The 232,757-nt window shown below is 41.5% G+C and overlaps 1 protein-coding gene and 1 long non-coding RNA gene across 2 annotated transcripts; both read right to left on the minus strand.

The window, feature by feature from the left end:
* Positions 1 to 4,769: 4,769 nt before the first annotated feature.
* On the minus strand, positions 4,770 to 219,868 carry LOC102107374 (sodium channel protein type 5 subunit alpha). The gene is made up of 28 exons (XM_088057681.1): positions 219,729 to 219,868; positions 177,860 to 178,178; positions 176,042 to 176,162; positions 170,706 to 170,793; positions 167,047 to 167,175; positions 162,198 to 162,289; positions 153,951 to 154,181; positions 140,551 to 140,614; positions 127,442 to 127,583; positions 125,586 to 125,783; positions 121,671 to 121,844; positions 118,864 to 119,265; positions 110,234 to 110,366; positions 106,393 to 106,631; positions 101,039 to 101,212; positions 99,274 to 99,630; positions 77,925 to 78,392; positions 63,229 to 63,375; positions 56,264 to 56,384; positions 46,997 to 47,151; positions 42,968 to 43,141; positions 27,839 to 27,961; positions 20,919 to 21,200; positions 14,210 to 14,263; positions 12,540 to 12,677; positions 12,000 to 12,104; positions 11,236 to 11,506; positions 4,770 to 9,565 (listed from the first exon to the last, which is right to left on the minus strand). The coding sequence occupies exons 2-28, from the start codon at positions 178,124 to 178,126 to the stop codon at positions 8,331 to 8,333; spliced, it is 6,084 nt and encodes a 2,027-aa protein (XP_087913807.1). The 5' UTR covers positions 178,127 to 178,178; positions 219,729 to 219,868; the 3' UTR covers positions 4,770 to 8,330.
* Positions 219,869 to 222,653: 2,785 nt separating this feature from the next.
* LOC148185258 (uncharacterized) lies at positions 222,654 to 230,674 on the minus strand. Its single transcript, XR_015773210.1, has 4 exons — positions 226,749 to 230,674; positions 224,296 to 224,410; positions 223,703 to 223,784; positions 222,654 to 223,458 (listed from the first exon to the last, which is right to left on the minus strand). It is a non-coding gene; the product is annotated as an uncharacterized LOC148185258 (long non-coding RNA).
* Positions 230,675 to 232,757: the final 2,083 nt, after the last annotated feature.

Raw genomic sequence — 232,757 nt, forward strand, 5'->3', positions numbered from 1 at the left:
TGTTGAACTTTCAGGGAGGTGAATCTGACCACTGGAGCCCCACTGACAGGAGCACATCGAGATTGCTGCCCTCTGCACCTTCTCTCTGCCTGGAGAGGACGGTGCAGTGAAACCCTGGGGCTGGAGAGCTTGTCCAGCTCATCCCTGCAGCATTTCTGTGGAGATAAAGGATTCCTGGAGCAGCAGGCAGGCAGATGAGCAGTTATCTGTGCTGTGCACACACAGAGGTGTCCGTGGTGGCCCTGCATGCAGCCCTGAGCTGCTCACAGGCTGTGTCACTACCCAGGTGACTGTCACCTGCTGTGAGAGGTTTATGCCAGGTCATCATCACTCAGCTTACCCCCTTCACCTGCCCACCACACCACTCAGCAGCTGCTGCTACTGAAGCAAATCAAGGTATTCACAAACTTCTAATCCCCACCTTGCTTCTCCCACTATTTTCTCAACTCCTCCAACTTTTTCTGAGAAGCACTTCACATCTGTGTGGCCGTGGAGAGAGGTACAGGGAGGATTTTACCTCTAAGGTGCATAGCTATTCTCCCAGCTCCTCCTAGAAAACAAAAAGTAAAATACCTCCCGTCTCAAGTACCTTCCCATTGGATAATGAAGACAATCCTAACAAAGCTCAGGGCACCAGCACTAAAAACATCTGTTTTTCTGTGTTTTGTGTCATAGAATTGGTGGTCCTTGGTGGCAAAGCAAATGCAAATTAATTGTTCCCCCTACAATATGAGACATTTATGACATGCCTGTGTGAGGCATTTTTATGACCTACCTGAGCCTCTGTGTAAAAATGTTTTATCTTTCCTTAAAAGAAAGAAGTCAGGACCTCTTTTTACAACCTTTCCTTCTTGCCAGATTTTCACATCCTCCTCAGCTGATTATTTTTACAAAATTCATAGGAATTAATTTATCTCTGGCACTTCCATCCCTCAACCAAACCAGCCTGAAACAGGTCAAGAGAGAGACACAGGCAGAGGTGTGACCCTGTGACTATTACTGTTATAGTAGTAGCCAGGTAGGTCCTGAGAGGCACCTGCCCTCCTTTGAGGGCTGATATCTTCCCTACCTGGCTAAGAAGCTCCCTTCTCCTATGCACAGGAGAAACAGCTATCTCTACTCCATTTCAATTATCTTTACCCCATTTCTACTATCTTTACCCCATTTCAACCACAGGCTTTAGAGAAGACCCTGCACATGTGCAGCACAGAGCTGCTAAAGCACTTGGCACAGCTACAGGAGCTACAAACTTCCTCCTGCAACATCCAGAGCAACCCACCTTCAAACAATATCATCCCACTTCCTCACAAGGAGGACTTTCTTCTCTTCTGCCTCCCTCAAAGGTTTTCTAGCAAATCTACCAGCAAATCCAGACTACAACAAACCCAGCCAAGCCCCAGAGCATCCCTTCAGACCCCACTCGTGTAATAAGAGAAAGGAATATATTTGAAGATCCCACTGGCTCTTTCTCTGCCTTGTCTGGCCTGTGGGGTAAGGCAAGGACAGGTGGAGGTGATGCCCTCTCCTATTTAAGGTTTAGCATGGCTGTGGCTGCAAGTGATGACTTTTTTGATGATTAAAGGGGACCTATAAGGAAGATAGGGATAAATGTTTTAGAGGAGTTCTGTAGTGATAGGACAAGGAGTAATGCTTCTAAACAAAGAGACAGGAAATTCAGACTAATATAGGGAATAAATTTTTTTACAATGAGGATGGTGAGGCACTGGAACAAGTTACTCAGAGGAGCTGTGGCTGCCCCATCCCTGGAAGTGTTCAAAACCAGATTGAAAGGGGCTCTGAGCACCCTGGTCTAGTGGAAGGTGTCCCTGCTCATTGCAGAGCAGTTGGATTGGATGATTTTTAAAGGTCCTTTCAAACTCTTACAAAGATTCAAAGAGTCTACATCACCAAGACTGTCACCATGGGCTGAACTGTCCCATATTGCATCGGATGACTCCAGGTTTGTATCCTCTGTAGAAATTCTTATAATGAACACAGCTTGTTCCTGAGCTAAAAATGAAAAGTATTTCATTTTTGCTTGGTCTGCAAGTTTTGAAAGAGCACTAAGACAAACTTGTGCAACTGGGACAGTCTATCTATATGAGAAAAAAAAAAAAAAGTATTACAAACCTGATTTCCCTGTGGGAATTGCTAAACTCCCTTTAGCTTTAGAGAAACTGAAATTCCACAGAAGACACAGAGATTCTAAAGTTGAGCTACATTGTTCAAGTCACCTTTAAACTTCTTTTAGTACCATGCATGGTTCTATCATAATTGCCTGTGTCTTTTGTTTTTTTCTCTTGAAGCCCCATTTTTTTGACTAACATAGCTGTTAGAAAAACAGAAAGCTTGAAAATATGACCAGATCATATAAACTTGAAATTTTGGGGTATTAAATATAACGTAGAAGTAATAATAATAATGAGAAGAAGAAGAGATAATTCTTTTGGATTAAAACCTCATTATTTCAGCCACTCTACTGATGTTTAAACTGGATATTGGTTTCTGGGACTGCAGTTATTTTCTAGGGAAAAAAAATACCTCCGATGCTCTGACCCAGCTGGGACTCACAACCCAACTCGAAGCAGTGAGATTCCAGGGAATAACAACTGCAGCAGCGCTCTCAGAAACTTTGCCATGGCAAAAGCACGTGGGCCAGGAGCTGCCCAAAGCCCTGTTTGTCAGCTGGCTAAAATAGCTCAGGCGGAGGTGCTGACAAACCCATGCCTGCGCCGCAGCCCAACACCTCCAGCCCTCGTGGGGTTATCGGTGACGTTTGACTCCGAAACATTTTTTTGCTGGCTGCCAATAGCTATTCCCCGAGGACTATTTGCTTTCACATGCTTTCCCTTTGACACGGCTGCTATTTCTTTGCAATATGTAAACACTCAGAAGGATTTCCATGTTTGTTCTTCGCCCGGCACGGCCGGTCTTTCGCGGCTCAACGGGAGAATTGACATGAAGGAGCAGCCGCTCCGCAGGCGTCCGGTGCTTTCTCTCCGTGTGCTGTGCTCCTGTCTGTTCTCTCCAGTTATAAATCCAGTTCTGCTCCAGTCTCCACACCCCTGGCACACAGCAGAAGAATGCATTCTGCTGCCAGAAACACGACACTGCCATCCTACATGGGTGTCCTTTAGAGGAGGCTTTGCACTGCACAGCATTTATTCTTTATTTCTCCCCTTCCTACAGCAATGTTTTCTGAGTTTAAAAAGCCTCTTTCAATCTCAAGCAAATTACTAATATGTGGCTTTTCCTAAGAAAACTGACTGGGTTGCCTGTGCTGCTGTTAATTCTCTCTCTTAACACAGACTTTTTCCAAAGTGATCTTGGTATTTAATGAGACAATTTGCATCAAAAGTAAAAAGAAACAGAAACCACTAAAGAAAAAAAAAAATCTCAAAATTAATCTAGAGATTGCAGGCCCTGATTCCAACCTCATGGATTGCATCTAGGTTTGATTTAATAGATCTGCTGTTTTATAAAATCAGCTTAATTTTACTTATTAATGTAGTTAAGCTACAAGAGGGTAGATTTCAATTGGATATTAGGAAGAAATTATTCATTGTGAAGATGATGAGACACTGGAACAGGTTTTCCAGAAAAGTACTTCTGCTCTATCCTGGAAGTGTTCAAGACCAGGTTGGACCAGGCTTGAAGCAACCTGGAACAGTGGAAGGTGTCCCTGCCCATGGCAGGGGGGATTTGGAACTAGGTAATCTTTTAGGCTCATTCCAACCTAAATAATTCCAAATTTAAAAAAAACCACAAGTATAAAAATGCACATTTTCTGAGGAGACAGTCCTCCAAGTTCCTTTCTAGGCCTGGAAAACAATAAATCCTTTTGGCAAATTTTGTTATTTTAAAAAATTTCATCCTGAAAATTAAAACATCTGAAAGCCTTCAGAAATTTTCCCAAGACCTGCATGAAAATAAGGAGAGTCCCGTACCCTAAAGCAGTGATGGGAACACATCTGTAGAAATTAGGCAATTCTGGTAAAAATCTAGATGTGAAAATCTTTCTAGTGGGGATCATGACACTGAACTTCCTCCACATGGGAATTTTGACCACAAATTCTAACCAGGAATTTCCATAACTAACCTGACACGTCTCCATGGAGAATTCTCATTTCAGCAAACTGCTCCTTCCGACCAAAAATATCTTCTTGAATTTCAGACAGATTCATTCTTTACACATTGACTCAGATGTTAAATTATTGTATGACATATTTTAGCAACTGCTTATTAAAAAAAAGTCTTCTCCACAAGTCAGACTGCCCCAGGTTAATATAAAACATAATTGTAAGCTGATTTTATTAAACTAATTCAAAGGTCTGACTGAATTTTTTCATTGCAGTTCAAAATAGTTTTCTTCCTCCAGCTAATTCTACTAGGCAGGATGGGTTGAAATATCAATGTTGGGTTCATCCTATAAATGATTCTGTTTGAAAAGAGACTTTAGAATCTGCTTTGAATTAATCTGATGTAGCCGGCAATTCTCCACTGATTTCAAGGAGCTTTGGATCAAACCTTTAATGCTTTGTAGGTTGCATTCCCATGTAAGATGAACTGGAGGGGTTTTCATCAACAAATCTCCTAGCAAAAGTCACCATGCATTTCCCAAACAAATATGTAGAAAAAGAGAAATAATAACATAAATGTTGACAATGTAACCAAAAAAAAAAAAAAAAAAAAAAAAAAAAGGCAGAGGAAATATTTGTTATCCTTATTTATTTAATAAAGAAACATAATAAACTTGAATTTTTCCAGGTACAAACAGCTTAATATGTCCTATGATATTGGCTGATATTTTCCTTGCTCTTTTTGTAGCTTGAGTGATTCATGTGATAGCCTTTATTGAACAAATCAACAGAAAAAAATGGTAGCACTCACCATGCTTATAGACAGTGTGGGCCAACTATTGAGTCAGTGTCTTAAACTAAATCACTGCACTGGGAGGTTTTATCATGGCTCGATTCGGATCGGCATCTCCAGTAACAAAGATCTACAAGTGAGGTTATTTGACATTTTTGAGGGGAGTTCTGCATACCATACAAAGATTCCATTCCCTCTTCATCCCTAAAATACGCCACAGAACAACAGAAAACCCAATAGAAAGCCGACCTTCCAGTTACAAAGGTTTTTGAAAGTAATTTACAATTCACTTTTAGAAAGTTGCACTGTAAACATCTAGAGTTAAGACCCTCTTTCCGATATTTTTGCATTATTATTTTGTTTTAAAGGTTTTGGGTAAAAGAACCATTTGTAATTGCATCAGTAATATAGGGTTTCACAGCAATGACACTAAAATGTTCAAGTCAGGGGTGAAATGACCAAAGGAAGGGCTCTTCTCTAATAAAATCAGTGACCAGCTAATTGTCTCTTTACATTCCATTCATTACTGGGCCTGACTCTTAATAAGAACAGCAGTTGAATATTGTCTAATATAAGTTGCAAATAATTAAATATTGTTAAAGCAACGTAACCAACAACTCACTTCTGAGTGTAGGCTGGCGTTTTCCTTGGGTTTCAGACAGTTTACATCATATGTGAAAAGAAATCACATGAGAAATGTTCCTTTTCCTTAGTGTTTTTCCCTCTTTTTTTTTTTTTTTATTTAATTCTAAAGCTTTGAAAGGAAAATAATTTTGCAAGTTGTCAGCCAATAAATGCTTGTTCAGCAAGTAATTAATGTACTATTTTCTAATTAAAGAGTTTCATTATAGGCAGCAGCTTGTTGCTAATGATCGATAAATCCCATTGAGGAGAAAACATTTTAATCAGTAAGTTGTGTCCTCTGAGTGTCAGCCACTCTATAAACTCACAAGATACATATATATGTATAGATATAAGTATGTGTGTGTGTGTATATATATATATATGCATATAAATATAAAAATCGCATACTCTTTCTGGGTGATATGTACAGTCAGAATAACATTACAGCATAAATACACAGGGAATTTGTATAAAGTTTCTCTAATTTGAGAAGCCTTGAGCAATTCTGAGTTTTTGGGGGAGGTGAGGGGTGGGGAGGGGGGGAAGGAATAAAGAATGTTTTTACTTCAAGGAATGACGAGTAGTCCCCTTAAGTTAGAATCTAATTACATACAAGATTTAAAGGCAACAAAATGCCCAGAGGAACAGCCCTATGTTATACACCATAGACATGGGGTTAAAAGGGCAAGAGAGCATGATTATAATAATACTTATATAGTATGGTTCATTCCCTTATAGCACTTTGCAATCAGAAAGTCTTACAACACCCCTGTGAGGTAGGTAAGTATTATTATTCCCATTTTACAGATGGGTAAACTGAGGCACAGATAGGTTAAATTATTTGCCTAAAAATCATGTAGTAAGAATCAGGAATAGACCCCAGGAATCCTGATGGCAAATCCTCTGAATTAACCAATAGACCACTCTCAAGTGAAGCCTGAGACACCTCTCAATGAATGGAGAGAATATATTAGCCCATATTTACACAGATACATTGTCATCCTTTTGACATGTTGTCATACATATTCTGACTTGTTTAGAGGACAGATAACAATGGCCATAGATAAGCTTGACTGTAACATGTTGCTTTAATTCTTGTTGCCAACCCCATGTGTTTTTTTGACTCCTTCACAACCTGGGATGTAACTAAATGTTAATGACAATACACCTTAAATACATTCTTGATATCTTTGCTTCTCCAAGGTGAAAAAGCACAATTACTCTTCCTTTAAAGTGCAATGGCTCATTACAGAAATCTCAGGATTTTCCATGAAGTCCAACCAAGCCCAAGTACAATCAGTCAGAAGGTGAAAAAGAAAGAACTTGTCTGTAATGATGGACATGTCTCTATATTCCATAAATAGTTTCTCACATTCTATCGAGGCTGAAAGATAATAAATAATAATCTATGTTAGCCCATAAAAACCTCTAATCTTTTCTACAGCCACACATCTACCTTTCACCCCACTGTCATTTCTTTGGCCTGAAGCTGAAGGACACATGAACTGTAAATATTACTTTACCTACAGGAATGAGGATATAGCTACTATCTAGTAGATTTTTTTTATCAGTTCCTGTATTATTTGTCCTTCCCCAGAAATCTAACTGTACTATCTGAGAAAATGAAAGATGGACCTTGAGTAAAAAGGATTCAAACCCTCAACATTTGTGTACAGAACCAGAGGTAATTCCCCTCCCACCTTCTTGATCACACTCTTGCAGCTGTTCTGCACTGCCCAGTTGGCATTGATTTATTACTATTAATAGTATTAGTAATTTTTTTTTTTTTTGAGTAATATTGATGTACAGAGTTCCAAATAAGGCTGCTTAACTCAGTGTTCCTGGGGAAAATGTAACCTATCCCACTACCTTAACAGAAACTTTGCCAGCCTAGATGGTGCTTTGGATCACTACACACAAACGTGATGCGCTACTTCTATGGTGAGTTTGATTGCGGATTTCAAAGCAGATTCTTGAAACATACTAAAAAAATTAGTGCTTTTATTAACAGTTTTACAAACAGAATCCATTTTTGTCTAGTTTCCTGAAGGATAAGAACAAGCCATTTCTCTCATTATTTTGACATCATTTGCTTCTCTGGTTATTTTTATTTTTTTTGTGTGAGTGTGTGTGTGTTTCTGCTGATGTGCAGTTGCAAGTCCCAAGAGGGAGGGCTTAGTGTAATCAACAGTTTAAATGTTGCTAATTTGATACTTCAATTTGCAACAATTTTCCTCTTCAAGCGATGGGGATCCCGCAAGTTCCTATTACCTTGACTCGAGTTCATCATGAAGAGTGTAAGGATTATTAATCTCCATGGAAAAAGAGACTTCTTTTTTTTTTTTTTAAGTAAAAAAATATCAAATATAATAAATTTATGAAAGACCATTCACAACATATACAGTAAGTGTTACATTTTGCTACAGCAGCTGTGATTTTTTTTTTTCTTTTTAGAATGCAAGGTCATACATTGCCATAAGTAAACACACTAATATGAGTAAGACCTTAAATGAATGTATACAGCCAGGCTTTAACTGTAGATAGATATACACTGTGTTTACTGTTTTACAGTCTAGCCTATTCTTATTCACACCATTGATATAACAGCTATGACCCTGCAGAGAATCTTCCTGTGCATATATAAATATAAATATTGAGCCAAGTCAAAAAGAGCAGGGTCAAATGTTATATGACTTATTAGACTCCTGTAGTTAAGGGTAAAAACTCCACTGTTTCTTTTGCAACTAATTTTTAATAAGAAGGCTGCTTCAATCGTTGTGTAGTTACAGCATTACATTCTGTAAACAATGTTTTAAAGCATTCTAAACAAACATTTAAACAATTGATTCTTTATCCTTGTCAGGTGAGAGGAGACAATCTATAGCCTCATCGCTTTTGCTCAGGTCCGTTATCTTCAGCTGGAGGTTCTCACTCGTGCCTCTGGTGACGCTGTCGTAGGATGGAGGGAAAGAGGTGGAGGACAGAGTTTCTGATTTGTCTATTGGCCTGCCGTAGTTTTCGTTCATCATGAACGCAATGAGACCTTCCTTCTCGGGCGCATCGTCCTCCAGGATGCTGCTTTCCAAAGTTCTGTGCCGGTACAAGTAGGATGCCTGCTTCATGGAGCGCCGGAACAAATGTCTCCTGTAGGCCCTCTGGATGATGATGGCGGAGACCTCCTCTTGCTTCCTCCTGAGAGTGGTTGTAATCGGCTCGTAGGAGATCTTAGAGGGATTCGCTGCCATGAACTTCTCTTCCATCTGTATTTTAAGGGCATCCATCTCTCCGGATTCTCCTAGCACCCTTTTTGTAAAAGCAAACAAAATATCCAAGCAATGGATCCTGTCTCCGCTGACCATGGGCAGGTCCATCGCTATGAGTTTGATTTTGTTTGGTTTCGCTATGCGCAAAGGTTCTGACAGCGCGTCTGCAAAGTCTGAAAGTGCAGAATACTCAATAAACTGAGTGGCTTCGGGGTCAAACTTCTCCCAGATTTCATAGAACATATCAAAATCATCCTCGCTTAGAGGCTCTGTACTTTCCTCAGTGGCTACACTGAAGTTCTCTAAAATAATGGCTATATACATGTTTACAACAATGAGAAATGATATAATGATATACGTAACAAAGAAGAAAATCCCTACAGCGGGGCTCCCGCAGTCTCCCTTTGAACCATTTGCATTGGGAAGGTTTGGGTCGCAATACGGTGGTCCGGTGTTTAAAATAGGATTGAGAAGACCATCCCAGCCAGCTGATGTGGTGATTTGGAAGAGACAGAGCATGCTGTTAGCAAAGGTTTGGAAGTTGAACATGTCATCAATCCCATACTCCTTCTTCACATAAGCAAAGTTAGCCATGCCAAAAATGGCATAAATGAACATGACCAGAAACAGCAAGAGGCCAATGTTGAACAGGGCAGGTAGGGACATCATTAAGGCAAAGAGCAGAGTTCGAATTCCTTTGGCTCCCCGGATGAGTCTCAGGATCCGGCCAATCCGAGCCAAACGAATGACTCTGAAGAGTGTGGGAGAGAAGAAATATTTCTGGATGATGTCAGAAAGTACAGTGCCTTGAAAAGGAAAAAAGAAAGACAGCAAATTAGTACATGGGAAATAACCCCAGGCTTTCCTTTTAAAGCAATCAGTCAGGATTATTAAGAAAATAAATAGAAAGTTGCCCAGATTGGAAGGCTCACAATAAAGGGAAAGGCATTGTTGCTTTTTCGCACCCATTTAATCCATGAGAACTTGTGAGAGAGTAAGCAAAGAATGGTAGTGGCTGTTTTTTTAAGGGAAAGCTTTTCTGCTGGTAATGAGAAACCAAGATCAAGCCAAGACACAGATAACTGCAGCTTTTGGCCATGACCCACCTGAGAAATTTGTCTTGAGTGCAGATGTCAGAATTTGTCTCATATGACAACATTTTTGTCTGTAAAATAATGAGTCAGAAATGCTGGTGTGCTGGACCAAAACAGTTCAGATTTCTACTGTGTATCCACTTGGTTGGTTGTTTGCTGATAAATTTTTCCAGTTTCCCTGATGGGCTGGGAGAGAATTAAGGGCTAAGGCTCTGCTAGCAAGGAAATGAGGTTGCACCTCTGTATTAAACTCTTCCTGCAGGAGCAGAGCACTTGGTCCAGACAGTCTAATGCCAAGTTCCCAGCTGCACTGTGCTGTGCTAAGTGCCTGTCTCCTGCAGGAAAAGGGCTCTGTGGCATGGCCCAGGGCCTCTGGCACTGAGACAACCTGGCTGATCATGGGACAGCACTGTGAGCAGCATGACAGCTCTGGTTAACTGTGTGCTGTGGGCATATCCACAGCACCTGACCTGAAGGTTCTGGTGACAGCTGCGTGGCAGTGACGTTCCCTGGGTGACCCAAATCTGTGACATCCAGGCTGTTCAATGCCCCCAAAGCACAGGTGGGTCTCTGAGCACCAGAGATCTGCACTGGGATCTTGCAGCTTCCCCAGTCCACTACAGGGTGTTCAGAGTAGCAGGAGCATCAGCTGATGTTTTCCTAACATGACACTTTTTCATTCACCTATTCCCTCCCTCAAAATGGAAACTTATTTTTTTAGGAGAGTTGAATTTCTGAGCTCCTTTTGCTCACTGGAGCAGTTGATCATCTTCCAGTTGCTGCTACTTCCAACTTTAGTGAAAACTCTTTTGGTAGGATTTTGGGTTCATTTGACCTGCATTTCTTTAGCAACTAAATACATCTTTTTTTGGGGCTGCAGAACAACAAATGGCCCAAGCTAACAATAAAACTCTTTCTTGCTGTTTCATCCCTTGGCTGTATGAAGGTGCAGAGCTCCACTGACAAGGCTGAGAAAAGTTAAACTCACTGCCCAAACCTGCCCTGAAGGACTATTTTAAACTTTTGTAATGAAAAGCAAATAGCAGAGCAATAGCAATCCATATGTGCCACTTTCATGTGGCTTTTTTACTTCTCTGTCATTGGCTGTTATGCAGAACTGGTATTAAGTGTATGTGGTGGACAGCTCATGTTTATCACCACGAACCATTAAATGTAGAGTTTGACAAACCTAATTTTGCTGATCAAACCAGTTTCTGTTAGCCAGTGGTATGTTAGTTATAATTACATATTAAAATTGTGTTTAGGATTCAACTCTCTGAGTTGAAAGCATGTATTACTGCACAAACCCTTCAACTTTGCCAATTAATTTTACCTCTGCCTTTCTAACATTGCAGTCTGGGTGGAAATCGAGGGTCACCTACCTACAATGGACAGAATCACAACCACAAAGTCAAAAATGTTCCAGCCGTTGGTGAAGTAGTAGTGTCGCAGAGCCAGCATTTTGAAGATGCACTCCCCGGTGAAGATGGCAACAAAAAGCATGTTGATTTTGTGGAGGATGTTCACTTTTTCCTGACTTTGGTCATCTGTTTCCACCATCATGGTAACCATGTTAAGGCAGATGAGAATCATGATGGAGACATCGAAGGCTTGTTTCGAGACGACATCGAAAATAAAACCTTGGTATTTGTTCTGGGGGAAAGGATAAGGTTTAGTTGGGAAATTTCAGCCATGGAAAAATGATGTAATTGTCTCCTGATTTATCAGAAAGTAGAGGAAAACAGACAATATATTGCATCTGATTGGAACTTCATAAATTTAAAAGTGATGATGAATGTTTTTTTTGATGGAGTTTTCAAACCCATTTGCTCCTAATGCTTTTTGAAACTACTATAAGCAAGACTGGACTCTGGCCATGAATTTATTCAGTACAGGCAGGTGGCCACTGGCATATGTAAATGGCACATGTAAATTGCAATGTTAGTCAATGCTGCAGAACAGAGGGAATTTTGTACCACAGTCCACTGGACTTGCAAATATCATCCAAAATCAAAACATGTAATTATTAAGTGCTTTTCATGTGGGAGCAATAAACCTTCCTACACTGGAGTGTTGAATGGTGCTTATTCTAGTAAATAAACATTCAGCTATTACACAAAGTTCAACTGAATTATGCCATTCTTACCAGTGGCCTTGGGATTGGCTTTTGAGGTTTCTTAGATCCCAGCTTTTTCATTGCATTATAATATTTTTTCTGCTCTTCCGTCATGAAGATGTCCTGGCCACCTAAGTATAGGGTGAGAACAACACTATCACTTTTGATGAAGAGGGCTCGCCTCTGCCCCCTTCCAAAGCTCAAGCATGAATCCTCTTCACTTTCATTTCCCTTTAAATGTAGCTTTCTTCAGGTTGGACTGCTTAGGGGGACGGTGGTGATTGTGCACACAGGACACCAGGCCAGTCTGTGACCCTGTGTCAAATTTTGTGCCAGAGATCCCCTCTGCCTGAGCTGCTTTGCTGCATTCTGTGGGGAATAGAGTCCCCCATCCTATATTTTCAGGATGCTCATGCTCTAGAGACACTAGGGACTGCTACAGCTGTAAAAATCCCGCAAGGTGGTTTCTGATCTCAAGGCTGCTGTGGCAAAGCTATTGCTGATAAATCTGTTCCTGGCCTTGGTCCCTGCAGCAGTCACAAGATGATGTGTAGCATATGCTCTACTTATCTTTTTCTTTTGTTGGTTAAAATTGTCAATGATGACACCAATGAAGAGGTTCAATGTGAAGAAAGACCCGAAGATGATGAAAATCACAAAGTAAAGGTACATGTATAAATTAAATTCCCATTCAGGCTGCTCCTCGCACTGCAAAGGGAAAAGGGAAAGTGTGAAAATGACACCACCTCTGCACACATCAAAATATTGATGCAGTCAAAACAAAGCTGTCCATTGGAAATAAAAGTTATGAAATATGGGAAAAATACTGTAACTCCTGTCAGCAGTCATCTCTCCTTGGTCTCTGAAGTTTACCACTGGCATCTGCAATGCCACAGTCATTTCAGCAACACTTCACAACACTGTCACAGCAATCACACTGCTCCAGAAAGTGCAACTCCAGAATAAATCCTACGAAACGTTCTCAGTCTGAACCCAGATGGGGAAAAGAATCAATTTCCTGATTATTCTAATGTACATGAAGTAATGGTGCTTACAATAAAACAGAAGTATGATTGTGGTATAATTGAATCCTACTGAAAAACACAGTATTTTTAAGTACACTGTATTTTTAAGTACAATTTTCTTTTAATGAGGGGTGGAATGGGAAAAGGTCTATTGCTGAAGAACTGAGCAACACAGCCTGATAACCTCAAGTCACCACTGTTTGGCAACAGTGCTCAGATTTACCCCATCAGCTCCTGGTATCTAAACAAGGTGCATTCCCTAAATGCCATATTTTCTTGTGGGTAATCCATAAGTTTCATTCAGCAGCAGGGAGGATAGCTGTGCACATGTAGTACCAGAATAAATCACCATTGTGAGCTATGTTATGCAAAGATACTTCTCTGCTCCTGTGGTGCCATGGAGCTCTTCCACTCCTTGTTCCTCCCCTTAGGCCTGGACTTTTGCCCTAAATTCAGCCCGTCAAATTCCTAGTTCCAGACAGCTGCCTCAAAAATTAACAATAAGTGTAAACTTGTTCCTCTAACATAATTAAAAGAAGGAAAGAATACTATAGGTCTTTCAATAAAAAGATAAACAAGCCACACATGGTGTAGCTAGGGAAATGCTTTTTTTGTTTGTTTGCTTTTATGGAAACCTGAAAGCTGAGCAGGACACAGGTAAGAACTGAGCTGTCACCAGCCACCAGCACATCTCAGAGCTGGAACTCACACCACCCTCTTTGTCTGCCAGGAGCTTCTCCACACTCCTCCAGACGAGCTGCTGGCTCCAGAAAAGACACTTGTTCAAAGTGAAGGTGTAGGGAGGGTTAAATATTTGTCTCACAGAGCAATTCAAACTTAAACCCAGCACTTTTAAAGACATGTTATCATCAGAAGTTGGAAAATAAGGCAGTAAATGGCGGAGGGCAAGAAATATGGACAACAATTTAGGTCTTTGGTGGACTCAGACTCATTCTTGAGGTGCCTCTGTGTGCTGGGAATTCTGCAGTAGGAATAGGTAAATCAGTTGTGCAGGAGTAAGGGCCACATTTACTCTAATTTCAGGGTTATCATGCTTCAGTACAGCTACAAACAAGGGACTGCAGCTGTCCCAGATGGAGTAAGACAGAGACTGGCACCTTGCATGTATTTTATTTTGTTGTGCTTGTTGTTAAGCATCATCAGTGCTGTAAAAGGCAATGGAAAAGGAAATTATTAATTTCCTTGATGACTTACCTCTCTTGAATCCACTGCTGCATACATAATATCCATCCAGCCTTTAAATGTGGCCTGAAAAAAAAATCCCACATAAGACATAAGTGTATTAAAAAAGTACACCCCAAAATGTTATCATCTCTGTGATGAACTTTCAAAATGCCATGTTGAGCATGTACTTCACAATTAATGCTTTGCCTGCCTTGCAATCTAATATGTATCCTTGAGTTTATGTTCATTTAGATATTTAAATTCATTCCAGAATGGTTCTCTCCTGGATTTTCTCATTTCTGATTTTTGACTTTCTGCTCTTGCAGGGATAAAAGAAAGGCTTTGATAACAGATTTTAAGAAGGAGAGAAAACATAACAATTAAATCTTTGGATGTTCTGACCTTAAAAATTTCAGGTAATGAGGAGATATGACTAGACATAACATTAAAGAATGTTGTCTTGCACAGGCCTTGCACCAAGTGAGATGGATCCCATCCATATCCTGCTGAATCTTGGATTCTGCCCTCTTCTAAACCTGGGCAAATCACGACAATATTAAAGTCCAGGGAGCTGCATAAATCACAGCTAACTTGAAAGGAGCAAAGGCAATCAACACCTGCTGTAAGCCTGGCCCTGGAAACTCAATCTCCTTTACTGTTCAGATTGTCTTTATATCCAGCTTTACAAAGTCAGTGGTTTTATTTTTTCTTTTTTTAATAATTGTTTAAATAAAAGATTCCACTGAAGCCAATGTCTCTTATTGGAATGTTCAATGCAGAAGGGCAGCGACAGCACTCCTAGGAGAAACACAGGGAAGGGATTTTTTATTATTCTGTAGCAAAGCCATGGCTCTTTGATCTCAATATATGACTCTTACTAGGCACAGCCTGATGCCAAGCACACCTGGCATTAGGTCTGACTCTGGCCTAAGCCCCACTGCCTTTATCTGGGCTCTCTAGAGTCGTTTCTCATTTGACTTCTGACCTATTTAGACCTACCCTGACCTAAGTCAGCATGAGCAGATAATGAAACATTTTTAGATTTATTAATTTCATCAGATTTACACTGGCATGCATGTAAGACCCACACCTAATATTTTTTTTTGCATCCTACTGACACTTAATTTTCCCCTGTTGTGTAGGCATACAATTCCAGATAATGCCAGTAGGAATTTAACCTGAAGTTACCAAGAGAAACCCAGGCAGCTGGGCTGAGGTGGGTACATTCAGCGGTTTTAGAGATCTCTATTATTATATTAACTCCTGGAGGTAATGCTGCCTTCCCAATTTCTTCTGAATGCTACCAAGCCAAAGGAAAATGCACAAGAGATGAATGATATTTCTCATGAAAGTATATATAAAATAGTGTTTGAAAGATTGCACCTCTTCTTATCTACTGCTTGAAAGAGATTAACTCTCTCCCCCAAATCAGAACCCTTTGGAAAATCTCTTCCATGGTGCTGTGTGTTAAAAACCACTTTAGATGAGAAGTATCTACAGGAAGGATCAGCAGTTTTATCAAAACAAATAATTATTTGAACCTGTCATGCTGATACTCCCTAAATATTCTAATATTTTCCTTTTTTGCCGTTCTCTTTCTAATCTGATGAAAGCCTTTCTGGTGCCGTTAGAGCTTTCAGCTCAAAGTGCTGTTCAGGAAGGGTGGCTGGGATGAAACAAGAAATCCTTTCCCTGTGGCACAAAATGATATGATCTTAGCCTGTACTTTTCTCCCACTTGGCAGGAAATCTTTTCTCTTCAGCAGCTATTTTACTCCTCAATGTGTACCACAGACACCAGCGACTCTGCTGCAAGGCACAGTGGTTTTTTAGTGATACAGGATGATGAAGTGATCTGACAAAAATAAATATTAAGAGAATGAAGTGCTGTGATTTTCTGTCTCTCCCAGTTGTCGAGAAGCAAGAGAATTAAAATTCTGTGGGACATCTGGAAAGCTTCACTGGACACTTCAGCTGCAGAGGGTAAAAGATACTGAGAATGAAAGAAATATAACACTGAGAAAAGAAATTATTTATCTGGAATTAGTAACCACTTGCACTCTGGATAAGGAAGTGACAAAATCTTCATGGGAGTGTTTGTGATATTATCCTGCCTGGAAGCTATCCAGAGAAACACCATTTTCTACTGAAACTGTCATGTGATGAGATTATCTACCGATAAACTCATCCTGGGATGGGATTACATTTCATTATTTCACTGGTGGTTAGAGCTGCAATGCAGCAAATTAGTGGGGAGGAGGATAGGTGGGATGGCACTGGCTGCCCTCAGAACAAATGGTACCTTGAAGTAGAGAAAGTCTTTAAATCTGTGAGCTGTTGGGCTTTAATTCTCTTTTTTTTTTTCTCCTTTTTCTTTTTCTTTTTCTTTTTCTTTTTCTTTTTTTTTTTCTTTTTCTTTTTCTTTTTCTTTTTCTTTTTCTTTTTCTTTTTCTTTTTCTTTTTCTTTTTCTTTTTCTTTTTCTTTTTCTTTTTCTTTTTCTTTTTCTTTTTCTTTTTCTTTTTCTTTTTCTATTTCTTTTTCTTTTTCTTTTTTTTTCTTTTCTTTTCTTTTTCTTTTTCTTTTTCTTTTTCTTTTTTTCTTTTTTCTTTTTCTTTTTTCTTTTTTTCTTTTTCTTTTTCTTTTTCTTTTTCTTTTTCTTTTTCTTTTTCTTTTTCTTTTTCTTTTCTTTTTCTTTTTCTTTTTCTTTTTCTTTTTCTTTTTCTTTTCCTTTTTCTTTTTCTTTTCCTTTTTCTTTTTCTTTTTCTTTTTCTTTTTCCTTTTCCTTTTCTTTTCCTTTTTTTCTTTTTCTTCTTCTTCTTCTTCTTCTTCTTCTTCTTTTTCTTCTTTTTCTTTTTCTTCTTCTTCTTCTTCTTTTTCTTCTTTTTCTTTTTTTTTCTCATTCTTTTTATCTTGTTTTTTTTTCTAGAAAAGGAAATTTTTCAATTAAAATATCCACTTTTCATGGAAAACACTGGCCTTCACATTGCTGAAATGTTTCTCTGGGCATTACTGCTGATGAGAGAAATTTATGAAGGCTAAGCCAGAGATTGTTTTGCACATTTTGCATCCACAGTGACAGTAAAATCACACATTGCTGCTTACAGAAGTGCAAAAGATCTTGTAACACAGTAACTTTAGACACACAGGGCTGCCTCACGACCATTTTGTGTTTGATTTATGGGCTCAGTTGGGGTTTCAAACCTGGCATGAGGGATTCCTTTAACTCTGCAGCTCCTGCTTGCTGTGCTGGTCTAGGAGTGCTTCTGTTATCTCCTCATTCCTTATCTGGAGTCCCAAAATGACAGAGTTAATAGGACATATTCAAAGAGAAGTAGGATATAGTCAATGTAAATCCATTCTGTCTAAGAAGAACTTCTCCAAACAAGCCAGATGCTGCATGAAAGACCACTTATGTCCTGGGTATTCTTCAACAGATGTATGAAATTTCAAAATACATTGCAAAAAAATATGCAGAGGTGATCACAGGGTGGAAGGGTGGGATCACGCAAGGGAAATGCAAAACTACTGCTGGGAATTTCAGATATTTCTTTGATCAGCTCAAATACAGATTTATCAAACATAGGTGCTGTGATACTTTAAGAAAATTTGGAATACAGAAAAACTTTTCCTGAAGCACCAGATTGTAGCAAGACCTTCTTCCTGTTAGATTAGGGTTTTAGGAGTGCTAAATCACCAGGAAAGTGAAATCATCCCTCTTGCAAGTCAAAAAGTTGTGATGGCAAAGATCTTTCCCATGAATTAGGCATTCCTCTTGCTTGTAGAGTGAGCACAGAGTTATCTCTGTTATTTTATTAACCTGTTTTGGGACAGCCTGTTTGTTCATTGGAGGAGCTTGACACTTGACTTTTCATGACATGATTGACTTTTCTCAGCCTCATTAACCCAAAGGGGCATCTTCAGGAAAACACAATGGATCCCATTCAAGGTAGGAAGAGAGCAGAAGATATTTAGGGAAAATTTCATGCAGTTCTCAACTACATTGTCAGAAAGCTTTCCTCTGGAGAGAAGTATGTCCTAAAGTTTCCATAGCAGCAACTTACATTTCTTTCAAATATGCTGCTGAAGAAGACAGAACATCAAGCAGATTTGTTTTACACGTTTCCATTTGGATTTGCAGGCATTCCAAAGGAACTTCAGAGCCGCTCAGATCCACGCTGTGGCAGCGGAAAATGTCAGCAGTCAAAAGACAAGTCGCACTTAAACTCTCATGTTTTAAATCCTGGCAGGCAGTAACCCAAATGCTTATCTCCTCCTTGTCCTGCTGTGCACAGGGATGCACGGAGGTGTCTGTCTCTCTAGGAGAGCTGGGCTGTCAGCTGAGCCCCTGCATTTCCCACGGGGGTTTGCTGGTGAAATGTGATCCCTCGTGGAGAATATTTGGCAAGGGGCGCCTGTAACCGACGCTCCTGGAAAAGGAGATCCAGATGTTTGGGCTCCTTCTTTGCCTGTGTCACCTTTTCACTTTATTGCCTCTGGTCAGCAGCAGACATAAGAGCTCCAGGTGCGGGATTAAAGCCAAAATCAATCCCCTAATGGTAACTGGCTCCTGCTCTTCCTCTCTGAAGAAGGAGCTGCCGCCTGCCATAAGAGCTGAACTTGTTTCCTGCTAAAATCAGTTTGGTCAGCCTGACCAGGCCTAGGTTTATGACACTTCTTTTGTACTTTTGCAACTGGAAAAACTATTTCTTTCCTACCCAAATCAGGATCACAGGTTTGAATGAAACCTGCAGGGTCATCAAATCAATTTTCAACTGGAAAAGAGCAGCATTAGCCCATTCCTGTCAAATGTGTGCTGAGATCCACCTTCACAACAGTTATGTTTCTTCTGCCTCCACTGATCCCAACAGAAGTGACTAGAAAAGACTTCTTCAGGATATTCCTTAGGAAATGTCCACTTATAAAAACCTAACTATTTTCAGAAAACTTGAGCTTGTTTCTTATAAAAGAAATGGTGAAGGAATAGCTACGTCTCTGATGGAGCTTCCCCCCCAAAAAAGTAGGCAATTGTTATGTAATCAGAAGAATTAAGAAGCTTCAGGTAAGGCACAATATTTTAAAGCTGGAAATTCTTGCTCATCTACATTGGATGTTGAAATGAATGATAAAGAAAGTACTATATAGAACAGAAAATCTAATTAAAGGCATTCAAAGTGAAATGATCTACCCTGCATGGCTGAGCTGAATATCGCAATTATGTGCAACAGATAAAAGCTCTCACTCTCAGCAAGTTTATGTCATGGAAAGAATCAAAAGTGGTTGTGCCCATTCCAATGTTTCTGCTTTCCAGGGGGTGTGAAAGCAGAAACTCAATGGACAGGGATCAAATCTCAACCTCAAGTGTTTGTGTCCCAGGAACTGCTCATGTAAAAACAAGGATTTCCACGAGGAAGGAAAATTGCTTCATGGAGCTGCTCCATGCACCTGTGACAGAGAAAACCAGATCTGGGAAAAACAAACTTGCTCCTGGGAAGGAGAAGGGCTGGCAGATCTGATGGGGACTTGCAGGAGGCTCGTGTCCCTTTGGAAGGGCAGGAGGGGGCTGAAGGCAGCACCCCGCTGCTCTGCAAAGGCTGAATTCTGCATGTGACAATTGAATTGAGCTCCCAGAGCACAACTTTTTTATCCCAGAATCGAGGGATGCCATCATAGATATTTCAAGAAAGAAACCTCCCTGTCCAAAGATGTAGCAAGGAGCTCGTTTAACTCTGTGTGCAAAAAATGCAATGCAGCAAACATTCCAAGTGCACATCCAGGCCCTGTCATCATCTGGCTCCAGATTAGGAACAATGGAAATAACACAGGGTCCTCATAACTTCATATGAGGACCCTGTGGATTTGGAACACAAAACAATTTGTCTGAAATCACCCAGCAGGGCCTGGACAAGGTGGAGTCTGTGGTGGCTCTTTCTATTAGGCTGTCCTGGGTCAAAACACAGTGAATCTCAGTGCATACAACCCATTTATCTATATTTTACATTTGATGGTGAAAAAGGTTGTAGAAGTGGCTTCTTTCTGCCTTTATAGCTCAAATATTTCCAGCATCTTTGAACCTCAGGGGCCTCTTTTCCACTGTGCTCTTGCCACCTTCCCAGAGAGGCTGGGCCAGGGGCAGTGCCAACAACCTGATCCCCACCATGATCCATAGATTCAATCTGAATCATTATTTTAGCAGGTGGACACAAGGTGAGGAATCAGCATGAGAGGCACCAGTGTCCTTAAAAACGGAAAGTGAGCAGAGGGCCATAAATTAAGACTACAGCTTTATGCAGTAACTTCAGCTGGGAAACTGGAGGCACTATAACTTCATTTTTTTCCCAGCATGATATAGTGAAATCCCAGGCTGTTAAGGAAGGTCAGTGCACTCTGTTTGCATGGACAATCCTTCCTGTATCACAGATTTTTTTTCTGGAAGTGAACTTTGTTCTGGATTACAATATTAACAAAACGGTCTTTAATTCACCTCATTATTCTGATCACCTCCCAGAGAATTGTGTTAGTGATGGAGCAGAAATTCAAATTAAAATCATAAACTGCCATAATATATCTAAGAAAAGATAACATGCAAAATATGATTTATTTACTCTTTAGGAAAGACATTGTCCTGATGGGTAAGGCTGATAAACCCAGAAAAGCCCAGAGGTTAACCTGAGCTTTTAAACGGATGGTTTCAGTGAGAACCAGCAGCACCTGCCCTTTAATTTCTGGTGGTCACACTTACCACTTGTAGCAGAGCCAGGTACCCAGCACCAACATTATCGAAGTTAACTTTAACTTTTGTCCAGTAAAACGTGCCCGACACGTTGTAAAGTATGCAGTCACTCATGTTGTTAATAATTTTAGAGTCCAAAGGCATATCTCCTTCTGTCTTATTAATGCACTTCCCAAACTTCCCAGCAAAGAGGTTCACTCCCATGATGCTAAAGATGAGCCAGAAGATGAGGCAGACGAGCAGAACGTTCATGATGGAAGGGATGGCTCCCACAAGGGCATTCACCACCACCTTGGGGGGAACAGGAAAGGGAAAACAGAATTAATGTCAGCACTTGTACAGACACTTCGTTAACAAGCTGCTGTGCACCCTTGATTAATGAGTCTGAACCCTTGCATGGTGACAGGTGGATAAGCACTGGCACTACCTAAGGAGCCAGACCACCCCTAAAGGCTTCAAACATGACTATTTTTTTCCTTTTGGTAATCAAAGAAAGAATCTGTTGGCATTCCACCCAAGGGATGATGCTTTTTCAAGAGGAATCTCTGAATTCAGAAGTCATCTTGACCTCTCAAATCTTTCTGGATAGTACACTTCAGTCAAACTATAATAATAAAAATGTGATTAATTGGAAATGGCTGGGGTGCACTACAGTGACTCAAAATAGAGAAAAAAAGGTTTCTGAAATCTTTGACCCCACTCAGGACTCTGTAGCTGTGAACTATAGCTGTGATAAATTTTGCTTAATTAAATAATAACAGATTGAGACATACTGTACTAAGCCAGCTTCTCCTATCTGATCAGTATGTATGATTAAAAGAGCAAAATCATTCTAATTTAACAAAAAAATCCTTTTTTTTTTTTTTCCTGTGTTATGCTGTAAAATTCCTACACATTAATCCAGGCAGGGCTGCAATGCCCTGCATAAAATCATATATTAAAACAAAAAGCAGAAGGAGCTTCTAAAGTGTGTGAACAATGGCACTGGAAATGGACTCCATGCTGAAGCCAAGCAGAAAAAAAAACAAGGTTCAGGCCATCTACAGACCCTCTACAGCTGCCAGGTTTGGATGCAGTACTGTAATACCATTACACCCACCAGGCAAGGGACACATCATTTACTGTATTCAGCTGTACTGAGCACTGTCAGGGCTTAAGGTGGTTAAGGCATCTATACACATCAAACCTTACACTAAAGAACCACAGAATATCCTGAGCTGGAAGGGTCCCACAAGGATCACTGAGCCCAACTCCCAGTCCTGCACAGGACACCCCAAGAGTCACACCATGCAAGATATTTTCTGAGGGAAGAACTCTATCACAAAATGTAGTCTTCCCCTTCCAATGCCAACCAGGTTTCTCCATGTTCACAGCCTTTGGAGATGCTCCCTCTGCATGGTCCAGGCAATGCTGGCTCCCACATAGTTGCAGACACCAGCCCCACCACATGAATTTGTCTCCATCCCTGTCTCATGCTTTGGAGATTAAAATCTGATAGGAGACCACTCAGCTCTTCTTCTCCATCTACATTTCTGAAACTGAGACAAGGTGATATTGATCCATAAAAATTAAACTTTATTCAATTGGTGAATTGGATTATGGAAAATGTCAGCTCTTTTCTCTTGTGCTAGTGTCCAATTTTCTGACAAGCTAATAATGCAACATTCACTTCTCCATCATTTTTGCATTGTTGTGGAAGAAAAATACCCAGAGGAGTGAAATGCTTTTCATGCATGTATAGCAGCAGCTTCCTCTATAGCACACAATACAAAATTATGTAGATCTTCCAAAACTCAGATTTATATTTTGTGCATTTATGAATGAAGCTGATTTTCACACAGGAAAAGCTGTTTGACCAATTGTTTTGTTTTGTTTTTCTGTATAGGCCCATTCCTGATGACTTTTCTTGGATTTTTTTTTGTTTGTTTTTGTTTTTGTTTGCTAATTTTATCTTTCAGTTTTGGATGTCAATCAATTTCTAACCTCATCATTTTTAGACCAAATTTACCACATTAACCAAAATACCAAATAATTTCCAAATCAAGGGCTTGTTTGGATATAGCCTTGGCTCTTGTCAAAGTAGTTTTCATTTGTTTCTCTGCACAACAATATTCCTCTTCAGTTTTAACCCATGCCAGCAAAACCACACGGATTTGTGTTTCATGTGCTGCTGAACCCAGCTCCCAGTGACAGGACACAGACATCCAGGTTTCAGCAGTACAAGTGATGGCTGTGCCCACATCCTGCTTTTTTCCTTCTGCTGAGTTATGTTCAATGGCCTGTAGATAACAAAACACGACATGAGGCTGCAGCAAATCCTGCAACACCTCTCTGAATTAATCATTAACAGGGGGGTTCATTCCTCCCTTGCTTCTTCTGCTCTTACACCAGTGTGATGCCATTTGTTCTGGTGGAAGCATTCTTGTTTTGTACTGAGACAAGTGAGAGGAAGGCCTGGATACATAAAGGCAGGTTATTATCATAATTAGAAGTTAATATTATCATATTAGAAATTCAGCTGTACACCTTTTCCATGTTTGCCATGGAGAAGGAGGAATTTCTGCTGCGCTTTGGAATGGCTATATAGATAGATACAGATATAGATATAGATATAGATGATATAGATGATATAGATAGATAGATATAGATATAGATATAGATATAGATGATATAGATGATATAGATGATATAGATGATATAGATGATATAGATAGATGATATAGATATAGATATAGATATAGATATAGATATAGATATAGATAGATATAGATATAGATGATATAGATGATATAGATATAGATATAGATATAGATATAGATATAGATGATAGATATAGATATAGATATAGATATAGATATAGATATAGATAGATATAGATATCCATGCATAAGAAAAAGTTTCATCCTTGTTGGTTTCCATCAATACCTTTACAGGTGAAACCACTTTCCAAGAGATTTCTTTAGGGACAGCCTAGAAACTGAGCCACCCTTTGCCCTGATTCAGAGTGGTGCAATCTATAACCTGTGTTTGGTCCCCACTCTCCTGATCTCACAGGACACCTCCTCAACCAAAGCTGATTCAGATTTTTAATCCAGAAATAGACTTGCATGATGAGTTAATCCTCCCTTTGCTCTGAGAGAGCCCATCAGACTCCCTGCAGTGATTTCAGACCCAGACTATAACTCCCAGTGAAGCTCAGGAACAGCTTTTGCAAAGACATCTAATTTACAGTGTCATGATGTCAAATAACAGAGGAAAAAATGTATTATTAGATAATCTGTTCCTAGTGCCCTTTGTCCTCAGTGTTAGAAGCAGTTGCTGCATTTTTAGGTGGAATTTGCTGAACTTGAGGCATCTGCTCTTAGCTGTTTTCTCCTATCATTCCCATCTTCATTGTGGGGGAGTTACCACTGCACATTGCTCTGGGTAATTAAAAAATCAGAGCTTCCATGTAGCTATCATGGTTCTTTCAGATTTTTAATCACACTCGTAGCTCCCTGCAGAGACTTTCCCATTTTTAATTCCCCCTTTCCAGCACTTTCATGGAATTCCAGTGTCGAAGCACTGCACTGTCCCTCTGTTTGCTGGGTTATTTCCCTGCATATTCAGGGATTCTAGCAGTCACCTCATTTGTCAGACTGGTCCAAAAGCTTGTGTCCTGTTGAACAGTCATCCTGATCCCTATGTCCTTCTCAGCTGCTGTTTTCCAAGAAACTTCCCCCAGAGTGACCTACATTCCTCCTCCCGAGGTAGCCGATGCATGTAGGTTTATTAAAATGTGTGTTGTACAATAGATCTATTTTTCACTGTGATCCAGATCATCCAGCATAATTCCCTTATCTGTAATTTTACTTACACTCATTTTGAGTGCTGTCAGCAAAGATTTCATATTTTCTCCCAGATGCTGTTAAAGTACAGATTAAAGATAGTTCTCATTCTGAACAATCCCTCACCCTGAGATGCTCATCACCAAATTTACAGTGTGGTCACTGCTTACAATTACTTTTTGAGCTCCATCACCCATTTTAAAATGTGTTTACTTGTCTTGGTACAAAGCTCGTGTTTTCATCACAATGTCTCATGGTATCAGATTCCTCTCTGAAATCCAGGGATTCTGTATCAGCACAGTTACTGTCATCAGCATAATTTGTAATCAAATCAAAGGCCCATCTCGGTATTACAAGAACTATTCCCATGAAATCATGCTAACTAGCATTAATTATGCTGTTCCTTTCCTGCATATATCTTGTAGCAGTCTCACCATGACTTCACCTAGTATCACTTTCACAGTAAATGGTCTCTCATCATCCCCCCCATCCTCCTAAAATACTGCAAATAACCTCCCTTGCAGGGAAGTGCCACCTCTGAAATAATTCCCTGATGGACAACAAATGAGGAGACATGAGAGATGTCATTAGATGGGACAGGCAGCTACTTTATTCTGGGCTCATGAGTGTAAAGCCTCTGGGTCTACACTAGTGTCGGGGCGGATCCTGGTCTTTCTGGGGTCTTTTTCTGAGGACTGAGGGGCAGGATGGCACCAGTTCATCCCTATTTTGCAGACCTCTCATGGCATAGGAGCTGCTGAGACTTGTGTCAAACTTGCACAGGTGCCAGACTGTTTGAAGATAGGGAAAGAGCTGAGGTCTGATGGCAACGGGTTCTCTTGGCCACCCAAATGTTATTTTGTGCCTTTGTCTCAGACAAAATTGCTTCCAAAATTTAGGCACAACATTGATGAAATGTGTCTTACTGCAGTAAATGAGAGATTTCTTGCTCCTGTTCTAGCCCTGCAGAGATGTTTCAGTTATTCAAGAAAGAGGCATTATAATATAGCAAACTCTTACTATTTTCTCACTGTCAGTGTTTGCTTCTCAACATTATCATTATTTAATCCATCACTGTGCTGGCAATTTTCCTGTGCATTTTGGAGCATATGAACTCCTAATAATGAAAGGTCTAACTGTCCCTAGTCTTGTTAAGTGTGGTTAGACAAACTAAAACTAAAATGATTTGCTTTTCCAATAGCACGTATTCTCAATTATATTTTATCGTGGTTTACAAGCTAATTCACCACCTCTGATAGCTCAGAATGACTGAATATATTTCAGCTGCAGCAACAGTACAGGAAAGAAAAGAGGATGTTGAGTCAGGAACTGAGGGGCCTGTAAGAATGAACATTTTGGGAAGGAAATTTGCTGGGCTGATCCATGTTAAGATCTTTACCAAGACAGCCTCTTGCTATCCTCAGAGAGAAATGAGGAGTTTTAATGTTACTTTTTCTCTATTCTACTAATGTTTTTCTGATGTTTTTGGCTCATTCCCCCATTGCTATTCAGTTTGAATCCAATTTAGCTAAACTGATATGAAATCATGAGTAAACAATTGTATGTCATCTTAGAGCACACTGAGTTTTGCTTTGTTATCCACCAGTAAAAGCTAAGCCTTCATAAGCCAGACCTGAACTGATTTAAGAGAATCTGTGCACAAATCACTCTGGTAGTCAAACTACTGCTTTTGCTAATTCTGAATGCTGAAATAGCTCCATCTGTGAATGTTTAATAAAGACTTGGAGTGAGGTCATCAAATGACAGGAGTGAGAGTTTTAATTATTGTCATTAATGCAACCTTACTTTGAGTCTTTACACTTTGGCTTTGTTTCATTTGGTCAACTACTTGCAAAACATTGCCTGACCGCTGGAAAGATTGTGGTGATCAAAACAATTCAGGTTTGGGTGCCTGGATAAACAGAACCTTTTGAATCTATTTGTCTTAGTACTAACACAGAGGTGGACGGCAACAATACTTGCCTCATCTTCATCCACAAAAATAATGTGATTTAGCTAATCACAGAATCCTTGGAACAAAGTATTATATTGTCAAATCTGGTCATCCACAGAAGAGGAAAATAATAGATGTGTTTTCCTACGCTGCTGTATCACCATGTTTCCTAGCTCACCTCAGTTGTAAAGTTCTCCAGTCTTCAGTCTCTTGCCATGAGAGCATTGCAATGAGAATAATTCATTGCTGGGAGATCAGTGCATGAAATACACATTTAGTCACTGATGACTTGGACCAAAATTTGTCTACAGGAAAGCTTTACCTTGAATATACATCACTGTGAAATATGTAACATTTTCCTTGACCTAGCAGATAGATTTGGGATCACCAATATAATTTGACACAGAATTTTGTCACAGATTTGCTTTACCTTGCTATGCAATCTGCAAGGTTAGCAGTAACCTCAGTTTATACAGAACACAGCTGTCACTGCCTGCAAGGTGTGACAAATTAAATAAAGTACTTATCTAAACAATAATTGATCCTTGTTAGCAGGTAGGCTTGACAAATAAACAGGTATGCTGTGGGATATAACGGTGGCAAAGGAAGAGATGGATGCACAAGATGGAGCAACAAGCACAAGCTACATGGTTTTAATGTTAATCCCAACATTCCTCATTAAAACTGCAATCTGTTCAAGGGGAAAAAAAAATCATTCATTCATTTGCTTTCCCTATCTTTAGCATTTCTAATTTTTGCTTTAATTATTAGTGAAAACATCCTTAAGAACTTTCCAGTCACTCTCATTTTAATGTGTGTCAAAACAGGGAGCAAAATTCAGCTTGGTTGTTCCCCTGATACACCTTATAATTGAGAGGTAATTGATAGCCAGATGTTCCCTCATCCAAAAGCTGTTTTTTAAGGCATAGTATGACAAGTTAGGCAGCAGAATTAGTTTATCACTAAGTCCACCCAAGGATAAAGATGTAATGACACAACTGCAACCAAGACCGAAGAGGGTTTCTTTGTTGCTTTGATAAAGCACTATCATTCATGTCCTTTGGCTGACAAAGCCACGTGCAACAACCCCCTGTTACACTTGGATCCACACAAAGCTGAGCTTTGATGGATGATTTGTGTCCTCTTACCCTCATCCCCTCAAACCGTGACAACGCTCTCAGCGGCCGCAGGGCGCGGAGGGTCCTGAGCGATTTGATGGGACCCATCTCGGAGTATCCAAGGGTGTTGGCAACCAGGCTGATTAAAGAGACCTGGATGGAGACACAAAGCAAAAATTCAACCTGTTAGAACACTCCTGCTGTTTTCCTTCTCCTCTGACTTTCCTCCCTGGAAAGAAACAGCTGGTTAGTGGAACAGTGGGGAAAAAAGTCTTAAATGGGAGCCATTCCATTGGATCCACACAGAAGAAAGGATGATTCTTCACAAAGTGGATAAGAAAGGAGATCACCATAAGAGACCTACCTGTGCACTCCCTGAGGTGTGTGTATCTTCCTCTGCCCAAAATACGAGTCAGGTAAGTGTTACAATTTAGATCTCTATGGAAGAAAGCACATCTAACCCTTTCCAGCAGAGATTAAGGATTTGGTATTTACATTTAATCACTAGTCTTCAACTGATTAGAAACAAGTCTCCTACATTGCTGGCAGACATGACTATACGACAGACCTTAAAAGAATGATGTGCATGGCTTTTCCATTCTGCTTTTATTCACTTTTTCTGGTTTCTGCATGGTCTCTAAAGGAGATGGAAATTTGACAGGTGCTCAGTGTTGAGGTTCACACTTTTCAAAGACTATTTCTTTGAAATGAACTTTCTGAATCTGGAAGCAGCATGGAGGGGTTCCCATGCTCTTCATGTTCCCAGAGATTTTGTAGTGCCCCAGGTGGTCAGAAATGTGGGTGGTATCAGGCACAGGATGGGATTCTGAATGAACTGACAGTGGAGATTATGAACACATGGAGCAATAGGGTTTTACATGCTCAAATCAGTGTTCACAGCCTGAAATCTTACTGAGCAAAGAGTGAAAACAAACAGTTCTCCAACACCATAGGTATCATGCCAATTTACATGTATTTAAAAACCCCAAAACAACAAAAAAACCCAACCAGAGTTAATCATCACATACTATAAAGTACTATCTTTTTAGAAGGAGAAACCTGTGTATATTGCTTATCACAGTTCCTTTTCTTATTTTTTAATTTCTTTTTTTTTTTCTTACCATTTTCACAGCCCCAGTTATCACAGTATTAGATATTTCATGCTCACCAATGGGAGTGTGCAAAGCTCATCTCTGAGGGGTGGGTGCTGTTGTTATTTTCAAGACAGCAGCTAAGCCTAAAAGCAGGGACTCCTTTACATTATAAAAAAATAGACGGTTAGAGTAAGGAAACTCCAGCATCCCCTTAAACACTGACAGCTCTGGAGAGAAACTTTCCTTTTAATTTTAGGATGGGATGATTTTTTACTGTGAAGCCCACTGCTGGCTGACCAGCCCAGCATCACCCACGAGGTCGGGGATGAATCACGGCAAGACCAGCCTGGTCCTGAGTCCCAATACAGTGTCCCCTGTGGAGCAGCCTTCCTCCTGAATATGCATTTATTTACATGCCAGTGTTGTCTGCACAGCTAAGCACCTTTGTAAAAACTTGCTCAATTTGTTAAATGATTTACCTGCTGATGGCTTTATTGTGTCATGTGGGCGACTAAGGGCAGGAGGTCTCAGACAAACCCTGAGCTGGGGTTTCTGCCAGGATAAGTCACCCCCCCTGCAGATGACTAAGTGGCACAGAGGCTGGCTGTCACCCTGTAACGTGTCACTCTTTAACAAGGTGTGACACAGACTCACCTCCTGTGCACAGACCCAGCAGCTGGGGCAGAAGGAAGGGCTTAATAAACACTTCTGCCTTTTAGTGCTGAGTGCCCTAAAAGAACATCACGATAGACAGGCAGACTGGGTTCAAGGTCTGATGTCTTAGGCTCTGTAGACACTGAGGAGGTAAAAATCACTAGCAAAGCCTTTGTTTCCATCTCTAGGAAAGCAGATCTGAACCTGTGACCTGAGCATGATGCCTAAGTCATTTCAGAGTAAGCAATGCCATAGGTTTGACATGCTCCTTTCACCCAAATCCTTCTCACCCAATGCTCACTGTTGAAGAAAAAAACCTGGGTTTAATTTAAAAAACATCTTCAGCTCACCAATGCACCCATTTTCTGCCTTCCTTGTTTTTCACCATCCTGTAGTCTGAAGTTGCATTAACACAGAGTTCAAACCCTCCTCCTTTTATTCACTCTTCCCACTAACTTAATGTTGACTAAATAATGATAAAGGGCTGAGGATTTTTCTAACAGCAGTAAGCAAAAGTGCACTGTAGTTATACACTAAAGCCATTCAATTAAGTCATCTTAAAAGTAAAAAAAAAATAGCTGGCATTAAGGAGAAATCATGATAGGAATAACCCTGTGGCACATATTTCTGTCTTTGGTGGAAAGTTTAGTGCAGAAAACAGCCTTAACCTCACAAAGCCTTGGAGGTTCCTATTCAGAAAGGCTGAAGGGATGAGAACAACAGCTCAGTGATTGTATAAAGATAGAAATAGAGATAGAAACCAAGATCCATACACTCACAGACCAAGGGAAACTCAGTAATTTGTAAAACTGATCCATAAAATGAATGTAGATATCTAAATGAAAATTAATTAAATACAGAGTACCCAACACTTCTTTGCTAGTTTCACCCATGATGACTTAAAATCGGATCTTATCAAGGTCTGCAAACTGCATTGGTTGGAGCATCTGTGGGATTCCTCCCTCACCCCGGATTTGTGTCCCATAACTGCTCTTTCTCCCAAGGCAGAAGTTTTTTGGTTCAAATCTGGTCAAAAAGACCAGACTTTGGGTCTGAGTGGGTTCCTATTTTCTTTTGAGTGCCACAAATGTCACCCTGAAACACATCACAGGTGGTGTTGCCCTCCTGACACAGATTTACACAGCATTAGATATCTCTGCAGAGGATTAGGTCATGAAGCTGTGTGATATTTGGCAATGATTTACAAGGCTGGAGTCAAAACAGAGTTTGAGACAACTTGTTTAAATGCTTGGATGTTGGTTTTGAAGGTATCCTTGTCATATTTTATTTATAGAAGAATTACCAACGCAGGGACTTGGCCATTTGGACTTGATTAAAAGTGACCCAGAAGGTTATTTTTAGGAAAAAAATCAAGCAGCTTTCAAAAATGGTGCTGACTGCCCCACATAATCACAACAAAAGGTGAAGTCAGCTATTTCTGCTATTTTTTTTTACTGTTGCAAGGCTATGCAGCCCAGAGCTTCTCTAAAGTTCTGCTTTGTGCTATGCTCAGAATCAAAAATGTGCTGGCACCCAGAAAACACCTCTAGGGTCAATGTAACCTCCAGATTCAGAATCAAATGTGTCATACACACATTTCTAATCTTTTCAGTACCTGTTTGCAAATAGTTTTGTAGGTTTTTTTGTAAGAACCTACCCCTGAAGCAACACTGTAACACGGTGAAGAGCAAGTGAATCCTAAGGAGCCATTGTTGCTTGGAACCATTTCCCATAAAACACCCAATTTGCCATTGACCTTGAGCTTTCACCTCAACTTCACCTTTTACATAGCAGGTTACAGGCAAGCCAATCCCTCATCCTTCTGTGCACCTCTTCTGAGCCAAACAGATTTATCACAGCTCCCATTTGCTCTGCCTCCAGCATTTCCCTTGGAGGTCTTTCCAGAGCTTGCTAGATCTTACTATGCAATGGAAGCTTTCACAGCTTTCCATTTAACTTAATCAGGGAATAGTTTCCCTGTGTTAGGTGTGGACTGTTCCTTATCCCCTTGATCTGATGGTCCTTTGGTGACCCTGAAGTCTCGAGAACAACGTTGAAGTGGAATTTTCTGCCTAACCTGAAGTCTAGTGCACAACCTGGCCAGCAATGAGGGGGAGAGAGCTCCTCATAAATCAGTGTGTGCAGTCCTGCCTCCACAGACTTCAGCCTGTGACACACAAGTCTCCCTAATCTCATGGACTAGGATGTCCATCATGTGGCAACTCTTCCCTTTTGCATTCCCTGGATCATCTCAGCACAGCCAAGAGCCCAGCCCAAGTGCTGTCAGACACTTCCCAGAATTTATTCCAGCCCAAAAGTGAGAAAACCCTGAAAGAGTCAGCATTTACTGCCCAGTTCAATGGCAGAGTTTCCCAACAAAGCTCAGGCTCCTGGCAAAGCCTTGTAGGTGCTACCTAAACAATTTATCCTCTTGCTATCATAGATAGGCAGAGTGTGGAGCTCTCTCTGATCCTGGCATTCAGGGAAGATTTCTGCTCCTGTTCCTGTCTTTCTTTGCCCAGAGACAGTTTTATCTATGTATCTATAAGAATATTGTGTCAATAAATACAGACTTGTATTTCTATATTCCCACATTATTTCTATATTCCCACAAATATCGTCACACAGCTTTATCTGTAAAGATTTTACAATAATTTGCATGACAGATGCCTGGAGCTGAGAGAAGAGAGAGATAAATGAATCCCACAGCTTTAAAGTTGCCATTTTCAGTCTCATGATCAAGGGAAAAATGAGAGCTTTTAATTCTGGTGCACTGAGCACTAGAAGTACCAGCCATGGAGTTTAACAAACCTGTGGCTGGTGTTTTGAAAGTCAGTCTCCTGGTGGCATTAGCTTGGGTCTGGAGTGTCCCCCTGTATGACATTCATATGTGTTTCCAAGGCAAAATCAAGAAGAATCAATGAATTTAGAGTGCTGGAACACAGGGAAGGATCTCTGATGAAAGGCTAAGCCTCACTGACAGCTGTATAAATTATATAAATACTTACATAATATAACTCTAATTAGAGAGTAATTTCTGAACTTCTTAATAATTTTGACAATCCACTTCAAAGCTTTGTCCAGGAAACAGAAGAATTTTTTCAGTAATTTCCAATTTCTTGTCACAATTTCACTATTTTGCAGAATTTCTGTCATTCTTTAAAGTAAGAAAAATGACTGGAGCAGTGCTAAATTCCCAGTGTGCTCACAGTGGTCTCACAGTCCTTCCCCAGTTACAGATGTGCAGCACTGTCTGACTATTTAAATTATTCACCATGAACACACAGAGATAAAATTCTACAATAATTTTACGTGTCTTCATTATCTGACAACGACCTAAGCAATCAGTGTTGTAAACCAGTGTAAAGCCAGTAAAGCCACCGGGACAGAATTTTAAGGTGGCAGAAAAACAATCACAAAGTAGGGAGCGAGATAATGCAGCACATGGAGGGAAAAAGGCCTTTAATTTGAATATCATAGAGTTTTTTTTTTTTCCCCAAGGGCTGATTGCATTTAGAACAGCAGTGGGTTCCTCCCTACATGAACACATTTTAATATCATATTAGCAGCCTCCCAGTCCATGGGGTTACAGGGAGTCAAGGGCAGAGAGTTTGGCAGCAGCATTTCACCCAGGGCTGGTGGAGATTCCTACAGCAAGGAGCAACTGGAATAAATTTTTTGAGCTAGAATAAAGGCTGCTCCTCCCTTTTTTGTTTGTTTGTTTTTTTTTCCCCTAAAAGCACATGATTTTAGATAACCCGGGAGCATCCACTGGAGCAGGCTGGGAGCAGACAGACCTGCCATTCCAAGGCAGGCACTACCCAGCACAGACTGCATGTTCTAATTAACCCCAGACCACCACTGAGGTGAATTAATAGCAGAGCCCTGAAAACAAGGAATTCTGCCTGAGCAACAGCAAAAAATCATCCTTGGATAATCATAAAAATCCTAAAACTAACCAGAATCTCCACTAAATGCCTGCTGCTGCACACATCTGAGAGCAATGTCCTGCAAGCTTCTATCCCTGGGAGAAGGGGAGACCTCCCTCCTGGTATGGGCAACAGCATATGCTTTATGCAGCCAGGGATTTCATCAAATTAACCTGCTTGTTCAAATTAGAGGGGAGGGAACAGCAGGCAAAAAAAAATAAAAATTAAAAAAGACATCTGAATGGAAGCACAGCAGCTGAGCTGAAAGCTCTGGCCACTTATTTAAATAAGCAGTTCCAGCTAATGCAGGCCCCTGGTGCTTTCAAATAGCTTTTTGTGTGCCCCAAAAACACCTGTCTCTCCCTCTCTAATTGTGCCTTTAAAAAAAAAAATAAAAAAATTAGAAGCAATAGTGCTTGGATTGCTGTGGGTGCCTCTTTTCAATCCAGCCTGGCTTCTCCTGTCCTTTGCTGCCAAGGATAGGATCACTCAGACCTCTTCACTGTCCTGTGTCTTTCAGAGCCAGGCCTGAAGTTACAAGTTTCTCCTCTTGATTTGAAAAGGAACAGAATTCAGTCTTTACCCCAGATGCAAGCTAGAAAGCCTACAGGGAAATGGGCATCTGCAAATAAACTGAAATACATGGGCCTTCTTTTGGCTCTCTGAAATATGGTTGGGAAAGGGGAGCTTGTAATGAGGTTGGTATTCCTTTCAGCATCCTCCCTTTCTGAGCAGACTTTTATTGTCATTTTATTTTTTAAAAATATCCCTTTGTCCTTTCATTCTGACACTGCATTTTCTGCCATACAGATGCCAAACTCTATGATTGCACCTGCCAATCCAGAAACTGCACATTATGAAAGAAAGGCATAAAGTTAAAGGAAAGTCTTAAAAATAGGACACTAGAGAGACACTAAGGTGACCTAAATTCCCATCTCTGCTCCCTGTTTCCTTGAATCACAGCCCTCGTGTTCAGTACAAACTCCTTAAGGCTGCTCTGAGAGTTGGTCCATGGCCTGGAGGTGAAAAAGTGTCTGGAAATGAGCTATCAAAGGGCTTCCCTCTCTGCAGCAATTCATTACTGCCCGTGGAGTGCTCTCATGTATTATAACATGATGGGCTACATGAGTGCCTAGATTAATTATAAACAAAAATGATCTCCTGGAAAGCCCAGCGCTACTTCCTATTACTCAGGTTTAAAAACTCGTTTACTTCTTCCATTTTTTTTGGTTGTTGTTTTGTGGTTTTTTTGTTTTGTTTTTGTTTCTACAGGACTTTTCCACCTTTTATTATTTTTTTTCCATCTACTACTCAGACTAAAGCTATAAAAATTCTCTTAATATTCCACGTTCTCAGCTTGTCTCCAGGTCCTCATGTCCAAGCTTTTCAAGGCAACATTCCCTTTTCAGAGGGCAGCCTTGTTGCAAACAGCATGTGCCACTCTTGTTGGGTTAAATGCTTTTAAATAAATCATTCCTGCATCCTAATTGCTTCCTGGCGGTTTCCAGAAGAACCTCTTTATGTCTTGCTGTTCTCTTAATCTGTCACCTCCCCTACACCTGCTCAGGCTTTTCTAACAGCTCCAGTCAATTCCCAGGGCAGATGGCTGAGAATCAAGAATTAAACCTCAGCTAATTTCCGAGGGCGAGTCAGCTGTGAGCTTTCATCCAGCGAGGCAGCACACCGACTTATTGATCTGCAGTTTTCTCCCCCTCACCATTTACAAATGGATTTTCAGCTTGTCTCAATTCACCTTTTCACTGCAAACAGGCACCTTTGCCACACCTTGAAGTCCTGTTTAGTAGCACTGGGTAGGGATCACAGAATCACAGGATCTGCTGAGCTGGAAGGGACACACAGGGATCATGGAGTCCAACTCCTGGCCCTGAACAGAGCACCCCAAAAGTCACACCTTGTGCCTGAGAGCATTGTCTAAACTAAACTAAACTAAACTCAGGCTTGGTGTTGTGACCATTTCCCTAGGCAGCCTGCTAGGGATTCCTGTGAATTTTGGGGATCACCTGGTATAACTTGATCAGACAAAGCTTGGCCAAGTCCCAGGGGCTCTCTCCACAGTGGCTGTGCAGGTGCAGATGCCTTGAAAATCTGGTGTCTCTGTTATGATTTGGAGCAAAACAATTTCTTCATCATCAGCTGCATTCTGCTCCTCACCCAGAGGCTGTGTGGAGACAGCCTGGATTTAGGGCAGCTGGAGAGGAAAGACATTCTCCCCTTAAAAAGATCTCCAAAGCCACCTCATGTTTCACCCCAGGGGACCCCCCTGATGCTGAATGCTGTGGTCAGGAGTGGGCTTGATTAATATTTATTATGTGAGGACAGTGTTACCGTGCCAGGGGTGCACACAGTGATTACTGACAGAACATTTCCCTGGGCTCAGCCCCATCAACTCTGCTGCATTTCCATCCCAGCTGCTGGGAGTTGAGGTGCTGAGGTAAAGGCAAGTTTCTTTCTGGACAGGATTAGGATGAACCCTACTTAGAAATGACATAATGAAAACAACAACAAAAGCAAACAAAAAACCCCAACAAAAGCCCCAAACCCAAACCAAAACTCAAAGAAAACCAAAACCTCAAAACAAACCAACCAAACCAAACAAGCAAGCAAGCAAAAAAAAAAAAAGCACAAACAACAAAAGAGAAAAATCTGTTTGTGTTGCCTCCTCAAGGTGCTGTTCTGGATTTGCTTGTTTCCCTAAAGCATTTATTTAATCAGTTCCAAATCAATACGAAAAAATACCAAATTGTTGTGGGAAACATGACAGTCTTAGCTTGAAAATCAGCTCAATTTAGTTGGGTTCTTGAACTTGATTGATCCTGAATTGTATTGAATATGTCCATATTGTCTTAAATATGCCAGAATGGAGAGGGACTCTGAAGAATTGTAGGATCCCTGACTTTTGCCAGGAAGAATAGCGGTACAAGTAGGAGTCCATGACAAAAGTAGGAATATTAATCTTCATTTGCCTCAGCACAAACATCCCAAAGTCAGCCACACCAGGGTAGGAGGTCTGCATAAAATCTCTACACCACCAAGGCACAGCTTTCAAGTTTCATCCCAATTCCTTTCATCTCTCCCTCACTAATAAAGAATTCCTGTTCCTCTGCAGGCTGCTTCTATCCCTTCATTTCTTCCTTTCCCCTCCTCCTCAGGAGGAGTCTCTTGAGCTGCTCCTGACCATTCTGGATGGTAGAAGGATGTTTTTTTGGTCTACAAGTTGGGGTTTCAAAGGTGCTGGTCATCAGGAAGAGGAACTGTGGGACAATCCCCCATCCTCCTCTGTCCCTTGAGAGTTTGTGGGACTCTGGACTGTTAAACACAGTCAATGTGTCCCTCCCAGCTCAGCTTTTCCATGCAAGGCAGAAGATCCCTGTGAATGGAATTTGGTGGCTCCACTCCCAGTGATGGAAAGGGCCAAGCAAGCTGCATGCAAGAACTCCAGGATTTTATTAATTATTTTCATTTTAAGCATAGCATTCTAAAAAAGGACATTGAAAAGTGCTCCATCTTTAAATAACTTTGAAAAATAAAAATTTTTGGTAAATCTAGCTCAGCAAAATCTGTGTGGAGATGGGTTTTTTACAGCACTTTTGAAAGTCGAAAATCTGCTTCAGTAATTGAAACTCTTCAGCATTTGCAGTAATTATTTATCTCCAAACCACTTTGCAAGGTGCAGGCAGATGGTGAACTCGGCTTACTGTGGACTTTTCTCTTCACCTCCATTTTCCACCCCTTTTTCCTACAGCTGCAGGATGTTTTGTCCTGCTGTGCCTTGTCTGAAACTCAGATTGTGCTTCCTCTTGGCAAAGCCTGGGTTCTCCCCTTTTAACATCCATGGAGGCACAAACATGAGGTGCAAACCAAGATAAGACCAGACATTTGGATGTTTTTGCATGTGCTGTGTTGAGATTAAGTGTGGGGCAGCAGAAGGGAGATTTACAACCTCAGCTGACCTGCTAACAAACATTAAAACCACTTATCTTCATGTAGATTTTTTTCTTTTCACTTATCCTGAATTAGCCAATATGTACTAAAAGAGAATTTTCTCTCTTTCCTTCTTTCTTTCTTTTTCTTTTTTTTTTTTTCTCTTCAAAACAGGGCTCCTTGCCTTCACTCCTACTGGTTATCTGAGGGGTTTATGCCATCAGAGAGGCTCAGAAGAATGTGCACTGAGACAACTTCAAAAATCCCACATGTGCATTTGCTTCTAGGAACTGGGAAAAAGCTAGTCAAAACCTGAACTCTGAAGCTATAATACCCCGTGGTACCCATGGACTTTTGACAACTCACAGAGAACACTAATAAGTTCTCTCTTAAGATGCTGCTCCAAGTGACAAGGCATATTATCTTTAATTTGCCTTGGCTGTATTTTTGTCATTCTGCTCGTGTGTGCTATTCAGAAGAGAAACTAGACAAAATTCACATGCTCCCAGGGTAATGTCCCAAGAATACAAATTGGATTTCAGTGCTGTTTGGGAACGACTCATTACAGCAGATTGTGTAATTACTGGTACAGCAAACAGAAATCACCTTGTTAATCAACAGGGAATACAGATGGAAAAAAACAATTAAAGTAATCATAAGCCATCAATATTTACTTCACACAGCAAGTTTTTAATTGTCACTTAAAGACAATCCGACACAAGGGCATAATTTAATTCAATTCAATTTTAACTAGGGATAAAAAGACTGTTTTAAAATACTCATTTCAGATTCAAGGATTATTAGCTGCTTCTTAAGTTGTCTGACAGTGAAGTATTTGAAACAGAAATTTTAGAGCAAGTGCTTTCCAGGAACTATCTTGGAAAATGTAATACCTTTATTTTTGTTTAAGTGTTCAGGGAAAGTGATGGTACATTTAATGCCTGAACATCCATGAGCAGATCTCAAACAAGCAAGCAGGAAATTTGGCAGCAAACAGGAAATTTGGGAAGTTGCTCAGTGGGGAATACAGTTCTCTAGTTACCAACTCAGCAGCTCCGGGCAAACACCAGAAACATGCTGTGTTAGAGCCGCTCACAAAAGTTATTAAGGAGAGCAAAAAATACATATCACTTCATTTCCATAAAAGCATCTACAAAATCCTGCCTATTGGATTTGTTGAATAACTCTTTTGAGATGCCTGGTCTTCAAATCCATTGCTGAGCCGTGCTTGAGCTATTTTGCAGACAGATCTACTAGCCAAAACTCTTGGGAGCCCCTGCCTCCATGGAAGGGGAGATGGAAAAGGGATGGAAAGAACAATCTTCATCCCTGGTGACCCAGCTGGAGAGAAACTAGTGGGGTATCAGGGCAAAACCTGAGAATTAGAGATGTTCTCCCCTCCCTGCTGCAGGACACAGTGCAAGGACCACCCATTGCTGGAGATGGCTGGAGGGGAAGGAGGCCAGCACCTCTAACAAAGCAATTGTTTAAGAAAATGGCTTTCTCCACGTGTGAAGACATGAAAGACAGGATAATCTTAGAAAGAATTGGTGGAGAAACCCTCATCTCTGAAATCAGAACACGACAATCAGGCTGGGTTTTTCTAAGCCTGGATTGGGACAAACGTTTGGTTAATCAAATCCAACAGAAAAGCTGCAATAGAGATGATGGATTTGTGATAATGGACTTCTGTGGAGTGATGACATTAGTCCAGGTTTAAGAGGATTTCTTGGTGAATGCCACAGGCAATGGAACTTGGCTGTGACTTTTTTTCCTTTTCTTACTAATGAGTTGTGAGTTCACACCTCTTTCTCATGAGCTTTCTTGTAACAGCTTCTCTGGGGCTCCAGCCTCTCACCTCTGCCTTCAGTGCATGAGCAGTGGGTGAAGAAGCTGTTGACTGCAACACCTCCAGACTCTGAATGATGTTAAGCCCCAGACTGATGTCTTTCCCAAACTGACCATGCAATGGAATAATCCATCTGCTGTCAGCAGAGACTGGGACATAGCTCAGAATTAATTGGATGAAGCTCAAGCTAGATAAGCTCAAGATAATATTTATAGGTCAGAGGAAACAATTGAAAGGAACATCAAGTATGACACTAGTGTGCACAGCTGGTGGAATCTCTGCTCCTTGTTTCAAAGCCCAGCTCTGTCTGCTTTTGCAGGACAGACCTGGTGGGGAGCAGCTCCCACAATCATTCACTTTGGGTGCCACTCGCCTCCATCCCTGGCCAAGTTCAGACTCTTTGCTTAATCTGCTTTGTCCAAAGAGGTTTTGATTGCATGGATGCTTGGAAAATATCTGTTCTTTGTGGAAATACTTGCTCATGCATCCTAGGAAAGAGGATTGCACATTAATGCCATTCCTGATGGTGATATTGATGTCTGTCTACACTTCTATCTGTCTGCACAGATACACTACAGTATCTGCCTTTCCCTCATGTGAAAAGAGCTGTGGATTGAGTGTCCACCACTGCAGCTCATGAACACAGAGAGATGATATTTGCAGTGTAGAAAGGCGTTACTTTTAGCATTATACTTATTTTTTGAAGGGTAACTTGTATATTGATGTTGTTGGTTCAACTTTCGGCAGACATCTAGGGTATCTTTCCCAGGTGCCCTGAGCTGAAATGAGCCTGCATTTTATGGTTTGGTTAACCCTTTCTCTTTCCTCCCAAAGAGATCTGTAGCAGAGTTGTTGATAGGACATTATTGTATTGCAATGTATGTGAAAGCACTCTCTGCTACACTAGCACACTTCTTGGAGATGAAGCCCATTGCCAGAGATCATCCTTTAGGGACTCTACATCCAGCAAAAATAGCTCAGTTTGTGGATTACTGGATTGATGTTCAGGCATTGAAAAACAGAAGTTTCTTTAGAAATCCACAACTGTCAGATGGAGCCTCTTCTGTTCCACTGACCCAAATCAGTGTCAAAGGTCTCTCACAAGACAGGATATATAGAAAAAAAAATAAATTCAGCAGTAATATCCTTATAACCCCTCTGGGTTCAAACCCCATTTAGAAATAGTGAATACTTGCAAATTTTGAGCTGGTTTTATGAATTATTCAAAACAGAAAATAGATTCAGAGTTGCATTTGTACAATGAGAAAACACAGATGAGAGATGGTTTCACATGTCCAATCAAAAATCGACCGTGGCAGCTTGAATTTTGAATACTGATACCAAACCACTAATGAATAATTTGCAGATCAGGAATTTTTAAGTGAATAATTTTAAACAAATAAATTTGAGAAAATCAGACAAGTGGTTCATCTGCTTCTTTTGGAGCAGTTAATTCACCCATTCACTCCCTTCTGCAGCTCAGTTGCAGTGATTTGGTTCTCAAAGGACCAAAAAGAAAATGTAAATTGAAATAAAAAGTGTGCTGGAAAAATTATAGGAAATTACTGTGCCAATTCAGAGTGGCAGGGTTAGCAATAGGGTAGGAGTAAAGCATCTGTTAAACCTGCTAAAAATATAGTACCAGGTTCTCATAATCTGCACTGGGAAAATATTTTTAAGAAAAGAATATTGTATATTGTAAGAGGAAAAGATTTATTCATTGAGAACCCTAAAGAGCAAGCGATGGCCTAGAGTCAGTCAACAACCAAAACAACTCAAGGGTGGAGCAACTTTTTGGTTGGACTGGGAGCTTGCAAAATGAACATTTAAATGTGGGTGGAACATTTAAATGTGAGTTGAGAAAATAAAACCTCCTGGGTCTGTAATAAGGCTCTGGGACTTATTTTCTGGGGACAAGGGGAGTCCCAGGGCCAGTGTCCCCCTTGTTTTATGCCATAGGTGCTTGGGTGTGTGACAGGGGAAGCTGAAGCCCCTTTCCCAGGCCATCTGCGGCTGCTTCTCCAATCTGTCATTTTAAACTCCACCATTAAAAGGCAAACGTGGAGCTAATTTACATTTGGACTTTGTATTCCTGTAGGGCTCCAGTTCCAAGGGGGTTTTTCACACTGAGGAGAGAATTTAGCTTAGTTTGTGGATTACTCTCTTTGGTGCTAGTGAGATGTTATTTTACAAATGTGGAACTAATTTCAAACTGCAACTGAGTTCCAAACTGCCTCAGTGAATTAATCCTGCACCCAGTTGCTCCCATCAGGAAGACCTCTACTTATGGCTGTGACAACATTCATCCCTCATCCAGCCCTTCTAGTCTTCAGAAGCTCACTGAAACAGCAACTCCAATAAGAAATTCCTGGAAGCCCATCCAGTACTTTAGGTGAGTCCTACTAGTCCCATTTTGGAGATGGAGAAACCAGAAAACTAAAGCTATGTCACCTAAATCACAGTAAGAACAGTTTTCAGAGCTGGGCTATAACTTAGGAACTAGATTCCAATTTTGTGGTTAAATAATTAAACCAGGCCTTCCCCTTCTGCTGGAGCTAATCTGAGAAAAATGAGCACCTTCCCTTTAAAAGGATTCTAAGCATATATGCAAAGAAGAATTTATGACCTACAATTTATGTAAAGAATTTCCTTTTCATAAATCAATTTATTAAAACTCTGGAGAAGCTTCCAAAGGCTCTGATCCAGCAGTGCACTTAAACATGTCCATAACTTCAAACAAGCAAATTGTCCCATTGAAGTGCTCTCCTGGGCTGGGGCCAAGGAAACTGCAGTTCTTCCCTCGAGTCAAGGTTCAGATGTAAAATGAAGAAAAATAATTTCTCTGAAGTTTAATAAATTACATAATCATGGCAAAGCTCTGCCAGCCTCCCACATTAATACCTAAAGCTAATATGAAATGGCCTCAGGGAGATAATTGCCTCCTCATTGATACACTGAGATGAAATGTTAGACTTCATCTGGAAGACGTGGTGTTGCTGACTTTTCCCAAATTTGGCACATCAATTCAAAGTGAATCTCTGGAGGAGCCAGATCTGGTACTAGCAACACTCCTGGAGCGTGAGATTCCTTTTGTTACAACTTTTAAGGACTATCCTTAAATTAGGAGAAGTAAGCGTGGCGGAGGATTTGGAGTATTTTGCAATGTTTTGTAGTAGTGCAGACACTTTGCCAGGAGGACTTTTTACACCTTCTTCAGAACTCCTGCACTGGTAAATATTTGGGAGCCAGTACTGAACGTACTGTTACTCACTGCTGGCAGCCCTGCTGGGGAGCTCTGCCAAGGACAGCTCCTCTAATCTGCTGAAAACCTGTGTGCCCAGGTCATGTGCAGAGCAGGCTGAGGTAGCTGGACCTTGTGCTAGCTGGGAGTGTGGAATGAGATGTCAAATGCTGAAAGAAAGGGAGAATTCCCGGGCATGGGAAGGGGATGTGACTCAGATGAGCAGAGTGACACATCTACGTCACCAGTGAAGGAGCTCCCGTTTGCTCTGGGTCCTGGGGATGCACAGTTACACATCCAAGCCTCCTCTGAGCCCTGCCCAGGGTTGATGCTCACAATCAGAGTGACAGCTGTCATTTCAGAGATGCAAAGCTGCCAAACTTAACGGCCCTTCCCCCCCCACCTCAAAATCCAGCACGAGAAGCGTTGTAGCTCCAAAATGATACTCACATCTACAATGAGGAAGTCCAGCCAGCACCAGGCATTGGTGAAATACTTCTTGAAGCCATAAGCCACCCACTTGAGGAGCATCTCTAAGACGAAGATGTAAGTGAATACTTTGTCAGCATATTCCAGCATGGTTTTTATGTTTTTTCGATCTTCAAGGTAAATATCTTCAAAGGCCTGGAAGTACAAAGGATTGGTTAATAACTGCTCCTGAGCCCTGTTGGAAAGCTTGGGTGTTGCATTGCAGCTCCATATTTGATAAAATATCAAGTACAGTCTGTGATTTCTGATATGTTTTAACATTACAAGTTGAAAAGGGTGTTCAGGCACAAACAGGACTGACCCTGACCTAAGAGAGGTCTGTTCAGCTTTCCCCTACAGTGGACACAGCCTTGGCTATCTCTCTCCAGCCTCTGCTGGCTGTGCTGGCTGGATATCCTTTGAGTGTAGGAAGGACTCCTGCACCCTGAACTTGGAGTGTGAATCCAGGAGCAGAGTGCCACCCCAAAGTACCCAGGTTCATCCTGCCTCATCTCCTGCTGGCTGTGCCAAGGCTGCCCAGGCACCTCAGATGTCCCAGGGCACGGGATGTCTATATTTAGGAGGCAGAATATGACCCTTGCATTTAGACAAATAGATCTTATTGCTAATGATGACAAATTGGGTTATTAACCTGCCTGTGTTATGGAGTACTGGAGTTCCCTGGCTTCTGTTCAGCCATCACATTTCAGGTGGCTACAGCTCTCTGCCTCAAGAAATGCTCATTATTATTCACTTAGCAGAACAATAATGTTTTAAAGGTCAAGGTATCTATCTCCCCATCTCATCTGTCTCTTCAACTAATCTCATGCAGAGCATTATGAAAAGAGTTTCAGTATCTGTATCAAATACGAGCCACTGAATAACCCCTTTAAAATATTTAAGATCTAAACCAACATGCCTCCCAAAAGAAAGAAAATAAAGATGTCTCATAATTTAGCCTTCATTTTATAATGCAAGTCAAACAAAAGACAGGATCCTGGTGTCAGGTTTGCCAATATTCAGCCTGTTTTGGGGCTTCTAAGCCGAATTATGGTCAGCTTCCCCAGCTACTTTTGCCACTGCTGTTACACAAGCTGCTCCCAAGTCCCTGTAACCTGGGTAACCCAAGCTGTGACATATTACTCTCATCCCATCATGTGACCCAGAGCATTTGGCAGTAAGAAACATAATTTAAGAGGGTCTGTGCTAATCATCTGAATTATCTGCATTTACATATTTCCAGATCTGTAGCTACTTTCTGAGAAGCTTCAGAAAGTTAGCAAACACCCAGTGCCTGGAGATACAAGAAGTGTGGTACTTGTCACTCAGGCAGTCACACTGCTCTTTTGCCTGCCAGGGAACAGTAATTAAACTGACAAGAAAGCTTTGGCAGCCTGTGCCAAAGCTTGTCCATTTGTCCCCACACTTTGGGGTGACGTTTTCGCTCCAGCCCTGTCTCCTATCTTGCCTTCAAAAATGATATTTCAAGGGTGTGAAAGAGCTGTTGGAGAAAGCCTGAAAACAATGCACAGATTGGAGTTTATCACTTCTTGTAGGGGCTCACTCACTTTGTCAGATGACTTGCTGTACTTTGCAATTACTGCAAAAATAACAACAAACCATTTAAAGTGCTTTCCTCCTCTCCTTCCTTTGCTCTCCCTACTTTCTACTAACTTGTCCAAAAGTACATTGTGTTTTGTCTGCTAAAAGCATGCTGGGTGTCAGGAAGCAGCTTATTAAGGGATGAAAAATGTGCTACCTGTACACTTCTGTACTTCTGGACAAGCTGTGGATATTGCCCAAATGACAAAATTCTGGTGCTTTGCATTTTTTCATGGTGACAATGGATGGAACCTCTGCCATATAAAACATCAAAAAGGTTGGTTTTTTTCTGCTTTGCCTTGTGTGTTAAAAAAGAGTTAAGCAGGATACCTGCAGTGTTATCCAAAATTACTGTTAAAAAGTAGGCTTCCAGTTTGGGTGCTTATGGCTTATAATCTTAAGAAAGGTTTTTGGATCTTCTGCAGTAAGCTAAAGATATATTTTGATGGTTTAACCACATATATATAAATATTGGCTTAAAGGTATATATAGCTCTTCTCCCTCAAGAATTTAGGGTGTCCCAGGGGTGCAGCCAGATGAGCTCAATTTTTGGAAGAGAGAGACCCAGAATAACAGGAAAAAAAATTTGTGTGTTGCCTCCAACATCTCCAGTCCAAATACTGAAGCTCGCTGCTGATATGTGAGAAAATGCAGGATAATTTGCCCTTATACAGAACTGCATTGCCTAAATTGAAAGTCGCAAAAACTAAATGAATGCATGCAATTTAAATTAAATGAGCTTTATGTTGCAGTCTTCAGTTATCTAAGGCACTTTTAATTACATATGTAAGGAAGTGTATTCATCTAAAGCACATTATAGCAAGTGACATTCTCCCTCTAAAATGTGCTCAAAAATTAACATTCTGATGCTCAAGCTGGTGTAAAAACTGTCAGAGTCCATTCATTTCAGCAAAGCTGTGACAATTTTCAGAAGCCTACTATTTACCCAAGTTTTTCAGTCTCTTATTTTTTATAATAAAATAAAATAAAACCCCCTGGCTGACATTTCAGCCCATCCCCAGTGGACAAGGAGAACTGTCCATTTCTTTCCTTTTTTGCATCAACATTTATGTATTTCCACCTTCCTCTCTCCCTTCAGAGACTTTCTTTGAGCTACATAAACCCAGTACTTCGGTGTTTTCCTCTTTTTTTTTAGGCCACTGATAATTTGTGTTGCTCTTCTGTGGAGTTTCTTCAATTAGCCCATGTCTCTCCCAAAGTGCAGTGCCCAGAGCTGAAGCCAGTGCTCCAGCTGAGGCCTCCTTGATGCCAACTGGAGTGGAAGAACAGGATAATTTATACAGCCAGTGGGGTGTTGGGCTTTTGGGCAGGGCTGTGATGGAGTTTATTCTGTTGCCTGCTCCCTCTCCAGTTCTTTTTAGTCAATCTGCTCCCTTACAGCCATCCTTCATCACACCTTTCTGCCTGTGATTAGTCCTGGTGAGGTGAAGCAGGCAACTTTCTAAGATGATGCTTGCCTTACTACTTAAGGCAGATTCACCCATTTGGCTGAAGTCAATCCTGGCCTCTGGAAATGCATGGATGACCTTTCCAAGCATGGCACTGCCTGCAAATTTAATAAGTGTATGTCTTACTCCATTACAAAGGAGATGACCAGTGCCCACCAGACTGAAGCCTGGACAACTCTTGATACACATCTCTGCTCTAGGTCAGGGAAAAAACCTGGGAGAAATCCCACCAATTCCAGGGACATTCCTGACATGTAGAGGAGAAATATAAATGCATCCCTGTGAAGAACACAGGGCTGACAGTGCACATGATTCCAGAATGCAGAGGGATCTCAGGAGCAGGAGATCCCCTATCAGAGTCCTGGGCAAGGACCAACCAGTGCCCACACGAACAGGACACAAACAGGACCTGTGCAGGGAAGGTGCTGAGTGTTAACCTAAGCTGTAAACAGGAATACAGGCACCCACTAGCTCCATGGGTAGCATTGATTCAGTGCCCTCTGTGTCTTTTATAATTTTGATTTGCTAGTTACAGAATGTGCTAAAAAAAAAAAAGAGAAGAAAAGAAAAGAAAAGAAAAGAAATAAACAAAGCCACCCCTGGAGCAAAACTGCAAGCCTCCAGATGGGAACTCTCATGGAGAAGCAGCTATGGGATGTTGAAGCAGCAATGCTGACAAATTTCCTCACACAGACTTCCTCAAGGATTTTCTTTTCAAAATGTGTGCAGGTCAGAATTTTATGTCACAGCAGAAGAAAGTTCCCCAATGGTAAAGGCAGGTGAAAGCAGAAAAACTGACAACCTGTTTTAACCCCAGACTAAATGCTTTACTTTGAGGGATGAACACTAAGGGTTCATAAGACCTTAGAAAAAGACAAACTGGAGAACACTGGAGACCCATGTCCACTTTTAAGCAGTTAGGAAATGCTGTCCCCTTTACCAGGGCTCCACTGCTCAGCAGGATCATGAAGATGATGAACGTTTCAAACCAGTTGTGCTCAACAATTCTGTAGCAGGTCTTTCGCAGCCTCCACCAAATTTTGCCTGGAAATTTTGTGATGTCCACTGAACAGCATGGGAAGAATCTCACACAGACTGTAAGAAATAAAACAAAAACAAAGGAATTGTTAAAAAAGGCCCATTTAATTCTTAAAGCTGCAATAAGAAGCTGCTAAGGAAGATTTCTTTTAGTAATAGACTGCTGCACAGTGTCTTTCCTCCCCCTTGTTTCTCACAAAACCTCTCTGCTCAGCCTCCCATTTTCTTCTCTCACTCCTCTATTAAAAAACATTCAAACTCACTTAAAATGTGTCAAAGGGAGTCCTCCCAATGATTGTTGTGATACAGAATATATTGGCCATGAGTCACCAGTGCCCTAGGTCATTCAAAAAGTGTTAGCAGAGCTCAGGCAGCACTTCTGATCAGGACTAATAACTCTAGGAGGTTATTAGTGATGGCTTCCACATCCTTTTGAATGGAGGAAGGTTATTTTCTTGCTAGTACAATACCACTGGAATTACTGATTAAAAGTGGCAATCTGATGAAAGAGAGATGATGAGAGGAGGTGCTACAGTGCAGATGGGACCACTGTGCAGAAGAGGCTCAGGCAGCAAAAGCAGGAGCCGATTTTGATCTCTTGGACTCTCATTAGCTTAAGTAAGGCATTAGAACAATCTTGGAATTATACTGAGGCAGTTAAATCCCCTTTGATGTCACAGAAATTTAGATATCTGCTCTGTAGCAGGATCCCCAATGATGCTTTGTAGCACTTTCTGACCTCAGTGACAAATAGTGTGTGATAGTTAAGTGCTGTGCTGATAGTGGGGCCCACACAAGGATTTCTGATAGGCAAGACCATGGCCATTTTTAGTTTCCTTAGCAACACTCGTTTGTTATAGCAAAAAGATATTGTCATTGGTAACAGACAAATACATCTCTCCCACTTCAAAAACACCATGTGCATTGCCTTCTGCTGGGCAAGAACTTAAAATGGTGTGAGAGGACCCTGGGAGCCAGGAATTGTCCTGGCCAGTCAGTCTTACGTCAGATAATCTGACTCAAACGTCACATTTGTTGATGAGAATGACCCTCAGAAAGGATTTTATTTTCAATAAGCAAGCTTCTTACTCTATATTTATTCCATGTGTTGTATAGGAAGAGACTTAACTATGGGGGTTTATCAGCCTCATCATGAGAAAAAAAGCCACAGGCCAAGTGCTTCTATAGCTGGAAGGTGGCCAAGGTCACTAACATGTCTTGAAACACACAGCCACTGCTCAAAAGTGAAAAAGGAGGGCGTCTCACCACGGTGATGCAATGCAATGTTTTTGCAAGTAGAAATAATATTTAGGCGAGGCAGCTTGGGGAGGAAAGAAGGCGAGTGCCAAGGTTACAGAGAGAGCAGATGCTTCTAATTCAAGGTGGCATAACAGAGGCAACTGAGCTGCCTGGGATGTGGAGGGAGATCAAGTGCAGCTCCTGGGATGCTGGGATTCCCAAGCAGCTGGAAGTGGGGCTGTGCTGGCAGCAGGCTCTGCCAGGAAGAAGAGAGCTGCTAAGTCTGCTGTGATGCTCCTGGCATTTTCTGTGAGTTTTTATTATCCCAGATCCTTCCTATGAAGCAGCAGAACTGTAGGATTTTTCATAGAGGAACTACTCCCAGAACTTTTCCCCCTCGCATTTCTCAGATTTTGGTTAGGTGTGGGCTCTTGGCTTAGCTAGGTTTTCGTGTGGGACTAGAAGGACAGTAAACATTTATGTAAAGGTAATTGTAGCACACAACTACTTGTTCTCTAAATGCCTGCATCACACAGACCCACCACATTTCCCAGTTTACCACTGTATTCCAGAACTCAGGGAAATTCTGGGCTCAGTTGAATTGTTCAAACTTTTTTAGAAAGGCAGAATACTGGGAGAAGATGGAAACGTAAGAACCAGCTCTCTGTCTCTTTGTAGGTCAGGTACCACTTCAGCAAAGGCAAGAATTATTCTTCTAAGCACTTCAATCCCAAACACTAAAGAATCAAGGCAAGCAATAAAAGGACATCATATTAGTCACTACTTTTTGCTAAAAGCAGTACAATGCTCACAGCTGGCAGTGCATGTGGGTTTGGGTGTATTTTAGGAAGTAGGTACACAGAACAGACTTCACAGAGCAGATTCTCTGTTGAGAGAGGCCCATCAGGAGAATCCCACCAGCACAACATGACTGAGGGCACTATCAGCTGCATCTCTCAGTAGTGCTGCCAGAAAACTCTTGCACTACTTCTCACCCCCCAGCCCACGTGGCCATCACCATCTTTCAGGTGTCTGGCTCACAAACTGCGCTTATAATTCAGGGAGGCTGCCCACCTCATTGTCACTCCAGCTTTGGATCAGGAAGATCAAAGATTTGGGCTGAAGTCCCTCACTTATCAATGAATGACTTAATGAGCAGGCTGTTCACTCTGTAAGTGTGGATTTTTTGTGTTAAGCAGAAATCCCCCTTTGTAGTGGAAGTAGCCACTGCTTGCAGTAGAATTAACTGTCCTTGCATCTGTCTTCTTCCCAGAACCAATTTCAATTTGGAAAAAAACAGCTTTTTTTCTTACTTAAAACATTTATACAGAAGCTTTTCGCTCTTTTCTCATAAGTTTCTACCTAGATTGTTACTTGTCTTTTTAGTCTCTTAGACGAATGCTTAGGCCCAGCCAGTAACAGGCATGACATACTCTGCTGTGCTCCAGAGTATAAATGCTCTGTAAATACTGCTGGAAAAGGTTAGGATCTCCCAGGAAGTGGCTTTCCCCATTATAAAGTAATTGGATGAATCATTCCCTGGAGGAATGATTCCACTACACAGGGAGCCTACATGATTACCTGAGCCCAGGCACAGCTAAAATTAGGGATTACCTTCATATTAGAAACTAATGAGCAGGGCACTGTGGGTTCCAAAGTCACTTCATTTGAGATGGGAAATACAACACGGTTAAACCAGGTTATTACTGATTCAGTTGGCTTCCATCTGATAGTCTACAAGTACAGAGAGGTATTTTTAAAGATGGAAAGCCAGGTAGCACCACTATATTTTTTTTTTTTTCTTTTTTAATGCTCTTTGATTGCTATCATGCAATTTCAATCTGAAAAAAAAGAGTCCTAGTTACTGACAGTAATACCTTGAAAAATCCAAAATAGCTTATCAGATGAGTCAGCCCAAAATCACAGTGCTATTAAATCCCATGCTTTTGATTGGGCCCAATTCAGAAATGTTTAGACCAGATTCTGCTACAATTGCTAATGTCAAGTAGTATTTCCGTGAATAATCATGCTGTCTGCAATTCTGATGAAATGCTGCTTTTAACTATTCACGAAGAGAAAAAGGAAAGAAGAAAAGAAAGCTGACCCCAAACAGGTCTTTTAATGATTTAGTAGAAACCTGTTTCTATTTAAATTTTGTGATTTTCCTCCGTGACTGTTCCTTCATGCCTGTGCTTTTCTGGACTCGCTCTAATGCTGGTAGCCTACTGCTCTGGTCATCTTGACCTAAGCTTACATGTTGAGTTAGAAACTTCACTGAACTAAAGAGAAAAAGTTTACTTGACTTTGGTCTGTAGTGTAATGCTTTGTTGTTTTGGGTTTTTTTCCCCCCCCTCCATTTCTGTGAAATGAAAATAATTTTGATGAGTCTAAGGCATGGCCTGGAGAAGGTCTGAGCAATCCTAATGCCAGCTCTTTCCATAATAAGGCAGGTGGTCAGCAAAACCCAGCTTTGGCGCATTTTATCCACACAAAGGAGATCATTCATTAACACCTTTTATCACTGCAAGTGTCAAGGCAGGAATAGAACCCCTGGCATTTCTTATGACAATTACTCATCTTGCCTGGTCTAACAGATTTGTGCTAGCCCACTGAAAGCAGAGCTGGGAGGGAATGGGCTGTGCAGAAGACTCTGACCACCTTGTGATTTTGCCAGGGCTTAGTTTTGCCTTTAATTCATGTTGGGCTGAATTGTTTTTGAGAACAAACTGACTTGTTTCCACCATGGTCTTTTGGTAGATTACTGCTCATCAGAACACAGAACAGTAGAAGAAGTCTCCCCAAAGGGCTGAATTATTTACTGGTAAGTCTGTGAAGATGTTCTGAGCTGCATCTGTGGTCAAGTTGCCCAAGAACAATGTCTGTTTTCAATTGACATTTGGACATTTCGTACCATTTCTCATAAAACAGAGGCCTGTTTACCAAGAAACCTTTCCAAATGCATTAATACACCATGATATTATTTACTTTTTGGTTGTATTTAATAACAAGGGAAATAGTCCCTTCAGTCATTAGAGTGTCCTTATAGCACAGTCACAAACTGAAGATTAAAATATATCTCTTTTAAAAAAAGAAAAGGAATTTAATATACTATGCATTCTGTGTAAATATTCCTTTTGTTCCATATTCACATTTTCTAGCCTGGTGTACTCTAATCATGGAGTTCTTAGACCTGATTGCATTTCCTTGGTGCATTGGTAAAAAAAAAAATCTCTTTGTAAATGTGGGAGTTATATTGCAAAACCTTCCTCCTCAATGCCTGACAGTGAAGCCTACTGATTTTAGGCTTATGGGCAAAGAATTTACAAATCCACTGCTTGTTCACACCAACATATATATTTAATTTTCATAAAATTATTATTTTTTGCTTTGGATGTATTGGGCTGCTGGTTCAGTAAACCAGGAACACCAATTGATTCCTTCCATTCTGTTGTCCAGCACGTGTGGTGCCTTATATTCAAACCACAGCAACTTTGTGAGTGCCCTTACACACGAGTTCTCAATTATTGGGACATTCATTTTTAGAACAAAACAGTATTTTTCTTAGCTTTGAATGCTGGTTCCAGCATTGCTTGGTTTGACACAGAATACGGCTTCCTCAGCATGAACTCCAGCAGGCAGGTATTCATAACATGGGTTTTGTATATATATTTATGTATTTGCCAAGCTGGGTTTCTAATGACCAGTCTGGTGACCTGGGCATGCACAAATATGAGATCAAACCCAACTGAACCCCCTCTGAAAGACCCCAACTCTCTCCCCATGCTGGAGGGAACGTGATCTCATCAGACTCTTCTTACTTAACCCTTTCCTCATCTTCTGGCCCTGCTGCTAACTCAGGGGGGTTGGAACTGCATGACCTTTAAGGTCCCTTGCAACCTGAACCATTCCATGATTCTGTGACTGCACATCTGGGTTTTGTAGTGTGAAAGAGATTTATGGTCCTGTCTCCAGCATTTGGGTACCTGAGACACATCAGGAGATCTGAGACTTGTGTGCTACGACTGGGGACTTCCAAGAAGGCATCTGACAAAACCACAGCCAGGTGTTTTTACCCTTCCGAGTGCTTAACAAGGGTACATTTCTTGTTTATCTGCTGCTACTGTCCTCAAAATATACCATCTAGGAGGTCACAAAAAAGGCACCTTGGAGCAAAGGCAGTGGGCAGCCTGGCCTACCATTGATGTCGTCCGTGCTTAAAGTGAGGGCGTGGATAAGTTTTAAATCTAGAGCTCCTGTCCAACCTGTATTAATTTAATTCTGAATGAGTAACAGGGCTGCAAGAGTCTTATATGCCTCAGAACTGTGTACAACATAGTGAGTAACATGCCGTTCCTGGTGGAAAAACACAGAGTATCTCAGGTATGACAGCCAGAGGGAAGAAATGCTTTAAAACTTGGGTTTGTTCTGTGATTTTTTCCTAGGATGTCAACGAGCACATTTTGTTTGGCTTGGCTTGGTTTTCCTCAGCTTTTAAAAATCATCTAGTGGCAGTCAGTCCCTGTAACTCTGTTTAGATTTATCCTGTTTAATGGTCTATTTTTTCCTTCTCTTCCCTTTTTTGCTTCTAAACAGCCTCTACCCACAGTTGGGAAGGGCAGGACACAGATCCCACCACTAATCAGAGCAACTTCACTTGAGCACGTAGCATTTTCCAATTGCAATTTCCAAAACAAACGACGTTTGGGCGTTTTAGGAGCGATAATGGCTCCTACCAAGGTCACATGGAAAGACGGTTCTGGGCGTCCTTGGTGTCACGAGTTGGGACCAACCACGCGTTGAGCAAGGTTGCTCATTCTCGCATGACCCTCTGGTGATATTCCCTCGAAACCTCTGCCAGCGGGATGTGTCCGGGGAATTACGCCTAAGGACTTGGTGGAATCTTTCTCCTATTAGGGTCAGGGAGAGAGGAGCTCACCGTGGCCCGAGGGCTCTCTTTGGACGACCTTCTGTGACACACAGAAGATAATGTCCAAACAGGGAGTAAATTTTGCTGCAGAGAACACATACCAATGGAGGTAACAGGAGTGGAGTGTTGCAAGGCATCTGGAGGAAAAAGTACCCAAATAGCTGGCATTGGATAAATGCTCCTTTCCCATCAACTGGCAACCAGAAATGGTCTCTCCATTTCTATAGGGTTTTTCCCAGCAATACTTGCTAGCTGCCAGGTCTGTGACCCTACCTTGGCTTCACATGTCCTGACCCAAGAATGCTCCCTGTTGACCCTAATCAAAGCTATTTTGAGATGATAACACATTAACAAGGCTCCCCAAGAAAAACAACCTATGGCTTATCTGGGTCACCCAACTCCCGGAAAACTGTGACCTCAGCAAACTTTCAGCAACTATTTCAAGAACATGCATTATCTTTGTTGCCTTTGTTATCTGAAAAAAAAGGGGCCTGAATCTGGAACATATTTGTTCAGGACATAACCTATGTTAGATGTATTTAGAAATGTCATAGTTTGAATTTAGATAGCTGGTGAGCTAACAGGGTAAGAAATTAACCCTTCCCCTCTTGCTCTTCTTTTTCACATTATTTCCTTCTTTCACCAATATTAACTTGCATACTCCCAATATACCAAATATTATTGTATCTCTTTATAAAGAGTCATAAAGGCAGCACTAGATAAACCTGCCCAGTGCATACCCTTCAATATTTTCATTTTAGTACTTTAAAGCCTTGTCATCTCAGCTAATTAGACTGTTGTTTGTTGGCTTACTTCATTGGCTTACTATACTGAAGTGACAGCTGCATGAGGTTTAATTGCAATAGTAAGTTTGGGCAAAAATATTGGAAATATTTAATAGCAGTTGATTACAGGAAAACACTTTGTTTCTCTGCATAAATTAAAGCTAATGTTAACGTTGCTGCTGTAAGAATCATTTGGACTTTCAGTTTATGGCAATTTGACTTGAAATTTTATGAGCGAATAATCACGTTGTGTTTGTGCATTTTTGCCAAATCCATGAGCAATGTGATCACATTTAGCTGAAACAGTAAGCTCTGAAAAATGTGCATGCATAATATGTGCTACACAGGAAAGCAGAGTAGATGTGTCGAGGAGGATGTCACCTGCGCCTGCAGGTGTCCCTGGACACCATGCACTGGGCTGAGGGCTGGGAGCAGGCTCTCCTTCAATTCCAATTTAGGGCTCAAGGCTCAGCTGGCTACACCCTGGGAGAAGAGAAAAACACTTTGACTTGCACAGGCACTGGTGAGGAACTAGGAGAGGTTAGGAGTAAAAAAAAAAATGCAGTAACAGATGTGTTCTGGAGGAAGGGTTCAGGAGCCAGAGCCTGGGTAGGCAAACTTGGGATTCAGCCCACAGTGCCTTCACTTCTGCATTGCTCTGCAGCCAGAATGATCAGCAGGCTTCAAAGCTGGTTAAATACTTCCAGTGGTCCATCTAGAAGAGCCCTGCTTGCTAGCCTGCATCCCTCTGTCAGCACTGAGGAAGATCTGGCAAAGTGGGTTGGTTCCATGGTGGTCCTGCACCGTGTAATTTCAGGCAGGTCTGGGTATTTTAAGACAGATCAAATTACAGCATGCTGCTGCTCTGGGAATGTGCTGTGTGATGTCTGCCTCATTTCTTTTAAAAACTGGGTGGTGGTCATGGCCAACCACAGTTTCAGAATTTGTAAGCTGGCATCTGAACAGCACTGATCTCACAGCACCAACTTGTTTAAGCATCATAACACAGAGATTGCACAACAGAGATTGCTGCTCACTAGCCCCATTAAGAAATATATTGTGAAAGAATGAAAACACCAGATCTAATTTTTAAATGTTATTGCATGGGCCTGAATAGTTACACCATGCTTTCTTCTGTCAGCTGCATTAATTTTTGGCTACTGCTTTTAAGCAGACCTGCCAAAAAAATGTTTAGATCCTAGGGACATTTGTAAGCCCTGCAGGGCTCCCTTACCTCATTCAATCATCTTTCTCACAGATATAGAGATGCACATTTTTGCTGACTTCAGGGGCATTCATATACCCAGCAAATCATCTCTGTCTGATCCCATCTGAGCTGCTCTGTTTTTGTTTATAATAATGCTTGAATTTTCAAGGGACTATTCTTACATTCAGCTAACCCTATTTTTCCCAACCCAGATTTAAAGGAAAATGAAGAATTTGACTGAGATAATATTTGGAATAGAACTCACTCTGAAAAGAAATAACTTAGGATGTTATTTACTTTAGATATTTATTTTAACAGATCTTCTGATGTAGCTGGATTTTAAATCTGTGATTTGGAGCAGGCTGATGTTAAAATATTAATAAAATGATGGTGAATTTCAGTATTAAAAGAGATATGTAAATGTGCTCTGTTGTTATCTAAGATAATTATGTTAAATTCCCTTTACATAGCACTTCTCTGACCAGATGAAAGTAACTGGATGTGCTAATCTTGACACCCTTTAAAATAAATGGAAGAGAGTCCCTGGGACTCGTGAAGCCTCCAGACAGATTCTATGAACTGCCTGGATACACTCAAGCAACAGAAACATTCTGATCTGGTCAGTTCTTGACCAAATTTGATCATGCACAAATACTGGAAGGCAAAAATCTTCACTAGTCAAATGACAAAAATCAGCATTTAAAAAACAAAGTAAAAACCAAACAACTCTTTATGGCACAAATGATGATTTTAAAAGCCTAAGACTTTAGAAGTTGCAGAGCATTTTAGAGCATGCTTTTAGCTTATCTCACCTTGGAAAGCCAAAGACTAATGAATTCAAGGGATTTTGATTGTGGGTTTGGAGCTTTATAGTGCCTAAGAAATGAAGTGCATCCAGTGAAATACTACTTCAAGCAACCAGAGCAACATGGTGAGAAGGTCGGGAGATGTTCATTTAGAGAAAAGAAGGTTTCTTTCCTCATCATTGCAGTGAAACATGCAGGCTCTTACCTTCGGGGAAGCAATCTTCAGGCTCCATCAGCTCCTCAGCAAACTCGGGGATCTGCTCCAGCAGTTCTGCAGGATTTGTCAAATCCACTGTGCTGCCTTCAGAAAGACTGATTTCATCAAGCTTGTTGTCAACAAGGGCAAAGGTGAGGAAAACAAATTGATCAGTAGCCCTGGCAGAAGTAGCTGAGTTATCTTTCCACTGACCAACACCCCAGCTGAAGCCACCCCAACAGAGACATTGCCATGCACTTCCCACGGTGGCACTCCTTGGTGACAGCTCTGCCTACCCTGAGACCAGGGGTTGACCCATCATCAACAACAACTTAACATATAGAACTTACTTTTTGAAACAAAAGAGAAGCAAACCACAGAAAGAGAGTGAACAGCCACTAGATATTAATCACAGAATCTTAGAATGATTTGGGTTGGGAGGGATCCTCAGGATCATTCAGTTCCAGGCCCCCTGCCATGGGCAGGGACACCTTCCACTAGACCAGGTTGCTCTGGTTAATGGTGGGTGGAACCCTGGAATGATGGACTTCATCTGTTTGACATCCTGAAGACTCATACCTTTGGGTGGGGGCACCAGAAGTGGGACCCATCTCCTGAAATGCTGAAGGATGAATTGGATGACCTGCCTTAGGCTCCTGGCTTTTGGGCCTCATGCCTGAGGGTCCTCACCCACAGCTGGTGGGTAAAATCTGCACCTGCTCAGTTAGGACCATGCTCTGCCCCTGCTGACAGCCTCTCCTCCAAGAGGAGCAGAAATCCCTGTTGCCAGTGTCCAGTCACAGGAAGCCAAAGTACAAATATGAGAGAGCTCCTCCAGTCTCCTCCCATGTCCAATTTGTTCTCACCACAGGACATGGCCCCTTGCCTTTCTGTCCCACCTTTCTGATCTCCAGGTGATGCAGGAGCAGGGACACATGGCTTTTGGAAGTGTCCCAAGGGCTCTACCACTTGCTTGAAATATTTGACACCATCATCTTAGGTGCATTGTTTAAATTCAGTGTTTCTCAGATCCTCCTCTGCAAAATGGGGCAAGAATATTCCCACTCCCTGAAGTATTGGTTGTCTCATCTATTTAGAGCAGGAACTCTCAAGGAGATCTGGGTAAATAAAAAATTCTGAGGAATATACTATTTTCAAAATCTGTTTTGAAGGCTGAACTCATTAAAAGACATATGATACATGATTCAGTAAGTCACCCAAATATGAAACAGAAATTTCATTTCAGGTTAAACTTTCCTTTAACAGAATCAAGACACTTTCTTTAGAAGAAAACAGGAAATATTTCCACCCTATTTTATTTTGCTAGGTAAAATAATGGATTTATATTTGTGTTAATCCAAATTTGAATTTTACTTGATTTGGTTGTAAATTTTACAAGTTAAATAGCTTGGCCACTAAAGACTAAAGACCTGATATTTGTCCAGTCCTGCTTACAGTTTGTTTCTGGATGTATTAGAGCATTATCTGGTGTGAGCAATACCAAAGCTGGTATCTTCTACGGGACAAGGCAATGACAAATAGCTCCAAGCAGGAGAAGTGTGTTATTTGTGAACTGGTTTACTCTGTTCTCTGAGTTCCCACTTAAAAGTTTTTGTGCTTTATCTTGCAATACTATTGCCTTCACTTTTTAAAAAAAATGAGGGCAATAATACTTACCCATGCTTTTAAACAGCCTGTGAGATGGTTATATGAGAGATGGCACGTACAGATAAAGTATTATTTTCATAAGCATGGTGGTGATGGAGTATGAGGCTAGGCACAGTTTTCTATATTTATTATTAATGTGAAAATGGGCCTTCTGTTTTCCAGCATACACAGCCAATGTAAAATTTATAGCTGAATTCAGAGAAATGCTGAACCTGGGGTAAAATGGGAAAGACTGAACATTCCAGCAGCGCTTGCAAGCGGGGGTGGAAGCTACTTGTTTGCAATTAGCTGCAGCATCCAGAAGGTCATAGTCTTGGCTAGGGTTTTTAATGCTCTACTCAAAAGATCTGCAAACAATTGAGAAGAGACCTTTTAAAAAGAGAGTCAGAACAGAAAGAACAGAACAGGTCCAAGATATGGATAAAGCTTCTGAAAACCCATATTCAGAATGCAGCTGTCATATAGAGCCCATTTCCTACAGACTCACAGCGGCGTATGACGGTAGAAAAAAATGTCATACCAAGTTTTAGCACAGTCAGAACTTTATGATACTGTTCATTAGGGAATGCATTTAGTCATTATGTGTTCTGTTATGAAGATGTCAAAACAGAATCACTGAAATAGTCCTAAATCATATGCAGCTGTAGTATGTAGAAAATAGGGGATCCAATGAGAAGAAAAGCTTTGTTGGGTACAATTTTTACCAATAGCCAGAAATCAAAGAAAACTGTGAGAACAATGTCAGCTCGATAACATTTTCAACTAGCGAGCTGGATTTAGCAGAGACAGTTTAGGAAATTCACAGAACAAAATACAATGAAATTAACATAGACTATTTTGTTATTTCTCAGGAGGAGTTTCCAGGAAATATTAGAATCCATCAGTGTCAAAGGGAGGTAGGGAACATGCAAGGCAAACAGACAGGGTTTCTTCTGAAAAGACTTCAAAGAAGAGATAATGAAGATGGATTCAGAAAACAGTAGATTAAAGTTTGAGAGTATGAACAGGGACTAGAAAAAAGAACCGGACATATGAGAGAGAAGGAAAAGACTAGGGATGGTTCTAGGAAGGAAGCAAAGGTTACTCTTTGCCAGAAAGGTTAAAAGGATTAAGAAGGTTTTCATGAACTCAGGGAAGAGTCGGGGACACAAGAGCAATTGATGAGGGAAATGTAGCTAATCAAAATTCAGTTGTCTAAGAAAATAAACACTTAAAATCATCCAACAAGGGGATCAATAACGAGATGGGGGAGAGCCTGTTAGAATTAATATAAATGTAAGTAGAGAAGTGTCTAGAAAGCCTATGTATACATATACAAACCAGCAGATCCAGGCAAGGCAGGCTGCAGAGCATAAAGGGATCCAATACACCCAGTTAACACATCATTAGCAATCAATAGTGAATGCTCATGGAAAACTGGAAACGGCCCAGGAGAGCAGCAATAAATAAACACAACACTGAGCTGAGAGAGGAGGAAAAGGGAATAATCATGGGAATCACAGATCACTAAACACTCACTGTAGCCTGTGATTAAAGTAAATTAAATAAAGACAGAGAGGAGAAAAGGAGAGTGCTTGCTCAGAGTGAAATGTCATAAAGGCAGTGAGGTGGTTCTACTCACTAAGTGTGCTAAGAGAACTCTGCACAAACAGGGTGAAAAGAGGTCAAAAGAAGGCAAAAAGGACAAATAGAAAATCATCTTCTTTCTTGGAATAGATGAGCGGAGGAAGTGTGCCAGGCAGAGGCAACAGGACCTCTCGGAGACCCCTTTGGAAGATCTTTCCCTGGTGCATAAATTCATGTTGCAGAAGGCAGTTTTTAAAGTGTTTGTTGGTGGAGTGACTGTTTTAAGTACTTGGACAGGGCTTCCATACCCACTGCTTGTGCCTGTAATAGCAGAAAATTGATCTGAAAGTGTTTTTCAAAAAGCCATTAGCTGTGAGATGCTGAAATCACATTGAAAGTTGATGTTTGCTCAAGGCTTAGCCCTCTTACCTCCCTTCTTCTCTGCCTCACCTCTGAAAATCAGAGCCTTAATCTATCAAATTGACATATGATATATGAACCTTAAGAAAACAGTTGGATCTCTGTTATAGAAAAGCCTACTTTTAAAATAAATTGTAATTGGCTCGGGTTCACCCATTGCTGTGCAGAGAAAAGCCATTCTAAGGACCCAAATATAGCACAAACTTTCTCTTCAGAGGAGGAAATCTGTGGGGATTAGGGTCAGCATTATCTTCACTAAAGATATAGAAGAGGTCCTGACCAATATAATCCTCATGTTAGCTGATAATATTAAATTGGAGAGAGTATTGAAATTGAGGAAGCAGAAGGGGAAAGAGAAGGGAAAAATTGAGAGAATATAGCAAAATGGGACATGATTTTAAAAAGTACAAATGGGCAAGTTACAGCAAAATTTCAATGGACATTTTGGAAACTTGGAGTAATATTAAAAAAAAATTAAACGTGATTTTGCAGTGGGATATAATGATGTAGAAAACCATATAAAAGCATCATGTCTGGATAACGAGATATTATTTCTTCTTTTAAGCTTCTGTTGGAATTGTATTTGGAATATTGTGCTTGCTTCTTGGCAAAAGAACTCTGAAAAGAAGCAGTTGAGGGAGTTGCAAAGAAAGAGGTAAAAAAAGTCAGATAAAGGGCACAGAGATATTAATTTACAAGAAATAATTAAATGAAAGAACAATGGTGCATGACTTCAGGGGGTAAACCCCAGACAATAGGAAGCAAGCAACAGTCTATTAAAGTAAGTGATATTAATTCATACAAAGAGACTGATGGATAAAATTGGTAAAAGACAGTAATGGAATGGCCCTTTGAAGAGGAGAAAATGTGAAAAAAGGCTGGTATTTAAGGAAATATACCCATACATGAGATATTTCTTTTTAGCAAGTGAATTATTCCTTTTGGTAAATGAAGAAATCTAAATTGCCTGAACCATTTAAAGCCAGATTCCACAAAGTTGTACAAAATATTTTATGGGTCAGCATTTTGGCAGAGAAAGCAAGCAGTTTGTACTCTGAAGTCTTCCCCACCCGTGACACCAATGATTTTATTTCTATGGTGCCTTTCTGATGATTTATATAGAATGAATTTTTAATCACATAATGTAACCTCTACTGACACCAAGAGAGTTTTATTCGGAACACGTCCAGCGTTTCCTGTTACTGACAACCACTGAAAGCCCTGCCTCTTGGGCATACCAAATCTGTTATTCCCTTGCAGTTGTTGGCTTTATTTGGCCAGTTGCAACTTCTTGGGACATTCATCAAAAATATGACGAGCATGTCCTCGTGTGCCGGCACAAAGATTCCTTCTGCACAGGGGGACCGTGAGCATGCAATGTCCACACGGGATCTGCCCTTCCAAAATAGCATCCTTTGGGCTTTGCTCTTTTGTGTTGGCATTCATAGCCTCGTGTGAACTTCCATTTGATTTCAAGTCATCCCTGGATTATTGCCATGTCCCTCCACCTCTTTCTAAGCAGCTGCAAATAGAACCAATTATACTCTGCTATAGAGAGGTGGCATTTGTGTCTCAGGACCCTTTGAAAGTTGAGGGAGGAAATGGGGATTATTTCTTTATCACGATGTTGCTGAATATATCGAGGCTAGAATGTTCCTGACTTATCATGACATTTTGTTGTAGCACTAAAGAAGGACATAGTTTTCTGGCCTCCCTGTTAGGATCACAGGGTTCATTTGTCTTAAAAAGATATTTAAACATCAAGGATACCTAATCCCCTGAAAGAAAAATGCCTGACATGGTCTTCTAATTCCTCCTAGTTATAATGCTTCTTTACACTGTTTGAAACTTTTATGTTTATTTGCTAAATATGCATATATATATATATTTTTTTTTTTCCCTGAGACCAGGATATCAAATATTTGAGTCTCCTTCCTCTAAATTCAGGGTGTTTTCTTTCTGAAGATGAATATGCCAAGAAGTGCTCTGGCAAAGATTGCCCTTTAAAGAAATGCTTCATGTTTGGAGGATTTCTGGTTCCTGTGAGTGGAATTTATCTTACCTAAGCGTGCAACCTAAGTGCTCCCTTTATAGTTAATGGAGAGAAATAGGCACTTTTATGAGATCTGACCTAATGTAAATTCTGATTTCAGCTGGAGACACATTTACCTGCCTACATTGTCTATACAGAGGCCTCAGATGACAAGTTCAGATGCAGATTGTCTACATTTACTTCAGTAAATTCCACTCCATATCACAGCATGAATCAGCAGGCTTGGAGAAGGGGAGTCCTGACTGTTTCCTGGTGTCCTGTCAAGATTTCTCCATGGGATTGCTCCTGCTGGGCACAAACCTGCCAGCAGTTTTAGAGCAGAACTGGAAGGGGTGTGTTGTGTGTGAGTACTGCACCATCCTTTCCCTTTCATTAATTTTACCCCATGCAACCATCCCTGGTTCCACTCTCAAGCAGCTGTGGAGTTCTCCAAACTCTCAGGACATCCCAAATCTTCATTTCCTGATTTCAAAGAGAGGAATCCATCCCTCTCTAATAATGAAGGCAATGCTATGTCAGTAAAATGCTAAATCTGAAGGGGAAGAGCCCCCAACAAGTCAGCAAGGAGGATACAGGCAATACAACAGCCTTCAGTCACTTAGTGTACAGTACAAACACATTATTTTTGATATTTATGTTTATAAGGACAATATAATCCCACAACTTGAAAAGAAATGTCATTGTATACACATCAAGAAACAATTAATGAGGTGCACTTTGGCCAAATCAACTGAATAATACCAAGGCTTGCTCTTTAGTTAGTACCTTCACGTCAGCTACTCAAATTGTCGCATCTTTCTTGGGCGCGTGTTAACAGGAAAAGAAATGTTAATCTGTGACAGAGAGCAGATGCCCTCCAGTGAACTCAACATTCATGTCTGCCAAGTCAGCAGATGCCATTCCTAGAGCTGCTTTTCAGTGGGAAATCACACACATATTTTCTCCTAAAATGAGACCGTTACATTATCGATGATTTTGTGGAGTTTTTTTGTTGTTTGTTTGTTTGTTTGTTTTTCCCCAAAGCCTCTTACAATTCCATCTTAATTTATAATGCACGTTTTGTAAGCTTTCCAATTATTTTGATAACGACAAAATCCTCTCTCTTCTCTACTAAGACTGTAATACTTATTACACACTATTGCTTTCCTACCCCTTGACAAACATGTATTTTTACAAGCCATAAACCCCACATAAACCAGTGGCATGCACTATGGAGCTGGTGCAATGAATTTCATGCAGTATCAGGTAGGAAAGTTGTTTGTGTTACCTCTTTTTGCCCTACTGGAGGTGGTGGCTCAGCCTTCAACTGCTTATCCACGTGCAACTCACTTAACTCTTCATAAATCTCAGAGTTCTGACTCCGGACGCCTGGGCTTTGGCATCGCTGCCCCCTCAGCTGCAGCTGCTTTTCCTGCTGGAAATAATCCTAGATGGGTTTATTTTCTTTTTTTTTTTTCCTTTGATATCATGCTTATTTCTTAAGGAGAACTCTCCAGCTAGAAGAGAAAACAGCCTGGGCTATTCTGGACATCTTAAAGAAAATGGCAAGAAATGAGATAACGCATACTTATGTTGCAAATTTTGAACTTTAGTAACTTGGATATGCCAAGATATCTGGCTGTGGAAAATGGACATACAAATAGACCAACTTTTTTTTCTGAGCTGTTGCTGCTGAAGTGGGAGTGCCATCTCCATTTCGAGCCTGATTTTGAGACACAAACTTCCTCCAATGACCTGGGGCACAGAGAGAGGTGGCTGCCAAATAACCAAGGTGTGTACTCAGAAAATTCACCATCAGATGGTGACAATGTAAAAGCTGGAGAAAGGCACGAGGGCAAAGCCCATTATTGTTCTACAAGTCTGCTTGAAAGTGTGAAAAATCCCCACACCCAGAGAAGGAAAGGTACTTGTTGAAGGAGAAAAAAATGCAAAGTTCACTGGAAAAGATAAAAGATATCTGAAAATAGATATGGAAACAGTGCAGGTAAACATGCGAATGTATGAGGCTCCTATTCAGAAAAACACTTAAGGCTACTTTGCACCCACTGAAGCACACGGGGCTGAACCGCAGGCTGAAAGGAGAACACACTCTGAAGCACTTCCCTGAAAGAGGATGGACTCTGGAAGCAAGGCAATAATTTTTTCTCTCAGTAAACACATTTGACTAGACCTAGTGCTTGCTAGTATGTGTGGTGCCATTAAATCCAGCTGCTTCTTCCTGGGGTGGTAATTATTGCTGCTGAGCTCTCAAGAAGTTCTCCCAGCCTAATGGCAGAGGAAAGGATGTTTGCAGGGTTGGTCCCTCCCTCTGGAGGCCCAGGTTCTCTGTGTGGCTTTATTGATCCACCTAAGGCAGGGACTTCACAGAAAACTCCACAGCTCATCACAGCACTACCACTGCTCTTGCCATTACAAACACAGCTACTAAAATATTAATAAAACTCCAACCGGATTCAAAAGGCTGTGCTGAATTGCTTACAGAGGGACTTCCATGCTGAGAAAAAAATTACAAGCACAACCGGATTTCAATGGTAATTATTTAAACCTATTTATCTTTCACTTGTCCAGCCTTTTTTTTTTTTTCCTTTCCTTTGGCTTGACTGACATTCAGTGCTATTCAGGTATTAAGCAAATTTCCCTTCCCCAGGGAGCTCCAGACTACCTGCCTCAGTTTTAAAGCCACATCACCACAGGAAATCCCTCAAGAGATACCTGGAGCAGAAAAACACTTTCTCCCAAATATGAAGTTTCCTATCTGAAGGAATGAATGACACAAAGGAAGCAGTTGGTTAAGCAAATTGCTCTCTGTATAAATACTCTTGGACTGTAGCAAATTGCTCTCTGTATAAATACTCTTGGACTGTCAGGTTTGTACCAGTCTTTTCAATGCTGTTGTGTGTTTCTGGGAAATTAATTTAAAATCAAATTACTTGTTTCCTGATTTGGAGGACATGTGGTCTGAAATATATTCTAACTTTAATAAATCAAGTTATGCGTTTCCAAACCCATACCCTCTGCATAGGAAGGTACTACATACAATTTCTAGTCACACATTAGCACTGATCTTCATAGGCCAATAACCACTGAGTTACAGGTATGTATCTGACAAAAAAAAGTATTTTTAAGGCTTTTCAGCAGTCTTTTTCTTCAGATATATTGTAATATTCAGGAGAGAAGCCAACGTTGAAGGCACAGTGCACACAACTGAGGCACTCAGCCATAAAATGTCCTTTTTTTTTAATGCAATGTGCATACAACTTGGTACCAAGTAATCTTAATGGCATGATATTGGTTATAGCACTGGAACAACAGAAACAATTGTTTCATGTTGAAAGTGCAACACAATCGGAGGTGACGTCTCAAGTTCATTTATGCAGAAAGGTTGAGCACTCAGATTCATTAGAAACTGTGCACTGTAAGAGGACAGACCCTGTAACTCAGCTATCTGACAAATATTCTAATTGTTAGGCAAATTATTGCGTTAAGCTAGAGCCAAATGCCAAATTTACACCAATTCCCTACTTACTAATCCCTCTGTGTGGTACCAGGACTTAACAACGCTTTCCTAGAGACTAAACTCCAGGAAATGTGGACCTGGCTTCTTCCCAGAAGTCACACTTGGTACAAGTATCCAATGAGTTAACATTAATTAAAACTGATGAAATATATCCTGGCAAAATATTTAATGGAGGCATCATGCACATGTGCTCAGACAATGATTTGGTTCATCAATGTGTGTTTTCAGACTTGTCCTCTAAATTGATAAGCTGGGAGAAAATGAGAAAGAGAAATAGATTGTTCCAAAGAATCTGGTTGTGTAGACAGATCCTAAAAAGAGTGTTAGGGAATCAAATGAGTTTTTGCAAGCAACCAATGACAACCCTGGTGAACCATTCTCCTGAGATGTGACAGTCTCACTTCCAGCACACAGCACCTGAAAATCAGCAGAGACTTGTCTGGGGAAAGGTGCCTTTGGTTTATGCTGCTTAACTTTGGGCTGTTTGCTTTTGTCCTGATTCCAGATGATTTGTTCTTCTGGCAGCAACGGCAGCAGGTCTATCTCCTGTAAAGCTTCCCACTGTGGGTGTTTTACATAATTTATTTTTAATTTTTGTATCAAGTGCCACGTTGCCAAGGCAATACACATTATGTTAATATTTATCAATTCAGTTGCTTTCTTCATTTGTAAAGTAAAAACATTGAATGGTACTAAAACTTTGTGCATGCAAAGGGAGGGTTGGGAGCCCAGGATTTACCTCAGCATAAACCAAAAATTTGCTCACCTCTGCTCTGACGTGGGCCCTAAAAAGAGGTGATCTGCCAACACCATCCCAGTGATTAACCCATGGAGGAGGGGGGACAGTGCTGTCCCCCCTCACACTGCAGGTTGCAGCACCAGGAAAACAGCTACCAGATTGGAAACAGAGCATAATCTGGGTGACATCTCAAGAGTGCTGGTGCACGGACCCACATTCTTGTTTGCTGACACAAATAAATGCAAAGGCTCCACACTGCGTTGTGTCTCTGAAAAGCACAGATCGGCTAATTGTTCCAGGCTCAAACAGGGATTAGGGCAAATGCCACTCCTCTGGAAAGAGGACTTGCTGCTGGCAAAAAAAGGCAAATACCTGTCATCAGCATGGATTCACTTTATTCCTTCCCCATGGAAATATTTTTTCCATTCTGTGCAAACAAATTTAGAAAGAGGATCCCAGGACTTGACTTTTGGATGGTGGTCGGTTCAAATGGGTTCTCCTGATGCTTCCCTCACTCCCTAGATCATGACCCTAACTTGTGACATTTGTTCCCTGAGTCTCTGGTCGTGGCTGTTGTGAGAAAGAAGATGTGCAAATCCTTTGACAGCAGGGAGCTTCCTGTCCCAAGCGGGTGGGGAAGAAAGAAATGGGAACTGGCTCTGGAGCCCTCCACCCTTGCCATTGTCACTGCAGAGCCAGTGAGCAAAAACGATGTGGATGGATGAAGTTAATCATTTTACCATTTTATGAGAAGGATAAGGGTTTTTTCTTTCTCTGGTCAGACAGTGCAAATGCAAACTGCCTTTTACCCAGTCACAATGCAATGGGAAGCTTTGATGCCATGTGTGTTCTCCACTCCCCACCATGCATGCATCCAGCTGCCTCTTTGAAGACCACTTTAGAGACATTAACAGGAAATCAGGGGTGTCTGGGGTCTGCAGTCACATTCCAGGAATGAGCTGGTCAGGACATTTCCAGGTACAGTCCCAGGAGTGGAGGCTTGTCCTGGTCCCCCACACACATGCCTGCACACTGGGCCATGCCAATGGGATCCTCCTAAACCATGGGATGTTGCCCATCAGAGCAGAAGTAGGATGCTGACAACAGAAGAATCTCTGCTTTAGCCACTCATTAATGAGTGATGCTATGGCACTGAGTCTCCTCAAGAAATCCAGCTCCTTTAACAGATGACAACATATTTTAACCTGCAAAGTTTCCTATGCCCAAATGTTGGATATCATAAGGGGAGTCTGCAGAGCTTTCCATGTATTGTAAACCCAGTTCAGCAGTGTGACAGGCATTGTTACAAGAGGGCTGCTTACTCTGTAAAGTGATTGTTGATGTTTGTGTTCCTCCTTGCAGACAACTATGGATTTCACAAAATTGCCGTGCCGGGTAGCAATTGGCATCCTTTCCCAGCAACAGTTTGCATCTAGTAACTGGCACCCTTCCTCTGCAAAGGAGCCAACAAGTAAATGATGGTGAAAACTGAGTTGTTTATATACTACCTCTACATAAGTGGAGAAGCAAGCAGATTGCAGAGCTGCTGAAACACGGTGAGCTTGCATTACTGCCTTGGTGGCACTTGTTTCATGTGTAAAGTAAACAGGAGACTGCAGTCTGCAGAGCTGTCAGGCTGACAACTCTCAGATATGCTGAGTTCAGTCTTTCTGAAAAGCCTTGAAAAATCTGAGCTGAAACGGGGGAGAAATAAATAACCACAAACCAGAGAAACAAATCTGGTTGGTTCTTATTACCAGAACAGATCATTTATGACCCTGGTTCTTCTCTTTCACAAATAAATGTAAATCCTTATAGCACCAACAAAATCAGTGGATTTATCTTTCTGCATGAAGAAAGATCACCAAATACATCAGGAAAATTCCCTTACCTCCTTAACATGAGAAGAGGAAGATTAGTATCACTTATTCTGCTAGGAATAAAAGAGGGCTGGAGTGCAGCTGTCAATTTTAAATGTGCACATTTAAGAATCTCTCTAACCTGCTTTGAAGAATTGCTTCTGTAATGCAGAGTTGTCACTACTCACTTTAATGGCAAATCACTGGAAAACCTGGAGCAATACCACACCACAGCATTGGGATTATAGCTGAGCACACTCGTGCTACACTGTGTTCATTTACAAAAGCATTTTACTGGCAGACTAAACATTTACTGGTGTAAAGGATGTTAAGTCCTACCTTTAGGCTGACACATACATGTATCATTTAAGACCTGCAAATTCCTCATAATGGGGACAAGGCCAGGAAAGTCTAAACTTGAGTATTTGAAACTGGTGGTGCCCCCTTTCCATCCTATGCCGCTTGATCCATCATTCCACTTCAGCAGGAACAGCCAGACATCACAGCCCAGTACACAGATTTTTGTTCCATTTTGCAACATTTATCCACCACTCCCTGTCATTTCTCTTGTCATTCATCTATGCAAGAGGCAGAAACAAAATGGTGCAGAGGGAGTAGTAAAACATCAAAATCAGATGCTGCTCACCCTTGCTCTGTGAATCCATAAGCATTTTTTTTTCAGTTTCTTGATGAACTCAGCCTTTATAGGAACCACATTTATAAAAATCCAAATCACTAACACATGCATAAGAGCCACATGGGCAAAACAGATTAAACACAATAGTCTCTGAGTTCAGAAAGAGCAAAGTTTGTGGCCCAGACCTTGGGAAGATGATGCCCCCAACCTGGATGTCTGTAGGTGCCAGGTGATTTTCTGTGTGTGCTGTCACCTGTCAGCATTAAGGGTGTGGAAGTCTGAAGTTACACCTGTGCAACTTAAGCACAGATCTTGTCCTCCTGTTTGACCTACGAAACTCATTTTTCCCCCCCAAAGTCACAGGGTATTTTTAAGAAAACTCCAGTCCCTGCTCTAGAAAAATAATGCACCTGTGAGTTCTAAGCTGGATAAAATTAACAGAATCTGACCATTACAATTCAGGATGTCCAAGGCTAGGGCTGGCCAGAAACCACAGCTGCTCAGCAGAGGATGTTAACAGCAAAAACTCCCCTGGAACCAGCTTAACCTGGTATTTTCTTCCATTTTGAATAAAGGTGAACTAAAACTTTGCCAGACAAACCTCATCACAGCCACTAACTGCTGTTCTCTGCATGAGTGCTGGATGCTTTGCAAAACATCATCCCTCAGAAGCAGCAGTTCAGCAGTGTCCCTTCTTGGATTAATCCAGAATATTTTAAGGCTTTGAACCCTGGCTGAAGAGGAGCAAGGCATGTTTTTTCTAATGGCTTTTGCCTTCCTGACCACAGTTTTTACCACACTGAGCAACACATTGCCCATAAGAAAACAGAAATTCATTATTCCAAGGGTTGACTCTTAAAACTTGTCTGAGAGGGAGAACTTGGCAAAAAGATGGACTGCCAAAGTTAATTTATCCTGTTATCAATTCAATGGGCTTAAATAGGCAGTGAAAGCGTTTCATAAGTGTTCATTGTTCAGAGTTCAAGCTAATACCTTCTGCTAAATTGCATTTTGAAGTTTAATCACAATCTACTTTATGTTTCTTTTGGCAATTGGGATCTCTCCACAGTATAATATGAAAAACTCAAACTAATGGGTCTCTCTGATGGAAGTTTAAATTTTGGAAATTTGCCTTGGAGTGCAGTCAGTGAGAGTGCCTGAAATAATCCAGAACCTTTCACCCAATTAAGATGTTAATATTTTGATCATTAAGAAAGTTTCATATTATTACAGGCAAAGTAACAAAATAATAATTATTTGAAGTGTTATTTTGGAGTGTAATTAATGGGAGAAGTTTTACCCCTCCAATACACACACTCACTGCCTCACGTGGCACAGGAGCTGTTGGGGAACTGGCTGCTGCTCTTTTTGTCCAAAATGCTAAATGTCAGCATTTTCTTTACCAAAGGGAGAAACAGTGAGAAATGCTCATTTCTGATCAGCCTTTTGCTCCGGGGAGGGATATGGATACTGGGAAATGGCATCCAGCAAGCTGTGACTGACGGGCAGTCCAGGGTCCGGGCACTTGTCCAAACGCATGTTGTCAACTCTGCTACGCCTGATATCAGCTCTTTCAATGCCAGCCTGGCTTCTTTCCCCCTCCTTTCTTTCTCTCCTCCATCAGCTCCCTGTGTTTCCTGCACCTTAGGCATTATGCTGTGGACAAATATGTTTCCCTGCCACCGAGAATTGAATAAGCATCCCAAAACCTTTGTTTGTGGTGTGACTGCTCCAACCACGTCAGCAGGGATCTGACACGGGAGTTTCTGCCCCACTCCACTGCCACAAAATAAACACAAGCATCTTTCTAAGTGTAGAAGCCAAGATGAGGACACAGGTGCTTTAAATCTGCTGCTGGGATTTACAGTCCTGTTTCTTTTTTCTAATGCCCTTGCTGCTATTCTTCTGGAGACAATAAATCCGGAAATGTTCTCTTCTATTGCCAAAAATAATTAGCTAATAATTGAGTTCTACACAGTTTTCAAGAAGCACAAAGCAAAACATATGGCTTAAAAAGTGATAAATCCAGGCAAACTATGTACAGAATAATAATGAATCCCCCCCCTGCTATCTTACTTAATGATCAGAAAAATATTGGCCCAAATAAAGGTGACAAGAAGGATGCTGTAAGATTTATCGTGTGCAGCATGCACATGTGGGCTCACTCTCCTCCCAGTGAGAACTGGGGAGTCATCAACAGGATTCAATGGTATTTTATCCACTTACACTCAGAGAGAATGTGTCCCACAGACTGGAACTGCAAACAGACAGAATATAAATACTGTTTGAAAAGGGCATTAGGGTTCCTGACAGCAAAGTATATTTCCTGCAGTAAAAGGCTGAAATTAATGTACCCTGTCAAATAAACACATGGCTTCATGGTATCTCTGATTTATAGGTGTTAGAAGTATTAGGAGCATAAGATATTGCCACAAACAATTTTATAACAAAATCTTTGTGCACTGGCATTTTTATAGCAATTTTCAATAATTTCAGCTACGCTTACATCAACCTGGAATAATTCCATTGACTTCTACAGAAGCCCTTCAGGTTTAGAAGCAGGTTTGTAATGAACAGGAATTGTACAATAAAATTTCCACTGTATACAAAGGAAACAGATGTGGGTCCACATGCAGATGGTGAACTTTCTGTTACCTGAGAAATTTCTGGTTTTTTGTTTTTCCATCTTAAAAATGTAATGTACTGTATCATAGCTAAAATAAACTTACAGGCTGTCTGCAGAAATTAGTTGTAGTCCTTGACTCAGTGCTATGAGAAAGCAAAACCATCATACTTTAATGGTCCTCTCTGACCTCAAAATTATGAATCTCTTACTGGTAGAAACTGGGAAGAAAAGCCATCAGAAACAGTTTGACCTTGTCAAATGAAATGAGTTATTAATTCTGAAATATATAAGGGGAAGAAGAGGATAAAAACTCGGGGTTTTGATCCAGTTCAGGGCAATATAGAGATTGCACCAATGGAATAGAGATTGAGGGGTAGCCAGCTCTATCTTTGATGTGTACAGAGGCAGTTACTCATCTACAGCTGGAAACCTGATTTCCCTGGGAAATGCATTTGCTGAAGTCTGCACAGGGGTGTACAAAGTGGAAGAACTGTCAATTGAGAAAAAAAGCATATGACTGAGAGAGCAAAGTGTGTTCTGCAGCAAAGAATACCTATCCAGTGTGCAAAATCCAGGTAATGACCAGCCCTTGGGTCCTCTGTGCAGACCCAGATCCAAACATCCCGAAAATCACAGTAGAGCTGCTGCTGTGCCTGGAGTTGTCTGGGAGAATCCCACCGGGAAGTGGAGCTGTGCAGGTGGGAACCTGTGAGAGCCTGAGAGGCAGTAGAAATCACAGTCCTGCAGGCAATATTCCCTGCCAGGTCAGGGAAAGGTAAGCCCCAGGACACACAGCAGGAGCAGCTCTCTGCAGTTTAAGGATTCCTGGAGCCAGGGGTGAGCCAGAGGCGAGAGAACGGGCCCAGACTGGTTGTGGGGGGCACTGGGAGCTGGGCAGGGAGCTCAGAAGGTCGGTGTTGCGGGGGTGTGCGTGCCTGGAGCCGAGCTGGGGTCGGCAGAGGAGCGCTGGGTCCCGGCAGCAGGCAGCCAGCACTTTCCCTATGACCCAATTAGCCACTCCATCGGAACAAATCAATAATGGCATTTCCTGGAGACAAGCAGGCAAGTGCTGCTGGCTCGGCATGGCACTGCAAGTGAAGGCACAAAGGTGTGATCTCTGCGGAAAACTGGCTTCCACACCGGGTTCTGTCACTGCAGAGGGGCTGAGTGCGACATGTGGCCACGGACCACAGAGCCACTGGCCACTGCAGCATGGGCCTTCTCCTCAGGGCCTTGCTGGCTGGCCATAAATGAGAGGTTTGAGTAAGGCAACACATGTGGTAACTCAGTTTAAGGAAGGGCAGAAAGACCTAACAACCCTGCTGGACTGACTCAAATGACAAGGAAAGGGTAGAGCCATTCCTTTAGGTGGTACCACTAAAATTTCCTGCCTGTAGGAACTCAGAGATGAATAAAAGGATCCAGACAGTGACCCCAAAAACCTGAACCTCACTGAGACTGTGGTAATAGGTGCAAGATAGAGTTAACTGTAAGTGTAGGATGTTGCATTTTGGGGGCTGATTTAGGACATCCAAAATGACTCATCTGGAGCCTCCTTTCGGTCCATTTTTCACAGGATTCCTCTGAACAAAAAAGTGATGTCACTGTGAAAAGGGCATACACTGGTCTGGGTTTCAGCTGTGGGCCACTTGAAAGGGAAGAAAACTAAAGCAGAAATTTTTGAAGATAAAAGCTTTGCACTTAGATATCTAATGTAAATGGTACAAACACCTCTGATGTCTGAAACCTTCATCGTAGCTGAATTGCAGGTTGTATAATACATTGCATTAGCTGGACTGGACTGTATCCACTTAATTGTCCTATCACCTTGCTGTTCCCATAATCTATTTCTTACTTCTGCAGGGGACTGAAATGTGGTGCCACATATGAAAAGATGGTCATAAAGCAATTACAAAACACTCTGTGGAGGCTCAAGATGGTAACTTCTGCATTTTAACCACCTAGGAAGCAAAAATGAGAACCCAAAAGAACCTTGAGAAGATGCAGCCTTTACATTACTGATGCTGCTGCTGAGCTTTTGGGACAACCCATATTTTACATGTCAAAGACAGGGAAAAAGTAGATAGACAGTTATTCTTTTTCTCATTATGAGACTAAAATCATTAAATCCTTAAGAGGCTAAAATCATTAAATCCCTAAGAAGTCTTGTGGACTGAGAGGGAGAGAATTCCCCAGGACTATGAACAGGCCAAGGAGAAGGGGTTAGTTAAACACACAAAATAAATGCTGCAGTGACCAGCAGCAACACACATATTACACAGCAGTGACAAATTAATGTAGCTCAAGGCGGTTGTTTCTCAGCTTCACTCCTTATTTCTTGTGCCTGACTTTCATTGTTCTGCTTTTCTTTTGGATCCTTTCACTGTTTGATGTGTGGGCTACAGGTACGTGTCCCCTGGTCTTCCCAGCTAGCAGAGCATCTCACTTGCATCTCAGTAATCAAAGGAGGTTTGGGAGCCATCAGGGGGGCTCACTCCTTCAAAACCCTCTCAATGACAGTGCCACAAATTGGTCTCTTTCAGGAAGACTGCTGCTGCCAGTGCAAGCTTTGATAATAGAAATGGCAGCTGAAATTTAAACTTAGACATTTCTATTACTCAGAGGAAAATGTGCAGTCACAGAAGGTTTTCTCATCATCTGAAATTTCAAGCTGCCATGTGTAATGCTCTGGGGCCCATTTCTCATAGCCACAATGGCTTATTTTAGAGTAGTTTTGTGACTTTCTGGGAAGAGCCCGGCATTGGTACAGGACCTGTAAGCTGAGATGATCCTCACCCTGAAACACCCATTGGGATCAATAACTTTGTGCTTCTGCCCAAGATCAGCATCCCTTCAGCCTTTCTCTTTTAGACTGGGCAAGTCAGACTGATGGGAGCACAGGATATCTGGTCTGGGATCTTCAACTGACAGAGAAAGTGTAAAGGGTGTAGGAATTGTGTAGGTTTACTAGCTGTGCACTGCAGAGGCATTCATCCACATTATCCCTTTTTATGCATCTCCTGTCACCTCCTCTTCCATGCTCTTGCACCAAAACCCACATGCAGGAGGAGGAAGATATGTTCTGGCAATGCTGCCAAAAGGCTGCTCAATTCCAGGTCAGCCAACAACTTTAAAGAGAATCAGGGTACATTGTCTTCTCCTGAGAAGTAATTGTACATACAAATTCCCTTTGTACATACTAAAATATTGAAATATGTAAAAATATGGATTGTAATTAGGGGAGAGTTGGAATAGATTTGAATGTTTAGCATACCCTTGGTATTTCTTGTTTGGTTTCTGTGATGCCCTCTGCACAAAATGATACTTCACCCTAATTGTGCCCTCTCAGTGCAATCATGTAAATTTTGCTCTTGTTCATGTTGTTCTTCCTTTGGGAGCTCTAATCTGGTTATCCTGGACATCCTGGAGGGGAGGAGGTAAGGACACCCATGGAGTTGGGGCTTGCAGGATTAAAGCTTCTGGCAGCAAGTGAGGAAGTTTATTCCCCACAGTCCCACAGGGATGTCCTTGGTCAAAGGGTCAGCCCACTGTAATTCCCCACAACTCAATATCCAGGGAATTGGGATTTCATATCAGCCTTCAGATACAATAATTTCTTCTGCAGTAACCCACATGTTGGTCAAGAGAATTTTTCTCTGAGTCCAGAGACCATACATCTTTGGAATGGGCACCAGTAAAAATGATAGACCTTGGAATTTGTTGGCATTTGCTTTCTTATGGCTCTGCTCCTTTTGGAGATATTTACAGCAGTGCAAATTTATTAGGGTTTTGCAGAAAAGCAAATGCAAAGCTCATCACACAATTATCATTTCTGCTGTTAAGCTTCTTCCTATTTTTGTTTATATAGTATGTCAATGAATTTTGAGTTTTTGAGTTGAAAAGGCCTTGTACACACACATTTTCCCCTCTAGGAATTTGTAAAAATTGCTTTCTGGGTATATGAACTCGCGGCTTGTTTGGACCTTTTCAGCAGTAGACCCCTCAGACCTGCAGATAAAAACTGCAAACCATTGATCAGGGCTCTGCACAGGGGAACAGCAGTGACCTGCAGCAGCTGTTTGTCCAAGCCTGGAAAGCACTAGTGACAAAGCTAATTAATTCATTTCTCAACTCCATGCCTTCTGTTTAATGCACATGCCAGCAGTGAACCACATTATTTCACTGCAATCCAAATATCTCCCGGTAATGCGACAATGTTCCTCCAATGTTTGCTGAGAATTTCATTAAAAGATACAGTGGGAAAGCATATCTTGATTTGTTTCTCCTACTGGGTTTTGTTTCCCCCTATTTTGTTTCACTCTGAATCCCTAATGTTTCTATTACGTGTGATGACGTTTCAATATTATTGAAACTATTATGAGTTTTCTTAATATTTCCAAATCAACTTTTATTCGTAATATTGTTTCAGTGAAATGCCTGGTTTTTTTTCCATCAGCTCTTTCTCTTATGACTCTAATAGTTCTTAATAAAGCTCTAATTCCACATTTACAGCATAAAATGATGGTAACGTGTTTCTTCCACTGATTTACCCACCAGCACATAGTGCAGCTAAACAGATACCTGCATTTCTACACTTAAGACATAAAAATCCCAAGCCCTCCATGCCCTATGCTGGGATTTATCTTGTAATTGTGAATGTTACTATTTATCTTGAGAGGGGGATGATAAAGTGGTGCAACACACACCCATGAGCATGCACAGTCACACACTTCCAGACCTCATGGACACTCAAGTGCAAAGTTTCAATAAGCTTTTGCTTTCAGTGTGAAGGAAAAAAAAAAAATCTGAGAGTGTTTGAGATTGTTACTATCTGTTAGACACAGCAGAAAAGTGTGAGCATCTTTAAAGACCAAAAAAAAAATTAAAAAAAAATAAAAATCACCAACCCCAAAATTCCAAAATTAAACATATTTATACACTATGATCCACATATATACACTAGGCAATATTTACAGATCACCTGATACTAACAAACAATTCTAGTTTGAGCCTTACTTTTCTTTCCAGTGGCTGGTACAGGACCATGTTTTGGATTCAGAATGAAAATAAATGCTCAGTATATAAACTGGGGGAAAAGCTGGCCAGGAGCCACTGCTTGGGAACTGCCTGGTCATTGATCAGCAAGAGGTGAGCAAATGCCTTGAGCATCACTTGTTTTGCATATTCTAGTTCCACTATTATTATTATTATATCTTTATTTTCTTTCCTATTAAACTCTCTTTATCTCAGTTCGTGAAATTTACTTCCTTTTTTCCAATCCTCTTCTTCATCTACTGCATTCCTATTTCACTTTTTGAATGTTCTCTGCTTGTTGGTTCAAGTACAACCAGGGAATAGAGAAGGACTTCAAAGAGAAAAACTAGATATTATTCATACTACCCACACTGATCCACAGATGATTTCAATAAAATAGTCTCTAAACAGACACAAAAAAACCCACCCTAAAAGTGTTTACCAAAAATTGCAGACTTGTCTTTTTGTTACCTAGTTTTCTATTTGGACAGTGGAGCTCGGTGATTTTCTGACCTCTTGCTGTTCCACTCCCCAGTGAGATGATGATTGCGAAAGTCTTTTTGGTGATGCACTGACACTGAAGAGATTTCCCCAACACAGCAGCAGAAATTAACATTTAGCAGCTGATTTGTACCCAATCCCTGACACAGAGTCCTTCCTTAGAAATTTTTTACGACAGTCCTTCCTTCTCTAACAACTATTTTGCTTTCAGATTTTCAAACCTCTCAACCACGACATTGAGGATCGCCCCTGACAGCTGGTTCTGAAGCAGGAGCTTTGATCCAGTGACTGCTGAACTCCATTGGTTTCAGCCAGCGTCAGAAGGTGCTGGATCAAGGCTGAAGGGTCTGGAAAACATTAGCCAGATATGGTGTGTGGAGCCAAGAGATAAAGCTGGTAGAAAAGGGAGAGGGGGAGAAGGAGAGAAAGAAAAGCATTCCCCTGAAGATGTTTCTTCATTTCACACAACACTTCAAACTGCACAGGATTTTTCGCCTTTACTACTGAGTGCTCTGGAAAGAAAAATAAAATCTGCCATTTCACACCAAAGAGCAGGAGAATAACTGTTTCTCTTGTCAGAATACAAATGATAACACATCTTCCCTCTTTCTCTGGTGCCTCGTCATATCATCCTCTGTCTTATTGTATTTTAAAGAGAGCTACCTGGTCCTCAATTCTTGTCGCACAAGCAAACCAAGACAGTGCACATTTTGAGGAAAATCCTCCACTAACCTAAGATTTGTTCTGTAGCATTCCCATGATTCAGCTGAAAGGGAAAAGAACCAGTCTGTGTGTGAGAAAGGATTTAATTGCTCTGGTTAGAAAAATTAATCTAGAAAAATTAAAAGAATGCAAAGAAAGGAAATTCCTCTTGTTGGAAACTGAATTTTGCTCTTGGATATGCATCTGTAACTTCTTCTGAAGTTAGCAGAATATCAAAGGCAGGATTAGGCCTTAGGACATTTGCATCACTAACCATGGATCCAGTCCAAGGGTGGTAACAAAGGGCATCTTAATAGCCTGAAATTAAGAAACATTTTCGTTACCTACCTGCTCCATTTCTGTAAAGGTGCTCTGCTCCTCATCCTCCTCCTCGATATCCGACTCTCCCACAGCAATAGGAACACAAATGGACAGGTCAGGATTGGTCATAAAGTCATCATCTGTAATTGCCGGGTGTTTCTCTCCATTTTTATTCACTCCATCCTCAGCACGATTCTCCTTGTGGTTCTCCATGTCTTTGCCCAGCTCGGTGGTGGTGTGGCTGTTCACGCAGTTGTTGAGGGCTCCTGGGTTCTGGGCCGCGAGTTTCATCATCGCCTTCTTCTCAGCCGTGGTCTTGGGGTGCCGGAGGACGTTGCAGCAGAAGTTCCACGCAGCTTTTTTGGCGTACTGAAGGCCCCTGTTGATGCGGGCGAACGCGAGCTGCAGGTTGTTCATCTCCCCGTCCTCGTCTGGGGCTGAGAGGTTGTCGGCGCTGAAGGAGCTCAGCAGCAAGGCAAGGAACAGGTTGAGCACCTGAAACGAGTCAAGTTCAAAGGAAATTGGTGAACTTTAAATGTGGAAGGTACATGTTCGGTCCTGGAAACAGGAGGGTCTGAGTTTCATCTCATCGGTTGCACCGTAACACCATCATGGAAATCCCTCTAATTACAGCTGGTTTCAGCAGGAAAAGGAGTCTGCAGGCATTTACAAACAAATTGACCTCAGGTGCAGAAGTTTAGCATGGATAATAACACACTCCAACATTCCCTTCCCCCCTCCCCACCTCCAACACCCCAAAACATGAAGAATAAAACGTAAAGCTCAGAAACAGAGTACAAAAAACCCCAGAAATCTCTGGGAAGACCCCACTGTGGCCTTTCAGTGCTTAAACAGGGTCTCTAGGAAAGATGGGGATGAACTTTTTAGTAGGATTGTTGTAATAGGACAAGGGGAAAGGGCTTTAAAATAAAAGAGGGGAGTCTCAGACTAGATTTAGGGAAGAAATTTTTGAAGATGAGGATGAAGATGAGATTCCCATCTGGGAACATTCAAAGTCAGGTTGGATGGAGCTCTGAACAACCTGATCTAGTTAAAAATGTCCCTGCTCACTGCAGGGGTTTGGACTAGGTGCCCTTTAAAGGTCCCTTCCAACCCAAATACTTCTGTGATTCTATGACAATGATGTACATAGGCAAGGCACTTCAACCAAATTGTACATTTTGAAACATTTCTAAACATTTGTATGTATTTTCACAGACAGTCTTGTTTTAAATATCCTCTGGGCCATGAGGGAAATCTATTGTGACTGTGAATAAACACCTCAGAGGTCATATAGCTTCAAAAACTTTTCCCTCCAGGCTAAAACAAGCCATCACAACCAGATTACTGTGGCCAAATCTAAGCAGGACTCACTCCTGAAGCAGGCTTGGTCCTGAAAATGCTGTTACTAGTCAGGGAAAAAACTATTTGAAGATTTTCACAGGTTTATAAAAAGATCCAAACTGGAGATTGTGAGTTACCTTCCTCTTTTTCTTGCCACTTCAGAGCTCTCTACTTTTGCTGGCAGTGAGCAGCAAGATTAGACACAACTAGGCATTTAAGTGACATATTTGATGGTTTAAACCTCTTTTTAGACCCCTGCCCCAAATAAATACAATTATATCCAATAAATAAAACCAGCTTCTTCTCAAAGGCCATCCCCAGTAATATATCCCACAGGCTGGTTACCAGTTGCTGTATATTGAACATTACATCTGCTCCTGGTCTGAGAAGAAATAAATTACAGCTTTTGTGCTGGATTTATCAGGTCAAAATGTTCACACTGGAGGTGGATGCTTGGGATGACAGGAACAGGGCAAAGGTGACTCAAACCAATATCAGCTAAAATATATTTACCCCAAAACAAACCAATTCCAAATTGCCTGGTATCAACTCAACTGCTGCCTGTACCATGTGGGTGGGTGCCAGCTCTGGCTATTGCCAAGGAGAGGTCAGTGCTGCAGCACTCCTGCCATTTACAGCAATAAAATGGACTTTGTGCAGGTATTTTCTCTGTGATCTCTTAATGCTACCAGAAATATCTGTAAGCCCCCTGATTTCTCTCCTTCTGACAGTACTTTAAGTTGATAACACTGCTAGACCAACATAAACAGCATAAAAAGTACTTCTATTTAGCTTTGGGCCTTGCCAAAGAGCCACAATCTTTTGCTATCATCCCCTTACCCTGTTCTCTCTTATTTAAAATATTCAGAATATATGGGATAGAATTCTGAAAACCTGGTCCTAATCACTCTGATGACACTGTGTCTGAAGTGCCCTGCCAGTGCTGTTTTGTAAAGTACCCTTTGCAATCACTGTGATTAAAAACAAAAGCAGTTGGTAGCACAGCTGATGCCCCTGTCCATTATGAACCGCTGAATAAACCATTGCTGCCCTGAGCACTGTCCTGCTCTAAGGTAAAGTGAGATTAAAGCCAATTGTTTCTTAGCTGGTCCACCACTCTGACAGCTTGTGTGGGTCTGCTCACCGCTGTGGTGGCCTGGTGGGAATCAATCTTTCCTTTCAAATCCCGTTGCAGGTATTGCAAGTGATGCTGTCTGAAACAAGAGCAGGGGACATGCAGCCAAGCAGGTGGGAGCCCATCAGGGAAGGAGGCTCTGGTAGATCCCCTTTAGCCATTTTCAACTCCTTTGACAGCAGGATGAGGTCTCAGAGATAACAACATTGCTACAAGTGTCCTGAAAATAAGCACGTGTGTATATGAGAGGAAGCAGCTGGAGGAAGGGAAGGGATAAAGGAACTCAGAATAAAAATTATCTGGACTCTACAGGTACAATTAAATTACCTTAACAGAGGCATATGCTGATGTTGAAGGGTGTCTGAGATACCTGCACCAGACCTACACAAGGTCTGTGTCCTCCCAAAGCTCCAGCTGCCATCCAACCAGGGCATCCCAGTGTGCTGCAGGAGGAGACAGACTCACCAAATTTAGGGGACTGAATTGCTAATCAAGGATGGCAGTTGCCTCCAGCCTCAGACACCAAACCCTGAGGGTCTAATGGTGCATCTAAGCCTCATTTCAATCAGACATTCATCTGGTGGACAACAGAGGGTGACCAAGCACAGGTGACCGTGCCAGGGCCACATGCACCTGCCAATATGTCTAGTGCCATCTGACCCTTCCACGCCCGAGTCATCCTCAGGCAATTGCCCAGAAGGACACGCTGTTACAGGAGATCTGTGTCCAGCTGGAGGCCAGGAGGGACACCTTGCAGCACCCCCAGTGGTCCTCAGGCAAAACTGAGCCAAGCCCTAGACCTCTGCAGAGTAGTGGTAGCTCAGACATCTCCATACATGAATATCTCCGGGTATGCACAGGAATTTCATTATCTGAAGCTGAATTTCATCCTGCACTTAACTCTACTGCTCACAAAAGCTTTGAAACACCTTGTTTTTATTATACATAATTATACAATATACAATACACCTGTATTTATTTCAGACATATATACATTAGATCTAGAGACACCTGCAGGTGCATGTAATAGGTGGCAGCATCCTTAGTGTTGTTATTCACCATGGATTATTAAAGCAATCTTATTTGCTTCCTAGAAATGCAGCTGACATTTTGCACAAAGAGCTATTTGCACTTCATGCCTTTAGCCAAAAATAAATCTCAAATATCATTCCCTGCTTCCTTTATGAGCAGGTAACCTCAGAGTTGCATTGCTGGGCATTCAAACAGAATGAACTGCTGAATAAGCACTTTATGTTTACTTATTCCTACATTTCACTGTACACTGCATTTTCCAGAAAAATACATGCCTAGCCCATGACACACCACCTTTCCTGTGAAAGGTTACTAATGATGCCCAGTGCTCCTGGCTGCTAACCTTTCAGTTGGAGTAAAAGCAAGCTAAAGATTACCTCAGTTTTCAAAAGCAGTGGCAGATTTGTATGTCCATACGGATCCCCTTAAAAAGAAATCTGCTTTCCAGTGACACTGAGCAGCCAGACTGTGAAAGCAGGTCGCTTTATTGGTCTTTGAGGTTGGGAATCAAATGACAGATGCACTCAAAGAACCCCAAATTCTTTTAGTATAATTATGTTAAGCTTTTAGCCTAATGACAATCCAGCATGCTTTCGTCGACCTTCGCACTTTTAATGCCTTTTCCAGAGCTCATGACTCTGGCAGTGCCAGTATAAGGCACAAGTGATCAGATTAATCCAGTCTTCTGTCAGGTGCCTCCCTGAGGTGCTTAAGCTGGAGTTTTCCCAGGATGTCTGTAGACAATGGAGACAGTCTGGCATCCCAGGGGATGCTGAGGAGCTGAGCAGTGCAACCGAAAACTAAGCAAGCTTGGCTTTTGTGTCTCAGAGCTGGATTAAAGGTAGATGCAGGTCAAATAAACCACACAGAATCACAGACTATCTCAAGCTGGAAGGACCCATGGAAACATCAAGTCCAGCTCCCTGCAGGACTATCTAAAATTAATCATATGACTAAAAACATTATTCACTGTCACACCCAGCAGCTGGCCAGGCAGCCCATCTTGGTGACAATCCCACTCCCGGACAGCAGTGACCTGCCTTTACAACCAGACCCCTTCCCCAGGGTCGAGGGCAGCTCAGGCTGTTTCAGCCCCACCCTGAGCAGCAGCACACAGGTAACAGGTCAGGCACAGTGCCAAGAGCCAAGTGCTGCACCAGTTCTGTGGTGGCAGCAGGTGAAGAGCACAGAAGCCTGGAGCTGTGAGGCTGATTCCAAGCTCCCCATCCATGGGGAGAAACAGGCTGCTGGAAGCACCCACCCTCCCCAAAAAGCTCTAGGTGGGGACTGCTGGTGGAGGCTGGCAGATACTTCTGCTGCTGTGGAAAGGCTGTGGTCTAATATCTGGGCTCCATTGTGTCTTTTTGTGTCAACACAGAGCAAAATCAGACAATTTCAATTCAGACGACACCGTCTCATCAAATCCTGTTTGAAGATGTATCTGTAAGCGCTACTGCTGAAGCCAGAATACTTTTGGAATAAAAGCATGAGACTACATCTTCCTTTCCCTTCCATCTTTTTATTTACCTTGATTTGGCAAAAGTGTAGAAATATAAATCTTTATGTATTTAACCTTCCATCTGTCATTCAGTCAGACAATGTGCAGGCCTCCTGAGCTCTGAATTGACTCAGCTCTGCATTCACTGCCCTGGACCCTCACTGGTGTGAGAGGATTTGACACCTTTCTCCCCTGTGGAAGAGAAATTTCCTAGGAGACAGCCAAGCAGGTTTTACTGTAACAACAGGGTACAGAGTGGAAAATACCCCCATCAGTGAAATCTACCATGAAAAAGCAAGCCATTAATCCAAACTGTAACCCTATGGCAGATCATTGTCACTTCTGTCACTCAGCTGCATAGGAAAGGCCAGACAGTGCATGTGAAGTACCTGCCAGGATTGCCAGCTACTCATTTAATGCATTTTTTTTACTGTGGATAAAACAGGGTCCATACACCTGGAGTGCTTAGTAGATACAGAACAGGAAGAAGCTCTTCAGGCATTCTTTGACCAGTGAAAATATCTGATTTTCTTCCTTCCTGTTCATGGATGGCAGTGGACATCTGCACTGTTCTTTGGCTAGCACAGATGGGAAAGGTGCAGTTTGTTCTTTGGAGACATTATTCTAGCAAGCCTAACAAAATAGGTACCAATTATTATATTTTGTTTACTGTAGCAAAATCCACTAAGCTGCAAAGAGAAATTGCTCAGAAAGGGGCTTTCATTGTACTAAGTGTTAGATCTAAGTTTAAGAATGAGATCTACAGTAATAGGTCAGTAATGTAGTCAGTCTCTCTGGAGGATTATTTCTTTCCTTGGAAGTGTATTTTCCAATCCTTTGTACGTTTTCATCCTAGGGCAAAATCTAAGAGAGAGTATTCCTGCAAAAAGCAATTTACATGATCAGTTATTTTCTATATTCCCTTTCTTATTCTTTCAGCTATTTGTGCTTGGATAAGAAGCTTATATCCTCCCAGCCCAGTTTCTCTTTATCCCGCAGTCAATCTCATAATCCCATTCTTCTGATATCTTAGTTTCTCGCTGTCAAAATGATCGTGATAGCACAAGATTGGCAAGAGGTCCCTGTGGCCTGGGGCAAGTGAGGGTGAGCACAGGTTGGAGCATCATCGATCTCCTTCATTTTTCTTTCTAGAACAGCTAGGAAAGCACATGGAAATGGGGATACAAATTTCCTGCCTTGCAGCCTCACCACTTCCCAAGTGGAAAGTGTTTGAACCCACAAGCAGGACAGCAGCTGCAGATGGGAGGGTTGTGGGGCACTGTAGTACCACTGTAATACCAATTCTTCCAACAGGAATTTTTTTCTCATCAAATCTGTATTAATCTCTTAGATGAAATAAGTGGTTTGTCTGTTTAAATATAAGAAAATGAATTTTAATAAGAACTGCACAGCAAATACAGTCTATTTCCTAAGTAAAATCTCTGAACTACTTCATGATGGTAATGAGAACGGATGTTCTCCTTAGGAAACAAAAAAAAATTAAGTAATATGGCAAGAATAATTATTTCATATGCAAAAAGTGGCTGCAATTTCAGCAATTTCATGTGAATGACTTCTATTTACTCAGAAAAAGGGGAGAAAATGGCTTAATTTCACCTCTGACTTATGAAGAATAAGTAGGAGGCTGATACAGCTTTAGCCATCTTCAGGCAGACTCTAAGAATGGGGTGAGTTGAGTTTGTTCCCCTACCCTGAATGTTTTTGTGGTATTTACAATAAAGCTGAGGGTTTTACTGGCCATTCTCCTCTCCAGGTATTGAACTTTATGTTTCCCTGCAGTTTTGGTGTCTCTGGTGCAGCTGTTTGTCTCTGAGCAGTGCAGGGCAGAGAAGTGATGCAGCTGTGCTCACCTGTGTTTGATGGGGTGGGAACGATCACCCAATTTCTCACTTCAGAGTTTAAAGGGGTATCTGTAATTAATGGGGCAGATTCCTCAATCCTGTTCTCATCACTTTACAGAGGAAGGACCAACCTCTAGGCTCTGCCTCTCCTCATCCCCAGCCCTGCAGCACCCCAGAAGCTGGGAGAGCGAGGTGCCTGTGTCCCTGTCACTTGAAACACAGTCCTGGAAACATAAATCTGAGACAACCCGTGACACTTCTTACCACAGTCTGCTGGTTGCCTCATGTTGCCAGGACTTTTTCATTTGTTATCCACCTACGTGTATATAACTGTGCAGACAAATTGTACCACTCCAAATCTGGTCAAGAACTATTGAACTTAGGTTTCTTTTGTAGCTGATGACTTTCAGGGTTACTTTTTTCTAAGTATGTCCCTTAGAAGCATTAGAAGATGAGTCTTTGGAAAGTGTTTTCTGATCTGAAATTCTAATACTCCAAGTGTTGTATGTGAGGAGGGAGAGATGGTGAGTGGAATCAGATAAATTCTTTCCACTACTGGAGCCACGGCATAAAAACAAACATGTTCCTGCAGGTTTTTCATCAGATATCAAAACAACATTAATTCACCAGAGTAGTGAGGGCTCCATCAGAGCTGCTGTGGACTTCTCAAACCACTGTCTAGACAGACAAAACGTGCTGTGAGACAAGTCCAGTTGATAACTTCTCGCAGCAAAACCAGCTGTGTTTGTGATGTTAAAGGCTCAACGTACCACAAAAAACGTTAGGGAAACTATGGAAAGTTTATTGTTTGCAAACAAAGAGACAATTACCCTTCTGCTAAGTCAACAAAAGTGTTAGGCTGTCCTACTGAGGAGGATGTTAGGACAATCAGAGAGCAAGACAGACTGCACAGTGTGGGACCGACTGAAGACACTGGAGAATCTTTGCTATTGCTGCTCCCTGCAAGGAGTGATGACCAGTGAGAAACACCTGCATTATTCCTGCAATATTTTCACTGGCTTCAGGCAAAAAAACAACTGCTCTACCAATTATTATACAATGATTAGAGACAAGAAAAAACCCTCTGATTTTGGATGCTTAAGCTCTGCATTTTTTACCTGAAGATCACCCCAAGCCTAACCCTAGGGGCCTCACATGGAGGACACTGCCCAGTCCAGGCAGAGTGGGATTCCTGGAGTCATCCTTTTAAATTCAGATCCTACACCTCCAACAGAGAGGGGGACACCCAGCTGTGACCAAGGACTGTGCTAAGTTTTGTCCTCAGTCATCTCAAGGCCATCATGTCCCTTGGGCAGTCAGGACAGGAGATCAAGAGATAATTCTCATTCATACAGGGCAGAAAACAGCTGGGGAAAGGTAAGCCACAGAGAACCAAAAGGATAAAAAAACCCACATGGAAACAGAATAAAATTGAAAGAAAACCAGTGGTAACATGCACAGTAAATAATGGCTCCCTGTGGCCAATATATTACACCAAAGAAAAATTACCATGAGGGTAGGCCCAGAGATTCGAAAATTAAATCAGAGAGTCAAGAAATAATTAATATTATCTTTTCTCTGTTTTTTTTTTTCTATTTCAGGGAGAACATGGTTTCGTTTAAAAATCTTACTTTCTAATCCATTTCCAAGGTTTAATATTATAATTTGTGCTCCATCACAAAATCACACTTTCCTATTAAGTGAAATGTGAAAAGGATACCTCTACAGTGAATTTGGGAGGCGTAAGGAGGTTCTGATTTCATACATTTTGCAAGTGCAGGTTTCTGGGAGGGCAGAACAAAGTGACAGGGCTGCCTGCCAGCCAGGAGGCCTTTCAGAAAATCTCCAAAATAGATTTCCACCAGTAATTTTGCACAGTATGAAATCTCCTGCCTTCACAGATCATGGCTGGGCTTGTGGCTTTCACAGACCTCTGTTGGAGAATCCCCATGACTCAGAAGTGGGACAAACCCCCATATTTCATTAAAGAAATGGGTCGATTTAGCAGCAGTGGTGCCAGTTACATCTCCAAAATGAAAGCCATGCCCTGCAAGGCAGGAGGTGCTGACACACACACCTCACTGCTGTCCTAAAAAGTGACCCATTTCATCTGCCAGCACCTGCTCCTGGCTCCCACAGTGATCTCAGTGGTCAGCCCATCCCCTTGGGTCTCTGGCTCAGCTGTAGCTAATCCTACACATTTAATGCTTCCTAAATTCCCAGGGAGATATCCATGGGAAAGAAGAGAAGGCAGTGGATGTCCTTATCCTAAAGGATAAAGCTGGCTCTGAGCTGTGTTTTTCAGAGAAAACTTACCAGAAACATAAGTAAAGCACTCCAAGATTGGCTACCAGTGCCCTTCAATCCAAATCTGTGCTCCACCACATGATCAATGCAAACTCCTCTTTCTAGGCAAGATGACCTCATCTCTGACTTGTTTCTTATATCAGAAAATGCAAAGGCATTTTGCTGATGTAGAAATTTGAAAACTGTTTTATTAATTGTATCTTGGGTAGAAATCTTAGCAACAGGGGTTACTAAAAATTTTTAGTACAAGATGGGTAAGCAAAGGAGAAATTTGACGGTGTCAGCTGTCCTTAAGAACATTTCTGTGGGTTTACTCTCACTGCCAGTCTTCTAGAGAGAAAGCAGGAACTGAGAACTTGGCAGTTTGGCCCTTATATGATCTAAAAATTGCACCTCAGTAGTAAACAAAGACCAGCCAAGGCCTGTTCCCCATCCCTGAGGGCCAGCAGCTGACTTCTCTTCCCCCAGGCAGGATGGTTTTGTGGCTGCTCTCCCAGCCAGGGCACTGAATGTCCAGTTCCCCGAATGCCCAGGCAGCAGCTGGGATGGGGTGGCCAGGGAATGTGCTAACCAAGATGGGAGGGATATATATGTATCATAATGTTTGTTTTCTTGCCACAGTTTCTAGAGGAAGTCTGTGTTCTTCACAGAAGAGACTCTTCAGCAAGCGCTTTGCACTTTCTGAATCTCCCAGAAACAGGATGGAACAACATCCAAATGTGGGAGACAAGAGAACTGCAGGAGGGGGGAAGGGACATGGAAGTCCTCCTGGAAGAAACACCTGTACAAAAGAGTTTGTAACACAAGGAGCAGGAGAGTGCTCTTAGTTGTGCAATTCAATGAATGACTCTGTGTGAGGGGGTCAAGAAAGAGAAGGGAAATTGTGATGGGGAGGAGGCTGAAAACAGAGGAAAAAGGGCATAAACTGCACGTAGAGCTCCATGAAAACCTTCCATCCCCAAAGATTTTGAAATTTTCCATGAAAATTTAGCATGGAAAATACAAAGTATATTTCAATCCAAATGCTCAGGTCAGTTGGAGTGCACCCTTTTCATGAGAAAATATGACTATGACCTACAGATGGCAAAGCTTGGTCAAACATAAAACCCCTTTTGCATTGAATTAATTACAAGAATTTCAAATGGCTTCAGGACAGCATCTTGGAACTTGCTTGTGTATTGGGAAGGGTGAAGTTAAGATACACAGTGAGATGGAGCTCCGAGAAGATGTCATGGAAAGCAAAAGTGCAAAGCAATGTGGAAACAGGAGGAGGTTTGCTCTAAGGAAGATTACAGCAGAGATGTGAGGCAATGTGAAAAAAGGAATTATAATCAATTCTCCTGTGGTGATAGGCTGAGAGAGTTAAGGGACTTTAGCCTGGAGAAGAGAAGGCTCTGGCAAGAGTTTAGAGCACCTTCCAGTGCCTAAAGGGGTTAAAGAGAGCTGGAGAGGGACTTTGGACAAGGACATGGAGTGATAGGACAAAGGATAATGGCTTTAAACTGAAAAAGGAGAGATCTAGATCAGGTACAAAAAAGAAATTTTACACTGTGAGGGTGGTGAGGCACTGGAAGAGGTTTCCCAGAGTAATTGTGACTCTTCCATCCCTAGAAGAATTCAAGGCCAGGTTGGAAGGGCCTTGGAGCAACCTGGTCTTGTGAAGGTGTCCCTGCCCATGGCAGAGGGGTAGGAATGAGATGATCTTTAAGGTCCCTTCCAACAGAAACCACTCTTTGATTTTAGGACAATGAAGGCCAGAACTGATCAAAATGGAAGAAAATACATTTTAGGTAGAAAATAATTAAAGGAATGGCAGATTTAGTTCATATTCAATTAGAACTGATTTAAATAAGATTCAGGCTAAGGATGATCCAAACAAAATAGGAACAAAACAAAAAAATAACACATGAATCTGGAGTCAAGGAAATAGAACAAAATTAACTTAAACAGCAGCAAAGAAATAAAAATTGTAAGAGAGATGAAAAATCAATAGGTTTGATTCTTGTATTTCCTTTGCATTGTTTGCAGTAATATAAAATTGATGGAGTAGATCTGTATCTGTTGGAGATTCTCCTCAGTAAGTGTGGGTTAGTGGGTTTATTGAATTTAGAGAGGTTTAACAAGGTAACACACAGACAAGTGGGATTTCAGGAAGAGGAAGAAATGTGGAATGGTAGCAGGAGACGAAAGGCAGGACCCCTTTGACTGCAGGAATTTCTTACTGTTTAATAAGACCCCAAAAAGCAGGAAATTGGTGTCTGATCTGTGTATTACACTTATTTTCCAAATGCCTTATTCATCATTTTTCCTTGGGAAGCCATAGACTGTATTGCCACATATGTGCTGAGTGGAGAAATCCAGATATGAATGTGCACTGTACATGGGAAAGGTAAATCCCACTGTCTCATAAATATCGTACACCTGCTAAGAAGGTTAAGTCTGTCATGACTCACTGGTTGTTTCACATATTCTTTTTAACAAGGTATTTCTAGAGGCAACTGTCAGACTGAACAGCTCCCTGTTTAGTTTTGGTGAAGAAAAAATAATATTTGTACCAGTTTGTTTTTTTATAAACAAAAGTATAAAATGTTTAGGAGTAGTGAATAATGTATTAATTTTGTACCACCTGGTCTGTTTTAGCATGAAAACCTTGCCTTTCCCTCAGCACATGTTAGGAATAATTCTGTTGTCATTACCCTTTCAATGACATCCAGACAACTCGCACTGTGACATTAATAAAAAGAGACACATTTAGTTGTACCTATCTTTGCACACTCTTGCCCAATTTAATTTGACTCAGTGCCTTCTAGATTTTTAATAACTACACAGCTATTTGTCAGCTATTAGCAAGAACTTAACTACTGACAAACCCCTACTAACACTATTAATAAAGGACATATGTAGTACAAAAAAATGGGCAGGTTTACCCTACTGATGCCTACTACGTCAACAGGGTTGCAGTTTTAAAAAGAATAACTTAGCTCCTTTTCAACCCCATAGAATACAACCAAATCTCAGCAGAGAATCCACTAGAACCTTCACAAATAAAATATGTATGAGAACATAAAACATACATATGGTGTATCTTATTAAAAATATTTCATCGGTAGTTCATATAATGGAGTCAATGCTTAAACAATATTTTTAGAGAAATACCTCTGATTTGGAAACACAATTGGAACAAAAGGCATGAGGACAGTTTCCAAGGGGTTTGGTCTATTGAATTAATGTATTACCATTCTTCTTCCTTCTTATTTCCAAGACACCTCACACCCATAAAGGTTAATGGGAGATAGTTTTGTATTCCTTTATAGAAATTCCTATGGAAGAGCACTAGCATTGTTAACAGATTTTATTTCTCTCTGATATATCCCAGTGACTCATTTATAGATCAAGAAGCAATATTTATAATTCTACCGATGAAAATCTGCACCAAATGCCAAAATCTGTCACAGTCCATTAATGAATCTTCTTTGGATTATTGCTTTGGGGATTCCTTATGTCACAAATACATTAAAAAAAAAAAAAAAAAAAAAGCCTTAGACCACTTTTTGTTTTCAGCCTCCTTTGACCTGCATCAGAAGCAAAAACTCACTCCTCTTCTGCATTCCAGCTTCTACTAGGATTTGACCTAGTTGTATTTTCAAATATCTACCTTTCTGTGGATGAATATTGCAGGGAAAAAATTGGCAGATTTTAGTATATATTCAACATGAACATCATGTAATACCTTGCAAACACACTTGCCCCCTAACACAAGATGCAAGCTCAGATTTAGTCACCAAGTGCCAAGAGTCAACTCTTCAGAAGAAACTAGTGAGCCTGTAGCAGGATACAGACTCTTATAAATCTGAAGTGACAGAAAGAAACTGATTACTTTTAAGAAGTAGATTTTGAAAGCAGTCACTCCTCCTATCTATTTTCAGGTGCATTTCCCTCACATATCTTGAGTGAAGCAGCCCTAAACCTCCCAGATTTGAATAGACTCCACTCAATCTACCATAGAATGGCATTTTTTGAAACCCAGCAGTCTTTGATGGCTCATCATAAATACTACAAGGTTAATTTCCCCGGATGTTTTAGAACCAGCATCTGGTATTACACATGGGGGCAGGATAGATCTACCCAATAAAATAAATTATAGGTATTTATGTGGATACTGGTAAATCATACTGCTTTTAAAGCCTGGAGTGTCAGGCAAAAGCTTTGCATTTAAAGTAACCCACAAGAGGATGGAGTCTTTCCATTTCTTCTAGGAGCCATCAGAGGCAACTGGACTGATTGATGGTTGATGTCAGGATTTATTTTTTTTAAGCATCAGATGATGCCATCTGTTTCTGGTGGACATTTCTTTAACCCTGAGGATGTTTAATACTAAAGTAGATATAGTCAGATGTTTGCCCAAAAGCATTGACTACCTGAGTGCTCTGCTTCCCAGGCACTTCTCAAGAAGGGATGGATAATGGGGAATACAAATAGCTACAATTGCTTTGGGACACACGGAGTGTTCAGGCAGCTGGCATGAAAATTTTGAAGGGAGAAGCTGGGAAATGTGCTGGGGTTTAGCTGCCTCCCTCTGAGGTTTGAGCTCTCTGGTATCATGCCAAATGTAGTGTAAGAACAAATGAGTAGAAGGAGGAAGGACGGGGACATGCTGACAGTTGTTCTGACACCACTTTCTTTGTGTCCCCATGTGAGCTGATTCACGGATTCTGGGCCGTTCTCCTGCTGAGCCGCAAGTGACGCGGGAAAGGGAACTCGCCTCCCTTACATAAGTGTCCAAGCTGATGAGACAGACTCAAATGACACTTCCACTTCTCACTAATGACCCCTTGGGCTCCCTGGCTTCTTCTAGACCCTCAGATTCTCCAGCCCTTGTTGCCAGTATTTCCCAGCTCTCATTATGGCTCCTGCAGCTTTCTGATCAATCCTCCTCCTCCCCGGTGCCCCACGCGCCCTTGGCTCGCTGCTTTGCAGATTCTGTCTGTCCTGACGGTGACTGTTCCTGACATGCCTATTCTTGCCTGTTTATCTGCTGGCCCTCTCAGCTGATGTAACCAAAACACAAAAGCAGATTTCCAGAATGTTGGGAGCTGCTGAAAGAGCAGATAAGGTGAGCAGCAGCATCCAGGACATGAGCATTGGGGTGCAGACAGAGGGGAGGGAAGGGAGTGTTCATGTCAGGCTTGGGACAACCTGAACTCTCATCAAATCTCCTATGGTTTCCCTGCTCATTGCAAAAAGCTGTTTTTCCACAGGTTTCACACAGGTGCATCTTATCCTCTCTTCCTTCCATTGTGCAAGAAGTGGAGCCAATGGACCCCAAGGAGAGTATGTGCATAGAGGTAAAAGTACAACATGTAAAGCCTGAGGACACTGCAGACCTCTATTGTGGTTTGAAAATTAAAAATACAACCCTAAATGTTGTAATTTGGGCTGTCATACCTTCTTCCCAAATGTGCTTTAATTTCCAGCAAGCAGATCTAACCCATTTGGATTTGCAATTAGAAGGTACACAATATTTTAAAATTCCACTTCATTTATATTAATTATTAGATGCTGTATAAATACTACATTTTCCTCCAAGGGGATTAACCTTTATTCACACAGTGGATGTTTTCAGTGGCCCCCATGAGTAAGTCATGTTTGTTATTAAATGCAAAAATAATTACTTGATTCAGGGCAGCAAGTCTTGCTGGAACCTTTGAGTTAAGCATTTCTCTAGGGATAGGCAGTAAGAACCACAAAAATGGGGCTTTGATACTCTAGATTTGTACATAATTTGAAAAGAAAATAAGGAGACAGCTGGAAAAGTGCTATCATATATCACAGGAGTTCCATTTTCACTAATTTATTGACAAAGGTAATCTGAATTAAAGAAGCCTTGTACTTTTTGGGGTAAAACAACCCTTCATCACCCTTTAAAAAGTTTTATAGTCTTGAAATAACCTGGTTTAATGCTTCCTGTCTTTTAAAAGTGTGGGGTTTTGATGTATCTTCCCTCTGTGACAGCCCTATCATGTCAGGCAGAAATACAAATCTCCATCTGAAGACCAACTTTGACCATCCTAATATGCTTTGGTTGTCTGAGCTCTTGAAATGTAAAATTGTAATCCACTTTTACCCAGGCCTGTAAGATGCTATTTTGCTATTGCTTCTGGTTTTACCACCAGGGATAATGACAGTTTTCTGTACCCATTTCATTTAAACAAGGAGAAAATCTGACATTACCATAAGCCTCTTTCAAGCCCAGTCGTGATCTGCTGAGAAATTTGCAGTGGTGGAGAAGCATCAGCATTGAGTGAGACAGGACTTTATGGACACCCCTACAGTAATAAATTAAATGTGCTCAGGGATATTTTCTGGCTCAGAGGGCAAATGCAAAAGACCATCTAGATCCACATTATTAAACTTCTTCATGCTCTGCACTGGCCACAATATTCCAGCTGGGATAGATCTGTGCAGCTCCCATGCAGCAGCTGATGGATCCCTACAGGGTGGGCTACCAGTTCTCCTTCACAAGTGGCCACATGGACTCACTCTTATGTTCCACAATTAGAGATCGTGGTGCTCAATTAGTGACACTCAGTAATTAATTTTAGAAAAGGGTTTATACAGAAGCAAAGCTCCCATGTTGAAGATGATGCAAATATCAGCCCTGCCTCACACATTTACACACTACACACAAAAAGCTGCCTCTTTTTGTGGTTTTTGATCTGTTTTCTTGACTCTAAACATTGAACGAAAGGCAAATTTAGCAAACAAAGAAAAAAAAAAAAAAGTATTAGATATACACATGGGACCAAGTGACATCTTATATTGCTTAAGGTTTGTTGTATAGGAAAGGAATTCAGGGCAGGGAATAGCTGTGAATTTCTTCTCATAGATTAAGCTTCACATAAAGCTATAGTCATTTCTATTCCCCATCCAAACGATCCTCCCAATCCCAAATCTCTCTCTTGCACATGTGTCAGACCAGGATCCATGCTAAATGACCCTTCATCTTTCTTGCCTTTCTCCTTCTGGGCCATTATTCCCATCCAGGTTGCATTGGTGGTGCTCAGGACAATGTTCTCATGGTCAGGAGGGAGACTCTTGTAAAAGAAGAGGATGAAGTAGAAGCACAAAGAAGTTCTGCATTGCTCCCATTCATAGAATCATCTCCTGCTTTGGGTTAGAAGGGACCTTGAAAATCACCTATTTTCAACCCCTCTGCCATGGACCTTCCACTAGACCAGGTTGCTCAAAACCCTGGAACTTGATTTTTCTTTCTTGCCAGGCTGCAGAACTGTGTGTCTGTCAGAACAGCTCTGGTAACACATTTTATCAACAGCCTTTGTCTGTTCAACAGGGAAATGTGGTGAATGACTCGTAATGAGGTTCTGTTGGTGTCTGACCAGTTTGAGAATCCACTGACTTTAACCTGATGGAGGTTTAGTGGGACTTTCCCAGAACACCTCTCCTAGGATCTGTCCTTCCTACTTGTGGACTTGTAGGAAAGGCTTGTAGGCAGGCACAAACCTCTTCCACCAAAGAATGTGACATTTCTTTATTTCTGCCTCTCATGGGCCAAATTATAACAGAAAAAACATCCATAAAGGCTTCCTGAGATGTGGAAGCAGAATAGAAAGAGAGATTTCAGGCACATTTGACTTTCTCAGAGAAAAGTTTCCACTGCGTTTATCCAAAGAGGTCAATTCAAATCTCATCCAAACCCTGCTGAGCAGCTCTGCTGACAGGCACTGAAATTACCATAGGAAAACACAGGACCAGAAGGTCCTCTTGGGTCAACATATCAAGCCATGTGGGGATTTCTACAGCTGATTTTGCCTCCTAGGAAGTCAGGGACAGGAATAGGTAGTTTTAGGGGCTATTTAGTCCAATAAATTTAGATTTTTTGGGTGGTAAGATATTCTATGACTTCACAGACTCCATTAGACAGATCTGACTATAAAGGCACCTCCATGTAGTTATTTCAGATGTAGATGTTCACAGTGACTGATACATATACTCTCTAACATTTTCTGTTGGTAAGCTACTGGATCATAATATAAATGTTTAAACAGGGCTGAGTGCATGACCTTACACTTTGTATTTCATAATTCCATGCATCATGCATTACTTCAATAATGGTTATGCAATCCTGCCTACAGGATAGTGTGATACCCTAGAAACTGGTGGTGCTTTCTACCTTTGTGTTCTCAGAAAATGTCATCAATATTTTCCTGAGGGAATAAAAAACAGGCTAGGACTGATCCTAAAGGAGGAATTCCATTCTTATACTTTGCTTTTAGGGAAAATTCTTAAGGTACCACTTTCCTGGTTACAGACCCTACAAGTTTACATGCTTGTGACTCCAGTAATGCAAGATCCACCAGGGAAATGCAGCAGTGATTTGCCAGCTTGTGGTGGATTGGGGAATAGGGGTGGATGGTGGATGCCATGGAAGCACTGGGATGTGTGGATGGGACAGAGGTGAGAAAACAGCAGCCCAGAGCTCAGCCCCGAGGGCCAGTTAATGCACTGCAGCTCTGTGGATTTTACACTCAGAGATGCTTTTTGGGTTGTACACAGCCCAGCTGGAGCAGGAGCAGAGTCTGTGAGTGCATTTCTGTGCCACATCAGGCTGTCCTTCCCTTGGTGGCACTTCAGAGATGCTGGCAGGAACCACATTTCATCCTGGTGGCCACCAGAGGGTAAGAGTGGCTTGGCCAGCGTACATCATGCACACCCAGTGAGGTTGGGAGGTTGTTCTGCCTGTGACACTGTTCTGTGTCCAGTTCTGGCCCCTCAGATCAAGAAGGATGTTGAGATGCTGGAACACGTCCAGAGGAGGCAATGAGGCTGGTGAGGGGCTGGGAACACAAACCCTGTGAGGAACCACTGAGGGAGCTGGGGTTGTTTATCTTGGAGAAAAGGAGACTCAGAGATGACCTTATCACTCTCCACAGCTCCCTGAAAGGAAGTTGCAGTCAGGTGGGGGTCAGTCTCTTTCACCAGACAGCAACTGTGAGAACGAGAGGACAAGGTCTTAAGCTGTGCCAAGAGAAATTTAGGTTGGATGTTAAGAAAAAGTTCTTTATGGAAAGAATGATAAAATACTGGAATGGTCTGCCTGGGGAGCTGATGGAGACACCATCCATGCCTGGATGTGTTTAAAAAAAGATTGGATGTGGCACTCGGTGCCATGGTTTAGATGAGGTATTAGAGCATGGGTTGGACTCGATGATCTTGAAGATCTCTTCCAAGCTAGTAATTCTGTGATTCTGTGTGATTCTGTGATGGAAGTGTCACTTTTATTCATGCACATTCTTAGAACCCAGCACAGACAACTGTACCCTGAGAAGTGTCACATTGACTCTCAGACCAGCTGACCCACCAGAGCAGGGGGCACCAGGACCTGCCTGGTGACCCTAACTCTCCTACATCATCATAATCATTCCTGTCTTGGTGATTTTCCTTGTTCTCCTCAGTAACAAAAATATACATTAAAAATATATTAAGCCCTTTTGAAAAATTAACTAAAAGCATAATTATTCACTTGGCTATTTCAGAAGGTCTCTCTTACAAATGAGGAAGAAATTCTTATGATCTGTCAGGTTAGGCTTTACCTCCTAAAGATGCCTCAATTACTCTAAAACACCACCTGGCAAGAGCAGCACAGCTTTATTGTGCAAGAGGCAGTTACACAGCACATAGTTTTCCAGCTATATTGTAAAGTTTAGTTCCTTGAAGATGATTCACTCCTCAGCTGACCAGCCTTAAATATAGTTTTGTGTGGCATTGCACACAAATTGTCCAAGACATTTTCAGGATATATGAATACAACCCAAAGACTAAGGATATACTAAAATTCCTTTCAACAACTGGACTGCTCTATAACACGATGTTGCCCAGGGCACTTACTAAATTTCCTGGCTTTTCTTCCACCATTCCTTTGAATTTATGTTAGTGAGGCTAGATAAGACCTGCAAAGTGAATCACTGAACATACCACAGGATTGCAGCGGATGTAACAATTTCAACACTAGTTTACAGACTTTACAGGAGTTCAAGAGCAAGTTTTCTCCATTATCCTCAGCTTTGTAGTTGGGAAAGTGACCACAGACATCACCATAAGGCAGATGTGACAGATAAAAGTATTTCATTTAGATGCATGTATAGAAATGCTACACCAAGATTTTCTCCATGCCTCCAGATACTGTGGAAACATTTAGACTTTAATAAGTTACAACCTCAGGATAATATTCTTTATCAGAACCGACTCTTGAAACTCAGGGGAGAAAAAAGGGTCTCAGCAAGTTAAAAGAGAGATTTTGCTGGCACAGATGGCAATGAAGTTACAGGTGAAAGTTTTTGCACAGGAGTATTTTTATTTGAAAGGGCTCATGGTACTTTTTAGCTACCAGAACTTTTGGGTCTGATGATTTATGCAAGTAAGTGAGTTGGTGAATTAAATCCACTCTTATGGAAGAAAGCAACATTTTTTGCTGATGCCAGAGGTGCAGGATGACCTCCTTTCTACCTTCTAATCAACATCATGACGTTTCCATGTTGGTACTGGATGAGTCTCATGATTCAGAATCTGTTGTTCTTTTCACCACCTTCATGACCTATAAATAATTTCCTCTTTCTTTTCCTATGAGTGACCCAAACACAAGAATCATTCCTCTTTATCAGTCTTTGCCACATCCTTACAGAATTGTTGGCTGAAAAGAGGAAAGCTAGTAATTTTTTCTTTCAGCTGACCAATAACTTCAGCTTATCCATGCTGACAGTTTTTCAATATCTGGTTTTACATCTGGGACAGTTTTTTTGAATACTGAAGTTTGAATACTTAGATAATGTTAATGCAGTCTCTGCTGAGCCAGATTTCATATTTAACAGAACTTATGTACACTGATGAGTGTTAATATCTAAGGGTATCAGATGTTGCTAATTCACATCTATTAATAATCCATGAATATTTCAAATGTTAACATTTTCCCCAGAATTTAACACATATTACTTCCAGCTTTCATCATCATACAGGGAACACATTGCTTAGTGGCAGGGGTAGATTAACTTTCCAGATCTCAGGCTAAAATCTCCTAAATGATATAATAAATAATGTTTTTTTTTCCTAAAGAAAGCAATATTTTGCCCCAACTCTTCTAATCAGATTTAATTCTAAGGAAAATTTATAGAAATGTTAAGCTGTAGAAAAAAAGTAAATATTTTTCCACTGTCTGAGTAATCATAGTTTAATCTTTTGACTTTTGTTAAAAAAAAATCCCTAAAAAATATTCCTTGCTCTTGCAATCAACATTTTCAGTATGAAAATAACTGTAAAAATTTAAATTAATGTAAACAAAGCAACACACTTTCAAGAACTTTTCTACCCCAGCAGCTGAGAACCAAAACATTGGGTACTTAAAAACAAAACAACCACTAAAAGCAATCAGTAGCAAAACCCAACATTTTTTTTTTTTACAGCAGCATCTACTATTAAACAACTCCCTACATAAACAGTAAGGCCATTAGAGCCACAATGTCAAAGATGCTCTCTAAGCTGAACAGGCAAAACATTTCCACAATGACTGAAAGCCAGCAAAGCGCTCCTTAAGATGTCAACAGGGAAATATAATTCAGTCTTAATAGGTTCAGAGCTTATGTAAGCCATGTTTATGGGATAGTCTATTAAAAAAACAGCAAGAGAGCCAGTGACATTACTGTAAACAAAACCTGCAGCCTCATAAAGCATGCAGGCTAAAGACGTTCAAAACTCCGCTCAAAGACACTGTGCTGTGGTAAGGTTGGTGTGTTCTTGGCCAGAAGTGAAAGTAAATACAAATATGTCCCAAAACAGGGATAGTTGAGGTGATACTCACACCTGTACACCAGAAAAGAGATCAGGAATGCCTTCAGACCCATGAATGGCCTAAGAAATAAAATCATTGTGATCAACCCATGTGCCTTTTGGTCTAGTAAAACATCTGCTCTGAAGAAACCCAGCAAGTCCTCATTCCCAGCTAGAAATGCAATTTTGTATTTGTATTTGGGACAGGAGCAAATTTCTCCTGGTGACAACTCAGTTCACTGAATTAAAATTGTGGAGCAATGTGAGATTTACCATTTCTGGATTAAAAAATGGTACATTTGCACATGCATACCAAGAAAGAAAGAAAAAAAGAAGCCCAAAAACATCTTGAGAACTCACCACCAGGTTTCCTATCACCATGACCAACAAGAAGACCAGAAGGCACAGTGGCTGCCCAGCTACTTCCATACAGTCCCACATGGTCTCGATCCACTCTCCACACAAAATTCGGAAGATGATGAGGAAGGAGTGGAAGAAGTCGTTCATGTGCCACCGTGGCAGATTGCCAGTCGTGCTTATCTTCTTCACATTGTCCAAGTAGCTTTTCCCAAAAAGCTGCATTCCCACCACGGCAAAAATAAAGACGATGATGGCCAGCACGAGGGTGAGGTTACCGAGGGCACCCACTGAGTTACCAATGATTTTAATGAGTGTATTTAAGGTCGGCCAGGACTTTGCCAACTTGAAGACTCGCAGCTGTGAACAGAACATAAACAACAGTGTCAGCTCACAGAAGCATCAGCCATTTCAGCCAATGAATTATTAAAGTTAGTAAAACGTGAAAGATGTTAAATGCCACAGTGTGTGTGGTACAAGGTGATTTTAGCCATACTTCCTGTTAACCTCATTACTTCTATTAATAAAACATCAATTGGGCTTCTCAGATGAGAATTAAGTTTTCCTGAGCTATGCTCTGCTTGGTTAGATAGACATGGTTTTAATGGCACATTCCCCCACTGGTGGGGAAAGGATGGAAGGATGAAAACTATTTCTTAGTATTTTCTTTTGTGTTGCTTTTCCTCCGCAAAATAAAGAGCCTGGCAGGCATTTGGAGGGAGGGGTTTCAGGTTTGGTCCCACAGTGAGAGAAGGAATTCCTCTGTGCTTCAGAGCAAGCCTCAGTCAGATGTTATTAGCTGTTAGCTCCCAGGGTGAAAATCACCTCTGTGCCAAGGTTCACGCAGTCTGTGCACAACCCACGGCCCACTTAAGACCTATTTTAAGGATGTAAATGGTGCCTAGCCCTTGTGCTGTGTTTTCAGCTGAAAGTTTAAATTAAGCCCTATTGAAACAGGATTGCTCCAAAAACTGAAGGGAGACACTTATGGAAAACGTACGTTTTTGGGCAATGCAGAGAATTTTGGGAGGGAGAAAAAAAAAAAAATCTTTTCTTTTGGTAAGTGTAATCACAAGGGCTTATTTTCCTGATCTTTAAAATTTTGAAGCCATATCATGGCCAGAATAATTAACATGGACATCCTGGTACATGAAGTGCAACACAAATGTCAAGCTGGCAAGGAAAGTACTTTTCTGTTCCAGCATGTTGCCAGTCTCTCATTAACAGAACACCACTGTCCCCTGCTTAACAAAGGAGCTGACAGCTAAGGAGTTCCTGTGAAAGACAGATGCTAGTTGTGCTGATCAGCTCTAGAAAAAAAAAAATCTCTCTCTGAATAATTCAAAGACATTTTCTTTTGACAACATCTAAAAGAACAGTGGCATGTTTATAACATAATTTAGGAATAACAGCTCCTAAAACAACAAGTTATCAGCTCTTGCATTTCTTGGGCTATCAATTTTCTACTGTCTATGTTAACAGGTGTACAGGTATAAAATGGCAGATCTTTATTACAAATTGGAATTAAAATATTTTAAGTGTGCTACAAGTACCTGGCACAGCTAGAAGGAATCAAATTATGTTCTCATTTACCCTGATGTAAATCTGGAACAATTCCATTTATCCCACAGTAATTAGTGTCACATACTGTTCATCAGTTTGCAGCAATTATAGGCAGATGCATTTTTGAGAAAATATGTTGCATTCATGTGAGAGTTTATATGTAATGAAAATAAAAAGATAGTTAAGAACAGAATAAGACAATTACCAGTCGAAAGGAGCGTAAAACAGACAGGTTTCCCATGCTGGACAAACCCAGTTCCATCAGGCTTAGAATAACAATTATGCTGTCAAAAATATTCCAGCCCTGTTGGAAATAGTAGTAGGGGTCGAGGGCAATTACTTTGAAGATCATTTCTGCTGTGAAAATCCCAGTGAAGACCTGCAGAAGGAAAATATGAAGTCAAACTAACCTTTTAGGATAACTCCTTGCTTGTGGAGCTTCCACTCACACAGGTGAACCCAGCAGAAAGCCAGACACATTCTACAAAGAAATACTTGGTTTTTTTTTGTGGCTGACTCCTTTATCACTATTACAATTTTGTCTAGTCTTTTCACAATAATATCTGATACTGCTGTAAACTCATAATGATATCTGACTTCAGGATCTGGATTGGAACATACATTTCCATCTCCTTCCATCATCTGAATAATCACAATAGTAAAAAAAACAAACAAAAAAAAAAGGTATAAAGGTGCATTTTATAAAGGTTAAATCTATTCATTTCAGTGGAGAAAGCTTTGTGAATGGAGAGTGAGTGTTAAGGGCTATTTGGGTTCAGTGTATATGATGTATTATCCCTTTTTATTATGTTCTTATTATCAATAGAAGGGCAATGCACGCCTCCAGTTATTCTGAGATTATTGCTGGCAGCAAAGACGATTAGAAACTCTAAATTGAGTCTTGTTATTTTGTTTTGGTTTGGTTTTTTTTTTTTTTTACAAATAGTCACAGCAATTTTCTTCTCATTGCATCTTGGGAGCACATTGGTTATTTATGACCCAGTTCAAATGTCATATGGTGGAGCTTCTAATTGGAACATTTTTCTTTAAAACAACATATAAATATTACCTATGAGGCAGAGGGAGCAGGGAAAGGAAGGCTGCTGACAGCAAATTTACTTTTAATGGATTCCTGTAAAGCATCCCATAGAATCAGATTTTGTCCTTTTGTATGCCCTGCTTAAGTAATGTTTTAAATGCATAGTGCAATTCTACAATCAACTTTAAATGACAAAATGTGGCCACCAAGTTTGTCATATACTGTTTTACAGTATATGTTTTTTCATATCTTAGTACAAGCTGTCCAGAGCTTTGTGTTTCTGGAAAATTCTGGAACTTCTGAAATAGAAATAGATACATTTGCAGAAATAAATAATATCTGTAAAATTAAAATACATGGTTTTCTATGAAACAATTAACATTAAAGCACTTAGTTGGTCAAAATAGAAGGGGAAATCCAGAGGTTATGCACTAATGTACAGTCAAGGAGAAACGTTTTCCTTCCAAGAAGTTGAATATTTGCAACATTAGCCCAGCAAAACTGATCAACTCTGAGCAACAGAGATGAGACACCCACTAAGACATGAAAGGGAAAGAGTAAAATCATACAATTATGATATTAAAGAATAAAAATAAACAGTTATAGCCTGAATTAGAGGAGTGTTGGCTTTTCTCTGTAATGCTTCAAGAATGAATTAATCCAAGTGGAATTTTACATAATTCCTTATGGAAAATACTTTCCCCTCAGGAAAATGTTATCTTGGATTGCCTCAATACCTTGCGACAGAGCAACTTTCCATCACCACCTCATACCAAGAACACAACCACCAACCTGTCTCATATTTCTAATTAGCAAAGAACTTCTGAGTCACAGGGGTTAGAGATACCAAAGATTCCCACCATAATGCTTGAATTTTTCCTGGGACAGAGAGCAAGGCAAAACCGGATGTCTGCGAAATTTTATCCAGGGGACTGCCTTAAAAAGCTACGAGACCACGCTGCACACATTATGCAACCCTCTTGCTGAGAAAATGACTCAGGAGGATCACTTTCTTTGCCTGAATCATTTTAATCAATAGCCTTCTGAGAAGGAAATGTCACAGCAAGACAGCAAAATGTCTGAGCCTTGCTGAAGGCATCAGGAGTCGTGTGTGTGTGTTCCAGCCACAAATTCCACACGGCACCTGGTTCACTGCACCTGCACAAGGGGCTGGGTGTTTCTTGTGATAAAGGCTGGAAAGAAAACAAGTGGCTTAACATCCCACTGGTGCTAAATATGACACTGCTGATGTGGAGCACTTTGTCTTTAATAAAAAAAAAACACCAAACCTTTTACCTTTGGTTTTAGGCGTTTAAGCTTTAATGTCGCATAATGGTACCTGAGCTTCTAAAGGAAAACAGAATTTGAGGGAGTCCTGCTCTCTCCACTCATTTCTTTAAGTGGTGGCTCTGCACGGGCAGATGAGCTCTGTACACGTGCCTGGCTGGCCTTCTGATCACATTTGAAAATGTTCATTTCTGTAAGGGGTGAGCTGAAAGGGCCTGAAAGTAGCAGCCACTGAATGAAGTAGATGGACAATCACAGCAGGAGAGCCCCAATGACTGGCAGATCCAGAGAAAGAAAATCTATATTCCATTTTCATTCTTTCTTTTCTCTCAGAAACATTTGCTCTGAGTGAAAAAAAAAAAAAAATGCCAAAGACCTGCCCTCTTTAATATTTCCCCTGTTTAATGCTAGCATAATCACTCAAAGAGGGTTAGATATAATGGGAAGATGGCCAGCCAGCCAGAGTGGGGGCAGAGGGGGGGCTGGCAGTCTGCAGCTTAGGGGATGCAGTCACCTGGCAGCCTGCCCTGGAGCTGGGACTCCCTTCCCTTTCACAGGGAATTGCAAAAAATGCCAATTTTCATTACAAATGACTTTGCAAAATCTTCCACAAAATGGAGTTACCTTTCTCTGACCTGCTCTGCTCACAATTAATCCAGTTATGCCAGGGTTTAGTAAAGCTGGTGAGGGTGAGCTGGGACAGTCTGGGCTCTCACAGACCCCAGCTGGGATCTCAGGAAAAGGGGAGCCCCGAGCCATTAGCCTGCTACAAAAAATACAGGCAGGCTGTTTTGCTTACTTTACACTTTAGCACAAAGTAGAGAAATAGCTCTAGGCAGTGCTAAGAAACTCACAGTGAGATTTTCCTTCTCTTTTTTTGGAAAAATTTTGCAAAATTTGCTTTGTAAAATTTCTCCCTCTGGGAAAAAAAAAAAAAAATAGAAAAGAAAGTGTCTCTCTGCAAAATTTCTCTGTCTGCAGAATTCCTGTCTCTTCTGATTGTCTAATTTCCTGATGGCACCTGGCACAGCCCTGCTCAGCCCTGGCAGGTCTGCAGGAGCTGTGCTGGCAGGAGGGATGCCAAGGGCTAAAGTTTCATTGCCTGTGGTCCGCAAAGGGGGAAGCTGATCTGCCAAAAGCAGAGTGAGGAGCAGACACCTTGACTATCCCAAGAGCCAGAGAGGGAAGTGGAAGCTTTGCCATCTGCTTTGATGAGTGTAAGGGAATTTTTTCGGGTCATCTTAGAAGGCCACAAATTGTTGAGCAACAAGAAGGAATGCTGGGTGCAAAGTGAAGCTGGATAAAGTCCTGTAAGATGATTTCCAAGCTATCCTTATCTACTGCTTTCTGCAGAGGGCAAGAACATGGGTTTGGAGCAAGAGAGACCCAAACAGATTTCTGCTTAGGACACCAACAGAGGGAGATTTGCCAAGACACCTCAGCTGAAAAGCTGGAGACAGGTCCCATAGCCTAGGGGAATAACCTCAACCTGCCCACAGAAACCCAGAACAAGAAATAACAAGGACCACGGTAAAGAAATAAATGTCTATGTGTTATATTCCATGTCCTAGGACTGATACAAAATGCCTGGTTATTACTATTACCTACCCAAACCTACCAGCATGGGAGATTTCTCACTAAAAGCAGGTCTCACATCTGCAGTGTCTCTGTGTGCTCCCTCTGTGGTCAATGGCTACTACAGTCACAGCCCTGCAGGCCACTGCTCACCTTATCCAAAAGCAAATGTCGCTACATCATCACATTAATGGGGCTTGAAACTGTCCATTAATTTCCATTGACTCTAAAAAGAGACAAACTGGCACAGACAGACTCCTACGCTGTAAATACCCAAAGTTAGGTGACATGAATCCAGCTTTGAGGTACTGCAGCCTTTGTTTTTACAGAAATAAAGGGCTTTTTAAATCTCTGCTGTGAGCTCCCCAAATGCAAACTTAGCAGCATCCACCTTCCATACTCTCCAGATCACTTATTTTCCTGTAGGTTGTCTGTGTTGTTACCACCACATTATAGGGGCAATCAATCCCACCACAGCTAGATGGCCTGTGCCTTTTCTAATTCAGACTCTTCTACAATTAAAAGGATTCTAAACATTAGGTTTTAAAGCAGTAACACACGGTAACTTTTAAACATAACTCAGAGAAAGATGACTAAAGAAAATATTCCATTTTTTGTTAATCGCAGAATTTTAGCAGCCACAAATTGTATCACATTGCCCTTGGAAAGGCTTTTCTGCTGTCCCTGCAGCTTGTCTGCAGACTTTCCCTCTGCTTTTCTTTGGAGAAGCGTGGTCTCTGCTTGCTTTGCATCTCTCCACCCATCTGCTCTGGCTTGCACATTAAGTTTCCCCTCAAAGCATGGGCTGTGTTTTGCTCCATGTCCCCTCTGCCACGGGGTTTTCATAGAACCCAGCACATGTAGAAAGAAGATGCACTACAGGCACCTTCCAGCATAGATATCAACCCATGATCAAACACAACTCCATTTCCCTCCAAGATCTTGCCTTGCTTTTTTTCTTGAGGTTTCTTTTTTAACATAAAAGTCACTATTAGTCACCAAGAACTTATGGGTGCTTTACCAGAAATCCTGAATAAAGCTCATTAACCTTTCTCTTATTTCTTTAAGCAGATATCTATCAGGAACAGCCCAAAACCATGTTTTTAATGGTTACTAATAACATAGGATATGTTAGCTTGATAAAAATAGACTTGTTTAGAATAGATTGTTCTTCATTCAGCTCTCTTCAGAAAGAGATGGCTGCGTGCACTTGCTTGACAAAGGCAAAGCAATGCTGGCAGTGTATCAAAATGGGACTTTCCCAAGCCACAGCCTGTGGACCTGATTTCTCTGAGCCTGAGAGAATTGCAGCCTGTCAGTGGCTGATCTGTTCCCAAGGGAAAGTCTCTTAGGAGCATCTCTATAAAGGATTTCACTTTCTCAAAACAGTTCTGTACAGCTGTGGATAGTGTGTTTTTCTCTTGTCCCACCAATGGGACAAGAGGTGGTGTTCCCTTTACCAATCATGTTAAACCTGTAGTGTAATACCCTATAAAAGGCTGAAAAGTTCAGGGAATAAAAGCCTTTCCTAGCAACTCATTCTAGTATGCTACATAAAACCCACAGTTCTACATCGTGTCCAACAGTGACAACAGCCAAAACTTTAAAAAGCAGGAAATTCACCCCTCAGGTGGCACTTCAGGTTCACACTGACTTACCAAATTGCCTATGTACAGCATATGCTCAAACTCCTTCGTCATCTTGTAATGCTCCAAGGCCATGAAGAGCGTGTTCAGCACAATGCAGAGGGTGATGGTGAGGTCAGTAAATGGGTCCATTACCACAAATTTGACAAATTTCTTGATTAAAAGCCAAAGTGGGCAGCAATCCCAAATGAGGAATTTAACAGCAAAGTGGTTCCAGCAGGGAGGACATTTCTGGTGTGATTCCTCAAGCTCTAAGTCACAAGCAGCAAAGTCACAGTCAATTCACACTGAGTTATATGACAAGAGAACACTTAAAATTACTCATAACACAGAGGAAGGCCCACAAATTACCCCAAACTTTTTTCAAAGATAGAAATATTCCTGTCCTAACAGGTTGGCAAATTACACACTTTGGGGTTTTAGCCAGTTGACCTGCACTTAGCAGACGGTGACCTGCTCTGAAAGTAAAAACCTTTTAAAAGTGTCATAGACAAAAAGTGAGAATCACACTAAATATGTGAAGTCTAGTATTATATATAGGCTTGGATTCCTACTCTATTTTATGTTTTGCCAAGTTCAAATGGATAAGAATGCACTATCTTCATTGAATTTAGATTGGAATTATATTTTTCATTTCCCGGTCGCATTTTCAAAGTATCTTAAGTAATAACTTTTAAAGCAGATAAGAGGTGAAAGAGCTTAAATCCAATATTAAAAGCCGACTTAAGTACTTGAGAACCAGAGTATCACTGGTTGTCAACAGAGTTTCTGTCCTTGATGTGCAATCCAAAATATCAGATTTTTCTGAAAGGCCCACAGACAAAATCAGGGAGCACATAAGCCAGTTTCAAAATGCTGCTAAAACTCCAATGTGCTTTTTAAAGGTGCTCTTAAAATATTGCCTGTAATACCACTTTTACATGCTCATTTTACCTATGCACAAAAGAACTGAAATAGCTTCATAAGTATAATTTGTGTTAAATGGTGAAAAAAAGAAAAGCCAAAAAAGACAGTTAATGGCTAAATGACAATGATCAGCAGAATTGCTTAATGCCTTCCTTTTTCTGATTCCTTTATGGGCATGGAATGCTGTATTATGGTTTTAGTCTATATAATTAGAAGCTGCACTGATAACAGGAAAACTTCAGCCAAGGCTGTTATTTAAATCAGTTCATAAACAGCCTCCTCTCCCCAGGCAGGAAGCATTTGGGACAAGGGGAAATGGCCCCAGGCTGTGCCAGGGCAGCTTCAGATTGGATATTTGGAAAAAAAATCTCTCCCTGAAAGAGTGATTTAGCACAGATGTAGTCACCATCCCTGGAAGTGTTCAAAAATCTGAGTGGACATGGCACTTTGCAATACGGCTTGGTGGGCACAGGGGTATTCAGTCAAAGGTTGGACTTGTTGATCTTGGAGAATTTTTCCTCAGATTCCTGGATTCTTTATCCACTGTTCTGCAAAGGAAGACAGAACTGTGGTATTAGGTGTCTTCCATCAAGCTTTCAAATTACCATATAGTGTCCTACCTGCACTGGATTTGCACACACATCTACACTGCTCTGAGATCTTCAGGAAATCAAATTGCTCTGAAGAAATTACTTTCCTGCCCCCAAAGAGAGGGTTTACAGGTAAATCCTAAAATTATTTGAGAACCATAGACTTCAAAGCAAAAGCCTTTTTTTTTTTTTTTGAAACTTGCCTCTGAAGCAATAGAGGGTTTAGGGCAGTCAATTCCTCATGGATCTAATTTTCCAGGTAAATCTAGAACACATAGATCTATATCCTTATTCTTCACAACATAATCCCCTTTAAGTCTAAGTTTCTGCTAAAAGGCTTTTTTTCACCTATTTCAGCCTCAGCCAAGTGTTATTTCTCTGTTCTTTTGCCAGCTTTTATGCTCCTGGACCTTTTGGGTCATCTGGTTCTGCTTGTTGATCCAGCTGAAAACCAATCATATAAAGTGCAGGAACACAGCAAGGGAAGGAGGTGGGTGTGACTATCCTCCTCTGGCAGTGATGTGGCACTAAAATGATTTAAATCAATTAAGAATCCACATCCCAGTAAATATGATCTTTGGAAAACACAAGATACCTAATTTTATTTATTTATTTTAATATCTGCAAAATTAAAAATAAAATTAGCCTCTGGTTTTTCCACTACTGTTAAAAAAATTATCTGAAAAATCCAACCAGCATTGTGTTGGAGATGTTTTTCCTCTTATTTTTAAATTTAAAAAGAAATAAGTCCTTTCTTGTCTGCAAAGCTTTGTAATGTCTGGAAAAAACAGAGAGTTGTTGACTACCCAAGAGCGGAGAGCAGAAACCAAATAAGTAAAGGTGAAAGGATTTCTGGTCTCACTGCTTCAGAGTTTGGCACAAATCTTACAGCATGAATATGATTAAATCCTGTGGTATATTTTATTCTGATCTGACATTTCTTGTTAACAAGTATTCAATTTCGGTGACTAATCAAAGCTGAGGAATTAGGAAGCCTTTGATAAAGATTTCTTCTATACAATGAATCATAGAATCATTTAGGTTGGAAAAGACCTCTAAGATCACTGATTCCAGCTATTATCCCTTGTCTGCCGAGTCCACCTCTAAACCACATTCCTGAGTGCCATGTCCTCCGAGTTATCCTAGCCTGGATGGTCTCTATTTCTGTGGTATAAAGGAATAGAAAAATGCCATTAAATAAACAAGAAGTCCAGGCCTTCTAGGCATTCTTAACACATTACAAGAAAGCAAATCAGTCACAAAGCTAATTGCTAAAAACCCCACAGAAAACAAATAAAACCTTTGCAGAGTACATTAAACACTGGAATACACCAAAGCGATTATTTCCCTATTAAGGACCCAGCTCTTTATTTATTCAAACACAAATATATCTTCTGGCCACAATACTGCTGAATACAACCATGGGAAGGACAAAAAATGAGGAAGAGGAAGGCTTTGTGGTTTCACACTGAGTGAAGTCCAGTTCCTGACTGTAAGATATCTCTTAGGTGAGTCCCTATCCAACAGTCACACACAGAATTTGGCTGCAGGAGAATCCACATTTTCCCTTGCTACTGTGTTCTTGACTGACATTTTTCTGTGTTCTCAGGTGCAACCTCCTCTCTCATCTCTGTTTGCAGTGTAGGAGACATGAGAAAGTGTAGGAAGTCCTTTCAGGCTGCAAGTCAGGAGATTGGGAATGTGGGGGTCTTGCTCTGAAGTTGTCTTGCTGTCGATAGATTTGCAAGGGGGACAGGCAAAGTCACTGCCTATGGAAACTCAGAGGAGGAGACTCCTCCTGCACCTCATGAGAAGAGCAGTGGAAAAACTTGCTGAGAAATATTTGCATGGTTAAAGAGAAATGGTTTGAGAAATATTTACATGGTCCTTTGAGCGTCCTTGAATTTCACAGTGGGATACAAACGCACCACACTGCGGTGTCCCTGTTGTGAGGGACTTTGAGACTTAGAGAATTTCCTCCCCCACAATTTGGATGTTCTGCACATAGCTGGTGGCTGCACGTGCCAGGCTTTCCATCAGCCCCAGAGAGATGAGATATCAGCATATGTACAGCCAGACACCCAAAAGCAGGCTGGTGCTCCGCTACCCTGCGCTCTAGTGAGCTCCATGTAAATCTATCGCCACAACAGCACAAAATCTTAAATCTTACAGCTCCAATTCTGATTATATGGCATTTTCTCTGGATTTTTACAAGTCCATGGGTAAGATAAGGATTGTGTTGCCTCTGTTATAAGGGTCACAATCTTTCAAAACAGTGTCAGGGCATTTTGTGTCACTTTTTTCTTGCATTTTTCATGGATGTGGCTTTGAGTTGGGGAGCTGAGGATGTCTCTTACCTTCCAGGGCACTGGTGATGATGCTGACAGCACTCACTGCCCTCTGCCTCTGAAAGGGCTCGTCTGAGTGGTCCACTGAGGGCCGGTGGGGCATTAAAAGCTGTTTCTTGCTTGCCTCGTCCGAGGGGGAGGTCTGTTTAAAGGAACACACTGCATCAGCACAGTAAAACCAAGGCAGATACTGGGTAGAAATTTCAGAACTGCCTAAGTATTAATTTTGTCATCTGCAGAGTATAAAGCTCACTGACTGAGTTAAAGACATGCTGGTGGGGCACAGCTTTTGAGTATGGCACTTTGAACAATTTTGGAAAATCTGTTCTACCCTTTACCTTCATGTCAACTGTGGGTGAAAATAAAGGAACTCTTATGATGCCAGAGCAATAGCAGTGCTGCTTTCCCATGCTCTTCACTTGTGAAAGAAGGCTTGCTTAATTATATTAATTAATCCATTATTTCTGAAATGTGTTAACTATTTAATTATACAGCTAGAAAAGGAAAAGGGCGTGGGTAACAGCTCCTTTACAGACCTCTGATATCATACCAAGCAAACTGACTCCCCAACACATGTTTTCCCTTGTTCTGAAACACTGCCAAATCTCAGGAACATATTGTCATTGTGCTGATCTTTGGTGTTATGGATTCTGAAGCTCCATAATTAGGGGAGAGACTTAGCTTCTTTTTCTCAGGAAAAAATAAATAACCTAACCCTTGTTCTCATGTTTCTCAAGGAAAAGCGTAAAAAAATTTCCAAAGAAATCAAATACCAGAAAAACAGAACTTCCAAACTGTCTTTGTTTCATTTTAAATTAGATTTATGCTTTTTGTAGGCTTGGGTTTCTGAAGTCAGACAGAAATACAGTATAGCTGAAGGCACACACTGCATTAAACACTTTATATTGTCAGCTCAGAGGAGTAAGATGTTAAGGCTTTTATTATTACAAGCTCCCACTTCATATAAAGAACAAACCCCACTTGGTTTACTCCTCCAGATCCCACACATGTGGAAAGAAAAGTGGTTGAGGTGCAAGATTCTGGGAAAGCCAGGGTCAACATCATTCATGGACCTCCTGGTTGAGACCCTCAGTTTTCCCAAATAAATGTTTAACAGCCCCTGCCCTGGGCCTCAAGCATCCAGGCTGTGAGGTCTGAGACCCTGTGTAAAAAGAAAGGTGTAGAAAGATGGATCCTGATGGCTCATGTCTTATAGCTCAAGGAAATGGGAAATGAGAAGAAATCCCTGCAAAGATGAGAAGCTCTGGTTTATTCTGATAGCAGAGTAGCTGCTTTAGTTTCTCCACAGACAAATGAGCTACAGGAATTAGATTCAGTCTTCTGGATCTTCTCATCACTTGGGTCTGAAATGGTCCTGACCACCCTGATCAGCACCTGGGATGCCAACTGAGATGTGCCAAAAGCAGCAGCTCCACAGCTCTGCTCTCTGTGCCCAGGGACCCAGGACCCCTCCCCTTCACTATTTCTCTATTAAAAATGCTCTTCAAGAAAGGCAATTCCATGAGAAAAGCAAGAAAAAAAGGGCGCTGAAGCCCTCTGAACTGTCTTTCTGGACTGTGACGTCTTCAGGGCAGGGGATATCCCCAGCAATGGGCAAAGATATTTCGGCACTGGTTGGCAATGAAAATTTTAACCAGGATGCTGGTCCCAGGTCACTTCAAGTACTGCAGTTAAAAATACCAATCACTGCAAGACCAGAGAAGAGTAAGAACTTTGAAAGCAAGCACTTCAAACATTAGCTGGGCCAGAAAACCAGTAATGGTCCAAAATGGCCCTTGTTTTCCCCTCTAAAATGTGCTTTTAAAAAATATCTTAACTGAATCAGCTTACTGACCATTGAATTACTGGCAAAGTCATCTCAAAAGGAAAGTTCTAATCAGAAACTCTTCAAAGGGAGTTGTACTTGTGCACAACAAGAAAACATTCTCTCCTTGGCTTAGGAGACAGGGAATACCAGGAATGATGTTTTGGATGCATTAGTTTGCTTGATTTCCTTCACCTCAAAAACATCCAATAAAAACCAATGAAACAACAAATGTTTTATTAATGAAGAAAGCATCTACAAAATTGCATAATCACTCACAGCAGTTTGGAATATATAACAAATACATGGTACCAAAAAGAAATAGCTAGACAGGGTGAAGAGAAACAGGAGAGAGACAAATTTTTAAGTAGGATAAATTAAAAAAAAAAAAAAAAGAAAAGAAAAAAAGGAAAAGCAAAGAAAAAGAGGAAAAAAAACCCCAAACCACAAGTTTGCCTCTGTAAAATGAACCATAAGAAAAACTCAAGTTTCAAATCTCTATATATTATTTCACTCTTTTTAAGCTCTAATATCTTCCCAGCCTATCTGACCTAAGGCATAGCATGTAGCAGTAATATGTCATCAGACAACCTCATTCCCAAGAGTCCTTTATCCAAAATCCACCTTTTCCTCCCAAGTGCAAAGAGGTAGAAAGCCAAAAGAAAAATTTTCAGAGGCTCATACTTCATGTTTTTCTTTTAAATTCATTTAACTAAACCAACCCCTTGTTTCCTGCCAGTCCCTGGCACCTGGCACACAGCAGAGGTTCATTCCTAGAGCCAGGACACAGTGAGTGGCAGGCAATGCCACTGGGCAAAGATTTGCCAGCAGAGCAGTAAATCCATCACGTAGCCACTTTGACACTTACTAGGAAGAATTTTTCCGGGAAAGAAAGTTTCCATCCAGGTGAATCACTTAAAATTATTAAAGCTGCTTAAGGAAATTCATGAGCTTTTGTCCTTTGTAAAGAATAGATATGTGTGGGTGGGTTTGGGTTTATATTAGTATTTGTTTTAGAATAGAGAGAGTTGATATTCACACAAGGAACTGGCAGCTTTTGCACTGTGAGACAGAAACAATTCTGGGAACTGGACAAGCAGGCAGCATAAAGGCTATTATCACCTCTGAGAGAGCACACACAGGCACAGTGGCTCATTGTGCTTATATTTCTATAGAAATTAAGCATAAAATAACAGCAGTCCCCACAGTTATGCAAGGAGTCTCCCTAGGATCCAGATGAGAAATCACAATGGAGTTAAGCATAGGCACCTCCAGCAGGACAAGATTATTTGTGTTGCCCCTGATTGACTGGAAATGTTCCTCCTTTGGATTATCTGAATTCTATAGAGACAAATATACTGTTCAGTAATTTACATGTAAATGAGGATGCATAACACAGATATTTTCTTCTCATTGCCTACAGTTTTGAACTATGTCAAAACAATTATGTGAAGATGGGCTTAAACACAGCAGCATTTTTAAAGACCATTTTTGGGAACCAGGACAGGTTTAATTTTCCTTGTACACTTCAAAATTTTTCAAGCAGGAGAAGAGGTGGGCAGGCCACACCATGAGCAATGGACCCAGTAAGGCACCAACATGAATATTTAATGAAATTGGAGGTGGCCATAATAGAGCACAGCATTAAAAAGGAACCAACTAATTTTCAGGATGCTTGACTATTTAAAGAGATGCACCTTAAACTAAAGCAGTTTGAAATATTTGTTCCAAATCTGAGTGATTTACTCTTAGGATGTACAAAAGCGAAGTTTGAAATGAGCAGAAACCAGAGCTATGGTGACAACTCTGTGTGACAGCATCAGAGGGTTGGGTAGCTTTTATCCACGTAACTTATTGGCAGATTTTTGGATGACTTATTCTGCTGACCTTTATTTCTGAACATGGAAACTGCTAGCACTTTCCCTTTTCACCAGTCCTGTGGCAAAGCAAGTAGTGAAAGGGAAAAATTTTACCTCAGGGTGGTTTTAGGATCAAAACAATGTGGTCAGCAAAAGCATTTTTTATGCTTAGCTGAAACAAAAAAGCAAGGCCTTTTTTTTCATTTTTCTTTTTAAAATAATATCATAAAAATTGATATAATTGAAAGATAAATTGCTAAATCTTTATTTCAGTCCCTTGATAAACAGCTTGGTCACTCTCAAGGGCTCACTCTCCAGATGTTTTCCCTCCTGCCAATCTAGCAATGCTCAGCATTTCAAGTTGCATAGAAGAGAAAGCATAAGTGTGACCAAGAGGAAATTCAGGAAAGGTTATGTGTGCAACAGGGCGTCCCCAGGTTACTCCAGCCTCGTTGCCCATCCCAAAACCATGTCAAAGGCTGCCCTGCCCTGCTCCTGCACTGATGGAAAGCTCTGGTGAGGAGATGCCCCAGGGAGAGCAAAGCAGTGGGAATCACCAGCTAACAGCCCACTTGGAAACCACCACTCTTTCAGTCCTGCATCCATTTCACTTCCAACTTCTGGAACAATTGTAAAGTCAGGTTAAATTAAAAATCTTGTGATTTCCCTGCACTGTTACAGGAAAGGCTCCAGCTGGATTTAGGATGCAAGACGGGATGGCGTTTTGTGTGTTCCTTAACCCTCTAGAAGTTCTTGACAGCCACAGGCGAGATCTCCCTCAGCCTCATCAGAATCCATGGATAAACTGAGCTCCAGGTAAGAGCTCATTACCTAAATCAAATTCTGCACAAGCATATCAATACCCTGTGAAGGGAGGTGTTATTCTAACCTCTTAACTAAGAAACACCAAGACACAACAGAGCAATGCAAAGCTACAAATAAATACTGCAGGAAGGTGAAGAGCCTTTAGGCTGTAGTGTGCCCTGAAGTTACTTACATAATATATAGACTTTAAATAAGACAAAAGCCAAAATATCACCCAGCAACCAGCAAGAGTGTAAAAATTTCAAAGCTCTCAGTTTCAGGTCAAGACAAAAACAATTAGGACTTCTAATATAGTCACCAGGTCCTGCTTATGTCTTATTTACACTGGGGTAAGTCTAGTGAAATCAGCAGCTGCACCACTTGAAGAAAGCTGGTGGGAGAACAGGACAGCCCTGACTGAGTCTTCTGCATCCCCAGAAGATGTCCAGGAATTGCCATAGGTTTCCTAGGACAAGCTTCCAGCACCCCTCAGATTTGACCACCTACTGCTCTCACATTCCGGGTGGTGACTACTGGACCCAGACTTGATTTTGTGAAGAGTATTTGGAGACCACACTTTCCTACTGCACGACTTTGCTCCTCCTATCCCCTCTGCAGGCTCTCTGGCTGGAGCCCTCACTGCAGTGAGCCCTCTGTGCAGCTCCCCACAATGCTGCCACCGCTCCTTGTGGGAACTCTTGTGGCACGGGGACACAAAGTGTGCAGAGGCACATGGGCTCCCTGTAGAGGGTGGGATGCCCTTGCTCAGGCTGTGGCTGAAGCCCCTGGGCGTTTGAAGGCTAATTTGATGCAGATGAATTCACTGGCAGGTGCTGCTCAGCATGGACCATGCTGGCCATGGTCAGCAAAGCTGATGGCCATCAAGATTGCCCCAGCTGATGACACTGATGGGCTCTAGCACCATCCATTGAGGTAACCTAAAATCCTCCCTTTTTCCTCAGCTGTATTTAGGAATTAGGGAGAGAAGATGCGCAGGGCAAACACACTTGATTTTTCTTGGAAACCCATTCATCCATTCGTGCCAAGCAGCCAAGGCCATCTGAAGAGCATTTGAAATTGGCTTTTTTATCTTACATGTTTTTCTGCAGCAAAGTGCCAGGATGTCACTCCCCTGAGTCACCAGCCTGAAGAGTGGGATAACCTGCTGCAGCCTCTTCTCTCTTGGGAGAGGGCAGCTGAACTGCACAGATGTTTTCATGTCAGCTCAGCTGACACCTGCAGCCATTCCCATGGGCAAATGTCCCTTGGCTGGGACAGGGGGTAGCAGTTGTAATGGCACAAAGGCATGGAAGATTTCATTGTGGTCCCAACCTAACCACTTTGCCTGGGGTAAACTGTTCAGGGATATTGTTAAAGCTGGTGAGGCTAAAATGCCCAAAAGTTGATAGTGGCTCTTTCCTGGAGAAACCTGAGTAGGACCCACTTTGGAATAATTTGCAACTATGGGATAAGTCACTGTTTGTGACTGAAGGGCTAAAGGTTGAAAATGCAAAACCAGAGATGGTCAGATCTTGTTTGAGGTTTGCTCTGTCTTTTAAATCAGGAGTGCTCCTTCAAACTTTCCCCCAGTCAGAATTCAGTGATCTTCCCCCTTGGTGGCAGTCTGATGGGACTGTGTTATGTTCATCTGATACTACTCAGCATCATGGAGTGACCTAAAAAGGTGCATCTTCAAAAATCTAATGATGTAAATTGTGTTTTTTTACAGCTCCATCTACCCAGGTGTTCCATTTGCATGAGCAAAGCCAGTTACATCTCAGGAAGCTGCAAGTCAGGGCTTCAGCCATGTTAGAGTGATGCATTTTCATGGACTGGTCCTTCATTTCTTGCTCATGAAAGATAAAACAGTTAGCCCAAATGGGTCCTTTTCCACCATGGGCTCACACTTGTTCAAAATAAATAACAGCAGCAGGGTCAGTGAGGTTAATGAGGTAACTGCAACATCTTTCTTCTTCCTTCTCCAATCATTTCAAGAGATTGTAAAAAGAAACCAGAGCTGCTAACAAAGAAAATATTCACCTACAAATTCTAACATGAAAAAGGTGAAAATCATCAAATGCAAAGCCAAGAAACATGCTGATTTATCTCCAAGCATGCTGAGGGGTCAGATTTGCTATTTCCTTCTGCCTGAGCCACAGCTGAGGCTGCACGTTTGTGCCCGGTGCTTACGACTCCTGTCGCGAATACATCTGTACAGCAATGGGCCCCTTGCCAATTAGCTTTTAACTCCAGCTCACATTTTCTGGATAGATTAGGTACCAAACCTGTTTTTCAGAAGACACAACATCCTTCACATTGCATCACTGGATGAGCATCTGTTACTATAGCGCCTGGGTGTTATTTCCTAGATGGCCAGGGAACAGCCAAGTGAGCTCACCCACCCCGGCCATTCAATTTTCAACATCCATTTTTTCAAAAGGCAGGAAGCTGACAAATGAAAATAAATGCCAGCAGAGCTCAGAGACTCCCTGTCACCTCAGGACCCAATCCTGTAAAATACTGATATTTTCTGTGAAAGGTTGAGTGCTCTTGTGCTTTGCTAAGCTTTTTCTGACAGCTGGGACAGCCTCAGCAGCCTGCAGAGCTGCTTTCCTCACAGAGAGAAAACAGACATCCTCTACTCACCTACTGAGGTCCTATGACTTTGTTTCAGAATTTTTTTTTTAAACAGATGCACAAATTTTCTTCCCCAGCTCCTTTAATGCACACTTCTTTTGGTTTGTTTTTGTTTTGTTTTGTTTTTCACAAAGCTAAATCCAATAAAACTTCCCTATCTACAAACAGAATTTCTGTTGCTCAGTTGTTTAAGGAATTGTCTCAGAGCTGGTCATCCTTTTCCACAGAGAGTGAAATTAAGATTACCAAAGTCCTAAATGAAGGAAAATGTGAACATCTGAAAAAGGAGCAAGTCTCAAAACTGCCAACAAAACAGATAATTCTCACACCAACCAGTTTCCCACATGTAGCACTGCCCCTTCTCTCATGGGTGGTGTGAGAGTCTATTTGCAGAACTACAGGGAATGCCCAGATAGGTGAGGAAAAAAATTCAGTCCAAACCCTGAAAGGAATGAAGCTGCTTGGCTCTAGAGAAAAAAACTCCTTCTCTATTTACTGATAATCTGACACCACGGCTGGGATCCATCTCACTCACCTTTCCATTTAGGAGATACCTTGGCTAATACATGTTATAATCACATTTGCTTTTTTTCCCCCTCCAGTGTAACCTGGTTTTGGCACCTTGTTACTCTGAGTGGGCTTTATCTCACGTAACCTAAGACCTGTGGTTAAAGTGAACAGAAGGAGGCACTTCTAAGGAGAGAGATTATTCTGATCCATTTTTGATCCCTAAAATGAAATAAATCCTGCCCACACTGATTGTAATGGTGACCTCCATAATTTTAAAGACTGTTGAGAGTGATGATATTCAATGCAGGTTATCTACACAGAAAAAGACAAATTCCCACTATCTCAAACTAGCAACCTGTGCAGATTGTTCTGCCTGTGTAGCAGCTATTTCCAAAAACATCATCTCATGGTGTTGCTCTGCAACAAAGATGCTGGCAATCTGCAAAAGGGTTGAAATCTGTTGATCTGCTTGTATTTCCTGGGTATTATTTGAACTGGATGCTAAACTCTTCTGGGAACTACCTTTGGACTGAAGGAACAGGCCTCCTCAAGTAGCCCAAGAGAAGACCAGAGGTCAGATGCAAACAGAGACCAAACAGCAAGAGAAAACACAGATTCAAGACGGAAAGACTCACTGAATAATTTAAAAACCATCATTTTCTATCCACCAGACAATGTCAGGTATTCAAAAGTCAAAAGAAATCAAGTTTAAAAACGTCCCTTCAAGAAAAGAAAGTCTGTGTCAAGCTCAAGATTTAGGTATTTGCTTTCTGACAGCTTTGAAGAGAAAGTCTCACCAGAAGGCATGAATGTGCCTCCCTGATGAGGCACTAGGCACACATTTCTCTGTGAATTAACTCATTGTCTTCCCATCCTGCCTGGAATGGTGAGTCTGGGTCCCTCACTGTAGACTCCATATGGTGTAAATAAATTACAGCAATCTCCAACAACATTTAGAAGGAAACGAGAGCGCGAATCACATACAAAAGTTATAAAGTACTCACCAGGTCGCCTGTCCCAGGCTTTTCCATAATAACTGGGGGGAGCAGTAACCCTGCAGGAGAAGTAGGGTCTGGGTTGAGTGCCCCGGTGCCTCCTCCTATCAGGGAAACCACACCATTGCAATCCACTGAGCTGTTCCTTTTGCCCGTCTGGGTGTAGTTGGGAGTAGTAGGGTGAGAACTATGGCTCACTTGACTTTGCACGCTTGGACGCCTCCCAGATCTTGGAATTAAGAGAGAGCCCCGGTGGCTTTCATTTTCCCCAGCGATGCTGATCTCATCATCGGCAAAATCTGTCTCGGAGCAAGTGTCTCTGCCACGGAGTCGGAAACTGAAAACGCTTCCGTGGCTGGTTCTGCGCTTCACCAAGTTTGCACTGGGACCATAACTAATGCCAAGGAGAGTCTGGAAACCCCCAGAAAGGAAAAAGGGGAAAGAGAAACAACATTTTGCAACATGTTTTCAGGAGCGAGGAAGTCCTGGGGGAGAGCAGTAAGTTCCATTTTAAACCAAGCGCTTCAGAGAAAGGGAGACTTAATTACAGGTATTCAGACTCCGCAAAGTTAAGAGGTTGGACAGTCATTCCTAGCCTCTGGGTGTTTGTCTAACACTTGACAATTAAAGATGTACTGAAATAGGAAGGGTCAAGGTGGCATTCAGCTCACTTGTGATACTTCCTTTGCTTCTACTCCCCCCCATGGGACAAGTGCCAGAGGACCTGGGAAGGCAGCACAAGGAGCGGAAGACAGGAGCAGGGAAGGGGATCCAGCTCCAATCTACTGCATTATCACACATCTTCATGACAGCTAGGGAAGGAACAGTGCAGTGGGAGAAGAATAGATAAAGAAATAGGGCAGGAAATGAACTGCAGGGAAAATGAGAAGAAGAGGGAAGAAGAAGAAGAAGCAGAATACGACGGAAGAAGGTGATAAAAGAAAAAGAAAAAAACCAAAAACAAACCAAGAGCAAGAAGAGGGATATGGTTTATTAGTTTGTAAAATGATTATCTCAGTGCACATGGCTGCTTAAGGGCTAGGTAACCTCAGTACACAGCAGTCTCCCTCACTCAAATATCAGCCTTGACGATCCACTCTGACGTCAGTTAGTGAGACTGCAACTCTGCCAGAGCATCAGCAAGATGTAGCCAAGGACTAAACACACCTAAAATCCGGCAGAGTAGAAAGGATCTTCAGAAAACGTGTAAGGAATTCAAGTCTATCCCTTTCTCTTCTCTCTAAAGAGGAAATGACTGGAGTAAGAGCATTTAGGCAGAACGTATTTTTGAATTTATGCCTGTACAGAATTTCCAGCTGTTTCAGAACTTTCCCATGAGCCAAGTATCCATGAAGAGAGGTCAGATTGCCACAGCACCCACAAACCAGACAAATCAAATGGAGCCTGATTTCATTCTGTGCTGTAGCTTACACCACCGAGTTATGCAATGATGCTATTTGGTGACACTGGTACATGGAGGAGTACAAAACTCAGGCTCTTTCTGACTAAAAACAACCCATTTGGATTGCTACCAAATTTCAGCTGGTCAAAAATCCATGCCTGGGTTTCCATGGCACAGTCATTGAGACTGATTTCTGATGGCAACACACTTCCAGCTGCTCAGATAGCATCTGAATGATGACTCAGCCTTATTCCCTCCAACCATGCCAGACACAGACTTGCAGAGAAGATTTACTATCAGCTTGGAAATGTGTCTCTCATGCTTCTCATGCATATGACATCCAGGGGCAAAAAGTGAAAACAAGGAATATTAATCTGAGAAATAAACTGGAAATGCACAGCTCCCATCCACAGTGCTTCTGGCACGTGGTGTCCTGAAACCCATCCACAATGAAGCTAAAGAGCAATTCTGGGTTTAGAAAAGGTGCAATTAGTTATGCGACCCTCTCGACCAATGAGACAACAACAGAAACTGTTGGATTAAAAAATGCATGTCATCTACAGAAATCCAGCTCTGGGTAAATTTTGTGAGCTGGGAAGTCACTAATTGGTCACATTTACTTACACCACTTACATGTTTTCTATGAGCTTTTTATGGCTGCCAAGCATCCCTAAATTCACTGACAATAAAATAGAAAAGGACTTAGCCCATTACATGGCTATTCAAAACAACAAAACAAACTGATTTAAACTTTGCCCTCAGTTAAACAAAGACAAATTCTCTGGAGCTATTTATGATCCCTTGATACACACAGCATGGGCAGATTCATATTCATGCATGTCAGGAACATTTACATAAAACCTTATTTAATAACACTGTCATTCTGTTTTTCTTCCCTGCAATAGAAAGTAGAAACAAGCGCCACAAAGTTTTGACTTGGAGGCAACTAGCAAAAGAATATAAAAGTGTTAATAATGTCTTTGTATAATATTTGAAAAGCTCTCAGAGACAAGTGTCCTCCTCTTCTCCTCCTCTTTTTTATTTTTAAGCTTTGTAGGTTTCCACTAAGATTTTTTTCTTATCTCTAGTAGGGATAGGATAGATATAATCATATGAATGGATGAAAATAAACCAGACCAAGGGTAATCTTGAAGCAAGGAAAAAATAAAAAGGAAAAAAAATTGAAAAAAATAGGTTTGTAAAAATGTTTAATGGGCATTTAAAATTCACTTAAAAAATAAAGTGGTAATATGTATCCTTCCACTGTTCTAGCACAGACTGTATGCTGTATCTGGTGTGTTAGTTATAATATTTAATAACTGTTTCTTCTGAAAGTTTTGGTTTTAATTGCCTTGTTCAGGCCTGTCCAGGAAAGTACAGTGTGAAACAAGTGATATTTCAGACCATGGCTTACCATCCTCCTCTGACCATCATCGTAGTCACACTTGGGATTCCTTTGGTCTTCCCCATACTCATCTGTCCCTAAAGATTTCTTTTTCTTTCTCTTATTTCTTCTTTCTTTCGCACTTTTAGGTGACATTTCCAATGAGCTGAGTGACATTGAATCAATTCCTTTAGTGGCAAGTGCCTAAATCAGAAGATTGTAGAAAGTATAAATATTATTATTTCAGGATTTCAGTGAAAACTATTTACTGCTCAGAAATTGCTTTTCATTTTAAATTTTAAAGTTGTATAGGAGAGATATTAAAAATTTCAGGAGATAAGTAATCACAAAACTTAGGAATGGCTGCATAAAAGGATGTTTTTAATGTGGACCATTTGATACATCATGAAGGAACAGCCTGTTGTGCGCATTTCTGGGATAACACTTCTGGTGCCAGGCAAAGAAAAATCTCAAGCTGGGGAACCTCAGATTAAAGTCTCCCTGGATTCCATCCCCTTGAAGGGCTGGACAGGAGGGCAGCCCATCTGGCTGCTGGGATTTTCCCTCCCCTGCCACAGAGGGATGCTAGGAACAGCAGGCAGCTCAGCTGGCACATTTCTGTAAAACCTTATCCCGAGCAGCAGCGCAGGCAGCTGCGATCAGAGATGCAAAGAAAGAACCACGGGCTTAACTGGAGATAAGGTGGCCTTTGCTGTGCTGTGCTTCCATGCTGTGCTGGCTATCTGCTGGGATCACTGCAGGAGCAGGCTGATAACACACCAGCTGCTGGGAGCCCTGCAGAAGCCCAGTTCCAAAGCCTGAGTGCTCAAAGCCACAGATCTGGGAGCAAATGAGCAGCCAGGAGGAATGATCTGTAGGAGCTGGGAGAGCTGTGGCCCCGTTCCCAGCACAGGCAGGAGGAGTGAGGGGACTCTGGACACAAGATGGTGACCACATCGGTGGCCTGGAGACCAGCCCAATGCAGAGCCCCCAGCTGAAACATCTCGAGAGTGAGTTGTTTAAAAAATCCTCTCCTGGTTCCCCAGAACAGGAGAAACAGATGAATCCTCTGTGCTATTGTCTGTAAGCCACTAGAATCAAACAGGCAATCATCTCTCCACTGCAAAATACTCCCTTCCTCCCACAGGCATCAGTCCAAGGAAAGTGAAGGCACTTAACAGCCGTGTAAAGAATCAATCATGTATTTCAAGGAGTAGCGGTAGCTCTATTACGCTGAGAGCACAACAAAACTTAATTCCTATGGGAAATATCTTTCATAAGCAAGCTGCTTACTTAGAGCAGGGAGGAAGAGCGCTCAGACACTGGTCTAGGCTGTTTTGGTTGGTTTGGTTTGGGTTTTTTGAGTCAATTGATTTAATTGCTATGCTGAAATGCTTTCTCTTCATAAAGATTCGGCAAGTCTTTTGGAGTTAAGCTCAGATTTAGGAATGTGTTAGACCAATTATATAAATTGACTGATAGTCCCCAAGCAGGCCTATCAATTATATTTCTGCTCCCTTTATACTGCACATTATAAAAGCTGGCCTGAACTGTTTTGGTTTTCCTTTTTGATTGTTGTCATATTTTGTTGATTTAGAAAATATTGTAGGTTGCTATAAAGCAGGCTGTACTCATACTGCAAAATAAGTTAATTTTTTGTCTCTTAGCATTTTCTTACCTATTGCTTGAGTTGTTTCTGTGCTCAATACCTCTCTCAGATATTGAAAAAGGATTTGGACTGAATTGTTCCTCAAGGCAAGGATGGCCACAGAATCACAGTACATCTTGTGTTGGAAGGGAGCTTAGAGTTCATCCAACTCCCTTGCCAGTTTACTCAGTGTTCCATCCAGCCTGAGCTCAAGGATGTCCCCATGTCCTGCCTGTCTGCCCTTTCTGTTTGGGTTCCTGTGGCTGGAACATGTCCTGTTCCTCAGGCACTGTGGGCCATAACCCACTGCAACAACTCCAGGGGCAGGAAAGGAGTGTGGCACCAGGCATATCTGGCAAGGGCATGTGGTGGCTGAAGGATGGGAGGAAAACTTAGTTCACACGAGCCCTGATGTGAGGATTACACAAAAGAGAGCTCTTGAGGCAAGAACTTAGTGGTACAGTGAGAAAGCCAAAACCAAGATCTTGATCAAGGTTTGGAGAACCAGATTAAAACTGAGTAGCTCTGACTGGGGAGAGATATCTCAGCAGGACATTTGAAAGCTCCATGGTGCAGCCACACAATTCCCTTTCCTGAGCCTCCTCTTCCAAATGCCTGCTTTGAGGTGCCAGGAGTTGATTTGCAGAATTACTGAACTTCATTAGTGAACACCATGCACCCAAATCATTCCACTCCTGAATTTTCTTCCCTTAAAACTAGGTTAATACTCCAAGAGTATTGCAAATGTGAAGGAGCATTTTTGAAGCACATGGAGTCTGAGCAGTGGCAAGAGGCACTGAAAAACCTTGGAGGATATTAGTCACTTCCTCTTCCAAGCAGGCTCTGACTGCCTGAGCTGGGAAGTCTGCTCAAGCTGACCTAAGGCAACAGAACGAATGATGAGAAAGCAAAGAGCTGCTCTCGAGTCATGTACTGTCCACCCTTTGCACTGAACAGGGCACAGGGAAGATAAGAAATGGCTGGAGAAAAGACTATTATAAAGCATATAAACAAATGGGAAAAAATTCAGATTTTCAGGGGAAACTTTATTTTTTGACACATTATGCTTTCCAGGCTTAATGTTCCTTTTGTTGTGTACACCGGGCTTAATTGAAATCAAAGCCTTTAAAATGGAATTCTTAAATATCTTTAATTATAGTTGGGGCTACTGAAGTTATTAGGAAGAGCTCAGCTGGAGTCAATACATATGAAAATTTGTATAAAATAGGTATGAGTTAGAGCTCAGTTTGTTCCCTTAGGTTACGGCAGAGTTACTCTGTTCAAAGTGGCTGTATATGGACTAAATTGCATTTACCTATTACTTAAACTATCAAAGAGGATCTTTAAAAGGACTTAAATGATTCATAAGCCACTACTAGCACTTTGTCAAGAGTGAATTGCATTTTCTATTTTCTTTCCAAGGATTTAAATGGGCTTTGGATTAGGCCCTGAAGCCATATGTACCCAAAAGAAAATTATGTATATTAGTTTATATTGTGTTTCAAGGATTTATTTCTCTGAACTACAGTGCTACATGTTATTTCAGACTAATTTTCTTACAGTCTTCTTGTTCACAGCACCTAAAATGTTCTCTTCTGCTGTTTAATAAAAGCTTTCTACCCCACACAAACCACAAGCAAATTAAATACTGTTATTAAGGCTATAAGGCTACATCCACCATTTGGCTTCCCTGTTTTTTTAAAATTTATGACATAACATTAAATCCATACTCTTTGCATAATTTTCAGGTCTTAGCACCAAGGTCTGTCTGTTTACTTTTCCAGGAATAAAGCCATATGTGCTTCAAAGAGGTTAATCTATACCTTTATCAAACAATTGGATATTTACGGCAGGTTGAGAAAGACAGTGAGGAAATTAATGTGTGCTAAAAGGGTAGTGGAAGGAAGTTCAGCTGGGGCTCTGGCTGAGATGCCAAAACAGCTGGGCTGTGCTCAAATGCAGAGGTAGTTTGCTGACATTAAAACATCTCACATGCCAAACTATATTAATTTTCTCTGCTGGCATACGTGGCATGGTTAAACCAGTACAGTTCTGCATAAGTAAAGTCCAAATGGCCCCACTTCTAACAGGGAGAACTATAACTTTTCTTTCATAAAAAAAAACCAAACAAAACAAGAAAAATTGCAGTAACTTTGTCCAGTACAATAAACATTGAACTGCCTTCAAGCAGACTCTTACTTTGGTTATCACACAAATGTAAAATAAAGAGGACGTGAATCCCAAGGTAACATTTGCTCAAGTCACCCAAGGCTAATCATGTCACATAGTTCACTGACCTCCTGCTCTTTCTTCAACATCTCCATGGCTTCCCGAAACTTCCTTTCTTTCTCCTCTGTTTCAGCAATAGTGGCTTGGTTCTGCTCCTCATATGCCATAGCCACAACAGCCAGAATCAGATTGACCAGGTAAAACGAGCCCAGAAAGATGACCAGCATGAAAAAAAGCATGTAGATCTTCCCAGCAGATCTGAGAGTCTGTAAGTGCAAAAGTAAAATGAACACTGCTTTACAATGTTTTTAAAAAAGAAAAAAAAAAAAAAAAAAAAAAAGAAAGAAAATGAGGAGTTCCTTTTAAAATTAGATTTGTAATATAATTGAATCCAGCCTTTGTTAATAGTTCAAACAGAAAGCCTTTGATGAGAAATGACAACCACATACAAGGAAATAATCTCCTCACCAATACATTTTCATACCTTAATCAAAAGTTGTGTGCCTTGCAGTGAATTAATTTCTAAAATAATAATGCTTTCAATGTTTTCCTCTTTTACCAAATCTCTGCTGGTTTTCCTTTAGAATAGATGCTAAGAGTCAATTGCAGCAAAAACTTCCCCCACAGTTCTGTCTGGTTTTGTCTAGTGCGTAGAAACTATCCAGGTGGGATTCATGTTGGATCCCTTCAGATATCTACAATCCACGTCCTTTTTCAGGGAGAAAAATGCATGTTTAAGGTGCAACTCAACCAAATATCATTGAGACATCTGTGTCAGGAGGAGAAGAACCAAAGCTTGGGCTCTTTTGGATGTATCCCCTGGTTCTTCACCAGATTTATTGGCATAACTGGAATTTAGGGGGACAGCTTATGTGTAACAGATATGTCCCATGCTTAGTGAGTTGATATTGTACTGACAGAAAACACTGTGTGATAGTATAAGGTCAAATAATAAAATGGAGTGATGTTCATCCTTATTTGCTGTGACAGTTTCTGTCTTCCAGAGTTGTACACGTAGCTCTATGTCAAGCAAGTGAATTCAGCTGTTTAAAGAATCTTCAGTCTCATTGTTTTACATTTTCCTGAAGTGAAATTGTGTAACTGGCTGTATATGAAGCTGAAATTCCCCAAATCTTCAGCGATGATAGTACCTCAGTATCTTCAGAGCAGTTCTGTCAGCATTATCCACTGATTTCCACGTGATCACGTTCCAGTTTTGGCAGGTTTGAGATGCAGCAGCAAATCATCAGTGGCTTCATGGACAGAGAATGTAATTCAGTACAAAACTTGCAGATGTAGTTCTTTGGGGTTTGCACACATTTCAGGAAATGCATGCTGAGCATTTACTCAGAGACCACCTTGCATGTGACTGAGTTGAGTCTGGCTCTCTTTGTGCCTCTGTCTGTCAGGTGTCTGTGACAAGGAGCTGGCAGCAGTGGGAACTGAAATGCATCACGTGGTCTTGCAATTTTCTGAATTTGTGTTCATCACCATGCCTTGCAAAAACAGATATGTCAGGAACAAAGGTGCATCTCTGGCCTTTTCTTGAGCTGGACTCAAAAGTTTAACTTGTGTTACAACATCCACCAAAAAAATCACCAAGTGGTGATGTGGTGAGCTTCCTCAAGTGGTGAACTTCATTTAGACTCAGGTGAATTAGTGTCTTTCTCTCAGTACCACTTGTTCTCAATTTCCCCAAACACCCAGCCTAATGTCTTCTGACATCATCACTCTAAAGAAAATAAATTTATTATTAGAACTGATTGTCCTTCTCCAGAACATCTGATTATCCTTCTCTAGAACACACACAAAGCACAGTTCACCAAAAAACCAGAAATTCCTTCTTGTCTTTAACTGTTGTATATGCCACTGTTAGAAGATATCTTTATTTCTATTTTTTAACAGCAATAAAATAATCTCATACCTGTTGGTAAAGACGTTCCCAGTAATCTTGAGTCATCAGACGAAACAAGGAGAGAAAAGCCCAGCCAAAAGTATCAAAGCTTGTGTAACCATGGTCAGGGTTTTCCCCAGCCTTCAGACATATATATCCCTCAGGGCATGTGCTGCAAAACACCAAATACAATCTGTGAGATGCACCTTAGATGGCTCCAACATGGAGAAACTGATTTCCAGGGAAACACATACAATGCTCTTGGTTAAGAGCACAGGTGATCCACAGTAAATTCCTTCACTGTGTAAAACTACAGGAAACAAGTGATGCTATAATATCAAAGGTCTTTGCAATCTTGTTTTTTCTTTGAAAAGATAAACAGGGAAATAATAACCATAGCATGAGCTGCAATGGCAAATTATCATCTAGCATTTCACATATTTTGAATAGACTTTCGAATAGACTGGAATTAGGTGCTTAATTATAATTTCTCTTGGCACTTATTCCTAATTAAGAATCAAAAACTTGGCGTCTTCTGTTACAGCTGCAGGTAACGCTGTGATGGTGAACGTGCTCTTTTAGTTACACAGTCTGAACACTGGCTGGACACCACCAGCCTGTGCTACCACAGCACCTTCCTGATTGCTTCCTTTGCCTGACATCACTCACCCCCAGGATTAAATCTTTAATCTAAGAAACCCAGCCCTTTGTTCCACTCTCTGCCACAGTCTGAGGTCATGACATTTTTTCTATTTCTGCCAGGAAAAAGCTTTCCTTGTGTGTCTTGTAGATTAGTGTATTAAATGGCATGCAGATAGCATGAATTTCACTGGCTCTCATTAACCTTTGAGGCGCTTTACAAGTAATTTTCTAGCCCCATATGCCAGAAGAGATAAAAAACTCTCTCAGTGGTACTGTGTAAGCACTGAACTGCATCATCAAGTGAAATACAAGGTAGAAGAGATCCCAGGTCGAGGTGCCATCCTCTCAGAACAGATTAGTCAAAAACCCCCACGGCTCTTGAACATCAGAAGCCACTCTCCAAAAAGAAGGAAAGACCCATTAGAAACTGAAGATGTAGAAATATGCAAAGGCTTTCTTCTGCATGTATCCTGGGAGAAGAATATGAGTTCAAGTGCCCTGGAGCTTTATGGTATTTGGGAATTTTTTAGGTGAGAACCATGTCATATCTGGGGAAGCAGGTCCCACCAGAATGTGCAGTTACAGCAGCTCTCCCTGTTCTTCAGATAGATGAACCTGGTGCAATTCCCTGCAAATTCCAGCTGCCACAAGCAGGCATGGCTGGAACATGCAGGATTTTGGGCATGTCACCAGTCATGTAGATTGTATAGCTTTAAGATTCATTTTCTCCCAGAAAAAAATCCTAGAGTTTCTCAAACACTGCTATTTTTTTTTTTTTTTACCAAAGCAGAATATTGCCAGAAATTGAAATACGAAACAGAAATAGAAATAAAGCAAACAAATTTTTAAAATGTCAGGCAAAATAAAATTTGACCCCTGAGAAAGCAGTGTGTTTTCAGTGTGAAAACCGGTGCTCTTTTTCTCTAAAAACTATAATTTTTATACAAATGTAAAATAAATTTACAGCACAGGATAGCAACCTGTATTGCATGTCAAAATGAGAGTATGCTTTTATACAAATCTATGGTGTCTGCCACCACCATTAGACATTCAACAGCACTTTTAAAATCTTAATTTAATATCAGCAGTGAATCACAAAGTTTAAAGTAAGTCTGTTTTGAACGCTGATAAAAGGAGTGATGAAGCATTGCAAAATGTGTGCAGGTCCTTGTTTACAGTAGTTTTCAGAAAAAGCAATAAAAAATGAGCAGCTGATGTTTAGTGAATTAAATGTTACACACAAGTGGGGGTATAATAAATTATTCTGTCACCTTAGGTAGAGCCAAGTTAGCTTATATCAGTTGAGAATTCAGATAATAACAATTATGTCTCACAAAGAAAGAAAAAGAATCACTCCCAATTTTTACCCTGTCGGTCCAGAAACGCCTCTTTCTAGATCTTTCCTACTTTGACTACCTATTTTTTCCCTAATTAGAGCCACATTTCAATAAAAAATACAGTAACATTACTGAGTTAGAAGATAACAAAATGCAGAAATCTCGTGTTATTTTTCCCCTAAAATATGCAGCTGCACATTGAGTGTCTCTTGTATACCCATGTCCTTTGTGAGGCAGACTTTTTCACTAAATCTCCTCTCTCCCAAAGGCAGCATCTGCTGTCACTATGCTGTAGAGACGTGAGATTTCTGCCTCTGATCTGCTGCTACAAAGAGCCTTCATCGCCCGTGATGTGCCACTCAGCTGTTCAGGAGCTCTGAGAAATGGATTCTCCAGGCTCCTGAGAAGGAAATTCCCTTTTCTGGCTCTAAGACATCGTGTCTACACGGGACATGAACATTTCTGTAAGGCTGATTATTCTGCCATGAGGAAATGGCTGCACTCACACATTGGGCTTGGTTGGAAACTTTGTGATCATACCCAGAGGTGCAGAGTCCTTTCCTTAATCTCTCACTAAAGAGAAATCCTGAGTGGCTCTATTGCTCTGGTCTCATTTTTATTTATTTTATTTATTTATTTATTATTATTTTAACATTATTACAAATGGCTAGAACAACCCAATGTAGCTGAGAGAAATTTTGCTGCTGGTTACTTTAATGGTGGACTTCAGCCTAGGCAGGGCAGTAATTTGGAAATTGGGCTGCTTCTAGAATAAGTTGCCTAAAATCTTAGGCAACATGGAAATTTTGCCATTAATATAAATTATTGAGAAGGGTGAGATTTTCCTCTGAGTCTCAATTAGTAAAGAGAATTTCCTCAATCTCTTCACCCTTTTGAACAAGAGCCTGGGAGAAAAGGGGTATTAGGAGCCTTGGGTTGAATTTTCATTGGAATTTCTGGGCACGTATTAGAGGATATAAAGTCACTCAGGTTCACTGCCAGTGTTGCTTTCTAGGAAAACTTTTGATGAAGAAGAATTTTTGAGTAAGTGCTCAAAGCACTTTGCTTGGAAATCTGTAGGACATGGAGATGCAACCCCTATGACTGCCAAAGTGAGCAGTGGTACCTCAGAGGAATATTTCCTGTTTGTAATACAGATAGTATTATACACATCTAATGTAATTTTTTTCATGTTTCATTCTGTCCTTATGGGTCATTTCCCATTATCTGGCTCCACAGTGAATGGTTTAACCCCAGCTGGCAGCCAAACCCCACAGAGCTGCTCACTCACCCCAGCCCCAGTGGGATGTGGAACAGAATTGGATGAGTGAAAAATCTCATGTGCTGAGAAAAAGACAGTTTAATAGGGCAGAAAATGAAGAAAATAATAATAATTTGAATAATTACAATAATAAAAGTATTAAACTACACAAGCTCAGTGCAATTGCTCACCCCTTGCTGACCACTGCCTGGCCAGTTCCCAAGCGATGTCCCCCAGATAGCTTTCCTCCAGAATTTTTATACATACATATATATATATATATGTGTGTGTATATATATATATATATATATAAATATAGTGTGTGTGTGTGTGTATGTAAACCTGTCCTGGCTGTGTCTCCTCCCAGCTCCTTGTGCCCTCCCAGCCTCCTCACTGGCAGAGCATGAGAAGCTGAGAAGTCTTTCACTTAGTGGAAGCACTTCTTAGCAACAACTGAAAACATCAGTGTGTTACCAACATCATTCTGATCCTAAATCCAAAACACAGCACTGTAGCAGCTATGAGGAAAAAATTAACTCCATCTCAGCTGAAACCCAGAAAATGAACTTCCCCAGTATTTTTTCAGCTTTAAGAGCATTCAAACTAGGTGCTGCATCATGAAAAGCATGAACCCCAGACCAAAAATGTTGTTAATGTTAGCTTACACCCTTCTTACAGTAACCAGACCCTTGAGACAGAATTTCCTACTTGTCAACTCCTTATTCCTGCTCACCCTCTTCCGTGGCCAGCAGAGAGATAACCCACAGGGTATGGGAACGTGTTAAAAACACTGAGAGGAAAACAAAATGCTGCTTCCCAGAAAAACTCTAGAGAAATTTAGGTGTAAGGCTCTCACATGAGAATATTATTCTGCAACTGACACCATTTCCTCTGAGGACTTTTTTAAGGAGCCTCAAGATTTTACTGAACCATCCTCCATGTATGACATTAAGCGTACCCCCTTTGGATTTTTTAGCAAGCTCTTCAGCTTCTTTTACCTCAAGGAAGCATTTTAGAGAATTGTACTCTCCTCTGATGCACAGGGATGGGCAACAACAACAAGCTACATAAATATACCATCCTCCACAGGAGTGTCACAGGATGCTGTTCAATTGATCACAATAAAATTAGTGTCATTGATTCAGAAAAGTTAAAAGCAGCAGGCTACCTACCTATCCATCAGGCTGTAATCACCACTGCAAGCTGGCATTGGTACAGGAAATTAAAGGACATAAGAAACAGCTTTGGTTTAAATAACACAGGCTGGGAATGCCAGAGAGCTGTAGCTGAGGGGCATAATTACAAAATGCTCTGTCTCAAGAATTTAATCTAGGCAAGCCAAGCAACCTGCTGATCCAGGCTACAGGGGCCAATAGGGTTGGACAATAAAAGGAGATTTGTAAAACATCCATGCGCTGGATTGTAACATCCAGATCCTGAAAATGCAGGGAGGGTTGTCCATGTGCTACCAGGAGTCAACATCAATGACATCTGTGAGGTGAAGGCTGCACTTTCCTTGGGTTTAGGTTACAGAGGGACATTCTGGCTCCCTCACCATGGGAGCAATGGAGCACATACCATAGACACAGCAAAAATTAAAAAAAACAAACCTCTATTTTGGTAGGAGTCCCTTAGTGTGCCTGCCTAGGTCATACCTTAAGCCTAAGAATGCAGAAATCAAACTGAAAAGTTTATAGCTGGTGTCTTTGACACAAGGCTAATTCCTGGGGAATGGAAATCACCCTAGTGGGTCGAGAATGGAACCCCCAAGGTGGGGTTTGAAAGGCTGGCAGCCTTTGGAGGACAGACAGTGCCCATGGCCTCCATGGCTGGTTGATGTGCACAGTAGAGTCTTCCTCAACCTGCCTCATCCTGCTAAAGTCCACACACCACAAATGAGAGGCTTAGATTTCCTTTAGACCACAGACCTGAGGGTTTTTCCCTGCACTTTCCATATTTTCTCCTTTCCCTTGACTCTGAGGGAGGAGACAGCAGACAAAATAGAAGAGCATACTGTGGGGAGCAAAGATCCTTGGACTAACATTTGCTTTTACCCAAGAAAATAAAACTACTCATTCTAAAACAGGAAAATATTTTAAAAATGAATATTGTAAGGGTAACTGGGCATGTAGGAGAAAGGGGCCAAAAGGCAGCAGCATTTCAGCCATTGATGCCAGTGGGTGCTTGATGTGTCTGAAAGTCACAGGTTTTTCTCTTTCCCTTGTTCCTTCTTGTTTTATAATATTAAAGACTAATCATGGTTAGAATGTCTAACTAATTACCATCCAAAAGCCAAAATCTGACTTGCAGTGGTATGTTTCATCTTGGATAGGTCTGACCAGGAGCCCCCAGCAGCTCTCACTCCAAGCATCTGAATGGACTTTGAGAGAATTTGAAGGAGATTTTTAAAAGCAAGGGAAGGGGTGCCAATTGTCTGAAATGACGGAAGTGCAAGCAAATTGAACCATATGCTGCAGGGAAAAGGAAAAAATGCAGTGATGACAAAGAAGAGAAGAAACGCTCAGAATAAAGAGCAACATCAACCAAGAGTTGAAACTGGAGGAGAAAAGAGGAGGTGCCTGTGAGCAGGCTTGCTCACTGGCTCAGAGCACCCACTGACCTGAGCATGCTGCTGACTTGAACCCAGGGAAGGTTTCAGCCTCCCCCACTGGCTGCTTGCTCAGGTAGATGGAAAAGCCGTGGGTTCAGCCCTCGACATCAGAGCTCTCCACGCATGCAAACACAGAGAGGAACAACTCCCTCTCCTGCAACGTGCCTTGGTCAGGCTCCATCCACGCTGCAAACAGGCAAGCAAGCTCTTATTTCTTCTGACTCAATCCAGTGGCCAGGCACTGGAGCTTCTGTCTCACCCACCCAACAAAATGTAGGGCAATAATTTATCATCATAAACATAATAGTAGATTATTGCCTAATGAAGGCTGCAGCCTCTAGTAAGTCTGCTTCTCTCATGTGGCTGATGAGCTTGTTACAGCTTTGACTAAGAGGTAATATTACCCCTCCTTAAGAATTGAGTGGATTTAGATTTAATCCCTACTGCTGCTGTTTGACCAGAGACATGATCTTCCGAGTACACCACTGATCCCTAGGAATGGGGACTGTTATTATTGTTCCTAAACTTGTATAATCCAAGTCATGCCCATGGCTCCTCTAGCATCTTTGAGGTGTCGTACTTGCTTTCTGTTTGTTTAACACACTCAGGCAAGAGGTTTTCTCACCATCCTCACTCTCCTGTCGCTGTAACCAGCTCAGAGTAAATGGAAAAGCTTATGTGATTTACATCAGAATCTAGGTAAATTCATTTAAGGTGTGCTGCATAGCCTGAAGGTTTGAAACAAATTCTCTAGTATTGCTTGATGATCTGGGATGTAATTACATTTTTAGCTCTAGTAGTTTGAACAACACAGCTCTTTCCAAAATACCCTTGCTTTGGTGACATTTGAAGAGGACATATTTAGAAACTATGCCCTCTTCTTCCTTCAAGCAACCTTTACATCCTCTCCCACCTGTCAGCCCAGTTGTACCACATCAGGCTGCATTTGGTGAGGGTAATGCACACACCAATCCCAACAGGCAAATGCCAAAGCTCCCATTTCCTGGAATGGACCCATTCCTGCAGCAAGTTAAACTGGCAGATTGTGATCTGTCTGACCAAGCTGGCTAGTCCTGACATGACTTGCAACCAGGGCTTCGTCCTGAACTGAAGATTTTCTCTCTTCTCCAAAAGTTACTTCTTGTTTCTATTGTAGTCTGTTCCTTGTAAGCACAAAACTAATTCTTGCAGTATATCAAGGGGGAAAATGCAGTTGGATAAGCAAAATGAAAAGCAACAATAAAGTTCTGTTTGATTAAATGAAGAAAAGTCAAATTTCAGGTATTGCTCTTGCTCCCCAGAAGTGTCTGTGCAACACCTCCATCCCACTCATCCACAGACTGCACCTCTAAAATGCCAATCCTCCAAGCCAAGAGAGCTCTTCTCACCCTATTGTCTAACACCCAGCACAATATGGCCTGAATTTAGGAGACCTTCTTATAGAAAACAATTAACAACAGCAAGAGAAATAATAATAACAACACAGATCTAAGCTGAGGCAACTTAAAGCTGCAATTGCCAGCAGCAGAATAGCAGAGTCAACTGTGTGCACTTTTCCCTGGTGCTGTTTTCTCCCCAGTTTCTGGTGCAGCTGGGGCTGTGTTGCTGGATGCTGTTTGACATGTTCTGGCAGACAAACATTTTTCCAGGCTCTCTCCTGCCAAGTTCTGGGTGAGAGCTGCAGTAGCACTGGTGGAAGCACCCGATAGCAGCTCTCCTCCTCAGCATGGAACATGTTTCTCCTCTACCCTTCAGGGGTGTGATAAGCCTTTACAAGAGGCTTTAAATCACTGTGTGGAGGATGCATAAAGGCAAAGGAATGTTACTACAGCTCAGAGAGATCAAAGTTTTACACATAAAGCTGCACCACTCTACGTGTAACGAGTGCGCTGACAGGAGGGTGATGTGGAGAAACTGCCACAAAAACACTGCTTTTGGTGCTCATAGAGACTGTGAAAACAGGCATCTGATGCAATTTTACATGTGGGTATTAATTACCCTAGTAAAATGCCACAACACAGAAGAAAACAAAAGGTTTTGGTTTCTTTTTTTTTTTATAATGCCTTAGAAGGAGTTAGGACTGACACAAAAACTTTGAGGAGCACTGCCACACATGGTCATTCCTTCATCCCTTATATGCAATCAGCTCAGTGACAGAATTTACCAAACCATAAAGGACTTGCCCCACAGTGTACATTATTTTAATGTATCCTGTTAAGAAAAATCAAGGTCATAGTGAGAATAAAGGTATCTAAAGTTTCTATAGCAACAGTTACTAGGATGCAGTTGCCAAAGGTGCTTTCTTGTTGTTCCTGAAGTAGATTTACTGGCTGCTTTTTCCTTCCTGTTCACTGGTCTTTTTCGGTAGTATCAGTACAGACATGATGCAAATGTGCTTTCATCGTCAGTAAAATCTTGTAGACTCTTCCTGCCCATGAGCTGGATATGCAGGACATATCATGTGTAAGGGGAAAAAAAATTAAACACTCTGGCCTTGACAACCAAAGGGAGCACAATGGACTTAAAACGTGTTCACTTTTCTGAAAAGCCAGCTCCTTGTTGTAATTGCAAATGAAAAAGTGAAAAGAAAGAATTTAAGTTTCTCTTTTGTGTCTGTTTGTTTACTTTGTACACTGACAGCATCTTGTCTCTTCCTCCTAATGGACAAATTTCCTTGCTGTTTCTATTGCTCAACCAAACCTTCAGGCAGGAGGGGAAATAAAAACAGCAGCCTAAGCACAGCAGAAAAATATCCCTGTGAAATTACAGCGGGATGAAAGTGGAAACGCTTTAGAGCTGAAATGTATCTTCCTTTCTCACAGACAGATAATTCCACGCTGCTGCAGCCCCCATAAAAGCCTTTACTCTGAAAGGGGGACTCTGCAGTGCCTCTCACCAAAGTGAAGGGTTAAATGTCACCAAGAAGGGACAAGCTGGAATTGCACAGGAGGGTTGGGGTGGCCTGGCAGGGATGTGTTCCACACCAGGAATCTCTTCTGGTGGTGGTGTGCTCCAGAACAGGATGCCTCAAGGGATCTGAAGGTGGGACCAGGAGGGCAGACATATAGGGTGTGTATATAGATATATTTATATATGTATTTATAGGAAGGGTGTGGTGGTGCCTGCTGTCACCTGCTGCTCTGCAGCCTTCACAAATCATGCTCCACTTGATGCCAAGGCTTGATTTCACTAAGGAAAGAGCAGTTTCCACCTTCTGCTCCCACCTAAGATCTCCCAAATATTTGATAATTTCACTGGATCTTTACTTCACCTTCCCTGAGGCTGAAACAAGGTGTTCAACACTGGATAAGATATATACTGGGGATTAACTTGAATAGAAAATTTACATAATTTATAATCCCTTTTAAAAATCAGACTATCTGAGCCTTCTCCATTTATTTTAAACAAATCAAATAGAAGATGCTGAAATTGCAAAGAGGAAAAACTGATGTATATCCCAATGCAGCCACATCCAAAAGAACTACTAAATTTAACCTCCAAACTCATTTTAAAAGATCAACAACTGCAAATGCACAAGTTATTTTTTGGGTTTTTTTTTCTTTTTTAAGAGAGCATTACTGTTAACACTGCTCCCAGTCTGATCAATCTGTGACACACAGGGCAGAGGATTTTTCTATCAGGGTAGTTTTCTGAATGTGCATGTTGTGAAACACCAAGCATGTATCACTTTGAGCCAAAGAATATCTTTGATCACAAACATTTGATTTTCTCTCTTCTCCAAAAGTTACTTTGTGTTTCTATTGTACTCTGTTCCTTGTGAGCACAAAACAAATTCTTGCAATCAAGGGGCAAAATGTAGTCAGATAAACAAAATGAAAAGCAACAAAAGGATTCTGTTTGATTAAATGAAGAAAAGTCAAATTTCAGGTATGAAGAAGATGATTTCTGAGGCATCACATGGGAAACCCCACCAAGAGATTAGCCCTTGTGCACCTAAGAAATTTGCCATCTCCCTGACATTCCTACCATGTCTCTGAAGCATGGTTTTTAAAGTAGAGCCTTGAGGTTGCTTGGGCATATCTAAAAATGCAAATAAATATTTTTTTTTTTTCTTGCCTCTGCCAGGTCAAGTACTAGAGACAAGTTTGCTGCAGCTGAGTGACGTGCATCTATTCAAATCCCTTCTGAACTGGAATCAATACTAGCTAGATCCATTACCTCCTGCTTTATTGGCAGCTTGGGTGCTTGTTCAGAAAACAGTCCCTCCTAGTAATGTAATAAAGCCCCCACCTTGGAGATAATTAGATTGCCTGGGATATAGAATCCACTGATGATCATTTCCCTGCTGATTTTGGCTTGCTACTCCAGCTCAGGTTGCAGTCTCCATCACTACACACTCTTACATTAGACCACTTGAGTCTCATCACCTAACAATTGCCATAGCAGATTTATTTGGATTTTTTTCTTTTAACTCTTCCATAATAACAGCAACCAGACAAACCTCAGAGTGTCATTAACATGCTTTTAAAAATGCACTGAAATGGCTTTTTCAATTACCTCAAGATTTAATATCCTGGCCACAACACAGATATCCCTCACTCTAATAACAAATCCTTCCAGGAGAGAACACATGACACCGCCCTTCCCTGAATTTCCTTTGGGTCCTCAGCATATCCCAGAGGCTGATGAATTCAAACTGTGAGAAAAGCACATTCCACAAATGCTATGAACATTCAGACATGGCCTTGCCAGCTGTCTTCCCTTACCACACTTTCCTGATGGGTTCCCAGTTCAAGTCCTCACTTGTCATGAATTTCATTACCAATAAATGGGGCAACCACAACCTCATTATACTTCCTCTTAAGTCCCCTCCCTTGCTCCTGTGGTGCAACCTGCCCCTGAAGGTCCCAAGCATGCAGGTTTTGGTTTTCTGTTGAACACTTCTTGCTCTTGGCTTCAATCATTGAAGGGTGAGAGAAAACAAATCCACTTGATAGAAATGCCAGCCTGTAAACGATGCTCTCCCTGTCCCAACAGGTGGGAATACATGACTTTGCACATCCCCTGGAGCCTGAGGATCATCTTTCTAATTATCTTCATGTCTTTAAACAACGGCAATGGATGGTTGGCAGCAACTCTCTGCAATGTATAGCTGATGAACCAGTACTTGCCAATCCTGAGTTAAAAAACCCCACTGCAAGTAGGAATATTTATTACCCATTTTTAGGCATTTAAACCCAAACCTTACCCGGTGGTATTAAATACTTAACTAAAACAGCAAAAGGCTGAAGAAGAAAGAACCGAGGCATAAAGGGAAAGTTGGTTTCCCTTGATGTCACAAACACTGACAGTTTTGATGTATTTATCAAAACAAGTACAAGAACACTCGGTTTGAAGGTGTCATTTTCGTCCTCTTATACTCAAGAGCTGCAAGTTCTCCCCTGGCTGTTTCAGGCTGTAACTCTTTCATGGGCACAGTGCCTCCACCAGAGGTTTTCTCCAATCATGGCTTTCTGCTGCAATTCATTAACTTTGAGGGAAGGAAAGAGGGTGGGTTTGCTCATTTGCCTTCCTAGATGCTAACCCTTAAATCCACACAGGCTGCCAATATATAAACACTCCATGGATATTGGATTGGTGTTTAACTTCCCACCAGCTGAACAATTCCAAAGCAGCAGCAATCAAGTCTTTCAGCATTGCCCATGAGCAGCAGCTTTCCACCCCCACAGCTCAGGTCATCAGTGAGAACAATGAATATTCCATGACACACAAAACACTGTTGCTTGCCAGAGCATTTGTTTTTCCCAATATGATTGCCCATTGGTTTGCAAAGGCTGAGGTTCTACAGCACAATGGGGATTGCCAAATCCTGGGATTCCCGGGAAACATCCCAACAGTCTTGGAGTTCTGCCTGAGCCAGGATAAACACAATGCATTACAATCAACAAAGGCCTTAATTAATGGATGCTGACATTGTACCTCCCGAGGAACAAAGGGGAAAGCAGGGCCCGCTGCCCAAGGACCTTGGAGTCTAACTCAGGCTGGCAATAGGGATCAGACACACCAGGCCTGCAGAGGGAAGGCTGACACTGAGATTTCCCTTTGTCTTATGTCAATACAGATACAAGCAGTGGCAGCAGAAAGCAAAACATCTCTCCCCAGGACATGAGGGCTTTTCTTGCCTTTTTATCCACAAGCAAGTTCAGATTTTATCTCCCCTTCTTCTCCTTATCTCTCTGCTGCCTCCCTGCACACACATACCTTTTTTTCTCATTAAATTTCTCCTAAGTGAAATTCTTTTTTTTATTATTTTTTGCAGTCTTCCACATTCTGGGTTCTACCAGCCCAGAACATCTCCCTCCAGAAGCAGATCATCTCACCTCCTCTTCTCTCCTGGCCTAAGACACCCACCACCCTGGTTCAAATGTTCTCACATATTTGGCTCAAAAGCTCCTCTTTCCAACTACTCCATGGTATTTTCCACTTTTTCCTACAACTCCTCCTAACAGCCTGCAATCTTTGCATGGTTTATAATTCCCTCTGACCACAGAAGATCCCATCTCTTTCCATCCTATCTGAACTCTCCTCCTTCCATCAAGACCATGGGAAGCTGTCAAATAAAATCACACTTTCTGACAGTGCACTTGGACCCTGGGGAGGGGATGCAGGAGGAACCACTGGCGTCTGTAGATGTCAGGGATATGAATAAACTCCTTTATGCAGAGGATGTTAGTAAACCCCTGGATCTCATCACTGTCTATACATTGAGAAAATGAAATACATGTGGTCTACAAGCCAAACAAGGATAAACGTAGATCACAGTTCAAATCTGAGTACCTTCCCACTTCCAAAACATGCTTTTTCTTGGGATATTTGTTGATTTGTTTATCTTCCTTTGCCAAAAGCCAGGAATTCATCATCAGTTTAAATCCCTCCAGGTTTTCCATTTCCATTCTTGTTTCATTTCCATTAAAATACTCCACGCAGCCAAAATCTTACTTAGTTTTCACTATTTTTTACTGAGAAATTCAAATGTATTGAAAAAGAACTGTAATAAGGCCCCTAAAGATTTTAAACCTGAATAAGTGACACACAGAAACTTCTCTTCCTTGCAGTTGAGAAAATTGTATTACTATGCACAATATTGTCATTATCCTCTCTACTATTATGCCTAGATACAAGGAAGCTAAAATATCTACTTCATGCTGGTGAAAAGTGGACAGAACTAGAGGAAAATGCAGTAATAATAATAATAATTAAAATAATAATACTAATAATAAAGGCAACACAACCAGAGCAGAAGTGATGATATTTTTAAAGTACTTACCCAGCATCAGTGCTGTTGCCACACAGTAACACATCTTCTGTACCATTTTTTATGAAATAGTTCACTGCAACAGAAATAGAGAAATGGCTTTTTAATAAATACATTTTGGGAACGATAACATTCAAAAATATCATCCACCAACCAGCATATTCAATTGGGACAGCAACTGAGAGAAGAATGGCACGCTTTTGCTTTGTTTTGTTAATTTTAACTTTTATAAATTGGAAAAATAAATAAATTTTTTTGAATCTCTGTAAGCCCTTGCTGTTTGTATTCCGAATCTGACCACTTGAATAAGGTGACAATGGGCTATGGGCAATGTTTTTAGGAAATTCTATCCAGCCATGTCCCTCTGTTCAAACCAAGAACACTGTTACTAAATTCTGTAAACATAGTGAAACCAAACCATATGCTAGCCTGTAACTTTTAGTCTCTACACTGATGAGACACATATTAATTGAAGTTTGTGGCAGAAATTACTGACTCATAGGTTAAAAACGTAACCATCTATAACTCAGAATGTAATAATATTAACAAAGCAGCCCACTCCTTCAGTCTGGTGGATTCTGCTCAGCATAGAAAACACACAGCATAAAGCAAAAGAAACAAAAATGCACCCTGTTAAAGATCAAACAAATAAGGAAGTGTTCACCAAGACAAATATTTATCACTGTAGTCATCTGTAATGGCAATGGAAAGAGACAGACACTTCTCAAGGGAAGTGCTCCTCCTTCCCAGAGGAGCAAGCTAAATTTAAGTGCTGTGGATTGTTCCCAGGTTGACTACCAATAAAGCTTAAGGAAATTAGCATCTCCAGGCTAACGAGAGACTTTGCATACACACTTCTTTTTCTCTCCCCAGCCAACCAAGTCTAACACGAAGGGTAACAGAACAGGAGACCAATTTCTTCGCAAAGAGATAAGCAAAATCAGTGTTCTGGAGGGAGCGTGGAGAAAAGGTGTTCTAAGGAGCATCTCTAAAACCTGGATGGTGGCAGGGAAGAACGATAAAAGCATTGCTCTAGAAACACAAAAAATGCAAAATAGGTGTGCAGCTCACTGAGGAAGGGTAAATAATCTGGTATGCTTTGCTGCAGCAGAGAGGACGTGATCCCCTCTTGACCAAGCCATGGTGGTGGCAGCCTTGCCTGGTAAGGCTTTGTGAGCAGAGGGGCCTCTGCAGACGCTGCTCACGAGAGGTTCTCCATTCCAGGCTAACCCTCTGTTGTGAAATGTTTTAAAAATCAAGAGTGACAGCTTATCCAAGCTGGCTATGCAGAGAATGCTCAATGGCTCAACCACTGAACAGATGTGCTGTGGCTTTCTCAGTAAGCTGCGAGCAGTGGAAAAGCCCTGCTCTGCTGCATGCCAAGAGGGAATTACTGCCCAGAAGCTTGTGGTTACAGGGGCACGTGATGGTGTTCACAAGTTATCAGAGCACAGATCCTGCTCAGATTGGATGCTTTTCCACTTTGTCTGGTCACTTGGGCTTTTTACACACGGGAGGAAACACCTTGCGTGACAGCAACTCTCGGGACCGAGTGTGGTTGAGGATTGGTGATCAGTCACCACGGAACAGGGAAAGATGTCACATCTGCATCACCTTTCCCACTCCACTTCTGCTGGGCAAGGACTTGTGTTTTATTCAGGACAGGTGACATCTTATTTGGGATAAACAGTCAGTGACACAAACACACCAGACCACTTTCTCCCTGAGCTAGATGGTCTTTAAGGCCCTATCCAACACAAACCATTCAAAGATTCTAGGTTTGATTGAAATTCTGGAGCATTGGTTGGAAACCCAAATGACACCTCCTGGTCAGCCAAATCAGAAGATAAGAATGGAGTCTGAGCACAGGATTAAGTAGGACAAGAATTCTCTGTGTGCAAACAAGAAATCTGAAATCTTGGAAACAGACAAAATTCTGTTGTCTGCTGTCGACTTAAGCATTTACATTTCTAAACCAAGCAGCAAGGCAGGTTCCAAAGAGCCCCATGAAGGGCAGGCTGAGGAGTTGGTGTGTAGGTGCTGCTGGGAGGGCACATCTTCACCACGGGGTCATGCCAGGGAGCGACACAGCCACCGTGACAAAGCTCAGGCTGAGGAGGAGGTGAGCTCCCGATTCCCCACTGATAAATGAAAGGGGGATTAGAGTTTTATACCCAAGGAGACAAATTGCTGTATTATCAAAGATGTGCACAACAATCAATCTTTCCTTCAAAGCCTGTTGGTTTGGATTTCAATCAAGCCTGCTGGGCAATCAAGAGCTGCAAGAAGCAAACGGGCGTCACTCTTGCTTTAAAGAATGAACAACCTTGGTACCAAATTAACCCATAGCCTCAGCTTCCCATCAGTTAACTCTAATGTGGGAAAAGAACTAGGAACTCCTTTTTCATGCAGAGCAGGATTTTCTCTCTGAAAACTGCTCAAACTGAGCAACGCCACCTGAAAACACAATGATTTTTCATTGCCTTGGAAGATTGCAATTCATTTCTGTTGTGTTCTTCACTGAAAAATTTTGGTTTGTGAGTGGGAAAAAAATAGGAAAACAAATATGGAAAGTAAAACTGAACCCCTCTATTTTAGGTGTTTACTTTTGTTGTTTTTTGTTTTTTTTTTTTAATTTCTGAAGTAAAATTAAACCAAAATCATGACATTTATAGCACTTGTGTGTGTACATAAACTTTATGCAACGTGCCATTCTTTCCAAAGGTAATGCTATTTATTTTTTCTACCACTTTTACTTAAATGTTGATGTCACAGTCATAGGGTTCATGTTGCTTTTTAAGAATTTTTCTACAGGAATTTCCAGAGTAAGGCAACTGCCTGGTCATATTAAGAGTAAAAATACTCTGAATAATAATGTCTCCTTCAAGTCCATGTTCTGCCTCCAACACTTCTCAAACCAAATAACACTGGCCATAATTTTAAAGTTACTATATGCAAGTGGGTAAAACCACAAATTTTCCCTGTGTATTCTTGCAATCTATTCTCCCAAAGTCAGTTCCCCATAATTTTGTCTGTTTCATTCTACACTTTTTCTGATTTCTCAGTATCTTCCAGCTTTCTGCATTGCTCCGTCCCACACTAGGTGATTCTAACAGAGTAAATTCACAATATCTCTACTTGTTAAATTAACAGAGGAAAAACGAAAAAGCTAACTTCCTCCAAAAAAAAAAAAAATCCAATTAAAAATATGCTGCAGCTTGTGCTTTCCACACCTCTATCAGACAGCTAAGCAGAAAGCCAGTAGGGTACATAGACTACAGGGTAGAAACCTTCCTCATTTCTGTGTGAAGGAAAGGAAAATTTTCTCATTCAGAAAACTAAAAAAGATTGGAGTGAGCTTAGAAGACACAGCTTCTGCCTCCAGTTTCTGCTCCTCCTTTGAAGGCCCTACTGAAATGTTATTTTGACTCATCTTACAACAAATTAACTCCAATTAAAAATAAAATCACCACAACCACCCTATATATTATCACACTTGCATAAAGACCAACATTCAAATATCATTAGTCACTGCCCAGAGAAGAGTCCTCTGGCTGACTTTCTAACAAAAACTTCAGAGAGGTGTTTGTTATCGCAGACTATTTATTGCAGCCACACGGGCGCTCGCTGCTTGGAGACTTTCTCCCCGCGCTGGGGCTGGCACAGAGCACTGACAGCCACCCAACGCCCCCATTCCAAATTTAAAACGCAGTTCAGAAAACTCCATCTCCTTACAGCTGTGATATGTGGCACGGAAAGGAAACAGACAACACCCCCTCCTCGCCCTTTCTCCCACCGGCGCGAACACGCTTTGCCTCCCGGTAATACACGATAATTAAAACGAATCCTTGCTGCACTTGCTGTGTGCACACTGTGTCACACACGGCGAAGCCTCTAATAAATGAAATTGAGTTTGAAGATGAAAAACATGCCTCACAAAAGCCATGGAACAGGCTGTATTAAGGGTGTTATTAGGGGAGAATGCTTGGGAAAAAAAAAATGTCACTGCCAGTTAGCTCTTCCTGGCTAAAAGGGGTTGTAAATAATTATAATAATCAGTTACTCTCCTGTTGCTCAGTCCATGGCAGGGGATCTGGGTCCCCTTTGCTGGTGCTGATCCTTCTGCTGAGTTTCAGAGGCTCTTGGGTGTTCTCCCCTCCTTGCTTCCCATCCTCCCTCTTTCCCTGGGAAATCACTTATAGCCCATCTCTGCTGCCTCCATACCCTGTAGCCATGTGGAAGGACATTTCCTAAATTTCAGTTAAAAAAGGAACAGGAGGAGTTATGGCCAAGATGGTTGGGTGGGTAGAGGAAGCAGAGATCGAGGGGACAATTTTATGTACAGCATTGACAACTGCATGACTTTGTGGTAAACACAGCCTGGAATTCTGGGCATGAGTTGTCCTGCAGGGGATATGGAGGGGCTGGGAGGAAGTTGTAGAAAATCACACAACCAGGTGGTGGGAAGAAAGTGGTCTCCTCCAGCTTGAGTCTCTCTGGTAGGCTCCTGTTAGTGCTTCTCCCCACTCTCCAGACAAGTCAGAGGAACAATTTTCCTGCCAGGCTCAGCAGTTGCCACAGCACAGAAAATGTCTCAATTTTGACAGTACAGCTTTTTCCCTGCTTTGTGAAAAAGCCACTGAAAATATCAATCAAGCCCTCTTGAGCTAGATGGCTCCCATGCACTAGGAAGAGGCTCTGAAAGCCTCAGAGATCCACAGTACCTGGTTTGTGCTGCCCACATGGTCTGAAGGAACAAAAAGCACATCAGGAGAGGAGGAAAAGCACATCAGGAGCTTTTGGAGATGTGCACTAGAGGAGAGAGGAGAATTTAGCTGCTGTCAAATTGGCTTGGGGACCTTGCCAAGCCCAGGAGCATCCCCAGGAAGACAAGGCAGAGACAATGACTAGCAATAAACACACATGCTGGCTTTTAAACATCTTCAGATAACCTCCTTCTATGCCTCTGTGCCTCACCAGTCACTCAGACCCACACTCTTAGGGCTGTAGGGTACATAGCATGTAACTAAAAGCATATTTAGTACCACTTATTTAGACATATGCTCCACATGAATAGGCAGCAAAGCTCTGAAGTGTGCTCTCTGGAAGTTTTGTAGAGGTTTTGTGTTTTGTGGAATTTTTTTCATATGTTTCACAAAAGAATTAAAATCAAAAGCTGCTACAAAGGTTGAATGCATTGTGATTACAGACAGACAATGGAAAAATATAATAAAAAAAAAACTTCTGCACTTACTGTGATAAAGAAAACAAATAAATTGGATCAAAAAATGGCTGAGAGACAGAAAACGTAGGTTAGGATGAAAAGTCAGTGTGCAGGCTAAGAGAGGGCTGTATCTTCTTTGTTATAAGTACAAGGGGAAAAGAGGGTGAGGAGAGAGGTAACAACATCTCCTATACACAGTATTTTCCAGGTGAATAAAGTCTGAGGCATGGACTGAATGAGGAGCACTAGAGACACCCACTCCATTCAAAAAAAAGGAACAGAGAAATGCAAAGTGGAATATTAAGTTGTCAGAAAGTCAAGTAAAGCAGAGAAGGAGAGAATCTCACCTATTCATAACCTTGTCAGTCCTTAAACTCCCTGTATAAGTTCAGATAAGAGAGATGGATTTTTTTATTTGTTTTTGGTAGGGTACCTTAGTCAACACTTTTATGTAATATGAATCTATGATCAGAGAAAAGTGTAATATTGATATACAGGAGGGCAAGGATGGAGTAACACATAGGAAAGAGCTGACGAACAGTGGCTTGTTTCTACCAGTTCAGTTCAATAACTTTTCCAATGCTATGGACAAGGGCACCAAGTGCAGCCTCAGCTTGCAGATGGCACCAAGCTGGGTGGGAGTGCTGATCTCCTGGAGGGCAGGAAAGGCTTCTCACTCTCTGCAGCTCCCTGGCAGGAGGGTGCAGCCAGGTCAGGGTCAGTCTCCCCTCCCAGGGAACAAGTGATGACAGGACTGGAAGAAACGACCTCAGGTTGCACATGAGGAGGTTTGGATTGGATATTAGGAAATATTTCTTCATGGGAGGGGTTATCAGGCATTGGAATAGGCTACCCAGGGAGGTGGTGGAGTCACCATGCCTGCAAGTGTTTAAAAAATGTGTGGATGTGACTCTTGGGGACAGGGTTTATTGGTAGATTGGCACTGCCATGGTAATCTTTGGACTTGATGGTCTTAAAAGTCTTTTCCAACTGAAATGGCCCAATGATCCAGAAGAAACACCACTTTCAGTGTTTTCCATAGGGTACCTGCCAGGCTGGAAAGTATTGAGAAGGGAACGAGAATGACTGGGAAAATTTAAGAAGAGCAGCAATTGAAAAAATGGACATCTTTTATCCTAGAAAAAAGGTGACTATTACAGTAAAAAAATAGCATGTATTCTGGAAAAAGAGAACAGGGAGCTTTGTGTGCTCCTAGTGACAAGAACGTGATAACGATGTTTTTTGCCTAAAGAAAATGGAAGGGGGAAAAGAAAAGAGGAATTTTAAAAACTGAAGATAAAAGAAATATTTTTCACTGTATTTCCTATTTGAACTGCTGAAGTTGCTGCTGCAGGCTGGCCCTGTGGACAAAATATTCAAAGAAAGATTTGTTGCCTGTGTAGATAAGGATATCCTGAGTTACAACAGTTAATATTAATAGAAAATGAGAAAAAATATCTGTACTTTGAGCTCTTCTAATCTTTTTCTGGAGTAAACTGGGCTGTTTGGTGCCACAGAGAGATGCTGCTCTGGGTTTGCCAAGGCCAGATTGAGCCTGGGAATTCCCATATTTTATTTCTCTCACACTTGGGGTAATTAATCACTGATGAAAATTATCAAGAGAAAATATATCTTTACTTATTCCTTAAAACCAGTACAATAAGGGCAAGGAGCAATGCACTTTATTGCTGAACCTGGAGCATGGAGCAGTCCATGGACAGGCCTTAATGGGCACATAGAAAGGCCTTTCAGATGTACATCACTGCTCAGGCCAAGTGGTGTTTTAATTCTGTAGTTTAAGAACAATTTGAAGGTGCAGGAAAACTTAAAATGTTTAGTCTGAATTTTCCATGGCAGTTTTTTCCTCAAGTAGATCTCTCCTTTCTATGAGCAGTGCTGAAAACAGAAGGTGCAACTGAGGTAGAAATCCTCCTGTTTCACAATGTATTTCAAATATTTACAATATAGGAACTTCATCTTTCACCACAAGGCTGAAAAAATCTTACTGGATGGTCAGAAAGAGACTGTATTGGATTCAGCATTATCAATTCCTATGTTTTTCTGATCCTTGCACTTCTGATGGGGCTTTCTTTTTCTATTTAGCTTAAAAAATTACAATGCACAGACACAATACCCATGTTAGTAACACATCAGAGCATTAAGTTTTGAGCATTGATGAAGCTATTTATCAAAAGGCCCACAGCACTTGAACAAAGCCACAATATTTACAGTTAAAGTAACGTAATGTCAATAGATTTCTTGCTGACAAGCACCATCTGAAAGTCCAGAGAGGTTCCTTGTTTTAATCACTGGTTCATGTACAATCATACATAATAAAACACCTGTTCCAGTTGCGACTTGATTTATTGCTTCTCTCTTTCCTCCCACCTCCATGATTATTCATCAAACACTCGCTGTCTTCTATTACCACCTCAGACAACGCCTCAAACACTTTTCAGCTCTCCCCAAACTGCATTTATTATCTGACTTGTACAAAATTATTTTCTCTACAGTTCCCATACAGATTCAGAGTATCCGTTCATAGAGCTCCATTTCAGTGGTTCTGGAAACGAAAATGTTTTCATCAGACAGAGATAACAATCAGGCACAGAGCTTGAAGAAGATACCCACAGCCTCATCTGCATGCAGACATACATTTCTAGATATTCACAGATCTCTCTCTCAGCATCTGTTCCACACAAGCCTTTGATCCCTTCTCAAGTGCCAAAGAAAACCACAATTTGGATGGGTATCCCCAAAAGTTCATATACTCTATTCATCTTTCTAAATATAGAACCTGAAGCAGCCCTAAGTCTTCCAGGTCTACCTGGAGGTGACAAAAAATATTGTATTAGTCTTGATCTGAGTTTTTTCTTTTAAATATTGATTTGTTTTTTCCCCAGATCACTGTTAAGCACACAATTTGACTCCAGAAGAGAAAAATCACTGCCATGAAGTGAATGCCAAAGACTACTTTAGAAGAAAGAAATAACAACCCTGAAAAACCTCTTTTAAATTATAAAAATAGTAGCTGATTCCTCCCATTAAAAGGCTCATAAAGCTTGAACATTTATTTTACTTTTTTGGTTGGGTTTTTTTTTAATGTCAATTGCTAGGACAATCTAACTAACTAGAACTATCTAACAGAAATTACAGGGTTGCTCATTTTTTACCTTAAAAGATTTGGTTTTGTGAGTAAATATATATAGAACACTTTAAAAACCAGACTCTTTCAGAGTGTCTTAAACAAGGAATTTAGTGTAAAGAAAAAGGAAAATGTTGGGGTTTAAGACTATCATTCCATAAGTGACTTTATAATTTAATTATAGTTTTAAGGTTCTTTAAAGCATTTTTTCTTATGCTTTCAGCCTTTACATTAAGCCCTGCTCAACAAAAGGACTCAGATTTCTACTTACTGACTAGTCAATAATCCATTTTCATAATGGAATACATAAATGACATTAAAGATTCTAAAATCATCAGCTACATGAATCAACCACACTCAGTCCATTGGTACATCTCTAAGCCAGTGACATATCTGACATGCTATAGCTTTTAATCCGTTCCAACTCGCACATTCATGAAGCTTCACTTCATCAAATACGTCTTTAATTTAAACACCACAACCCAAGACAGGCTTTCAAGACTGTTTATTGGAGCTGCTTTCCTAGAAATCTTTACAAGTGTTAAAATTAGGTTTATAGTTTTTTAGTCAGCTGTTATTTCTAAATATTATCTCTCCTAATGATAGCCAACTGCTCAAAGACTTTGATACGAATATATTCAGCCTCATAATTTTCATAATGCTGTGGATATAAACTATCATTATTTTCAACCTTTTTTTCCCTTTTATTTCATTTTTATATACAATCACCGCTGCATCTAAAACTCCAGTCTTCCAGGTTTGTTATTATTAATGTCTAAAAATAATCCTCCTTGGGCTTATTGATCGCAATCTCTCACCAAATCTAGAACTGCAGGTAGGAAAATAATTACCTATCAGTAGTCACCGTTTCCCCAGATGAATGATTGTAATTTCACCGCTGGCACTTGACATGAAGAATTTTTTAGCCTGATTTTATCTGATGCTCAGATGTCTCTCATCCCACAATCCTTCATTCAGAGAGTAGTTGCACAGAGGAAACTGGGAAACCTGATGAGCTACTACTCCCTTAATCTTCATTTTCCCCCTCTCTAGGTTTGCAGGGGTAAGCATTACTCATTGGAGGTAAAGCCAGAATGGAATAATTTTTCTGACAAGCCTTCTTCTTAGAGGTTGCTGTTTAAATTTTGAGCCATTTAAATGGGTGGAAAGAACATAAAAATTCTCTTGTTCATCCTGGAGAGAGATGCCCAGCAAGTGGCAGATTTTAGATCTGAATCTCCACTGTGAGTTGAGGAAAGACTAAAAATTTGTCTCATCTTATCATGACTGCTGTGCCCAGTAATTAAGATGAGACACCGGAGGCACCCACAGTAACTTAGCAGAAGTTTCTTTCACAGAATTAAGCCTTTAATCACATTGCCAAGGAACTTCCCGTCTTGACAGTCTGATCAGGAATATTTGCTGACAGCTCTGTTCTAGGACTTTATATTCCAATATTTAGTGAACTGAATAGGAACCAGTTTGAATTTTCTCACAGGATCTCCATGTTTATAATTTTGCCTCTTTCTTCCCAAGTTACCTGGTGCTTCCTCCAGCTGCACAAGCCATTGGAATGATGGCAAGAACAAGCAAATGTTGGGTGGACAGGCAGGAATTCCTTATGGGATTTAGTGTATGATCATCTTATGGCAGATGGAGGGGAAAACCCAACAATCCTCAATAACATTAGCAACCTTGCAATGCAGGATTGACAAGATTTATAGAAAAAAGGCTTTTCTCGAACACATGGGTAAAACAGGAAAAGTACCCATGGATTTAAAGGAAAGAGTTTCAGAAATCTGGGAGTGTGATGGTTATTTCCTCAGGGATCAACCAAAAATCAAGAGCTACCACATAACAGTGGTTAAACCAGTGATGACGCAAATTTTACAAACTGACTTTTTTCCCTGTATATAAAGCCAAAATGAGAGGATCAAGAAGACAGATGAGAAAAAAAAATTCCTGCCTAGAGGCTGAAAAGCACATAAGGAAAGATTACAGAACTTTGTCCAGATATGAAGTAAGTTTTGAATAAAAAAGCAGACCTGGAGCTATCCCAGGCCATCCCAGATGGATGTCCCAGAGACACAACCAAAACGTCCCCTGTAGCAAGTGCCCACAGCACACAGTTATCTCAAGTTAAAAAGGGCTGTGAAAGGCTCAAAATGGGAGTTCTTATCGTTCTTCACACCTCATGACTAAATCTCTCAACAATTTCCTCTGCAGCACCAAGCAATTCTTCCCTCTATTACCCTTTTAAGGGGTTTTACTGATTTTTGTTTTTTCATTCATGCAAAAAACGGTTTTAAGGCACAGGAGGAGGCTGATGCCATTTCAGAGGTTCTGTGCTGCCCTTTAAAATACTAAAAACATTTTTAAAGAATCCATAGCAAATTTTTTCTCTTCAAGAAGAGCAGGAATGTCACATCACCCCATTTGAATTCTCTATTTTGGTGTCATGATGAACAGAATTAATGATTTCTCCAATTTTAATTTTCAGTGGTTTGCTCTCCTTTATTTTACATTCCCCTTTTTCTCTAAAGTATTGTTATGGATCTCTGACAGTACTTCAGGTTTCTGTTTTCTGTGTTTTTTACATTAGTAACCCTGCTCCAAACTAAATGACAGCCACATTGGTTTTGAAATCTCCGAAGAGCTCTTGTAATTGTCTGTGCTCCCTTCGAGTGAACTCTACTATCTCAACATGTTGGCCAATTTTCTTCTCTAGTTCTTCTTTAGAGTAAACACTGACACGATTCTGTTTCTTAATATATTCCTTTTTTAATCTAATTTGGTCTGCCTACACTTTAATCTAACTGTATGTATTGCTTAATTCCCTGCAGTACTTAAAATTTGGACTGTTATTAAATTGTGGTCAGTGCCTCTCCTTTAAATGGTCACTTCATTTCACCATAATAGTTATGCAAAATGAAATACAAAGCACTGCCCATCTAGTCACAAAATGAGCCAGTCCTTCCATTTCTGAATCACTTTAGTGCAACAGTAAACATTAAATGAAAATCCTACTTAATATTGTTCTCCCTTGCCTAATAGCTAAGTCTCCTTCTTTAGCATTTTGAGGAAGGCTTCATTGTTCTTATTCAGAGGTCACTACCTTTTCTTATAAATCTACTCTTCTTCTAGGTCTTCAGGGGCCTGCTGCATTGCCTTGACACTTTCACTATTTAAATAATTTTTGTCTATCCAAAGTAAGTGACAACTGTTTGCCATAATACACCATGTCTTTATTTTCAGATATTATGAAAACATTCACTGATATTATTATTACTTCCTTGTAATGCCACATGGTCAAAATTTAATTCACTTTAGTGCATTATCTCACCAAGTTGGTTATCTTTGTAAGAGGCAAATCTCTTTTAGAGATATGAAGCATATTTTCATGACCCTATTAACCATTGCTGGATTTCCTATACGGATTTCTGGGAGTGTCTGCCCTCCTTCCCATATCTGGACTACATAAATAAACTTGCTCATGGTATGCTGGAGCAGCTGTACAATTCCTCACATTTAAAGCAATGCTGCAGCTGGCCCTGATATTATCTGTATTTTAACAGACTATCCCATATCACATTTACCCTATTGCCATTCCCAGAGAGCCAGACTATCTTCACGGCTCCATTTCTTCCTTTCACATTTATTGCAGGGCTTTATGCTTCCAGCCATCACCATTTTATCCTCTGTGAGAGAGGGAAAGCAGCACCTCACACAGCTCTCAGTTATCTGTGGGTAGAGGGGCACTGCAGTGCCTTAATCCACCACAGGTGCACAAATACCTTTACTATCTCCTCACTAACATGGATGGGATAACACCTCAGCAGGTTCCACACCATCCAGCAAAAGTCCAAGAGCTCTTTCCCCTTTCAGCTGGTAAGGGGCTCTGGCACAGGGGCAATGAGAGGTCACAGAACCTGATGGTCAGTTCCAAAGAAAACCCTCATTCAGCCAGAGCTTTGTGACCTGTCCCTCCTTAATGCTGTACCAACCACATCATGCCTTAAAGTCACCCATGGTGAGCTTTTTATCCCTTCAAGGAAACCTCAGCACCACTGCTTCCAGGGTTCTCAGACCACAGGGAGAGGAGCTGAGCAGAAAGGCCAGAAGTCACCGGTGGGGAATGGAGGGACTGCCCTTGGCCAAATCCCTGGTTCAACAGAGCCCTGGGTCAAGCCAGGCAACTCCCACCAGTCAGATTTGGGGTTTTTATAGTGCAGGGGGCTGGAGATGTGGGACTGTAGGGTCCACAGAGTCAGAGCAGAGCTACCCCATGACACTATGACACTGCCTCTCAATCAAAACTCCAGTTAATGAGTTGATTATGTGGTTCTTTTTTCTCCTCAAAAAAAATAAAATACAAAAGGTCACTGGTCATGAATTCTTACAGGATGGCCTGACCCAACAGCAAAAGATTTCCTTAAAAAAAAATCTCTTGGGATTTTTCAGATTAATAAAGACTGAATTTCTTTGCTTTACCTTTTGGAATTTTTTTCATGCCCATTAACTCAAATTTTGAAGTTTTTCTAGAAATTGCAAAAGCTATAAATTGTCTTTAGAGAAACAAAATGCAAACCAGACCCACACACACAGAGCTGAAATTTTCATGTAATTGCTCAATACCAGAAAACAGAGTTTTAAAAATATATGGCACCCTAAAACTGTGGAAATCATCAGTGAGGCAACTAGGACTTCACAGGAAAGCAGCAGAAGTATTTTCAGCATGAACTGTGAAGGCACCATAGAGATTCAGACAAAGCTACCTCGGTCTTTCAAAACCACACTGACACCATGATACGACAGTAGTCACATTTTGCTGATTCACATATAGATCACCATCAATATAATTAAAAAAACCCAAAAACAAACAACAAACATAGAACAAACAAGCCCCCCCCTCAAAAAAAAATCAAAACAAAACCAACCAACAAAAAAAAAATAACAAACAACCCAACAAAACAAAACAAAAAACCAAAACCCCCCAAACCTCAAATGACCAGAAACCAGATTAGAGGACAAAGAGGAGCCTACCTGGATCACTAAGAAATTCCTCTGAGTTGTTCCACGTCCTACCATCCAAGTACAAGGAGCCATTGGTGAAGTTAAACATGGTGTAATCCCTGACACATTTGTGTCTCAAGTTTCCCATGAAGAGCTGGAGGCCTATGAGGGCAAAGACACTCAAGCAGAAAACGGTCAGGATCATCACATCTGCAAGTTTCTTAACAGACTGGATAAGAGCCCCTACAATGGTCTTCAGTCCTAGGGAGATAAAAGCCGAGAGTTTATAGACTGAGAGAGTGAAATATGTCTGCAGACAGCTGCTTTTCATGATGAAAATTCCATGGAAAAGGGAATCTGAAGGGCTTTGAGTGTTTGCAACTGGACGTCAGAAATGAGAGACAAATGATCACTATGTGTCTAGTTCTACCTGCTTTTGGACAAAAGTCCTGGAATTGCACAAACACTGATTTTAAAAATGGAGGGGAAGAACTGGATGGAGGGACAGTGAGATACAAAACTATCCATGGGTAAAGAAAACATGGAATGTGTTTTATATTTTCATGGAGCTGCAGTAAAGGCGGTAAAGCCTAAATCCCATTGAATTTTGAGAATGTGAATTGCTTTTAAATCTCTCAGGTGATTCTGATAACTTTATCCCTCACATAAACAGATGAAGAGGTATGGAAATATTGTCTGTTCCCTGATTATTTTACATATTTTAGTGCCAAATCCAACATGCTGTCCTCATATGAATAATTCCTCTGCCTTCAATTAATTTGCTTAAGAAAACAAGAATTTGGGATTAGGAAAAAAGCCAAATACAGGCAGTCAAATAAACACAGTGGAAATTATTCGAGTAAAACAACCTGAGGCTCCAACAGTACCTGGGAAAAATTAATCGTTTTATAATATGGTGCCAAAGTAGATAAATCTTCCTATTGCATAACACCAATGGCTTGGGTCACACAAATTAGCTTCTCTTTTATTATTTCACCCTGTAACACTAGCTTCAGCTTATTCTTCCATAAATATTCAGATATAAATAATTATACAGTTTTCTCAAGTGATAGTTCTTGCTTTTGAAGTGTTCCTGTAGATCTGCACTGTTTGATCTGATTGAATATTACATGATTACAAGAGAAAACCCCATTCCTTTTTAAATAAAGACCCTTCTCTTCTAAACTGGTGTGCTCTAGCTGGACATTAATATCAGCTGCACATTGGTGGCAATTTTGTCCTTTCTTTCCTATTTATATTTGATTAATACTGGTTAGTAGTAATAAGTACTTCTGATAATCTGTGTCACCAGTATGGCAGCAATAAGCGAAATTTATTTAAATGGAAAAAAGAAAATGCAAAGAGGAAACAGGAGGAATTCTCCCGGGCAATATTCAGAAGCACATTGATTTGCTCACTGAATATGATCATACACATTAAATCTCAGTTCCTTGGAATTCCACCCCAAGAGTTTGGCAGCCACAAAGGCTGAGCAAGTGCTGCGTAATTGGAAATAATATGAAAATGTACTTCAGGGCACATAGGAAAGCAGAATTAGCTTTTGGCTTTGCTTAAAAACCCCAGGTTACAGTGGGGGGAAAACCAGGGATTCTCAGATGAGGACGAGCTGCTGGAATGGCCAACAGCTGCATCAGTCCCTGCATCCAGCAGCCCAAAATACTCCACTCCTGCACAGGATATTGCTAATCTGTGAGTGATATTAACATCTGTAAAATGGCCCATTTAACCAAAAGACACTGCTCCAACAGGTGTGAGGAGCTTGCTATTCTATTTTCTAGGAATCCAAATTCTTTGTTTGCCTCTCTAAAATTAGTTTGTGGCATGGTAAAGAGGGTGCAGTTAGACAGCTCCCTACTTTGCTCAAAAATAAAGTGCAAATTGTTGCAGGACAAATATTAAGCAGCAGCTGGATTTTCATGCTACCTCTCCTCTTCAGAAAGGTTTTACAAATGAGGTCAGTTCTACTCAGATATTTAGAAAAAGGCTGACTTTGAATTTTTGAACCCATCTGTAGGCTTGGCTACCTGTTTTCATGCCTAAATAAAAATAAAACCTCTTTTGCTAATCTAGACTTGAATAAACTTTTTACCTGAATGGGAAGTAATTTTAGTTGTATCCCAATTCTGAAAGGACTTCTGGGGTGTCACCATTGCCCAGCATTGAAAGTCCTTTAAGACAGCCAAGTCTTACACAAGTAGTGAGGTGAGGAAAAAAGATTTGCAAATGAACTAAATTTTTAATTTTTTTTAACATTGGTTGTCCTTTGAATGCACAGATGTTACTTCACTGAAGTTTGTTAAACTTGGGAAATCCAAATGCAAACTGATTCTTAAGAAAAGGAAAAAAATACCACAAATTCTTTTACTGCCATACTCCTTGTGAAATCCCTGCAGAACATTTATTTATTTGTAATACAAATACAGACTTGGAGTCTGTATTTGCACCATCTAAGTGCACTAATTAATCTTACTTATATGGGCAAAGACAGTGGAAATCCTAATGTGAATAGGGATAATATTAGGGGAAAAACCCTATAAAATTCTAGTCATCAATAAAGACTGACTTTTTCAAACAACTTCAAAGACTTTGAAGATTAACATTTTCAAAATCAGGCCACAGTATTGCCAATTTCAAGGTCATTTCATGAAACATGTTTTTCCAGATCATTTACTGGAGTTTTAAATAGAAGAGTAATTCTACAATCTTAGTTTTACAAGTTCATCCCTTGCAGGTATCAAATAATTTATTTATAAGAGGGTTTTCTGCTTTACTTCCTTTTTAATTTTTTTGTTTTGTTTTCATAGCTTACAAGCTTCTGAACAATTTAAGATGATACTTTAGTAATACAATTTCTGTAATTGAAGATCTTTTAAAAATAACTTGTACTCTGCCTCCTGGACCTTTGTCAAAACTTTCCAGGAAAACCATTAAAAGAGTGTTGTACTTACAGCTGGTTTTTTCTCAAGTTTGTTTCTCAAGCTGTTTCTTTAAAACCAAAATTTTCTCAGAAAATTAAGTAGCATCCATCAAGGTGATTGACACAATTAAGTGCCAAGGCTAAGGAAAATATTTAATCCATTGTTCATTTAAACTATTCTGTGCCTCTAAAATGGAAGGGCTGAGGGGAATTAAGGACACCCAGGACCTCTTGCAGGTACTCTGCATCTCTCTGAATCAATCCCATGTTTTGTAAAAGTAATGCTAGATGTATTCAAATTTAGAGCACGGTTAAATCTTCTGGATAAATAATCCTTCTTTGAAATAGTGCCAATGAGAGCACTGCAATATAGCTTAATAGAAGATATTATTTATGGGGCATTAAAGGCATTTACTTAATTCTAGCAAGTAAAACATCAAACCAGGCAGCATGCAGGAAAAAACCTGAGGATCTGATCCAAAGCTGAGTAACATCTACACCCATTAATGACAATGGAACTCCCTGTGGAGTAAATCAATAGCAGGCTTTTTCTGAATCACTGACTTCTTTCCACACCTCTGGGCCAAATCCTGCTTGCATGACATGAAAAAACCCACGAGATCCAAAATCAGTGGAATGAGGGCTGTATAGGCAGCCTGACATCTGCACAGAGCGAGAAGAATTTGGCCCAAACATTCCTGTTAAGGCAGGTAGAAATTATCCCATTCAGAGGTTAATCAAATAATATTCCAAAAAAAAATCCATTTTTCAAATGCAAATCAGAAACCATAGAAAATGCAAGCAACACCAAACAATGAGAAATGGCAAGATCCCAAAGCACCATCCATTCCTTATGCGAGATGTGAGGAAGTATTAGCATAATTCAGTATGACATCCATACCAGATGTTGGCAATCACCTACAGAACATCAGACACATTCATGCACAGTCTGGAAACAAGTGGGAAGAAGAAGAAAAATCAAAAAAAATGAAATAAAAAAAAAGAGTGTGACTTGCAGCAGGATTGTCCTCACCAGGCCCATTCCTTTCCCTGAGGATACACCTGTGTCCTGTAAATATCTGCATTAGTCACACGTGTGTAGGGAGAGAAGGGTTCACCCTTGATGAGTGCATTTTGTCATTAGTTACTGAGACACGGGGCAGCAAAGAGTTTAACAACGTGTTGGCAAACTTGGTGTCAGCATTCCTGCAGGCTGGCTTTGCCTGGAAAAGTGACAGGCCAGTCTCCAAGGAAAACACAACTGAATATATATCTCACCTCTGGGATAGTTACTTCTTGAGTTAAGTGATTGACCCACCAAAAGGTTGACATTTATCTCTCTGCAGCAGGACTTCAACAAGACTGAAGCAGTGAGTGGGGGTCAGTCTCCTCCACACAGTCTTAATTCTTGTTCTCCGAGCTCTGTTCTGGCTATCACAGAGGCACTGGATAACATTCACAGCACTATTTATAGCCTTTAGTCTCACTCCAACTTAAATGGGAGCTGGATCAGGCCCCAAAGTGCCTTGGCCCAATTTTCTATGAGGTCACCTTTCCAAGGTATCCTGTCATTTTGTGTGAGATGCCCGTGGTGTACACGCCTGTTCCAGAAAGAGCAGGGGAGCTTCTCAGGATACAGCTGGATACAGGCAGTTTACAAAATCCTGGGGATGATGATGATGAAGGCCTGCTTTTTGTGGTCTTTGGATGGAGAGCGTGTACCTCAGGGTTTATATTATCTCAATTAGTACTTATCAAAAACATTGGTAATTTCCATGAGGATAAAATATGATTCAAGACCCCTCTGTTGTTGCTCCCGTTGAGCCCACTGGGATTTGGATACTCTGGTAATGGGATGCTAATGGGAGACAAATGAATGGCTTCAGTGGGTTATTCTGCTGCTGACCATGGTTCCTATCTGGCAAGAAAAACAAATGAATCCAGTTGCCATAGCAACGTGCAAGACGCCAATTAGTAAATCAAATCACTGAGAGTTAAAGGTTTTAAAATGCTCCCACAGAAAAAATGTTACCTATTTTTAAGCACCTGAACCTGTACAAAGCTTGTTTTCCTCTCAATATCATGGACAGCTGGAAAATGGGAAGAAATGGGTGTGTTTGGTGCAGAAAAGGGAAAATTGAGAGGTTCCATGAAGGTCTTCTGGCATGTTAAATGCTGCCACAGGAGGGAAGGCACTGACCTGATGTCTTACACAGAGTAAAAAACAGCTGATGATGAGTCAAGAGAGAGGGAGGCTGGAGTCAGAGATAGGACCTGCAAGACCATGGACATTTGGAGCAGCAGATATTGGCATTTTGGCACTCAAACTGAGCCCCAGCTCTCCAGTGAGAGGGAGGCTGGCTGGTAGATGCCAACATTTGTGTTGTTGGGTCTGGACCTGAACCCTCCACCTGGAACAAATCTTCTAATGACAAAAGCAATGAGTTGCTGAGACAGTTCCTGGGCTTCTCAGGAAGACCCTGGGACCTCCACCTTTGAAGGGCTGCTGGAAGTCAGGCAATAAATACCAGGCCATGCTCGAGCTGTGCTAAATGCAACCTTAGGCCAGGGGAATGGACTCTGAATTTCGGAGCCCGTGCTCTCCTAAAGATCCTTGTGCCTGCTTGAGCACTTAGAGCCAGACATTAAAGGTAGGTGAGATTTTTAAAAGCACTAATTGTCAGCTTTACTGACTCCCTCTGGAGTCAATAGAGAAACTCATTGATTCCAAGTGAAGCAGAATGCCTTTGAAAAGCAGCCTCTAAGTGCTTTGCTGGACAGAAGCCTCGCACCACGAGGACTTGGCCCGTGGCTTTCCGTAAGCAATTTCACTGAGCACGGTGAGGCCAAGCATGTTTGTGCAAATAGAGGTATCTGATGGAAAAGTGATCAATTTTATTGAGGGAAAGCTCAGATATTTCCAAAGGAGAATACAGCTTGGTGTTTTTCACCTGAGACGTGAAAGAGGAAGCAAAAATAACAACCACATTCTCCTCTCTACAGCAATTAACCCCAAAAAACTCATGAAAGATATTAATGCTCATCATCTTTTCATTTTTAAGCCTACTGGGGGAAAATATTTCACCTCAACATAAGACTATGTTATCATTAAAAACTCAGACTTATCTCCAGAGAAACCACAGCATCATGTCCAATATATCTTTTAAAATACATATGCCTAACTGTAAGATGTACTGACTCCTCTGAAATAATTTGCTAATATTAAAAAAACCCACCCTGTCTGTGTTTCACTGGCAGCTATGGCAATTTGTAGCTCTCCACATTTGTAATTTAATACTCAGGGCACAGGTAATCTTGATGATAAAATCAAAAATCAAAGGCCAGATATTCTATTAGCATATCTACATGCAGTTATGTCACCAAATAATTTAGGGACTTGTACATAAAAATGCAGTTATCAAAAAAAAACTAATCAAATAGTCAGAATGAAAAAAGAGAATGTGAGTTATTATGCATTACTTTAATAAGTAACACTCCTCTTTTTTTTTTTTTTCTTTTTTTTTTTTTTTCTATTAACCAACAAATGGAACAACTCAGTTTAATATCACTGAAGGGTTTTGGTGTATTTGAATCTGGATTACTTGAATCTCAGTACTCAATTTCTTCCCCACCAAGTCATATCTTATCATTTGATGTAAAACAAGCTTCAGCTCCTCCTCTGATATAGGACAGCAGAAAATTGTTATATATATATAACTCAGAAAAATTGACAGGCTGTGCTCTGAAGAGACTCAAGCCTGAGACAAGATATAAGGTGAAAGGTGTCCCCTGGAGAGGGATGTCCCTCCAAGCTAAGTCTTCAAATTGCTATCAAAGGAATCTAGGAAACAAACTCTGGCTTTCTCTCTGAGTAGCCACTACCATCTTACAGGATCTGTAAAGCTGTGCTCAGCTCTGTCTCCCAAGGAAAATAAATATCCTTTCTCAATGGAAATCCTGCTAGAGAAAACTTAAAAATCCCCACAAATCTCTGCTAAGAGGTTATTCTTTAAAACTTAAAGACAAAAAATTAAAACTGGTTTCAAGGACCTAATAAATCTTAGAGTAATCTTTAAAATCTGTATTTGGACATACACTTCCAATTAAAAATACCTCCCTTTCCCAGTAATTTCCCTGATTTTCATTACTGTGGTGTTGGAAGAGAGACCAAAAACTAGACCCAAATATATATATATATATATATTTAACACCTTCATTCCTGAATTCCCATTTCTAGCTCATACTTCATGTGATGATGAGTTTTAATATGTATCCCTATAAGTTTGCTTCACTGAATTTGTTTAGACTGATATTACAGTGTATAACAGAGTGGGTAGAAAAGCCTTTCTAACCTTAAAGATCTGTGAGTGAGAATATGAGCAATTCTTTTGATGTTTTGAATATTTTTAACATGTAATTGCCAACATCTGTTCAGGATTATCACAGATAGGATCTACCATGCATGGTTTTTGCTGTCTTCTCTACCTTGTCATGCAGGTTGGAGATGTTAAACACTGAGGCTGAATGAGACCTGTCCATAGATAATGCTCAGCAAGAAAGTTTTGTTGTATGTTTAGTCCTCAGTGGACTCATCTCTACATAAATTACTTAATAGTTTTGGGGTTTTTTAATAGTAAGAGATTATATAAAGAGTTTCTTTCACTACCAGATGTGTAGTAAAACTGATTTTTCTATTTTTTTTTTCTTTTTTGAGGGGGTGAAGAGGGGAGAAATAATATCCTTGTAAATGTGAGAAAACATGAGTCAATGAAGTGCTGAACCTACCAAAATAAATAATGAAATGTTTTCCAATCTCTTCAAGGCCCAAAATTTCAGCAGTGTTTCTATCACATGCAAATGGATAAACACCATGACAAATTAGGCTATCTGTGCCTGCAGTCTTGAAACCTCAGCTCATAGCACGGATTTAGATTCCTCCATCAATGTGCTCTTAAACATGAATATGCATTTTGAGGTCATTAACCTCCCATTTCTAAAAATCAATATCCGAAGGTTTTAAAAGATTTTGATTGCCAATTTCATATGGTTCACAAATGAGCACTTTATGTATGTGATTCACGAGCCACCATTCTTACTGCAGCAATTGTGAGCTCTGCAGTTTTGGAGGCATTCTCATTCCTTCTGCCCACAAAAACCATACTGGAAAAACATGTAAAAAAAAATAAAAATAACAACTATTCTATTGACAGGTCGCATTCCCTACATTCCTCCATTTCCTGATCAGTATCTATGGTTAAGTCTTTTGTAATTGCAGTGTTTAATACTGGAAATGGCATGTAGGCTTTAACTGCAGCCCGAGTGTTTAACCTGATTTTCACCTGAAATGACTGAGATTGTTTTCAGCGCCCGCAGTACTCTGAACGTTCGTAAGGCTGAGACATTGCCCAGGTCCACAAATTCAGTTATGTATCTGTAACAAGGGAAAGTCACACACAGACAATGACAAAACACCAGCCAAAAAAACAACAGTCAAAGGGACAAAGAGAGACAGAGAAAGAATCACTTGTAGCTGAGAGCCAAAACGTAAGGATCAGGGCGTCTTACCTGGGATTACTGAAATAGTTTTTAAAGCTCTCAATACCCTGAAAGTCCGAAGAGGTGAAACACTGCCTACATTCACAAATTCTCCTACATACCTGTAGAATTAAGTCACAGTTATTTGGAATTATACAATAGAGTATGAGACTTGTCTGAATGAAGAAAGCATTCATACACAGAGGGAGTGAACGCATCCGAATGAGAGGTGCATCCACTTTTCAGGCTGTTCTTTGATGCCATTTGCCCCAGGTTTTTATTAGTGCACATCATTTCAAATGCTACTTGAACTATTAAACTTTTCTAATAGGCATCAATCCTTTAAAACTACTGGGTGAACTCTGTTATTGTGCTGTTCAGCCATAAATACTTTAAAGATTTTACCATCATCTAGTTGAACAACAGCAACAAAAAAATTCTTTACATTATTAGAAATATTAAGAGTTATTTTGCTGCTTCAAATGCTCAAGCAATTTTCACATAATAGGTTCTGAAAATCACATATAGGACAACATAGCAAAATAGTGCAAACATTTCGACTGGGTTATTTAGTTTAAGATGCTGCATTCTGTGGTAAAGCAAATTTTGGTTTCAAGAGATGCTCTAAATTGTATTTTGTTTTGTATTTCAATTTCATGCCCTTTGGCTTCAAGAAGATGGAGTCTAAATGAGTATAACTGTCATCCTACTAAAAACTCTTTCTGATTAAAATACCAATCCCAGATGTTCCCTGCCATGCCTCTTTTGGCCATGCTGGAGACCCATCACATCCCAAATAAATGCTTCCAGGAGGGAGCATTCCAGTCATGGAATGAGTTTCATTTCACCAGTGTTGTACAAAATTATTTCCTCCAAGTCAGTATGAAGCAAAACCATAGTCACCACTCTATCTGCAGAACAAAAGAGATCTTGGGCCCTTGAATTTCACTCCTAAAATTTCATTCAACTGTCCTACGTCTTTGGGGCCTTTGTTTTGGAAAAGTGTTACAGAAAAAACTCACTTGGTCATTTTAAAAAGCCTGCTTAAGTGGGTTTTGTCCAAAGGCCCCTGGGGAGGACAAAGCATCCTCTCCATATCTACTAATCCAGATTATTAGACTGGAAGGACAATATTGATTCCCTTCATAATCTCACAGGGGAGTCTGGGCAATGATTTACCTGTTTTGTCCCCAGCTTTACCCTGTGCTTCTCTCCCAAACTTTCAGCATGAAAGGTGGAGGAAAAAAATAATTTGGGTAGAAGCACTAGGATGGGAATATGGTTTTGCTGACCAGAGATTTGTAAGAACACATTATAAAAATGTGAACAAGCACATGAAGTAGATAATACCGCTGCTTGTAATAGTCAATTAGGATTTATTTTGGTCATTTTTTCAATCAAAATGCTGCTGAGCAGTTCTTCTGTACCAGGAGTGAGAAGCATCTGGAATTCCTATCCTAAATTTTCCCATTAGCCAGGGATTATTGTCTTTAAGATTCTTACAGGGCACTTTCCAACCCAGAGTTACAGCTGCCTCTCCCTCACCTGTTCTGGAAAGGGGAACCCACTAGTCTGGGAGAGAGGGATCTAAACAAGGTCAGCTTCATAAATTCCTTTCAACCCATAGAGAGTCACAAGCCATGGCTGTGTCCACTGGCACAGGACAGCAGAAAAGCCCTGGAGACCTGCAGCACTTCTTACTCTCCAGTGTGCTATTTAAAACTACTCTCTATGGCCCAATCTGTGCTGTTTCTGCCCAAAAGAGAAGACAAGAATCTATTCTGCAACAACTCTAAATCAAATGATGGTCCTCCCAGTGTAACTCCCATCAGTGTAATAATCATATTTTCTGCTAGCTCAAAACCCAAAATCCATCTGAATCTCGTGGCCCTTATCAGGCTCCTCCATTTTGAATTTCCAGGCCATCTTTGTTTGCAGATACAGAAATACCTCTGGCAGCACACAGGCTACAAGCAGAGACAACACCAGAGTTACCTGTGTGATCCATCTTACTTTAAATTACTTGCAAATTGGATTTGTATGAAGGCTAAATCGTATCAGAATAGATTCCATTATCCAAGTCTCTGTACTATCTGCTGCTTGCATACTTGGGAAGGAGGTTTCATTGTCCATATGAAGATCATATTGCAGCCACTTTTAACTCTCTCACTGCTGCCTGTGGGCTCAAGGAAACACTTTCCCATTTCTTTTTTTTATTCCAGAATTCCACTTATTTTTCCATTCTTAAGGCTTAGTAAAATATGCCTCAAAGTAAGAAACAATTGGAATGGATTCTGGCTCTGAAGAGACAGTTTGGTATCCAGAAAATAGTTTGATGTTAAGAAGCTTGATGGTTCACAGTTGCAGGTCCTCCTGTTTTAGGGAGGTTCTAACAAAGATGTGAAATATCATTTGGAAAAAAAAATCAAAAGGTAGTGAGGAAAGAAAGCACAGATTCTCAAGCCTCTCATTAGAAAAGCTTTAAGAATTTTTCATGATCCTTGGGCTGGAGCACTGAGTGGCCTTTCAAGTCTAGAATTAGAATAGAAAACAGAGGGGTAAACCTTCAACCTGTGGGCACCAAATCCTGGTTCCTGCCAACAGGGAATGAATAATTCCCCTGTGGGTTACAGGTCTGTGCAAACCTTCTCATCTTTCCTGCTCTCTACATCCCAAATGTCCAGAGATGCTGTAGAGACAATTTAAGGGATATTCAGACTGCACCCCCCCACTGACTGTTCAGACCTGAATTTCAGTCTGAAATGCCCCCCAGAGCCAGGGGGGATGCTCAAGTTGACAAGATGAGGTGGAGCAGATTCATGTCAAAGCTGGAAGCTGTGGCTTCTCCTGTCCTTTTCTCTGCTCTTTTCTATCTGTCAGAAATCTCCTTCCTTCTAGAAAAATGAGAGCCCATGCACAGAAATTCTCCATCTTATGCTGAATTCTGAGGCCTCCAAATAAACTCACATCCTATCTTACAAACAGATGGATGATTACACATTGCTTTTGCCACCTGCCCAATGGACAGGAGAGCAGGATGGTGACTCTGTGGTGTCCTGCCACTGAAAGTTGCAGGAGAATTGCACTTAGCAATGCTTGAGGAAAAGTTTAGCTGCAAAAAATACCTAATGTGTGCTGACCTCCAAGAGATTCTCCCCATCTGCACTGATTTGTTTTTTTCAAGGCTTATCATAGTGGCCAGATGTCAGTTCAGCCAAATCCATAGGAATGCAGTAACAGATACCAGGACCTGGCCTAGGGCTGGCTTAGGTCCAAAGCTGACTGAAATAAACAGGAGTGTTCCTGAGGAAGTTCACTTAGGCTTTACACACCTTCATGCTGTTCTGCTAAATGCTGCTAAGAACCACAGAATTATAAAATATCTTAAGCTATTGGAAGGGACCCATAAGGATCAAGAGTCCAATTCCCTGCTCCTCACAGGACTACCTCAAACTAAACCATATGATCAGGAGCATCATTCAAAGCCTCCTTAAATACCAGTCTTGATCTCTGTGCCCTAATAGAGTTGTGCTTTCAACTTCAGTGGCCCTCATTGGTGTTTTAGCTAACTTTGAATATTCTCTCCTGATGTCAGTTCCATTCAAATTTCACAGCACCAGTTTAGCTCAGATGTTGGTGCTAACACACTTGAATCTCACTTAACACTGGGAATTATGGGGTTTAAAGATGGCAGCAAGAACTAATCTAAACCCAGAATTGAATACAAGTATCTTTAAGCCAAAAAAACCTGGGATATCAGACCAGACACTTCTATGTTTAGGGAGTGGAGCCTTCCAGGCATCTCTACCAGCTTTCACTTCAAGATGGCAATCATTCTTTGCACAATTTTCTCTTTTGTGGCTATGAAGAAATCTGGTTTTCTCTCTTAGCTGGAGGTACTGGCAGTGTCAGACCTTTGCCTTTGGCCAGAGTTTGGGCTGACCCTGAGTCCCCTGTGAGTGCTGGCTGACTGCTTCTCTACCCCTGTGTATTTTTAGCTGTCTGGATGTTGCAAATCCATCACCTTTTTCAAAGCACCAGAACCCCACATGTCCTCAATGAACTCTAACAATCTAGGCAGAAGCATACAGCTGAAGGGGAATATCCTGGTGGGGGCCAAATTTCTATTTCCAAGATACACAATAAGTTTCAGAGAGTTATAAATTAATTCTCTATGGTAAAATAGTAATTACTTTCCAGGTGAAAAGGGTTTGTGAAAAAAAGGAGGTGAAAACAGCTCTGATGATATATATGATGGATAGATAGAGTATAAATAGGGATTTAAATACGTGGGTATTCAGTCACACTTACAACACTTTCTATTCAGGGGTCTGAAGCTTCCCAAAACTACATTAGATAGGCAGATATTATTACAGATATTTTACAAACAGCTCTCTCTGTGGAGCACAGAGAGAGTAAATAATTTCTACAAAATAGGGTACCGAATTCAGAGAATAGATTTGAGAATTCCTCTGACTTCCTCTGAAACCACTCAGGATAAAAATACCTCCTTCCTAATACACTTCAGCCTTTTCTCATTTTCAATAAAATTTGAGTGAAAAAAAAAAAAAAATAAAGAGCATCCAGACAATCTTTTAAAAATTTCTATTGCATGTATAACTCTCTTGAAAAATATTAAGGAGTGTTACTTACGCCATAACAATAACACTGAAATCCAGCCAGTTCCACGGATCCCGAAGGAAGGTGAATTCTGTCATGCAAAATCCTCTCGCCAATATTTTTATCAATGACTCAAAAGTGTAAATGCCAGTGAAAGTGTACCTGGAGAATAGAGTGGCCAAAGAAGCAAGAGAATTAGCAAGCAGTGGACAGCTGAAACCGCCGGGGCACAACTCTGGGGCTCCTTGTGTGAGTCACAGCAGCAGCACTGGGCTGTGCATGAACGGCCTCATGTGTGGACAGGTAAGGAACAGCAAAATACTCGGGACAGTCTCAGAATGGAGATAATTTTCAGCATGGGGTGTCCCTTGATGAATCCTCACTCATTAAATCAAGCGTGGACACCACGCTGCTAAGCTGTGCTACAGCACTTCTGAACCTCTGCCATCTCCAGTGGAGAAGAGTGGATTAGGGAATCATGGAGTGGTTCGGGTGGGAAGGGACCTTAAAAATCATCTCCTTCCAACCCCCTTGCCATGAGCAGGAAACCTTCCACTAGACCAGACTGATCAGAGACCCTCTGATCTTGAGCACTCCCAGGTATGGGAAGTCCCCAACCTCTCTGGACAATATTATGCCACACTCCTTGTTTCTCCAGTTGGAAGGAGGGCGGTAGTTCCATTCATACCTCTCATCTTTTCCTGCCCAAGACATTTTGGAGACTAAAAAAATGCCACCACTTGGTTTTATCAGCTAGAAAGGGTAATTGTCCTGCAACTTCCCTTGTGTTTCACTATCCATGGCAAATCACACCAGCCTTGAGAATTAAACAACAAAAAGCCCTCACTGAAAAAGAACTGAAAAACTCCCACCTGACTACTGTGTGTAGTAATTTTGACCTGCCTGACAGTAAAGGAGACACAAAGCTGTTTTTTACCCCCGGTAAATTAAGTTATTACCAACAGCCTCTTGACTGTGATGATCTGGGCTAGAACATAGATCTTACCTTTCATAATAAAGATGACATAACAAAATTTAGAAAAACCTCTGTGGAGGACAGTAATGCCTTGGATTTATAGCTCTCAGATCTGTACTCACCCAGGGCTCTTCCTGCCATCAGAGAGAGAGTTCAGGGCATACAACAGCTCTTTTTTAATGCTGCTGCCCGAGACACCTAGCCCAATGGACTGGGTATTCTAGGCCATATCTTAACAAGAAATAAATTTTTAGTGTCTACCACCGGCATTTCCTACCTCTGTTCTCCAAATGAAACGAGGATGATACTAAAGCCTGTTAAAAATCCTCAAACACCTCAAATCCACTAAAACACAAATCTCATAAGTCATGATGTGAAGGGCTATCACTGGAAGCACTGGCTTGGGTTTTCTTTTCAGTGCCTAACCATCAATTGGTAACATCACACACGAAATATTTGCAATAGTAAAGATTCCTATTTGGTAGAAAAATGGTGCAAGTGATTGAAAGTGGCTCATAAAATATATGAGAGGGAATCTACAAGGAAGAACATTATGCATAAAAGATATTTAGCTGTATTCCACTGAACTGCAGCTAGGCACACACACAGAGAGTGGCAAATCTCCTGCCCTCCTGCCATCGTGTCACACAGTAGTGCTACTCACATATGTTATAAAATCTCAATGTGCTTCATCTTAAAATGGGGATTAACAGAAGAGTTTGGGTGCAGCAGTGGGCATTAAATATGTGTAATAGCTCCTCTCTGACCATATCTGAGCGTTATCTTGTATCCAACTTTTTCACAGCTCCTATTTAGCTTTGCTCTGCTATTTCAAATATAGGTCACCCATGTGACAGTCTCTTTAAGCATGTGTATTTAGTAATACATGCAGAAAACACATGCAAAGAACTAAAAAAAATACTTAACAGTACATAAGCTCATTAAAATGATAAAGCACTTGTATTTATTCAGCGTGTCAGATGGGTTTAATTGATTGTATAATCATCATCTAATTCTAAATGGATTGGGCAAAGTCCTCCAGCTTCTTTAACAACAAAAGTCAGGGTTCTTGAAAATATTTTTAGTGGGGGAAAGTTGAATTGATTCCTTGTTTTTTCAAAATGGTAAGGAAAATACTTTAAAGGAATATCTAGGACAAATATTTGTATGAGGTTATTCTTCTATCCCCTGTGAGTCTCTGAAACAGCAGAACAAAATGGATTAAATGTGTCTTGTCCAAATCCAATATTAATCAATTTGAATTATAGTTCATTGGGTTATTTTGCTCCTCCAAAGTACTTGACTTTGATTTCATTCTATACACTCGAGGAGGAAAAGCTGAGAGATATGAGGGGACACGGGAGAAGAGGAAACATGGAAGGATTTACTCCATGCTGCATGAGTCCATCTGCACTTCTGCTCTTCATTTTCTGCATGCTCTGCTTGATGCACTGATAAAATCATCCACATTCTCCTGCTTGCAGAAAACACAATATTATCATTTTTGCTATTTCCCTCCAGAATGTCTAAATTCCCGGCTGTACACCAACTGACCAAATTTTGATGAGATCATCAAGTGGATAAGACATCTGTGATTCAGCAGAAAACATCATGGCAATGGTTATGAAAGTTTTCAGTAGGAAAAGGACAACGTGAGGGGCAAGGACAGCCACAGACATACCTGAGGGTACCACACTATACAGAAATACATGAAACATCCTGGGATTAGGATGTTATTGTGATGGGATGAAATATTTGGTTCAGTGCTGCCTATAATTAGTAATTTATGGCCTAGAAGATGTGTCCTGCATGATTTTATGGAACCTAAATAAGGGCGTTTTACTCTCTTTTCTTACAGCCCCGAGTAGACCAAACACCAGGCTATGAAGCAGCAGATGGCTGTGTTTATCATATGTCAGTCAAAAATAAAAAGTGTGTTCTGATTGGTTCAATGAGCCAAAATAATTGTTTAATGCACTGTAGGTTGATTAGCTTGTGCATCTGGTATCAAAGAATATTTTTAAGCAACTTAAAGAAATGAAATGGGTTTTCATTTCACTGAAGCCCCTTAACCTCTCTCAAAATCAATTTAAAAACCCACAACAACAAAAAAACCCTGTCAAGCAGTGTCTTTGCCATTTTTCCTGAAGTCTTGTCAAACTAAAAAGACAGGAATTCTCACAGAGGTGTTCCCAGACAATTTGGTGCTCATAAAGTATTCCTGCCAATGATTACAGGGAAAAACTTCGCATGCTCTGCTCAGTCCAAAAGAAAATCTTGCTTCCATTAAGTTTCAGATAGAAGATAGAAGTCAGTTCCGGAACTATTCTCTGAAATAATTCAACTTAAACTCCATCAGCTTATTCTTATGTGTACAACCAACAAATCCCTTGCATGGGAACTCTGGAAGACTGACCAGTTTCAAACAGGGTTGTCCTCAAGACGCGATTTCATCCAGATGTAGCATAAAAGGAGTCTTTGGCATTGAGCATAAGATTCATGGACTAAAAAGGTCTAGTTTGCTTACTAAGGGAGTTTTCACAGGCTGAAACAACTACCTGGAAAAATATATTGTGAGGGCAGATACCACAGTCAGTACTAATGAATTTAGGAGAGAAATTAGACAACACCAAACAAGATGTAAATAAGAACACAAAGAAGGAAGAGGAAGGATGAGATGAGGATGGGGCAGCTGTAAACCAGCAAGGATACTTACTCAACATATTTATTCCATGACGGAGTCTCTGATTGTGCCATGAACACACAATTAGTTAAAATAGTGCACATAATAAACATACTGAACAATGTAAATAGGAGAATTAAGGAAAATAACACATTTGATACAAGACTTCATAAATTTTTGTAATTTCACACAAGATGTGACAGCTCAATCACAATTTGCAAGCTGCTTCAAGAAGTATAAGATTGTTTTGCAAGTGTATACAGAGACAATTATATAAACATAAAAAAATGAGGGAACCTTCCCTGTTTTATTTTTCTTTTCCTATATATTTTATACATACTTTATAAAGTAAACAAATGTACTGACTCTGCAGCCTTTAGAAAGCACAATACCCCAAATTTACAGCTGTGTTGGTCAGATGACAATGTGCATAGGTGCACAACTTTGTATGAAAAGAAGGATTAGTCTAAATTAAGTTTCCACAGAAAAACCTGTGTCTGCAAATTCCCATTTCATTTTTTATCCTGAAACATTTCTCAGGCAGTAGGGGAAAGTTACAAATCTGGTCTTTTTAATCTCTTTAATGGGCTTGAGGTCTCGCTTTCAGTATAAAGTTTCACCAAAAGCAAGTATAAGTTTCAGAGCACTAATTTTAAGGCTTCGTCTGCAAACCTTCTGGGCAAATAGGCAGCCTTGGTCTGCAGAGCTCTCTGCTCTCTGCTGAGGCACCAGATTCCCTGTTTGGAGGCTAAAACAAACCTCCCAAGTGCATAGTTCATGCACTTTCCTGCTAAACTGAAACCGTAAACGTAAAAAACACCTTAAATCTAATTCCTGAAATTGAAAACATAATTCACTGGATGGCTGTCCTTAAAGCACATGTCGCTTTCTGTAAAAAAATTACAAAATATGACGGGATTCTCCGGCATCAATAACTGGTGCCATGCAACTGGGAAAATCTAACTAAAGAGTTTATGTGTGTACAAAAGATAAGGCAAAGGAAAACAGCCTGCAACCCAGTCAACAGGCAGGGACCCTTCCCAGGGAACATAAGTAACACCAAAATGTAAATTTATTTTGCCTTTTTTTGGAAGAAAAAAAAAGAAAAAAGTTTTGCTTGGTTTGGGTTTTTTCACCTCTTTAATTGATTCCATTTGTGTTATTTTTTGTTTGAGAATTCGATTGAAGACTTCAGTTTCAAGCCTACATCCTGAAATGTTAGCATGAAATTTATCCTTTTGCAGAGCCAAAATCTCTGCTGAATACAGAATGGGACGTTTTCCAGTGGGCCACATAAACAATTGCAAGGTTAAATTGGTAGTAACCAACCTGCAGATTCCCCAGGGCCACCACAGAAAGCAGTAATTGAACTCACGGGGACTGCTCATCCCACAAACATCTTCCACTTCTGGGCCAACACCTCCTACTGAAGCACTGGGAAGGATCTCTGATACTCACATTTGTTCACATCAGCTTCAGATATATTTCTACAAGTTTCTTCATTCTTGTTAACATAATTATTAAGTTTCAGCTAGCCTAGAAAACACTGGATTACTTTTTCAACTACAGTGAAATGCTATGGATGAAGCACAGGAAACCAGACTGATATCTTCAGACGGTGTCAAAAAAAAAATAACATATTTCAATTCCAAGCAAATAAATTCTTTTGTTGGAATTTAGGGTCACTGGTTTGATTTTTATATGCCTGTTTCCTTGTGATATAAACTGAATCAAACAGCTTTCCCAGATGCTCACTTACAGGCAGGTGTCATCACCTCCTTTTTCAAGCACCAAAGAGAACAAACCAAAGAACACAGGTTGGAAAAGTAAGGGTCAGCTCTGAGACAACAAATACACTACAAATTCAATCTGGGTTTCATGACCAAGCTGAAAACTACAAAGAACATAAAAGAATGAAATGTTTCAGCTGGTTATGCACCAAAGTTAGTGGTCTGTGTTAAATAAGAAAGAGAAAACAGAAATCCCCACAGAATGAAAATCAGCATTCCTACCTGAAATAGAATGCAATTGTTTGCATTAGAAAAAAATCTGTGATGATCTACTCAGAAAGGACAAAGCAAAGAAGATAAAACTAAAATAAGCTGTATTAACAGCATTGTCCATTCCCTATCTTAGAACTGCTATTAAATCAAATTTTCCAAAGCCTACAAACTAAATATACTAAGCTACTCATCAGGATCCTTTCTGCAATAAATTAAACCCATTATTTCCAGTTTGGGGTTACAGAATAGCCTTTGCACAAGCTGATTCTAAAAGTTATAAATTTTATCTCCTAGCACAAAGATATCGAGTGAAACGCAACATACTTCTATTCTAGACTTCATTATGATGGATAATTGTTAATTAGCAGACTGAATATTAGAGGCTCTTTAGGTGATCATTGCCAAATTACATATAATATGTGCAAGCAAAGGTTAGTCCCAATGAATAGAATGTATAATTGGTGCTTCACAAGGTCTCATTTTGCCTTATGGAAAGTGTGCAAAATCAGATGGGAGGAAAACTGCAAGCAGAAAATATGAACAAAGATTGGAAATTCTGTAAGAAGATTATTTTTATGACACACCAAAATCCATAATTTTAGCACCAAGGAAGGTAATTTTTGCCAAACCTCCAGCTTGGATCAGTGGTAAATTGAGAAAAACTAGCTATAAAACCTAGAAAAACTAGAAATTACAATTCCTACAGATTTTATACAGGCTAGCAAACTGCTTGGAGAAACTAAGGACAACACAGAATGGTGCTTGGTTTGCAGGCAAGAAGAATTAAGAGGAATCTTTTAAACAAAAGTCATCAAGGAAACATTACCAATTATTTAATCTCATTAATAGGTGGAGATAGTTAATAAAGATGTTAATAACAGCTAATAATGATGCAGAAGACAAAAAAGTGTTCATCCTATTGGGGATACAATCCTGCACTCCCCATGTTCTCTGGGGCAGGAATGGAGCAGGGCCACCTTCTGGGAAGCCATGTGGGCCCTGCACCCTTCATGAGGCCTCACAGACCCTGAATAAGAAGAGAAATACCTAGAAGAGCTTTAAAGATACAATTTTAGTCGTAACAAACATTACTAGGAGGCTGTGGAAGATTTTTCCCCATGGAAAGGTGTATTTTTGAAAGACTAAACTTCTCAGGCTTGGCCGGATGAGCAGTGAACACATTGCATCTATCCTGCCGGATATCTCAGAGGAAGAGCTCCACAAAAAGCTACTTAACCAATAAATATGACCCCCACAGCTTCTTTATAGGACAATTTTACTCTGTCCTCTCTATTTTATTCCACTGTTGGCCTTCATGGTGCGCTCAATGGCTGGAAATTGAAATATGGCATCCACTAAAGAAGCTGCTTCAGATATTTACGTGACAGGGCACCATTTGCTAATGCTCCTTTTAGGCTTTTGCCCTGGGGAAAATAAAGATTGCTTGATTACAGTCACGCAAGACGATAGATTTGGTTCCCAGGTCCATGTCTGTGATATTATCTGCTTGAGTACTTGCGGGTTCAGGCTCCTTTCTGCCTGGAATATTGACTGCCTGCTCAGCCACTTGGCCTTTGTGTTTCAGGTTGATACAAAAGGTCTTTATTGACAGAAAACAAATCACTGCTTAATGCAGGATCTTCGCTGTCTCACTGGGACTGGAGTTGTTGTCTCCTGACAGTGCCTGTCAAAGACTGAGCTGTTGGATCTCTAAACATTATCAACACAAGGTGATAATTTCCTTCTTTTTGGAGCTAAACTTATGTTTGCATTGAGACCTGCCACTCCCAAAATTTTACACTCCTCATCTGACCATATTTCTTTCCAGACAGACATTGCAAATGCTATCCTCTGTTGTCTTTATCCTTGGAAGTGATAAGGATTTCTTGCTTATTTACCTTGTGTTTGACTGCTACCAAGGGCAGGTAGCTCCTGTGCTACACATTCCTGTGACCCCTTGGCTTCACCAGCCAATGTAGAAAAAAGTGAGAAGACAGAACAAATCTCCAAAGCTGGAGGCAATATTCTCAATTTCTTTCTAAGAAGCTCAGTTTTCAGATTCTTCCCTTGGCCACACCTGGGCAAATGCATTGACCTTGATTAACTTCATCAAGGCTGTGCTGAGGTAACTGTGCCTAAAAAACTTGGTTGGGCTCTATGTATGCAGCTGCTGCATTGTGTGTACACATAATCTGATCCACCAGCTAATCTTTCTGCAGAATTCTACAGTGAATTCTTAGTAACCATAATAATATCTTGGCTGACAACACATATTCATTTTTGCATAGAATTATTGCAATCGGAATCTTCACCTGTTTTTCCTTTTGATAGAATATCTATAGTATCACCTCTCACTCTATGGAGTGGGAATTTGATTTATTTTCCTATTTGTTTTCACTGAAATTTGATAATTAACCGATGTTTCTAAGATGCTACCTACTCAGTATTTGTTAATTCTCTGCGGTGGACATGAGCATTGCAGATGAGGGATTTCCATCACTAAAACATCACTGAATGATAAGAGCAGGATGTGAAGTCTTTGAATTATCACTGCCTGGTATCCCATGTGCACCCTAGAGAAAGCAGCCAAGTCATGAAAAAAGGTGCGTTTTTAGTAATGTTCACACAAAGCTGAACATTTGGGTCAGTTTGGCCTTCCAGAGAGACATATGACTAGGTCAGAATATAATGTTTCTGGGCCTGTGTGAAAAAAAAACAAGCCCAAACCAACCACTGCAGTGTGTCTTGCTTGACTTCAGAACAAGAGCTACAGGAAATCAGGCATTGCCCTTCCATTGGCAGGTCCAGCAGGACAGCCTGTGCCTTTTTCCTTTGTTGAATAACATATCCAAATACACAAACTAGAAAAGAATCTACAAAACAATTTTTGAAATATTGCTTCAGGAGAAAAAAACATTCAGATCTGAAGCATTTAAAAATTAAATTGTGTCTGCAGACTGTGTCCCTGAGTTTTAGCTCTGGGAAGGATTGCTGAAGTGCTTGGTAGCAGTGCTCTCCATCAGTGCGGATTTCCCCTGGTTCCCTTCCTTTCTGAGGTACTACACCCACTTTCCCTTCAGTAAAAATGATCAGTCCCTTCCCATCTTTTAATCCTGAGTAAACTCACCAGACTCTCCAGTGCAGTTCACATTATCTGATGCCAGCAGTGTGATACAGTCATTTTTATAGCTCACATAACAATATAAAATGAAACAAACCGAAAATCCAAGTGCATTTCTGCTTGTGCAGGCAAATTCAGCCAAAAGATTTAAAACAGCTTAATGAAATAAAATGGTTTCTGACTTCCATCCATCTGTGTTTAAAACCCATATAAAATACATGAGGAGGAAAATCAACAGAAAGGATATGAATGTACCAAAATTTTAATTGCTGCTCTTCTGATTGGATGGAAAGGACTAAGTATATACAAGGCAGGAGTGGCACTAAATCGAAAGATTGTCTTCCCTTTGTTCAGTACTATAAATGTCTGGAAAACAAAATAGAAAATGAGAACATTCAGTATTTGCATTTATGCTCAGCTTTTCCAGCCCACATCCCACTGGGAAATTCCTGCCAGCATCCCATACTTTTGCCCCCCTCCCAAGACCCACAAAATCCTTCTTAATTGGTGAAAAGTTTTGTCCAAGGATTTCCCTTACAGAACTGACTGTCCTGTTGTAATATCCCAAGTATTTTTTCTTTCTTCAACCCTTATTGGGTCCTGTGCTATCACCTCTGCCATGGGGCTGAGAGCAGAATCACCTTTAATAATAAAAATTACCTGGAGACTAAAATGTAGTGGAAGGAATTGTATGATGCTCTTCTTCCCAGGTGCTGCAGATCTCACCATGTTGTTGATCCAACTTCTCTACTTTGAACACTTTACTGCTCTCAATTTTGTCTCACCAAGTAAGAAGTTGTAGGAGACACAGCTCCACACTAGGATCTGAGCTTGGCACTGAAACACTCTCATTGTGCTCAGATTAATATGGCCAGAGAGAAACAATTCTCTGAGCTATCTTAAATCCAAAACAAAAGTGAATTGGATACTAACCCAATTTGCAGAGCTCTGAAGATGTCCCACCATGCATAGAGGAAATAATATTCACTTAGAGACAGAATTGAGACACCCAATATATAAAATCTAAGCAATTCAGGCACCTTGAGTCTAAAAACTTCATGGCACTAAAATTGCAAATCTATATCCTGTTTATTCCTGGGGATAGCAGGCAAATTAAAAGGTAAATTAATTCTGGCCCTTCCAGGTAAGTAATCTTATTTGTCTTTATCCATTTAACTTTTATTCTGTAGCTCTATCACCTACCTCTACACTGTTTTAATAGAAGTACCAATATGGTTACATTAATTCATTGTTTTACAGGAAATAGCATAGCCCAAAATCAGGAACAGCAGTACCTGAAAAAACTGGAATCTGCATAAAAATACACACAGCTTCCAAGCTTTATTTTGTCCTCTGTTTTGTGAAATGCTTGGAAAGGGGAATGAACTGTAGTAAGCAACCAGCCCAGCTCTGCTGTCAACAGCCTTTTGACAGAAGCTGTTTGCACTGCTGTGGCTTTGGTCCAGCCCGCACGTGATCCCTCATCAGGTGATGCTCGCTTTGGGACAAAGTTCACCATTCTGCAAAGTGCCAGCACTGCACATGCTGCTCACGCCTCCCTTCAGCTCTATTTTGGTCATCTTAAATGGAGTTTTGCTCTTTCTCAGTGGGAACAGAACCTCTGCTGTCCAGGAACAGCCGTGAAGGTGCCTCCTGCTCTTGTGCAGAGTGCTCGCACAAGGCTCAAGTCACCCAGAAGCCCTTAACATTAAGGGGCTTAAGTGATAAACAACAGACCTGTGAAGAGTCACAGCTCATGCAGAAGGCAAGATAGGGCAGATAAAAACCTCTGGCTTAAATTAACTCAGCCACTGCTCTGCTCATTTCAGATATTGTATATTCATACTCAGGGTTATCTGAAAGCAAGTTTAAACTATGTTTTTTATCCCTCTTTTCCCTACTGCTTAGATGTTTTCTGGGAGTCCTGCTCATGCCAACATTCTGATCCTTAATCTGGGAAAGAAATATTTTTACTGGCTGTAGAAAGATAACAAACAGAGCACTCAAAACAGCAGCCATGCTTCAGCAAAGGCAGAGGAGCAGGATAGAGGGTTGGTGCTCACCTTACGATCATTATAGAAAGGGTCGATGTCCTCCAAAGGCTCCCCAATGAGCTCTGGAGAAACAGTCCCATAGATATCAGGCAGCTTCTTGCAAGCTTGCAAGTCAAACTGAGGCTGAGGTTTCTCTTCCTCGCCCAGCTGCTCTCTGTATTCCTGCTTGGCATTCCTTGCGAGCTTCTCTGCAATTCGCTTCTCGATGGCAGCCAAGGACTCGGGCGTGAACCGGTGGAAGCTGTTAGTACCCGGTGGTAACAAGAAGTCAGCCATCTTTTCATCCTGCTCTGTCTTTACTGGTCTTTACTCCTAGTAGTGGAAACAGCTGAAATAAAGAAAGTTTTCAGAAGTTAGCGGCACGAGAAAATCAGGAGGAACTGAGCTGTCAGAATTAAAAAAAAACAAACAAACCTCAACCCCCAAGTAACTTGTTTTATATATAATCAGGAAAGCCTTCGTCTGTTTCTGTGTGGTTAATAGAACATCAAGGAAAACAAAAATGACTGAAATTGTAATTTCAATAAGGAATCACACATGACCAAATCTAAACAGACTTTATAGATAGACTGCGAAATATTCTTCAGTTCTTCAGTCATTTGGGATCCTGAATCCAAACTAAGAAGTAACATAGATTCACACAAGCTTAAGTTTCATTGAAAGCCACAGAGATGTAGATTCCTAACTCATTTTTGGAAATGCAGCTCTGGGAGTGGATGAACAATGTTCCTAAGATGACTGCAAGGCAGATTTAAACCAGCTAATGTCTTGGCCACATGATGCAAAATCTAAAAATGCCCCAGCTGTTCTATTCCAAATTTAAAGAGTGAAGGGTGAAGTTTAGATTTTTAGATCCCATAAAAATTCTTCATAATCTCTGTCTTAGGCTTCCGTAACATAATTTTGATTTTCCTTAGGGATAGGAAATACCATCTTCAAGATATCTCTCAGGACTTTTGAGAATTTTTTCTTCCACACCCTGAAATCTGAAGAATGATGGAAGCCCAAATGTGCCTGGAAAAGCTCTGGAACCTTCATGAGAGCACACCAAGCTTCTAAGATGCTGAATAGCCACCGCTGCCAGTTTGTCATGTCTGAAAACCAGGCTCCTTTCATCCAAGACCAATTTGAACATCCAGGAGTTGGACTTGATGATCCTTGTGCTTTCCAGCTCAGGATATTCTTTTATTCTATGATTCTAACCCAAACCTGTGAAGTTTGATTGTCTTGTCCTGATGGTACTTCAGTGTTAGTTAACACTTCCAGTCTCTGCCTGAATGAAAACAAGTAAGAATTGCCACATCTCTTCAACTTACATTAATAAAACCAAGCGTGAAAAGCACAGCCGAACAAAAAGTCCTCTTGTATCTGCACTAAACAACATGGATAGCTGTGAAAATTAATGTAAAACTACTGCCTGAAAAAGGATGAAGCTTATTCCTGTTCTAGTAGCCTGCACAAATCCATCCAAGTTCACTGTAGCCGTATTTTGCAATTTAAAGTGACTTTAGAGGCACATTTTTCCAGCAAGAGAAGCCCTCACTCCGCAACAATTAAAACTCATTTCACAGAAGAAACACAGACCTTGTATTTTTGCCACCACCAGGTCATTCATACACAATCAGAACACACTCTGGTGACAAACAAAATAGTAGAATTTGAGGTGGGCTACCCTCTTTCATTCAGCAACGTGTGCAGGATCCCATTCTTTGTTCAGCCACAACCATTGTTTTCTGCTTTCAGATGGTATTTGTCTATTTACAGTGGATAGTTCCAGATAGTTTGCGTCTATTAGTCTCTGTGATGACAGCATTTTTGTTAGCAAACAAGACTCTAACTGGACTCTGCATGACAAATAGCATATTTATTGACTCAATTTCTCTGAGTAAAGGACGCTTTCAAATAACTACTGTCTCTCCTATTCTGACTTCATTTTAAAATGAATTCATTAAATTGTCATTGATCACAGTCTATCACACAGGAATGATTTACTGAAGCTTGTACATTATGCCCTGAATTACTGCTGGTTTGAACAAGCAGGGCTAAGATGAGTTATCCTTCCTGGAGTTTGGGATATTCTGACACTCTTCTTTTGTTAGATTTATTCTCCTTTTCCCTTTCCCCTCTCCTCTCCATGTCATCTGCTTTAGCCCCTTCCTCCTGAAAAACAGGAAATTAGAAGCTTTCCCACAAATCGAGTTTCTCATGCCCAACACTTTGTGACTCAGCACCAGTGCGAGCAAATAGAATTTCCCTTTCTATAAATGACATCAATATGGGTGGCCAGAGAATTCTCTGAGATTTTTTTGTCCTTTCCATTTTTGTTTCTCCAGAATGAGACCTGTCTCAGTGCTCAAGGGGACAGCAAAAGCCAGTGGCTGATCAGGAAGGGCACAGACAAGGTCTCTAAACTGGAGATGGGAACATTTTGGGCTCTAAGCTGAGGTCCAGATGATCATGAGCTCTGTGAAGACAGTGAATGGGGAAGGACTTTTTGCTTTTTCTGATAATATGAGAATGGAGAAACTTGGAACGAAATCACAGAGCAGTAGCAAAAGGTCCATAAATGATTTTAAACACAAGTTGCTGCCTCTGACTCAGGAACCTGGATGAAACAAGAAAGGCTACTTATACTTTAACACTCTTCCCATTCCAAAAACACCCATCCTCTGCTGCTGTGTGCTTTGTACAGTCTCAGACTTCCTTAAAGACTTCCAAGAGAAGCCATTCTGGCAACAGCACTACTCAATTTTTTTTAAAAAGAGAAACAACAGAAGGGTAGGGGATGGTGAGGGAGATAAAATAGCCCAAAAACCTAATAAGCATCAGAAGTTTTAATTATTTTTTCTAAAGGGAATTATTTTTGCTAAAAGCTCTCTCTCATTAGAAAATGGAATCAAATTCAAACTGCTCAAAACCAGATTTTTTCAATTTTATCTACAAATTCCAGAAAGGTAGCTGCCTAGAAAGAACTGGAAAATCTCACACAAACTTCATTAGGGCTTTTGCTAGTCATCTATTTAATTTCTTTTTTTTATAAAAGTACGTTTCAGCACCCTTACAATTGAAATTTTGTGACATGTTTTGTCTTCATATTGTATAAAAGCTAAAGTTCCACATTTTATAAATATGTATTAAACACAATTCTTTCTCAATTTCTTATGCTTTCAGGAAATGGACAAGATAATTTCATGGGTCCCTCCTATATCTAATTTCTTTTAATCTGTGAATTGCAAACATTTCTACAAATAACCAGGGTTAGCCCAGATGTTTCTTAAAAGGGTAAGAAAGCACCACAAGTTAAAAAGGGAAATCATCAATGACTGAATCAAAAAACTGGAATGCCATTTCTTAAGAGATAATAGCTATTGTGACTCACGTGTTTACAATATGAGCCTGGATTTTTCCATTCCTCACAGGCATATTTTTGAAGTACAAGGCTTGAAACACATTGTTTCTGTGATATCACCATGCACAGAATGAAAATTTCCCTCTTGCTTTGTCAGTTAGCATTGGTTGTTGCTGATAAAACATACTGGTTATGTAAACAAAACGTGCATATGAAAATAAAACCCCAAGATGAATTCTTTCTTTGGTGTGGCAAAAAGTGAGAGCAAAACAAACAAATTGGGTATTGCTAGCACCTGTATTTATTCAGAAAGATAAATGCTGTTTTCCATTGCAGTTTTAACCTTACTGTCACGGGCTTCAGCCACTCCAAAATACTTTTCAGGTTCTCAGAACATCACCTGCATGCCCTGCAAGTCCCTGTTGTATCAAGGACCCATGAGCTTATATTTCAGACACTTGGTAATGAATAATGGTAATGAATGGTAATTCATTCCTTCCAATGAATTCCAATGAATGGTAATGGTTCCTTCAATGGTAATGAAGGAACCAAACTGGGAGATCAAGGTTGTGAAAGTGTCTTTTTCAGGCTAAAGGCATCAGACATGCTCATCTTGAGTAGGACTGTCCCATCTGCTGATTTCCATGATGCCACCCAGGAGGCTACTGCAGACCAAAGGCTGAGGAGAGGGATGAGAACTGTAGCCCTGCTAGTCCAAACTCTTACAAAATACCAATCCTAGAGCCCTAAATTATCCTTTTGTTTAAGAAATATTTGTGATTAAATAAAGATTTTGTGTTCCTGCTGTGGTAACAAGAACAGTCATGTGGATGGGTTTCTTTTCAATGTTTGAGACTACGTGGAGCACAGTCATCTTTCTCCCCCACACACTCCTTTTCCATATAATCTCTTTGGCATTTTCCTTTGATCTGCAGAGCACAGCAAAACATGAGAATAATAGGCTAGGGAAATGAAGAACAGAGCAATGACACATCTAATTTAACGTCACTGGTCCAGATTAATACATTCATATGCGTGAATTTACACATAAACAAAAACACCTAATCAGATTTAAAAAGACTACAAGTTGATATGGGATCACATGGAAGTTTTATTCCAGCCATGAAGTAATGGCTTCATGGGGAGCTGTTTTTAATTCAGATCAAATAAAGAGTTTTTGTAAAAAGATCAAGAAGCTAAAGGAGTCTAGGTGACTGAGACATACTGCCAATGAACAAACAACCTTTTGAGACTTAATCCACTTATATTTATACCACAGTTCACATTCCACAGTGAGGAGGTGTCATGGGAAATTCTCTTTTAGCTGAAAAATTTCAGTTGCTGTTAGCACACACTTTGAGGGCCTGTGTGTTCACATCAAGACAGTCCTCAAAATTTTACACAGCACACTCATTACTTCTGCTTAAGCTGATATTTGCTTTGTTTCTTTTTTCTCCAACAGGCATAATTTTTTCAAGTCCACAAACAACTGTTGTTTTTGTAGCACACGTTCTTAACATGTATAATCAGCTACATCTCCAGCTGCCATCAATCAGCACAGCCCTGCCCAGGGAAGTCACACCTGGGGAATTGATCTCTTAGGACCTGGAATATTTGGCTAGAAATGTTTCCTTTAAAAAGAGCACCTTCACATCAGGGCATGAAGACCAGATAGTGTGTAATTGAGATATTAAATGAATGGCCTAGAAGATAACTAAGCTTGCAGGGAGCAGGAAAACCCTGAGCTTTTTGCACCCTGTGAAGGCAATCTGCAAATGCTTGTTCATCCAGAAACATCTTGTTGGGTGAGGTCCAAGGTGAAGGTGCAAAAAGGGCTGCTGGAGAATCCAGTGCCTGGTGGGAACCAGGCAAGCTCCTGTGGCTGGTCTGCAGGGGAAAATTTTTGTATTCCATAAAAATCTGAGGGAGATGGCTGAAATGTTTAGCTCTTGGAGTTCTCCTAGGCAAAGCATGGTGTTGAAACCTGTCCAAGCTGACACAGGAGGAGATGTGAGCCAGAGTTCCTCTCGCTGCCCACGTCACAAGACAAACCTGCAGGTTGGTATGACATTGCATAACACATTTCTCAAAACAAGCCCTCCTGTTCACCACAGAGGCTGACCAGGGGCAGAAATAAATATGTAAGAGAACTCGTTGCATTCAAATTGTCGGGAAAAACCAAACCAGAACTGCACAAAACATCCAAAACAAAACTTCAGAGTCACAGACTCACAGGCCTTTGGTCACAACCAGCTCTGCCTACACAGTGTCTTTTAAATCCAGTTTAATGGGTTTTGCTAGCTCCTCACTCATCAGAATCATGGCATTCTGACATTGCCAATGACTTATTGAAAAAATAAAGTCTTCAGAAAGCCAACATGTGCTAAAAGGAAATGAATTCAGAATATTTCATCCCGATATTGAAAGGATATTTGGGGATGACAAATGTTATGCCAAGAATTAAATGCTGGCACTAAGTCTTCTCATGATAAAATTATATTTTTAGTGAGCTAAAAATACTCTTCTTTCTTTGCAGGTGTTTTTATTTCAAATTACTCTGCAACCAAATCACATAAATAAGCAAGAGGGAAATAGCACACATAATAGTTACCAATGCAGATCTCTATATTTTGCTGAGAATTATAATTCTTTGCACTCAACAGGTTTTTGTGTCTATTTTAACTAGAAATTGGCCTCTGAATTATTTTACTGTAAACTACACAGCCTTCAGATCCAGGGAAGTATTTCTCCTTTGCTACTCTGAACCAACAGAGCTTGGAAAGAGTTACCAAGAAAGAGGGATGTTTTATGTTCAGCATGCACTCACTAGCTTTTGAACAAGAAATAGGAAATCTACAGGAAAACTCCATGTTATGCAAAACATAATACACAGTGCTCACACCACTAGGTGCTTTGAATGCTCACATGAATAAAATATATCAAATCTGGTCCATTTTATTCACAGAGTGTTTTGTAAAGACATAAAGATGGATAAAGGAAGCTGTAAAACAGCTATTAAAATATATTCTGGTGCCATTATGGGATGGTTACGCCACAGAAAGAGGGCAGCTTTAGGCTAGACAGCAAAATCTTGGCTGCATGCACCTAGGGAAGAAGGAGAGTCTGGAAACTTGTCTGATGTATTACTACAGTCATAGGTAAGGCTTTCCTGATTCCCTCCCATCTAAGTTATGGAGACACATTTCATCAGCAGAAAACAAACAGACTCATAAAAGCCAATCAGAACTGACATGTTTACATTAAGAGAGATGGATGAAACTCTGTAAGCAAAGCCAGGGCCTCTTTCACAATGGTAGCACTGAATTAAGAGAAAAACATGACATAACAACCAAACTTCATTTTTAATAGTGAAAAGAGCGATTAAGGTTTTCCTTCTTTCAAGTGGCAGCAACAAAAAGAGACTGAGGTAAAGGGTCAAGAAAAAAATTGGATGTGAAAGGCTGGAGGAGACAGACCCAAACCATACAAAGTTAAGCTGTGGGAGGTGGCAGATGCCCCTTCTGCATCTGGCTGACAGGAGGTGAAACAGCAGCTCCTGCCAGTCTGCAACAGCACTTTGCTCCACAATCCTTCCTTCTAAACTCCACCCTATCCATACACCTCCAACATACTCAGCTTCCCATCCTTCTCCACCTCTATCCTTTTCCTATGCCTTAGCCAAGAAAATTCTCTCATCCTCCCACCTACTTTACTCCAGGCAAACATAACCTTTCCACAGACCTGTCCTTGCCCACAGGAGTAACTCTCAAGTGACATTCACACCACTTCTGTGAGATTTTGTGGGCTTTGTCACTACTACTTTATTCTCCTCTTTGTTCCAAGCAAAGCATCTCTGTCTATGATGGTGGCTGACTCTGGACAAGGATGCAGGGTCTCTGTCTGTAGTTTTTGGATAATGTTTGGTGTTAATGGAGCCCCAGATACTGGCAAGCATTTCAACTGCTTTGGCAACAAAATACAAAAAGGAAAAAAAAAAAAAAGGCACAGATTTAAAAGTGCACTGGCAAAATTATCTTTCCTGGTAATGGCAATAGAGAGTCAGGAAGGATAACAGGGAATCTATCAGGAAGTTGATGCTTGCTGGAATATATTGAAGATTTGATTCATTATTCAGTGCCCTGTAAATTTGACAGTACTATCTGGATAAAGCTGGTGGCTCTTTTATTTAGATGGAAGAGATTTCACCCCCCTTGCCCCTCCCGAGGGACAGGAGATTATTGCTGTCCAGAGAGGATGGATATTCTGCCTGTTTGCGATTGAAAACCGCCTGGGTTTGTTTGCCAAGTTTAGGAATCAGAGTTAAGAGCTTACATGGGTTCTGGGGGTGCAATCCTCAGCTCGTGTCAGTCAAGGAGAATATTTTGTGTGGCTGCAGTAGTCAGTGGGTCAGACCCCTGGCGTCAGAGAGACTGAATTATTTGATTTCTGCCACTCCTTTCAAAGAAGTTTACTTCAGCCACTCGGCGTAGTTCCATGGAAAAGATGCAATGGATGCTGGTGCTGACTGACAGTGATTTGATTTGAATTACATAATGCTCTAAACCATTATGTAAATGAGTCTGACAGAAACATGGAGGCAGAGCAACCAGGGATTTTTCATTGTTTTTTTAAAAAAAATCTAGTAGCCTTTTAACGTTATCACCAAGATTGTCACCTTCCAGCTACTACATTTTGCTGGTAAGTTAGCTGCATTAAACTATTTCTCCTGACACTAACTAAAACCCAAAGTGCATCTGAACAAATGATGAGGAGCATTTAAAGAGTGGTGAATGGTTTTAGAGGTATATGAGTGAGTCACATTACCAGGAGTGGATTTGGCTATGTCCCACTGATGTCAATGAGTCTCACTCTTCTGAGAACCCCGTGGCAATCCCAAGCATCCCTCCCATTCTCCCCTGTATCATTTCCTCGTCTTTTTACATGGGAGGATTTTTCAGAGCAAATAACCCATTGCACAGACAATTCCATTCCAAAAGTCATGACATTTTCTGTTAATTAGCAATAATATAATCATCCAAACAAAACTGCTGGGGACATTGCATTTACTAACAGGCTACATCCAAACATGCATTTATGTGTCACCAGTGCATGCTCGAGTTGGTAATTCTCAATTGGGCCTGAGGCACAATGCACTGGAAGGATACAATAGAGGCCCAGTATTGCAAACCCTGCTGTGGCTCCTTGTTTAATTTAGCTTATGGGACCAAACAGTCAATGAGCAAACCAGAAAATAATACATCAAGTGGTCTGTGAAAGGGAAATATCTGATGATGGTATCAATGCACAAGGTTTTCTAAATGGAAAATGCACTAGCTCCATATTTTGGGAACTTGCTTGCACTTCCTGTAAGAAAAAAAAACTAAAACCACCCAAACAACACTATACCTAAAAATAACTTCTTCATTACTTGGTTGGCCCGGAAAGTCAGCCATGTCCTGGGTTGCATCACGAGAAGAGTGACCAGAAAGTGGAATAAGGTGCTCAGCTCTGGTGAGACCCCACCTGGAGTGCTGCATCCACATCAGGGACCCCCAACACAGGAAAAACTTGGATCTGTTGGAGCAGGTCAAAAGGAGGGCCACAAAGATGGTCAGAGAACTGAAGCACATCTCTGATGAAGACAGGTGGAAAGAGCTGGCTAAGGGAAGAGAAGGCTCCAGGGAGAAATGACAAAACTTCCCAGCGTCTAAAGTGGCTCCAAGAGAGATGGAGAGCGGCTTTAGACAAACACATGTAGAGGTAGAACAAGGGGGATTGGATTTAAACTGAAAATGAGTAGGTTTAGATTTGATATTAGGAAGAAATTCTCCCATGTGAGGGTGGGGAGGCCCCGGCACAGATTGCCCAGGGAAACTGTGGACACCCCACCCCTGGAAGTGTTCAAGGCCAGATTGGATGGGATTTTAACAACCTGGTCTAGTGGAAGATGTCCCTGCCCATGGCAAGGGAAGTTGGGAAAGATTCCTCCTTAAGGTCCCTTCCAAATCAAGCCATTCTGTGATACAATTGTGTGATTGCTAACAGCAGTGATAAACAGCAGTTCCGCTGAGAGATAATCCAATATTTTGACCTAACCTCTATATATATATAGATATATATAAATACTGGGGTTAAGAGTCCCCAGATGACATATGTCTATGAGTTATAACAACACCTACCCTGACAGGGTCCTAAAATGATGCAGAATTTACTGCTTGAATATTCAGATTTTCCTTTTGTTTTTTCAAGGCACTTTCAACTAAAAATACAAATTTTACCAGGCAATGGAAGATTTTTATCAGATCTGTTAATTTTTAATCTTCCATGTACGAATCTAATGATTCAAGTACTGCCTGCTCCTCCTGACATCCACCTGCATCTTTATCCATCCTAAAGTGTAGTTCCTAAGCTTAGACAGGGCAAATAATGTATTTTAGATATTTTTGACTAAGAAAATATATGTATTGGACAGGCAACTCTTGTGAAATAGCCTCATATTCTCAGAATAGAATGAATCAACTAAAATTTAGCCTCTCTGATGGATTGGAATAGATTAGCCAAACCAAAGAAGCGCAGGATGTTACACATTCAGGGAGAAATAGGCACGGCTAGGGCATGAGTCATCTCTCCTGTTTTCAATGTCTACTTCAGAGAGATAAACTATGTTTTAGACCCTAGAAAAGCTTCTGATGATTCAATCTGTTTACTGTGATACCAAAATTCTGGTGTTGATATGTGTCTGTAGGTATCTGTGAACGGTGAGTCTACATTTGCATGTTTGCTTTTCTCTGACAGAGCAGGGGCACCTGGACTGAGAGATGTTCCCCCCACCCCAAAATTCAGACCACTGTGGAATGATGAAAGGTGTGTGAGGTGTGATAGTTTTTCTTCTGCCTTGACTCTTCAAAAATCAGAGTCCAGCCACCTCCAGCCACACAATGGCAAAGGAATGGACCAAGAGGCTGCTCCATTCCAGAGCATGGCAAACCCCAACACTTCTGCAACAGCTGTCCAGTGCTCACAATTACTTTAGAACACAATATAGATCTTCAATTTTAACAAACGGGATACATTTAATTAGTCAATGACAACCACGTTGTTCCCAGAAATGGGGTCAAGCATGTTATCCTGATTCTCTCAGATTCTACACAGACTCACAAATCTAGAGAATATTTAAGGCCTTCCATTTTTTTTTTTTTACAAATTAAAGGGGTGTTTGAGGTTTGGTTTATGCAGTTACATGGGCAGAAGTAGTTTTGAGGTAATATTGTTAAAAGTAGACTGAAATGTGGGCTAGTGGCCCCCGTGACTCCTAGGGGATCACGATGAAATAATCCAAAACAGAGCTGAAAGTGCACATCTGTCCTAGCTCACAGCCACTTTCCTATTCCAGTCTCGGTCTTGTCTTGCAGACTGTAAAAAAGCATACAATAATTTTAAAATCAGAACAAGTGGGATAACACTGTTCCTCTCTTCCCACATAAATGTTTAGCCTGGCTCCAAAATATTCTTCCCTGTCTCTACTTTCCTCCTAAAATTATTCCCAAAACTTCTAACTCCAGAAGAGCTATCATAGACCCCAGCTCTCTCCAGCCTATCTCTACTGTCAGACAAAGAGAGAAATGAAGGAAAGAAAAAAAGCAAATTTGGATGGCATTTCACAGATTCCCCTTGTCCCTGTCTCCAGGATATATTTCATACCCTCCAAGGGCCTATTAACCATCTTTTGTATATTAGATTGCTTAATAGCAATCGATGGTGGGTTAATCCAGTCTGGGCAGGATTGAGTTAGAGAGAAGCTTGGTGGGCACCTGGCAGCCAGACAGGGTTAATCCACACCATCCCTTATGGAAATTGTGCCTCTCCCTTTTCTCCAAGTCACTGAGCTGCAAAGAGGTTGAAGGATGTCCTGGAAGACACGGTCACAGCAGAGCAGATTGGAGCTTTGCACTGCAGCCTTGGGCTTCAGCATGACTGAGAATCAGAGAATCATTTGGGCTGGAAAAGACCTCTAAGGTCATTGAGTCTGACTTCTGCCTCACCTTTCTGTCCCCTGAAGGGATGTTGATGGCAAGGGGAGCTGTGTAAAATGCCATCACAAAACTCACAGGAGAGCCTGCAAGCCAGCCTTGAGGCTCAAGCAAGAAGAACATCAAGCCTGAAAGATCAGACCATTAAAAGCATTACTGATCCTCTCAATTTTTACAATTTATGATTCTCCCAGATGAATCTAAATTAAATTGAATACTCACATTAACAAAGTAATGGGAAATCCCAGTTCACATGCTTCACATTTAGCCTCACAGTGGCTAAAAAATTGAGTTCTGCTGATTTATCTTAACTCCTTTCTCTTTACATACCCAAAGCACATAGGCCTGGCCTACTTGTATCTCTTATTTATTTAGGTATTGCCTGGATAGCACAGACATCACTGCCTCTGTTTGACCCAGAGAATGACCCCAGGATCTGATGGTTTCGGTGTGCTCTGCTTCTGGTGGCTCAAATAGAGAGCAGAGACACAGACCCTGCTCTTCCCGGCTTTCTGCCATGACTGGTGATGCCATCAGCACCAACCAGCTCAAATCTCACTCATCACTTTCTCATCCCTGCTTTGGCAAACACAGTCTGGGTTCATCTTCAAAATCTGCCTCCAAACCCTGGGCCAGGGCTGCTCAGCACACTGACCCTGCTTGTTCTCACACCCCCATCTTCATTTGGAGATTCTGACTTAAACTGGCTTTGCTACAAACAAAATAGAAAAGTTTTACGATGCACATCTAAAAATAGACTTGCAATCATCTATGCTTCCGTTACTTTAAAACTAAATTTATCAAGAGATTATTCTTCCATGGAGTTTAGCACATAAGATATCTTATGTTTTAACGTTCAGCCATTTCACAGTTATTTATGAGCAGAAAATCTTCTGGATTAATTTTGTAAAGAAGTGCAATGAGTTTGGGGATCAGAACTCCTTTTGGTGTAAATGGTCCCAATAACTGCAGGCCATCAAGACAGTTTTCAGCTATTTTTGTAATCCTGTTTGTTGTGTTCACAGATAATGCACAGCTGAGCACCAATAAGGTGAAATATGAAAGGTTATAGTTCAGTGTCAGAAAAATCTTCCAAGTAACAGTTAAGAGCCTGATGACTGAATAAGGAGAGAGGAACAAACCATATAATCCTCTGGGGTTTTTTGTTTGTTTAGTTTCTACATTAGACAGTTCTTTGAGTGCAATTGATTTTGTAGTTTCCTCTGTAGTTTCCAATTAATCATCCTCCCTCTTTGTGAGGATGTTTTACACAAAAACAGGAGACAGGAAAACATTTCAAAATATGGAAATGTGCTTATAAAACCACAGCACCGGTATGGATATGCAGAAGTGCAGGTTCTGTATGAAATCACCCTTTGGAGGGGAAGGGGGAGCAGCATTGCCTGTCATGTGGAACAGCTGACTGCAAATTTCCTATTGAAACTTTATTTCTATGGAAAAATGCTTTTCCAATAGAGAAGCATTTGAGTAAAGAGCATCTACTTTGAGTTACAAATTTCATTCTGCCACAAAGAAGCCTCCAAACTGAAAAGGGAACAGATTTATCAGAGAAAATCACCATTTTTCATAGGGGGAAAAAATACTTTCTCTCCAAGAACGATGGGAAACAGGCCAGAAATCACCCTAATCACATCCCATTGCTGGTTCTCCCACTGGCTTGATATTCCTGTCCCTGTGTTTTAAAAATATATAAAAAAAATTGGGAATTTCACATAGTCATCTTAATCCAAATATAAAAATTAATTTTAAAATTACTTGCTTTTGACCAAACATATTATATCTCTTTAAATCACAAAGCAAAAAAAAAAAAGTGACAATACCTATTCAAAGCCAGGAAAACATGCTTTTCTTCTAGAAATCATCATTATAGTCTCATCCAAACATGAGACTTTTGATTGAGGACAAGAATCGTTTGGAGCTTTGAATGAGTTACAACGGGATTATTACAAAAATAAATAAAAGATGAGCAAGCTGCCACTTAAGCTATGGATTTCCCACTGCAGCAGCTTCAAAACTTTCTTGAAACACAACAAATTAATAAAAAAAAAGGGGAGGCAGACGATATGGCTCTGTCTAACTGACAGCATGAAAACATCAAGCACTTTGGTTCAGATGAATAAATAATGACGGCGTGTTATCCAGGAAACAGCGCAATGCCAAGTCTGTTTGATCTCAGACCAACTGTTGGGTAAAAGTTTTCTGAAACGCTCTCCTGGGCACATGGGCCCATTGCATCTTGGCTCTGGGACTTTGATTATTTAAATGGGGCTCTTATTAAAAGAAGAAATTTTGTCCTAGAAGAAATTTTATACCATGTCACCTTCCTGAGGGGAAACTCCAGCGTTACTCTGCTTATTCAGGAGGTTGGGGCTGTAAGAGTGGGGGAATTCCAAGCATCCTCTGTTCTCGCTCTCCTACATCCTAAATTGAGATGGAAGCAATGGGAAAAGAAGAAATGAGGGAGACTTGTGAGTCTTGCATTTCAGGGCTGCCCCAGAAAATCCCAGAAATCATCCTCCCTGCAGCTTCCAAAGCTCACATCAAGGGCTGTGAAGCCCCAGGAGCATCTCCTCTCCCTCATCACTGCACAGCAAGGAGCACTGTCCTCCTTTCATGGCTGGGAGCACATGCCAGCCTGACTTAGGTGAACAGGGATGCTGAGCACTCAGTGCCAAGGCACAGGGAGTGGACAACAGGACTGCAGAGGGAAATACTTCCATCAGCCCTCTGGAACCTTCTCCTGAGATATCCATGTGGCTGAGACAGCATGTGGTACAAGGAAATTTTGTGGATGAACTAGCTAAAGACCCTCCCCTGACTCCACCTGTCCTATAATCTCCTCTGTTTCAAGCTGTGCTTCCAAGCCTCAGTGCAATCCCTAAATGCCTGTCAGATGATTTAATTGCAGTCCACTTCAGACAGCAGAAAGTGCTGCCTTCTCCCAAGTCAGTCTGACACAACTTTCCTTCTCTTTAAGGGAGAGTCCATCATCTCTCAGATTAGCCCCAAAACTCCATACCCAGCTCTTTTACAGGAAAAGTTATCTCCCTGTCCTTCTCAAAACATCTAAAAACCCTCTAAGTTCACAAACATGCACTGCCCAGGCAGGTGCTCCTGGGCTTGTTCACCTTTTGTCAGCATAGTCACTCTCCCCATGGAACACTCCACTGGACACATGGTTCTTCCCCTAATAAACAGGGCTTTGGGACCCTGGGAGCTAAGCTGAGAAAAAAAACCCAAGCACTAAAGCAGGAAGCATAAAGACATCTGAAAAATGCTCCAAAGCTTCAGCTTCCAATAAACATATGAACTATAGCAACTGCCAAGAATTATGACTGCATGACATTACATCCAGCTCCTTGCTCTTATTAAAAAGTAAGCCCAGGCATCCGATGGGCAGATGGGCAGCACCACACAATCTGCTCTGATCCACCAAGATCAATGAGCATTCAATGGATGCTCAAAGGTTGGCACAAAGCAAAAGCTTTTGTCTTCAGGAAACACATGAGCTCTACAAACAGCTGGATGTTAGGATTTGCTGGAGTGTGTAGACTGAAGTGAGGAATTTTGGAATTTCAGGTGGTTTTTTGTACGGTCTGGAATGTGGTGTCTTTCAGCCTTCCTGCTACAGGGAATATAATGGGCCCTGATTGATAGTTTTAAATAGAGGAAGGTAATTGGCACATTTTTTATGAGTGAAAGTTAATAGTCTTGGAAAATGTTAACCTGATGAACTTCTTTTTCCTGATGAGCATGAAAAGTGACAAAGTGAGATCCTTGGAAGTGTAGCAATATCACCAGGATACTCCATGAAAATCTTGAGAGATCACCTCTAGCAAGATGAGGATTATTTTACATTCACAGTCCTTGATTTTACAAAATGCCAGCTTTCTCACTTGGGATTGGGTGCAGGATTTTTGAGAGCTTTGTGTGACTACACCAACAGCCCTTGCTCTCAGTGCTCAGACATAATAACAAAGAGATTACGTTTTGGAGACTGTGAATATTAAGCTGATTTTAGTCAATCAAAAACTCTTTGCACTATTAGCTGCAGCCCTGAGCCATAAGAAGAATATCCTGTGCCTTTTCAATACTATTTCTGAGCTATATAACCTCAAATTCTCAAAGCTATATCTGACCTAAGGTGGGCTAGACAGGCGGAGGGATGTGGACAGGAAGGAAAAGAATCACCATGAGCCTTTCTGTGCTGCGGGGTCCAAAAAAAAAGATGCAGCACTAGCATCCAATTTGCCTTTCCCAAATTTCCCTTCTGGAAATTTACTTCAATCATGTTGGCTCTTACCCTGAGCAGTGCTGCTATGAGTCTTTGTTGGGACTGCTCAGATTTCCCCCTTGCTTTTATAGATGTTGTTCCTTGCTGCGCTTCTTAGAAGAGAGAGGCATAATTTATCAGGAGGGATGGTATTTTGAGCTGTGACCATCAGTAAGTCTGTGGCCTTCAGATCAAACACCATTATCAAGACATCCATTGAACTGGAAACAGCATTAGAGGGGAGACAGCTAACTCAGCATTAATCAAGATTTTTTGTTCTTGCAGTATCTGAATATTTCTGATAGCACTGAACCTCTAGCAATTCCAGGCAAACCCATACTGATTTCTTAAGGGGGGCATGTAAGCAAGTTGTGACACTGCACTACAAGTGTTACACACCAGACTGACAGCACAATCATTTCCAGGGTCCAATATTTGCATGTCAAGATCCAGAAAACTGTGCAAATATCATCTAGTCACAAAAGTGTCTTGCACTGCCAGCATCAGAATTTAGACAAAGTACAATATACATTTAGAGACCAGCCCAGTGTGCTGAACAAACCCAGTAGCAGCCTACAAATAATTTCCAGTATAACCAGCATGCTTGCTTCTCTGCCTGACCACAAGCTGGTTAACCCCAGTTAGATCTTCATTTTAACCAGCATCTACAGCTTTCTAAACCTGGAGCTCAGACTGCAGTTGTGCTGGTCAGCTGTAAGAACAGTATCCTCATCACTGTTCTACACGAAGAAATTGCAGGTCTGGTTCTTTCTGCTTTCTTAATATTTATGCATCTGGTCTGGCAGCATCCATCATCAGGGTAGCCTTAGCTGGTGCCCCAGAGGGATGAAATAATGGCAATTTCAAAATGAGCCACAAGATGAACGGGAATGGGGAGGGTGGGAGGGAGCTGCTATCAGGAGTCTGTCAGAGTTAGGTTATATCAGGCAGTACCTCTTGCGGCACAGGAAGAAAAATAAACCACCACAAATTAGCAGCAAAGGTAAACAATGGGTGTGAGCTTGTTCCAGCAGGGGGTTGGGGTAGGAGAAGCACTTGGCAGAACCTTGAACAGGATAAACATTGCCAAGGGATGAGGGCCTGGGTAGAGGCATAAAGTGTTTTGTTGGGCGTGGGGTGAGCCACTCCTGGAGCACACAGTGTGCACCCACATCTCCCATAAACCAGCCCAGCACAGCCAGGGGCAGCAAATCTCTCTTCTCAGCCTCTGGAGAGCAGGTCACCAAAAGGCAGCAGCCCTGCCATCCCCAGGAGCAGAGGGAATGCCAGACTTCAGCTGGGAAGCTGCTTTTCGACACGGAGCTGCATTCAGAGCTTTTCCTGGCTGCAGTGGCGCAGGGGGTTTCCCCCAGCTGCACACCTGATGGAGCAGGGTCAGGGCAGCTTGGTCCCTCCAGGGCAGCAGGGTCACAGACAGTGGCCCTTTTTAACATCCCTTCATTTCACACACCACGTTAATTCCCTCCTCCCAGACTCCTCCAAGGAGGTACTTGGCTGAAGTTCTGCTGCATGGTCAGGGGCTTTAGATTAACACAGACAACAAAATAAAATAATAATCCCGAGGACTAGGCAGGGTATCATGCATTCCTTCACCATGTTAAGTGCCCAGTTGAGGGGGAAGGGCAAGGAAGGATTTCCAACTCTGCACAGACATTTTGAGCCTCTAAACTGAAGCCCAGCCCCAAAAATTCCTGTTGCTATTTTTTGTTCTTTGACAGCAGCACCAGATGAAATTATTTTGTGCTGGACAAACACACTGTGGATTGACAGAAGGCAGAAAGGTGTGAGGTTATTTACCGCTTCCACCAGCAAGATGAAGGTATCCCATCTTCCCAAAGATTTTTCCCAGCCCATTATCCTCTGCCTTCCCATACAGAAAGTGCAGCTGCACCCTGAGGGTAGAACATGCTCAGAAGGTCTGAAGGCCCAAACAGAACCAGGTGAAACCTTTTCCTTGGCAGGTGTGAATTTAATCTGGCATCCATCACCTCAAACAACCCCTTTGCCCACCACCTCATCCAGATTCCTCCAAGCAGAGTCCAAAGCACTGATTCTGAGCCATCAAACCACTTTTTTTGAGAATGCTCAGAAAATACTAGAACCCCAGCCCTACTGGTGCAGGGGGACAAGAGTCTCTCCAGGCTGTCAGCTGGAGGTCGTTCCTCATCCTGCTCTTCAAAGCCACCTCGTGGGCCCCAGCAATGCTTTGAAGGACATGCTGGGACAACAGGAATGTCACAGGAGCAGGAAGGGAGGGAGGAACACTGCAGCCCAGCTGCCTCACTGGACTTGTGTATGGGAGTGGCAGGTTCACTGACAGCTCTTCCTTTTATTTCTGGATTTCTCTGTCTGCTTGAAAAGCCATATACCAGCTGTGCTACATAACACAGAAAACTGGGATAGAAATGCCAAGATAACCAGAGCCCCAAATCCTAACTTCATACCTTTCCTTCACATTTCAAGATCCATCTCCAGAAACTATCCAGATCTATCTTCAGATCTATCTTTAGCTTGAAATTAAATTCCAAGTCTTAGTACCTGCACAGGCTTTAACTATTTTTCTTCTTGCAACAGATGCTAACTATTTTCCCAGCCTTCTCTCAGATGAAAGATTCCATTAAATCCAAACCCATCCTAGCACTCCTCCAGGATCATGGGATCACAATGAGTTTGCTCTGTGATGCACACAGGGATAAAAGGGTCACAGCTTTGCTGTGCAAAGTGGCATCCTCTTCCCCAGAGCCCAAGCACAGCACCCCATGGGCTTCCTCACCTCCCAGAGTCTGCAACCCTGGCAGATCCTAGACTGTAAAAAGTTGTCCATTGTAAAGGGTGCCAGTCCAGGGTGTATTTGAGGCTGGAAATAGGAACTATATTATATTTATAACCTATATATATATATAGGAACTATATATATATATAATAGGAACTAATAGGAAATAAGCACAGCCTATTTTGCCTACTCACTTAAAATATTTCCACATTCACACCTTGACTGAGAAGAAACAGCAGAGTCTTCACCTGCTCAAAGCTAAAAATGACTTGGCTTCTCTTACAGCCCCTCAACAAACAGGGACAAATCCATGGGGCTTGCTTGTCTCCTGGAAACTTAATCCTGTTTTGGGCAGGGGGGGTTTCAGATGGGGTAACTCTGAGCCACTTCTACACACACCAGATTCCAGCTGCTGAGACAGAGGACTAGGTGGGAGGGTTCACATCAGTGGACTGATGATATTCAGTATTGCAGGTGTAACGTAAATAAACAGTCAGAGGAAAGGAGAGCACCATTTCTGTTTATGCTGCACCAATCCTTTGTAAATACTCAGAGCTTTCAGTATTAACTACTCCAGACAGTGAAAAAAACCAGGATGCAGAGAGGACATCACAGGAGTCCTTGCACTAGTTTGTTTTTTTTTCTCCCTTTTTAGCCTAGTTTCCTGAGGAAAAAAGGCTTATCTGGTCATGCTGTCTGTCTTTTAATCCCCTCTAATAACTTTTGAATCCATTGGCCAATTTCAACCACACTTGAGACAGACGTAGATATTTCAGAGGTACTAAACTCGTGGTACAGAAATGGAGAGCTAAGTAATAGAAATCAGTGGGGGTTTGTGCCTCCTCTGTGGTGTAGCTCCAACCCCTTATCCATTCTGAGAGCTGGAAGTCAGCATGTCCATTGGTTTAGGGACGCAAAGGAATCTTCAAAAGCCACTGCACACACTGCCATTTAGCCACACAAGTGGTCAGGGAGAAACCGTGGGGTCTGGTTTCTTGGGCTTTTAAAGGGTGAGTTTAAGGAAAATGAACTAGACCCATAGGAAATCCCACTGAATTAGTTTTGCCATTCTCAAAGCAATGGAAGCTTTATTTTTCCTGTTTTAGGATAATAACCTCAGAAGAGCAGAATCAGTGTGTCTGTGCAGGGATTAATATTGTGGCTTCCTCTCTCATCCTTTCCTGCCTTGAAAGAGGAAAGTCTAAAACTTAGCTCCTGAAGAAAGAGTAGGAAACCAGCACTGAATCAATCCCTTAAAGCAGGACCACGCAGAATAACAAGACCATGAGAGCCACTCAGCTCTGCTTTTGGTTCAGGGGTAATAACTTCAAGCAAAGCCTCCGTCCAGGGCAGCAAAGCAGCAGTGAAGCACTCCCACAGGAGCCTGTTGGTCAGGCTGAAATCCTCCTCTCCCGAGAGCAGCATATGGTGCATGAGAGCTGCAAAAGCAGCCTCTGAATTTGCACACACTTTTAATTTTATTTCCCTGCCTACACGCACCACACTGAGGATCTGCACCTAGAAAGAGGACCTCGGTGTCTTACCAGGAGGTTTTGTGCACGCAGGCACAATATGATGAGAGTAAGTTTTAAGCCAGGAGGAGAAATATGCTCCCAAACTCTTGTGCCTTTGCCACAGTTGGATCCAGGCAAGCACAGGACTGACAGAACTTTTGCCCACATGGCAAGCTCAACTTGTTTCAAAGATTACACACACACACACAAAAATAAAAAAAATAAAAAAAAAAAATTGAAAAATCTAGCTCAGCTGCTCTATATCATGAGAAATGGCTGATGTGCCCAGCACACTGGCAGACTGCCTGGCTACCAGCTGTGGTCTGACTCCTAACCCTGCTAAAAACAGAGGTCTGCCAGTGGACACAGTGCCACAGAAGCTGCAGAAAACAATGCCTGCCTTTGGATGAGCCTGAGAAACCACAATCAGGGCCAACGAGACAAACACAGAGCTGGGGGCGAGACTTCAGGCAGCTGGGCTCTCTTCACTGTGGATAGCAATGACCTGGCATCCTGGAAGTCTGTAGGAAAACTCAACCCTGGGGTCTGCCTGGAGGGCAAGAAGTTCAAAGGACTCTAAACTGGCCTGTGGCCAGACTGAGAGAGTGTTTAACTGGGTGCCTGTAAGATGCATTTCAAACATTCCCCTAAAAATGCCATTTCCATGTAAGTCCTACCCAGGCAGGCTTGCTCCACTCCTCTCCCAGTTAAGGAATGCAGCAATTATTCCCACAAAGGGAGATCATCTCCCTGCTCAACAGCCAAGCTGCTTTCCCATCAGTCAAATTCTGATTCTGGAGGCAGCTCTCACCTCAAAATCAGCACCTGACAGGCAAATTCAAGCTGCTGGCTTTCAAAATTAGAAGGACAAAGCTTCAGGTGTCAGGAAGGCTAAAGCACACTTGGAATTGCTTTTTCTGGGTTGGTCAGTGCAGATCTGAAGGATCAGTCTCCATGATCTCTAGGAACCTTGTGCTCTATTTTTCTCTCCTGCCCTCATGAGCACTTCCAGTGCAGCCTGTATATCCAACAAACTCCATAATTATTAACCAGCTTGTGATTTTCAAGGCCACATTTGCTCAGCCATCTCTGATTCAGGATTTACTGTCTGCATGTCCAACGAATCTTGTCTTGAAGGCAGCCTCAGGGCTGCTGCCAGGACACAAGTTAGTACAAACTTTTTCTCCACAGGAGAGTTCACCTATTTGCTCTTTCCTCATTATTGTCACTTCTGTATTCCGTCATCCTGTGAACAGATCTGCTCAGGTCAAGATGCTGAGAAAAATCCAGACTGCAAAGTCAAATATGGTTGGTTATGTAGTTCCACCATGAAAGCCAATGACTCTGCAATACTTTTCCAGAAGGTGCAGCTTGCTTGTCTCTCCTGGAACTGACAGAAACCTTGACAAAAGTCAGATTATTTCAATTCCAATAAGATAAAACAGACTGAAGTCCAGCAGAGGGCTATCTCCATGTGATTTAAACAAAAGTTATGTGGTCTTTTCTCTTTGTCATCTTGTCTGCCATGTGTCCTGTGGGTCAGCTGTGACCTGGAGGATTATTTCTGCTTGTGGACAAGTTCCTTCCTTTCCTTTCAGGTATATAGAAGATATGAAAGGGAAATCACACCAACTTCATTCAGGTCTCTGGCACTGCAAGGCTGCATTATTGAAACACACTCAACTGAGGCCTAACTTTCAAGACACTTTTGTCAAGAATACAGTGAGGCAAACTGCCTTCTGAACAAATGTCGTGGTTTTAAACCAATAACTAAGAAAATTACTTATTTCTTGCTGTGAGATATGGATTAGAGCAAGAGCAAAACAGGCATAAAACTTAAAAGGAAAAAAAAGAAAGTTTATTGACAAACTACAATAATAAGAACACCAGAATAAACTTCCAGAAAAACCTTTTCATCCCCTGTCTACCCACTATTCCCTTGTTCACATGACAAAAGAGACAAAAACTTTGGAACTTTGATGGTTAAAACAGTCCCAATTCTTGCTACAGTCTTTTCACCAGTCTTTGTAGAGAAACAGAAGTTTCCTCCTGTTAATTTATGGAGTTTCTCACAAGGAAAACTATTTTTGTTATAGTTTTCCATTGCTCTAATGTTAGCTGCCCAGAGCTGCTGTTATTAGAGCCCACTCCTCCCATTTTCACATCACTCTGAAGTGTGTATGGGCCATGAGTCTAGGGATGGGATTTTTAAGGGTAAGTTATTCAAAGGCAAAAAGTCTTCTTCATCTGTTTCTGTGAGCTTCACTAGAAAACAGTTTTCTCATTGCCTCTCAAGGCTTCAAATCTTCCAGCACTTGACTGTATCATAATTACTCTACTTTTTTACTCAAAATTTACACTTTGAACACTCTATTCCTCCCTATATACTGTCATGAATTAAAGGAGTGTTTTCAAGACCTTATTGTCCATTTCCATAGTTTTAACAGAAAGATATTTCAGCTTAATTAAAGCATCTTCTTAATTCTCTACCTTTTCTGAAGCTTCTTTTCTTTCCTGTCACTGGTAGTTTATAAAGTCTCTTTTCATGCTGATCACTCTCTTTTTCTCTCTCTGGATAAAAAGATTAATCCCCAAGTCTCATCTGGGAAATCTGAGTTAAAATCTTGCCCAGGCTGTTGTAGGTAGTTCTGTGGCCTCGGCCGGTGCAGGAGCTGGAGCCGTCTGCGATGGAAAGTTCCTCATGGCTGCTCTGGAGAGTGCAGTCGCCGCGCCCAGCCCGCTGCAGGCCCAGAGCCCCTCTCCTTCTTCACTCAGCAGTTTCTAGTGAATTTAGTTACAGCAAAAAAACCTGCAGCCGAGCCAGAGATCGGCTCGGCCCGGCCCGGCCGGAGCCCGGAGAAAACCTTCCGCAGGGCCTGCATCCCCCGGCCGGGAGACGCTGGGCCCAGCCCAGTCCCCGCCCGGCCGCATGGCCTGGGCAGGGAACGGGAGGCCTGGGGCTCTGCCACCCTTCCCAGCCAGGAAACAAAGAGAACCAAGAGAGCTCTGGTTTTACACTTTAAGGTAGGGTTCACAAGTTGATCCCACTTTTCAATGGCCTAAACTGCTGTCAGTTCTCAGCAATGACCGATAATTGGTCAGGAGAAAAGACTCCAGGCAGTTCCCAGCAACTTAAACTTTCTTAAGGGTAAAGGAACTCCATGACAACAAATCACACCACTTGAACACATTACACATGAAATACACATCTCACTGCTAATTCACTGCCATGCATCATTCAGCAGGAAAGTCCTTAGCAACAAACTCCAAGAAAGATTTTAGCCTCAGTTATACCATGATGCAGCTCGCTGATGGATCTGAGCTGTGTCCATAGGACAGACCTTACCTCTGGATCTCACATACTGTGAAAAATATCTCCCCTCAATCTTGGCTGAATTCAGAGCAGGATAATTAATGTCTTTCTATTCATTTACAGCTGAATGGAGATTTCTCAACTTTTGAGCTGCCATTTGGGATCTGGAGACAGCTGCTCCTGTGTACTCCCCTGTTGAAGAATAAGGGCTGGTCCTCTCTAGGCACAGCACAACAAACCTCAGCTGTGGGGTGATAGGTGTCTTTTAAGTCCTCCCCACAAAATAGCAGATAATACTTGAGGCTTGACTTTGCACTTGGGCTTGATCAACACCTAGTTCAGAGCAGGTGGGAAACAAAGCATGACCTCAATGACATTTTACATCTTCACCTTCTCCTCTCCTGTCTAAACAGCAGCAGCATCTGCACAGGCAGGGGCTGGTGCCCAGCCTTTGTGCCAAGAGGAGCTGCAGCTCCCTGCACTCGCTGGTTTATTGCTAATGCAACAAATAGCCTTGGGTGCGCAGTATTGGTTGTGACAAGCTGGAAGAGTTCCATGCATCAGATAATGAAGTTGCTCTTGCTACCAGCAGGTACAATTGTCTTTTCTGCTGAACTAGCAGCACACTTTCTTCTCCATTTGCTCTTCACTTTTCCCCCTCTTTGACTACTTTTTAAATATTTCACAGATGTACTCTTGTGGCTAAGCTCTCCAACATATTTTCAGCAGTTTTGCTGAGCGTGCACTTTCGGAGCCTATACCGGGGTAGGATCACGGTTAAAACCACTCACACCAACATGCTTTAAATGCTCTCATGTTCCTGCTGCACAGTCTTGACATGCACAGCAAACTCCATGCAGAGAAAATGCTGGGCAGACCCAGAAGAGGTATGTTCAGAGGACAGGAGGCCAGCACAGACCTCAGCTGAGAAACTCAGCAGCCCTGAAGACAAAACCTTTTCTGTGTTTCATCACCTAAGCAGCACATTTTAGCCATCCTGCATCAGCAAATCACATGGTGAGAGCACAGATGCTCCAAGTTCATACAGCACCAATGCAGAGGCACCTCCTGGCAGTGTCTGGGGTCACACAAGGCGAAACACGTTGTGCTCTTTCTCTACACCTGATTAACTGTGTAAGGAATGCTCACACTGCTCCTGTCCATGAAAACACTGGATCCAGTGCTCTCCCTTGGGGTGGGAGGTGCTTCTGCTTGGAAGGAAGCAAAAGCAAAAGCAAAATGATGGGGAATTTTCACCTTAGCAGAATTTGAGGCAGGAGGGAGAAGGATCTGGGAAAAATAAATGAATGGTAGTGAAGAGAGAAGTTCTGGAAAGATATGGGAGGAAAGATCATTCATTAGGTCCCTGGGACTGGAAGGGGCATTCCAGAGCTCTCTGTGGAGGTTTGAAGAAATGGACAAAAAGTTTGTTTGCTAGTGTATGGTATAAGGCCCTGTAGCTGTGTCATTCCTACAACACTTTGGACATGCAATTTGCCCTCAGTTTTACCTCTGTAAAGTAAGAAAAACTGTGCTCCTTGTGGTGAAAGAATGCTTAAATGATCTCTGTCCAATTAAATTCCTTTTAGCAAGGGGATTTTTTGTTTGTTTTGGCTGGTTGGTTTGGGTTTTTTCTTTCCAGCTATCTCATTTTCTCTTCATTGAAACCCAGTGCCTCAATTTTCCAGCTCAGTTTGGCAGTGTCATCTAATGCCCAGGTTCCTCACTCAGACAACTCAAGAGTACCTAAGGCAAACACAACTCTCAGAATGATCTCCCATTCTCAGGAAGACACAGGCTCTCCTCCCTGGATTGCTATTCCTCTCCTCCAAAATTATTATTCCCTTTGCCTCAGTTGCTGCAGCCCTTCCTTTGGAGGTTACCTCAGGCCAGCCCAAGCTTCCTCAAGGAACTGGGAGCAACTGCAGAGCTTCCCAGCCCAAGTGGATCAGGTTCCAAGGAGATCTGTCTGACCCTCACTCCAGTCCTGTGATCACTCTGTTGTGAGTTCACCCATTCCTTTCTCCTGGAGAAGCAAGTGAAGTCTCGTAGACAATGAAACCCAGGAACAGCATCTGGACAATCAGCGCCCTGTGCCTAAAAAATAACACTTAAAAATGATGGTAAATAACATGAGGTGTCAACCCCTCCTTTAGCTTAAATCTAAACACATGTGCTGCTGGTCACAGCACCCAGCAGTAAGATCACATTGTCATCCAAAGATTTCACCTCTGTGATAGAATTTTTTTTGCCTATTCCAATATAAAATTACTACTTTGATAACAAAGGAGAGGCATTCATATTTTCAGAATACAAACCAGGTCCCTATGAGTTATTCAGGCATAGAAGTCACTGCTCATTAAATAAGGTTTTCTCAGTCTGTATTTAAGCATTTCAGAAAGAAACTGTCCTTGCAGCCAAGATGTTATTGCCTGGATCAGCACTATATACATGGAGGGGAAAAAAAAAGTAGAAAACTGTAACAAATGTAAAATGCTGATAGCTGTCAAGAAACCTTGTAAAGCACAACAAACAGCACACAATCACTTCAGCAATTTGAGGCTGTAGAGTGGGAAGGAAAGCCAAAACTAGGAGCGCCAAACACACACAAAACATAATTGATGCTGCTAAATATACCACTGAGGTAAATGCTTATGGGGCTAAAGGGATAATGTTAAGACTCATTATTTTGGCTGCAAGACTCCCAGGCTCAGCAGTGCAGGGAAAGCTGAATCCCAAAAGCCATTCTTTGTCCATTTCTAACTTGGAATCTGTTGGGATTCTCATTAGGAGCAGTAGGGGATGACTCACAGCTCACCACATCCCCTGCACACCCGTGCTGGGACTGAAGTGCTCTGTGTGCACAGAGCAAGTCCACAACAGAGCACAGAGAAACCCATGGTCTGTGTGGTGATGGGGACAGCAAGGGTGTCCTGCCTCCATCACCCCGTACTCTACAGGATCCAAACTCCAGCACAAGGCAGAGCGTGCTGCCGTCCCAATTTCCCAGCCCTCCCAGTCTGCAGCAGTGTGATAAATCAGCTCTCCCAGTGCAGGGGATGGTGTCATTCTGAGCACACCTAGGTCATGCAGTGCAGAGCCCCATTAGAGATCCCTGGACCAGCTCCAAATGAGTAAAAGCCTCCACAGCAGCACATAACGATAGTAGGTCAGGTCCTAGAAGCAATAAAACCACATTAGCAGCATGTAAAACTATGCTAAGCAGCCTCTCTGGTTTTGCCCTGAAAAAAAAAATAGCCTTCTCCAGTAGCTCTTTACTGCAACCATTTACAGGAGCACCCGGGATTTTTTTTAGGTGCACAGCAAACATTGACAGGGTTTGGGCAGCCACAGAGAGATACTGCTGCTCTCCAGCAGAATTTCCTCATAATCACGTTGTGACTGCCTGCAAGAGGATTTGGGCTGCTGAAAGAAGTGATGCCTCCTTGGGGTTAAGGCACTCCTGTGTCTGAGAGCCCAGGAACCTGACTGCTGCTGAACTGAATAAGCAGACACTTGAATGCAAGAGTAAGACTAAGAAAATCTCCAAACTATAAATACTCAACTTCTCCAAAAATGTCAGTGAAGCACAGCTTCCCCACCAAGCCATGTTTATCACTATTATTAATATTTGTCATTGCTGTGATAAATAGGATAAATAAGCACATAAGAAAGGTAGATGGTCTCTGCAACAAGATTGTTACAAAGAGTCAAAATTATTTTGCACACAATCCGTATTTCTTCCAAGGGACACGACCCTACAGCTGATACTGGGATGAAGGGGAACCCAGCAGAGATTGCACTTTTATTACATATTTCTCCATCAAGCAACTGATTAAAGTTTGCATTCCAAGTACAGCTATGCTCTAGGCTTAAGAAAAATCTTCTCATTTGAAAGTCATTTCCCTCCCCTACATCTGGGACAATCAGCAGCATGAAATAGAAAATATTAATAAATAAATATGCATCAGCCCAGAGCTCATGTTCAGTCAAAAGCCAAGACTTATGTGTCTTGCTAATGGACCCCAACATCAGGAAGTTTGATAGACTGAATTCTGATACTTCCAGCAAATGAAGGAAAACCTCACTGCTTCAACTGTGATTTGGGGAGTTATCCTTCCTCCTCACAAACTTTGGTGTTCAGCTCATTGATCCAGGGCTGTAGCTCACCGCCCAGCCTGGGTTTTCCCACAGAGCAGAAAACTTCTCCCAAAGTCCTGAGTGTTTCAGCCCAGTGAGAGTGTGTTGAGGACAGTGTCCCAATGGTGCTGTTCTGGATGAAGTCAGAGGAGCACTTCACTGCTCAGCTGCAGAGGACAGTGGCGGTAGGATGATGATTCTGGTTTTGACCCTGGTGTCATTTCTCTAAGCCCCAGTTATGTATGGGCTGCTAACAGAAACACAGAAGAAGATGGCATGATATCACAACTATATTTTGTGGAGGAAAAAGAGGGTATTTGTAGTTGCCATCACATGACATGATGTGGGAACATGTACCAGCCTGTCATGTATCAATGTCTGGGGGTTTATAACCTGCTTAGTCTGTCCCTTAATAAAAGGGTTGCTTTGGCCTTTGGTGATGTGAAGCAGATCTGTTTTGCTGAGGCTTTCTGCAGAGAAAGAATTTCACTCTTAATGAGATGTAGGGGAACTTTCCCTTTCCTATTTCCCCAGTTATCTAAATATCATCTTCATCCTTCCAATCCTGAGTTGGCCATGTTGTGCAGACCCTGTGCAGTTACTCTCCCTGGACATTGAAAGAGCTCAAAAAATTTTAACCTCCTATGCTGTCACAAGCAAAATGTTGCACACGCTCCAGAGTGCAAAATGGTTTCTTAAAATAAAATTAAAAAAAAAAAAAAAGAAAAAGAAAAAAGAAAGTAAATCAAGAATAACATGATAACACATAACACAGGTGCTTGTGTTAGAATAGAAAGAGTCAGTGACAAAACTGCAGCTAGAAAAATTGCCAGCCTTTTTAAGGGCAAGAAGGAACTTATCAAACTCATAAGGAACAAAATGTATCCTCTAAGTACCATCAGACACAACAGCACAGAAAGGGCAGCAATGTTCAATACCTATTTCTGTTCTGTACTCAGGAAAAATCCATGCAATGGACCAATAATATGCTGAGAATGACATTTCACATTTAAGAGAAATAAAGATGTACAAAAGGAGTATAAAATACCCTGGTTTCTTTAGCTAGGCTTTCTATATCAACAAGTTATGATAATTGAACCCAAGAGTTCCTACAGGCCCGGCCAACATGTACTCTGAATGTCAGTGCTGCTTTCCAAAGTACTGGGACACTGTGGTGAAGCACAGAAGAGAACCACAATTGTGGCAGTGTTTTGTGTGGATAAACAGAAAGATGTGAGTGACTGAAAACCTTTCTGCTTTTTGGAGGAAAGAACCAAAGAGCTGATGCAGGGCTTGGTTAATCAGGGCTCGGGGGACAGTGATAGAAACTGATGGCAACATTACCCTGTTTCAGTTCTGATGTCCAAAGCACAAGGGTTGTGCTGATAAATTAGAAAGGTTTAGGGAAGTATCATTAAAGACAATTATTCACTGGAAATCAGGCTCATAGTAAGCGCTGCAAAGAGCTTGATCACACCAAAGGAAATGGAAAAGCATTAATTGATCACAGTACCAGCATCCTTGGACAAACACAGCTAAAACATTACTACTCCTCTCCTTATTACATTCTGCACTGTCAGAATAATATACAAGAAATCCAGTGGTCAAGAACTGGAACAAAAGAAATATTAATTAGGTGCAATGTGCACAGTTTAAAGGAAATCATTTAACCATGCTTTACCAAAGACTAATAACCTACCAAAGACTGAAAGGTGAAAAATCCATCCTGCTCAATTCTTTTCTTGACAGTACATGCTGTACCTGAAACAATACTAATTATGAGGAGCCCTCTACTATTCTAAAGACAGAGTAGATGATCACAGTTTTATTTCATGGCTTTATAATCTCTAAATTATGGAGTGGAGGCTATATTTTCCAGTCTTTTCTTTCTTACCCCACTACAAAGGGAACAGAAAGGCATAAGCCAGAATCATGTACTTGGTCTTCAAAACACCACACAACACGGTGTTCATGGAGCTCTGCTTTAAAATGTGATGGGAGGGAGGAGGAAACTATCCAGATAAAAATGTGCAGATGCAACAGCGCAAAATAAACATTTCTACAAGAATCTAGACAGGCTGAGGGTCCCTTGGTACAGAAAGGTCTCAAATCTCTGCTCCCTTTCTGCCGGCGGGCTGCGTCACAGACAGGCGAGCGTCACCCCACCACACCACCTAATTGGCACCCAGCCTTCCAGGGAGTGGGAGATAGTCAGCCTAAAAATAGGCTGTCCTCTGTGTTCACTCTCCCCTCCCTCCATCCCCCCCTCGAAGGCACAAGGCTGGCAATCCAGAGAAGAACATCCAGAAAAGTGGCAGCCTTAGCAGAGTGAGCCGGGAGGTGCTCCTGGAGAGGGAGGGTCAGGATGGGGAGCTGTCAGGGTGATGCTAAGCACAACACAGGGGGTCTGGTCCCTGCCTGCCCTCCTGCAACTGGGAAAGAGTGATTTCCAGCACCTCTAGCACTGGAGATGCATCCTGAGCCCCTGGCCCCACTGGAGGTGTGGGGACAGAGCCACACAGACTGTCCCTGCCTCCAGGGTGGTGTCCCCAGCTGACCCACTGCTGAAGCAAAGCAGCTGAGCTTGTCTCTTGTGGCACATCCCACAGCAACTCCTTCATTGTTTCCTGCTCACAAACTCTCTTCAGCCACCCCTTTACCCTGTGAAGGCCTTTTCTTCAACAATCCATGCAACTTTTGTTTCAAGGCACCAGCATTTGCAGGCAGCAAAGCCTCACAGGACAGTTTTTAATAGGAATTTCATTGACATTGGAGATCCTCACAGGACTTTGATGAACACTTGAACTTTAGTCTGACATTTACGTGCCTAAAACTCTGTATGAAGCCCAAATTAAGAGATCTTACACTCTGCTATTGATGCTTTCTCTCATATGCAGCTTTACAAAGCTCCAGAACATCGGTAACATTTCAGAAAGCATTGGTTCTGCTTTTAACTGGATATGACAAGTCAAAATCAATTAGAGATTGATTTCAATACTGGTTTGGGTTTTTTTTAAATTTATTTTTAGCCTGCCATTCAGTAACCAAAGTGAAGAAATGCAATCAATGAAGCAAACTTGCTTTGCAGCAAAGCTTTTTCCTGGATTTTAAGATATTTTGGGAAGTTTCTCAAGCTCCTAAAGACAACAGTGTAAATAACATTGCTTATTGAATTCTGCAGAGTGCTCTAACAGCAAGACTGATGGGTAGCCTAATACATTGTGTAGTTGCTATAAGCAATGATCTCCCATGCTAATCACAATTTTCACATTCATTAAAGTTGTAGGAGCCTCCTGGAGGAAATCAGGGAACTACTCAAACATTTGCAGTGCTAGCTGTGACTATAAAACTAGCTTTCAAACTGGCATTGGGAAGAAAATATTCAAGGTATTTGACATCCCACAGACCCAAATGTGCGAGATGCTTCTTTTTGAGTCCTGCCCTGCAAACCAGCACGCATGTGCAGCTGCCACAATTTAAAATGTGCATGAACTGATGGTGCTCTGCATTCAGGGTGGGACTCTGGACCACTGAAGTGAGAAAATTCCCTTGCAAGACCATTCCTCCAGGTTGTTTCCTGCCTGAAAGCAGGACTTTGGGTTGCTGTTGGCAAGGGGTAACACAACACAGAAGTTAAGGCAGGGTTGATCCCTGGCCACCCCTAGAGACCATCACATCATAAAAACAGCGCAGCTGGCACCAGCCCCACCTTGGAAAACAAACTTCTCCATGCCAGGGCTGACTGTTGGCAGCTGTGCAGTGCTGGTCAGCAGCACTCCCTGCCTTACAAAGCTGCTGCTGGCTCAGGGATGAGAAGCTGAAATTCAAGGTGCCCAAAGGGAGTGCATGGGATGAGGGACCTCCCTGAAAGGACTTGGCCATGCAGCAGGAAATAGCCTCTGCATTTTGGGGCACGAGGGCTGCTGGAACTGATTGGGACAGCACTGATAATCCCTCCAAAATATGTTTTAAACCACCTTCCTCCTGATCCTGGCAAACAAACAGCCCTCAGAAATAACCTCTCTAACAGAATAAAGCTTCTTACTTAGACCACCCACTGCAAGCCAAATCAAAGTGCCAGCTTGCCACTCAAATTCACCATTTTCAGTGCTGTGATGCCAATTTCTGTGCTTTCCCTGGCTCCTTGAGACCTTTTAAACTCCAAAATAATGCTGCTCACAGTTCCTTCCTGCTCCTTTCCTCCTGGAGGCAGCTGGGCCAGTGAGGACACTGTAGAGAGCCGGGCACAGCTCATTACATCCCTCTGCACTGGGTGACATCCTCACGATGGTTCCCAGCTTTGCACCACCATCATCTATCCTTTGGGGTCAGAACACCCTGTTTCTGCTCATCAAGAAAAAAGGCAGCCAGCACACATCCATGTCACCCACCGAGCAAGGCCCTGAAGACTTTATCCAATTGTCAGCTCTGAAACCACACCTTGGACACAAATGCCCTACGCAAGACCCAGGGAAAGAAGCATTTTGATCTGCACCCGGCGGCTGGGGGTGGGTTTGATTTATCAGGGAAGGCAAAAGCTGCTGCAGAGCGAGGTGAGGAGGAGGGGCCCGAAGGTGGCTCTCAGCCACCTCCATGCTCCTTTGATCCCAAGGCCATGCTGGCTGCAGGCCAGTCCCTGCTGTGGGCTGTGTTAATCTGTGCTGGCCACGGGTGCCTCCCGGGAGGCTCGGTGGCAGCTGGAGATTACCGGGGTCAGGGACACCCTCCATTTTCCCTTCCTCGCACCACTCGCAGCCATGGGCAGGGTAAGGGCTGGGGGAGAAACAGCCACGGGCTCCTGGCATGGGTGCACACAAAGCAGGGTATCCCCAGTGCCATCCCTGCTGCCTCTCATCCTGTTTTGCACCAGCTTCTTGCAATAGCTGGGCACACACGTCCCGTCTGACACCACAACAGCCAGGCCAGCTCCCAGCAAAATGGGAAGTTCACCACTGATTGAGCTGAAAACTGCATTTTTAATATCCTTGCTTCATCCCTGATTTGTTGTTGCTTTGTTCTTCCTTTTTTCTCTTTTTTTTTTTTTTTTTAATAAAGATGCATATATAAATTAAACTTGTCTTTTCTGTGTAGTTATTAATCCCTACCTGATGCACATACGTGGGCAGCACTGCCAATACAGTCCAACATCCCCCCTGCACACAGGGACACTCAGCTGCAAAGTTGTGGGGCAGGATGAAGGAAGGAGGGAACATCATCTTTGTCCCTCTGCCACCTCCTCCAGTCTTTTAACAGGACCAGGCTCTCTCACAGGCCAAGGCACTCTTGGTACCCTGACACCTGCTGCTCCTCAGACACAAACACCTATCCACAACCTCCTGAAGCCAACGAGGGTCTTCAGCAGGCTTGGATCCAGCACTGAATCCACGTGATGGAGCCTTTCTAGGTTATTTCAAAATGCACTGGGCTTTGTTTTTAAGCTCCCTTTAAAACTATGCAATTACAACCTACACCTGGCATTACCTGATCTCACGGAGCTGGGTGGTGGAGGTGAGGCAGTCACTGGCCTAACAATGGGACACTAAACATAAAATTGAATATAAGATGGAATAACACAATAAAAATTCTGTAAACCCACATTACTGAACTAGTGCAGTCCCCTGTGGAACACTGCTGGATTCATTGGTGTGTAGTACATGGCTGGGTGACCGCACAGTCGCTTTCTTTCATCTGATGCTCCTTTGAGCCTCTCTACTCTCAACCCAACAACATCCTTAAACAGCACTTACAAAAGCCAAAAACCCCTTAGTCCTGAGCCTCTGAATCAAGTTGTCCAGTGGGTTCAAAAGCTTCAGAACAAGACAGATACACACTGCTAAACCAATGGACAAGCCAAGCAACAAAACATGAGTTTCAATGGCTTGTGCAACTAATGACTACATATATCAGTATTTCCTGTGCAACAAAGGTATTATGCTATAATTTCTTATAGTTAACAAATCCAAGTACTAAAGGGATACAAAAGAAATTACATCTGACATAATAGTTAATTAAAAACCACCTATGAGACAGCTTTAGAAAATTCCAGAGGGGGAATGATGTTTCAAAATGTAATGTTGGATCTGAAGAAGTCAAAAAGAGCTTTATCTTCGGCTTCATCAGGCTCTGGATCAGACCCTTAAAATAGTTCTGGAAATGCTCCAGAAGACTTATTTCAGCTACATTTAAGCTCTGTGCTTTGCAGCTATTCAGTAATTTTCTCTGTTAGTGTTAAACTGTCCAGGGAACTTTTCTGCTCGTAAACAAATCTTCCATCTCCCTTCTGTCGCTTTTACATCGACACTGCATCACTGACTTCAATAAACAGTCTCCTGATTCACCCTGTTATGAGACACTGATCAGAATTAGGCACCAGAGATGTGTCTAAAAGCCTTGGTTTCAGGTTCTGAACATCACTTAGACTAATTAATAAAAGAAAACCACAGCCCAGAATATTTCAATGTTTTTGGATCACAGCCTCATACACAGACACTTGCTTTGCTCCCAGGAGTCTACAACCATCATTTTGGGGAGTTTTTTTAGTATTATTATTATTTTGAGGGTCTTTTATGCCATTCTCCATAGCTGTGCAAAAATCAGCGATCTATGACCCAGTGCAGTGTTCCCAGGTTCTTTCTGGCCTGTCCTAAGAAGCAGCTAAAAAGCTTTACTGGGTTCTGACTATTGAGCATACAACACTCAGAGCAGGACCTGCCAGCCAGCCCTCAAGTTTCACCAGGCAGGGAAAACCCCAAGAAACCTTTAATCAAAAGAACAATTTTCCCCAGAGGTAACAGCACTTGAGGAGCAGAACTGTGTTTCACAACTGGCAGAAAAAGCAAGTTGTTCAAGCCAGGGCATCTGTACACCTTGCAGGTGCTTGCTCTGACACCGTGTGGACGCAACAAAACTTTTGGGAGTTGTCAAGTTGAGCAACTTCATAGAAAAGCAAACTCAGCATCACTCAGGCAAAATTTCCACTGAGCACAAGGGAACCCAAGAAACCAGGGATTTTCTTAGGAAAATTTCTACCCCAATTTCATCCTCCCATGAAGGATCCAGAGTCTCAATTCAAAGCTGCCTGAATCCAGCAGGAGCATGATGGACCTACAAGAAATTTGTTCTAGAAGCACTCAAGTACTTCTCAGATAAAGTACTACTACAGAAGTGTCATAAAATGGAGGGACAAGGGAAAAAAAGCACAGAAAGGATTAATTTTGTCTTTATCTTCCCTTATTCATATGATAATTCTTTTTTTAAAATTATTCCTTGTAGCTATGACGTATGGTTTCATAACAACTATTTACTTTTCTCCCTTTATCTAACAGCTGTCTGCTGAGAAAGATGGAAAAATAAACCAAACATGTTAAAACCAAAAGAAACTATTCATATGCCATGTATAATTGCAGGCTATATTTAAGTCTTTGTACATTATCGTTCAAATTATATTTAGTTTCAACAGGAGGGGAAAAAAAAAATCCCCCTTACTTTCTAAAATTAGCAACAGAATTTGTATATTGTTTTCCAAATCCAACTGCTTTTCCCCAGAAACTTTTGCCAGGGAATAATTAATATCTGGAGACAGGGAATCTGCCTAGATCAGATGTATTTTGACATTGGCCCACTAACGGTCACCTAGAGCGAAAACCGGGGGAAGTCCTCGGGGAAAGGGCTGTGTAAATCTGGATTAGCTCTGCTGGAGTCGAACAAATCGATCTGGATTTACGGCAGCAGAGCCGAGGAGAGGACTCATCCCTCCGTTTGATGGACGCGGGGAAGGGAAGGGCTGCGAGGACCTCGGCAAAGCCGGGGAGTTCCGCCGAAGGGGCGATTCCCGAGGGAGCCGGGGCTCTCCGCGGAGCGGCTCAACGGGAACCACGCTCGCATCGAGCCCGATCAGACTTCTCGGCGTGAGACGCTGTCGAAAAGAGATACGGGGAGGGGGAAAAAAAACCCAAAAAAACTTAAAAATTGTTAAGATACTTGCAGTGCTTTGCAGACCGTCTCGCTGCAGACACGGCTGGCAGAGCCTTTGCCCCGCCGGCAGCTGCGGGACACAGCGCGGTGCCGGAGGCTGGGGATGAGGCTGGGGATCGGGATGGGGAAAGGGATGGGGAGAAGGATGGGGATGGGGATGGGGATGGGGCTGGGGATCGGGATGGGGATAGGGCTGGGGATCGGGATGGGGATAGGGCTGTGGATGTGGCTGGGCAGAGGGATGGGGATCGGGATGGGGATGAGGCTGGGGATCGGGCTGGGGATCGGGATGGGGATCGGGCTGGGGAGAGGGACGAGGATCGGGCTGGGGATGAGGCTGGGCAGAGGGATGGGGATCTGGCTGGGGATGAGGCTGGGGAGCGGGCTGGGTATCGGGCTGGGGATGGGGCTGGGAATCGGGCTGGGGATCAGGCTGGGGATCGGGCTGGGGATGAAGCTGGGGAGCGGGATGGGGATCGGGCTGGGGATCGGGCTGGGGACGCAGAGGAGGCGATGTGCTCGACCCCGTGAAGGGAGAGAGGGCGGCCGCGTCACGTCTCGCTGGCTGGACTAATATGGGGAGCAGCGACAGCCAGAAATCCGTCCGGAAGGAAAGGACAACCTCTGTAACACGAGAGCGAAACGGGGAACAGGAACACACCCGAGGGGGTTTTGGAGGGTTTAGGGCTTCCGAGAGGATGGCACTGCCGGCTGCATCCGGGGGGGCAGGCACAGGAGCAAGTTTAGGGCAGGAGCGTCCCTTCCCCACAGCACTCAGCTCTATTAAACGCGGCATAATTACCCTGTTATAATCAGGCAGGTATTTTAAAGAGGCTTTAGTGTGATTTTATAATTGTGCATTATGTAACGTGCTACCAGCGTGTCAGGCCTCAGACAACACCAAGTGCCTGTCTGCAGGTCAGGCTGTAACACTTTAATGATGCTCCTTTCTCCTCTCCCCTAAAGCCTCCTGCTAACACTGCTCTGCCTAAACCTCTGCCCACTTCTGGTGGCTGCCTCACAGGTTAAAACAAAAACTTCATGACAGAATTGCTCCTCTTTTTGAGCTTTACACCATGGGAAGGGAGCCTTTTTTTTTTTTTTTCATCACTTTAAAGTTCATTTCCCAGGGGGAGTGCCTGACCTTGCAGCAGGGATGTTCCTCAGAGGACCGGAATGGGCTGGCGTTGGGGCACAAAATCTGATCTGGCTCCTACAGGGGGAATTTTTACTCACTGGAAATAACCAGAAGTGATCCCTCTGTGATGTTCTGTTTTGGTTTCCCAGGACCAAGATTCTCCTAAACCTGAAGCAAAGCTTGTAAGACCCAACGTGCTTCAAGGCAGCTGGGAGCACCAGTGGCGTATTCAGCCTCTAACAGAACTGTTCTTTTTAGGGGGTATAAGTGACCATTTCATTATGCTAAGGAAAAAAAACATAGAAAAATCACTTTAGAAGTAATGCAGTCTTTAAGAATGGATTTTGGTTTAAAAAGTTAGTCTCTATCTTCAGCTAATGGGTCTTAAAAAGGAATTGCCCATAGACAAGTATTTCTATGACTTTGTATCACACAGATTGTTTTGTTTTGTTTTCTCTGAAGACTTAAAATCAACAGGGAAAAAAACTCAGCCACAACTTCCACCTCCCAAAACCCCTTGGAAACCCTAAAATCTGGATTTGTGTTGACAATCAACCTTCAATTGCCATGAATACTGAAAAAGACTCATTTCTTCCAACACACCTTAATTGTGCCTATAGTCTTCATTCAATCACCTAACTTTTATACACTTGCAAATCAAATTAGTTAAACTTTTTTAGATATTCTATACTAGAGTTGGATTAAAATTGACAAAGTACAAGTTGCAGATATCTTTAAACAATAACTTGAAAGCAGAGCAGTTTTAGTACCTTAGGAATCCAGCAAGCTTTAAAAAGAATCTACAACCTGTTGGCAGGGCTCTCAGAACTGCAGTGAAAAACTAAAGTTTAGCAAACTGGGAAAACTCAATTCAAGCCAGGAGATGAAATAAATAATCCAGTAAAGTATGGACTTATTTTTTTCCATGACATAAAAGAAAGCATCTAATTTTATAATTAAATAAAAAAGGGTAAAGAGAAAACTTGAAGCTTAATAGAACTTTTAATTTTTTCTACATGTTTTGGTACAACAGTATTATTTGATGTGTCAAATCTCTACATTCAAAAAGCTCTTGCAATATGATGATAAAAATAAAAGGCCATTCTTGTTATGCAGTACAGTGATTAACAAAGGCTTTGTTCAACAATAAGAGCAGTGAGGTATGTTTCTGTCATGAAAGGTAAGGGATCTTTTGACACCGATGAAAACTTTGCACTTTAATGATTCACAAGGTGATCTCCTGGTGGGAGGCCAAACTACACCTCCTCAAAGGTGGGAGTGTGAGAAGAGAGGGAATTTTTGTGGTTCATTTGCCGACTTTCATGGGAATTTTCCTCTGTGAACTCTGACTGATTAGAAACCTGAAAAGGAGGGGCACAAACAGTGGTCGTGACAGCTGGTACAGCATGAATTTAACAAAATCACTGTCCTGAGCCAGCTGAGGGACTGGGACAGGGAATAACTTTAATAAATGCGTTCTTATTCTTCTCCCAAGCTGAAATCTGGGATCTCACTCACTACAAATGGACAGCCCTGAGCTGGTAACACCAGCTCCAGAATTATTGGGAAATAAATAAGGAAATACAATTCTAAGGGAAAGAAGATACATTTGCAAAGGTGAAGATATCGCCTGCAGCTGCATGGAAAGGAAGACATTGTGTATATAACAGAGCAAAAGGATCCTACACAAAAAAGTTTCTGAACTACCTGGATCTTTTCAGTGACACAAAAACTGCCAGAAGGAGAGAGGATTTAGGGACATTCCAGTTCTGGAAAAGTTTTCTTTTCCTCATTATTAGTAACTCTAATTACTTTGAAAGAAGAGCAATGAGATAAATCCTGTAGAGCCAGAAATGTGACCTGATTTCCGTCCTGATTTAGAAATTGTCACTCTGCAAGAGAAACCCAAAGAGACAGAGCCAGGTCAAAGTGGGCTCCTCAGTTTGGTCTGCAGAGTAAATAATAAACCAAGATCAATAGAAATATAACCAGGTTTTCCTTTTGGTAGGTGTTCATAAGGACGATCCCTTTTAAAGGATAAATAAACACATGTTTATCTGGACTGGTTGCAATCACCCATTACACCATGGAACAGATATTCACTACAAGCAAGCAGAAATATACCAAACAGACTTCATGCATTTTGCTCCAGGTTAGGTGGTGAAAGGGAGAAACAATGACAGAACTCCAGCAATAAATTGCTTTATACCATGTTTAAAGGTCCTACATCAAGACAATATGTAAACACAAAACTGAAATTTAAGTGGATATTTAAGGCGATGCTGCTTCTATGTTACCAAAGTTCTATTTAAGAGAACTGAGAAATTAGTTGTTGTCACCTTTTAACACTCAGGTCTATAATTTTCTAGAGTAAATCTTGAGCACCATCAGAGACAACTTACAAGGTAGAAATTTTCAGGAAGAGCTGAGCACCCACCTTCTGAAAACAACAGGTCCCCTCTATGTTTTTCAAGTTGAGCTTTCAAAAACTAAGGCACTAAAGGTGATAATAAGTTGATAATAAGTTCATTCTGAAAAGCAGGAGTAGGATCTCTGAATGACCACCAACATGTTTTAATATGCCAATATTAATACCCAAAATGTTCTTTATTCCTATACATGCACAAAGGATTCCTTCAAGACACCAAAGAGAGAAAGGTAATGAGAAGTTAAACCAATCCCTATTTAACATCATAAATAGGATATTTAAAGAAACTAAAAGTAGCTGTATTTCATTAATCTCCCAGTCAGGATGACATTTCCTATCAGTAAATTTTTAAACATAATTTTGACAACGCATTTAAATCAAGAACACAGCAACTACTCAACCTTTTCCTGTAACATGTAAAGGTCTTGGCAGCTGGGAGCTGGTGCCACAGGTGTTAGTCCATCACAGCAAGAACTGAGGCTACTTTCTGGTTCAAGCCAGGAATAAAATGCTCTCAACTCTGTTGCAGTTTTAAAGTCTGTACCCATGAGCTGTCATTCAGAGTCACAAAGTCTCATGGTCTACATACCCCCTTCATGGTCAAGGTATTTAGGCTACATACCCAATGATGCAACTGAATACCTTTGTGACCTCTGACGAATGATTGAGGGCATGAAACAGGATCCGTTCCCTGCCACACTGTACAGAGTCCTGGCATGCTTTAAATCTGCAGGGCTCCTTGCAGCACAAACCACTTCTGTGTGAGAACTCCGGCTTTAGAAGCTGACCCTTGGTGTTTGTAAAACCCTCAGAGCCTCAGACAGAAGAGCAAAGCTGCACTATGGATGATTCAGAGTGAGCGGCAAGAACTGAGAAAAACCGTATTACAACATCCAACTCCAATCATGAGCAAGTTCAGTAAAACATTAATCTGTGATTATTTCTGGCAGTACTGTGATCTGCCCCCTACCAAAGTTACATAAACTCCACTACTCAAGGCTGAGACCTTTTGGCACATTAATCTAAAAATACCACAACTTCCATTGCTTACGTGTTGAGACATTTGCCCCAAAAACACATGACATTTTTTATTGAGGACCCTGTGTCTCTGAAACTGTCAACCACATTTTCCACTTAAAAAAAGACTATACCAGAATAAAAAAATATTAACAAAACCAGTGGACATCACTCCAATTCCAGTTGTATCATTCCCATCTTATCCTGTCTCTGGGCTCCCTTCAATGTTTTCGGAACCAGGAGTCTCATCAAGGCAATGCACCCAAAGCAGCAGAAGCGACACTTCCAAAACCACCACTTCCTTGGTCCATCAGAGCAAGAGGGTTTCACTCCTCACTGCCTCACAGCTCTGACCTTTCCAATTCTCTGCCACCATAAGCTTATAGGATCTGCTGGATCCATCTGTGTCTCCACCTGGTCTGCTTCCCCACGCCAAAAGGACGGATCAAACATACGTGTCTGAAAACACATCCCTGCTTTTTCTTCATACAACCCAGGGGGGGAACTCCTCGCTGGTTTAAGATGATAGGAAGTCTCCGAGACCACTTCTGCCAAACCCCAAAATCCTGGGAAATTACAGCAAAATGAACTTCAGCACCTTGGACAGGACACACAGACAGAAAATCGCCGAAATCGGCTCATTGGTCCCGAAAATGCTGTGCCTGGACATGACCCCCTAGGACACATCTGTGGGCCTGCTTATTTTTAGTATTGACAAATCCTCTTTGAATCACTGTGTTTATTCCACCATCCGCCCTGTGTTTTGGGAAGAGCTGCTCGCCAGGCCGGCGGTGGGAGAAATCGGGGCCACCAACTCCAGATCCAAGGCTTGTCTGCAGGAGCAGCCACTGCCCCACTTGTGACTGGAAAAGCTTGGCTCAAGCACTCACAAGGCTCAGCTCACCCTCTGCATGGCAAAATGAGACCTGTTGCCATAGATGTGCCTGGCTTGTGTATTTCTTTGCTTTTTAGAAGCTCGTCTCCACCTCCTCCACCCAAATCTCCAAGAAAAATAAAATTGAAAGGTCTGATTTATTCCCATTGCAGCCACACTTCGATTGCATAAGTTTTGCTTTAATTTAGCTTTCATTCTCTCTCACAGTGCTCCCAGTGTGTCACTGTTCCCCTCAGGGTTGCCTCGATAAAATCATGATCACCTTGCTGAAGTGCAGCAGAGCTCTCCCCGATTTGCTTTTATTTACATGAGCCAAGTCAAGTTTTTAATTTGTGCTGGTAAAAACTCCCAATTTTTAAAGCAAAGGTGTTCTACAAACAGATTGGACGTGCTCGGTGCCATTAAGAAACACACTTAAAATATGTCAGATCCTACAACAAGTAATACCAGTAACACCCTTGCCATACAGAAGAACAATTCGTTTCCCCTGCCACCACAGTAATAACCATTCCAGCTCATTTCTTCCCTTCAACACCTGCCACTACATTTCCACTCCAACACATCTGACACCACATAACATCAACTGAACAATCGCAGAGTATTTTCTGTGTTCTTCCCGGCACTTCTGGGTGCGGGGGCAAGACGGAAACTAAACCGGTTCTCTGCCAGAATTACCTTTAAAGAGCAATACACATCTATATCTATAAGATTTTATATCCTCTGCTTCCACAGCCCAGGGCAAGCTTTGCTGTGCCAACTTCCCTCTGCTCCAGCCCCGCTCCCTCTCTGCCGCCCTGCTCGGACGGGACGGTCGCGGTGCCGGGGAGGGAAACTTTGGGGAAGGGAAAACCCCGGCACTACTCATTCCTCCTCCTCGACACGCTCTGAACCGGGCATCCTTTCCGCTCCTTTCTTCCCCGTTATTTATTTTTTTTTTTTCTTTTATTACCATTTTATTAACAAGCAAACAAAATAAAAAGAGAGAAACTTACATTGGTTTATTTAATTTTTCCTGCTAAACCAAGAGTCCCAGAGCCACTTCATTGTATCCACAGAGTTTTAGTCCGCGAGCGGTGCCGTCCCGCGGGGAGGAAGGGCCGGGCTGCCGTGCGCGGAGCGCGCTGCCCGCCCGCCGCCGAGCGCGCATGGCTCGGAGCCGCCGCGCCGTCTGTGCGGCTGCCGCGGCAGGGGAGCGGAGCCAGCGCAGCCCCGGCCGGGCGGGCGGGCGGCGGGGGGGAGCGGGGAGGGATGGAGGGAGGGATAGAGGGAGGGATGGAGGGATGGATGGAGGGAGGGATGGAGGCGCCGCCCGCCCCGCCGAGCGCAGGAGGGGCGGCCCCGCAGCGCCCCCTGCCGCCGGTGGGAGCGGGGGAGGAGAGCGGGGAACGCGGCCCGGGAAATCCGGAGGGAGGAGCGGCGGGGAAGGAGAAATGATGGCAGAGAAATGATGGGGAGGAAGGAAGGAAGGATGAGAAGGGCTGAGAAGATGGGAGGGACGGGGAGGAGGAGGAGGATGAAAAAGGCACCGTGAAACGGGACGATGCACTGCTAAAATCATAGACTTGTTTAGTTTGGCAACGGGAAGCACGGTGAGTGGAGCAATATTATCATAAACTCGTTTAGTTTGGAAAATACCTCCAAGATGATCAAGTCGAACTCTTAAACCAGCGTAGCCAAGTCCATCGCTAAGCCCCGTCCCCAAGTGCCACATCTGGTGCCATGCTCTAGGGATGGGATGGATAGGATGGATAGGTGGGATGGATGTGACTGGGGAGAAAGGTGGGACAGGGGAAGGAGAGAGGGTGAAGCTGCAGTGGAAGCTGGGGGTTGCCACGGGGGCCTTGGAGAGAGGATTTAATCAGGGCTGAGGACAGAGGGGAGAGAAGGGGCACTGTCAGCAGGACACAGCAAGGGGTTCCTCAGCGCACAGAGGGAGGAGGGAGGTGTGAGCAGTGCCAAAGCTGGACCCTCTGATCGCCCCCAACCAAACCCCACTGCTCCTGCAGCTGCCTGACCCAGAGCCTCTGGCCTCAAGGAACAGATCCCTGGATCATGGTTACAGGACAGAAATTCTGATGAGTGAGAACAGCAACTTTTACCCAAAATAAGCTACCCAGAAGTGACTGGCAAGATCATAGATGGATAGGTGAAGAGAGGAGTGGTAAGGATTTCCCAGCCACGTGAAGTATTCAGGGTAGTAAAAGTGAAAGAAACTTCTGAAAAACTGAAAAAAAAAAACCAACCCTCAAGTTACTGAGGTAAAACAGCAAACAGGGGAGGCTGGCATTGTTTTACTGACTCAGTGATGTGTGGGGAAGTGTCTGCTGCCACTCTGGAAAGAGAGTGTGGAGCTGTAACAAATACTCAGCTGAAAGCAGCTCAGGAAAAGGTGGTGGGAAAAGAGCAGATCATTGAGGAAAAACCTGAGGGGCTGCAGTGGCTCTGGGAAGGCAGCTGCTCACTCAGGAAGAGTGGACAACTGAGGAAGAGCAGGTGTCTGCTCAAGGACAAGCTCATGCTCAAGGGAATTATCAACTGAGTGAATAAAAAGGTGCAAAGATTCTGGAAATGCAGGAAATGATGGAGTGTATCATAGGGAAGAGGAGAGAAGGAGCTGAGAAGAGGAGGTCAGGGACTGGAAAAAGATTACAAACAAAAGGAGAGGGAGGGAAATGAAGACCAAGAAAGGCAGAAAAAGACAGACCTGGGGAACAGAGCCTGTGAACCCTTAGAGCAGTACAGAGAGATGTGAAAGGCAGAAGACAAATCCTCAAATTTAACCTCTCAACATGAGGCTGAAGAGTGGCTGCTCAAAGGGAAGCAGGTTCTCATGAGGACCTGAAGAGATTATGGAGTGGGCACATCTTCAACCCCATAAATGCAAATGGAAAGTCCTTGGCATCTCAGCCACTGTGCCAACACACCTCTGCAGGACATCTCTAATTTACAAAAGCAACAATCATCTTTTCAGTGATTTTTAGTGGATTTCCAACATAATTTTAAAGTTCAATCAAAAAAAGAATTCACACCAGAGTGAAAAATCTGCGCAAGGATGGCTGCTGGGGTCAGCCTGCTCATCCCAGAAGCTGAGCTCTGCTGGAAATCCTCCTCACTGGGTTGATGATCCCACCCTATCAGTGCTCTCTGCACCCAAAAATACCTCCAGTTCTTGGGGAACAGAACCAGCATCCTTGGAGGGGGATGCTCAGACTTTCAGAAATTCCTGTCTTGGAACCATGACATCAAAGAATGGCATTTCTTGCCCCAAACAGCTAAAAAATACTATGATGAGGTAGTTAGGCTTATACAGAGAGAATACATGTGAACCTACTGCTTCTTCCTATGAAGGAGGAGTAAATTTAATGGTTGGACTCAATGATCTTGGAGGTCTTTTCTAGCTCCAATGGCTTTATGATCCATAGGCTGCAGCACAGGGCCCTGTGCTGATGACACAAGAGGTGCTGATGTGTGTTTTGGGGCTGAGCAAGGGAATTTTTATTTTATATAATGTATACTATTATATATTAAAATATTTTTTGTATTCACTTCCATCCCATTCTTAGTCCAGTCACAGTTTATGAATGAAGGTCCTCTGTCCTTCCTTCAGAACCACAAGAGCAGTGATCTCGAGCTGATGAGCCAGCAGCATCTCAGAGTCACAGATTCAGTAGCACAGCCAGGGAAAAGCCACAAAATTTCACTTAATATCCCATCCACTGGGCCTGAATAATTTCTTCTCTTTCTTTTGCAGTCCATAAGAGTATTCTTCTGTGAATTTTTAAATCTACTGCTTTTTTTACAGAGGGAGGAAACACTGTTAAAACCTTGTTGAAGCACCAGGATGACCCATCTGTTTCATGTGTCTTTACAAATACAGAAATTACTCATAATACTAGAAAATCCTCAATCCTGTGATAATGAAGTCAGCTCAGTCTGAACTCAGCTTAGAGAGAAAAACAGCAATATTTACAAAGAAAATAAATCAGATTAATAAAAGGTAGGAAGAAGTACAAGAGAACAAAAGCTACTTTTTAAAGTTCTTCCATGCCAGGAGCAGGACTGATATGGTTCTCTCATTTTCTACCCCCCAAAAAAAGAAACCCTTCCCCCACTTTTCAAGCATTTATGTGCTATTTTGGTTCTTTTTTAATTGCCTCTCCTCAGAAGACACAGAAACGTAACCCAGGAGCACACAATGAAAGCAGCATCTCCAAATCCCACAGCAAGAGGGGAACACCCTTGGCACAGGAGACCTCATAATGCAAACACTAATCATGAAGGAGCCATGCTAATTGGAACCCCATAGACAGGTTGATCAGAGAGAGAAAAATTGATTAAACCTGTGCTGCCGAGCCAAAATCCTCCTCTCTGCAAGAAGCAGTCAGGTAATGCTGGCTTACTGAATGTCTGAAAAAGTTTGGGGAAGTCAGCTGAAACCTAATAAATGTGCATGTCAGGTGGGAGTAAGCACCAGCAGTAAAAAACAAATACTATGGGAGATCAGTTGGTGTCACCTTTATCTTCACTTCTCTCCAAAAAATAGCTTTTCCTTCACAAAGTGAGCATTCTTAACGGGGTTGTAGACAGAAGTGCTGGTTGCAAAGATCCATTTGTTCTCCCAAAGACGCTCATAAAGCCTTTCTTTTAGCCCATAGCCCTTCACATTTGTCACAGCCTTTTTAAGGAAATAAAGAGTCTGAAAAATATGCAGTTCTTGAAAGCCTGAGTTTGGGGAAAAATTTTAGTTTAAAGCAGATTCTGTATTTTTTTCCTTGAAAAAAGCTAGCAAACAAAAAAAAAAGTTTAGAAGTGCTTTTTTCTTGCACATCTCAACTTGGCAAAAAAGAAAAGGAAGTATTTTCCTTTGCAATTTCAAAGGTTCCTCCATGCCCTCCCACCTTGCTAGCACTCAGTGGAGTGCTTTTGCTTTCCACAGACCTTGACTTTTTATAAACCCTTTTACTACCTGGGATAAGTGCTGTGAGAAGCTCCTTTAGCTTCTTTAGGCCGTCGCACACAAAATTCAGTTTAGCCAACACTTCCCTCTACTGGGAGAGAAAAATACTGTCATTTGTTTTAATTCCCTTTGAAATAAAGGGAGAGACCAGGGTAACAAGGGGCTTGCCTGTCCAAAGCTGGGAGATCTGGGGGCAGGTGGGATGAAGAACGGGCAATACATTGTTCTTTTATTAACCAGGCAAAAGAGGTTTGGACACCCCGTATTGATTCCCCTTCGAGGAGGACACCCACAAATTCCCTCCACTGATGGTTTTCCCAGCCTCACTGAGAGGGAACAAACAAACCAGCAGGGCTGGGACCACCCCCAGCCCCACCACACCATGCTAAGTAATAAACAAGGCCAATAATAAGGAATAAACAAGACCAAGCCGCTATGCCCTGAGTGGATCCCACGCGGAATCGCATCAGGGATGATGCTGAAACTTCATTGTATAACACAGCCTGGGATCTGGGCTTGTTCCTCTCTCTGTAATGAGAGCCCTGAATCCTCCTCATCCCCCCCACTTCACTTCCAATAAGCAAAGAGACCCTGACACAAACCCAGCTGCTGTGTCAGGATACATCTGTATCAGTCTTCAGCGTCTGTCTTTTAATTAAGTGTATCATCCTCACGGAGCAGCTCTCATCAAGCATCCACGGGGAAATCCTGTAACGCCTGGATAAATTGCTACATTTGTTCAATCAGACTCAAAGATATAACCCTAAAGTGAGCTAATCTAATTTAATGGGGGAAAAAATACTACAGTCAGGCAGTGCCTCTGTCAACGACTGTGTCCAAGTGTAAAGAAAGCATTCAGTGCTCTGATAGACATGACAGCACACATCATTAAAGTAAAATTAATTTTCCTCTCACTGAAATGTCTCACCTCTCAAGTCCTTCAAAATTAGGCCACTTTATGTCTAACCAGAAGACAGCTGTATTTTAATTTATAGAGAAGGTTATTCTGGGCTGGGCTGAATTATGACCCATTATCATGCTTTTGCCACTTGTGGCCAGCAGAAATACTTGGTGATTAGGCAGTTCAGAGAGCAGAGGAACTAAGAGGGGAAAAGCATTTACATGGGGTTTAGTGATTAGCAGAGTCAGGCAGAGCTTGAGAGCCCAGAAAATCTTTCTGTGCTTTTTGGAGGAAGCAAAGATATATATCCAAGCAACCCCTTTCCCTACTTCAGGTAAAGCCTCCTAAAAGGGGATGCTCACACTCAGAGCCTTTGAAAAGTGTGAAGTCAAAATTTATTTCCTCCCTTTTGTGCCAAAAGCATGAATTCAAGACACAAATCTTTTTACCCCTGCCACCTCTTTAACAGAGCAACAGAACGAAAAACATCTGATGGAGTCAGTGTAAGCTGGTTGATTGATTGGTTTCAAACACTACCTGCAATCTGTAGTTAGAAACAAGCCTTGAGAAGCATATTTGAGGCACAGCTAACAAGAAAATCCCCACTAGGACTGCAGGGAAATTCCAAGTGATAATTTTCTGCATTTAATACCCTGAAACCCTTTTTTCACTGCAGTCCATCATGTTCTCCTTGCTCTATTTTAACACTAATTAAAGGCAAACTTGCTTCCACTACATTTACTTAATATTTTACATGAGTCATGAACCTTTTCCTTTTTATTCTTTAATTTGAATTTCCTTATTAATTGCAATGCCTATTAGTTTGTATTCAAACTTCACCATTTCAGCTTCTGGGAAGAGCTTGGGGTACAAAGACCTAAGCAATAATGACCACAATGTTTTTCAGCACAAAAACAGTCCCAGGGACATCCTTGGGACTGTTCTAGGCATGTTGATGCTTACCTAGGTCAGATCTTGGGCAAATTGTGGTCACAAGTGGTTAAGTGACTCAGAATTTCTGATAAAAGCTTGACCAATCTGAGGCAAATTAAACTGAACTCTTCTGTTGCTTTTCTTGTACAATTTCCTGTAAGAGCACTAAAGGACAAAGATGATGTAGAAACCTTTCTCTGGTGCTTCTCATTGATCCTTTCATCCTTAAATTAAGTTTTAAATCCAGGGTTTGTAGTCTACTCAGCTCTGACTATCCAAGTTATTTTATTTGCAAAAGTGCCACAGAGCATAAAGATGTGACAATGTTCTCCTCTGAAAAGAGGACAGTGTGAGGACAGCCAGGGAAATGACCATGCTGGGTTAATAGTTGGGCTCCAATCTTAGAGGGCTTTTCCAACATTAATGGTTCTGTGATTCTATGACTGAATTCAGGGATTATCATTATTATTTTTTTCAGTATCTTCAAGCTGACCAGCCTAAGGAGCCCCAGGTGGACATGAGGCCTGCTGTTGAGCTCCTTTAGCTCTGAAACTTTTAGCCTGGTACTGCAAAGAATCATTTAGGTAGGAAAGGACCTCCAGGATCATCAAGCCCAGCTGTTAACCTAATATTGCCAGGTCCATCCCTAAACCCTGTCCCTACATGCCTTATCCACATTTTTCACACTCCTCCAAATGACTTCACCACTTCTCTGGGCAACCTGTTCCAACATCTGAATGCTCCTTTTGTGAAGGAATTTCCCCTAATATCTAATCTAAACCTATCCTGATGCAAGTTGAGGCCATTTCCTCTTGTCCTACTGCTTGTTATCAGGGAGAGGAGGCCAACCCCCACCTGTCTACAACATCCTTCTAGGCACAGCACTGGCAGCAGGTTGGGTAGGGGATCCTGCCCCTCAACCCAGCCCCAGTGAGGCACATCTGGAATGCTGTGTCCAGTTCTGGGTTCCTCAGGACAGCAGGAACATGGAGCTCCTGGAGGAGGCCCAGTGGAAGCTACAAAGTTGATTCAGGGGCTGAAGCATCTCTCTCACAAAGCTGAGGGACCCGGGCCTGTTCAGCCTTGAGAAGAGGTGGTGGGGAGGGGATCTCACACTTGTGTATCAGTATCTGAAGGGAGGTGTCAAGGATGGACCAGGCTCTTCTTGGTAGTGCCAAGAGACTCAGTCTTGAGCAGAGCTCCACAATAAGAAATAATTACCTAATATATGCATGTCTTGGTTTAACCCCAGACAGTAATTGAGCATCACACAGCCACTTGCTCACTCCCCTCAGTGGCATTGAGGAGAGAACTGGAAAACCAAAAATGAGAAAATTCATGGGTTGAGATATAGACAATTTCATAGAAAAAGCAAGAGCTACACATGCAAGCAAAACAAAACAAGGAATTAATTCTACACTCCCCACGGGCAGGCAGGTGTTCAGTCATCCCCAGGAAAGCAGGGCTCCATCACACATAATGGTCACATGTGAAGACAAAAACCATCCTGCTCACAATCCCCCCCATTATTCTTTATTTCCCCCCACGTTATGCACTGAGCATGATGTCATATGGTCCAGAATCCCTTGGTCAGTTAGGGTCAACTGTCCTGGCTGTGTCACCTCCCACTTTTCCATGCACTCCCACTCCCCACACCAGCAAGGCACTGTGAGAAGCAGAAAAGGCCTTGGCTCTGTGCAAACCCTGCTCAGCAATAACAAAAACACCTCCATATTATAAAATCTGTGTCCAGCACAAATCCAAATAGTCCCATACTAGTTACCATGAAGAAAAATTACCCCAGGCAAACACAGCACATTCCACTCCTTGTTCCATATCATTTACATCATGGTCAGGAGATAAAATACCCAAGACAAATTCATTAGCCATGACTTCCCTTCCCATCCTTCAAAACAAACAGATGAGCTGTCTGAGTGACCAGAGCCCAAGACTTTCACACAGAGGGTATGAAACCTGGTCTGAACGCATGTGAGAGGGGTGTGTAGGGTGCCAAGCAGAGCCCCCATCATCTCACTGGAGTCCTCTGCTGTGAAGAGGCTTCAGTCCCAGCAGTAAAATCTTCTGGTGGTGGCAATGTGGCCAGAGAGTCCCATCAATGGTCAGAGTAGTTTTCTTAACAAGGTCTGCACCGCAAGGTTCTTTGTGTTCATTTATTCCATGACTTTGGGCTCCATCAGTCACAATGGCCACTCAGGACAGGAGGAGTGGTGGGTCACACTGAGTTACTGGGCACCAAAGCTGTCTCAGGCCATGTCACTCTGCTCTTTCACTGCTGCTTTCAGTGCTTTTCCTCCACTGGTCCATGTGGCTCCTGGTACAGTGATTCCTGCAACATGCAACTATGGCTTACAGCATTTAGAGGTGCATCCATAACAATCTCGTGGTTCTTTGGGGCCAGGTTACAGGGTTTGGCACTGCAATGAACTCCTCCCCTCATCCCCAGCCTGGCTGTACAAGGAGTTCCTGCTATGGTCCCCATCCTAATCCTCCATGGCTGCAGGGACCTGCTCCTCAATGTCATCCTCACCACAGGTTTCAGGGGCCTCTCTGCTTCCCCTCCTCCAGAGCGGTGTTCCACCCATGGGAAACAGTTCCACCCAAACTTCTCTAATACAGATCCTTCCCACAGGCTGCAGCTCTTCACAAATGTGACAATCCTCACAGGTTCACAGCCTCCTTCAGGCATTAACCTGCTCCAGGACATGCCTGCTCCAGCACAAGCTCCTCCAGGGGATGCCTGCTGCATCATGGGCTCATCCACAGTTCACAGTCCCTTTGACTGGAGGTGACACTCGGAGTCCCAGCCTGTCCAGTCCAGCAGCACAGACACACCAGTGATGCCCTGACCATCTGCCAGCCCAGGCACATCACCAGGGCTGTTATCAATACCTGCCCAGGCACAGCAGAGTACCTTGATCAGCAATTGCAAAAATGAGCCACTAACAAGGCTCTAATACATAGCCAGGCAAGTGAGCCCCATGGCAAGCACAGGAGCCTGCCAATTAGTATCTAAATGGTAGTAACAGCTTTTAAATCAATTAGCACATTTCAATCAAATCTCTCATTGTCTCTAACCCTTCAAGCTGCACATTGAGCATGACAAAAATTCTGTTGTGGTTTAATCCCAGGCAGCCACTCAGTCACTCCCCCACCAGCAGGATCAGGGAGAGAACCAGAAGAGAAAAAATATGAGAAAACTCATGGGTGGAGATAAAGACAGTCTAAAAGGTAAAGCAAAAGCCACACACAAATCAGAGCAAGGAATTCATTCAACACTTCCATAGGCAGACGTTCAGCCATCTTCAGGAGAGCAGGGTCCCATCACACATAGCAGTTACTTGGGAAGACAAAAGCCATCACCCCAAACATGCCCCCTTTTTATTTAGTGAGTATAATATTATGTGGTGTGGAGTTATCTCTTTGTTCAGATGGGGTCAGATGTCCCAGCTGTGTCTCCTCCCAGCTTCTCAAGCACCCCCAGACCTCTCAGCAGTGTGGCAGTACAAGAAACAGAGAAGGCCTTGGTGCTGTGCAAGTGCTACTCAGCAATATCCAAATCATCTCCAGATTACCAATACTGTGTTCAGCACTAATCTAAAATTTAGTCCCATACTAGTTACTGTGAAGAAAATTAACTCTTCCCAGGCAAAAATCAGCACAATTCACCAGCTACATCTGTGTAAGAGGTGAAAATTCAAACATTAACCATCACATCTTTGGGCTTCCTGCTTCTCTTTGATCTGTTTGCCAGCAGCCTGCAAACTTCTCACCCTCTCCTGCTTACTCCCTACTCCTATTTTTATATTTACCTCACATCCCACCACCAATTTTCCCCTCATCTCCATTTATGCAGAAAGTAGTTTTAGACCAGGCTAGATCTGGCAGCTAATGCAGCAGGCCCAGTTACCTCCTGAGAAAAATTACATTGAAATCCCCAGGTTCTCCAAGCCTCTAGAAGTTCAACCTCTTAAAAACTGAGGAGTCTTTCAAATATTTCTGGTTTGCATCTTTGGAGAAGATCTTATACAAGCCTATAACTACTGAAGGCTTTTAATATTTCATCTTCAATGCAATATCCTTCCTCTGACAGACAGAGCTCTCAGGAACCAGATGCCCTTGACTGGAAATGTCCCATTAAAGCCCACACTGAACCACCATTTCTTGCTTTTCCAAGCTGATCCCTCTGAGTGCAGGGTCAGACCCCAACTGGGTATTGAATATGCTCCTCAGCACAAAGCAAAGTCCTTTTTTTCTCCTCTGCAATGTTTGAGTGCTCTCTCAGAGAGAGTTTGTTTTATTTACTCTTTCATCTATTTTCAAGCATTGATTTGGGAATGGCTGCAAGTGGGATAGGACTGGGGTTTCTGCCAGATTTTTGGAGGGAATTGCTATACTCAACACAAACACAGCCATTCACAGAAAATAACAAAATCCTGGGATATTACTCTGGTCTCCAAAAGAGTTGGGAGACTGAAACAGCCCCCTCTTTCAGAGCATTATGAAGTCCAACAGCAAGAATGGAAGCTAGAAAAGAACTTCCCATCACATTTTAGTTCTCACATATTGCTTTTTCTAACTGATTTTCACTCCTTAGGCCTTTCTGTAAGCATGATCATGTAGAAAAAACAAAAATGACAAATAAAAGCTAATTTCCACATTGTTTAAAATAAAAGTTGAAGAGCAAACATAGATAATACACAGTCAAGAGCTTCTGAATGCAGTGACAATGTGTCCCATTTTTTTTAACATATGGAGTAAGTATATAAGGACTTTCCTAGTAAGAACGGAAACAGGTAAATCATTCCTGTCAGTCCCACCCCAAAAACATACCACAACTCCAAATGTAGTCTCCTTTCACACCTCAAACAGAGTACTAAAGACAAATAAAAGTACAACAACAAAAAATCCATCTCAGAAAAAACAAATGCAGTCATTCCTTTAGAAAGAAAAGATAAAAAATTAAGGACAAACTCTCCAAGCCTACACACGTAGAAAGCCTGGCTGGAACAACCATCATAACAAAAACTACTCTAAAAAATGGAGAAACATACCTACATCTGCACTACTGTCACATTAGATATGGATGACACTACTGGTTTAGAGCACAAGTACCAACAAACCCTAATCCTTACTCCAACAACATCAACCAAACAAAACACACAAAACTTTCCCCCCCAAAAAATAAAAAACACAACAAACACCTACCCCAAACCAGTTCAAAACCAGAACATCAAAAACCCCCACAAAAACACCCCAAAAATCCCACCAACCCCCCAAAAAACAAGCAAAAATCCCAACAACACCCTAAAAAAAAATAAAAAACAAAAAAAAAAACCCAAACAAATAACCACCTGCTAACTACCCACCCCTCTCCTGCCTTATAAATAGTTTGTTTCCTGATTGTTCATCCCTTTCAGCTGGTGCCTGATGGATGAACATGTTAACCCTTTCCTTGCCACACCCAATTAAGCTCCCAACTGTTGGTTCCTGCTCTTCAGCTCCATCCAAGGAGGTGAATACTGGCTGCATACCATCCTGGCTATAACCACTATGCCAGATTCTGCTGTGTTATTGGTTTGTTAGATATAGGAAGGTGTTGACAAGAGCAAAAATGTTGCTTGATTGTTGAGAAAATGCCTCTGTGAGAGGTTTTAATGGCTTCTTCCACTCACATGAAAATAATAAATACAGAAGTGATAGTAAGTAACATTTTCATTGAAGGTACTAAATAAGATTTTATTGTAGCATTAAAGGTGTATCAAGAATCAGTGATTTAGCACTAAAGTCAAGCCCATTTAAATGAAAGGTAAGTTTATGATTTTAACTGTGAGCCTGATTAACTGGGAAACAAATTACCAGATGGAAAATGTTCTCCTTGGTGTTCTCAGGTCAAGAACTGTAACCCCAGCAGAACAAATTACTTTAGTCAAATAAAACCAAACCCACCTTTAAAATATTTTTCAGCACTGACCTGACTTTTCAGTTCATTTCAGTTAAAATAATGGAAAATACCTTTCCACTTTCTGGTGTTACTCTCCCAAAACATATAAATATATAAAGTCTCAGTTAGGAACCATCTCAATCAACTTGATGGGATAAGCAGACACATATTGGAGTATTGGATCTTGCTGTTGTGGGGGAACTTGTGCTTTAAAACCAATAGGGTACAAATGACAAATTTTCCATGTGCATCTTCCGGATTTCCTGTGTGCAAGAGGCCTGGTCCATAGCCATGGGATCATGGCAAGCTTCCACAGGGAAAACTCACCACAGGAAAACTGCAAACTGCACCCTTTTATAGACCTTGGAGGGAGAGTAGTTGATGTTCAGAATAAACCTTGCTCAATATTCTGGTTTAACCCTCACATTTATTCCTTTCTCAGGAACAGACAAGTTTCTCAACTTCCATTTTGCAGGATTGAAGAAACCAGGATTCCAATTTTCTTTCTAAAGGCTTTCTAATTTCCTGTCCATTGTAGAAACCCTTTGAATCTTGTTTGGTTCATATGAATCTTCCTTGAGCACCTCAGAGCTTGTGTGCAGAGGTGCAGCCTCACCAGTGCCTCCTTACCCACCCTGGGCTGTGTCTCAGCTGACAGATCTTCACTTCCACTTCTCTGTTTCAGGATTGCACCATGTTACACATCTCAACCCTTTTGTTTCAGTAGCTGGTCCAGGTCTCCACAGGGATCTGCTGTTTCCATCCTCTGAAAGTGCATGTCTCCATTTGGCCCCCAGTAGAGCACTTCATGCTCTGCCCCTTTACATTCTCTGTGGATACCAGGGGATAAGATTTGCCACATTCTTATTTCTTAGTAAATATATTTCAAACCTTTTTAATTCAGTTTTACACTTTCCTTCAAATCTTTGATTATTTCCCCTCCAAAATGTGTCCCACAGCCCTGGAATATACTTAATTCAGATGAGCAAGTCTCTGCTTGAGCTGCTTGTTACCTCCTTTTCTAATGCAAGTATTAAATTTTAGGTTGGATTTTGTGGATTTTTTCTCTCCTGCACCCTTTCCTGATTTTACAGGCTCTCACAAAATCCTTTGAGAGAGATCAGCAGGTTCATGTGCCAGCTCTCAACAGGATTTTTGCAAAGGGGTTATTCTGGACCCCAGCTCCATTGTTTTAATTCCCTTCTGTGTCCATCCATGGATTTACTCACATTTCCATTCAAACAGTCCTTGTTTGCCAAGGAAAAGAG

Source organism: Pseudopodoces humilis, chromosome 1 (genome assembly GCF_049639895.1).
Source record: "Pseudopodoces humilis isolate 2021_Gansu_Grassland_sample_001 chromosome 1, ASM4963989v1, whole genome shotgun sequence".
Lineage (NCBI taxonomy): Eukaryota > Metazoa > Chordata > Aves > Passeriformes > Paridae > Pseudopodoces > Pseudopodoces humilis.

Bases quoted from the DNA above. Each gene is read 5' to 3' on its own strand.
- LOC102107374 (XM_088057681.1), bottom strand. From the start codon at position 178,126: ATGGCTGACTTCTTGTTACCACCGGGTACTAACAGCTTCCACCGGTTC. The intron at 176,163-177,859 runs GTGAGCACCAAC...TTTGTTTTCCAG, and splicing joins CTTTCTATAATGATCGTAAG to ACATTTATAGTACTGAACAA. The intron at 127,584-140,550 runs GTAAGTACTTTA...GGTGTTTTGCAG, and splicing joins GGCAACAGCACTGATGCTGG to CACATGCCCTGAGGGATATA.